The 288,358-nt window shown below is 42.3% G+C and overlaps 1 protein-coding gene and 1 long non-coding RNA gene across 19 annotated transcripts; one reads left to right on the forward strand and one right to left on the reverse strand.

The window, feature by feature from the left end:
• The first annotated feature begins 57,763 nt into the window (after window positions 1–57,763).
• Window positions 57,764–213,688, forward strand: eya1 (EYA transcriptional coactivator and phosphatase 1). 18 transcript variants are annotated; one of them, XM_033019313.1, is made up of 20 exons: window positions 57,764–57,953; window positions 58,054–58,178; window positions 59,509–59,595; window positions 71,995–72,049; window positions 74,246–74,373; window positions 85,761–85,832; window positions 91,620–91,683; window positions 92,218–92,363; window positions 92,522–92,692; window positions 118,939–119,021; window positions 124,173–124,350; window positions 128,641–128,783; window positions 129,266–129,349; window positions 141,663–141,752; window positions 192,457–192,515; window positions 196,378–196,538; window positions 199,276–199,390; window positions 200,225–200,346; window positions 201,790–201,890; window positions 211,736–213,688. In XM_033019313.1, exons 5-20 carry the CDS (start codon window positions 74,250–74,252, stop codon window positions 211,856–211,858), a joined length of 1,836 nt encoding a protein of 611 aa, XP_032875204.1. In that variant the 5' UTR covers window positions 57,764–57,953; window positions 58,054–58,178; window positions 59,509–59,595; window positions 71,995–72,049; window positions 74,246–74,249; the 3' UTR covers window positions 211,859–213,688. The 18 variants fall into 18 exon arrangements, 16 of the variants coding, with proteins under 16 accessions (XP_032875204.1, XP_032875202.1, XP_032875205.1 ...); XM_033019311.1 differs by lacking the exon at window positions 58,054–58,178; XM_033019314.1 differs by lacking the exons at window positions 57,764–57,953; window positions 58,054–58,178 and adding an exon at window positions 59,007–59,221.
• Window positions 189,150–202,806, reverse strand: LOC116972045. Its single transcript, XR_004411705.1, has 3 exons — window positions 202,697–202,806; window positions 192,342–192,347; window positions 189,150–189,176 (listed from the first exon to the last, which is right to left on the reverse strand). It is a non-coding gene; the product is annotated as an uncharacterized LOC116972045 (long non-coding RNA).
• Window positions 213,689–288,358: the final 74,670 nt, after the last annotated feature.

Here is a 288,358-nt window from a genome sequence, read left to right on the forward strand (position 1 = left end):
CATTTATTCCTTCCAAACACAGTCGGACCTAATAAAGGATTTATTCCTTCCAAACACAGTCGGACCTAATAAAGCATTTATTCCTTCCAAACAAAGCATTGCAGTTTCAAGCACAGGCAGGGCAGCAGGCCAAACCACTCAAGGCATTGTCATTTCATTTCACTTCATTTCCAATTAAGCATTGCACTTTCAAGCACAGGCAGGGCAGCAGGCCAAACAACTCATGGCATTGTCATTAAGGGCTAACAAATCATTAACTGCAAGTACATTGCAGGCTCACAGTTCAGTTGATTCACAGCTTAGAATGACAGTCGTGGCCTCTTCCTCGCGATCTTACAGAGTGACTGACTGACGTCCAGGCATCCGGGGTTTTATAGCCCTGCCCACCGGAGTGGGCGTTACCTTCATTGTGGTGATTGACAGACGAGAGGACTGTGCTCAAGGTTTTTTAAACACTCATAACTTTTTAATTTCATTGATGGGAAAAATACTCAGGGCTGGCTCAGCAGAGGAGGACTGTGAGTAAGATGGCCAAAAATCACAGCGATACAGGGTAGCGTTTTTTCGAAAATCAATATACAGTGCAGACAGGAAGTGGTCAAGAGACTTTTAATTATATAGATGTTCAGTTTTGGGCACCATGTTGTAGGAAAGATGTTGTTAAGCTGGACATGGTGGAGAGAAGATTTACGAGGATGTTGCCAGGACTCGAGGGCTTGAGCTATAGCGAGAGGTTGAGTAGGCTAGTTAAGGCGGGTACTATCGCATCATTTAAGAAACATTTAGACAGCTACATGGATAGGACAGATTTAGAGGAGTATGCACCAAACACTGTCAGGTGGGACTAGTGTTGGCGGCGCGACTCACCCGTTGCAGCGGCCCCTACAGCCTGTCTGTCTTTTTTTAAATTTTTTGTCTAGTTAAATGTAGTGTTGGTGTTTTTTAATACTGGTTTTAAATGTGTATATGTGGGGGGCGGGGGGGGTGGGGGAGAGGGAAACTGTTTAAAATCTCTTCCCTGTCTGGTAGACCCGACCTTTTCCCTGTCGGGTCTCCGTTGTCGTTGGGGCCTAGCACCGTGGAGCGGCCTCCAGCCTGAACGACCCGGGGGCTCGGGAGACTGCGGAGCTGCGGACTACTCACCATCGTGGGGCTGGCCGGCCTCGGAGCGTGGGGAGCGGTGGTGACTCGCTGCTGCGACTCGACTCCTGGGGCTCGGAGGCTCCAGCAACGCAGCCGCAGGTCCGGTGGACTGGGACATCGGGAGCTCGCGGGTCCGGGGGGAGTGAGAGACCGCTTCCCGGAGCTCCCGCAACGCGACTTCTCCAGCCCGTGTCGTGGGGTTGGAATGACCTGGAGCGGGGTCATACATCACCCAGCACGGCTTCATGGCTGTGGGACATTCCAGCGCCCGCCGGGGGCTCCAACTTCGAGACTTCTAGACCGGGAGCGGGGCCGTAAATCGCCCGGCACGGCCTAAAATGGCCGTGGGACTTATTATCGCCCGCCTGGGGCTTCGACATCGGGAGAGTCATGGAAAACAGGGGAGAGAAAAGACTTTGCCTTCCATCACAGTGGACCCACTGTGATGAATGTTTGTGTGAACTAAATTGTGTGTATGTCTAGGAATTGTCTTTGTATGGGTGTGGAAACAGAATTTCGTTTGAGCCTCACTGAGGTTCAAATTACAATAAATTGTATTGTATTGTATTGTATTGTAGTGTAGTTGGGACATGTTGGCCAATGTGGGCAAGTTGGGCCGAAGGGCTTGTTTCCATGCTTTAAGACTTTATGACTATAACTGTGACTTTATTGCTGAGAAAAGGTGAAAGTCTAACAGTCAGAATATGTATGCAAGTTCAGTATTTGTTAAAGTGAAAATATGATAACAACATGGCACAGAGGCACAGTTGGTAGAGCTGCAGCCTCACAGCAACATCTGGACCTGAGTTCAGATGTGACCTTTGGTGATGTCTGTGCAGAGTTTGCTCATTCTCCCTGTGAATGTATGGGTTTCCTCCGGGTGCTCAGCTATCCTCCCACATCTCAAAGATGTGTTGGATGGTTGGTGAATTGGCCTCTGTAAAATTATTCCTAATGTGTATGGAGTGGATAGAAATAGTGCGATTAGTTGATGGATGGACTCGGTCAGCCGAAAGGCCTATTTCCATGCTGTATTTCTAATGCAAAACTAAAACTAAACTAAAACAAAACTAAAACAAAAAAAAAATGTATATTTGAATCAAATTTCTATAATAATGGGAAATATAATATAAAACAATACATTTAATTGTCTTAGCTATTATAGGAACTTAACTATGAGCTAACACAAGTGATTACAGTTGAATGAGGTCTGCCATTTGCTCTCTGGATAATCGACTGATCAGTGAACATTTAGACAGTAATTTTAGCTTTTATCCTAATAAAGTTCAATGCTCAGCGTCTGTGTCTCCTTTGTGGTTAAATCTTTTTTTTTAAATTAGATCAAGTAATTTTTTATACCTCATATTCAAAAATTGTGAAAAATCCCATGGGTCATTGAAAATTATCCTTTCATTCCTGCCGCCTGTTTTAAGTCAGTCAAAACATTCCAGACTTCAAAAGAGGGCTTTGCCTGCTTAGGCCATTTTTGTCTCCCCTTACGGTTGGACCATAAAAGGCTGGTTATTTGGATAAATTAACTTCTGGAGTCTGTTTGATTTTCATAAAGCTCCATTGTCTGACACCAAATTAGTTCCACTGCAGATATACAAATCTTTGCGTACACCTAAAGAAATACATTTATGATGTCTGCTGATTTGTAACAGGGTACCAGTTAATTAGAAGCTTCAAATGTTCATCTGTCATTTTCCCCATAATTGTTCTCGAATTACATCTTAGCATATGCAAGTAAAAGAAACATTTTAAAGAAATGAATGCTGCTCATTTCTATTCAAATTGTGTAATTTTACAACTCTTAGCATTTAACCCACTAGAGATGAAACATTTCTGAACATATGTTTGTCACAAAATAAAATCTAACATATCTACAAAGTCATAGTTATCATTAGATCAAACTAATCACACAAATTATTATTATTTTAAACTTTAGAATTTTAAGAAAGTAGATCATCATCTTAACTTTACCTTTCTGTGGGACTAAATATTTTGAAAACTGCTGAAAATTGTTCAAGACACTAAAAATGTCAGAATCAGTTTCTGCTCGTAAAGGAACAGCAATCAGAGCAATCCTGAAACAGCAAATGCTGCGATTTAAATTTCTAACAAAGATGTGTATTCTTTTGTTGTTTATTCCATTATCAACCTGGTATTTATATAAAAGGTACAACCCGTAAGCCAGGAAATCCCATAGCTAAACTTCACCAGAGCAAAAGTACTGAATGAACTCCATTGCTTGCATTGGTGCCTGAGGATCAGTTAGCTTCAGGGAAGAGGAGAAAGAAGGCCAAAGTCAACAAACATGGCTCCTTAAGCTGAACAATGGCCTTGAAAACCTGCTATGAAAGAAAATAAACTCCATGCATGATGTGTTTTGTTATAGCTAAGAAATGAATACAAGGTTCATGAAGCTTTTACAAGTAAGCTGGATTAGTTTCACACGTATTCACACAGATGGTTGTATTAACAACACATGAAGTAAACTGTTGACGTTGGCTGGCCACGGTAGAACAGTGGCCAAGTGCCATGCACTCTTCTCCCCATTCCACACTGGCCTACACTAGCATAGAATCCAGCAAATGAGATGGTCTTTGTGGATTAAAGGTCACTGTTACAACAAATTAACGTAATTCTTACTTAATATTTTGGCCTAAACCGACATGTGATGTTACATAAATATCATTGGTGCTGGAATGTCACCAAAGAAACAGTTGATTGGGATTTCATATACTGATTGTGCCCCTCTTAAACTGAATTAAATTAGATAGATCAGAGGTGGAATAATGATGATGGTAATTTTACCTACCAGCCACCAGCATGTGTCTCGAATGTGGGAGAAAGCCGGAACATGGGAAGAAAGCCTATACAGTCACAGGGAGAATGTGCACACTCCACACAGCCAGCACTGAGGATAAGGATCAAACTCAATATGTTGGAACTATGAGGCGGCAGCACTAATTTCTGTGGCATTTTGCCATTGTTGCATTTAGTCATAGTCAGAGAGTGATACATATTGGAAACAGGCTCTTCGGACCAACTTGCCCACACCGGCCAGCATGTCCCAGCTACTAGTCCCACCTGCCAGCATTTGGTCAATATCCCTCCAAACCTGTCCTATCCATGAACAAGATATTATTGAACTATAAACAAAAAATTCTGTCCATTCATTTTAAAGGAAAATAAATTCTGCCCATTTATTTTCCTTAAAGCAATCAATTATTTTGTGATTAACAAAACTGGCTATTTTAAATTTGGTTTCCACTGTGAACACCTGTGGGAGATTTTTAATTTGAATAACTAAGTGGTGACAGAGTTGTGAGGCGCATTTAACCTGCACCTTTTGATTGTAATACAGGAAAGATGTCAAATTCATGTTAACTGCTGATTTATGTGATTGTCACATGAATCAAGTGTTGCCTGCACTGATTATTGGCAAGCGTGCACAGAAGCGTGCTCATCCTTGCAGATGAGCTTCTGCACCCTTCATATGATGGAATGATGAGAACTGCAAATAATACTCCAAATGCAGCCTAACTAAAGTTTTATAAAGCTGCAACATGACTTCCTGATTCATAGTCTCAATGCCTGGACCAAGGAAGCCAAGCATATTGTACACCTTCCTTGCCACTCTGCCTACTTAGTGTTCATCTTTCAAGGAGCAATGGACTTGGACCACTGTTTATGGTCTTGCCATTAACTGTAAACTTTCCCCTTACACTCAACCTTTCAGGCAACTGAATCATCCTACCACAACCAGAGAGCAGTACTGAGCTACTATCTACCGCTTTGATGACCCCCGGACAATCCTTGATCGGACTTTGCTTCCTTTACCTTGCACAAAACGTTATCCCCTTATCATGTATCTATACACTGTAAATGGGTCGATTGTAATCATGTGTTGTCTTTTTGCCGAGTGGTTCGCACGCAACAAAAGCTTTTCACTGTACCTCGGTACACGTGATAATAAACTAAATTGAACTCAAAGTGCAACTCCATCTACCATTTTCCCATCTGCAACTGTTGCTCAATTCCCCGAGACACCGTGGTTCACCTTTTCTGCTGATCCCACAATCAAACTACCTTCCACAATATGCAGGAAGCTATTCAAAGGTTATTTCAAAGGTTATTTATTGGTCACATACACCTAGGTGTAGTGAAATGCTTCTTGCCAATGCAGCACATAAAGAAAGAATACAGACATAACATTAATAAGAGATTTAAACATAAAGAACATCCCCCCACAATGGCTCCCACCATGAGGGAAGGCACAAAGTCCAGTCCCCAGCCCCAGTTCACCCATAGTCGAGCCAATTGAGGCCTCCACAGTTGCCTCTACGGAGGCTCGATGTTCCTGGCCGTTCTCGCCGGGTGATGGTGCTCCGGCGTCGGGAGAATTCTTACAGCGGCATGGGACACCTGGATGATAGGAGAAGTCGCTGTGAATGTCAGATCAAGATCAGTCGTTCATTGCTTAACACGTGAGGCTTGGCCAGATGGGAGTTCTTAAATATTTGAAAGAAGAGAGGTATATCAGGGCAAAGACAGCAGATGTTTGAGTTGTAATTGATGAAGGTTGCTGTGGAGTATTGCTAGGGTTATATTATATGGTGCATGATTGAATCAAGTGAACAGTGATTGAATTTGTTAATATATTAGAGCTAGAGAATCATACCGCAAGAAAGCAGGCCTGTCGACCCAACTCGTTCATGCTGAGAAAGATGCCTCATCTAAGCTGGTCCCATTGGCCTATATCCTTTGGTCCATATCCTTTCAAACGTTTCTTATCCATATACGTGTATTTTACATATTCTCTCAACATACTGTGACAGGTCATCCATGTCTTGGGACTTCAGACCTCTCTCCCACGGCCAATTCATCAGCAAAAAGAATGGCGTCTAGGATCACTAAACGTATGACCTCCTTCCTTCTCCAGCTCATCAACCACAACATTCAGAGCTGTAATAATTGATCTGAATTCTGCTCTCTGACTTATTCCATCAAAGTTCCCATTAACATCCCTAAACCTTTCGTATGATTGCTGACAGTGATTGAAAGCAATGAGCACCTCCCTTGCAGGGGATGCAGTGATTTTTAAAATTATCAATAGCTAACTTCAGCTGATGCTTCCTTAAAGCCAGATTATTCAAATTGTGTAAGTGTCCAGTTTCTTGAACTGTATCAGTAGGATTCAGCTGACTAAGCTGCTGGAATATTTTTCTTCATCTTCTAACTCTAAGATGTCATCCGTTGCTTGCGGATAACATTCTCATAATTACTCATAAAATTGTGGGTACAGGTCTCAATCCAGACTCCTCAGCACCAAATCTTGCCTGACATAGCATATGGGTGCAGTTGTTGCAACATTGCACCATCTGTGAAGGCAGAGTGAAGCTTTTGCATGTTTTGTCTGATTACTAATTATTAGAGAATATTAGTGGTTAAGTGTTGGGGATATGGTGCTCTCAGTGATTTCATAGATAGTGGTGCACTTGGTAGAATATGATGATTGAAGATGTATTTACTTATCGTGTCCATGTGTGTGAGTTCATTGAACTACATTTGGTACTGCATCCTAACAATGGAGCTTAAACCCACATTTTTCAAACTCTCCAGAATACAACCAATTGAGCCACCAGTGATACATAGTAGCTTTTATTCAATATAAATGCCCCCAAGCAGCATATTCATATTAGTGGAAATATGGAACTGAAGAACAACTTTCTCATTATGGATGGCAATTTTGATTTTACAGTTTTAGTGCGTTAAAAATATGAATGAGAGTCAGCAAAACGACTTGAGCAATAAAAAACTTGCAGGTCTGGACTAAGCAGGGGAACATTCAATTAAAGCATGTATCTATCTGACTTGTACTGTACAGATTTAAACAAGACTTCAATGTATGCAGAGCTTTTCGCATTGAGAATTGGGTGGAATTTGACCTCTCCAATAATAAGGGAAAGAACAATTCAAACTGGAATTGGTATTGGTTAATTATTGTCACGTGCAAGAAGAGAGAGTGAAAAAATATATTTTATGTGCTTTCCAGGCAGATCATACCTTTCATTAGTGCATTTATACCAGACATGAATACAACAGATGGTTCAAAAGAGAAAGTCTTCAAAGCGAATGAATGAATGAATGAATGACAGATACTTTATTATCACATTTATAACCATATAACCATATAACAATTACAGCACGGAAACAGGCCATCTCGGCCCTACAAGTCCGTGCCGAACAACTTTTTTCCCTTACTCCCACCTGCCTGCACTCATACCATAACCCTCCATTCCCTTCTCATCCATATGCCTATCCAATTTATTTTTAAATGATACCAACGAACCTGCCTCCACCACTTCCACTGGAAGCTCATTCCACACCGCTACCACTCTCTGAGTAAAGAAGTTCCCCCTCATGTTACCCCTAAACTTCTGTCCCTTAATTCTGAAGTCATGTCCTCTTGTTTGAATCTTGCCTATTCTCAAAGGGAAAAGCTGGTCCACATCAACTCTGTCTATCCCTCTCATCATTTTAAAGACCTCTATCAAGTCCCCCCCTTAACCTTCTGCGCTCCAGAGAATAAAGACCTAACTTATTCAACCTTTCTCTGTAACTTAGTTGTTGAAACCCAGGCAACATTCTAGTAAATCTCCTCTGTACTCTCTCTATTTTGTTGACATCCTTCCTATAATTGGGCGACCAAAATTGTACAACGTACTCCAGATTTGGTCTCACCAATGCCTTGTACAATTTTAACATTACATCCCAGCTTCTATATTCAATGCTCTGATTTATAAAGGCTCGCATACCAAAAGCTTTCTTTACCACCCTATCTATATGAGATTCCACCTTCAAGGAACTATGCACGGTTATTCCCAGATCCCTCTGTTCAACTGTATTCTTCAATTCCCTACCATTTACCATGTACGTCCTATTTTGATTTGTCCTGCCAAGGTGTAGCACCTCACATTTATCAGCATTAAACTCCATCTGCCATCTTTCAGCCCATTCTTCCAAATGGCCTAAATCACTCTGTAGACTTTGGAAATCCTCTTCATTATCCACAACACCACCTATCTTGGTATCATCTGCATACTTACTAATCCAATTTACCACACCTTCATCCAGATCATTGATGTACATGACAAACAACAAAGGACCCAACACAGATCCCTGAGGCACCCCACTAGTCACCTGCCTCCAACCTGATAAACAACCATCCACCATTACCCTCTGGCTTCTCCCATTCAGCCACTGTTGAATCCATCTTGCTACTCCTGCATTTATACCCAACAGTTGAACCTTCTTAACCAACCTTCCATGAGGAACCTTGTCAAAGGCCTTACTAAAGTCCATATAGACAACATCCACTGCTTTACCCTCGTCAATTTCCCTAGTAACCTCTTCAAAAATTCAAGAAGATTAGTCAAACATGACCTTCCAGGCACAAATCCATGCTGACTGTTCCTATTCAGACCCTGTTTATCCAGATGCTTATATATATTATCTCTAAGTATCTTTTCCATTAATTTGCCCACCACTGAACTCAAACTAACTGGTCTATAATTGCTAGGTTTACTCTTAGAACCCTTTTTAAACAATGGAACAACATGCGCTGTATGCCAATCCTCGGGGACTATTCCCGTTTCTAAAGACATTTCAAATATTTCTGTCATAGCCCCGGCTATTTCTACACTAACTTCCCTCAATGTCCTAGGGAATATCCTGTCAGGACCTGGAGACCTATCCACTTTTATATTTTTCAAAAGTGTCAGTACTTCTTTTACTTTGAAACTCATAGTATCCATAGCTACTCTACTAGTTTCCCTTACCTCACATAATTCAATATCCTTCTCCTTGGTGAATTACCTACAAAGTTACTGGGAGAAAGCAGGAGAATGGGGTTGAGGGGGAAAAATAGATCAGCCATGATTGAATGGCGGAGTAGACTCGATGGGCCAAATGGCCTAATTCTGCACTTATGACATGACATAATGAACAATCATATAGAACTGATTAGTGTAGATCTTGCTGCTTCGCTTGGCTATAGGAGGGAAAGGTCCTAATTTCCATGGCTCAACTCTTGAAAGAAAATAATTTTCTGAATCATTAAATGCCAGAATCATTAGGTAATATGCTTGAGAGTCCTTGCACAGGCGTTAATGATTCTACAACATATGATGCATAGGAGAGAAATTAGTTTTAATATATATCGCTGCGTAAATGCTGGAGCCAGTAGGTGGGCCATTCCAGCCAGTGCAAGCAGGCCTAGATGATACTGACTTATGTGCAAATGCTATAGCCTACACATGGAGCATTCTGGACTTGGGTTAAGGGAGGCTGTTTGCCATCACAGTTCCCAGAGCCTCTATTAAACGTAGGTCAATCATCACCTCACTACTATATTCACAGACACATACCTATATTCCCAGAAATGTAATTGTTCCTTAATAGACCTGGACAGGACACACAGAGTTTATGTGCAACCTCTGTCCCTTGGGGCATCGTAGTATTTTAGGCCTTCAGCTGCATGTCAGTTTGGAGCAGGGAAATTAGGCCTCAATGATGCCATTGAAAGACAGCTGCTATCTCTTGTAAAGCAGCTACACCCAGCTGCAGAGAATAGGGAACGTTTCTGAACACAGGCTCTGATTCAACTGAAGGATAGCAACATGGTGATTCTTGTCCCACTTGCAGACAGATAGTCCATCAGGCAACATGGCTAAGGGCATTTAGTTTAGTTTAGTTTAGAGATACAGTTCGGAAACAGGCCTTTTGGCCTACTGAGTCATAGAAACATAGAAACATAGAAATTAGGTGCAGGAGTAGGCCATTCGGCCCTTCGAGCCTGCACCGCCATTCAATATGATCATGGCTGATCATCCAACTCAGTATCCCGTACCTGCCTTCTCTCCATACCCTCTGATCCCCTTAGCCACAAGGGCCACATCTAACTCCCTCTTAAATATAACCAATGAACTGGCCTCGACTACCCTCTGTGGCAGAGAGTTCCAGAGATTCACCACTCTGTGTGAAAAAAGTTCTTCTCATCTCGGTTTTAAAGGATTTCCCCCTTATCCTTAAGCTGTGACCCCTTGTCCTGGACTTCCCCAACATCGGGAGCAATCTTCCTGCATCTAGCCTGTCCAACCCCTTAAGAATTTTGTAAGTTTCTATAAGATCCCCTCTCAATCTCCTAAATTCTAGAGAGTATAAACCAAGTCTATCCAGTCTTTCTTCATAAGACAGTCCTGACATCCCAGGAATCAGTCTGGTGAACCTTCTCTGCACTCCCTCTATGGCAATAATGTCCTTCCTCAGATTTGGAGACCAAAACTGTACGCAATACTCCAGGTGTGGTCTCACCAAGACCCTGTACAACTGCAGTAGAACCTCCCTGCTCCTATACTCAAATCCTTTTGCTATGAAAGCTAACATACCATTCGCTTTCTTCACTGCCTGCTGCACCTGCATGCCTACTTTCAATGACTGGTGTACCATGACACCCAGGTCTCGCTGCATCTCCCCTTTTCCTAATCGGCCACCATTTAGATAATAGTCTGCTTTCCTGTTTTTGCCACCAAAATGGATAACCTCACATTTATCCACATTATACTGCATCAGCCAAACATTTGCCCACTCACCCAGCCTATCCAAGTCACCTTGCAGTCTCCTAGCATCCTCCTCACAGCTAACACTGCCCCCCAGCTTAGTGTCATCCGCGCCATAGAGTCCGTGCCAACCAGCGATTCCTGCATACTAACATTATCCTACACACTCGGGATAATTTACAATTTTACCAAGTGAATTAACCTACAAACCTATACATCTTTGGAGTGTGTGATGCAATGGGAACTCCTGGAGAAAATCCACGCGATCACAGGGAGAACGTACAAACTCTGTACATTCAGCACCCGTAGTCAGGATCGAACTCGGGTCACTGGCGCTGTGAGGCATCAACTCTACTGCTGCACCACAGTGCCGTCCTATATTGTACTGGATGTTAATAACATGGTCAGAGTTTGGGTTAGATTGGCTGAGTTTCAATCAAATTAAAACCAACTGGTGAATCAATGGAAGAAATGCACTTATTCTGCCAGCAATCCTTGTGATTAACAGAAATGTTGCTGCCATGACTCACACCGTTGCCAGGCAATCGAAGGACTCACAAACATGAAGAGCAATGAGCACTTAATATTGAGCCTTCTCAAGATTACAGACCGCACAAGGTATTTAGGTAACTAATGGGAACACCTCAGAATATCCCAAAGCCCTGCAGAAAGTAGGATTTTGTTCAGTGTAACATTTGGTCTATAACAGGTTTCTGTTTCAGCAAAGCCTGTCAATTCAATTCTCAGGCACTTCTACAAACATAGTAACATAGAATGTAGGTTCAGGAGTAGGCCATTCGGACCTTCGAGCCAGCACCACCATTCAATATGATCATGGCTGATCATCCAAAATCAGTACCCTGTTCCTGCTTTCTCCCCATATCCCTTGATTCCATTCGGCCTAAGAGCAATATCTAACTCTCTCTAGAATACATCCAATGAATTGGCGTCCACTGCCTTCTGTGGCAGAGAATTCCACAATGAAAAAGTTTTTCCTCATCTCAGTCCAAAATGGCCTACCCCTTAATAATTTAATAATTTAATAATGGCGGATGTGCAGGAGTGGGGTGCCATTGTGCATGGCTGCTCTGCCTGCAGTCTGTCTTTTTCACCCTTTTAGTGTCTAAAAACATTTTTATTTTGGAGGTCTAGTCTTTTTATGTGGGGGGTGGGGGGGGAGGGGGGGAAGGGGGAAACAGACTTTTCTCAGTCCTACGTGGTTGGAGATGTGGCTTTCCTCAGAGCTGCACCTTTGCCGTCACTTCGTGGCCTATCAGCGGGACTGGGGCGGCGTTTTCCTGCTGGAACCATCCTGGACTACAGCTACGACGGTGGCGCAGCGCTGAAGCACCGTGTGGTAAGCTCCGGAGTGCCGACTTCCAACATCGAGGAGCTGTGGCTGCGGGCATCCAGCGGGCGGCGCTGACTTGGAACAGGAGTCTGGGATCTCTCGCCGAGATCGCCAGTGTCGGAGCTCTGACCAGCGGGGACTTCGGGGACTTCGGGAGCCGCGGAGGGGAGGAAGTGGCTGTTCCAGTTAAACCAATGCCGCTGAAGAGTGTTCCCCCGATGCCGGAACTCCATCTTCCGGCGAGAGGGCCTATAACATCGGGCTGCCGTTGCGGCGACTGCAGAGGCCTCAAATAGGCCCCGACCTCGGGTGAACGAAGTGGAGGAGGACTGGACTTATTGGTGCCTTCTCTCACAGTGGAAAGTGTTGATTCTGCTGTGGGGGGGGGGAGGTTCATGTTAAATTCTATAGTGGGTTGTGTCTTTTTTTTATTTTATATGGATGTATGGTAACCTAATTTGTTCTCTATAAAGCACTTTGGCTTCAACGTGATTTGATTTAAAAGTGCTATGTAAATAAAAATTACTTACTTAGTTACTTAATCTCTAAGGAAGAAACGTATGGAGTACTTCCACAGGTACAAATGTACACTACTATAATTAAATGAAGCCAGTGGGAGAATGGAAAATCCATGTTAGACTTTCACTTGATGAAAGGCCTCCAGAATCTTTCCCTTTCTTAAAATGCTTAAATAAGAATTGGAAAATAATTGTAATAAATATTAGACAATCTTTAAGAAATACTACATTTGTTTGAACTACACTACGACATTTTAGTTGGTTCGTTTAAATGGAAGAGTTCCTGTTTATTCACAAAGATTCACAGGGATCCATACCTGTTTACCATGATACACCCAATTGCAATCCTAGTGTAAAGGACCACGTGAGTTTAATTGTGCAGCGCTCCCTTTAGCTAAAGTTAGACACAAAATGCTGGAGTAACTCAGTGGGACAGGCAGAGAGAAGGAATGGATGACATTTCGGGTCGAGACCCTTCTTCAGACTGAGAGTCAGGGGAGAGGGAGACTAGAGATATCGAAGGGTAAGGTGTGAAAACGTCAGATCAAAGCAGATGAGTTTTAAGGAAATATAGAATGGTTCATTGTTGGCTAAAGAGAAGGTGACAACGACCTGCAAAACGTAGGATTTTGTTCAATTACAATCATTAAAATTAATCAGGTGGATATAGCTAGTTCCTGTGCAGTTGGCACATTTTAATATCCCACTACTGCACGCGCGCGCACACATGCAAACGCACGTACACAGGCACATACATGAATTTAATCTTTGACCTCAAGGTCCTTGGGCTGAAAGAGGCACCTGACTACAAAATCGCAGCAGGCTGGAAATGACTGAGGCTTACTTTGTGCAAATAGCCGCACTGTTGGCCGGCAGGGAAGGGAGAGGGCTCTAGAGGTTCACAGATATGGACCCCATCCATGTTGTTGACCAGGTGAAAAAGTGGCAGCAGGCACACTTCATCAGATGTTTCAGGAGAGTTTCCCGAGCACAAATGAGCTGCTCATGGCAGGATGGGGCTGTTATCAGGCAACTGAACTGTCCTCTCACCAACTAGAGAGCAGTCCTGACCTCCCATCTACCTCATTGGAGATCTTCGTATTATCTTTAATTGGGCTTTACTAGACTTTATATTGCACTAAATGTTTTATCCTTTATCCTGTATCTGTACACTGTGGACGGCTTGATTGTAATCATGGATAGTACGCAACAAAAAAGGTTTTCACTGTACCTCGACATATGTAATAATAATACACTAATGTACATAAAATTATTACACTAATATTAATTCAGAACCAGGGGTCACAGTTTAAGAATAAGGGGTAGACCATTTAGGATTGAGATGAGGAAAAACTTTTTCACCCAGAGAGTTGTGAATCTGTGGAATTCTCAGCCACAGAAGGCAGTGGAGGCCAATTCACTGGATGTATTCAAGAGAGAGAGATTTAGCTCTTAGGGCTAACAGAGTCAAGGGAAATGGGGAAAAAGCAGGAACGGGGTACTGATTTTAGATGATAAGCCATGATCATATTGAATGGCGGTGCTGGCTCGAAGGGTCGAATGGGCCGAATGGCCTACTCCTGCACCTATTTTCTGTTTCTATGTTTCTATTCTTCTTTTCGTGCCCATCTTGTTACAAATGTTGACCTCGCTGTCATCGTCCACCCTGAAAAGGACGCAAGCTTCCGGCGACAATTTGTGGAAGCCATCACTTGTCACAATAGACGATGGTGGTAGCAGAATTAGTTCAGGATACTTCCAGTTTCCAGCCCCGTGATGTGGACACTTCTGCTATGGGGTCATGTTTCTATTTAAACTAAAGTAAGAAATTACACTGAGGAGTGAATCACCCAGAACATGGGAACAATACCTGACAGATGTTCAGTATCTTACTCTTGCTAAGATATGGTGCTTATCTTTTGACTCTAATTGATAAATTCAATTTTGAAGGATACACTTCCTGTTTACAACTGCGTTAGTGTGAATTTCCTTTTTGTTTTTCACGTTGCAAGAAACCACTTATTCTCACAGAAAATGGAAGGGGGTTTCTTCTATTTCAAATGATCCCCAAGTTAGAGGATTGGATCCTTCTCCACATAGGCAAAATAGTCAAGGCAAATTCTCTGGAGGATGCCACCTGACTAGCAAACATTGCCTAACGATGTTCAGTTTGAAGAAGGCTCCTGACTCAAAACATCGTCTGTCCATATCCTCCAGGACTGCCGTCTTACCCGACCAGTTACTACAGCATTTCGTGTTCTACAGACTATATATACCATGTCCTTTGCGATGTCTCCTCATCTGACAGCAATGCACACCCTGTCTAAAGGCTCTGCCTAAATTGCAGGAAGCATTTATAAAAATTGTAGCAGACATGCAAACAAAACAGGGCAAAATTTGGAATAGTCATTTTTACTTTTACTAATTGTTGTAATGTGCAAAGGTTGGTAGGTAAGTTACTTTTGGGGTTGGGAGATGAGGGGAAGTAGTTTAAATTACATAAAACACATTACTTCTTTGAAAGTGTCTTTAGTTCTGCCTGGGAAAGACAATCTTGTTGATCTGTACAACATTAAAAGCAAAGCTATGAGCGTTTAGTTTAGTTGGTTTAGAGATCCAGTATAGAAGCTGGCCCTTCGGTCCACCGAGCCCATTGATCAACCATTTTTGCATCCACTCCCTACACACTAGGGGCAATTTACAGAGGCCAATTAACTTACAAACTCACACATCTTCGACATGTGGAGGGAGGAAACACCCATATCTTGAATGTGAGAGGAGGAAAGCTTGAAGGAGATGTGCGAGGCAAGCTTTTACTGAAAGAGTGCTGGATGCCTAGAATGAACTGCCATGGGTGATTGGTAGAGGCAGATGCAATAGTGGCATTTAAGAAGGTTTTGGATAGGCACATGGATGTGCAGAGAATGGAGGGAAATGGATCACATGCAGGCAGATAACAATTGGTCTTGCCATAATGTTCTGCACAGGCATTGTGGGCTGACAGGCCTGTTCCAATGCTGTACTAGTCTATATTATTTGTTCTATGTTCTAAACCCACACAGGCATAGGGAAAACGTGCAAACTCCACACAGACAGCACCCGAGGTCAGGATCAAACCAGGGTCTCTGGCATTGTGAGGCAGCAGCTACCAGCTGCGTCACTGTGTCATCCCCAGCAAGTTTTTGTTTCAGGCAAATCGTGGTAGTATTCTCTTCCTCAGTATGGTATGTCAATTAAAATTGTCAAGCTGAAAAATGAACAGATTTTACTCTGTACTCTGATATATGAAGAAAGGTTTTGGAAAAGGGTTAAAGTACTTACAGAAAGAGTGACTCCAGAGCCCGAATTGCCAACTGCTGTTACTATGTTCCTGTTCTGCAGCTGGGTATTGCAAATTATGAGATGCAGGTGTCTGAAAGGACCAGGTGGCACAGTTTTATAATTTGCTTTTCTTCTTTTTGATACTCCAGGGTAGTTGGTATTGTACTTGGAATGTCTGGAAATGCAGTAATCGGGGTGTAAATGTAGTGATGCTATTACATCAACAGAGGAGAGAACAATAAGTCATGCAGGCAGTTTAATTGAACGTGAGACATTTGTCGAACACCAGTTCAGTTTGACCAAAATGAAATTAAAACCACCTGAGCAGACTAGGTTCAAAGATCTTAAACTGTTTCCTACTGAAATGAAATTGATCACAGGTTAAAATGATTAGATCCAAACTATTGGCTCTTTAAATAGTTCCTAAATTATGAATTTAGTTGAATCATGTGTAATCTTTGTGTGAACAAAATGGACATGGAAGATAATCTCAATTTTATTTGCTCTCTTTGTCCGCAATGCAAGTTTGAGCAGTTTTGCATTTATTAATGTTTTTAATTAAAGATGTAAAAAAATATATTTGGAAGATGTTTAATGGTTTCTCCATTAAGTTCATAACATCTTGGAAATAACACTTGTTCGTGCAGTTGTTATCAAGATAACAATAGAATGAGGAACGCGTTATTTAAGCATCTATTATTATTTACTCAAATGTTTGTGACAGAGTCATTCAGCAGGGAAGCAGTCCAATTTGTTCATGCTGACAAGATCTTTCCCTATTCAAGCTAATCTGGTTTGCCCACACCTGGCCCAAATCCCTCTAAGCCTTTCCAATCCATGTACATGTCCAAAATCTTTTAAATAGCATTATTAAGTGCCTGATTCAACTACTTCATCTGGCCGCTTGTTCCATATATCACTCTGTGTTAAAATGTTTCCCTCAGGTTCCTATTCAATCTTTCCTCACTCACATTAAACCTATGCCCTCTAGTTCTTGATTCACCCAACATGGGGAAAAAACTCTATGCATTAATTCTATGCATTCCTCTCTTGAATTTATACACCTCTATACGATCTCCTTTCATCCTCAAATCTGGGCAACATCCTGGTAAATCTTCTCCGCACTCTTTCCAGATTTACCAGGATGTTGCCAGTACATGAGGGCCTGCTACAGGGAGAGGTGGGCAAGGCAGGATATTATTCCTTGGAGTGCAGGACACTGAGGGGTGATCTTATAGAAGCGTATAAAATCATAAGGGGAATAGATAGGATGAATGCACAGTCTTTTCCCCAAGGTATGGGAATCATTCACACAAGGCCATAGGTTTAAGGTGAGAGAGGAAAGATTCAGTAGGAACCTGAGGGGCAACTTTTTCACACAGCGGGTGATGGGTATATGGAACGGGCGGCCAGAGGAAGTATTTGAGGCAGATTCTATTAGACATTTGGACAGGTGCATGAATAGAAAAGGTTTAGAGCATTATGGGTAAAATGGAGGTAAATGGGATTAGCTGAGATGGGGCGTCATTGTAGGTATGGACAAGTTGGGCCGAAGGGTCTGTTTTCATGCTGTGTGACTCTATGGCTTTATGACTCTATTCCCAATGTTCTCAGGATTTGCAATTACGCTTAAGGTTTAGTGATACAGGTGCACAACCTTTTATCCGAAGATCCAAATAACGAAAACCTCCGAATAGCGGCCATTTTTTCGGTCCTTGAAGAAAGGTCCTTGAAAACGTTCACCGAGGGCGGCCCGCAGAGGTGACAGCGGAACCTCCGGTCGGTCCTCGAAGAAAGGGGAACTAAATCCCCATTCATAAAAGAGAAGATGAGGGTATATTGCGCGGGAGGGTTAATAATTGACAATATGCTGCTGCCTGCCCGCTGAATTAAAAAGTTCCCACGGTAGACTCACGATATACAGTGTTTCGTGAGTCTTGCGTGGGAACTTTTTAACTCAGCGGGCAGGCAGCAGCAGATTGTCGCTCGCTTCAGTTTCACCCCACCTACACCCCTCTGCTTCCCGGCCATGTGTGTGACCCCTTCCCTCTCCTCTCCAGCTCCCCGCCCATTGCACCGGCGCGGGGGCTTTGCACTGTCTTCACGTCGGCGATTGCAGCAGGACCGTGTCAGGACCAATTGGACACCGACCACCGCAAGCACGGAGATCCCAGAGACCCACAGCCAACAGCAGCCCAGCCCAGCCCCACTCCAACTACAGAGGAACCTGGGTTGCGGATGACGGGGCGCAGCTCGGGGCGTCGTAGGGGCCCATCGGGGAGCGACCACTCAAAGCCACGCCGGGAGATGTAGGGCCCTGCCCCGGTCTTGATGTTGGAGCCCCCGGCGGGCGCTAGCAAGTCCGCGGCAATTTACAGCCGCGCCGGGCGTTGTAAGGACCCCCTCCAGGTCACTCTCAACCTCTATGATGTTTGCTCTCAACCCCGTAATTCGGGCGGGAGAAGTCGCCGCTGCCGGTGCCCCGCAAAGCGGTCTCCCACCGGAGACCCGCGAGCTCCCGGTGTCACCATCCACCGGAGTCGGGTCGCAGCAGCTCGCCCCCGCAGCTCTCCACGCTCCGAAGCTGGCTAGCTCCACGGAGGTAGGTCCGTAGGTCTACAGCTCCCACCGCCGCCCACCGACCCCCAGGCCCACTGCAAGCACGGAGATCCCAGAGACCCACAGCCAGCAGCAACTCCAGCCCAGCCCCGCTCCAACTCCAGAGGAACACGTAGGGGCAGAAGCTGATGGTGTGCAAGGTACGTCTTGTTCTTGGGGTGGCGGATGAGGGGGCGCAGCTCGGGCTGTGGGCGAACTGCCACTTGTCGCTGTAGCGGCCAAAGATCATAGAGGAGCTCCTCTATGATCTTTGGTAGCGGCCCATCGGGGAGCGGATTCCTCTGGAGTTGGAGAGGGAGGGGGGTATTGTGCTGTTTGATCGCCATCTGCTATCCCAGGGACAGGGAGACACAGCGGCTTTTTAGACTGGTGGGCAATCACTTCCAAAGTTCTGCCCACACAGTCAGTACACTTCTCCTACACTGTATTTCATACAAACATTTATTCTGCAAGAAAAAACGACATTGAAGACTCAAACTCGCGATCGAGTAACTGCCAGGATCAAGGCGCAAACTCGCGACCTTGCGGATATGAGCCGAGCACTCTACCACTGAGCCAGCCATTAAAATCTACGCTAAAAAAATTCCATTCCGAAGACCGACAAATTCTGAATTACGAAAAGTGTCTGGTCCCAAGGCTTTCGGATAAAAGGTTGTGCACCTGTACATGGATGGTTGAACAATTAAGCTATTTCTACACCCAGCATCTGTTCACCATTATTTCGGAGAAAAACATCTCAAGTACTAAATGCAAATTTTGTGTTACACCAATTGTAAGCATTCACTATGGAAAACAGCCAAAGACAGTGCCTTCAAGAAGTATTTATAAATTATTTTATTTCTGATACTTTGTGCAATGCAAAGATATTCTCCTGTTGAGAGAGTTATGGGTATGTTAAATACCAAAATATAAATAATTATATATATCAAACTACAAAGTAATGTTAAGATAAATATATTCCATCTTTTAATATAACAAATGTCACAATACCAGATCAATATATAAAGCATTCATCTATTATTATTGACAATGGAACCTCCTGGAAAATATTGTTCTTTTAAACCTATTAAAAATACTTAATTTTGTCTACCGGAAATAAACAAAACAGTAATCTATGAAAAAATGATTTTTTTTTCATTGGGCCAGATGATGATGACGACTAGATGACAATTTCATATAAACGATTGATTACCAGGCTCCAGTTCTCATGCTTATTCCCAATGGTTATACACCGGAAATGTGTATTAACAATGACGTCTATGGTCCTCCTATATCAGCCAGAAGCTGTATACTGCTAGATAGTCAGAGAATCTACTGTTTCAGCACATTGGTCCTTTATCTATTAAGATAGTGCAAATCTGAAGTCCTGTGACATGAAAAGAAAATCAATTTCAGTGACAGATTGGGAGAGGTACACATTTCATTTGGTTTTACAGGTGGCAAAAGCAAAAATGGAACAAAAGAGTTCATTTAAAATAATATTTTGTGCCACGTGGACAAAGATTCTGGGTAATTATTCTCATCCACACACTCTCACACATTCTCATCCACTTCCTGCACATTAGGGACAATTTATAGAGGCCAATTAATATACAAACCTGTATATCTTTGGGATGTGGAAGGAAGAGAATGTGAGAATGCGGTCAGAAGAGAATGTGCAGCCTCCACTCAGCCAGCACCCGAGGTCAAGATCAAATCCAGGTATCCTGCTCTATGAGACAACAGCTCCATCAGCTGTGCCATTGTGCCACTTCATTCTGCCATTTCTTTTAATCCATTATCATAACCCAGTATAATATTTAAAAGGTTAATTCAAGTTGTTCCTTTTGCTTTCTAGTATGCTCTCTGTGAAAATTCCTTACCAGTTCTGGCATGACTATTTCTAAATGCCAGCCACTTCTCTGATGTCTCTGCCAGTTTTGTGAAGTAATAAAGTGAACATCATTATTCTTGCAAAATCCAAATGGAGAGTTATTGCATGTGTCTTTTTTAGCTTCAGAACAAACTGATGTTGCTTTTTAAACAGAATTAACATATGAAGAAGGAAAAATACACTCCCTGACTGGCAGCAGTAGGTTTTGGAAGAAGAATAGTTCTTATCATACACATCTCAATGTGGAGACTGACACAAAATGGTGGAGTAACTTAACAGGCAGCATCTCTGGATAGAAGGAATGGATGACGTTTCAAAGGGTCATGACTCGAAATTTCACCCATTCCTTTTATCCAGAAATGCTGGCTGTCCTCCCGAGTTACTCTGTAATTTTGTGTCTTTCTTCGATGTAAACCAGCATCTGCAGTTCCTTCCTATTCAATGTGGAGACTGTTCCTTAAGGGTCTGTCCCACTTGGGCGTCATTTGCTCGTCATTTACGCAACATCATTTACGCGTCACGACGCACGACGCGTGCATCGTGACGCACATGTGATGCACGCATGGCGTACATTACGCGTGCATGATGCATGGTGACATAGGCAGTGACGCGTGCTCGCGCGCGGCGCCACCTGACTTTGGGATTCACAAAATCATCGCTCGCCACCTGCGTGACGCGCAAATGACACCTAAGTGGGATAGGCCCTTTAGGTCAACAACAATAAATTCCGGACCCACATTTTGGGCTGAGCAGAAGAGGGAATGATCCACTGCCCCCATAAAACTGTCTCACATGGTGGGAGGGAAAAAGGAGTTAAAATGTGTTTGATAATTTGGGAATATTGTGTCCCAAATTCTTTAAAACAATGAAAATAAAAACCCGCTGACATCATGGGATTTGGCAAATTAGAGGAACATGATAGGAGGCTAAAGGTTAAAACAATAATGATTAGAGTCAATGCCTAATAGATTTTAAGAGGGGATGTTTAGTTTAGACACTTTTTAGACACTTTCTTCTTTAATATCTCCTCAACTAATCCCCCGCACATTCCAGCTTTCCACACTTCTCTTTATCTCATCTCAACATTGGCAGGACCCTGCAATCCACTATTATCCCAGATTCTGGTCCTGGGCTCCTAAAATTTCCTCTGTCAGAGTAGGCGACATATTCCCAGCCCCTTACCCACGTTCACACACTCTTTAGTCTGCAATCTATCACCCTCCATCACCAAATACCCGTTTCCCTCCACAAGCTCAAAGACACAAATACACACGCACACTCACACTCACACATACACTCACACACACACATGCACACACGCACACACGCAGAGGAATTTATTGGGTTTTTAAAAACAAATAAGGCAAAACAATAGACAATAGACAATAGACAATAGGTGCAGGAGTAGCCACTCGCCCCTTCGAGCCATATTCAATGTGATAATGTCTGATCATCCCCAATCAGTACCCCATTCCTGCCTTCTCCCCATATCCCCTGACTCCGCTATCTTTAAGGACCCAATCTAGCTCCCTCTTGAAAGTATCCAGAGAACCAGCCTCCACTGCCCTCTGAGGCAGAGAATTCCACACTCACAACTCTCTGTGAGAAAAAGTGTTTCCTCATCTTCATTCTAAATGGCTTACCCCTTATTCTTAAATTGTGGCCCCTGGTTCTGGACTCCCCCAACATCGGGAACATGTTTCCTGCTTCTAGCGTGTCCAAACCCTTAATAATCTTATATGTTACAATAAGATTCCCTCTCATCCTTCTAAATTCTAGAGTATACAAACCCAACCACTCCATTCGCTCAGCATATGACAGTCTCGCCATCCCGGGAATTAACCTTGTAAACCTACGCTGCACTCCCTCAATAGCAAGAATGTCCTTCCTCAAATTAGGGGACCAAAACTGCACACAATACTCCAGGTGTGGTCTAACTAGGGCCCTATACAACTGCAGAAGAACCTCTTTACTCCTGTACTCAACTCCTCTTGTTATGAAGGCCAACATGCCACTCGCTTTCTTCACTGCCTGCTGGAGCTGCATGCTTACTTTCATTGACTGATGAACAAGGTCCCCCAGATCTTGTTGTACTTCCCCTTTTCCCAATTTAACACCATTTAGATAATAATCTGCCTTCCTGTTTTTGCTACCAAAGTGGATAACCTCATATTTATCCACATTAAACTGCATCTACCATGCATCTGCCCACTCACCCAACCTGTCCAAGTCACCCTGCATTCTCATAGCATCCTCCTCACAGTTCACACTGCCACCCAGCTTTGTGTCATCTGCAAATTTGCTAATGTTACTTTGCACCCTTCATATAAATCATTGATGTATATTGTAAATAGCTGCGGTCCCAGCTCCGAGCCTTGAGTTACCCCACTAGTCACTGCCTGCCATTTTGAAAGGGACCCGTTAATCCCTATTCTTTGTTTCCTGTCTGCCAACCAATTTTCTATCCATGTCAGCACTCTACCCCCAATACCATGTGCCCTAATTCTGCCTACTAATCTCCTATGTGGGACCTTATCAAATGCTTTCTGCACACTACATCCACTGGCTCTCCCTTGTCCATTTTCCTAGTTACATCCTCAAAAAATTCCAGATGATTAGTCAAGCATGATTTCCCCTTCATAAATCCATTCTGACTTGGACCGATCCTGTTACTGCTATCCAAATGCGGCGCTATTTCATCTTTTATAATTGACTCCAGCATCTTCTCCACCACCAATGTCTGGCTAACTGGCCTATAATTACCTGTTTTCTCTCTCCCGCCTTTCTTAAAAAGTGGGATAACATTAGCTACCCTCCAATCCGCAGGAACTGATCCTGAATCTATAGAACATTGGAAAATTATCACCAATGCGTCCACGATTTCTAGAGCCTCTTCTTTAAGTACACTGGGATGCAGACCATCAGGCCCTGGGGATTCATCAGCCTTCAGTCCCATCAGTCTACCCAACACCATTTCCTGCCTAATGTGAATTTCCTTCAGTTCCTCCGTCACACCAGATCCTCTGGCCACTAGTACATCAGGAAGATTGTTTGTGTCCTCCTTAGTGAAGACAGATCCAAAGTACCTGTTCATGTTGGGAAATCAGTAAAGGATATCGCACAATGTTGACAGTCACACCCAGGAAGAGAAAGATTAGGCAAAGTGCCTTTCTGAATAAATTGTTGGAGTACGATTATTTCATTGATACCGACTGGTCTTTTCAGTTAGTAAAATATTTTTGTCTGTTGTTTTGATTGATCTCTCTATTTTTAAGGCAGATATTTTACAAATAACTAATTTACGTAGAATGCATCCAGCAGACAGTAGGGGGAAATTATGTCCTGTGTTTTTTTTCTTTGTTTTAAGAATCATTAGCACATCCTTCTAATCAAATTTTTACAGTTTCATTAGGCAGCATTAGAAATGCTCTGCAAAGTCATATGAGGATGCATTTATTCCTAAGTGTCCTATATTACATTACAACACAATATAAAGTCACGGACTGCTACAGATGTTTATGTGAAATTCAATTATCACTCTGCCAATTTAGATCTTATTGGGACACAATCAATTTTTATTCATTTTAAAAACAGAATGCATTATTTTATTGTAAGCAGTCTCACTGCAGTTTACACAGCTAAACAAATTATTCTGTTGTTAGTTAGGAATTGGAGTGTTTGAGCAGCAGACTGGTAAGTTTTAAATGGAGTGCGTGTATTTGAAGATTATGTAATGCCCAATATAACCAATGCATGATGTAATCATTTCTTTGGATAAATCATGTACGGAACTCAGAAATGAAAGGAAAGGCTAGAATAGTCCCTTGCTCGTTGCTTGCAGGATTACTGCTATCTTGTACTTCAATGTTTTGAGGTTGCGTAAAGCCAAATACTAAAATGTTTCAAATTACACATTTTATAACATCCATATTAATTTTCAAATGCCATGAACAGTAAGCTTATTGTGTATCCATCTGCATTCCAATCTTGTTATGTAGTCAAAAATATTGCATCTAGAACAACATCTGCAAGGTTGTCAAAGTGTTAACAAGGCAAGGAGAAAAATCTACATGCAAAATATTATTATTGGCTCACTGAAAATCTGCAAATAGAAACCATTATCTGTGTCTATTCACCTTCAATGTTATGCTGAATTAAGCAGGAAACATTTTAAATTGTTGCTTTTCCAGACTGTACAATTGCATGAAATTTGCGCTTTATGGTACTCAGGCAATGTAGCATTTCCATGCCAGTACGATCCAGTGTGAAGCAGCATCACTGGTTCTGAGAAGATCCGTTTTGAATGGATCATGCTAACCCATCAGATCAAATACAATTGTTCCATTCACTCAGTCATTAAGGCGATAAATACAATAATTCATTCATTTTCTCACCAAATGTAATTAACTGACACATTGAAATTTGCCTTCGGTTGTTTCTTGATGGTAATATTACAAGTAATGACACTGCTGTCTATATTTAATTATTAATTTACTCACTAATGTTGCAGAGTATAAAACTTTGAATTTGGCATCTTGAAGGGTTTAAGGCTGTATGTATTTTTGATAATTTAAGTTGTCATTGTCAAATAAGAATTGATAGTTCAAGGATTATATTATTAGTAAAGAACTTATGGAAAGATGTTCCAAGTACATAACCTTACTGAGCACCGGTACATGTGAATTCATGGCCCAGGATGGGTATACAATATGTGGGCGCTAGAAGTGAACTAGAAGTGAAGCTTGCCTAGAAAGTTTTCCAGACTCAAGAAATGTCAATGGTAGGAAGATCCGACAGAATGACAGGAAGTTTGTACGTTCTCCCCGTGACCTGCGTGAGTTTTCTCCGAGATCTTCGGTTTCCTCCCACTCTCCAAAGACGTACATGTTTGAAGGTTAATTGGCTTGGTTGGTAAGGTATTGTATTAATTCATTGTAGGTAATGTAAAAAATGTCCCTAGTGTATGTAGGGTAGTGTTAATGTGCAGGTTAGTGTTGAGTCGGTGGGCTGAAGAGTCTATTTCTGTGCTGTATCTCTAAATTAAACTAAAAGACCCGGCGAGCCGCGAGGCCATTTGAGACAGTACGACCAGTCGGAGAACTGGGAAGGGGGAGGGATGAAGAAGTTCTCCGACCAGTTGTATTGTCTCCGACTACATTTCATCTCTGTTTGTTTTGTTTTTTAGCTTCTCCCAGCTAACAATGATCTATTCTATTTATCCCTTGATCTCTATTCCCTTTGTCTGGTTTTCACAATTTACATTTACTTACCTATGTACCTCCCTCTCCCTTGACATCAGTCTAAAGAAGGGTCTCGACCCGAAATATCACCCGTTCCACTCTCCAGAGATGCTGCCTGTCCCACTGAGTTACTCCAGCATCTTCGGTTTAAACCAGCATCTGCAGTTCCTTCCTACACAATGACACTCAATTGAAATGTCAACAGAACAAGAGGTGTTATCTCATTGACTCTCTACTCTGCTCTGTATCACCTGGATAACAGGAATACATACATCAGGCTACTGTTCATCAACTACAGCTTGGCATTCAATACAATCTTCCCTTCTAAGCTCCACGACCTGGGCCTTTGTATTTCCCTTTACAACCGGACACTGACTGCCACTTTGGTTGACCTCAATCAGTGCAGATGGGTAATAAATCCTCTCCTTACTGACCATCAACAGAGGTGCACCTCAGGGCTGTGCGCTCAGCTTCTTTCTCCACTCTCTTTACACACATAATTCTATGGTTAAGCACAGCTCCGATGACATCCACAAATTTTCTGGCGACACCACTATTGTTGGAAAAATCAACAATTTGGGTGGTGGTGACTCATTGTCCAGGAAAGAGGTGGAACAGCTGGTTGAGTGGTGGCCTTTCATGTATTCCGGTGAGCAGCGGGCTGGGACACTTCGCCCGCCCCATACCAACGATAGAGAAGGTCTTCCCCACCGCAGCTGCATTTTCCAGTTTGAGAAGTATCCTCCCCTCCAAGACCACCTCCCAAGAATCCAACTCCACCCCCCAGGACGGAGCCAGCCTTCCTGATGAGTATGTAGATTAATTGGCTTGGTGTATGTGTGAATAGTCCCTCATGTGTGTAGGATAGTGATAATGTGCAGGGATCGCTGGTCGGTGTGGACTCGGTGGGCCCACCGGAAACTACAGTTTCCGCGCTGTATCTCCAAACTAAACTAAAATCCATTCACCTCATCCTCCACCTCCCCACTTTAAGAAATCAGGAATGGGCTCGCTCATCCAGCACCTATTAGCTACAGCGGCGGCTACATGCTACTCCTAAAATTGCTCCCTGTGATTATCCATCACTGCAATTAATGGTGTATTGAGCAGTGATTCCTGGTGAAACAGGTGTATAATCCTGTTTATGCACCTATTTGTGTAATGCCCTGCAATAGGGGGAACTACGATGGGATATTTAAACATTGTGGTATAACACTATTCTCAAGGAATAAATTCAGGCACAAGTGAAATCAAATGTTTTTTATATGTTTTACAGGAACTTTCAAAATTGTCAACAAACTTTCCACATACAATACCTCAAGCTGGCCTATAACTTTCCAGTGATTCGGTACTCCATCTGCTGTTTGTTATTTACATTGCATATACATCTCTTAACACTTAAACCAACACATCAAAAGGTGCATTAGATCATACTCCCTCATACAGTAGACATTCTTCTCCTGTGTGCATTTTACAATTTTTACCAAAGCCAAATTAACCTTCAAACTTGTAGCAAATCTACCGCTGCACCAACATGCAGCCCCCAACATTCCCTTGGTTTTAATGGAATAATACGGTTAGTTGAATGGAGCACTACTATTTGGAATAAAAACAAAAAAAAAGCTGCAGATTCTCAGACGATCAGGCAGTATTTGTGGAATGAGAAACAGTTAACAATTAACTGTTAACAATTAACAATTGAATGCCCCATTCAACTGAAGTTGAAAAAATCCCCGATAAAAACACACAAGTTTATAATGGCAAAGAAAATTGCTGAAGGATGGGCAGAACAAAGGGAAATCTCTCATAAGGCAAGACCAAATGAGTTAATGGGGGACAGTCACAATGCTAGTTAGTGCACATAATGCTTCCTCATCTGTTAATATCAAGCCTGTGATACATGTTTAGCAGGCCAAACCATATAGAGTAAGTTATCCAAAGTTGAAGGATTAAATATTGATTCTGGAAGGCTGCAGCGTGCTCAGATGGAAGATGAGGTGTTGTAACCCGAGCTTGTGTTAGACCTCGTTGTAGCACTGCAGGAGGCCACATACATAGAGGTCAGAAAGGACATGGGATGGTGAATTAAAATGTTATTATTATTTGGACGTCTCAGGCCATTCAATTCAATATTTTCCACATTTCATCAATTTCTCAATGATTGCAACTTACCAAAGTTATAAGGAAATCTACACAAATTCACATCAGTGATGAGGACCTTCATGAAAAAGGATATCCAGAGTTACTGAGGGTCATACTAATCATGGAAGCTCAACTGGTTATTAGAACAAAGAAAGACACAAAGTGCTGTAGTAACTCAAAGGGTCAGGCAGCATCTCTGGAGGAAAAGGATGGGTGACGTTTCGGGTTGGAACTCTTCTACAGAAAGTAGGGGTGGGTGAAGAGCTGGTGGAGAGAAAAGACCAGGGCAAATCAAAGCCGGCCACAAACAACCTCAAACAGCCTGGTAAACCCATTGTTGGTTAGGGAAGGTGCGGTCTCAAGAGGGAAACAATATGGAAAACTGAGGAACTGGTAAAGCAACTAGGGTGGATGAAGGGGACAAGAGGGGAGAAGAGGGGAATGTAAGTAGAAGTTACTAAAAATTAAAGAATCCAATGTTCTTACCGCTGGGTGGTAAGCTACCCAAGTTATATGTGAGAATAATTTCTCAGTTATTATTTTAATTTCTTCTTGCTTGGATGTTTAAGAGCCCCTGCACCAATTGTTGTTATGTATCCAAGAGTTGAAGAATGGTCCACAATGGAAATGTTCTTTTTTGATGCTCTTTGGAGAATGAAGAGGTGAGCCAATGCAACGTTATCAATCAGGTGCACTAATTTTGCTTCGTATTCAAATACTGTGCCCAGGTGCATAATTTTTGTTATGTTTAAGTCTGTTGAGGTTTAGCTGAACATAGCTATGTTTCTTACCTCCACTTTCCCCCTTTTTATAGCCATTTCTAGCTATTTCAAGAGCTAGGGTTGAAAAAAGTAATTATTTCATGGGATAACTTTTCACTATTTGCTGCTGGAATAATACTTGCAGTTAGAGAAGAAGAATATTGTTCTTTGGAAGTCCCTGTCCTTTAAAGGTCTCCATCTCACCAATTTCTGTAAAATCGCCACTAACTAACCCAATCCTATATTCTGTGACCTATTATAACTTTTTACAAGAAGAGGGTTTGCTTCTGTTGTACTTCATTCAGGCCATAAAGGTCTAGTCTGCTTTAACATATTGTAAACGTCTTGGCACAAATCCTAAGGTCTCTCTGTTAGATGGAGACAAATGGAAGTTTTTTCACCTGATCTTTTGAAAACAAGAGGAAGACGGTGGTAGCAAAAAAGTTGACAAACCATGAAATATGGATGTACTTTCTGCTGCTGCTGTAGAAGGGAAGCATCTGAGAAAGATTGGAGCTGTTCCAACTATTGAAGTGGACACGTGATACAGGTTACCTATGATCGGTGGCATAACAGATCTCACTTTTTTTTAAAAAATACTTACCCCACCAAGTGAGACTTAATTAACAATCTTATTGTACTTTTGAGACATAGTTCTATATATATTTGTAATTTGATTGACAGACTGTTCCCCAAAGACCAACAATGCTTCATTGAAAGCTTCCATATTGATTTTTCTAACTTTCTTTTATCTGCAACTAACTAGGGAAAGGTTTTCATATCTGTCCATACAGCATAACTTTCACCAAGCTCCCTGGTGACAGTTCTGAGATGAACACCATTTGTATATAGATGTGACATGTTTTTCAACGATATCTCTGCCTTTTGACATGGCACATTCTACATAGCAGACAGAAACAGACCCTTCATGGCGTGATTGACAGGAGAGAGATTCTCAACATTTTTAAAACACTGATAAAACTTTTATTTTTCATGGATGGGAAGAATCCTCTGCACCTGATGAGTGGAGGGGGACTGAGTAAGATGGCCAAAAATCACAACCGTAAATGGTAGTGTTTTATCTAAAATCAATATACAATACAAACAGGAAGTTGCCAAGTTTAGACTTCCAACCATTTACAGTGCTTTTACTTCAACCCAACCCCCACCAACCATTTGCAGTGCTTTTACTTCAACCCAACCCCCCACCAACCATTTGCAGTGCTTTTACTTCAACCCAAACACCACCAACCATTTGCAGTGCTTTTACTTCAACCCAAAACCCCACCAACCATTTGCAGTGCTTTTACTTCAACCCAAACCCCCACCAACCATTTCCAGTGCTTTTACTTCAAACCAACCACATTTTCATTTTAAAACCACATTAAGGCACTCAAGGTCAGTAACACCACACTCACAGTTTAGTAGACATGTGTTCTGTGTTATTCAAGGCTCAGACTGAGAGACATGATCCTCTCACTTCCCCCATCTTGCAGAGACTGACTGAGGCACAACACTTACGGGTTTTATAGTCCCTCCCCCCTCCCACCAGCAGGGGCAGCAGAGAGAATCTCAACATTTTTAAACATTAAGAAATCTTTTATTTTTCATCGATGGGAAACATCCTCGTCCTGAGTAAGGTGACCAAAAATCTCAGCCGTAAGTGGCAGCGTTTTTTCTAAAATCATGAAACAGAAAAACAGGAAGTGGTCAAGATCAGACTTTTAGTAATACACACACACACACACACACACACACACACACACACACACACACACACACACACACACACACACACACACACACACACACACACACACACACACACACACACACACACACACACACACACACACACACACACACACACACACACACACACACACACACACACACACACACACACACACGTAATGGCAATAACTACGGCATCTGAGCGGTCTATTCTTCGATACCTTATTAATGTTATTCATGTATTTCTCTTATTTAGTTTGAGTTTTTTTAAACCATGAGCATTTGAAAGATCAGAAGCTGACATTTTTCTAGTTTAGCTACTTATTCCAAAATTGTTCATATACTTCTTATTACATGGAGGCTTGAGGTTACCACCAATGTCAATAGACATTAGACAATGGACAATAGGTGCAGGAGTAGGCCGTTCAGCCCTTCAAGCCAGCATCGCTATTCACTGTGATCATGGCTGATCATCCACAATCAGTACCCCGTTCCTGCCTTCTCCCCATATCCCCTGACTCCACTATCTTTAAGAGCTCTATCTGACTCTCTCTTGAAAGTATCCAGAGAATTGGCCTCCATTGTCTTCTGAGGCAGAGGATTCCACAGATTCACAACTCTCTGGGTGAAAACGTTGTTCATCATTTCCGTTCTAAATGACCTAACACCTGTTCTTAAACTGTGGCCCCTGGTCCTGGACTCCCCCAACATGTTTCCTGCCTCTAGCGTGTCCAATCCCTTAATAATCTTATATGTTTCAATAAGATCTCCTCTCATCCTTCTAAAGTCCAGTGTATACAAGCCCAGTCGCACCATTCCATCAGCATATGACAGTCCCGCCATCCCGAGAATTAACCTCGTGAACCTACGCTGCACTCCCCCAGTAGCAAGAATGGCCTTCCTCAAATTTGGAGACCAAAACTGCACACAATACTCCAGTCAATAATACACAATAAAATGTCCAGTCAATAATTTCTCAATTTCAAAAAGAAAATTACCACTTCTAAAACATTCACACGACTATTGCAGTGCTTCAAGATATTTCAAAACCTGGATTTATAACTTACTTTTTTTTATCATATGCTCCTCTCTTGCTTCAATGCTCATTAATTTTTTCCAACCAGGAACATGCATGCCCTGTACTCTCACCTTCACTCATTTCAAAACGTTCCATTAGCTGAATGTTTCCTTACTTTAGCAATTTCATGTCTAATACAGGTCCACCACCAATTTTCCGGTAACTGATGATGAAAATGAGGCACTTAGGCTGTGTGAGGCAGTCGATCGCGACATCATTGGGACTTCCGTGGCTGGGCTTCCGATCAGCGGGTCTCTAGACCTCCGGCTTGGCTCAAGCCGGTGAATCTTTTCCCTTAGCCGACTTCCGAGGCCGACTTCTGAGGTATCACGGCCCCAAGGTTGCCTAGGCGGTCCATTCCAGTACTGTTCAGCTCCTCTCGGAGGCCGTGACCTCTGTTGGTCTGGCAAAATGGATAATCCGGCAAAGCACTGGATCCAAGGTTGCCGGAAAATTAGTGGTGAGCCTGCATCATCAATGTTGGTCTTGCCCCAATTCAGAACTTTAACTTTTGGCCTGTCTTATCCTTATCTATAATTCTTTTAAAAGTAATAGAACTGCGGTCACTGGTCCCAAAAGTCTCGCCCACCAACACGACAGCCATTTGCTCTTCTCAATTTCCAAAGAGTAGGTCAAGGCTTCAGATCCTGAAAAATTAATGAATAGAAAAAATCCGGTAAAGTACGATGTGGCAACTGGAAATTGTTTACCTTTCAAGACAGAATAGAAAAACAGAATTATTTTAAATGTAGGGCATTTATAAAGGTAATTCAAGAGATTTAGGGGCCCTCATATATGACTTGCAGGAAGTTTTATAAAGATTGTACAAGAAGTTAGGATGGCTTTATTGCAATCAGAAAGGGGTGCAAAATTTTGGAAGTTGGAAGAATTGCCATAATTACAAAGACTTTGATGAAATCGGCAGCGTGGCGCAGCGGTGGAGGTGCTGCCTCACAGCACCAGAGACCCAGGTTCGATCCTGACTATGGGTGTTGTCTGTCCGGAGTTTGTACTTTCTCTCTGTGACCGCATAGGTTTTCACCGGATGCTCTGGTTTCCACCCACATTCCAAAGACGTGCAGGTTTGTAGGTTAATTAACTTCTGTAAGTTGCCCCTCGTGTGCAGTATAGAACTAGTGTATGGTTGATCGTTGGTTGGCATGGACTCAGTGGGTTGAAGGGCCTGTTTCCAAACTGTGTCTGTCAACTAAACTGAACTCAATTATTCCAAATGAACTGTATACAGTATTGGACTTATTTCAGAAAGGCCATATTTCCAATCGTGGTAGTGGAACAGAGTTTTTCTGCAATTATGCAAGTATGATGATTTTAAAAAGTTAGAACAGGGTTATATTCTCTGGAGATTAAATGATTGCGAGTCCATCTCATCAAAACACACGAGATTCTAAAAGGTCTTAACAGGGTGGATGCTCAGAGATTGTTTGGCTGAAAAGTCTGGAATTAAGTCTCAGGAATAGGGAATTGTATATTTAGCACTTCATAAGAGGGAATGTCTTCACTCAATCATTTGTGAATCTGTAACGCAGAGGGCATGTATCGTCAGGTATTGGGTATAATAAAGATTGCGATTCAAATTGTTTGAAATCCTAGTAAATCAAGAGACAGAATTCGGGTAACAAAGTGAAGTTGAGGAGGAAGGTAAACCATATTGCTATTTTTGAATGGTGGCGCAGATTCAATGGGCTGTGTGATCAAACTCTGCAGGTATTTCCCATGCTTTATGCTGTGAAACTATTAAATATTTTTAGATGCAATTGAGCCCTTAGTGGCTGATAAATTACTTGAGTTTAGTTTTGGGTATAGAAAAAAACTCGAAAAAAGTAATTAATATCCCAGATCAAAATCATTTATTTATCTTTTCCATCAAATAATCTTGCATGTAAATAAATGTTTATTTTGATACTTCAATGCACGTCTCCTCTGTTGGGGGGTCATGGGATTATTCTAAATTTTGGAATGACTTTCAAATCGATGCTTCCAATTTCTCTGTATGTCTTGATAATATTTCTGTTCCTGCAAGTATAGTACTGACCATTAGTGAACATATTTTGGCTTTACATGCAGCTGAGGTGGATCTATAGAATTTGTGTCCACAAATTTATTGCATTCCTATTTGATTAAATTATTTCTTAATGGAACAAAAAATTATATTTTCAATGGCTCACTTGTACTGTTCTGCGATGGCCGTATGGATTAGTTACAGCCAACGTAAAAAATATGAGGTTATAAAAGCCATTCAAGTAGAACGGCATGGTAGATCAATTTGTACTCTATTCTCTTGCTTATTTGGCATAATCAGGCCTGCTGTAGAAACCAAGCACATTTTGCAAAAAATCTAAATTAATATTTATGCTCTCGACATTGTTTATTTCCTGAAGACTCTGCACACAGGATTACAGCCCTCCCATTTCCATTTCATTCAGTTAATGTACAGTTACATACAAAGTGGTTGGAATCTTTCCCATAATTGTAAGGCATTTGAATTAAAATAGCATATCGAGAGGAAGGGGAATATCTCAAATAAATATCAGATGCAATTTTATGCCCTGACTAACAACTATCTTCATGAATCCTTTACTCAAAAGCCAAATTGACTTTGATGTATTTACGTTGCATGCTTGCGTTAGCATAATATTGAAAAAGGTGTCCAAATGTTTGTTGGAAAAGACAGCTATATGATGACCAGTTAATAATTTTTAATGAACAGTTGAATGCAGGCTAAATGAAAGACAGATGTTCTTTGTTAATTTTATTGGAAAGTCTTCTACTCCATGAGAGGTAAGTAGTCCTTGTTTATTTTTAAATCTATCTGAAAAAGGTTGTGATCAAGAAAGAATAATATGCCGAACTTCAACAAAATAATTTGCTATTTATGTATTACATTCTCTAACCTCAAGTTTGTGCATTTACTTTCCCATTTTAATATAAATGTAAAACTTCTACATTTCTTAATGTACCAAAAGAGTTCTTGTCAGCAGACCTGTGCACAATACATGTGATGACCCTTAAGCTAAAATACATAAGGAAATTAATAATAATAATTTAAATCAGCAGTGTCCAATTTGCAAGTTTGGAGAGCTTTTACCTGTACCTATTTTCTCTCCTTTTTGAATAGTTGTTAATTTTGTTTCATGCATGGTGCATTTAGGAGCAATTTTCTTAAATTGCAAAATCACACATTTAAATTGCTTCCAAACTTTTTATTTTCGAAATATAGTTCATAGCTCATTTAAGTTATGCATGTTTCACATAAATTCAATTTAAAACCTATGAAACATTGTTGGGAAAGGATTTTATGATAGCAAGCCTTGGTTTCATTTATTTTACTGATTCAAAGCACACATGAGCAATACCATTAATAATACTGGGAATTATACCAACATGATGTCAAATAATCACAACCACCTGCAAACATAAATCCAATTGATTTATATGCCTGTTCAAACAATGAGTCAACATTTACAAAAATGCACACTCTCTTGAACATTAAAGGATGAAAGTTTACTTTCAAAGGATTCCAACAATTATTAAAACAAAGATATAAAAATACAAATAACTTCTTATCCATTCTAATTATATTTATAAAACAATTTGTCTGTATGAAGCAGCATGATTGGTAACAGATCAAATTTTGACAGATACCTTACATGCAGACTCAACATCATCAGAAGATATCTTCATTATACTCTGAAAAATTAACTAACATGCTGTCACAAAACTGCAATTCTCTCTACACCACAAATTATTTGATTCTTTGGAACACACACCTAGTCCTAGCCAGGTTTCATGGAATAATTCTTCAATACCACACATTAGTCCCAGTACCCCATGAAACATGACATCTACACTTACTAGACTAAAGGGGGAGGGGAGCATGTACAAAATGTTATCACTTATGGACGTAGTTAAAGGTACAATTTGAAAAAAATGAAATTCATGTAGAATCAGATTAAGCCAACATCCTGGCTGTGATCTCCTCAACTTTGATATTTTGCAATACTGTGCCAAGGGGATCAGTTTGAAAATTCTTGGGGGGTTTCTTAGCAATAGGAAGAGTAATGGATTTAGTAATACAGGGGGGGGTCTTGGTTTTGCCATCAGTAGAAAATAGACTGATATATAGAAGATTTATAGTGAGGATGATCAAATCTGAGAATGCTGCACAGAGATTATTTGCAGTTTGGAAGTCTTTTGGTCTGTGTAGTCTGAAGAAGGGTTCCGACTTGAAATGTCACCTATTCCTTTTCTCCAGAGATGCTGCCTGACCGGTTGAGTTACTCTAGCATTTTGTGTCTATCTTCTGTGTAAACCATCATCTGCAGTTCCTTCCTACAGATTTTGCAATAGAGAGTTGGCTAAGTAGAACTTACATCTTGAAGTGGGACATCTGGATCCATTACCAGTCTCTGTCAGGAATTAGGATGAACATGAAAAAGGTCTGTCAACACATGTTGGTAGGAAATTCCTGGAGATGGTAATTCTGGGATATAAATATCTAAACGGCTCCGTAAACATTGAATTTTGTGTTTTGTGAATGGTCATTGAAAGTGTTGGTCTGATATTAATATTGATTTGTGTAGTGACTAAGAAGTCCAATATCAGGTGTGAAACATGAAAGTATGTTCAATATGCCTGCTACTAAGTTCTTTAGTAACTTGTCAGTTTCTTTGTTGAACTAAATTAAGGCGCATGTTGCAATCAAAGCGCTTGAACAATTGGTTGGGATTGGTTGGTGTTTTAAATCAGGCACCTATCAATTTAAGGGTGGCACTGTGGCACAATGGTAAAGTTGCTGCCTTGCAGCGCTTGCAGCGCCGGAGACCCAGGTTTGATCCCACTACGAGTGCTGTTTGTACGGAGTTTGTACGTTCTCCCCGTGACCGCATGAGTTTTCGCCGTGATCTTTGACTTCCTCCCACACTCCAAAGATGTACAGGTTTGTAGGTGAATTGGCTTGGTATAAGTGTAAATTGTCCCTAGTGTGTGTAGGATAGTGTTAATGTGCAGGGATCGCTGGTCGGTGCAAACCTGATAAAATGCTGCTGGGGGCAATGAGAAGACGTGAAGTAGGTCAACTTCATTGACAATGGATTGAAGCAGCTTGTTTCAATCACAGAGAATGCATGCTTGAGCTAATGCAGGAGGTTAGCACTGGGAACATCATGCCACATCTTGGGTTGTTACAGTTGCAGATCCTATTGTGCACATTAAACCACCATCTCCCAACTGTTTTGTCTGGATTATACCACATTAACCCTCATAGCCATTTACCTAACATAGTCCACATCATCTGAAGAGCGGTTCTGACCTGAAATGTCAGCCATTTCTTTTCTCTAAGATGCCACCTGACCGCTGAGTTACTCCAGCACTTTGTATCTATCTTTGGTATAAAGCAGCATCTTCAGTTCCTTCCTTCAAGACATAATCCTCATCTTTTCTCTTCTGTAGATTTTTTCCCCCATCCCTTTCTATCTATCTGCAATGGTGTATTTTCCTCGTTGTAATAGAGTTTGCTGCAATGCATCCATCTGATGAACACCTGTCATTTCTGATATTTGACTTTTTTTGCCCTGGTGCAGGGCAATAGATGTATTTATTGCTCATATTCTATGTCACTCTTCCAGGGAGATGCTAACTGCATTTCGTTGTCTCTGTACTGTACACTGACAATGACAATTAAAGTTGAATCTAAATCTGAATCTGAATCTGAATCTGAAAAAAGCCAAAGTCACACATGGGAACAAACTAGGGGGCAAACTGGGTCTCAGAATAACATACTTATGATGTTGTATAGCACAAAAACATATACTTCAGACCACCATGACATGTCAACCATTGTACTTATCTATATTATTCTCACTGTGCTACCTTTAACCTGTAGCCTTCTGTGCCTTGGCTAATCAAGTACTTGTCTAGGTACATCTTAAATATCATGGGAATACATGTCTCCACTTCTTCAGGCACTGCATTCCATCTTCTCTTGCAGTGAATGATAAACCCTCACAACTGCAGCGTCGTCCAGAAAGAATGTAGAAAGTACAGTCACAGGAAGTACACAGAATGTACAGTCACGAAACATACACAGAAAGAACAGTCACAAAACTCATAACGTGACTGAAGAACAGTTTGATCGCTACTTCAAATTTTATGTCAACTCTATCGAGAATGAACAAGCATTAAGCCTTGTGCCTCCAGCTGGTTTCCCACAGGTGGAAGATGTAATTGACGTGATTCATACTTCTCTGAATAAATGTGCAACGCTTGTAAGCTTCAGGGAGAAAAAAAATATTGCCTTCAAACTTAGTTGATAACAACTGTGAAAAACCCAATCAGGAAACCCCAGAAAAGCTACATGGCGACAATGAAACTATATGGCAGCCCGTTATATGGTGATAGGTTTTGAGGGGATCTGATGGGTAATTTTTCACAAGAGGAGATGGAATTTAGAATGCAGTGCCTGACGATGTGGAGGCAGGTACTCTCACTATATGTAAGATGCATCTAGACAATTACTTGAATAGCCAATGCATGGAGGTTTACAAGTCAAAAGTGGCTAAGTGGGACAAGTAGGTCTTCTTCTATGAACTACCTTCCTGTCTTTATACCCTACTGTAGATCTGTCAATGACATTCTTTTGCTGACAGTGAGGCATCCCAGCTCTTCATCTTCACTATAATAATGCTCTTAAAAATGGGCACTCAGCAATATAAAAAAAAAAAACTGGCTGTGAACAATAATTTGAAGACTATCTTGAAGCCCTGTAATAAATGTGCCATGTATCTAATTTGGTTTCTAGATCAGGATCAATGTTTATAGTAAGTTTCAGAGGCAGTCTGTAAAAAGCTCAGGCGGTCACGGTGGCGTAGTGGTAGAGTTGCTGCCTGACAGCGAATGCAGCACCGGAGACCCGGGTTCGATCTCGATTACGGGTGCTGTCTGTATGGAGTTTGTATGTTCTCCCTGTGACCTGCGTGGGTTTTCTCTGAGATCTTCGGTTTCTGCCCACACTCCAAAGACGCACATGTTTGTAGGTTAATTGGCTTGATAAAAATTGTCCATCGTGGGTGCAGGATAGTGTTAATGTGCGGTGATCGCTGGTCGGCACGGACCTGATGGGCCAAAGGGCATGTTTCTGCGCTGTATCTCTAAACTAAACTAAACTAAAGTGAAGCGGTACACATACCCCAGTTTGCATTGATGGTGTTGAAGTAGAGATGGTTAAAAACTTCAAATTCTTAAGAGTCAATATCACCAATAACTTCTCCTGGACCACCCATATTGAAGCAACGACCAAGAAAGCTACACCAATGCCTCTATTACTCTCACAAACCTCTACAGATGGACTGTAGAAAGCATTTTATCAGGATGCATCACAGCTTGGTTTGGGAACAGCTCCATCCAAGACCGCAAAAAATTGCAGCGAATTGTGGACGCACACAAACCAATCTCCCTTCTATTGACTCCATTTATACCTCAGGCAACCTTTGCAAGGCCAGCAGCATAATCAAGGATGAGCTGCATCCTGGCCACTCTCTCTTCTCCCCTGTCCCATCAGGCAAAACTGTAACTAAGTTACAAACACTTTATTTAGGCTCTTTATGCTTCCAGTATGGAAATCTCTATAGTTTTGCAATTTTATATTTCAGTGAAGGCTAAGAACCTTAATGTTAGGATGGCACACTGTGGCACAGCGGTAGTGTTGCTGCCTTGTAGCACCAGAGACCCGGGTTCGATCCTGACTACAGGTGCTGTCTGTATGGAGTTTGTGCATTCGCCCCGTGATCGTGTGGGTTTTCCCCAGGTGCTCTGGTTTTCTCCTACTCGCTCAGGTAAAAGTTATAAAATTGTTCCTAGTGTGTAGGATAGTACTAGTGTTCGGGGTTCACTGGTCGGCATAGACTTGGTGGGCCAAAGAGCATGTTTACATTCTGTTTCTCTTAACTAAACCCTGTCAGTGTACACAGGTTGCCATCAAAATGAAATCACTAATATGAAAATTAATTTTCAAAAAATTGGTGGAATTATATTGTGCAGATTGGTGAGATATTCCTGAAAGTTAACCTGGATCACTTGTTACGTGGACAAATGCTCAGGAGAAGCAAAGATCATCAAACATGTTCCTGATGTGAATCTCACAGTTGTTCAAGACAACATGTGGTATTTATGACAAGAGGCAAGATGAGTAGAATTATGGTCTAGCAATTAATTCAATCATATTTGCTCAACAAAGGACATAAAAGCAGCACGATTGCAAAAATCAGAATGAAAGCTTGTGACTTGGTTAAATTTATACAGCTTGTAGGCATATTGAATTCATTGTTTTACAGGAAACAATGTAATATTTGTAACATTGTTATAAACAACATTTTGTTTAAAGGTTGACATTCTTTTTGTCCTGTGTAACTGCTTTCTGGGTTGCAACAGTAATTTTAGCACGTTTCAGGGACTGTCTGTGAAGAGCCCTTGTTTAATAACCAATACTTAACTTGAACTCACAGGCATAATTCTCACATTCTTCATTAAATATGAATGCAGGCTTCATTAAGGGTTTATTAAGATCCTGCTGAATGCACATACTTTACACCATCCTAATCTGGTTAGGAAAACCACTGAAGGAGAAAAAGTACGCGCTCAGCAAAAGTATTTGAACAGACCTATTCCCATTAGTATATAAGAAAACAGCTGTGAGCACTGAGTATTTGCAGAACTTTTCATCAGACCTATTAATGCCATTGCTCTCTCGTCTTACTTTCATTGCCAAGTTTCAGGGAACCTGTGAAACTTGTATTGAAATATTACTTCAATAAACAATTTGCATAAATTAATATAAATGGCCTACTCCTGCAACTAATATAAGAATATTTCGGAGGAATGGATCTGGCTTAAACGGCACCAGAATCTTTGCTGCTTCTAACATTATGTGCTTCTCCTTGTTACAATATCCCTACGTCCAGTCTTATTTATTTTACCACTTAATACATTTGCATGTCATTCTCCCATAAGGGCCAAAGCTATTTCTGTATCATTTTAATCTTGATATATTTTGTCTCTTCTGCAGTTAGAACATTTAGCTAAGCAATTAGTTGTACACTGGGGGAACATAATTTAGAACAGAAACACAAACAGATTTTAATTGAACTGATGATTTGTTTCACTCTTGTGTTCTTGAACTGTAGCTGAGCAAAAGCTAAGATGATAGTAACATAGGAAAAGTGCCATAGAAACTGTGGTAGAAAAAAATTATGTTTGTTTTAATTTATTCACTCATACAATGTGACCATAACTGAAAGGCCAGAATCTATTGCTTATTCATGCACTTGCTTTTTAAGATGATAGTGAAGAAAGTATTCAAATGCACTAAATGCTGCAGTTAACTGTTCAGACCCCGGCCCAAAATGTTGCCTATTCGTTTGCTCCACAGATGGTGTCTGACCCGCGGAGTTACTCCAGCACCATGTGTTTTACTCCAGATTCAGCAACTGCAGTTTCTCGTGAGTCCATTCACACAGTAATATTAGGTAAGGAATTTCAGGGTCTTGACCCAGTTGGCTTATGCCATTGTGGTTATAACTATCCTATCCTACCTCAGTGCTGGGCATTATTAGTACTCCTAGTACAGGTGCACAACCTTTTATCCGAAAGCCTTGGGACCAGACACTTCTCGGATTTCGGAATTTTTCGGATTTCCGAATGGAAGATTTTTAGCGTAGATTAGGTAGGTAGCGCGGGCGGCTTGAAAAGTCTGGAGCGGCTGCCTCCTCCCTGGAGACCGGGGAATCACTGTAAATCATTGCTTAAATGTTAGTCAGTTAGTTTGGAGGGATTTTATGTGGCGGTGGGGGGGGGGGGGGGGTGAAGGGGGAAACTTTAATTCTTAGTCCCCTACCTGGTCGGAGATGCGGGGAGCGGGCAATGCCTTACCGGGTCGCCGTGCAGTAAGCTCCGGAGCGCTGTGGCTGCCGACTCCCAACATCGCGGAGCTGGGGCTGCGGGCGGCGCCGGTTGGAGCTCCGAAGATAGACACAAAATGCTGGAGTAACTCAACGGAACAGGCAGCATCTCTGGAGAGAAAGAATTGATGCCATTTCAGCTCGAGTCTGAAGAAGGGTCTCGAACCGAAACATCACCTATTCCTTCTCTCCAGAGATGTTGGCCTGTTGAGTTACTCCAGCATTTTGTATCTACCTTTGGCTCATATTGCAGTTAGACTCAGCTCCTGTTATTAACCCTCTTATTGGAGTAACTAGCTAGGTATTTGGATACTAAAATATATCGAGAGCCACTGTTGATACAGATTAATGGGATCATTATGCTGGGCATATATGATGGCTACAATATATCCAGATGCTTTGCGTTGACCTTAGGTATTTTTTCCACATAGACTCACATGTTCTCATGGAGTCATAGTGTCTTACAGCGTGGAAGCAGGCCCTTCGGCTCAACTTGCCCACACTGACCAACATGTCCCATCTACGCTAGTCCCACTTGCCTGCGTTTGGCCCATAATCCTTTAAAACCTATTCTATCCATGCAACTGTCTCAACTACCTGCTCTGGCATCTCGTTCCATACACCCACCACCCTATGCATGATGGGATATTGTCTGTAGATTAAGAAATGGAATTTGACACAGCTCTGGTAAAGGTCTAACAGATTTGGTGGAGCCCCTAATGCCATGATACTGCAACCAATTACCCTCTTCATCATGAGGAAGTCCACTCTGTCAGCAGAGCTTCAATCCCCACTACCTGTTGCTTTCTACCCATGGAGTAAGTGACTTTCACTCCTCTGCAGCAGTGTGCTGCAAATAGCAATATTTTGCTAATGAGAGTGAGATGCAAATAGCTTGAGAATGACTTTCTCATTAACAGCCATGGGCAAAGTATTTAGGCATGGCTCTTTAGCTGGAGCTCCACGTCTGGTGGTAGATTTCTGTAGCGGTTTCCTTAGGGATTCTTTGGCCTCATAATCATAGTTCACCAGAAAGATGGACTTGTGACCTACTCCTAGATACTCAGAGAAGTTAGCTTTTCCTGACCAAAGACTTTCTCCCTAAATTGTATTCATTTTATTTAGAGATACAGCATGGAAACAGTCCTTTCAGCCTACCGAGTCCGCAACAACCAGCGATCCCCATACGCTAGCACCATCCTACACATGAGGGACAATTTTATCGAAGGCAATTAACCTACAAACTACGTCTTTGGAATGTGGGAGAAAACCAGAGCACCTGGAGAAAACCCACGTGATTACAGGGTGAATTTACAAACTCCATAGACAGCACCTTTAGTCAGGATCGAACCCAGGTCTCTGATGCTGTAAGGCAGAAACTCAACCACTGGGCCACTGTGCTGCCCTGGCCCTTACAAGTATATTGGTCTGAACCCGCTCTCTCTCTCCCCTCTAAAATGCTGTAGACAGTTGATATTAAATTCTATACTTGTATCAGCATCAATAACCACAGTTCTCTTCAAACATAATACTTTTAAACACTCCAGCAATCCGGCTTCGCTGATTTAAATTGTGCAAATGGGCACCAGATGTGTGTTGCTCCTGCACCTAAAGCACTAGAGTGACATGTGTATCAAATCAGAAATGTGCGAGGACTGATGGAAAACAAATACAACTGCAGAGGCTGGAATCTGAAACAAAAACAGAATTGCTGGAAGAACTCAGTCAATTAAGCAGAATATGAGGAAAGGGAAACCAGTTAACATTTCAGATCGTGACCTTTCCATTTACCTACTCTGTATAGCATTTCACATCCATGCAGCCCAGGTATTCAGGTACTGAACAGTGAAGATCATGTCGGAACAGAACAATCATTTAGAACGGAGATGAGGAAAAGCTTTTTCACCCAGAGAGTTGTGAATCTGTGGAATTCTCTGCCTCAGCAGGCAGTGGAGGCCAATTCTCTGGTTGCTTTCAAGAGAGAGTTAGATAGAGCTCTTAAAGATAGCGGAGTCAAGGGATATGGCGAGAAGGCAGTAACTGATTGTGGATGATCAGCCATGATCATATTGAATGGCGGTGCTGACTCGAAGGGCCGAATGGCCTACTCCTGCACCAATATTGTCTATTGTCTATGTCAAATATGTGTCCTCTTCCCTCTTAAAATTCAGAAACAAATTGCTATTCAAAAAGTACACATAAATGCTGCTAAATGGCCCAGTTTCACATCCAAAAACTGATTTACTTTTTCAAAATTAATGAAGAAGTGTTCTGTTCTTATTCATTGGATGACACTGATCTGCCATTTCCTCCTTCTCAGAACTATTAAATAATTCATGGAGCTTTGAGCATTACGGTTTTCTACCATTGTTTAACCATTAATAATGTGTCCTAACAATAGCATTTGGCTGCCATTTGATTAATTACCCTACCAAAAAAACCCATTTATAAATGTTTTTATAATTTTAATTATTTAGGCACTATGCAATAAGCAAGCCAATCAAAATTATATTACAGGCTGAAGAAGGGCTGACCTGTTACAGACCTGGAACCACCAATCCATGTTCTCCAGCGATGCTGCCTGGCCTGTTGAGTTAAGCCAGCACTTTGTACCCTTTTTTGATGTAATCAGTCAATTGTGGTTATAGACACAAAATGCTGGAGTAACACAGCGGGTCAGGCAGCATCTCTGGTCAAAAATAATAGGTGACGTTTCAGGTCGTAACCTTTCCTCACACCTGTGTTAGATTTGCAAAATAATTTTCAATCATCACTCTTCTTATAAAGGTGCAATTTTGTTGTATGAATTTAGATTGTCAATATAAGTTTATGATGGTGAATATGCCTACAGCAGTCAATAGCCAAATCTTTCAAAACTCAGCAAGGTAATCTTTCATGGCTAATTTCATCAAGCTTTTAATATCTATTAATTAATAAATACACCGAATATGTTGGAGTAACTCTGCGGGACAGGCAGCTTCTCAGGAGAGAAGGAAAGGGTGACGTTTCGGGTCGAGACCTTTCTTCCGAATCAGATTAATAAAAGTGTGTTTGTGACTAGTGACATTTGCTGTGAAGGAAACTTTTCTATTCTAACTTTTGGTTTAGATATTTGACTCGCAGGGGGCGGCATAATGGTGTGGTAGAGCAGTTAGTATTGCTGCTTCAAAGCTCCAGAGACAGGGTTTGATCCTATGTATTCTCTTCTGGGGCGTTAAATTTCCTTCGACATGTTAAAGATATGCTGGTTGGTAGACTAATCGCCCCCACTATTGCTGGGTGTGGGGAAACAATGGAGTGTTAATAGACATGTGGGATTATAGGTTGGAACAAAATAAGATCAAAAATGGGATTGATGGGATCACTCTGAGAGCTGTCATAGACTTAATGGGCCAAACTGGGTTCGATTTTGGCTACAGGTGCTTGTCTGTACGTAGTTTGTACATTCTCCTCGTGACCTGCGTGAGTTTTCTCTGAGAACTTTGCTTTCCTCCCACACTCCAAAGACATGCAGGTTTGTAGATTCATTGGCTTGGTATCAATGTAAAAATTGTCCCTGGTGCAGGACAATGTTAATGTGTGGGGATTGCTGGTCGGTGCGGACTCAATGGGTCGAAGGGCCTGTTTCCACACTATTTCAAAACTAAACTAAACTAAAACTGCCTCTTTCTACACCAGTGACATGCGGTGAGGTCAATGGCTAGGGAGGCACTGGCTAGTATCAGTGGCCCGGCCCTCCTTGTATTGATCACTGCATCTCCCCGGGGAGAGAGAGGAGTGGAGCCTGGGCTGTGTACGTGAAGCACGGCGACTGGAGGTGCGGGAGCATTGCCCCGGGACCGTGAGGGAATGACCCACCTCCCCCTCTCCCCCTTCTCCATTCCCCCTCACATCCCCTCCCCATCTACTCCTTGCTTCCCCCTCCACCCCTCTACTCTCTCTCCACCCCTCTCTCCCCCCTCCACCCGGGGTAGATCCAGCGCGGGGCCCCCTTAGGCGCGTGGCCTAATTGGGAGCCCTCAGCGGCCCAGAGCCTCCGAATCAGGCGCTACAAATCAGCGAATCAACCTACTAGTCAGCACCGCCTGCAGCTGGAAAGTCATCGGCGCCAGCGGTTGAATCCAGTGCAGCGCTGCTGCTAGCTAACATGGAGGGAGAGTGAGGTAGCGTCAATTACGTGGGCTGAGGCTACGTAATTGATGCTCGCTCTCCCTCCACTGGGCCCAAGGCACGTCCCCTCAGTGAGGCAGATGTGATTGCTGCCTCCCCTAGTGCTTTTTCATTGCAGTTTTATGACGAGGCCAGCGAGCCTAAATTTAATATAGTTATACATGAAATAATCTACCTGGACTATGGAAGGCGAGGATTTGTAATGAAGGGGTTTGCAAACATTACATTGGTGACATACAGAGAGATAGTAACAGGCACACGCTTATTGCCCGCACTCCATCCAGTTTCTGAGGGGTTGCGCAATCAGAGGGGAGGCTCAGCTCGTCGCTGGCTCACCTCTCAACTCTTCCTGTATTTGCAGCGGAGCTGCGCAAATTTGGCGATTTTTACTTTAAAAAAGGATTAGATTCATATAGAAATGACATTTATAACACAGATCAGTGGAAAAATATTTATATTTAATTTAGTTTATTTTATTATTATTTTTCTTTATTTTTCTCAACAGCTATTTTCATTGGGAGTATGACAGGTGTGGCTCTGCCTCCCCTGCCTCACCTGAACGCACGTCCCTGTTCTACACGATTGAAATATGATAGTATGCTAGAAGTTTTAATTCAATGTTTTTGTTTGACATTCGATAAACATTGTTCATTAGAGAACTGATACATATTGGGATCCATAGTGTTAATTATTAAAAGACCCTTCCTTATACTATCTAAATGTAACAATTTCATGATATCCTAGGGTTAAGGGTTTCAATGGTCTCGTCTACGTTAGTAATTTGATCATAGATGAGCTAGGTTTTCTTTTAAAGAATGTTATTTTGGGTCCTTTCTTTCAAATTGAAAGTGTGAAATCATAATCCAAAGAATTCTCAGATGGAATAAGTTATGGATTCAAGTAATTGCTGCCATGGTTTTGCAGCCTGCAATCACTGCCCATTGTCACCCCACTATCATATTTACTTGGTTCACACAAAGAGACCCTTTCTTGCTGTCTTGAACCATCCCATATTCCGACATTGTGATTGAGTGGTCTTCGAATAATAAAATGCCACCATAAAACAATCGAGAAAGCTTTGCGAGCTGGCAAAGGCTTTGCCTGCTTGCGGATGCTGTCAGCGATTTTTAATTTAATTAAAATATAACCTAGAAAGTAAATCACAAGAATAGGCCCTTTGGCCCACAATGTCCATGCCGAATCTGATGCCAATATAAACTGATATCCTCTGCCGATATGTGATCCATATCTTTTCATTCCCTGCATATTCATGCACCTATCTAAAAACCTGTTAAACTACCACCACCTCAGGCATCCGCCACCATCTGCGTAAAAAATATATATATCCTGCACATCTGCTTTAAACTTTACTCCTCTTAAAGCAATGCCCTCTAGTCTTTAATATTTCCATCCTAGAAAAAGAATTTTGACAAATTAAAACATTTGTTAAATTAAATTTCAAGTCAAGAGAGTTTATTGTCATGTGTCCCAGATGGGATAATAAAATTATTGCTCGCTGCAGCACGACAGAACATTTTAGACATAAATACAGATCAGATCAGATCAGTGTGACCATATACCATAGAATATATATATACACACATAAATACAAATTTCATACACTTTAAACACTCAGAGATATTAAAAACTTTAAACAAAACTGAAATGCATAGAAAGAAAAAAAACTTGCCTTCTCCTTTATTTTCCTCACTGCATCTCTATATATCTTACTGAAATCAGTGCGGTTCTGTGCACAGAGCCCATTCTCCATTGTAAATGCGGGGAACTCTCAGGAAGATCAAACTTCACCACCGTGAGGAGTCTAGTGGTAACTTCAATTAACATATTCTGATACTTGTATGCTTTGACAATGTATGTGTGAAAGACAACGAATTTCATTGTATCTCGGTACACATGACAATAACAAAGCAATACCTACTGTATACCATTTTTCGTCATTGCTCCCATTTATATTGGTACGTGCCAGATGTTCTGGCTTGTGCCATTAGAATTGAGAGCTTTCAGTTTTTAATTACATGTTTTGATCATTTTTGTTCCATTATGTTAAACTGAATGATAATGTGTTAAAATCTTGGTCTGCATATAGTAATCATAAATGAGTAATATGTGCTATTAATTTGTTTTCATTTTTTGAATCCCAATACAGCCATTAGTCAATTATGCATGAGCTGCATATGGTTTCATGTTTATTTCAGCAAGTTTTACCAATGACATCGTCATCAAACGGGAAGTATATAAAATGCATTATAATAAATATCAGCATTTACTGTATGGTATGTTTAGTTTAATTTTAAAATTAGCATTGCCAGAACTAATTTGATAAGTATATTTCAACAATACAACCAGTGCAAATACAGGAAATATATTATTTTCAAATTAATCACTCATTGCTAATCAGCACATTAACAGGTACACAGCATATATTGTGTGTGTTTTAAGTACTAACATATCCACACCTGGAAATGCAATTGCATAGTGTAATGTTTTTCTGCACTCCCTGATAGAATCAACTTTAAAATCTAAATGCAAAATGAAATCAGGCTCAATATGCATGAGAACGTTTCCAGAAATTGTAACAGAGTCTTCCATGCATATAATGTGATTCCGCACACAGATCACCAGGTCTATTTGAGTGTCATCAGATGGTATGTAATGTGTGATTTATATCAAGCGTACAATTTTCTAACACGGTTTGTTTTGGCCCATGACTTGACTTCTGGGGTAGGCCATGATGGGCATAAGTTCTGACATTGTTACTTTCATGGTCTTTTGACATGGTAAAGATTCAGTCTTTAAGCTGCTTCCTTTCATTCACTGTGGAGACCTGCATGGAGAGTTGAATGCTCCATTTCCCAAATTACTCCACGGTAAAGCACCAGGTTGAAAAGACTCCTCTGCTCCACCATTTAACAAGATAACGGCTGATTTAATTGTTAGCTCAGTTCTTCACTACTGTGTACCCACTATAACCGCTTACCATTTGCTTAATTTTTTTCAGTCTTAAAAAATTATTGAAAAATATAGAGAAAAAAATATTTAACAAAAATGATCATTGTGATGATTCTGGCTTAGGAAAATAAATGTATCTAAATCGCCTCGTGATCAGATACACCTCGGCACTGATCCCTGAGGCACAACATTAAGCACAGGCCTCGAGTCTGACAAATAACTTTAAACTATCTTCCTCTGTTTCCTTCCATGAAGCCAATTCCCCACCTAGTTGGTAGAAAACCTAATCTCTCCCTGATCCCATGTGATCTTACCTTCCAGTGCAGCTTATCATGTGAAATCTTATCAAATGCCTTGCTGAAGTCCATATAGACAACATTTATGGCTTTGCCCTCATCAACATTTTTAGTTACTTCCTCGGGGTGGGAGATTGCAACCTTCAAGTAGTCCGCCCTGTTTCAACGAATGCAATCAACCTGACATGCACAATCAAATAAGATCAAATAGAACAAGTTGTCCAACAACTTTAGGCTGTGCACGCCATATGCAAGAAGAAGAAGAAGTTATTTCCTCAAAAACCTCAATCAGATTAATGAGACAAGATCTCCCATGTACAAAACTGTGCTGACTATCTCCAATCAGCCACTGTCTGTCCAAATTGCCAAAATATTAATATTTATAACTACAAGATAATTGAAATTATGTTAGAATCAATTTTTAAAAAACTTTTACATATAATCATATTTCTATTACAAATGTTCTTTTTTTTTATAGTAATATCAAGAATGATCTGAAATACATTAAGTGGAACCGTATAATAAATGTCAAATCAACAGATTGGTACAACTACATTCATGTTACTCTATTTAGAATCATGGATACATACATTATGGAAACAGGCTCTTTGGCCCAACTTACCCACTATTCTCACCCGCCTATGTTTAGCCCATATTGAGCCATATAAGGCTAGATTCAGAGCCGACTTTGATGGATGTAATAGGTATGTTACAATACTTACCTTCAGCGGTGCTGCAATTCTGCCACTGGCTGCGTGCGTGATTAGCCAAGAAAGATAGACTTCATAATCCATCAGTGACCCATTTATAATTATTTATTTTATATTTCTATGAAAATTGTTCCCAATTGGGCCCCGCACCTCCTAAGGCCGGCCCTGTTTGTATGAACACCAAAATCTGAGTTTGGTTTAGTTTAGAGACACAGCGTGGAAACAGGCCCTTCGGCCCACCAAATCCATGCCGACCAGCAATCACCCATACACTACTTATATCCTACATACTAGGGACAATTTACAGAAGCCAATTAACCTGCAAACCTGCATGTCTTTGTAATGTGGGAGGGAATTCGAGCACCCGGAGAAAACCTACATGGTCACGGAGAGAACGTGTAAAGTCCGTACAGACATCACTCATAGTCAAGATTGAACCCGGGTCTTTGGCGCTGTAAGGCAGCAACTATACTGTTACTCCACTGTGTTAAAAGTTATCACAGATCTCTAATTGTACAGATCAATTTGCCAAATGGGCTACAGTGTGAGAGATCTGGATCCAATTGCAGGTGAGAACATTAGGTCAAGTGACTATTTACAGCTGTTGATAACCCGTGTTCAACTGAATGAAGAGAGATTACTGAGTGCCTTCATGACTTCATTGCATGGCCCTGGCACTCTATATTGTTCAAATCCTAAATATGTTTCAGTGTACTTCATTGCAAGTGTTGTTAAGTGGATCATTTAATGAGAACCTGTAAGGTTTGTAAATGTGAAATGCCATTTGCCATTTTGGCAGTCAGCCTCCAATAAGATTAATTCAAGAGGTAGAAGTTCATAGATTTCAAAAGTGAAATCATTAATATTTAGACAAGGCCTCACTATTGATAATATTCACTATTAATAATACTGATTAATTAAATGAAATCTTTCTGAGTACGCCTTTGTTGCAATGTCTTTCTGATAACTAAATTGCGGGGCCTCAACCTACTATATGAGGGAATATCTGCAATTGTTTTCAGAACATTCCTTGAAATCAGTTACGAATTGTAGCACAGCTGCTGTATTATGTTGGCAGTAATACTTTCATCAAACCGATCGAAGACTATTGCTGAGATATACTGGCTTAAATGGCCCGGAAAATGTGTGAGTAATTTGAGAATGAGTATGTAAGAAGGCAGTGGATGTCAAGGAGCTTAAGGAAATCTTTCAAAGATTAAACACTGCATTGTAGCATGCCCAGAAATGCCTTCTCTTCTAGGACGCCTGCCATTGAGCCAATGGACTGAGTGGCTCCTCCTTTTCAACTTCCTCTAGCATCTTGTAGTCAATCTGGTTTAGGTCTGTACCTATTGTCGACTTAAACTATCTTGCCACCAGTGAATATTCATCATTTAAGGTCCATCATGTTTACGGTCTACCACCTCATCCCAGAGAAAACAACCCAAGCCTGTCCAACCTCTTCCTGTAGCTAATATACCCTAATCTAGGCATCATTTTGGTAAACCTCCCTCTGCACCCTTTCCAAAGCCTCCACATCCTTGCACTATTGGGACGACCAGAACTGCACATAATACTTCAAATACGGCCTAATCAAAGTCCTAAAAAAGCTGCATTATGACATCCTGACTTATTTTCAAAGTCCCGACCAATGAGGGCAAGCATATCAAATGCCTACTTTATCACTATCTACTTGTGTTCCCACTTTCGGGAGATATAGACTTGGACCCCAAGAGGAATTTGCTCCCAAAAGGGCACAAAGTGCTGGGGTAACTCAGCAGGTCAGGCAGCATCTCTGGAGAACTTGGAAGGGTGACGTTTGTGGTTGAGACCCTTCTTCAGCAGGTCTGAAGTAGGGTCTCAACATGAAATATCACCTATCCATGTTCTCCAAAGATGCTGCCTGACCCGCTGGGTTACTCCAGAACTTTGTGTCCGTTTGTGCATTAACCAGCATTTGCAGTTCTTTGTTTCTGCATTACGTTTGATAATTGTCGTAACCAGCAAACGTTGTCATTAAGGCAGTGCGAAGCACTCCAAACCCGCCAAGCTATTTCCACAAGGATTACAATTGAATCTCATGTCTAGGCTACAATGACATGATTAAGCACAGGATTAATGCTCCTATTTTGGACTGATCCAGTTTCTAAGCATTAAACCCACTAAGTGGTATGAATATGCTGGAATTCAAAAGCAGTGGGAGAGAAAATTCCCCTTGAGGGAATTATTCCTAAAAACAGCGGGTTGATTTAAAAAAAAAAATAGCGGAGACACAACACACAGCAGAAATCAAAACCTGATTTTAATTGGAAATTAATGGCGATTCCATCTCCCCTTTATACATTATAAGTCGTCATGGATGTGTACATGTAAAGTTGGCATTTAGCCACAGACTGAACGCATAGTTAGAAGTACTATCTAGTATCCTTCAGTTATCAGAGCATTTCCCAATTCTTAATCATTTGGCCGATTGGAGCTGAGGAACAGCTAGAGAGGTGCAACTCATTCAAATCACCAGAATAGAGGACATCAGTGGGGGTTCCCACCACTCATCCATGTTGTAATTATGCTAAAAATTCACCTTCATTGCTCGTAGCAAAGGCTTGATTGTTTAATGGTGTGCATTAATCTCTATAACTTAAATTCTGTATTTCAGAACCCAAGCCGTACCAAAGTTGTTTGTTTAGAACTAGATTCGGAAGATGAACTTCGAAACCCTTCAGTTTGATAACGGAATATTTATTAACATTCATGTGAATAAGATTGAGGTCCCTTGTCATGGACTCCATCGATAACAGACATTCATTTTCCACTGTCTAGTCTCATTTGGAAAGATGCTTGTAGGCCAGACCAATAGTAGTAGCCTCACATGAGTAAATGGTCTTCTGCCCCTATGTTCTGTGATCTTATAAGCAAGAGTAGTCTGTAGGCCTGACGAATAATTTGACCAATATTTCAATCTTCTTTGGGGCAAGTTTCATAGAAGGTGTTGGGTGCCCGACAGAGGTGGTGACAGAAGCAGATATGATAGTGACGTTCAAGAATCTTTTAGATAGGCACATGGATAGAAGGGAATAGAGGGTTTAGATCATGTGCAAGCAGATGAAATAAGTTAATCTCAGCATCATGTTCGGCACAGTCATTGTGGGCTGAAGGGTCTGTTCATGTGCTGTACTTTTCAATGTTCTATATTTTGTTCTTTTAAGTTGCACTGAAGAGGATTCCTTTACACTGATTAAAATTGTGACTTTTGTATTTAATGATTCAGATACTGGAAAAGCCTGAAGGGCAGCACATTGGTGCAATGGTACAGTTGCTGCCTTATAATGCCCGAGACCCAGGTTTGATCCTTACTACAGGTGCTGCCTGTGTGTTCTCCCTGCTATTGTGTGGGTTTTCTCCGGGTGCTCCGGTTTCCTCCCACACTCCAAAGATGTGCAACTTTATAAGTTAATTTGGTTTTGGTAAAACTGTAACTTGTCCCTAGTGTGTTTGATAGTGCTAGTGTAAGGGGTGAAGACTGGTTGGCATGGACTCGGTGGCCCAAAGGGCCTGTTTCCATGCTGAATCTCTAAAGTGTAAAGTTCCTGCTAAACTCTTAACACAAGTGGTATTCAATATTTTCTCGGGACCCATATTCTCTTGGGAAGCCTAAAACAATCTGTGAGTGACATTTCTTGTCATCAGGTTAAGCCTTTAGAAGGGTGTCTAGTGGCTTCCGAACAATCATCTGGGTAGAACCAAAGGGCAGATCCCTTCAATAAACTGAAAATGGAGAGGAGAGGAATATGTGTCTGACGGTGGAACCTTGCTGGAGCCGTCTGAAGGATGATCTGCTGAATGAAGAGTCTGGTAGGGCGTAAGATGAGGGTTAATGGAACTCTACTCTTTTTCTGTCCAAGAAGAGAGTGGGTGAGAGTACATGTGTGGAAAATAGTTGAGATGCAACTCAAGGCCAGTCCACTGTGGTAGAGGGGAAGCCACAGCTCAGGAAGAAGGAAGACGTTTCTGAAGCACCTGTGGTGTAAAGTCTCATCATTAGAAAAAATGTAAGAGACAAGGGAATTTGTAGAATGAAATGGAGTCCTTATAGGAGACTTGTTGGAAACTATTGAACTGAAATGGATGTTGTAGTTAATCTGTCCCCTGAGATGGAGATAGTGAGATTCAAAAAAGGGAAGGGAATGGTCAGAGATGGACATCTGAAGGTGAGAGTAGAGTGAAAATTGGCAGCAAAAATAATTTTCAAGTTCTGTACTTCCCAATGAGATTTTCTCTCCAGAAAAAGAGATGCAAGAGTGGGCCAGAGTAGGACCGAAACAAAGACTGTTCCTCATATCTCACAAAAAGCAGGAATAGCAGGCCTACGCAAATGCCCATAGCTAAACCTTTGTCTGAGAGGATGTGAGAATGTTGAAGGAGAAGTTATTTAATGTGAGAACAAGTTCAGCCATGTAAATGAATATGCAAGGGGAGGGGAACTGGTTAGGCCTCCGCTCAGGGAACAAGCAGAGGGCCTTCTGAGGGCAGTCTGAAGAAGGGTCTCGACCCGAAACGTCACCTATTCCTTCTCTCCAGAAATGCTGCCTGTCCCGCTGAGTTACTCCAGCATTTTGTGTCTATCTTCAATTGAAACCAGCATCTGCAGTTCTTTCCAATACATAGGGCCTTCTGGCCCTGATAATGTGTGATGGAGACATACAATTCCATAGTGAAAACAAAACTGGTTCAGATCAGATCAGATAGGAGAGTATTGAAGTGGCAGAGGGTATCTGAAATGTCACAGATGTAAATAGAAAGGAAACGTGTCCAGGTAAAAGGAATGGAGTTAAGGTAGGAAGAATTGAGTTTGGTGAAACAAGAGCAGGCTGAAACAGTGGGTCCATCTGGACAGTCCTACTGGTGGACCATGGGCTGGAAATAGAAGTGGGCTGAGTAGGGCTGAGGCACAATAAGATAGGTAAATATGTAGGGAAGCCATCATGAATAAATTAGTTCCATGAGTGTGGGAGACAATGGCTTGATGTTTGTTGGTGGATCATTCTTCAGAAGAGTGTCTGAGTGCAAAGGATTGACGACTGTAAGATCATGGTCGATTCACCAGACCACAGCAGCTCCATCTTTCTCCATAGCTTTGATGATAATAACATGATTTGTTCTTAGTGAGAAGAGCACAGCAAGTTCCGAAGTGAGTGGGAAAATCAAGGTTGTCAATATCCTTCAGCATTCAGCAAAGAATAGATCTAGAGAGAGTCATTGCCACACAAAGTGATTAGGTGATTGGAAATTCCGGAGATGGGAGAAAAGGTCCACAGCCTAGTGTGAAGACCCGTGGCCAAAGCAATGGGCATGGAGGTGGAGTTTTACATTATGTTGAATTTGAAATAATGCTGAGGCCTCTGCTGAAAACTAATCGGGAATCAGAGAAGAAAAGCTTTTGAAGGATATTATGTCAGGGGTTGAAACACTAGATAGAGTTAGGCTGGAGGAAAGTAAAGGGGAAGAAATATCAGGAGATATATTGGAATCCAAGAGTTATAAAAGTTTCCTTGACATCCGAAAAGAAAACAAAAAGTTGTCTGTTGCAGCACTAAATGTGGTGGAGAGTGAAGTGAATTGCAGGCCACGGCAGTTTTGAGATGGAACGACAGCCCTCAATGCCATTGAACGCAATGAGATTTTCTCAACTCAATTCCCCATAAATCAGAAAGATTTGATGATCATTCCAAATAATGCTGGTGAAGGGTCGATGCTGTTCAGACCTGTTTTCCTGAAGCTGGCATCCTCTGGGTGTTAGCTACATGTAATTAATCAATTTCACAGGGAAGGATTCAATTGGTGTGTCGTGAATCTGCCGTGTGGAATTGTGTCCTTAGTAGACACAAAATACTGGAGTAACTCAGCAGATGAGGCAGCATCTCTGGAGAGAGAAAGGTCAGATTGGGAAAGGGAGGGGGAGTTGAAGTGCTGAGCCACCGGGAGATCAGGTAGGATAAGACAGACTGAGCGGAGGTGTTCAGTGAAATGATTGCCGAGCCTGCGCTTGGTCTCGCCGATGTAGAGAATTAGACACCTGGAACAGCGGATACAGTAGATGAGGTTGGAGGAGGAGTAAGTGAACCTCTGCCCCACCTGGAAAGACTGATTAGGTCCTTGGATGGAGTCGACGGGGGAGGTAAAGGGACAGCTGTTGCATCTCCTGCAGTTGCAGGCAGGCACGGAAATCTTTATCAAAATATGGAGGGGACAGGTGGGGGGGGGAGACACAATTTCTTGGCGGCGGAGCCCGCATGCGCACACTCACACACACGAGGCTTCGGAGGCTCAATCCAGCACAAAATGCAGCTCAACTCTGCCTGTCTCACCGGGTTAACCTACAGCTCTGCCTAGACTGACGGGACACCAGTGCTGCCTCTCCACGCTGGCTGTAAACCTGGGCCATACTTCCCGCAGGTCCAGGCAGGGCTGCAGATTAGCCTGGTGGGACAGGCAGAGTTGAGCTGGGTTTAGCGCTGCTTCTCTGCGCTGGCTGTGGACCTGGGGGCACAGCGCCCGTCTGACTCCCGAAGTCTCAGGCCAACCCCGGGCGTGGGGGCGGCACTCGGGTGGGGACGGGACAGTGCCGGAGAGCCGGGATCGATCCTGGCTGCGGATGAGGTGCAGGTCTGTGCCACGTCTCCCTCCTCCAATCACCATGCTCTATCCTCAGTCCCACCCCCTGACCGACACTTCCCTCCTCCAATCATCATGTCCCGCCCCCGTTGCCTGCTGACCGACGTCTTTCTCGTCCACCCCCACTGTCTCGCGGAAAGCGGAGATTTCACCGGGTTTTAAAATCCGGATTACAAAAAATGGGGGGGGGGGGGGGCTGAATAAAAGCAGATGAATATGTAAAGAGTTCCACAGATTGTGATTGATTATATTTTATCCTTTCTATCCAAAGCATCATGTTAAATACAAATTTCAATATAATTCCATATTATGTAGGTATTAAGTTAAATCTAAAAAAATACACTTATAAAGTTTATGTGGTGTATAATTGTGTGGTATTGTTGTATTATTCTGTGAAATGTTTCACTTTGTTAAACTCCATCCATATATGAACAGATTATGAAATGTGTAGATTGGTGTAGAATCCTCTAGCTTAATAGAAAAAATATATGTTGTTTCTGCACAAATCAAGAAAATGGCTTGTTTTCATTAATATTTAGGACATGCCAATTTACTTATATATTATATATGTGCAGATCAATGCATTGGAAAAATAACGAAAGCACACCACCATAATGGTTATAATTGTTATTAAGCACAAATCTTTAAATCCTTTCGCACTTCCATAATGCTACAAAGCATTTGGGGCTTGTGCTGAACAGATATTGTAGGGAGATGGATCATCATTTTTTTTCCATTGACAGAGATGTCTTTACCTAGCTCGGTCAAGGAACTTAATTGTCTATGGATTGAGTTACTTGTTCTTTGAAAAGGGGATGAATTTTGACTTGCAGTCAAAAGAGACATCAAGCATAACATGGATTTCACTCTTTTAGATTTTGTTTTTCCACTTTCATGATTGCTGGAAAATGTTAACTTTGTTTGAACAGTGAACTTCAAAGTAGGTGGATGTTGCCCTCTTACTGATCTTTGCTGTTCTTGTAATAGGCTAGACATTAGTGAAAGCAAACAAACCTGTAGCTTTAATTTAAGGTTCAATTGTTTTCTTGGTTTATTTGATTGATGTAAGAAGTGGTTACACTCGTAATACTAGAGGCAGAACCATAGTCTAATTTGTCATGTTAATCATTTTAATCTGAAATATTGTTTTATTCGTACAATTAAATGCAAACAGGTTGTTCCCCCCCACTGCATATCATTTTATTCAAATTCATTGCTTTAGTTGGAAATAGTCTCAACTTTTAAAGTTAGAATCACTGGAATAAGCTTCTTTTGCAACATATAAATGTTTCCTGCGAGAGAGCTTTTGTTATTCTTGATTCATATAAGTCAAGCATTTTTTTACTCTAGGCTTTAATTTAAAATTAATGTGCATATTCAAAGCAAAATTAGTAAACGGTTATCGTAATGCAAAATTGAATCGCTGTGCTCGTAGCTGGCTGCCAGTGAAGACCGGAGCTTCCTTTAATTGTCATTTCGATAGACAAGCCCTACAGGTTTTTTTGTTCTGACCTGTTTAGCCATATATGGCTTGGTGACAATCCCAGCGTTCCTCGGCTGCACACAAGCAATACAAAATCTTAGGTGCATGCAACTTGAAGCAATTTTGACAAAACATGCTTAAATTCTAGGATTTTCCCTGTGTTTACTCAACGAGCGCAAAGAGGCGGGTGTCACGGGCACATTAAAAGGAACTGGGTCTATTGTGTGACAATATTTCCGCTTCAGATCTCTTAGCGGTATTGGCTTTTCTGAAAGGTAAGAAGTGGCAGAGTGACAGATCTCAGTGCAAAGTGATTTTCTGTCCGTTTTTTTTAGTTACTTGAGTACTAAATTTAATTTCATATGTCCTACCCAGAGACGTGCAAAGCCAACGGAAAAGTCTGTTAAGTTTCAAAATTATTCGTAACAACTTTTTCAGTCTCTCTCCAGAGAGCTCCATTGTATCTGTGCCGGCGACACGCACTCTGCAATCCCACTGAAGTAAGTTTATCGATAAGAACAATCCACGGTTTTGCGCAGAATTTGCTGCAGTATCCTACACAATGGGCGCGTACTTAAATGCATTGGCATGAATTTGGAAGGAGAATACAAAATCATTTAACCAAAATAAAAAAATTACAAACGATCGTCCAAAAGTACTTCCCAATACATGTGAGGTGTGAAATATATTAGGGATAAAAATAATAGCATTAAAGTCTAGTACAACAATGAAATTCCCAACATACTTAGTTTAACTAAATACGTTTGAAATGCATTATTTGATGCAATTATTTGATTTAATTTAACAGTTGCATTTTAATGGTAGGTATATAGGAAAAATAATCTTGTATGGTACCATGATATTTATTTTATTTCAGTGACGTAATTCAGTAAATGACAGAAAGTATATGTTACACCAGCCACCTTTATCTAAAATGTAATCTTAAATTATTTAATGATGAACTAAAAATATTCGCAATAATGCAGTCGAACCCAAAATGTTTAGAGCGGAAACATCGGCCCTAAGAGCACACGTAGAACAAAAATTCATTGTTAAATGTATTCAGTTCTTTTTAGTACGTAATTTCAAAATAAAACTATTTACATGCAGACCTGGGAGGCGGTCAGACTGTTTTCATTTTGTGTTCTACTCAGGCGAGCTTTAGGTGTGTGAACTGCCGGCAGCTTTTAGATAATATTAAAGTGAATGCCAGCGAAACGTATGCTCCTCGCCTGTTGAATTGGGTCAGACATACAGCTGTCTGTTCAGAGACTGCGGACTTGCTCATTTACATAATGAATTTATTTAAGCTACTAAAGGCGACTGGGACAACACAGTGTAGATTCTCATTGTTGCGTTTTAGCCGGTGGGGCTGGATGCAGGAGAAAAGCTGTGGTTTGCATTACAAAAAACTTAGAAAGCCCCGAGGCAGCTTGGGCAGAACCACAAGATTGAGCAAACAAATAGGACGGATGAAGGTTCTGCCGTTTCTTTGTCTATGGATCACTGATATTATCTGCTGCTGTTTAATGGGGGGGAAAAGGTACATTGCTTAGAGCAGTGACTTAGCGACACATAAGAGAATTTGGTACTTCACTTTGCTGGTAGCTGCATACTCCGAAGTGTCATTTCCGATTCTAAGTCTTCCTGTCAAAGTGCACAGTGGCTTTTTTTTGTGAAGCAGCTACTTCGAGACGTTCGCCACTCAGGTTGCAGTGGTGACTGGACTGCACTCGCTCAGCTCTGCTTCAAGATCCACAACTACTATTATGTTATTTGCCTATAATTCGGACAATTGGTGTACTGAATGCAGACTTTTGTGTTGAACAGGAAAAGGATTATACTCGGAGATGACGGTTGATTGAATTCCAAAACTTGAATGGAATACTGCAGAATTCAGGGAGAATATTAAGTGCTGTAAGTACATGTTTGCATCTATTAAATCTCACGGAAGAGCATTTGGATTGCTAAATTACTCAATTCTCCAAGGCTGTGGCATCAGAAACACTTTTCCTACATTCGCTTCACTTGGTAACTTAGTAAACAAAAGCTAAAGAGACGGTGAATGTTTCAAACCTGTAGTTGTCGTTTATGATTTAAACCTTAGTTACTGGACAGAGTGAGTGCCACACAGAATATATCCTTAAAATGGAAGAATATTACATTCATGTTACAGAAATAATGATTTTTCATTACAGTCTGTTATTTCCATTCCTGAATAAAATTAAATTTCACCCATTTCTACCCAGAATTTCCCCATTTAAATACTGCCTTGTAGCAGGTGAAAACAGCATTTTGGGCAAATTCGTATGAAGTGTTGCTTTAGAGTGACTGTTTGCTGTTTTCATCCATGATTAGTACTTTCTAGTTAAATTAACTAGGTCAAATTGAGTGTATGGATTATTTGGTGCCATTTGTTAAACTAGGAAATGCTTTCTCTTTAAAAAGATAAAAATTTGCTTGCAATGAGCAAAAAGGCAAAGTGTTCAACTCTTTGCACTACAGGTCAGCAGAGTGAACGGAGTGTACCAAGTCAAACATCAATTGCTTATTTATTTATTTATACTGCTGAAGATACTTTAAAATTATTACATATAAAACTTAACAACGGTACTAGGTTTGTTTTTGTGCAGTGTAGATTTTGTTAAATGGTCTGCCGTGTGGAAAATATTTTAACATCAAAATGAATGTTTCATGTATTACATTTTCATTAGAGTTTCTTTACTTTAGTCAGAAATCATTATTAGTATTCTTTACCACTGTCACATTTTTATTACCCTCGCTAAAATGTCATTTGATTTTAGACTGTTAGCCTGAGTATATTGAACAGTAACTTTGTAGTCCTTCACAAACTATTCATTTTGTATATAACCGTAGCATTTGAGGGAGAATTCATTTTTAAGCAGACAAAATTTGTCGGGTTGAAGTGGAAATGGAATTGCAAGAGTAGCTAATTCAGGTAGATATGATATTTGTGCAGTTATGTGAGGAAATATTATTTTTTTGGCTCATTTTATAAATTAAATCTTTAAGTCAAGTCAAGTCACATTTATTTATATAGCACATTTAAAAAACAACTCTCGTTGGCCAAAGTGCTTTACATTTGTTATAAGAATAGCACAACAAAACAAACTATATACATATTTAAATGTAGCCCTCACTCAGATAAAGGTGGTGCCTCACTTACATAAAGGTGGTGCCGGTTAAGGAAATAGATATTTCCATTAGATATATCCATGAAAGATTTCAAATGGAAACTATTTGTCCTATTGTTATATTAGAAATGTTGCATTTTCATTTTTTAAATGATGCCTAAATTCCGATAATTATGACTATTGTACGTTAATTAGTTTTAGTTATTTCTCCAGTCTCTTTGTGTTCTGTCTGGGAGCATTTGCCCGATGTTTCTCCGCTTTAGTGGCAGTGCTAGAAATCATGATTTCATTAAGAGACGGAAAATATCTGTTGTCTCTCGATTTCACTTATTTTGAGTTGATTAATGTGAGTGTTTGTATAAATCAGTTTCTGTAAAATTACTTTTAAAAACAGATACAAGGTCCTTAAGTAGCACATTTAGAAGAAATAAATGCTTTGGAATTGTAGCAAAAAAAAATTATTGGCAGCTGGATGTGTGGAGATGCTAGCACCCTGTGGTGCCCTGACTGCAGCCAGGGGTTAAAAGTAATTTACTCCTTCTGTGCAGATTCCTCAGAATCCACTTAAAGTGGTTTATAAAAGGGGATGTTTATGTTTAGCTTTAATTCCTTGATCTTAATTATTATTATTTTTGAACAATATCTTTCAATAATTTATTTTGAAAATTAAAAGACTGAAGGTGAATTTTGATCATGATAAGTTGTATGATTGCGCAGTAAAAAAAATAGCAAAAATGAAACGCTTAATAATATGGACATTTTAAAGGACATTTTAATTATTTGGAACATTTAAATTAAATAGGTGTCCAAAATTCAGAAGCTATTTATGTTTCCCTTTACTTAAAACCGGTACTTCTAGATTTCCTGTGTTTATAATTTGTATTCTACTGGTAGAATGAAATTATTTGTAGATTTTTTTCTGGGGAGTGTAACTGAATGCATTTTTGCTTGACTCTGCGGTAGGGAAAATGTGATAGAATGTCTACCTTAAATCTTGTTTGATCATCTCTCCAAGAGTTTCCCTTCTGGAAATAATTTCTGGGGTTGAAGAGCACAGCATTTACAAATTTAATGTAGCAGTTCAGCAAGATGGCTAAAACAGAATGGTAGATTCAACAAGAAACAAATTGTGGGTGTGGGTCTACAGCTTACTGCAAATTGAAGGAAAGTCGTACATTAATTAAAGTAATTGTAAATGTGCTAATTAAATTTATTTTACAAATGCTGTTTAATCTGCCCCTTGTCTGCAATTGGCTTTTGAGATTCTTGGAGGGGGGAATATGAAATCCTTTATTGATTTCACTTAATGTGTTAAGTTCTACAGTAAAATGTCATGTCTAGGATTATAGAACATGCGTAATTTGTTTTTAAATGAATTTTGTTATTTTTACAAAATAAGAAATCTTTCTAAAATGATCATGAAGTGTTTTAGTATGTTCGGATACTAACCATGAGATATTTGTGACATGCAGTTGGTTAATATACCAAAACTCTTGTCACTGCATGTCACAAATGCCTGACTACTAACTTTTCAGTACTGAAATATTTAAGAATATATAACTTTATAAATATTTGACATATTACATATTAGCATTTAAAAGGTTATAATGTTGTGATTAAATTATAAAATATATCAAATCGCATTTTAACCACTGTGACAGATTCATCTTACATTTTTGCTAACCTGTTGTGTAAAGTAGGATTATTTGTGGGGGTGCATTTCTTTCCCCAGACTAATATTACGTACTGAGCAGGCTGATGTGGTTCTGATGTTTTCAAAGTAGGATTAAAACTTTAACATTATTTTTGTTAAATTTGAGGCAAGTACTGTCAATGTGGGAGATATGCATCAATGATCAAGCACCAATAACCTGGAGATGTATATATTTAATAAGCAAACCAGATGGAAGATCAATTTATCAGTATTATTACATGCTTTACTTCTTTTCCATTAACCACTATTTAAATGAAATGATTGTTGTGAAGTCATTACAATTATTCAGTTATAAAATGTATTTGAAGGAAAGACAAATTTGCCAATGGAAAGTTAAAGGTAAACGGTCAACTTACCTAGACAGTAAAGGTCTCCTATTCAGAGTGAACAGACGTCATGTTAAACACATACAAATTAATATGATTAGAAGAGAACACGTCTTGTTACAATATGACAAAATTGGGAGAAAAGGCGTATTATAAAATATATATTATTTTTGAGTCATTTATTTGATGCTGTTGCCATAAAAATAATTGTGTTGCTCTCCTGATCAATATGACAATATAACCATGTTGGCCAAAATCAATGCCAATCTACTGTTAAAATAAGTCTACAACTTAGTTTACATTTTGTTATAATACTGTGGTGTACATGTATATTTTAAATGTTTACACATGCTAATGTTACACATTCTAGAATTATTGTCCTTTGCTAGGCAAGCTGCTGTTATTGTTATCCTAGCAAATACTGAACCATATGTTTAATTTTAAAATATTCAAAGCTCCAAAGAAACATTTGAATAAAATTATTGCCATGTCAGATTATCCAGGTATACTCATAAATAAACCGACACAGTAAATAATTCCCTATTCAGAATAAATAAGAGAATAATGTATTATGATGATGAACCATCAAAATGACTAAATCAAGTTTATGTTGGTTGTTAGTCATTGGTAAGTTAAACCGTCTGGAATTCTTTTATATATTTCCAGTTCAAAGACACCCTACTATATACTTATTTTATTGCACCTCAATAAAGAAATGCTTTTCTTTTGATAAGTTAGTACATTCAGAAGTAGAACTAATAAGTATAATTGAGAACTAAAAAATTAGTCAAGAGAGGGATGTTTAAGAGTTGCTTTCTTGAATTCGATGAACTCTAATGCTTCATCTCTACTGGCTTTGTTCTAGGGACATCAAAGGCATGCTTGGTTTGGGTTGAATTGAAATGCACATCAAAGATGCTGAATGCTGTTTTTTTTTAAGACATTATACTTTTAACAGGGGATTGATCTTTGTACTTTACAGTCAGAAATATTCCACTCACCTGGACTACAGTACCTGTTGTCAATTTGTACGATTGCAGAAGCACTGATGTCACAAGTTGTAGCTAACAGCCTTTTATTGTTATTGCCCATGGCAAAATACTTGAGTCGCCTTAAGATCATTTGTTAAGTGCAAAAAAAATTAAAAAGATTTATCTGATATTTGACTTTCATATCAACCATTATAAAAATGTATTGGGTTACAGTTAGAATATATTGTAAACAATTACTATAGTTTAGTTTAAAGTTTAGTTTGGAAATACAGTGCGAAAACAAGCCCTTCGGCCTACCAAATCCACACTGACCATGTCTTTGGAGTGTGGGGGGAAACCGAAGATCTCGGAGAAAACCTATGCAGGTCACTCGGAGAACGTACAAATGCCGTACAGAGAGCACCTGTAGTCTGGATTGAACTCGGGTCTCCGGCGCTGTAAGGCAGCAACTTTACCGCTGCACCACCATGCCGCCCTTCTATGCCTATTTCTCAGATTGTAAAAACGTTGTTTCTTTTTTAAGTTTTACGTTAAATCCATTAACTATTGACAGCTAAAGCAAATTAGCTAATCTATTTTTGAGTTACTGCAAAACTCTTTTGCACCCGGCTAAATTATCTCTTAACCAATATAAACTCGAAGGGGAAAGTAGTTTCAGAATGAAAGGTTAGACAGGTTAGGCTTGTATTTTATATCAAAGTCACGTGAGTGAGTACGTGAAGAGCCCGCCAGTCCGCATGTATGTCAAACGCATGGCGCATGGACTGGCTGGGGGGAACGTCGGTTCCTCCAGCGTTAAGTTTAAAAAAAACTCTCAGGGTAAGTGCAAACTTGCTCTTGGTGTGTTCGGTATACTTTATTTTATCAACAAGTATCTAGGTTTGATTATGGAAAAACCTAGGAACAAACCAAGACGGGCCGCGGTAAAATCGGCAGCAGAAGACTGCGGTAGTGCGGGAAGCCGGCGGCCATCTATTTCTACCTCAGAGTCGCTGGCAGCTACCTCAGAATTAGTTCCCATGGGAAGCAGCTTGGCAGCGAAGGGGGGTAAAGCCAAAGCTAAGTCTATGAGGCGAGTCCTATCGGACGATTCAGGCCAGGAGGATACTGCTCCCACATCCATGTCGGATGTGTTAGGCCGTTTGTCTCAGATGGAGCATCTTATGGAGAAGATGCTAGCACACAATATGCTCCGTGCTATGGAGCATACTCGGGCAGTTTAATTCAAAAGCCTGCTGCAGCTCCTGGTTCAGGGCTGCTAATTTCCTCCCACTCGGACGAGGGGAGTTTCGGAGATCAGTATGCAGCTGACTCCGAATATGAATGTGTGCCGGAGGCCCATGCTGTAATGCATGTTATGCGTGATTCGCATAAAGAAGGGTTGCCCGCTCTTGCCTCCAAATTTGCTGTTCCTTCGGGGACAGGCAAGCCACTTCAAGGGGAGTTGGCTAGAAGCATCAGCTACCTTACTTCCCACCAGCTGAAGGAAGTGACCATGGTGGATACGGCTGTGAAATATCCCAGTCTGGAAAATTGTCCAACCTTAAATGTGCCCTTAGTTAACGTCTCTATTTGGGATTATATTGTGGCCAATACGAAATCCAAAGAACTGAAGCTTCAACGGATCCTGAGGCTATTGTCCGCAGGGATCACGGCCTTTGCTAGGTCAATCGATGACGCTCAATTGTCCGAGGTTCAGCAGGATGCTATAGCACTGCTGTGCAATGCTCATTTTGAAATGAACTGTTTCCGGAAAGACGCCATCAAACCAGAACTGAATCCAAGGTTCGCACATCTATGCAAGGCCAGCAACATTCAGCTTCCAAAATTACACTTCGGAGAAGACTTGAGCAAACAGGTCAAGGACTTGCATGAGGAGTCAAAAGCTGCTGGCATGATCAAAGCATCTTTTATGAGCAAGACTCCCCTCCTCCAGCGTCAGCACCCCTACGCCTCTACCAGCAAGAAGCGGTTTTCTGAGGCCAGTGGGAATTCCAGATTTGTCCTACCCGGTCACAAGTCTTTTTTAGGCCAAGGCCCATCCCGCCCATCCTGGAAGATGCGGCAGCCTCGTGTCCCAACAGCTCAATGTTTCAGAGCGAGGGGGAAAAAAAGAACCAAGATTAAGGTTTGCTGGGCCTGGTGTCAGACCCACCTTTGAGGTAGGTGGGTCTGGTTCTATCAGTCACAAGGGGAGTGTGGAGGAATTTCAAGTGGGTGGCAGGTTAAGTTTGTTCTGCATGAATGGCGCCGAGTCGGTCGTATACTTGCTCCAAACTAGAGTGTTTGGATATGCAAGCAGAAATACACGCATTGCACAAAAAAGGAGTAATTGAGAGATCAATTTATGAAAAAGATCAATATCTCTAACATATTCTCCAGGGTGAAGAGAGATGGTGGATGCCGTATCATCCTTGACTTGGCAAAATTCAACTCATATGTGCAATATAGACATTTTAAAATGGAAAATTTCCTTACTGCTAAGCAACTAATTTCTGAGGGCTGCTTTATGGCATGCATCGATCTCAAGGATGCATATTACTCGATTCTGATTCACAAGGATCACCGGAGATATCTGAAGTTTAGCTGGATGGTGCAGCTGTAGCAGTTTAAAGTGTTACCTAATGGTTTAAGCTCAGCCCCTCGGTTATTTACCAAACTGCTTAGACCAGTGCTCGGCTTGCTTAGAGCTAAAGGGCATATTATTATGGGCTATATAGATGATATTCTGATCATCAGGAGAACACTGCATTTGGCAAAACTAGCGGTTTCAGCTGCCAAGCTCATTTTTGAGAAATTGGGGTTTATCATCCATCCAGCCAAATCCAGATTGATACCAACGAGGTCTATTGACTATTTAGGGATTACTATCAACTCAGTGGAAATGCCTGTGACCCTGCCCATGGGGAAAAAACTAAATTTAATGGTGATGTTATGATGTTCTGATTACAGAAGAGCCATCTATTCGCCAGGTGGCTAGAGTAATTGGCAAAATAGTGGCTGCCTTTCCAGCCGCTCGGTTTGGGCCTTTGCATTACCAAAATCTGGAGCATGCAAAGGATCAGGCAATTTAATTCCACAGAGGTCATTTCGACAGACCTATGCAGTTGTTGCCTAAATCTAAAGCGGAGCTACAATGGTGGATGACCAATATTCAACATTGCTCCGGCGGGGTTTTGTCTAGTAAACCTATAATAACACTGCAGAGTGATGCAAGTGCACTGGGATGGGGAGCTACTAACACCATCTCTAGTTGCTGTGGCAGATGGAACATGAACGAGTTACCATTTCGCCATAAATATGGCATCAATTACTTGGAAATGCTGGGGGCATTTTATGCCTTGAAGGCTTATTGTGGGAAGCTTCATGATGTGCATGTTAGACTTCAAATCGATAACACTACGGCTGTGGCATATATTAATCACATGGGTGGAAACAAATCGATATCCTGTGATACTTTAGCTAATCTCATTTGGAATTGGTGTATAGACAGGAGAATTTATATCTCAGTTCCTTACTTGCCGGGTAGGTTTAATGCGGTGGCATTAAGACCTCATAAATTCAATGATCAAACAGAGTGGATGTTAGATCAAAAAGTATTTAAAGACATTATTGCTCGTTATGGTACACCTGATATTGATTTGTTCGCCTCCAGGCTTAATCACCAATTACCAAGATATGTAGCATGGAAGCCAGACCCAGGGGCGGATGCTATAGATGCATTCTCTATAGACTGGGGGGGAATGTTCTTCTATGCTTTCCCTCCATTCTGCCTCATTGGACGATGCTTGCAAAAAATCATGCAAGACTTTGCATCGGGTATTTTAGTAGTGCCTAACTGGCCTACACAACCTTTACTGTTAGGAGTATTAACGGAACCACCCATGGTTGTTCATAGACATAAATATTTGCTTATTCAACTCGTTTCTCGGGAACCTCATCCGCTACATGACAGAATCAACCTGTTAATTTACAGAATCTGAGTCGACCTTTCTTGGGGCTCGGATTATCCGACCGGACGGTGGACGTAATCACTGCAGCTTGGCGGGGCGGCACTAAGAAGCAGTACATCTCGTACATTAAACAATGGGAAGACTTTTGTCAATACGCATATAAGTTACTTTATGGCAGATATAGCCGATGTGTTGGAATTTCTTTCAACCTTACATTTTGACAAAAAATTGAGTTATAGCGCTATTAACACTGCTCGTGGTGCTTTGTCGTCATATTTTGCTGCTGGGATCCGGACACCATTCTGTCGGCTCTCACCCATAGGTATCCAAATTTATGAGGGGTATTTTTAACGAAAACCCTCCTAGGCCCAGATATCGGGAAGTATGGGACATTAATATAGTATTAAAGTTGCTTCGCAGTTCGGCACTAGCTGCATCTTTATCTTTGGCCCAGCTCACCTATAAATTAGTCATGCTCATGCCGCTCATTGCAGCACAACGAGTCCAGTCATTACCGAAATTAAGGCTGGATCAGGCAGTATATCCAATAATAAGGTAACCTTTTATATAGATGAGCTAATTCAGCAAAGTAGGTCAGGTGTGCTAGGATTTAAGTTGGAGCTCTTGGCGTATCCACCAGATCGCAGGTTATGTGTCGTCACATATATTAAACAATACATAAAGGTTACAAAAGACCTTTGAGGCAGCGAACTGGCTGTCTTCGTCAGTCATAAAAAAACACATAAAAGGGTAATGGTGCAGACCATTTCTAGATGGTTAAGACGCGTATTAGCATTCGCAGGAGTAGACACAGATGTATTTAAATCTCACTCTACCAGTGCTTTAAACATGGGCCAATGAGCAAACTTTTCAAACGTTTTATAATAAACCTATTACCAAGCCTGGTTTATTTGCTAGGAAATTTTTAAGTTCTGTTAATTATATCATTTGTTTATCCCTGATATGAAGGGACTATTTTTTCTATTAAAGCATGGACATGTTTAAAGTTAACATCATGTTTCAATGAAGTATGTTTCTTCAGCCATGTCTGGTCAACTGGGGCAGTGTGTCTGCATGGAAACTGGGTCACTGCATGAAACCATAGAGCTTTGAAGTCTTCACGTAGTCACTCACGTGACTTCGATATAAAATAGAGAGATTAAACGAGAACTTACCGTTTGAAGTTTGATCTTTATTTATGAGAAGTTGAAGTGAGGGAATACGTGCCCTCCACTCCAAACCCTACTTCTCATAAAGATTATTCGGTAGTTCTTAAGTCGTTAATCTTCCTATAGCTTAGGTCAGCAACTATTCTGTGGTTTCATACAGCTGCTCTAAAGTTTGACACGCATGTGGACTGGTGGGCTCTTCACGTATTCCCTCACTTCAAATCCTCATAAAATATAGATCAAACTTCAAACGGTAAGTTCTCGTTTAATCTTTCTATTATTACTGGCAGTTTGGAAGAGTTAGAAGGGACCTGATTGAAATGTATAACATCCTAAATGATCTTGACAGGGCAAATGTAGAGAGGATGTTTCTTTTTTGTGGGAAAATCTAGAACTAGGGTTTCAATAGTTAAAATTAAGGGTTGTCCATTTAAGATATAGGTGAGGTGAATTGTTTTTCTGACCGTTGCAAGTTTTCAGAGCTCTCTTCCTCAAATGGTGGTGGTAGAAGAAATATTTTAATGATGCGTAGATAAATTCTTGATAAAGCAAGGGAGTGAATGATTGCTCTAGTTAGGTTGAAATACAGAGTTGAAGTATTAGTCACACAAACAGCTTCGGTTTAAACCAGCATCTGCAGTTCCTTCCTACACATGTCAGATCATGTATTAGTCAGATCAGTCATGTTTATAGCAAATGGCAGAGCTGACTAGAGAGGCTGAATGACCTACTCTTACTCCTCATTTGCATGTTTGTAAACACCAGGTATTATGTTCGTCTGGTTGGGGAGAGGGCTGTATTTCCAGGATTCATTTTAAAAAAAGAATAATTTAGCAACAATTTCCAAATTGTACAGTCTTTCCTCAACAATTCTGTGCTCCTTATCACTAAATATCACATAATTGATTTATATTAGATGACAAATCTTTTGTCAATAGGTTGCGATTTAGGGTATAATTTATTGTTGATTAGAATTATGATAAATGCACATCCCCATCTCTTCCGGATGCCTTTTATTTATTAAACAGCTGTTGGAATCTTCAAAATTACAAAGTTGTTATGTGCCGTTAATTTGTAATATGTAACGTTTTTGCATTTGTAATTCACTGTCTGCCCTTTAGACCTCAACACAATAAGCAGTTGGGTGAGAAACGAATTACAGATTTGTGAAAGTTTGTCTGCTCCATGGTATATTGCTGTGTTATTTTCTAATGACTTATTGTTCCACTGTTTTAAAATATGCTCATCAGGGTGGCACAGTGGTGCAGTGGTAGAGTTGCTCCCTTATAGCACCAGAGTCCCGAGTTTGCTCTTGACTATGGGTACTGCCTGTACGGAGTTTATACTCCCTGTGACCATGTGGGTTTTCTCCGAGTGCTCTGATTTACTCCCACATTCCAAAGACAATGGAATTGGGAGGAAATCGTTAATTGGCTTCTGTAAATTGTCCCTAGAGCATCGGATTGAACGAGGGTATAGGTGATTGTTGGTCAGTGCGAACTCTTTGGGCCGAAGGGCCAGTTTCCATGCTGTATCTCGAAACTAAATTAAAAATAATTTCAAATGTTTAACCTATCCCTTCCTATCAATTCTGAATCCATCTACTGAGTTCTCACTCATCAATGTTCCACCTTCCACTTACTAAGTCTTCAATGAATGGCATTTTTAAGTTAAATTGTGAAAGCTGAGCCAGTTGTGATTCCATTAAAGGAACACTGTAGCAATTACTTACAATAACTTAATCTGCATTTTACTACATAAAAATAAGATTTGAATTGAATAGGAAATATAAAAACAAAAATGTTAAGATTTAAATGGATACAAGTAATAAGATTACTCTATTGTTTGAATATATTGCACAGAATTATCTTGTTATATCCACGATGCTATAATTCTGAAATATGTGGAAATGAAAAATCCTTGAGGCTTTACTTCAAATATTTCCGTGAAGGAACTTAGAATCCTTACCCTGTCGTTGTTTCTGTCATATACCTGACTAAGACTTGTTAACAGATGGATTTTTCTGCCAATCAATTCCAAATTTATTTTGATTGGTTTAAAACAAAATCCTAGCGAAACAGTTTCATCTGAAATATTTTCCACACTCATATTTTAATATGGAATTTAGATTCTGGTATGAAGAATAGAAGGTAAACAATTTGTTGGTGATTTCCATAGAGCTGTTTACTAAAGTGTAAGGAATACAGTACTAAATCATTATAGGACAAATATATAATTGTTTGTATATTGGTGTTGCTTACATTTTTTAAATTTAATATTCATAAGTTCTGTGGCATTATAAGAATCTATAATCATTACCCAAATTACTTTAGAAATACAGAATGTTAACAAAATCATCTGCAAGTATCTTCTGATATCTAATATTCCATGGTGATGGGTTATAAAAGAGCTATTAAATCTGTTTGGTTTATTTTCATTTAGCAAAACTGTAAGGTTTAGTGGCTGTGTTCTGAACTATAGCAAAGGTGTATCTGCTGAGTTGGATAAAATAGCCAGCATGATAGATGACAGGAGAGAGAGACAAGGCTATATTTCATTTTATGACTGGAAGATGAAAGATGTAAAGATGCTGGAGGTGTAATGCTTCAGTTGCATATGTTCAACAAGTCTAGTTTCCAACCACTGTCAGTTTTTCTTGCCTACATTGACTAAGCGTATTGCATGTTGATTTGTGGGGTGAATAGGGTATGGAGGGGGTGGGGTGCAAGGTGATTAATCTCATTAACAGTTGTCTTGCCCTGTGGTGAATCGCCTTCCCATCACTTAGCTGCTTTCCTGATACGAGAAGGAGGAGAAAAAAAAACTGTAGGAGGAAACAACAGCAAAGATCAACGGAAAGACAATATGACTCTCTGTTACCCTGTCTCCCTTTCTTCCTCTTTGATAAAGGGAAAGAATGCTCTTTTCAAGTTGAAGCCTATTGTTCAGAAACATGCTGAGCCGTGACACTTGAGTAACAAGGAGTTATTTTGTTCTTTACTGGCAGGTGAAAAAAAAAAGGCTCAACTCGATTCCGATGTTTCATATCCTCCAGGTTCCAGGTAAGAGCTCTGCTGAAATTTTACTATGTGTGCTATGTTTAAGCATTGTCTTTACTTGCTCTTGTGTTTTTTTTCAAAAATGTGCATGGGTAAAAAATGCTTTCAAGAATATATTCTGTCAGCTAATGCAAAATAGTATCAGTATTTCACATTTATCAGTGTTATGTAGAATATTTTTAAAAAGAGTTTTGTGCACAAACAGTTGATGCTTATTTTTTTTATTGATAATTATGCAGTTTGTCTGAATAAATATTTCTGGGTAGCGCTCAGAATATTAATAATCAAGCCTATTTTGTTACATTGTTCTCTTTAACTTGGAATTAGTGTGAGATGCAATCCCACGATTTTAGATGTCTTCTTATCTTGTGCAAATTATAAATGTTTCTAAGATATTTTAGATAAAATAACATTTTAATTAGTTAATATTACCGCCTTTTTGTAATTGCGACTTTAGTTTCTGCAAAGGACTTGCAAATTCACAGAATTGTTTTTGTGTGTAATTGAATTGTAAAATTAACACTTGAACTCAAAGAATTCCAAAACATTTTGCAGCTAATGAACTACTTTTGAAGTGTAGTATTTATAATGCAAAAAAACCCATCAAACCTCAACCAACTATATTGCAACAATCTATTATTTGATATTTTGATGGAGGGAATGACATTTGAGAGCCCACTATTCCCCTCCCCTTTCAAATAGACCATTAGATTTGTAAAATCGCAATTGTGAACAGTTTTAAATATTTTCTGTTTCTGGGTGACGATCCTGAAATCTTGATTCATGAACGGGGCATTTATAATTTGTGAAGATTTGTTTCTCTGCACTATTACTAAAATTAATATATCTATCCGATCTATGTCTCTTATAATTCTCCTCCACATTCCAGAACTAAGAGCAGGACAAAGTGAAGAGGGAAGCCAGCACATAGTAGTAAGAGCGTGCGATGAGAAGGGAGCTGGTGGGCGTTGAGTTGAATCAGATTGGGGGGAGGAGGGGGGGGGGGGGGCAGGCCTAAGTGAAACCAGGTAGGGAGGGAAAGAAGGTGGAAAGCGATTAAAAAAAATAAAAAGATTTCAAAGAAAAATTAGCCAGATGCAACTGAGGTGGGGAGAGGATGGAAGTAACAGGTGGGTGATAAGTGGAGGAAGGAACTGCAGATGTTGTTTTAAACTGAAGATAGACATATAAAGCTGGAGTAACTGAGTGGGACATGCAGCATCTCTGGAGAGAAGGAATTCCTTCTCTCAAGATATCAAGATATGTTTTAGTCTATCTTCGATAAGTGGAATCAGGTAAGGCAGAGTTGTTGTGCAGATGGAAGCAGATAAGGGAGGATGAAGAGTTCAGGTAACAAGAAGGGAGGGACAGAGAACGTGAACTGTGGAATAGTGAACAGTGGTGGCCTGGCGGGTGTGGGAATGGAACACGGGGGCTGTGGGTTACCTGAAATGAAGTTCAATGGTGAAAACAAGGTTATTTGAGGGAACCCACGAGTGGCTGTTACCAGCCTGTCCTGCAGGTAAAGTAAAAGGTCGTCAGTGTTTGAATATGGAGTCTCCATGACTACCCTAATAGTGATGACCGATGAACGGGCAAGGCTTGGATCAGCAGCAACTGAAGGATCTAAGGCTAAGAAGCTAAAAGTCCTGCACCTGAAAATACACATGCAGATTTCAGCAGGGGTGAAGGTTATAGATTTCAATATTGGGTCAAGAGTACAGTTTGATTGCTGACCTTTTAAGTAGTGTAGAACAGGGAAAATATGGCTATTGAAACCTGATTGTTCTGTGAGTAAATAAAAATGATAATTTTTTAGATGAGTGCGTTTGGAAATCTCTTGTGTGACGTACATTTATCGTTGATGTTATTTGGGGGGTTTTGCACCAGAGAATTAGGAAGCGCAAAATCCTGATCTAAAATAAAGATACAGATTTCCAGGAAGGTTGGAAAGCATTCAGAAATATGTATAAAATGACTTTATTCTGGATTAAACAATGCCTATATTCTTTAAGATCTCTGTGAACAAATTGTTAGCTGATTTATTTTCTAATATGAAAGTTGCCACTATGTAGATGATAAAGTAAGGAAACTTTTATTTATTAACTAAATTTTGGCAATGCTTTGGCCCCAATTGGAATATATAATTTAACTACATCTGAGATTCACGGACAAACAAGAACTATTTCTTACTTATAGGTCTATGGAAATGCAGGATCTAGCAAGTCCACAAGGTCGAATCAGTGGAAGTAGTGAGTCTCCCAATGGTCCAAAGCTTGACAACTCCTGCATTAATAATAATTCCATGACCCCAAATGGCACAGAAGGTGAGTGGGTTCAATTAGGTTTGAGATGGTTTGGAACAAAACAGCTTTGGATATCATACATTAATTCAATTTATGTTTCCTTTCAAGCACATTGTATTATAACATGCAATTTCTGACTTGGTGACCTTTGAAAATATTGTTTATTTTCATCTGCGCCCTTTGATTAGGCTCTTGGATATGGGGGGAAAAAATCATCTGATGAAAGAAATGCATTATCCGATCCTTCATTTGGCAGGGAGATAAAAGCAAAGTTAGAAGTGAGAATTTCAGTGTACTTTTATGTAAAATGTATCCATACTGAATACGCAGAGTTTATATTTTTTTAAACGTTTTCATCTTGTTCTTATTTTCTATATTAACTAGACCCTTCCAAGAATTATATTTTAGAAATTTTAAAACACAGGTGAGAAAATATGCAACATAACCAGTGGAAATGTTATCACAATGTGAGTTTGAGTATCTGCCAAGACAGCATGATGTGACAATCTTCCCAATGTTGTAAATTAAAATCAGGAGATGACATTAGTGATTGAGAATAGGAAGTAAAGTCTACTCTCTGATCATAAGGTTAAAATAATCAAAAGGTGTCATCCCCTGATGAGACAATTCTCAGCTGCACCGTGCTTACCATGTTATTTCTGTTCTCAATAGATCTAATGTTGCTGAATAATCTTCTTATATTTCCTACTTGCAGTTACAATTTTGTTTATTTTACTCCACTGATATTCTATCTCACGAGCTGATTGTGTGGCATGTATGCTTGAATGATAGAGAATTATTTTACAGAATTCATGTTGTCCGTATGGAGAGGTGCTGAGCAGCACCTGCTATAAACCACCCCTGTCCAATGTCACACACATCCTAGAATAATACTGGTGGAAATCTGGGAGCTAATTACATACATGGTCCCTTGGTTTTAAATGCAACATGACTATGATGCTAGTGAGAAGAATAAGGAATTTGTTACACACCCAAAATCCTTGTGTTCAAACTACTTGAAAACTAATAAGGAAAATGTCTCCTCTATATACTTAGTGTAGTGAGAATAAAGCCCAGCTTCATGGTCTCTACCATTTACAGGAATAATCCCTAGCAATATTTATTGTAAGATGTGTTTCTCCAATGCTACCACATCAACATAACACTTAACGTTATGATAAATTTAAAGATTTGTGCTTCCATGATCGCAATACAGCCTCACGCAAATGGATAATACAAATAGACACAAGAAACTGATGATGTTTGAATTGTGAGTGAAATACAAAGTGCTGGCATAACACAATGGGTCAGGCAGCTTCTCTAGAGGACATGGACAGATGACATTACGGGTCGAGACCCTTCTTCAGACTGTCACGACTGGAAATGTCGCCTGTGCATTCCATCCTGACCTGCTGAGTTACATCAGCACTTTGTTGATAACACAAGGAACTATGTGTGAGGGTTATATTGATATTCTTGCCCAAAATGTCCATGGTGATTGAAATACCGGGTTATATAGATAGGGAATTAGTATCTGTTGATGAAAGTCATTGCATTATAGTTTATAATAAATTCAAAATCGAAAATGAAAACAAAATTGCTAAGATTACCCAATAATGGAGAGAGATCTTCAAAGAGAGAAACAGTGTTCACTATTTAGGTTGCTGCGCTTTCTTCAGAACTTTCTAATAGAGATGAACACCTTTTATATGAGATAGTGTTGTTGACACATATGAGATAAGCCCTTTTAAATCAGGATTAAAACATATAATTGGTTTGGTACATTGATCAAGTTCATGAGTTGGATTTTCATTTCTCTTCTAGCATAGAAACCTCACAGAACAGATTGTTTTGCTATTGGAGGGCCGGAGACATTTTCATTCTGATCAGACAATTGAATGAAAATCTGAATTCTAAAATAGGTAGGGAATTGAATATTGAGTTATTATTGTCACGTGTACTGAGGTGGAGTGAAAAGCATTTATTTGCGTGCTATCCAATTAATTTGGATCTTACTATCCATTACAATTAAGCCATATACCAGTACAACAGGTTTTGCATCAGTTTAGAGGAAAAGGGAACTTATAAAATGTCTTGAGTCCACAATGAAGGTAGGTTGAAAGAAAGATCTGGTTTACCCTCTAACTTGTGGGATAAAGTTTAGTAGGTTGATAACGGGAAGCAGCTGTCAGCTTCTTGGTCCGCCAAGACATACTGGATCTCCCACTTGCTCACCTTCCCATTCCCATACTGACATTTCTGTCCTCCTGGAGGGTAAATGTCCGTCCCCCCCCCCCCCCGCTTTAAGAGGTGGGGGACGATCCCACCCCCCCCCCCCATGTTTTGTCATCTGGACTTTATCAGCCGCTTTCTAAGGGCTGAATCGGCCCATTCGCGGGGCCTTTCAGCGCCCGGCGCGACTTAAAATCAAACTGCTGCAGCGAGGCGATCAAGGCTCCCGATGTTGAAGCCCTCGCCGGTCGATGAAAGTCCCCATGAACAGGCCGATTCAAGCCCATGGCCGAAGCCTCGTGTGTATGCGCATGCGCGCGCGGGGCCGCCAAGAAATTGTGTCCCCTGCATGTTTTGACAGTAATTTCCGTGCCTGCTGCCCTCTACCTCCTCCAATGCTCCACACACAAACTGGAGGAACAGCATCTCATATTCTGCTTGGATAGTTTACAACCCAACAGTATGAACATTGAAATTTCCAATTTTAGGCAATAACTTACTAAACCCCCAGCCCCTCTCTTCCATGTGCCCCAACTGGACTCACACCCATTTCTCCTCTTCCCTTCCACCTACATTCTTTCATCTGGCTTCGCAATTTACAACTCTTAACTCACACCTTTAGTCTTTTCATCTCTGGCCTTTGTCCAACCATCTGCATACATAGAAACATAGAAAATAGGTGCAGGAGAAGGCCATTCAGCCCTTCAAGCCTGCACCGCCATTCGATATGATCATGGCTGATCATCCAACTCAGTATCCCATCCCTGCCTTCTCTCCATACCCCCTGATCCCTTTAGCCACAAGGGCCACATCTAACTCCCTCTTAAATATAGCCAATGAACTGGCCTCAACTACCTTCTGTGGCAGAGAATTCCACAGATTCACCACTCTCTGTGTAAAAAATGATCATCTCGGTCCTAAAAGACTTCCCTCTTATACACAAAACCCTGCCTCACCTATATCTACCTATTGCTTGCCAGGCTTTGTCCTGCCCCTCCCCCCAGATTTCTCCCCCCCCCCCCCCCCCCCCCCACCCACCACAACAATCAGTCTGAAGAAAGGTCCTGACTCGAAATGCACGGAGGTTGCAGGTAGTGGAAGGTATGACCTTTTTTTCACCCAGTTTTATTCCACCAGGGAGGTCTTACCTTCCACTACCTGCAACCTCAGGCAACCACCTTCAACTAGCATCGCAACCAGCTTCGATTTTTAAAACGGCAACCTAGTCGCGGCTGGTTTTGAATTTTTTGAAATAATCGCCGGAACATAGAAGAAGCGGAAACCACTTTCGACCATTAGGAAGACTGACAAAAACCTTCAGGAACCTCACGGAAACCGCACGGAAACCGCACGGAAACCTTGGGTGGGGCGCAAAGTCTCCAGAGGTTTCTGTTCAGGTTTCTGTTCAGGTTTCCTAAGTGGGACAGGGGCATTATCCTCACTGATTGTGATCTATGGGTCACAAAATAGAGGAGCCAGTGATAGAGAGGGATGCCGACTCCTGTGTCCAGGTATTTGGAGATGAGTTTGGATGAGATTATGGTTTTGGAGGTGGAATAATATTCACTAAATGGGTGTTTGACTCATAGTTATGTGTCCCTTTTATCTGGATGTTCCAGAGATGTGTGTGTATAAGTGTTGGAATACGCTCCATTTTATGAGCTTGACGATTTAGCTCCATACTTTATCAGCAGTACAGTAAACATTTTGCACATGATGACGGTGGGCTTAGAGCCCAATGATGCTTGTCCTACAGTAGTCTGCACAAGCATCATTGCACAAACACCAAACGTCTAGAATAATACAAGTAGCAGTTAAATTATCAATGTACTGGAAAACGAATGGTAACTGTCAAATCGGATCCATATAATGAGACTTCAAAAGGAGAAAGGAAAGATAATTACACGAAAAGGGCAAATCAGTTGTATTGTATGTTAAAGATAGAATATTTTGGTCAAATGGAGTATAGATGATCAAGAAATTGTAGGTACAAGATAGTGGCAAGGCCGTGTGCCAGAAGTGCAGATTTTCTGACGATAGACATAAAATGTTGGAGTAGTTCAATGGGACAGCCAGCATCTCTGGAGTGAAGGAATAGGTGACGTTTCGGGTCGAGACCCTTCTTCAGACTGAGGGTCAGGGGAGAGGGAGACTCTCAGTCTGAAGAAGGGTCCCGACTCGAAACATCACCCATTCTTTCTCTCCAGAGATGCTGCCTGTCCTGTTGAGTTACTCCACCATTATCTGTTTATCTTCGGTCTAAACTGGCAATTCCTTCCTACGCATGATTTTCTGATGTGTGCTTCAAGCTGAATAACTTTCAAGTTTATTGAGAAAACATTTGCTTATTGTGCACATTGTATATGTTACCTGAATGCATATGTACGAATATACAAAATCAGTTGTAATATTTAATTTGCATTGTCTATATTTTAATAATAACAAGCAAGTGGAAAACTCTGAGCTGTACACGTTTTGAAACATAGTTTTGTTGAAAAATATTAATGGGAAAACAAAATGCTGAAGTAACTCTGGGTCAGACAGCATCTCTGAAGTACATGGATTCGGGTCTGGACCTTCAGATTGATTGTGGGGGTAAGTGGGATGGGGGGAAAGAAAGCTGGCAGAGAGGGGGGCAGGTCAAATCCTGGCAGGTGATGGATTGATACAAGTGTGGTGTTTATTAATGGGCAGATGGTTGGGAAAAGGCCAGAGATGAAAAGACAGGTGTGAGACAAAAGGATTGAAGAGTTGTGAATCGTGAAGCTAGAGGCTGGAATGTTGGTGGAAGGGGAGAGGAAAAATAGGTAGAAGTCTCGGAGGTGCACAGGGGAGAAGGGAGAGGGTTATGTTGTTACCTAAAATGGGAGAATTCAGTGTATATACTATTAGAGTGCAAACTACCCAGCTGAATATGAGCTACTGTTCCTCCAGTTTGTGTGTCATCTCACTCTGGCAGTGGAGGCTGCCCAGGACAAAAAGGTCAGTATGGTAATGGTTAGAGGAGTTAAAATGGTTATCAACAGGGAGATCCAGCAGGCCTTCGTGGACCAAGCGGAAGTGTTGACCATTTCGCATGTTCACATATTCTGTCTTTTACATCTGGCGCCTTGTCTAACCATTTGCCTATTCAAAAACCGTCCTCACTTGTATCTACCTATTACCAGTCTGGTTTTGTTCTGCCCCTCCTTGCTTCAAGCTTTCTTCTCTCCTCTTCCCCCCACCCCCCCCCCCCTACCATCCCTGCCCCCCCTGCCCCACCCCATCAATCAATTTGAAGAAGGGTCCTGTCTCATAACGTCACCTATCCAGAGATACTGCCTGCCCTGCTGAGTTACTCTAGCACTTAGTGCCTTCTTTGTAAACCAGCAACTGCAGTTCCTTGCTTTTACAGTGAGAAAATACTCTTGCCTTGTCTACAAAGTTATATAGATCATGTAATGGGAGAAGGTCTTGAGGTCAATTCAGTTTATTTCCTTCTAGGATTATTTGGTTTCTTCAAATAAAATTCAACCAAAATGATATTCTTCTTCTTTATTGAGATCTAAGAAACTCTGCTTATAAAATTCAGAAAATCATAATTTTTGTCTTATTTCATTTTGTATTCTAAACTAGTAACTCGTTGTCCTTTAGTGAGAAAATATGCAAATGTGTTTAAAGCTTTGCTGATGTTACTGTGCACTGATAGATAGGAGATCTGTGCTTTTGTGTGGGATACGTTGTTCCAATTAAATTTTCATGGCCTGAGATGCAATTTTGGCCTTGCAGCTAAATAGAAAAATAAATCGAGCTTTGAGTCACAATCAGCATACACTAGATGCGAATTCGATTTCTCCCATTGAATTATTACATCAGTATCGAAAACATTAATCTTGAAAGTAAAATTGAATTAATAGTTAGTTAAACTTTAACATTTGTTTGAAGAGGTTTCTATTTCAGAAGTGCAACATTAAAATACTTTATTTTAAATTAGTTAGTATTAGCTGAACAGTTTTTATCATTCTATTGTGAAGATTCAGATCAATGTAATAATTTCACTTATTTGTTCATTATTGTTAGTACTTAAAGTCCTGAATTTAGTTAACAAGTGTATGCCAAGCAACAACATGTGATGTCACACCTATTTGACTACTTTAAACTACCATTTCTATTTGATCATGTTATGAATTGTACAAAAACACACCTCGTGCCACCGAGTTTCACTATTTCAGCCTACATCAAATACTAATAAGTATACACTATGCCAAGACCTGTAGATGTCTCTTTTTTATGCAGCTGGAAAATGAAGTTTTGTGTGGTTCCAAAGAAATTAGTTTGGCTGCAGGAAGTTAAATACTGTTTTCATATTCTCAAATGGCAAGTCTTGAGTTGCCCTCGTGAGATCACAGTACTTAACCATCCTTTGGGTCACGTTCTGCAACATTTGGCAACATGAATGGTAATTAGTATTTCAGGTGGTGGAGTTGTACTACCGGTGCCAGGCATGACAAGGAAATACAAGGCACCAGATGTGAAGTCAAGAAATAAATTAAAAATGGGAGTCATTTTGTAATACTGCCTCATTGTAATCTTATCCATATAACTCATTTCGATGTCTTCCAACCTTGATAATCTTGAATTTATAAATCCACTGTTTTTACTTCTAATTTCCATATGAATGTGGTGAATCTGTGGAATTCATTGTTGCAGATGGTGTGGAGTGCAAATCATTGGGTATTTTTAAAGCAGAGATTGATAGGTTCTTGATTAGTAAGGACATTAAAAGTTACGGGGAGAAGGCAGGAGAATGGGATTGGGAGGGGAAAAATAGATCAGCCATGATCAGATGGCAGAGCAGACTTTATTGGCTGAATGCCCTAATTCTGCTTCTGTCTTATGGCCTTGTACACAAACTATTGTTATTGTCAAAGATAAGAAACACAATAAGCCAGATCATGCTCAGTCCACCACTATGCCCATGGTTGGACATGCCATTTTCTCCATGGTCACACTTGCTTTGCCTGGTTGTGTGTGTCCAGTTGTCCTCCAGGACTTTCTACCTCAATTATCCTACTTAGTGGATCTCCAGAGTGCAGACTCCAAAGCTTCACCCGACAGAAGACTACGATTGCCTCCTGATAATTTGGTGTTGCCCAAGTCCTTTGAATAATTTATAAATGTTTCCAGTAATTGAATGGATTTAAATTATGTTTTCTTTTAAACATTATTGGGTGGGGGGGTTAGAGATAAGAGTTCTGCCTTTATCCCCCATTATATTTCATTATTTGGCTATACTTATTAATTGAACTTGGAGCTATGTGAAATGAGATGCAATGAAAAGCAAAATTCTGGCAAAAGTCCTTTATGCCTTTTATATTGCCTGTCATCACAGACTGTTATATAGACTTAATTTTTGATCTTGTGAGACTTGAACTGTCAATCTTTTCCAATTTTCTTCTAATATCAGTTGAGTGCCTTCTATGAAATTATATACTTGCAACCATCTATCAGACTTTTAGATATCCCAACTCCTATAAACCAACTCCATCACACCACATGTAAATGTGTCCATCTTTCCATGAATGTAATTTCTATTCCTGGATGAAACTATTAAACATCTCTTCCCAAAACCAAAGCTCTGAATTATCAATAATAGCTTTGACATTTTGAATCCTAGTCTTAATTTCCCTAAATGGTCAAGTTTCTGTTTTTACATCTGGATTTATGAATTCAAAGAATTCCATCCTGAAAAAGGAAAAATAAAACTTTCACTGCCAATTCTATGCTAATAAACATATCTCTTGTCTATCAACCCTTAAACCACGGTCAAGAGCAGCTCATTGCTCAATCTTCTTATTGACAATCACCTTTTAGGTGACAACAATACTATGCTCAGTATAGCAGATTGGTTGTAAGTTACTAGTATCTATATCAATGCAGGGCTGCCTGGCTCTGGTACAGGACCACAAATTCACTTAATTCTTCGATTTGTTCCCTTGTGTGCTCTTTGGGTGTGAGATGATATTTTAACCTTTCATGACAACTGATTAAAAATCTAATTTTTTTTTTTTTGGCAAGAAATCATGTTGGCTGCACTTTGTGATTTTTTTTTTGGTGTAATGTAATCAGGCTCTAAATTATGTTAGATTCCTAGATTAGAATTATGTCCGGAATTACCTATAAAAAAATATATTTTTTCAACAGTTGCCAGTCAGATCAATGAAACATTTTTCCTTGGATTTTTGACAAGTTGTGAAGCTCATTTTATTTTCAGTAACAAAATAAATTCAACCTATTTCAAAATCTATTACTGAAGATTTATTTAAGAGTTATTAATTAACAATTCTATCTGGTATCTTGGAATTGAGGCAATTATATGTGCAAAATGGCAGCAATTTTTGTATTAACTGCGGAGCCATTGAAAAATGATGGTTAAACTTGTGAGGATGAAACTATTTTATTTAAAAGGTATTTATTTTACTTGAAGAAAATAAAAAGATGAAACTCAACAACAGAATATCCTCTAGCACATAAAATATCAATGTTTCTTAATAATCAAATCCACAAAATCCTTTTTTTTTTAATTGCCTGCTTTCCTTACTAATAACTATTGTGATGAGTGCATAAAATTAGCATTTAAGAAAAATGGATGTAAGGAATGAGAAGAGGGTAAATCATGCGCTTAATGCCACTTAAGAATAATTCCCGAGAGAAAGAACTATAGAGCTGTTGGGCTATTAAGTTTATTGTGACATTTAAAATAAAGTCAATGGTAAAATAAATAGTAATTGAGTTATAAGCTTTGTTCTTGGCTTGGTGATAGATGGGTACTAATTGATCACTTCAATTAATCATTCAAGGTTGGTTCATGTGCTATTTAATGGAGCAGATGCAAGAAAATAAATGATCTTAACTGTTCCAATATCATTATCAGAAAAATTGATAATAGGAAGGATATTCAGCAATTCGTTCTCTTGATGTACAGAAAGGAATGTTGGAACATTGCTTAGCATCTTCCTGATATTTCGCTCTAAGTTTTGTTTGTTCATGTCTGGGGGCAATAACTCGTGTCAGTGGGCAAAGTTTCGGGAGCCTTCCGATACTATGTGAAACTTGGCAGATTAACACGGTACAGAATCATAGGATTGTTAGAGCACCAAAGGAGGCCATTTGGCCTTCCAGTCCATACTGGCTTTGTATAAGAGATCTCCAGTTAGTTCCACTCCTCGTCACTCTCTGCATAGCCCTGCAGCTTTCGTTTACTAATAGTAGGCAAGATAAAGCCAACAGTACTATAATTATTGCTGCCTACCAAATAACCCGGCAAATATCAGAAATTAATTTGTGTATGTCTTGTCTACAAAAGTATTGGTTTATTATTATCATGTGTACTGAGGCAGTGTGTAAAACTTTTATTTGCATGTTATCCAGCAAAATACTATACACAAGTATAATCAAACCATACACAAATACAATAGGTAGTGCGCAGAGAAAATTACTACAGCATAGAATATAGTTTTACAACATTGCAGTTGTGGAGTTGAGGTCCATTGTAGCTTGCAGTTATAGAGTTGAGGTCCAATGCCACAGCGAGGTAGGTCAGAAGATCGGGACTTCACCCGAACTTATGCGTGAACCATTCAATAGTCTGCTAACAGAGGGGAACAAGCTGTTCCTAAATCTGGTATATGCTTACAAGATTCTGTATCTTCTACCCAATCGGTGAGGGGAGAAGAGGGAATGACCAGGGGTTGATAAAGATCCTTGATTATATTGGCAGGGGGGGGGGGGGGGGGGGGGGGTGTTAGGAGAGGCTGGTTTCAATGATGATCTAGGCTACAGCCACAATTCTCTGCAAATTCTCAAACCAAACTGTGATGCAACTGGATAGTATGCTTTCCTCAGTGTATTCATAAAAATTACTACAAGTTGTTGGAGACATGCCAAACTTTCTTAGTCTTGTGGGGTAATAGAGGCGTTGGAGTGGCCATATCTTCAATGTGGGTGACTCAGGGCAGACTGTTGGGAATATTTATGCCTAGGAACTTGAAGCTCACAATCATTTTCACTTCGGCATCATTGATGCTGATTGGGGCATGCTTGCTGAAGCCAATAACTGACTCCTTCATCTTGCTGACATTGAGGGAGAGGATGTTTTCTTGGCACACCTGTTACTAAATTCTCTACTTCCTTCCTGACATCTAACTTGTAATTCGAGATCTAGCCCACTGTAGTGGTGCCATCCGCAAACCTGTAGATGGAAATCGAGCACAATTTGGTCACACAGTCCGGACTGTATGGGAAGTGTAGTAAGGGGCTGAGAATGCATTCTTGCAGGGCTCTGGAGTTGAGAATTATTGAGGTGGACATTTTGTTGTGTATCCTCACTGACTGGCACATGAGACAGTCGAGGATCCGGTGATCAAGTTGGGGACTGACTCCCAGATTCCGTATAAGATGTTTTGGCTTGAGGGTAAGGTATCTTCCATGTGGTATTAGGATCATAGGTTTCGTCTGTATAGGCTTATCACATTAACACAGGTCCCGTCAGGATGAGTTTTCTTGCAAGTTGACATTTTAGAATCTTTGTAAAATCATGAAATTCTACTTTTGTATTTCCTTCCTCAAATGAACTTGTTAGCTGGCTAATGGTCAACCCTTGGAAAGATATGAATAGGGTTCATACTTGTAGCTGGCTACTTTTCACACAACGGTTGGTCAAAGAGCTTCTTCCTAAGATTCAAACTCTATGTTAGTGCATACGGATCTTGAGGAGGGCCACTGTATGATTCTAAATACAAAGTGCAGTTCTCGTTTTGAAACATAATATTTTGAAATGTGGCATGGGAAATCATTGTCTGATATTGTAAACTTTTGGAACCAAAAGAATAATTGATAAAGTAAAGTAGAAACTTCAAATAAGTATTGAACCTCTTTAAACTTTATAAATGCAAGAATAGATGAAAAAAGTACTAACCAGAGTACCCCATCAGCCAGTTCAACTTTCTCTGCTGGTACTCTATACTTGTTTGCCCTCCCATTTCAAATTTCTTTATAAATAATTTTCAGGATGTGTAATATGGGGAAATACAGCCCGATATTTTGTTTTAAATGGATGTTAAACACCCCAATTTTCCTGTTATATCAGACCTAATTTTAGTTTCTCAATGTTTTCTTTTTTGCTTATTGCTTTTCAGTCAAAACGGAACCAATGAGCACCTGTGACATTGCTACAACGACCCAAGAAGAGGCTTTAGACAATTTCTCAGGTAAGGGTGATAAATATTATGCTCTCCATGTTTTAAGCAAGCCCAATGCAGATGAAGAATCGGATTACAGGTTTCATCCCTGCAAACCAGCCCTAAAGCTAATTCCACTCCTGAATTGCTATTGAAGTGAAGAAGGGACATTCGTGAAATCAATAATCCAGCATCATGTTGTTATTTACCTGGGTTGACTTCCCTTCACCCTGCTCAAGAGCAATGTAAGCTATGAAAATGGTTGCTAAAGCAATATGAATATTACAATTGATCCGTAATTTGGGAAAGAAAAGTATTAGCCAGGATTTGGGGAAGCCAGGATATTAATGATTATTTTCCATTATTTGTATAAAGGATCACATACAATGTAAAGGCGTGCCGAATGTAATCATTTAATGTGCCATCAAACATACCCCTTCATATGTCCGATAGGTTAGACTTTACAGCATGGAAACAGGCCCCCTCAGCCCATTGAATCCGTGCCGATCGTCGATCGCCCACACGAGCAGTATACTACACACATTAGGGCTAATTTACAATTAACAGAAGCCAATTAGCCTACAAATCTGTACGCCTTTGGAATGTTGGAGGAAACCGGATCACCCGGAGAAAACTCACACGGTCATAAGGAGAATGTACAAAGTGCATACAGACAGCACCCTTGGTCAGGTTCAAACCTGGGTCTGTGGCATTGTAATGGGCCTGTCCCACTTTTTTTAGGTTACTGCTGGCGACTGTCATTGTCGTAGCAGGTCGCCAAAAAAACGGCGACTGGACCCCCCTACGACAGTGTTTACGACAATCTACCACCTAATTGACGTCAAGCTACGTCAAGCTACCAACAACCGGCGAACCATTAGGACGTCCACCTACGACAACACAGGTGACAACCTACGACAACTAAAGTCAACCTACGTCCACCCGCGACAAGCTACGACCCTGTCGGCGATAACTGAAGACAACTTAAGACAATTCAGTCGCCAGTACCTGTCGCCGGTTGCCGTAGGTATTCGCCAATGGAATTCACTGAAGTCAGCACCGGCGACAAACTACGTCATTCTGGTGACAACCTACAACCGCACCTACTTCAGGAGAATTCAAGCCAATGGTCGCTGAAAAGTTTTGAACATTTCAAAATCCAGCGGCTATCAGAAAAACGCTATGATTCTTTGGGCGACTGTGGAGACTACTCACGACCATACAGTCGACACCCTGGCGGCCATGTGGCGACAGCCTAGTCACCTAAAAAAATTGCTTATGTAGGACAGGGGCATAAGGCAGCAACTCTACCACTGTGCCACTGCCCAGTTTAATGTGTAGGTGATGGAGCAAAAAAAATGATGACTGACTGTGCTGGAACTAACGCCAACCTGACAAGGATCTGCTGATCAGTGTACCATGCTTGAGGACAGAAGGAGAGTTTAGAGAGAGTTCATAAGCCATTTATCAAAGTGATTCCTAGGTGCATAGATTAGAGAGGGTGGGGCTGTTCTACATGAATATAGAGTTTCAAAGAAATCTGATTGAGGTATGTACAACAATGAAGTTGACAATCAGGATCATTACCAAGTGTTCCCTCTGGCAGAGGGGTCAAAACCAAGAGGGGTAGAATAAAGGTAATTGGCAAAAGGGACGTGAAAAGTCTGGTTACAGAGAAAGCAGTTAGGATCTGGAGGACACGATCGGGGGCAGTAATCGAGGCAGATTTCATTTATGGTGTTGAAACGGATCCAGATAATTGTGTGAAAGAGTTTGCAGGGCTATGGGGAGAGGGTAGGGAGTGAGACTAACCAAATAGCTTTTACACTGCTACACCACCTCCACTGCAAAAGTGAGGCCCTTTGCAAACTGGTAGAACAACTTATCTTCTAATATTTGCAATCTTATGGAATGAGCATTGAACTTTCCAACTTTGGGTAAATTACTGTCTCAGTGGTTTCCATTATTAGGTTTATGTCTTCTCAGCCAGTTTATTTAAAATGTCTGATGATCAGTCCTTTAGCTCAGCAATACAGTGCTGAAACAGGCCCTCCATGCCGACCAGCAATTGCCCTGTGCACTAGCACAGTCCAACACACTCGGGACAATTTATAATTCTACCAAAGCCAATTGACCTACAAACCTGTACGTCTTTGGAGTGTAGGAGGAAACTGGAGCACCCAGAGTAAACCCATGTGGCTGACTGGAGAAGGAAATGTTTTTGTATTAAGCATGCTTTTTTTTTGTTGCCATATTCAGATTAAAGGCAGGTTCATTTGATCAAAAGTTTCATCTGCACTGCAGTCCAGTGGGGTTCTATTGAAATCTTCCTGTCATTGGGTGGGATGTGACTGATCTGGTCTGCCACATTTTCCTGCAGTCATGTTTTGCAGCCCTGGGGGTTTCAATCGATCTCAGCTGTACAGCAGAGTGATGTGAGTAGCAACCAGGCCTCGGCCAATCGATCCGAGGCTCCATCCATTCAACATCCTGAAGGTGTTTAATAACTCGTTGCTATCAAACGCCTTTAACAGTTTTCAAATATATAACAATTTATATTTAAAATTAATGAGGTTTAAATAATTAAATACATAATACATTAACAGACTAAAAAACATATATATGTAAGACAAGACTATTAGGCCAACTACTTACCTTTTTAATCAAATCTGATGCCCGCATTTAAAAACAATGGGCCTGTATTTCTTAAGCCAGCTCCCCCATTGTGAAACTAAGGGGTAAGATGTAAAGTGCACCTGGTTCCTCACTCAGTATGTTAGTGTGTGTCACCTGTGGACTCAGTGGAACAGCAAAGCAGGAGGGTGATACACTAACCTCCAGCCCATCTCTAGCTTTCTTGCTGTAATATGCAGATACTTTGATTTAAATACAAACTGACTCGTGAGAACAATATTGTTGGCAGTTCTCTGTGGAACTGCTGGCCACAGATGAGTCTAAATTGACCACTGCTTATTTTGGTGATATTATTTAAATTGCTTTAGACGTACAGTCTATCTACTAAGTATTGTTACCAATTATTGTATTTAGTGCATAGATGTAGAAGCTTGGTCAATTCTCTGGACACGGTTGTTAAGATGTCCACCCAGTAACTGATTCTATTGTTTAATGGCACCTTAATTTGAAATGAAGTTCACATTGAACACATTGTTCACAACAATTGCAGGCCAAAGGAGCCTCAGGCTCCTTTCAAATTGCCTCTGTGTCATTAACCTTCCAATGGTACATGCACATTGTTGCATTTCTCACTGATCCAGCAAGTATGTATCCTGAATTTAATGGTACAGGTGCACAACCTTTTATCCGAAGTTCCAAATAACGAAAAGCTCCGAATAGCGGACATTTTTTTCGGTCCTTGAAGAAAGGTCCTTGAAGACGTTCACCGAGGGCGGCCCGCAGAGGTGACAGCGGAACCTCCGGTCGGTCCTCGAAGAAAGGGGAACTAAATCCCCATTCATAAAAGAGAAGGTGAGGGTATATTGCGCGGGAGGGTTAATAATTGACAATCTGCTGCTGCCTGCCCGCTGAGTTAAAATGTTCCCACGGTAGACTCACGATACACAGTGTATCGTGAGTCTTGCGTGGGAACTTTTTAACTCAGCGGGCAGGCAGCAGCAGATTGTCGCTCCCTTCAGTTTCACCCCACCTACACCCCTCTGCTTCCCGGCCATGTGTGTGACCCCTTCCCTCCCCTCTCCAGCTCCCCGCCCATTGCACCGGCGCGGGGGCTTTGCACTGTCTCCACGTCGGCGATGCCAGCAGGTCAGTGCCAGTCACCGGAGACGTCAGGACTAACGGGACACCGACCCCCAGGCCCACTGCAAGCACAGAGATCCCAGAGACCCACAGCCAGCAGCAGCCCAGCCCCGTTCCAACTCCAGAGGAAAACTGCAAACTGGCCGGAGACGTCAGGACCACCAGAAGCCGCTCCCCGATGGGCCGCTACAGCGACAAGTGGCAGTTCGCCCACAGCCCGAGCTGCGCCCCCTCATCGGGACACCGACCCCCAGGCCCACTGCAAGCATGGAGATCCCAGATCAGCAACTCCAGCCCAGCCCTGCTCCAACTCCAGAGGAACACGCTCCCCGTAGGGGCAGAAGCTGATGGTGTGCAAGGTACGTCTTGTTCTTGGGGTGGCGCAGCTCGGGCTGTGGGCGAACTGCCACTTGTCGCCGTAGCGGCCCATCGGGGAGCGGGTTCCTCTGGAGTTGGAGGGGGAGGGGGGTATTGTGCTGTTTGATCGCCCCCTGCTATCCCAGGGACAGGGAGACACAGCGGCATTTGAGACTGGTGGGCAATCACTTCCAAAGTTCTGCCCACACAGTCAGTACACCTCTCCTACACTGCATTTCATACAAACATTTATTCTGCAAGAAAAAATTACATTGAAGACTCAAACTCGCGACCGAGTAACTGCCAGGATCGAGGCGCAAACTCGCGACCTAGCTCGGGGATTCAAGAATCCCCGAGCTAGGCCGCCTAAGGGCATGTAGCCCCGCTAGGGTGACATGAGTGCGAGAGGTGATTCAATGCTGCGGTCACATTTACAAATTCAGGAATTCATTCAACACACTGCATTTCATACAAACATTTATTCTGCAAGAAAAAACTACATTGAAGACTCAAACTCGCGACCGAGTAACTGCCGGGATCGAGGCGCAAACTCACGACCTTGCGGATATGAGCCGAGCACTCTACCACTGAGCCAGCCGTTAAAATCTATGCTAAAAATCTTCCATTCCGAAGGCCGAAAAATTCAGAATTACGAAAAGTGTCTGGTCCCAAGGCTTTCGGATAAAAGGTTGTGCACCTGTATTTGCATTAAAGGATTAAAAATATAACACTATAAGACTGATTCTATTCTTCTGTGCAACACATAGAAGAGTACATGTGGGAAATAGTGTGCAGACATTTCATATTTATCTGTCCATGAGGGTGATTTCACCTGTATTGCTGAGTGGGTAACTGACCCCAGGAGATTGCTCACCCATTATGAAACACCATCTGATAACCATTTCCATCAGTTTCAGTGTAAACCAAGCAGGTTCTATAATGGCCAGCAATCTGCTTGGCACTTTAACACCTAAGCTGGAGGTAAAGATAACCCTTCATTACGTTTAATGAGCAGAAACCATGAGTTAGACACAAACCTTTCCATGATGCACTCACTGCAGGTGTTGAGCCCTCTTGCATCATAGAATTGACCCTTATAAATTAATATATTATTTACTTCATCTGTGCTGAGTTTGTTTGCTGGAGATGGTAAGACTGCGGTTGGCTATAGTGCTGTTAACATAAGGGAGGAAAATAATTTATGAATTTGTTAATCTAAAAATAAACATTCTGAGGAGCTAAGGATAATAATTCGGATGAAGAATGGTAACACATGATGATTTGCTCATTATAAACTCTATTTGATGGGAAATAATTTTGGATGAGGAGTCTGATGGGTGATTATTGCCATGTATTTGGACTCCTCGTGAAGATGAAAAAGTCATTAAATTAAGATCTCAACAGACAACTATTCAGTGACGTACTGGAACATCAAATAAGAACTCATCCATCGATTGTCAGAAAAGGAAAAGAGAAATTGGATAAAATAAAGTAAAGGAGTTCATTTATGTATTAGATATTGATGGAATAGTAGAATACAATAATTAGTTGAGCATGATTAGAAAATAATAATTTTGTATTATTACTTAAGCAAGAATATGACTGAACATACTCAAGAATACAATTTTGTAGCTCTACGACTACTTATCGTGTAATTATTTCCTTATTTATTTTCATTCTGTTCAGGAATTGGTGGTGGCTTTAGTCCAGGGGAAACGCATCATTTCTCTCCACATATTTACCCTTCCAAGTAGGTTTTCTTTTATTCTTCAAAATAAGCAGCATTTAAGAAAATTAAATTCCTCAGCCTGCTGCTTGTGTTTTATCACATTTTAAACATTAGTTACAAGGGAAATAATACTTTGCATGTCTTGAACCCAAAGTTACTGTTTTTTACAATATGCTCATTTTTCTTGTGTAAGAAGAAACTGTAGATGCTAGTTTAAACCGAAGATAGACACAAAAATCTGAAGTGAACTCTGCGGGACAGACAGCATCTCTAGAGAGAAGGAATAGGTGACGTTTCAGGTCGAGACCTTTCTTCAGACCCGATCCTCTCGTCGACCCGAAACGTCACCCATTCCTTCTCTCCAGCAATGCTGCCTGTCCCGCTGAGTTACTCCAGCTTTTTTTGTCATGGGTCTTTTTTTTCAGGAAAAAAGTATTTTCTAACTTATTTAATCTGAGTCTGAGTGTTAGAATTAACTATAACTTTATGCAGCTTCTTTATGCATTTATATGTTTTTTTAATTATTCCAAATCACTCCTCCTTTGTTACAAACAGCAGGTCATATCCACACATTCTCCCAACACCACCTTCACAAACGATGGCATCATACGGGCAGTCTCCATATGCCACAGGAATGCAGCAAGCAGCTACCTATGCAAGCTATCCCCAGCCAGGTCAACATTATGGAATCCCATCCTATGGTAAGCAGATATTATTTAAATAAAATATATACTTTTTTCTTTATTGTCTGTCGCTGCACAGAATGACCTCAAGAGTAACAGCAAATGTTACATTTTGTTTGACGTTAGATGTTGTTTTACATCAAATAACTTTTCTGTTTCTAATGTACTTAAATGAGAATCTACAGATCTGATGACATTAACCGATGTAGGTGCATTATGGGCAGGCATCAAGACAGAAGGTGGATTGACTCAAATGCAGTCTCCTGGCCAAACGGGATTTCTAAGTTATGGTTCAAGCTTTAGTGCACCTCAACCAGGCCAAGCCCCTTACAGTTACCAAATGCAAGGTCTGTGCCATCTCATGTGATTTAAACAATTTCATTGTGCAGTGTTGTTTAACCAATGCATGCTAACTTTAAAGATCAATGTTTGCCACCGCCAGTTGTATTGGTGTACATAAAACCTGTACTTGGGTCTTAAAGTATTTTAATGTTCAAAATCACTTCATTTGAGACTAAATGGGATTAACATGGAGCATGGCCAAGCTTGGAAACGTTTACTTTGGTGTCACTTTCAGTATTAAAATACTTCAAAACAAATGTATGGAGCCTTGCTCTGTTATGGATTCCACTCATTAATAATTTAATATAAATTCACAGCATTTTCAATTTTTTTCAAAATGTGATTATCCTATGTAAAATTTTTTTTTTTTAAATTTCTATCTTCCTGTTGAGTTTTGAAAGGAAACTGTTGCAAGCAGTAACCTGTGTTATTTAGGTTCACCACAGTGGTGAGCCCATACTGTGGCTTTGAAAACAATTTAAATTCCAATAGCACCTTTGGATGATTGATCAAAAGGATATCAATTATGGTTTAATCTTCAGATTGGCAGAGCAGTTTCGTGTTGAAAAACTCGGGTGCATTTAAAGATTCTCTCTACTCTCTTCCCTTGGTTTCCTACCTTCTGTATCTCCAAAATAAACCAACAACACAACTAAGATAAAATAAGAACACAAGAGACCGCAGATGCTGGAATCTTGGGCAAAAATATTTTGGGAAGGAGATAGAAGTGGGCAGTACAGGGTTAGGGAACTATACGTGTGGGAGCTGTGTTCTCCAGAAGATCATCTGAAACTTGACTCTATTACTTCATTGAAATTGAGATTCAGAAGTAAAATTTACTAAAAAAACAACCACTACATTGGAATGACCAACAGGAATCATTTCAGAGTATCTGCTAGTTTCTGGCTTTATATCACAACCTTCTCCACCATTTTAACATTGAATTCTCCCAATTTGGCTAGCCCGTGCTGTCTCCTCCCCTTCCTTAACCCTCTAGCTGTCTCCTCCCACCCTCCCATCCGCCCGCCCTCGGGCTCCTCCTCCTCCTCCCCTTTTCCTTCTTTCTTTCCCCACCCCCCATCAGTCTGAAGAAGGGTTTAGGCCCAAAAAGTCGCCTATTTCCTTCGCTCCATAGATGCTGCTGCACCCGCTGAGTTTCCCCAGCAATTTTGTGTACCTTCTCCACCATCCCCCACTTCGTGAAGGTCTTGTGATTTGTGAAATGTTAGATTCAATTACTCTAGGCCAAGTGATTTCAATGTTAGAAAAGATGTGCACACCTCTTCAGCTGCCATGGAGGTAACTGGCCTTCCTTAATTGCAACTTGCAAGGAAGACCTATCTCTTTCCCCCGCCTGAAGTTGACTTCCAATTTTTACAATTCTGTACCTAGAAACATGCCTGAAATATTAAAACTGTTTGAATTGATGTCACAATTCTGCCAAATTCTGGAAAATTATGGGCCTAATTAGAAAAAGAGGTTTGTAGCCTGGGGTTGCTGTGATAAATTCCAGCACAAGGAATGCTGGAGAAAAAGATGGCTTTAGCTAAGACAAACTAACATCAATATACAGGTAGCCAAGTTAATTATAGGAATGGAATAGATTTAAACTGGTGTGGTGGGGAGGTAAATCTCAGGTCAAAAAAACTCAGCCGTGAATTGAGCCCCATGTTGAATGAAGTTAAGAATTAGAATCAAATGAAGAAGGATTATGGCTGTGAATGCCAGTAGAGAACAGACTACTGACAAAGGTCAAGGCAACAAAGATGAATGCTAAAGGTAATAAGAATAAACTACAATTCATCAATGGAAGCAAAAATGATACAAGTAATGTAGAATCGTGACAAAGAAAAAATATGGAGCGCAAAGGCAAGGCAGGGAAGAAAATATTGAACCCCTACACTTTTTAGTGTAAAAGATTTGATTCTACACAGTTGATTTGATTCTACACAGAGTTGCTGAATTGTAGCCAATGTTATTTTAGCTTGAGTTGTGTTTGGCCTTTCCTATCATCTGCTCAGAGTGGCTGTTCAGCTTTTGCAAACATTAATACAATTCTCTCTCGGATCTGTGTGTGCATAAAGGGTTGCTTATGCTATTAATTTCCATTCTCTTGCTGCTGTCTAACCTTCGGTCACTATTAAAACTGCCAACAAAAAGCCAGATTCTACAGATTCAGTCAAAATCTGTAGCCAAGTATGCTTTTGGCTCCACAGTAGTTCCGTAGTCCGTAGCCTACCTTTGTCATCTGCCTCTCGTTCTTTTTGCAACCTCCAAAGACCTACCCGAGGGTGATACCCAATGATGAAGAAGACACAAATTGGCATGGTGGAAAGCAGAAAACAGTCTCTGGTTGCCTGACTGGGCACCTGCAGTTCAGCAGACGTATGCTAATGAAGATGAGGCCCGATTTCAGAAGTGCCTTGGGCATCTGGTTTCTGGTGCACACAGAAAGCACAAAAAACAGATTTGAAAAATCTACCGCATAGATTAATAAATAAAGAAAGAGAAAGTAGACCATGTGGATGTATTGCTTTTTTTTTAAACAATGATACGATGGGAAAGGAAATAATAGCATCTGGATTTAATGAGAACATGATAATTGCTTTGTGGATTGAAATGATAGGGAATAAAAAAAAGAAGCAAGTTGTTTTAATCCGCTTCAGGTCATAGTTAGATTATAACCACAATGACTGAATTGTGTAAAGAAATTAGTGAGATATTTTAAACCATGACTGCAACTGTTACAGAACATTTCAAGACAGAATTTACTCTCAGCTATAAGATGACTCATTCTCTCCTGATTTCCAAATTAATTTTGAAGTGATTGGGACAATACTGGAATTAGAAGTTGTATCAGAGAGTCAGCTGAACCCTTTACGGCAAAGCCCAATGTATCAAAAGGGCCCACAGAATGTAGTGAGAACTTGTAGGGGAATCAAAACAAGCCCACCCACCAGAAAGGTAAATACATTTTGACAACTCAGTTATGGCATGTCTCCAGCTTCTCCAGAACTGTACAAGTTTTCAAACATTCTGATTGTTTGTGATATTCAGAAACCAGTAAGCACTATTACAGGCAAAAACTCAAAAGAATTAAACATTTCCAAAATGGTCAATGTGTAAAGGTAAAATTAACTGATAGTTTCCAAAGTCCTTTGCAGCTCTTTCCCTCCATTGAAATGAATAGAAAAACACTCCCAGGTTGATCTTCATGCAGATTTTCCCGTTGAGGGAGAATCACTGAGTTTGGCACAGTGAGTGAACTACTGACTTTTTAAATGTTCATCCTCTGTGGAAATCCAAAATTGTTGACAGTTGTGCTGAGTGTGGTCTGCATTCGTCGAGGAAATACTTATTTTATCTTTTGTTTTTCTCCACAAAATCTGGGTCTACAATCAACAGAGATTTATTAAATTAATCGGAATCGGACAAAACTAAAGCGATTTTGGTATTAACTGCCTTGCACAGGTGCATATTAGGCACTGGTGATGACAAAGCCCTTGATTTACATTTGCATGGCAATTTCTTGTGCCAGGGATGCTGTAGTCTTGTTCTTTTGTGGGGACAAAAACTTTGGGGGCTATGGCGCATTTAGTGGTTGAATTCTTGGTTCCTTTATCATGACATTATTATTGTATGCCTGTATAATCTGCAGCCCCTGCATATCCAGCAGGTTCACTTCTGTTTATTTACTTGGGCTCTTCAGAGAGTTACATTTTGCTTTGCGTATTTAATCTCTCCAAATTTTGGATAACATCCTTAATATGCTGATTTCTTTTGGTTTAATTTAAATCTTTTCCTACTCAATTATTCAAGATGACAAATATCAATAATAGTACGTGTTTATTTGTCATCCGGTTGAAATTATCCATGTCCTTATGGAGATTATAGATGAAGGGTCAGAGGATGGTGAAAGTCAGAGGGTGGCGAATCTGTGGAATTCTTTGCCTCAGGCGGCTGTGGAGGCCAAATCAGTGGATATATTTAAAGCATAGATAGATAGATAGATTATTGATTAGTACCGGTGTAAGGTTATGGGGTGAAAGCAGGAGAATGGGGTTAGGAGGTAGAGGTAGATCAGCCATAATTGAATTGCGGAGTAGACTTGATGGGCCGAGTGGCCTAATTCTGCTCACTTAGGATCTTATGAAAGGTCAGGTCAACAAGAAGCAGGACTGGTGGACATTTGCTTGTCCAAGGTGCTTTGTTGTATGACCTTTACCAATCATATGTTGTGTAGATTCAATAATGCTCATCAAATGCTCAATCAATGTGGCTTTTTTGCTTTTAGTCATTTAACAGAGAATGTAAAGGGCAGTCTGCTATGTTTTAGAATCCCATGAAATAGGTTAACATGGGATGCTCAGAATTTTAATGTAAACTGGCTCTTCACCCTCTTCGTTTTGGAGGTTTTGCTTCTCTTGCCTGCAAATTATGTATCACAGTGGATTTTCCCACTTTTTAAAAACCAGCGGAATAGTCTTTAGTTTAGAGATATAGCTTGGAAAAAGCCGTCCGGCCCACTGAGTCCATGTTCACCACCAACCGCAACTATCAGTTATCCCACTTTCTCATCCACTCCCTACACTTTAGGGACAATTTTACAGAGGCCAATTAACCTACAAGCCAGCAAGTCTTAGTGATGTGGGAGGAATCCAGTGCACCAGAAGGAAAACCATGCAGTTACTGAGAGACCGTGCAAACTCCACGCAGACAACACCCGAAGTCGGGATCGGACTGGGTCTCTGGCACTGTGAGGGCTTGTTATTCTTTAAGCAGGAACGGATAAAGTATTGTACTTTTCGCAGGATGAGATTTAGTAAGATTACACATCTTGTGGTTGGATTGTTCAATTAATAGCCGAAAATATGAATCCAGCTGCAGTGGGCAAAAAAAAGCATGAGTTTCGATAGCCATTCTCCCTGAAATTGTGTTGTCTTATTCAGCAAGTTGGATTTACAAGTTCATATTTTCGAAAGCAAAATACATACTATGAAAATGTTTATAATCTACCTCTACATAATACTGCAGGGTATTTTTCAACCATAACTTTGTGCATAAATTTATAAACTTCAACATGAGCTGAGAGTAATTGAATTTGAAATTTAATTTAATTTATTAAAGCTTGTTTTCTTGGCAGTTGCAAAGTTTAAAAATCCAAATCCCCAACCTTTTTTTCTATTTCCCATGGAAGAAAATAAAATATATAGCCAACAGTTCAAAACTCAGCTGAATAAACTAAACGTGTGTGGTGTATTAGAGACCAGGTGTTTAGTCTGAACTCTCTTGTAGCCTTCTCCCATCAGTAACAAATTGCTTCAGTAATGTAACTAATGAAGCAGAATCCACATTGAATGCATATTCTGCCAAATATTTTACCTACTCAATCCTGAATTAAATTTGGCAATGTGAGCTCATTCCTATGTTTTATTTTTTTCTTCCCGGTGGAAAACGGACTCCTGTTTTTTAAGATGATTATCAAATTCTTATCAGAATAAACCAAGTAATTCAAAGAAAGATTACAATTGCTTTTATTCCTTATTTGGGAGGGGGAGGTTTTAGAAAATCAGTGGGTTGGAACAAATAAATGAGAGAGAAAAATGTTTCATAAATATACCGTCTAGCTCATTAATCCACAGGAAGTTTTGGGGAGCTTTTGTTTTAAAAAAAATTCTCTTTTCTCCCCTCATCTCCTGAAGGTGCTGACCGTTGTTGGGTAGAGTTCCTTGGGCACCAGCAGACCTTCAGGATCTCACCCACGTGGCCATTCTTCATGCATGAGCCTAGAGGGTGAGAGCCCGCAGGCTTTGACCATGGGACCATCACAGGTGAGACTGACGTCCACATGAGCATTTTCCAGCAGGAATCACTGGACAACGATCTGGAAAGGGAACCATAACTGATTTCCCCCCCTTCCTACTCCAGAGGTGTTAACACCGATTTATAGATGCCCCATCTGGCATTTGTTGAATTCTGTAGTGATTGGAGATTTTTTAAAAACTGGAGCATTTTGGTCTTAATGGGTTTGTACAACAAGAGTTTGTGACTATATAATCAGGCAGCAATGAATGAAGTCATGAGATAACACTAAGCCTGATTCCTTATTGAGTCATCACTTCCTGATGGTCATTTATTGTCTAGCAGAAATTCCCAATGCCAGAGTATAAACTATTTGAGGATAATTAATCATCTCAATGTAAACTGAACACTATCTCAATCAAACCAATTCCTAACCAGGCACTATCTTTACCTAACTGCATTTACATAGCATATGATGTGTGAATTCTAAAGTGAAGGTGAAGCATCGTATTACTGTGAAAGAAGTGGGGTTGAAGGGTTGAGCCAAAACTACTTAATTTTCAAATTGGTTTAAACAAATGTTACCTAAGATTCAAATTTGGCCATAAATTTAGTTAGTTCACGAGCTTTTGAAGTTTTTAAAGCTGTGTTTCAATGAAAGCTTTAACATTTTTCTAAGGCTACTAGTAATGGCAATAGTGGGAGAATACAACTCTCTCCTACTTTCCTCTCTTCCTTTACTTTTAGCCTAATGCCATGTTTTAACATTTTAGGAGATATTTGTTTCTGGAGGATGTTCTGGAGGGTTCATCCACTGTGGCAATATGGGTAGAGCTCAAAAATGAGAAAGGTACAATCACTCTAATGGGATTATACTAAAGTTATCCCTCTAGCTGGTGGGCAATGAAGGAACAGATATGTAGAGAGTTTACAGAAAGACGTAAACACAATGGGGTCATTGGTGTTGGGGGACTTTAATTTCCCTGATATTGGCTGGAAGGTTTCCAAAGTGCAAATTCTCTGCCTCCGAGGGTGGTAGAGGTTGGTTCTCTGGATGCTTTCAAGAAAGAGCTAGATAGGGCTCTTAAAGTTTGCAGAACCGGGGGATATGGGGAGAAGACAGGAACGGGGTACTGATTGTGGATGATCAGCCATGATCACATTGAATGGCGGTGCTGCAAATGGCCTACTCCTGCACCTATTGTCTAAAAAGGCCTAGATGTTAAGGGCATCCAAGAGAGTTTCTTGACATGGTATGTGAATAAGCCAACTTGAGGAGAGACCAAAAGGATCTTGTATTGGGAACGAGCCTGGCAGGTAACTGATGTTTCAATGGGAAAGCATTTTGGGAACAGTGGTCTCAACTCCATAACTTATAAGATGATGATGAATAAGGATACGCTTGGATCTTTGGGGAAGTTACTAAATTGGGAAGTACAAATTACAACTAGGTAGGAGCCAGGGTAAGTAAGTAACTTGTGAGCAGCTGTAATTGAGCAAGTTCACATCAGACATGTGGGAGTTGTTTAAAGGCCTGCTGATGAGAGTTTGGGATGGCATGTTCCAGTAAGTAGGTGGGATAAAGGGCCTGTCCCTCTGACGCGACATTTCAGCGGCTGTCTTCGACCTTCAAGCTCGAGGGCACTCGCCTGAAAAACCTCGAGCTGGATCGACTGTCAGCGATGAAACCGCAGGCCGGATCAACCATGCACGCGCACGCACACTGCACAATGCACACTGCACACGAGACTCACGACACTCATGACACACCACAAAGGTGGGGGCCCAGGGAAAGCGGGGGAGCGCTGTCTGAAATTCACACCCGCGATGAACAGGAAGGTAAGACGGCTGGCACAGTACGGTAAGTCCTTTAGAGAGTGCGGAGAGGGGTGGGGAGGAGAGAAGGGGAGAAGGGGGGGAGAAAGAGTGGAGACACTTTTAAGAAGCCAGCCAACATTTAATGAAGTTTTGTGGGCATTTAACACTACCGGTCGGTTTACTTACCTTTTTTTTTCTCAAAGAGCTTTACCTTCGACTACCTTCAATTACCTAGGATAGCATGCCGACCTACTATGACCTACCTCGACTAAACCTACGAGTAAATAAAATATTGATATTTTCCATGGCAACCTTTTTTTACTCGCGGGCATTTCTTAGCATGTTGAAAAAAACGCCGCAACCTAGCTGAGGCCTCGAGTATGCGGGGACTACTCTTGAGCATGAAGGAGAGTTACAAAGACCTCCTAGGACCTCATGTCGACCATGCTGCGAGTATGAGTCGAGGGCAAACTCTTCTAAATTCATGAATTAGGTCGCTGTAGTGGGACAGGCCCTTAAGGATGGCAAGGTAAGGGGAAACTTGGATGACCAAAATGGTTGTAAATTTGGTCTCAAAGAAAAAAACGTGTAAGCAAGGAATAGGAAATCAGACGGGGCCTTTAAGGAATATAAAACGGGCAAGAAAGTACTCGAGCAGGTGATTAGAAGGGCATAATGGGGCCATGAAATGTTATTGGCAAGTGATATTTAAGAAAATCTTAAGGCTTTATAATATAGATTAAAAACAAGAGGGTAACTGGGAAGAAGGTACAGTAAATCACCCGAGAAAGGAAGGAATTTATTCTTGGAGTCGGAGGATGTAGACAAGATACGAAAATAGTGCTTTGTATCTTTATTTGCCAAGGAAAAGGACATAGAGGATGATGATATTAGTATAGTGTATGATAAAATACAGTTAGAAATCATGAACGAGGTGGTCTCTTGAAAACCATTACATGGATACATCCCCGGGGCTTGATGGGATCTATCGCTGATTATTGAGAGGCAAGGGAGGAAATTGCAGAGGCTTTGACGAAAATCTTTGTATCGTCTCTAGCTGCTGGCGAGATCATGGTGGACTGGAGAGTAGCCAATGTCTTTCCTTTGTAGGCGAATACAAAGAAGGGAAGTAGAGATTATCCAGGAAATTATAGGATGGTGAATCTCGAGTCAGTGATAAGGAAACTATTGGAGAGGATTCTTTGGTACAGTATTTACTTGCATTTGGAAGAGTTTGGGATAATTGGGTACAGTTAGCACTGCTTTGTATGTGGCAGATTATGTCTTACTAACGATTGAGTTTTGTGAGGAGATGACAAAAGTGATTGATGAGGGTAGGGCAATGGATGCAATAAACATACATTTTAAAAAGGCATTTGATAAAGTCACTCAAGCTAAATTAATTCAGACGATTAACATGATTAGAATCTATGATGACAGTAGTATAGAATCAGAACTGGTTTATCCATAAAATACAGAGGGTAGTGGTGGAAGGATGTTAATTTAGCAGGGGTTGGTGACTGGTGGAGTTCTGAGGGAGCTGTGCTGTGACCTCTGGTGGACCTACCAACAGTGGAGAAAGCTGATACGTCAGTTAAAGATATGGGTGGAGAAGTGACAAATGGGATTTAATCTGACTAAATATGAGATGTTGCCCTTTGGGAAATTGACGTAAGGAAAGTGAGTCAATGTAAAGGATTTGAGGAGAATGTAAGGTAAGGTATACAGTTAATGGCCAGACTTTTAACTGCATTGATATATAAAGTGATCTTGGGTTTTTGAGCTTTTGGAGTATTGTCCGCAGTTCCTGTCACACTTTTAGAAGAGGAATGTGGAGGCTTTGGAGAGGGAGCAAAATAAGTTTACTAGGATCGTTCCTTAATTAGATAGTATAAAGAAAGGTTGAACAATCTTAGATTAAGGCATGACCTTCCAGAAGTATATAACATTTGAGAGGTATATATAGGATACATAGTCAAAACATTTTTCCCATAGTGGAAACATAAAATAATAAACAGCATAGCCTAAAGGGGAAGAGGGATAGTTTAAAGGAGATTTTCAGAGCAATTTTTTTTAGACAGAAAGTGGTGGGTGCCTGGAATGTGTTGCCAGGGATGGTGGTGGATGGAAATACAGTAGTGACATTTAAGAGACTTTTAGATAGGCATATGCATATGGATCACATGCAGGCAGAGATTAGTTGAACTTCATATCATGTTTGGCAGTCATTGTGGGCTGAATGGCCTGTTCCTCTGGTACTGTTCTTTGTTCTGCTAGTAATATTCATTATTGCCTTGTTTTACAAAATACACTGAAAAACCTTTTGTTTGCACGCTATCCAATTAAATCAGATAATGCTGTATGTGATTACGTTCACGCCATATATACAAGTACAACAAATAGTGCAAAGAGAAAAATACCAGAGTGCAGAATACTGTTTTGCAGCATTGTGGCATTACAGTTCCAGAGAAAAAGACCAATGTTCCAATGAGGTAGGTTAGAAGATCGAGGCGACACCCTAGCTCATTCAGTAATCTCATAATGGAAGGGAAGAAGCTATTCTCAAGTCTGCTGGCTGTATTTTCAAGTTTTTGTATCTTTTGCCCAATGGAAGAGGGAACGGCTGGGGTGAAAATAAATCCTTGATTATGTTTAAGAAGGAACTGCAGATGCTGAAAAATCGAAGGTGCTGGAGAAACTCAGCGAGTGCGGCAGCATCTATGGAGCGAAGGAAATAGGCAATGTTTCGGGCTGAAACCCTTCTTCAGACTTGATTATGTTAGCTGTTTTCTCTAGAGATCATAAAATGTTGATGGTCAATGGTGGGGAATCTGGTCTGTGTGATGGACTGTGCTATATCCACAACACTGCAATTTCTTGAAAGCTTGGTCAGAGCTGTTCCCAAACCAAGCTGTGATTTTGCTAGATAGTATGTTTTCTATGATATATCTGCAAAAATTAGTAAGAGATGTTGGACACATGCCAAACATCTTTAGTCTCTTGAAGTCTGGTTGCTTTTCTGGTTGTAGCTTCAATATGATAGGCTATTCTAGACTGGGTATTGAGTAATGAGGAAAGATTAGTTAGCAGTCTTGTTGTGCGTGGCCCCTTGGGCAAGAGTGACCATAATATGGTTGAGTTCTTCATTAGGATGGAGAGTGACATAGTTAATTCAGAAACAAGGGTTCTGAACTTAAAGAAAGGTAACTTTGAGGGTATGAGACGTGAATTGGCCAAGATAGACTGGCAATTGATTCTTAAAGGGTTGACGGTGGATATGCAATGGAAGGCATTTAAAGACCGCATGGATGAACTACAACAATTGTTCATCCCAGTTTGGCAAAATAATAAATCAGGGAAGGTAGAGCATCCGTGGATAACAAGGGAAATCAGTGATAGTATCAAAACAAAAGATGAAGCATACAAATTAGCCAGAAAAGACAGCCTACCAGAGGACTGGGAGAAATTCAGAGTCCAGCAGAGGAGGACAAAGGGCTTAATTAGGAAAGGGAAAACAGATTATGAAAGAAAACTGGCAGGGAACATAAAAACTGACTGCAAAAGCCTTTATAGATATGTGAAGAGAAAAAGATTAGTTAAAACAAATGTAGGTCCCTTGCAGTCAGAAACAGGTGAATTGATCATGGGGAACAAGGATATGGCAGACCAATTGAATAACTACTTTGGTTCTGTCTAAGGAAGATATAAATAATCTGTCGGAAATAGCAGGGGACCAGGTGTCAAATGAGATGGAGGAACTGAGTGAAAGCCAGGTTAGTCAGGAAGTGGTGTTAGATAAATTGAATGGATTAAAGGCTGATAAATCCCCAGGGCCAGATAGGCTGCATCCCAGAGTGCTTAAGGAAGTAGCCCCAGAAATAGTGGATGCATTAGTGATAATTTTTCAAAACTCTTTAGATTCTGGAGTAGTTCCTTAGGATTGGAGGGTAGCTAATGTAACCCCACTTTTTAAAAAGGGAGGGAGAGAGAAAACGGGGAATTACAGACCACTTAGTCTAACATTGGTAGTGGGGGAAAATGCTAGAGTCAATTATTAAAGATGGGATAGCAGCACATTTGGAAAGTGGTGAAATCATTGGATTTATGAAAGGTAAATCATGTCTGACAAATCTTAAATAACTTTTCGAGGATGTAACTAGTAGTGGATAGGGGAGAACCAGTGGATGTGTTATATCTGGACTTTCAGAAGGCTTTTGGCAAGGTCTCACATAAGAGATTAGTATGCAAACTTAAAGCACACGGTATTGGGGGTTCAGTATTGATGTGGATAGAGAACTGGCTGTCAGACAGGAAGCAAAGAGTAGGAGTAAATGGGTCCTTTTCAGAATGGCAGGCAGTGACTAGTGGGGTACCGCAAGGCTCAGTGCTGGGAACCCAGCTATTTACAATATATATTAATGATTTGGACGAGGCAATTGAATGCAACATCTTCAAGTTTGCGGATGACACTAAGCTGGGGGGCAGTGTTCGCTGTGAGGAGGATGCTAGGAGGCTGCAAGGTGGCTTGGATAGGTTGGGTGAGTGGGCAAATGCATGGCAGATGCAATATAATGTGGATAAATGTGAGGTTATCCACTTTCGTGGCAAGAATAGGAAGGTAGACTATTATCTGAATGGTGGCCGATTAGGAAAAGGGGAGATGCAACGTGACCTGGGTGTCATGGTACACCAGTCATCGAAAGTAGGCATGCAGGTGCAGCAGGCAGTGAAGAAAGCGAATGGTATGTTAGCATTCATAGCAAAAGGATTTGAGTATAAGAGCAGGGAGGTTCTACTGCAGTTGTACAGGGCCTTGGTGAGACCACACCTGGAGTATTGCGTACAGTTTTGTTCTCATAATCTGAGGAAAGACTCTCTTGCCATAGAGGGAGTCACCAGACTGATTCCTGGGATTGCAGGACTTTCATATAAAGAAAGACTGGATAGACTTGGCTTGTACTCGCTAGAATTTAGAAGATTCACACAGTGGTGAATCTGTGGAATTATCTGCCACAGAAAGTAGTTGAGGCCAGTTCTTTGGCTATATTTAAGAGGGAGTTAGATGTGGCCCTTGTGGCTAAAGGGATCAGGGGGTAAGGAGAGAAGGCAGGTACAGGATACTGAGTTGGATGATCAGCCATGATCATATTGAATGGCGGTGCAGGCTCGAAGGGCTGAATGGCCTACTCCTGCACCTATTTTCTATGTTTCTATGTCCAGGACAGATTGCTGATGATATTTACGCAAAGGAACATGAAGCTCTCAACCATTTTCACTTCAGCACCATTAATGTTGATTGGGTTATGTACTCCATCATGCTTCCCGAAGTCAGTAGCTCTCTCCTATGTCAATGTTCTCTGGAATAAGTCGCAAGCATGTGCAATGAGCGTAAATTTTCCGCAAACTTTTGAAAGAGTGATGGGAACATTTCTGGCAGGGAAAATGTTATTTACATTTAGAACATGGATATGTCTTAATAGGCTATGTCATCGTGGTCACCATGGCTTCTTGTAACTTCCTTGATTGCTCTTTTGGGTTAGAGAGCACCTTTCAGAAGCTCTTGTTGAATGATCAAACATGTTATCGCGGGTCCACTTGGCGATTATATTGATGTAGTATATTGGTATAGGGATGATATAGTCGCTGATATTTTGAAGCTGAGGTACCATTGGGACCAAAGGAGCAGCTCATCCTTACTCATCCATTTTAGATAAATGTTCATACGTCTGATCAAACGTTGATTTCTTCCACGGTTTTCTTGTGGCCAAAGCTGTTGCCCTCAACTGTAGAAGTAATAAAATGTTTATTTGACCAAATGTGATGCTAAGAAGAGAAGGAATGTTAGCTAGATGATAACCAATATTCAGCCCTCGGAGCTTCTGAGTTTACCCATAGTCTTCTTGTGGATCACTTTCAATCAGGTACTAGTGATCACCTTTCTTGGAGAAAAAAGCTGAGACTGCAAAGGATCTGAGATTCAAGCTTTCTAAGAGCTGAAAAGCAGGAACTCTAAAGTAACACAGAGAGACCCACAGAAACTGAGGATGTTGAAACTAGGAAGGGGACTTGCTAAAGGAGCCAAAATGGAACCCCAAGAATTTCAGGAGGCAGGGAGAACACGAATAAAGAACTATCAGCAGACTAATGCATGGTCAATTTTAGTTATCTTTTCATCATTGGTAGTTGTGGATATGTTTGGGCAATTTGTCAACTGGAAGAAGCAAAATTAGCTAATGGTACACGTTGGTTTTCCTTTTGATACTTGAATATTGTGTTTCATTTGACTTAACTTTAAATGCTGGTGATTTACCTCATTAAAGTGGAAGTACGTTTTACCAAGGTAAGACGAGACAGTTGGAGTTCTCCATAGTCAGCTCTTAGAGGAGTTGCACATTAGTTTTAAATACACTAACCCATGATAAAATCTTTCCAATTAAGTTCCTACAGGACTTCCTCAATGATCTCTATTTCCAAATGAAACATTTTAAATTCTAGGATTTTTCATTATTTTGGAGAATTTCATTAAATAAACTAGTATCGGGTGGTAAGCACCAAAAGAACACGAGAAATTACAACGTATCATTGGCTTGGATTCAATCCTAGGTAATTAGTATTAAATGTGTCGGAATGATAGCATTTGTGTACTCGTTTGCACTTTTCAAATTTATTTGCATCAACTTCAATAGACATAGATTTCAGAAAAGTAAGTTCAAACATTGTCCGAGGATGAATTCCTTGGCCAATTTCGTAATAATATTTGCAGAACAGGTACTTGAATGAGCAAAGCATATGGAATTAAAGCAGGTAAGTGGATTAGTATAGTCATGCATGATTGTTGGCATGGTGGGCTGAAGGGCCTGTTCCATACTGTAGATCTCTGACTTTATGCTTACAATTATGATGTAGATCTCTGACTTTATGCTTACAATTATGATCAAATTGTGTCCCAAGAGCCCCAAAATTCTGAAGAGCTAGTCAGTTACCCACTTTCTTCAGAGATCCATGTATTTCAGGATTATCATTTGATGCAGATTACTGCAAAGGATTAAAAATAAATTACACTCCTATTAACCAGGAAAGTAAGAGACACAACTTTCGTCGAGATAGCAGACAGCATTGTTAAAATGCAAGTTGAATGACCACATTGTGAGATTTGTGACACAGCTGCCAAAAAAACAAGAACATTGGATTGTAATGTTTACACTTGTGTGTCTGAATTTTGAAGTTTCCCATGTGGATGTTAATTCCAGTGTAGACAATTATTATGTGATTGGCAATTTTGACATTCACACTCTTATCTCTGTGGAATGGCTTTTGAACTATTGATTAGTTTAAATATAGTATTAATAGTTGAACTGGACTTAGAATTGTGTTTATTACTTTTACTTTTGAACTTGCAGCCTGTAAATGAATAGCACAGATAGGAACAGGTGTGAAATTTATAGACTTGCCACAGTGGCAACTGTATCTGGCTCAATTTAAGCATTACTTTAATATGGAAGTTTATAAAATGAACTCACAAATTCAAAACAATACTTTTAAGAATAAGAATATAAGTTAGTTTATTTTAATGTAATTTAGGTTTAAATGCTTAATTTTAATGAACTGGGAAAGATTCTCTGAGATCTTGTGTGATACATAATTTCCAGGCAATCAAAGTGGCCTCTTAATTTGTTAAACAGTTTAATAGTGCTTTATTTGTCATATATGCAACTGCATAGTGAAATTCTTTCTCCGTATATTACATATGCGGGTGCCGCCATTTTTGACACCATTATTCAAAGTCCAGTTGGCCCATGCGCACTGTGCTGGACCAGTTCCCGCGATCCAACATCGCTCTTCTCTCCTTGCCCGGCCATCTTTGTCTCCATGCAGACTACCGTTAAGGTGCTGGTGGCATTACCCTGGTTCACCCTCCTACCGGCCCATGCTCCTCACATCCGACATCTCCAACTCCCTCCCGGTTACAGAGTCCAAGAGCCTTTGGGGTATTTTACATGGTAGAAATCAGTTTGTTGGGCAATGGTGGTACATCTTGTGCTAATTTGAGACCCCTTAAAGCCACATGTTCAAGGCCGCCTTCTGTGATTCAATGATTTTTCAAATAAATGATATTTTGTTGGATAATTAATGTACTGTAAATCCCAGGAAATTTAGATTCATGTTGTTGCGTTTTGTATTTTGCTCTGTTTTCCACTGGGTTTGATTTGCTTTTCCCAACTTTTGGGCCATATCAGCTTTGGAACCATTAGGTTCACCCATTCCCAGGTAACTAAGTTCTGAACTTGCATGGCCTTGGATTAACCTAAGACGTGTGTCACTCTATTTTTTGGAATACAGGAAGAGTTGAGACATGGAATCCAATTGTGCAGATTCCCCAGCCTTACACTGGGAAATCTGCTTTTGGGACCCTATACCAGCCAGACCAGGTGTAGGGTAGAAATTCCCATTGAATTGATTCTTGATCCAGTGCCAAAAAAAGGTGATTCAATATATATGTATATATATATATATATATATTTTGGTATTTTACTCCTTTAATTATTTGTGCTTCCATGTGATTTTAATAATCTTTACTTTGTATTAAATTTTTAAGCACTAAAAGAAATGTCTCTAGTTTTTAAATGTCCCTCTACCTTAGAGACATTTGAAAACTCTTACAAAGCCTCACGGATTTTATCAGGAATCACTCTGCCATTCCCATTCGAAACTTCCTGGGAGCTGGCCTCTGCAAAACATCAGCTGAGATGTTTTATCTCTATTGACCTCGCCCCCACAGCATATGAACAAGAGGTCTAAGGCGTTTGAACCCATGGATCTATACCAGACTATAATGTGAATGCGGAGGGTGTGAGGGCGAGTCCAGCTGGTGCTGTGAACTGAGCTCAGTTTAGCTCAGTGGATTTAATTTGCTAAATTGTTATCACGCCTCACACGCGAAACAGCATTTCTCTTCATTACAACCCAAAAAAAAAACATATCCTGCCTTAATATTGGTTAGCACTCTGTAGATTATTGATTATTTCACATGACTTAATTCAATAATATAGCAGAAAAATAAATTAATTGTGGAAAAATTGCAATAAGGGTGGAAAAAACGTTTGCACGGTATATGTGATTTTCCTGTAAATTTAAACAGAAATGCTATAAAAATTTGACTTGCTTGTATAAGCATTAATGTCATACATGAGAGATTTCCTATGTATTAGGTTAAAATATTTTATTTAATTATTTTCCCTACCTTACATTAATTATTTTCGCATACCTTATTTAGTGAGAAGCCTGGAAAGTTCTGTGTAGTTGGCATGTTGTTTACGTTCTTTGGACAATTACTAAAAAGAACATTTCACCAATGCAATGTTCACCCCTCTGATTGCTGTCCTGCATTTTAACACTCCTTGCATGAATTAGATCAACTCTGGCAATAATGCAGCACAATGTTCTACAATTGCTGCTTAATTCAATCTTCAATGTTTTAGAGGCAGTTCTACGGGTATAAATACTCATTTTGTGTAACAAACTTTGGAAATTGAAGCATTTAATCTGACATATGTAAAATGTTTAAATGCAGATGTAGAAGTCGCTGGCAATCACCTATGCTAGAATACCAGCTAACTGATCTTGTAAAAAAAGTAAAAGAATAAATCAGGGAATGAAATTGTTAGATTTAAAGAGCCCATCTGGACTTCATAGGCATTTCCCTCGAGAGATCGACTAACTCTGCCACATATATTGTGCACTGATGATAGACACAGCCCATGGCAAAGAGCTGATCAACCAAAGCAAATGGACTCCTGTCAGAAGCCCACAAGGGACACTAACATCTTGCCCACAAAAATGGGGAATTGAAATAAAAACTCTGCACATGCGAGCTGCAAACTAGTCCCAGCAGGTCTTCATTCTTTAAATGTTGCGAAGGTTCTTAGCTTTTATGTGGGTCTCTGCTCTCTCCTGACTTGCCCTTTGACCTGAAAGTTGAAGATTTTATCGTATTTGGAAGCTCCTATCTCGCTTATTTGTTCCACAGAGAAGCCAGGGTTTTACCGAGCAGCATAGGATTCAGAGACTCAGAAACAATAACTCTCTCTCAATGTCTCCTATATTGCACAGGGAGAGTATTAGTTTACACTCAAAGTTGATGAAACATTTATTATTAAACCACTTTAGTAATCTTCACCCATCCTACTTTATTACATTGCCATGTCACAGCCAGCAGTACTGGTTAGCCCACACAGCGTCTTGTATCAAACCTGTTTTACGTTTGTTACGGTCTGTAAGACCTCCCCATGAGTTGATGATGACCACAGGATGAAAGGGCCGTGCTCATTTTGTTTCCCTTAACAGAGGTGTAATTACTTTTTCTGCCGACTGCTGTAAATTAATCTCCTGTGTTATTTTTACGAAAGCTGGCGATATTGAAGAGCTTTGAAACTATGAGGGAGCTAAGGTTTCTCCTGGGATTCTTTTTTGGTGATGATTGGATATTAAATGTGTACAGACTTATTTTAATTTGCCGTTCTTACAAATGAATTATAAAATAGATTCTTTGGGGAAATTAGAAATATTTATCATGTTCATTTTTGACTAATTTTGTTTAAGTAAAAAATGAATGTCTGATATATATTCCTTAAATCACAATGTAGTATTATTTGATTATTTCTTTTTCATTGGTACAGTTCATATTTTTCCAAAGGCCTTCAACCCTTCAATACTTCACCCTAGAGAGCTGTTATGTATTCCTTATTTGTGAGCTTAAATAGTGATGTTGGCAGGCTGTTTGAACATGGGAACATTGTTTGGCTATATTTGTTTCTGTTTGCAATTAATATCCATAAGGAATCGCAAGCAAGAATCAGTGGGTTTTGATTGAAAGTGTTTTCTTTTCAATTGAGAGGTTGTCTTTTCATTTACAAATCTGCTAATTTATGAGAGTTGAGGCCAGCTATAAAACACACAATCTCACTTGACTGAGATCAGCCAACTGAACACAAAATAAGTACGTTTTTAAAAAGTCACGCTGTTAATTTGAAAATCTTGATTTACCCTGGGAATAATTTTGTGTCTTTTAATGTGTGAGCACTTGGATGTGAATTTTAACCTCCTGGCATGCTGAAAGCAGTCAAGGTTGAGTTTTCAGTAGCATCTGGGAAAACTGGAAGTGTCTGGAGCACGTATTCTGTGACTTTTTAACCCAGCCACTGAATTTCCAAATTTTTGACCAATTAGGCTAAACATGTATAATGTCAACAAGTGTCTCCATTTCAATTTCATTCTGTGAATGGGCATAAAAAAACTAGGCATTTAATGGATTTGGGAGTTGGCTGTGCAATAACTGGAGGAGAAAACAAAATAAGAGTAAATTAAGTATTGACAACCCAAGTTGCCTCTGGAGTTATTGTTTTTCTCTCTCTGTGTCATGCTGGGAAATAAAGAGCTCACCGGGACCTTTATCTTCCCTGCTGCTGGGAGAAGGAAGACTGACAGCAAAGGAAAGAATGATGCGGCTGTGGGGAGCCACAGTAGTGAACTACACTGAAACGGTTTCAACGTCCTGGTCTGAGTGCTTAAAGTGGTTTAAAATATTCAGCAGGTCAGAAAAGTTGGGATGGCGACACATTAACTTGCATTCTCTTGTGTGCATTACTCTATAATTCCTTCAATCTTCCCACCAGCTTAGTCCAGCAGTCATCCCACACACCATTGCACCTTTCAAGTCGACCCATTCCTTTCCGCATCTCTCGCTGACACGTCAACCAACTTTATACCATGTTGCTGATTTTCAGTGGCAGCATGAAAATTGTTCTCTATCACCTGTTCAACACATGCAATTAGTTTCGCTCCCAGGTTCTTTCTTTCAGAAGAGGGGAACTCAGACCACCAAGAAGAAATGGAGAACCTGAAATGGGCTTTCATATAGCTTCTCCACCACCAGAGGTGGCCCACCTGGAGACATCTGGGGTGTTGTTGGAGTTTCCTGGTGACAAACTCTGCCTCATTCACTTATGCATATTTAATTTAGTTTATTATTATTGTCGCCTGTACTGGTTACAATGGAAACATTTAGTTTTCTGTACTTTCAAGGAAAATCATACCATAAAGGTGGTGCAGAATATAATGTGGCCACACGAGTAATTAAAGTCAGCACTGAGTGAAAGATTCAAAGAGATGGAGCAACTCAACAGATCAGGCAGCATATCTGGAGGAAAGGAATAGGTGACGTTTTGTTTCGAGACCCTTCTTCAGACTGAGAGATAAAGACGGTACTTAGGAATAATGAATGGAAGGTATACAAAAAGCACCGATAATCAAGGAAATGTGGGGTACACATTAGGCCATTGTTGGGTGTCGAATAGGTGGCAACGAGTAAACAGAGGAACTCGACACTAGGACAATGACTAGGGTGGGGTGGGGCGGAGACAGGGGAAGGGTTACTCGAAGTTAGAGAAATCAGTATTCATATCGCTGGTTTATAAGCTGCCCAAGCGAAATATGAGATGCTGTTCCTCTAATTTACATTTGGCCTCACTCTGATGATGAAGTAGGCCCAGGACCGAAAGGTCAGCATGGGAATGGAAAGGGGAGTTAGTGTTTGGCAACCGGGAGATCATATAGGGGGACTGAGTGAAGGTGTTCAACGAAACGATCACCAAGTCTGTGCTTGGTTTCACCGATATATAGGAGTTCCCCACATTTCTTTGATTATTGGTGCTTTTTGCATATCGTCCATTCATTTTTCATAAGTACCGTCTATATATCTCATTCCCCATTCCCCTGACTCTCAGTCTGAAGAAGGGTCACGACCCGAAACGACACCTATTCCTTTGGTCCCGAGATGCTGCCTGACCCATTGAGTTACTCCAGTGTTTTGTGTCTGTCTTTGGTTTAAACCAGCATCTGCAGTTCCTCCCTACACACCAAGTGAAAGATGATCATTTGCATTATCATAAACCATTAAAAATGTTATTGTGATGATCTGAATTCTTATCTTTAATGTCCCACAGATACTTCACTGTGCAATCAAGGCACTTAGCATGTCAGAGATGAAAACAGGTAGAGAGGATGGTGAAGAAGGCATTTGGCACATTGGCCTTCATTTATAAGGGTATGAAATACAGGAGATGGGGTGCATCATGTTACAGCTGTACAAGCCATTGGTGAGACCATGCCTAGAGTATTATGTGCATTTCTGATCATCTTGCTATAGGAAGGATGTCAACAAGCTGGAAAGGGTGCATACAGATTCACGAGGATGTTACCTGGATTCAGGGGCTTGAGTTATAAGAAGAGACTAAATTGGCTGGGTCTTTATTCCCTGGAGTGGAGAAGTTTGAGAGGGGACCTAGAGGTTTACAAAATCATAAAAAACAGAGATAAGGTAAATGGCTACATTACATGAATAGGATGGGTACAGACAGATGTGGACCAGGTACAGGCAAAGAAGTGCTTCCACTTATCTGTTCATTCCCACTCAGTCAGCATCTCACATATCACCTTTACATTAAGACACTGGTGCCATAAGTTTATATATAATATATGCTCTCATGTGTTTCATCACTCAGTTGTAAAACATGGTTGACTTTAGAGATACAGTGTGGAAACAGGCCTTTTGGCCGAGTCCGTGTCGATCACCCAGGACACTAGCACTATCCAACACACTAGGAACGATTTACAATCTACAGAAGTCAATTAACTTACAAACCTGTACATCTTTGGACTGTGGGAGGAACCCAGAGAAACCCAACAGGATCACAGAGTGAACGTATAAACTCTGTACAGATAGCACCGATAGTCAGAATCGAACCCGGGTGTCTGGCACTATAAGGAAGGCACTCTACCGCTGTGCCACTGTGCCAAGTTGGGTTGAAGGGCCTGTTTCTGCTCAGTATGACTCTATAGCACTAAAATTGTTCATTGGAAATTCCAATTATTACTTAGAAACTGAACATTTTCGGTTCCAATGTCTGGCCAGCCCTTGTAGCTTAAGGAATTTTATGAAAATGAAAAAGAACTCTAGCAGAAATATAGAATTGTTGGATAAAGGAGCTTGCATAACCTGTTTTTGAAACACAATAACATTTTTGAAATTAAGCGGATGGTGAATGGAACCATCCACAACCCACACATTGATGTTGAAGATGAATACTTGCACATTTTAAGCGTTCCTTAATCAGTGGGACAAGGAAAATGGGCACAATCAATCCTGTCAAAGTGACGGCACAAGGAGACTAGCTGGATGGACTTTGAAGAATGCATAAGGAAAGTATTAATGGCCCTTTTAACCTCCAAACATATCTTAATAATAATAATAATATAATAATATAATAATATCTTTTATTGTCATTGTCATTCTGAAGTGCTCTGTTCTAATTTCTCTATGTATTAAAAAAAAAAAAACTCTGCTTGGGTGACTCAACCTGAATACATGAATTGTACACATGCTCTAACTATTGGTTCCTAAAAATTGGATTGAGAGTTAACAGGTTCAGATGAACTGCTGATAAAGCAGCCGCAGCTGTTTTGTGCATTCCGAGGTTTGTTAAGGAACCAATTACATGGGAACAAAACACTGCTTAACAGGTAAAGTTAATTGAAATAGTCCTATTCTCCTCCCAGTGATAAGGATACAATGGGTCGGTAAATATTGTGCACTGTAATAACCTAGGAACTGCAAACCATATTTATGACCAATTGGGAATGATTGTGGGTACTCTTATTGATTGTGTCTATTTGAAGAGGGAGCTTATTTGCACAGGAGGCTTTTTGATAATTGATCATAAAGTATTGCCCTGGTGGTGTGCAGAAAGGAAAACATAGAGAGGATGATTGTCTGTTTATAATGGAGTACATCCAGTTCTCTGTCTATTTGAATGAATTTAAATTATGTTGACTCTGTTATGGGTATGCCATCCTACAGCTTGCAGTTTTGCATTCTGCCTGAGTGCTGCTTCATTCCAAACAGTAAAGAAGAAGCTCTCTCAAATATATCAAGCACTTTACTTAAAGATGTAATTATGTAATCCCAGAAGTGGTGGCGCTGCCTTGCAACTACGGCTCGCCTGCAGTCTGTTTGTCTTTTCTTTTTTTGTTTTCTTTTGTCCCGTTGTTACAGTTTATTTCGGTTTGTTTTAGTTGTGTATATGTGGGGGGGTGGGAGAAACATGTTTTTTGACTCTTCCTTCGGGGGGGGATGCGACCTTTCTTGCCGTATCCCCCAACTCCGTCTCCGTCTGCGCTGAGGCCTATTGCGGAGCTGGCAGCCTCCAACTGGGACCGACCTCGAGGCTCTGGAGGCAGAGCCAGGACTTACCAATGCGAGGCTAGCCGACTTCGGGGCTGTGGTGTCATTGCGACCCAACTTCGAAGCCTCGGAGGCTCGGCAGCGGGCCGCGGGCCAGTGGACGACATCGTCGGGAGCTCGCAGGTCACAGGTTGGTGACCTGTTTATCCGGAGCTCCCGCAACAACAGCTTCATCCGCTGGACTGGAGGGCGGCAGCTTCGACCACCCCGGGCCGCGGAGTTTGAACTGGCCAGTTCGTGGAGCTCGGATTCAGCCGCGGGACTTGCTTACCATCACCCGGCGGGGTCACAACATCGGAGGCCTGGATCGCCTCAGTGCAGAGGGAGAGAAAGGAGGGAAGAGACAAGCACTTAGGGACTTTTTGCCTCCCATCACAGTGAGGAGGTGCCTGGTGGACTGACTGTGGTGGATGTTAAACTGTGTTGAGTGTGTGTTTTGTTATTTATTCTATGTTATGACTGCAGGCTAAACCATTTCGTTGCACTGAAAAGTGCAATGACAATAAAATTGAATCTGAATCTGAAGAAGCTGCCCCCCCTCTGTTTCATGGATACATGCAGCTAACCCGCACCATAGGTTGATGATTTTCAGTGCCATCTGTCATTGCCTCGTATGAGCAGAGCACTTTGAATGACAAGGAGTTATTTTCCTTCATATCACCTCCTGAAGCACCATAAGAGCTACAGGCATAGCAAGTAGTCCTGCTACCACACTGCTCCAGAGACTGAATTCAATCCTGACCTTGGGTGCTCTCTGTGTGGAGTTTAGTTTAGAGATACAGCATGGAAACAAGCCCTTCGGCCCAATGAGTCCATGCCGACCAGCGATCAATCCGTACACTAGCACTATTCTATGCACTAGGAACAATTTACAATCTTTATCGAAGTCAATTAACCTACAAACCTATACATCTTTGGAGTGTGGGAGGAAACGAGCAGGTGGGCGAAGCCCACGTGGTCACAGGTAGAACTCTGTACAGCACCCGTAGTTAGGATCAAACCCGCGTCTCTGGTGTTGTAAGGCAGCAACTCTATCGCTGTGCCACCGTGCCACCTGGAGTTTGCATGTTTTCCCTTTGTTCTTTGTGGGTTTCCTTGGGGTGCTCCGGGTTCCTCTCACATTCCAAAGGTGTGGAATAATCGGCTCCTGTGAATTACACCTTAATGTAGATGGGCAGCGAGACAATCAGGGAACATTTGAGGGGCATGTGAACGTGAACAGGGTACAGGATTATATGTGGGAGAATGCAGCTGGTGGATCTGCTCTCGCAGCCAGCATGGACGATGATCCATGTAGCCACCTCCTGCATCATAAGAAAATAATGTATATCCACCATCAAATGGCACATTTATTTTACACTCTTTTAAGAATATTTTAAGCAAAATAAGGAAACTAACAGAAACGAATAGTTTTTTTACAAACTACCTGATTATCTATTCCACTGAATTCAATAAAAAATAAAATGAACAGCCAGTAATCTGATCAGCTGGTTCATCTACTGCCTTAAAGCTGGTTATCCTTTTGTCGTCTTTGGTCTTGGCTCTGTTTCCCACTAGGTTGTATTGACAAGAAAATTAAACACTTTGCCCTGTGATCACCTAGTTATTCCCAAATGTTACCATTGTAGTATGTTGTGCACTTTAAGAAATATATAACCTACTGGTTACCAATGGTCGTCCTTTCATCTACTCAGAAAAACAGGGTAAATTCTGCTTCTACCTGTTTATTGCACAACCGCCAACAGCTGGGCTAACACGTGCAGGTTTCGTTCACATGGGCACTGGTTGCAAAAGGGTTACTTTTAGATTTTTATGTGGGCAAGTTTGGTGAGATGATCCACGTCCAAGTTGTCGAGCTGTGACTTGAAGAGTGACAAGGTTGGTGCACACCTGGTGGTGTCAGGAAGGATGTTCCACTCTGGGATAGTCCATGGATATAGTGACTGTTGATAGCTATTTTTGTTTGCTCTAATTCTAGTATAAATAAAGTGACCTGAGTCTCATAGAGTTCTGGGTATTGGATTGAATGAGGTGAGATATGTTACTGGGGATGATGCCATGAGTCTCCTTGTAGACAGTACATAAGCGGGCTTAGGTGCGTCTTGACTCCAGCGACTCCCAGCCAAGGCGATTGAACATATCGGAAACACTTGAGTAGTTGTTATTAACAAACCGGGCTGCACGCCTCTGAACCTTGTCAAGGGTGTCAATGTTAATTTTCTGGTGAGGGTAAGTTCAGAATGTGTGAGCAACCTCGGCACCTGAGGCAACCTCGGGTACTCGGTCGATGATAACCATCTGTCTGCCAAATGAACAGTGTTGAAACTCTGAAATCATTCATAGTCATACATCACAGAAACAAGCATCGTCTGTGCCAATGATCAAAGACTGGTTTTACTGATCTCAATTTATTCTCTCCTCATTCCCATCAATTCCTCCTAAATTCCATCACTCAACTGCACAGTGGGGGCAATTTACAGTGGCTAATTATCAGCCAATTATTAGTCAATGCACAAGTCACTTGGGATATGAGAGGAAAATGGAGCAGCTGCGGTGGACCTTTGGAGTCGCAGGTGCTCGTAGACAGCAGCTAACCCTTATCCTTGAGAATTTGTCATTGACACGACTTGTACAGGTGGTTGCATTCAGTTCGGGAGCACTGTTAATAAGCACGTTTGAGGTCCTGTCTATGATTGGAAGTCTAAGAAAAAGGTATTACATATTATGTTGTTTATTTGATTATAGCTGATCAATTTATATACATGTGGATTGTAAAATGTTCTGTGCATGATTTGGATAAGGGCCTCAGTTATACCACCACTGAAGTTGGTCTTTCCTTCTTGAAAGCAATAAGATTATCTAACGTTATTGTTACTTCCTGCCCACTGACAACAGGCTAAGTATATTAGCTGTAGGGCATGAGATGTAGGGAAAATAGTTTAAATTAGCTCTTCTATCATTCAGGCAAAGTGATGAGAGAGATAAATTGAAGACGGGAGCATGACTGGAAAATGCCATTTATAAATCTGCCCTTTCTTTGGCGGCTCTTCATCTAATGCCTTGATTATGAATAATAAGGCATAATTGTTGTGGAAGCTAATAATAAAATTTATCTTTCAGAAATGTTTCAAGCTTCAGAAGCTCGGTTGTTTTTTTCTTAATATATAGTGAAGTCCTAAACTAAATGTAATATTGGGAAGCAGTAGAATTGCCGAATCCAAAGTGAGATTAATACCTTAGAAACTCCTCAAAACTTTCAATGTTATTTTAATGGCTACAAAATGCTATTACATTTCTATCATTTTTAACTTGTTATTTTCAATTCTTTTTCAGGGGGAAGTTTTACATCCTCGTCAGGAATTTACACGGGCAGCAATTCACTTACACATTCTCCAGGCTTTAATAGTTCACAGCAGGTATTGTGCCTTCATCTTTTATATTTGTGCATGAACTATATTGCAGAACTAATTGAATAAAAACTTAAATCATGCTCATATAGCTGTAAAATAAAAATAAGTACCAGAATAAATCCGTTCAAGTTCAAATTTATTTGTCATATGCACCATGGGGTGCAGCGAAATGTAATTTACCATGCAGCGTTACAATTAGAAAAGGACACAGTACATAACATGATTCATCACAGACAACCACCACAGCATTCGTCACTGTGGTGGAAGACAATACAGTTCAGACAGTCCTCCTCCTCCCTTGTTCACCCATGGTCGGGGCCCTGATCCAGCAATCACCTTAATATTATCTAAGTTAAAATGGCAGAAGAACCCAAATAGTAAGGGCTAATTTGAACTTGTGAATGCAAAGTAATTTTACAGAAAAAATGGTGGTTGCATTTTGTAATGGATGTACATGACCACAGCATCTATTTATGTCCTGCAACAAACTCATTTAATCTGCAAATGAGGTGCATTATCAGATTCTATTAGTGTAATTGCTACTTCTGGAGAACATTGGTTGGGATTTGCACATTTATTACTTCCACGTGCAATAAGGTCAGCACAATCGGAAGCTTCCAATAACACATGCACCTGCACACATGCACGCCATTTCAAATTATTGCTGACATCTTCAATCTTCTTAGCCAGCTCTCTACCATTTCTCTTTCCAGTACAAGGTCTCAGATTTTTTTTAAGTTTAACTGCATAATCTATGGGGCTTTACGTCAATCTGCAGTCCAATCTAAAACATTTTCAAAACCATATTCAGTTTTGTTGATTTATACATAGTGAGTGACTACTCTATGCATAAGCTAGACTTTTTGCAAACATTGATGAGGATCCTAATGTCTGTTTAAGAAGCTCTTTTGAGAAATTGGGTAATGGTTGCCATCAAACAACTAGTCTCATTTGGAGCAATGGGAACTGGTTCAGGGTATCCATCAGTCATGCTAAGTTGATAGGTATCAGGGGTTATGGGGAGAAGCAGGAGAATGGGGTTAGGAGGGAGAGATAGATCAGCCATGATTGGATGGTGGAGTACACTTAATGGGCCGAATGGCCTACTTCTACTCTTATGACTTTATGACCTCCTATTGTCTGAAGGTTGCTGCGAGTGAGGGGTCTGGTCTGTGTTGCAATTTTTCAACCAGTCAAACTACCGAGGCATGGAAAGTGCCGTTAACATATCAGTAATATTGAAATAATATTGAATATCGAGAGTCAAGTGGGTATTATTGTCATATTTGAGGGTGATGAATCTGTGGAATTCATTGCCACAGAAGGCTGTGGAGGCCAACTCAATAGATATTTTTAGGGTGGAGATTGATAGATTCTTGATTAGTATATCAATAATACTTGTTGCATATATAATAATATTATTGCACAATAATAGTGCAAAGACAAAAATAAAGTCTATGTAATTTGGAGCTTATTTGGAGGTTGTAATGTTCTAAGTTGTTCAACTATCAGCAGGTTCCATAAACACCCATGCTGCCACAATATTTTTTTTAATTCAGTGAAAATATATTGGAAGTATATGCTTGGAGTTTCTGCCCAGAAAAAAAATTCTCTGGAGCAATCTTAAGCAATACAGCACAGTAGTGCCAAGTTGAGCTTCCAAAAGTAAATGTAGAGAAATCGCAGAACACCAAGGTTTTTGGCTTTTTGATGCCAAATGTACCTTGTTGCTCTAAACAAGCTTTCTCTTTACTGTGTTTCACACAGTTGCAATTGCTCTCAGTTTACATATAAATAATGTATATTTGTTTTATATTTGCTTTCTAAGAAGATTCATTTTCAGGTCATTGAATCATGAGAGCACAAGGAAGCCCAAAACTGGCACTTTATGTTTTACTTTGATTCTTAAGACCCAACACTGCCACATCCATTATTTGGTCAATATTTTAAAGGCATAGCTCAGTTTTATTATTCACATTATTTCTTGAATGCTGAATTCTAGAAAAATATCAGCATAACTATGCATACTGCTGTTATCCTAAGCAGTTATTTTGAGAATGAAGTTATTAAAGGTAAATAACTTTGTCTGCCCATCTTCCTGATGCAAAGATAATATATAAGAAACATATCTAAAAAGCACAGAAATAAGCAGAATTGAGATTAGTGTTGGGTCAATGGAGAAGGTGATGAATGTGAGTCAGCATATGCAAAAGCCAGAATTGGGTTGGAATGTTTAAAGCTAATTTGAACTAAATTTTGAGGTCTTGGATGAAGGAATAGTGCTCATTATTTAATCATTTAACAGCAGAGCAGAGAGTTTTAAGGAGTTTTCAGCAGTCCTGCTGTCTATATACTTTTTAGACTGTAGATATACGGCACGGAAACAGGCCCTTCGGCCCACCGAATCCATGCTGACCAGTGATCACCACGTACACTAGCACTATCCTAGACACTAGGGATAATTTACATTTTATATATCAAAGCCAATTAACCTACAAACCTGTACGTCTTTGGATTGTGGGAGGGAACTAGAGCACCCGGAGTACATTCATGCGGTCACAGGGAAAACACACAAACTCCGTACAGACAGCGCCCATAGTCAGGGATGAACCCGGGTCTCTGCCGCTGTTAAGGGAGCAGCTCTACTGCCTGTCAACCAACAACTGATCTATTGTAATGATTTTCATGGGCATACCTTATGTCTGTGGCCAGGACAAATGACATAAGGCCTGAGAATGAAATATGAGTAAAGGAGAAAGTTAAAAGAGTTGCCAAAAAAGAAGAACAACGGACATTAATTAAACTCTGAAGGCACGAAACTCTGCACCTTCATTTGTGTGCCAATTCTCTCTCTTGTTTTCACTCTTAATTGACATTCCATGGATGTTACATTAATTTTTTTCATGTGACAGTAGAATTAGGCCATTCGGCCCATCAAGTCTACTCCGCCATTCAATCAGGAGTGATCTATCTCTCCTTCCTAACCCCATTCTCCTGCCTTTTCCCAATAACCTCTGACACCTTTACTAATCAAGAATCTATCTATCTCTGCCTTAAAAATATCCACTGACTAGGCCTCCACATCCTTCTGTGGCAAAGGATTCCACAGATTCACTGCCCTCTGACTAAATAAATTCCTACTCATTCCTGGGATCATTCTTCTATACTTCCTCTGGGCCCTCTCCAGAGCCAGAACATCCTTCCTCAGATATGTTGTCCAGAATTCGTCATCGGGTGGCAGCACGAGCGACAGCCTCGCCAGCAGTGTGTCTGTCATTTCGACTTTTTTTTTTAGTATGTCTAAATGTATGTGTTAATGTCTCTCGGTGTGTTTTTATGCAGGGGGTGGGGGGGGAATAGGGGGAAACCATTTCCAGTCACTTACCTCGGCAAAGATGCGACTTTTCTCCTAGTCGCATTTTCGCCCTCCCTCGCGGCATAACAACTTGGATTGGTCTGGCCTTTTCCGGAGACACCTCAGATCTTCAGCAGCAGGCACGGCGTGGACTTCCATCACAGAGCCAGAAGAAAGGCTTTGACCGCCGGCCTGCTGACTTTAACATCGTGAAGCCGCGGTCTGCATAGCTTCTAGCAGCAGGCGTGGCTTGAACTTAACATCCCAGAGCCAGGGATCGCCGGAGAAGAGCTCCGACCGCTGGCCTGCCTGCGGCCTATAACATCGAGAAGCCGCGGTCTCCGATAAGAAAGTGGGCGATTCGGGCACTCCAAGCCGCGGAGTGTGTTCCATCCGTCCCGACGTCGGAGCTTTGATCATCCAGACAAGATGGCTTGTACATCGGGCTGTCCGTAGCGGTGACTGCAAAGTAGCCAAGGCCCCAAACGCGGGAGAACAACTGACTGAACTTTATTGTCTTACATCACAGTGATCACTGTGGTGGATGTTTATGTTAAGTTCTATCATTCTTTTAATTGAGTTGTGTTCTTTTAATTATATGACTGCATGGTAACTCAAATATCACTGTACCTAATGGTGCATGTGACAATAAATCTGAATCTGAATCTGAATCTGAATTTCTCACAATACTCCAAATGTGGCCTTATCTGCACCTTTTAGAGCCTCAGCATTACATCCCTGTTTTTGTATACAAGCCCTCTTGAAATAAATGCTAGCATTGAGTTTGCTTTCTTTACTACCGATTGGTTGGGTTGTTATTCTCTATCTTTTCTTGATAATTATGTACATCTCTGCATTGCCTGGAAAACTTCTTACCACATTCTTTGCTTCAGTATTATAGTACACTTTGTCATACATCGGGTGTTTATTAGCGATCCCCATCACCTCTAAATAGGAAGGAGTACTGTATGTTAAAATCCACTTTTAAAGACTGGTGTACAAATATTCTGATGCTTGTTGGTTCAGCTTTTACATGAGAAGCCAAACCAATGCTTGTCCACTATGATGAACACAACATTAAACCATGGCATTATTCCAAAGAACATAGGAGTATTGGTCAATATTTAATGTCAATCCTTTTACTTCCAGCAGTTCCTGTATAAAACATTACCCTGTCCCATATTGTGGAAAAAAAAGGGTAGACACAAATTGCTGGAGTAACTCAGCAGGTCAAACAGCATCTCTGGAGAACATGGATAGGTGACATTTCAGGCCAGGACCTTTCTACAGTCAGAAGAAGGGTCCCAACCCAAAACGTCACCTACCCATTTTGAGTCCCAACACGAAACATCATCTGTCCATTTTCTGCCGGGATGCTGCCTGACCCGGTGAGTTATTCCAGCATTTTGTGTCTACCTTTGGTGTAAACCAGCATCTACAGTTCAATTTTATTTCACTGTCCTATATTGTGGAATCTTGATGGGTGCAAATTTACTGACAGATGTTAGTACTTTTGAAGGGGAGTAACTGCACTTCAAAAGTTATTCATTGGCTGCAAAAAATTGCGGACTACATTTAAGTAGTGAAAAATATTAAGTGAATGAAAGTTCTTTGTTCCAGTATTTGTCTGAAACTTAAATTTAGCTTTACACATGCCGACTCACATGTATTTCATTTCAACAGCTGTTTCCAACAACCTATCATTAATATCTGGATAAGGCAAAGCAAATCATGCTCAAAATAGAAATTATTTATTCTTGTAAGGAAACAAACTCTAAATCTATTTATTTTGCCTTTTCTAGGAATATTCTTACACAGGCTTTGGTCAGGGGCAATATTCACAGTATTATAACAATTCTCCATATACTTACGTGACAAGCAACAACAGCAGTCCCCCAGCGACTCCTTCAACCACCGCAACATATCAACTCCAAAGTTCACCATCTGTCACTAGTCAGGCCATTACGGATGTTGCTACAGGTAATAAAAACATTTAAATCTACTTCATGCTGACCTTTATTTGAAGGAGTGGGAATGGAGTCATAAATGTAGGAGAAAATAAAAAAAATACCATGGGATTCAAATTTTTCGAGGTGCTTTAGTTATCTGTATCAATTAGGGTGGCACAATGGTGCAGCGGTAGAGTTGCTGACATGACTTGTTCGATCCTGACTATGGGTGCTGTGTGTACGGAGTTTGTATGTTCTCCCTGTGACTGAATGGGTTTCCTCCGGGTGCTCCGTTTCCTCCCACATTCCACACTGTATCTCTAAACTAAACTAGAGGTATTGGGGAATTTAAATCAATCTAAGTATTAGCAGTTCTGATACTGACATGAGTTAAATGCTACAAAAACAAGCTCATTATCTATATTAAAAGGTAAGTACTGTCTTACGGAGATTTGGCCTAAATGTGACTCCAGCCCCAGATCAATGCGACTGACTCTTAACTGACCCTGTACTGGCCCAGTGAGACATTGCATGTATAGATTGCTGCAGTTTACTAACATGTGGTTCAGCACCACTTTCTCAAGGAAAGTCAACCTTGTCTGCAGTGATCACATCTTGTGAATAAACAAAATCCTGACAGAGAAAGCATGAGAACAAATTCAAATGGGCTGGCAATTTTGGAGGAAATAGTCAGTTGAGTTTATTTTAGTGGAACTTACTTTAAGCATACTACAAGGATTTGTTTGCGGGAAGAAATAGGAATCTCAGACAGAATTTAGGATATGATTTGGATTTGACCCCATTTAAAATATCAATATCACGAATCACAGTGGCAATGAAGATGGAAAGAGGAAAGTTGGGCAGGGGAAAAGCCTTGATGTCACTTTATTTTGTAATATATGTTTGAAAAAATAGTTATTTTGTCCAAATGAAGGATTTGACTTCCAACCTTTGTTCCAAGAGAGGCTTTATTGCCCGAAGAACTCAAACTGAAACAGTGAAAATTGAAAATTAATATTCCCAGTGTATTAAAAGTATGTTGGAGGAAGAGCATGTGGCTACTGAAGAGCTTCTATTTGCCATTGTGTCTTAAGTGGTTCAATCTGGAGGTCCTGGAGAATTTCTACTTGCTATTGTAACTTAGTATTCTGTCCAGGTCTGAACTTAGACCAGTCCTAGTTTCACAGAAGCTTGCAATAGAATTCATTTATCTTTGCGATTGGCTTAGGAAAGAGTCTGACATGACTGCCATTCATGTCAAAATGATATTAGTATGGCAAGTCGCTGATTTTTCTTTCACTAAAAATGGCCGAGTTAAGCCCTTTTGATAGGGTCTAACACCTTAGCTTATGAGAGGTCCGTTCAGTAGTCTGATGACAACAGGGAAGAAGCTATTCTTGAATCTGATGGTACGTGCATTCAAGCTTTTGTAACTTCTGCCCGATGAGAAAGGGGAGAAGGAGGAGTTTGAAGAAGGGTTTGAATTGAATTGAATTGAATTGAATCCTTTATTTGTCATTCAGACCTTTCGGTCTGAACGAAATGCTGTTGCCTGCAGCCATACATGTAATAATAACAAAACACAATAAACACAAATTAACATCCACCACAGTGAGTTCACCAAACACCTCCTCACTGTGATGGAGGCAAAAGTCTTAGAGTTACTGTCTCTTCCCTCCTCTTCTCCCTCTGCGCCGAGGGATACCCCACCGGGCGATGGCGGCCCGGGGGGTGGTCGAAGCTGCCCGCAGCTGTTGCAACGGGTGCTCCGGAAAACAGGCACCAGCCTGTGCCCTGCGAGCTCCCGACATTGTCCTCCACCGGCCCGCGGCCGAGCCCAGGATCCAGGTCGCCGCCGCCTCAGCCGCTGTAGCACCGTTCTCCGCTCCGCACCGGGCCGCCCACAAGGCAGCGTCTCAGCCCCGCACCGGGCTGCTCACACGGGAGCACCTTCCAGCCAGTAGCCGGTCCGCCCACAAGGCAGCGTCTCAGCCCCGCACCGGGCTGCCCCCACGGAAGCACCTTCCAGCCGGTAGCCGTGCCGGCCGCACAGGAGTGTCTCAGCTCCGCACCGTTCGCCCTCACCGGAGCGCCGAGTCGTGCCGCTACCCGGACATCGCCACAGCTCGAAGACAGCCAGCCTCGCGTTGGTGAGTCCTGGCTGGCTCTACCTCCGGACCCTCGAGGTCGGTCGCAGGTTGGAGGCCGCCAGCTCCGCCATTAGGCCTCAGCGCAGACGGGGGAAGAGAAGGGGGATACGACAGAAAAGTCGCATTCCCCCGAAGGGAGAGACAGAAAGCTCTGTTTCACCCTCCCCCCACACACATAACACCACCTAATAACCAAAAAAATTACTAAACTAGACAAAAAAAAACGACATAAAAAGTAAAAACAGACAGACTGCAGGCGAGCCACAGCTGTATCACAGCGCCGCCACTTCCGGAAATGTCACCCATCCTTCTTTCCCGAGATGCTGCCTGTTTGTCCAGCTAAGTTACTCCAACATTTTGTGTCTATCTTTGGTGTAAACTAGCATCTGCAGTTCCTTCTTACACAGGAGCAGTTACTTGGTGACTATAAAACAGCAGCATAGCAGACCATTGTAGTGCTGTCCCTTCACTAGTTAGCAGTCCACAGGCATCTAGTACTGTGCTGCCTAACTGGATGTTGAGAAATCAATCATCCTGTACAACTTGAGATTTGATGCAGGGTCCTAAAATTCATTAATTCCAAAAGCAGCTCAAAAATCTCTCTGTACATGTTCCCTGCTACAAAGTCCCCACTGGCAGTCAACTCTCATTTATACTAATCCTACATTAATTCCATTTTTTATGGGACTGTTGATGTAATTGATGGAATTTGGTTACATGCCCAAGAGGCATTGGCTTAGGATCGTCCAGTTACAGTTCACAAACTCACATCTGATCTTATTCTGGCACCAGATGCACACCTAGTGACATCAAAAATCTTTATAAAGTTGCCATCAATCTCAGTTGGCCTGAGGATTGACAATTCAATTCAATTCAACTTTATTGTCATTGCACAGATACAAGTATGGGTACAACGAAATGCAGTTTAGCATCTGTTTGTAGTAATAGTGCAATATAGAAATAAAAATACAGAGTAAGCAAACAATGTGGACGGAGAGACTGGAGAAATCTATCGGCGGGACTCCGAGTTCAGCAATGTGATAGTGTTGTTGAAGAAGCTGTTCCTCATCCTTAGTAATAATAGTAATAACTCCGTACTGGAGAACCAAGAAGTGGACCTTTACCGAGGCAGGAGAATTTATAATGAGTAATAATGAAATGCCAGAGGAATGAAACAATTGCTTTGCAACTGCTTTCTTAGAAGAAGATATATAAAGCCTACTGGATATATTAGATAATCAAGGGTCTAGAGAGAATGTACTCCATTTAGTCATGCAGCAAATGTGAAGGAGAAATGTACTTAGCGAGTCAAGTACATGTATTTTGATGGAGTTGGTGCTAGGAAGAATGGTATCACAGCATCTTCCTTATTCATCAGCGCATCCAACCAGGTTCTTGATTTCATCTTAAAGATAGATCTCTACCAAGACAACTCTAATATAAAAGCGGCACTTTTGTCCGTTGGAGGTCTTATACTTCAAGATTTCTTATACTAAAAGAAAAAGATTGAGGATGCTGTAAGTCTGAAATTAAAGAATAAAACACTAAAAATACTCAGCAGGTAGGCAGTACCTGTAGAAAGAGAGTTAATGTTTCATTTTTGATTATTTTTAATTGGAACAGTTATATAGAGCCTTTAACATGGTAAAATAACCCAAGTCTTTCAGATTCAGAAGTGTGATTGCTACAGCAAAGTCACAATAAAAAATGTAGGAGTTTTAGAGATTTGTGATAGTTAAATAGATGAATTAAACAGAAAAGGTGTTATTTTACAAGCATCTGTCATAATAAGAGAGATACGGTGACATTTTCTTGAAAAGTTTAATCTGATGATTTTAATCTTAGCAATACAGGTTATAGAAATTATTGTTGCCAGTGTTAATAATAAAATAAGAAATTACTTTATCTGCAATTTTAATGGCGGCAGAAGTCCTTTATTTAAAATTGGCTAATTCCCCTGATTTAAGGTTTCACAGGATGGTATTTGACATTCATCTATTAATGTTACAAACACAAATTTGCCTTCATCACTGCAGTAAGAGTCCATTGCTTTACCCAATAAAATAATGCCAGATACATATATTTATTCCATCTGAAACTGCAACACACACTTTTGTATAGAAACACCTCGAGTGTCTTTGTTGGAAGTTGAATGTAATTTTATATTTCAGGAGAATTTGGTACAATCCACAGTCCGTCCACCACCATCAAAGATTCAGAATCAGATCGGTTACGTAGAGCTTCAGATGGAAAGTCACGTGGAAGAGGCAGGAGAAACAATAACCCCTCTCCTCCCCCAGACAGTGACCTTGAGGTACGAGTGATTATATGGATGCCATTAAAAGTAAATAAAACATTGAAATGACGTACGAGTACTAATAAATGCTGCACAGCCTAATATAATTATGAAAGCCTGCAGCTGATAATGAAAGATTTGAATGGCTTAAAACCTTTTTGTTTTTAACAGTAACAGTTTATCGTATTGATTTTTTTTAAATGTTAATTCTCTTGATAGATGATCTGTTAAATGAAAGAATTAGTTAATGTAGTGCAATCTGGAAACCGCCAAGCATTAAGCTACCATCACCTGTAAGCATTACCTCATTTGATGAGTGGCTTAGCAATAGATTAGGCTGGTCTCAGACTTTCACTTTAAGTCTTTTGGTGAGCAATGCAGAACCCTGGGTCATGACACAGTAGCACTTAACAATAATTCCCCGAGGTTTCATGTTTATTGGTTGAGGTATCATTTTTCAATATGCAGAGGGCAACATTGATTTCTCTGTTTTTTCACAGCGAGTGTTCATATGGGACCTGGATGAAACTATCATTGTTTTTCACTCTTTGCTCACAGGGTCCTATGCCAATAGATATGGACGGGTGAGTATCAAACAAAATAGCTGCAGATGTTCAAATTGTTTTTTGCTAAAGAATGTGCTGTTTAACATTGAGAAATGTGACAGATGTTAGATGTTATTGAAAATTTGTTACAGCTTTAATCTTTGAAATCAGTTTCATTATTACATATGATAGCCATGTTTTTTCTGATACATTTAAAAAGAATTCCTAAGAAGTAATGAATTATACATGACAACTTTCTTCTCATACTGAATTCCTGTGTGATATTTGAGCAAATGTTTTGTGCTCATTTTAAAATGATTGTTATATAGAACTACTTTTCTCATTGATTTAACACTACAAAAATAATATTATATTGGAAATGAAAATGGGAAACGTAGATGTAATGAATTTAATTTGGAGAACTTTACATCAAAGCCTGGGATGCCTATTCCTTTGTCATATTTAATGTCCAGTCTTTTACTGGGTGTCCATCCAGTATTATACTTATTATGATTTTGCCTAAGGATACGGTTAAGGATAGCACCACTGCTATCTCTCCAACTGAGATTAGGATTAGAGTAAGGAACTTTTTGGGTTGAATAGCTTGTGATTGGATGATGGTAGGGTAATTCACAAGAGCGTGGTATGATCACAGTTGTACATTGCTTACTTCTTGCAATATTTAGTTTTATCAACATAAATGGATTCACATTTTAGAGCAAGCGTTAATACTTACCCATTTTGCATTGTTGTACTGATTTAAGGATCGTTTACGCACCACATTTTAAAGTGCATCATTAAAAAATATTTGAATGGCTCATAAATATGTCTGTTTATACAGAAAAAAATTGCTACAGCTGTTTCATCAACAGAATCCAAAGTAAATAATCTAATAACCATTGGAGGAAGGAACTGGCGATGCTGGTTTATAACAAAAACAGACACAAAACGTTGGAGTCAGCGTTGAACTCAGCGGGTCAGGCAGCATCTCTGGAGAAAATGAACAGGTGACATTTTGGATCAGAATCTAAAGAATGGTTCTGACCTGAAACATCACCTAATCCTTTATCTCCAGAGATGCTGCTGGACATGCTGAGTTACTCCAGCATTGTAAGAAGTAGAATGAGCAGACTGACAAAAACGTGCTGGTTCCTAATAGGATAAAGACATTAAATGAGAAGGTGAAAGTGCAATTGAATAAATGATTTGTGATGATTGAGTCTGAGGATGGGTCCTAACTCGAAAAGTTATCTTTTCAGGCCCTCCACAGATTCCGCCTGACATGCTGAGTTCCTCAAGCACTTCTTTTTTTGCAAATGATTTTGTAATTAGTTTCATTGTTGAATGGAGAGTTAACAGCTTATTAAACGGTAACTTGAACGTGTTGTTATTTTTCCACTGGTCACTGAAGAAGCAGAATTGGGAAGAGACAGGAATGGAAAGGGATAAAAATAAGTTATGTAGTAAGGATTTGGAGAGGAGAAAGAAAGAAGCAGAAGGATGGGCACAAAATGCTGGAGTAACTCAGCGGGACAGGCAGCATCTTTGGAGAGAAGGAATGGGTGACGCACCCTTGGGCTTGGTCCAAAGCAGCATTTCAAATACTGGATAGCTCGGGAAACTAATAAGAGAATTTAGTTTTCACGATTTATCAGTTGATTAATTTGTTTATGATTTAAGTCCAAACTCTGTGTGTTTGAAAATCCAGAGATCAGCCATTAATGTTTTGAGATTTGAATCTTCTTTGAATCACTGTCAACAACCATAACTGACTTACAAATTTGGTACAACTTTAGTATGGAAAGTGTGCCTCTTTTTAATACTTACAGGAAGAGCAGCAAATATAAGTACTGGAGGTAGAAGGGGTTTATTTATTCTGAGAGTTGTGGGAACCAGCAGTCCGTCTGCACCCATTTGGTTAGCGTTGTCCTTTCCTTACACACGTTGGTTTAAATTTCTGCCCGCTAATAGGCATAAAGCAGGAGACGAATGAAAATTAGTGGGAGATTCTCGGATCAGAGGCCATAGACTCTGAATAAAAGGTCGTACCTTTAGAAAGGTGGAGGAATTTCTTTAGTCATGGGGTGGTGAATCTGTTGAATTCATTGCTCAGACTGTGGAGGCTGTGTCAATGGATATTTTTTAAATGGAGATTGCAGATTCTTGATTAGTAAGGATGTCAGAGGTTATGGGGAGAGGACAGGAGAATGGGGTTGAGAGGGAAAGATAGATCAGTAATGGTTGAATGATGGAGTAGACTTGATGGGCCACATAGCCTGATTCTGCTCCTATAACTTAGGAAAATCATGAATTTCAAAAAACTATGCATGTTTGTTTTCTCAATGCTAGAGAATGCTATAATTATATATAATGTGGATTCCAATACACCAGACTTGAGTTGCCTAGCCAAACCACTTTTTGAATAATCTTACTTGACAAGTTATTTATTGTCAAGCCCACTGCAGGTGTGTATAGCTAATATTGCAAAGGTATGCGCAAATGTAAACCAAAGTGGAATTCAACACCTTTGATAGCTTTAGCCCCCAAAACTGATTGAGTCTCAATTGAAATACCTGGAGAGCTCAGGCAACTGGATCATCCTATCACAACCAGAGAGCAGTGCTGAACTACTATCTACCTCTTTGGTGAACCTCAGACTATCCTTGATTGGATGGCTTTACTGGCTTTACCTTGCACTAAACATTATTCTCTTATCATGTATCTATACATTGTAAATTGCTCAAATGTAATCATGTATTGTCTTTCTGCTGACTGGATAGAACACAACAAAAAATTTTCACTGTACCTTGGTGCACGTGACAATAAACGAAACTGAGAACTATTCAACAGTTTTGTTGATAATCAACAATACTGCAGCATACTACAGGTGGCACAGTGGCGTAGCAATAGAGCTACTGCCTCACAGCAACAGAGACCCAGGTTCGATCCTGACTACGAGTGCTTGTCTGTACCTTCTCCCTGTGACCTGCGTGGGTTTTCTCCAAGATGTTTTGTTTCCTCCCATGCTATAAAGGCATACAGCTTTGTAGGCTTGGTATAACGTTCAAACTCCATACAGGCAGCACCCATAGTCGGGATCGAACCCGGGTCTCTGGCGCTGCAAGTGCTGTAAGGCAGCAACTCTATCGCTGCGCCACTGCATACTGTATACCTATAAAAGTTCAATAGAAAATTTAACGACCTACTGAAGTTCCTCAATCTTCCAGAAAATAAAGTTTTTTGTTGAGCTTTCTTTGTGATTGCATCAATGTGCTACGCCCAGGATATGAGCTTCGGAGAACTTGAAGCTGTTGACACTCTCCACCACCATCTTGTCGACGAAGGCAGGTTCATGGATCCCCAGCTTTCCTTTCCTAAAGTTAACAATCAGCTCTTTGGTCATGGTAATGTTGAGAGCAAGATTATTGATCTGGCACTATTCGATCAGATTATCAATCTCCCTCCTGTACTCTGATCCATAGTTAACATTCATCAATCAATAGTGACATGCATCGTTGGCGAGTTTAAAGATGATTTATGAGTTGTCCTTAAATACAGGAGAGGTGCCAGAAGACTGGAGGGTGGCAAATGTTGTGCTTCTTTTCAAGAAGGCCTTCAGGAAAAACACTGGGAACTATAGGCCGATGAGCCTAACATCTGTAGTTGGAAAGTTACTAGAGAGTATTCTGAGGGATAGGTTATACAGGTATTTGGATGGGCAAGGGCTGATTAAGGAGAGTCAGCATGGTTATGTATGTGGGAGGTCGTGTCTCACAAATCTGATTGGGTTTTTTGAAGACGTGACCAAAAAGGTCGATGAGGGCAGAGCTGTAGATGTTGTGTACATGGACTTCAGTAAGGCATTTGACAAGGTTCCGCATGGTAGGCTGCTCTGGAAGGTTAGATCGCATGGGATCCAAGGAGAGGTAGCTGAAAGGATAGCAAATTGGCTCCACGGAAGGAAGGAGAGGGTGATGGTGGAAGGTTGCATCTTGGACTGGAGACCTGTGACTAGTGATGTGCCTTAGGGTTCAGTGCTGGGCCCAGTACTGTTTATCATCTACATCAATGATTTGGATGAGAACATACAGGGCAAGATTAGCAAATTTGCTGATGATACAAAAGTGTGTAGTTATGCAGATAATGAAGATGGTTGTGAAAGATTGCAGCAGGATCTGGATCGATTGGCCTGCTAGGCTGAAGAATGGTTGATGAAATTTAATACAGAGAAGTGTGAGGTGTTGCATTCAGGGATGTTTAACAAGGGCAGGACCTACACAGTGAATGGTAGGCCTCTGGGAGTGTTGTAGAGCAGAGGTATCTAGGAGTGCAAGTGCATGGTTACTTGAAGGTCGAGTCGCAGGTAGATAAGGTGGTCAAAAAGGCTTTTGGCACAATGGCCTATCGAGTATAGAAGTTGGGAGATCATGTTGCAGTTGTATAAGACATTGGTGAGTGCATCTAGAATGCTGTTTTCAGTTCTGGGCACCATGTTGTAGGAAAGATATTGTCAAGCTTGAAAGGGTTCAGAGAAGATTTACGAGAATGTTGCAAGGGCTAGGGGGTGTGAGCTATAGGGAAAGGTTGAGTAGGCTGGGTCTCTGTTCCGTGGAGCACAGGAGGATGAGGGGTGATCTTATAAAGGTGTACAAGATCATGAGAGGAATAGATGGGGTTGATGCACAGAGTTTCTTGCCCTGAGTAGGGGAATCTAGGACCATAGGTTCAAGATGAAGGGGAAAAGATTTAGCAGTAAACTGAGGGGTAACTTTTTCACACACAGGGTTGTGGGTGTATGGAACAAGCTGCCAGATGTAGTTGAGGCTGGGACTATCCCAACGTTAAAGAAGGTATTCAAGAAGGAACTGCAGATGCTGGAAGATCGAAGGTACACAAAAATGCTGGAGAAACTCAGCGGGTGCAGCTGCATCTATGGAGCGAAGGAAATGGGCGACGTTTCGGGCCGAAACCCTTCTTCAGACTGATGGGGGGTGGGGGGGAGTAGGAAGGAAAAAGGGAGGAGGAGGAGCCCGAGGGCGGGGGGATGGGAGGAGACAGCTCAAGGGTTAAGGAAGGGGAGGAGACAGCAAGGGCTAGCAAAACTGGGAGAATTCAACGTTCATGCCATCCGGACGCAAGCAACCCAGGCGGAATATGAGGTGCTGTTCCTCCAATTTCCGGTGTTGCTCACTCTGGCAATGGAGGAGACCCAGGACAGAGAGGTCGGATTGGGAATGGTTAAAGAAGGTACATGGATAGAACAAGTTTGGGAGGGTATAGACCAAGCGCAGGCAGGTGGGACTAGTGTAGCTGGGATATTGTTGGCCGGTGTGGGCAAGTTGGGCTGAAGGGCCTGTTTCCACACTGTATCACTCTATGACTATGACTGAATGTTGTTGGAGCTGTGCTTGGCTACACACTCGTGGGTATAGAGGGAGTAGAGCAGGGGATTGCGCACACAGCGTTGAAGTACTCCTGTACTAATGATTATCGAAGAGGAAGATAGACACAAAATGCTGGAGTAACTCAGCGGGACGGGGAGCATCTCTGGATAGAGGGAATGGGTGACATTTCGCGTCGAGACCCTTCATCAAAGAGGAAGTATCGTTTCCAATTTGTACTGATTGTAGTCTGCCAATTTGAATGTAGAGAATCCAATTGCACAGGATAGAGCAGAGTCTTGCCTGAGTATTGATAATAGACTCATGGGAGAAAATTCAGTTAAATATTATCAACATCACACCAATCTAACTACTTGCACAAATTCACAGAATAAATTGCATGATAAGTATAGGTAACCGTTCCGAGTCATTGAGGCCATTAATCTATTCCACAAACACGTTTTTGTTTGGTTTAAAATAATAAAAGTCCATTGTGCTCACTCATTAATTACATGCCTTTGTTTTGATGAGAAAGGTATTTGAACCCTTGGCTGACTCTGTGGTATTTATTTACTTTTTGTTAGTCATGCATACTGAGCAAACAGGGACCCAGGAAACTGCAGTCTTTATTTCATTGCCACAGAGGCTTTATTGAAACAAACTACAAAGTCCTACTGGGACTGGGCTTTTTATAAAGAACACAACCGATCTTCTGACAAAATAATCCGAAATAAGATTAAAATAATTTATCACAGTTATGTTTTTATACGCACTTCCCACAAAGTTAAAAAAAAAACCCGACACATCCAGGACATTGGACAATTCAAAAGCAAATATCCCTCTTGTCTTCTTTGTGCACCAGTGCACTATCTGCCTCTGACATAGCCATTGGTGTCCAACCATGTTCCACAATTGCTCCACAATTTTCAGTCACGCAAGCATGGTCTGCATAGTCCGAGTCTCTCTGGCGGATACAGGCCATCGCTGTAACTCTGAAGCCCGCTTCAGGATGACTTCAACTAACCTGCTTTCCTTCTTTTCCCCCTATCAGCCATCTACCTGTCAGCAACTCAACACATCCTGATCACATTTGACAAACTATTCTCAATCAAATGCCCCACATCCAACTAATGGTCACACTCCATTCCCCTGACGTACTTGTTGCCATGCCCGATCAACTGATCCTCGATACCTGATCCTTGCCCTGATTCCTCCACTTGCTAACATGATTCCTGACCTTGCCCATTACCCAACCCCCCCACCCTCCCCTGGGACTCTATACCCTGGGGTGACTTACTATCTTCCCATTAACCCACCCCAGCCCAGCCCTGACATTGACTGATTTCCTTCGTGCACTCTGCACTGTTAAGATCAACTTTAATGTGAGTGTCTCGCTTTCATCTGCGCATTTCATTTTCCACATAATTTATTGGAAAGATTGAATTGCAATGGGATAGATTGTCTCAGAATGAAATTTCCTTATGCTGTTAACTTGTCAGAGTTAGGGACTTTGTCCAAAGACAACAAGATCAAGCTAATTTTCTTGCCTTCTGCAACCAGATAAATGACTAACACTGGCAGTTCTCACACTTCATTGATTGCTGTTTGGAGGAGGATTACGTGAGGGTGATAAGAATTTGGGAATGTGCTCCAGAAATGTTGGTACCTTGAAAAAGACCTGAATAAATCAGTTCTGTAAAAAAATGTTTAAAAAAAAATAATTTCAGCAGCTCATTTTGAAATGCAGGCTTATTCAGTTTAATCCTACATTGTGTATGGCAAAACTGTTAATTTTATATTTGCCATGTAACTACATTAACACAACAGGATAAATGCAATGTTCTTTGAACAACGTCTATTAGCTGTGGGCTGAAAACGATAAATAGGATAAGATTCATCGGCTATATTTATCAGTTAAAATGTGTTGGAAGGAACTGCAGTCGCTGTTTTAAACCGAAGATAGACACAAAAAGCTGGAGGAACCTAGCAGGACAGACAGCATCTCTGGAGAGAAGGAATTGATGACTTTTCGGGTGTAGACTGAAGAAGGGTCGAGACCCGAAACGTCACCCATTTCTTCTCTCCAGAGATGCTGCCTGTCCTGCTGAATTACTCCAGCTTTTTGTGTCTATCTTATGTTTATCAGTTATCTTGATTGGCATCAGCATTTCTTGTACATAAACCTGACGGTTCAAACCAGCTGCATGATGATTGGATTTTGGAGGCTGGGAAAAAGCTGGCAATCTGCAGACAGTACTGATAACTGTGGACAGGTGCAAATGCTATAGAGCAGCTGAAGCCTGACATTTTCTTGCATGATTGCATCTGCAAATTTCCTGTTCAGTTAGTGGTGTATCTAACTATTTAGAGAAAGGGACTTTGTAGCTGATAGGGAATTATACATTTTTTAGTGAGAAAATGCTTTTGGGAAAGATGTTAAGAAAATTTATTAGTCTACAACTTCACATAGGGCATTTTTATTGAGTAAGAAGTTTTGCTGCTCAGAAAATAAGTAAAAGAGTCCTTGTCTTTTTTCCTTATCAGACTATAATACCTATACATTGCAAAATTACAGTGAATAACCATTCCTGTTCTTTAGCATTTTTTGAAGGAGGTGATTCAGAAGGGTAAAATTAAAAATGCATTCAACCAATGTTTTCAGATCTAAAGTTCCATACCAACTTGTCATTTCTTCTTTCACTTAATCCTTACCTCCCTCAAAGGTTTGTTTAGTTCAACCACACCTTTAAAGGCAGTCACATTGAACTGCAAATCCTTATAAACATGTAGGCATTGTCAGCTTTTCCTTAAGCATGTTATTACAACTTTGAATGATTAGATTCCAATTAGAGGCTTTGACAGAAAAAAAAACAAGAGTTTAATTAAGCACATTTTTTTTCTCTCTTGTGCTTAGCAGTACTTAGTTCTCATTGGTTGCACAACAAATTTAGCACCAAGGTATCAGCATAATTACAGTATTTACCAGACCACTCAAAATCCTCGTTTCAGATTGGACCCAATTTTATTCCTTTGCAGCCTTAATTATAAGTGAAACTTCCTTTTAATTGAAGATATCGGAGAAAGCCTTTGAGCTTTTAAATAGAAGCTTTCTTGTTGCTTGGGAAATGTGACCTATGGGAAGAATGAATACATTTAGTGAATGTACAGCTCTTATTTCAAAATCAATCAAAGGAATATTTCAACTGTTTGACCACTAATATATCGCACCAAAGCCACGTTTAATAATTAATTGGACATTTGTATATGATTTTCCCCCTCTATTTCCAATAAAAGGTACATATATTGGTTATGGTGGGGGAAGTGTATTTTGTCAGCAGACTTTCTTAATGAGAGGGCAGTAGCAGGTCAAAAACTTTTTTTTAAGCTGCACTTTGATTGTATTTAATGTCCCAAAATGCACAGGATAGAGCAGATTCAAGAAGGCTTTGATACAGCTGTCCATTACTCACCTTTATAAATGGATTTAGTTTAGTTTAGTTAGACATCGTGTGGAAACAGGCCTTTCGGACCACTGAGTCTGCGTCGACCAGCAATTCCCGTATTCTAACAGTATCCTACACACATGGGACAATTTACAATTTTACCAAATCTTTGGAGTGTGGGAGGAAACCAGAGTTCCCAGAGAAACCCCACGCAGGTCACTGGGAAAGTGTACAAACTCCGTACAAACAGCAACCATAGTCAGAATCGAACCCGCATCTCTGGCGCTGTAAGACAGCAACTCTACTGCTGCAACACTTTGCCACGCTGTTAGAGCGGTTAGAACCAAAGTCATGAAGGTGACTTGGATAGGTTGGGTGAGTGGGCAAATGCATGGCAGATGCAATATAATGTGGATAAATGTGAGGTTATCCACTTTGGTGGCAAGAACAGGAAAGTAGACTATTATCTGAATGGTGGCCGATTAGGAAAAGGGGAGATGCAACGAGACCTGGGTGTCATGGTACACCAGTCATTGAAAGTAGGCATGCAGGTGCAGCAGGCAGTGAAGAAAGCGAATGGTATATTAGCATTCATAGCAAAAGGATTTGAGTATAGGAGCAGGGAGGTTCTACTGCAGTTGTACAGGGCCTTGGTGAGACCACACCTGGAGTATTATGTACAGTTTTGGTCTCCTAATCTGAGGAAAGACATTCTTGCCCTAGAGGGAGTACAGAGAAGTTTCACCAGACTGATTCCTGGGATGGCATCCTGGGATACTCGGCTTGTACTCGCTAGAATTTAGAAGATTGAGGGGGAACTTATAGAAACTTACAACATTCTTAAGGGGTTGGACAGGCTAGATACACGAAGATTGTTCCCGATGTTGGGGAAGTCCATAACAAGGGGACACAGTTTAAGGATAAGGGGGAAGTCTTTTAGGACCGAGATGAGAAAAACATTTTTCACACAGAGAGTGGCGAATCTGTGGAATTCTCTGCCACAGAATGTAGTTGAGGCGATTTCATTGGCTATATTTAAGAGGGAGTCAGATGTGGCCCTTGTGGCTAAAGGGATCAGGGGGTATGGAGAGAAGGCAGGTACAGGATACTGAGTTGGATGATCAGCCATGATCATATTGAATGGCGGTGCAGGCTCGAAGGGCCGAATAGCCTACTCCTGCACCTATTTTCTATGTTTCTATGAGCAAAATGTATTTTTGCAGTGTTTTATCAATGTTGAAATCCATACACCTGCAAAAATACCTACGATCAGGAGGATATTCATTCTAAGTATTGATAAAATAAAAATCCTCAGCCACATTTAAGTGTTGGACAATTTACATAACATTTTATTTCTGCTATACTGCGTTTTTATTGCTCAAACAGTTTGAAAGAGTGTGGAATGCCTGGAGAACATTCGGAACTCTTTGACAGTGTACATTTTCATCACTGAGCCCTCCCTGTGGAGATATCAGAAGGAATAAGTGCCTAAAACAGGAGTGCAGGGATAAAGACCAATAGGATGAGGATTTAGAACCCTTCCCTCCAAGAGTTAACAAACCCAGGATGATATACTGGCGCTTCTCAAAGAAACGGTGCATAAGGAAGTTGAGCTTCTTTCAGGAAGTTGTCATAGGTTTGTGGCAACTTTTGCAACAGATTCTACAACTACCTAACAGAACCAATACAGCCTCTTGCAAATAGGTTAAGTGTAACTTTCAATGTTTCATCTCGCCTGCAGGCTGCCAGAGGGGATTTTGGTAATATTAATCAGTCTATCACTCATAGTCGCAAACAAACAAAAAATTGCATTATATTTTGGGTGATCACATGGTTTTATCTCATAGCCTTTAGGCACATGAAAGCGGTAGAACAGAACGCAAGGGTTTCTGCCAGCTTCAACATGATCCCACCACCAATTACATCTTCCCCTTGCATTTGCAGGCACCGCTCACTTCATGACGGCCTGGTCTGCTTCCCCATGCCCAACCAGCACTCCACATCCCAGAACATCTTTTCCATGGAACTTGCGGAGATGCAACACCTTGCCCTTTCACCTCGTACCTTCCCATCACCCAGAGTCGCAAACAATCGGTCCTGGTGAAGCAACAATTCACTTGCACTTCTTCCAGTCCATCTAGCGTATTCACAATTCACCAGGTGGCCTCCTCTACATTGGAGAAACCAAACACCGATTTCGTAACCGCTTTGCGGAAGGCTTTCAGTTCATAGGGATAGACAATAGACAATAGGTGCAGGAGTAGGCCATTCGACCTTCGAGCCAGCACTGCCATTCACTGTGATCATGGCTGATGATACTGAACCTCTTGTTGCCGACCACTTTCATTTTCAACCCTATTCCCATTCCAACCTGTCTTTGGCTTCTTCCGCTGCTATGGTGAGGACTATGGTAAATCTGGAAAAAAGAACCTTTATCCTCCGTCTATGCCCTTTCAACTCTCTGGAATGAACATTGAATTTTCCCACCTTTTGGTAAACTGCTGTCTCATTGCTTTCCATTATCACGCTCATGTCCCTTTCTCACCCAGTCCCTTTCAGTCTCCTTATCACCTGATCTGTGGGAAAAAGCAAATTGCTAGAGGAACTCAGCGGGTCAAGTAGACAGGTGGGCACAGAGGGATAGTCAATGTTTCAGGTCAAGACTCTCTGTCTCCGTTAAGCTATCTCCAGATAGAGCTTTCTCTTGCACATCATTGCCTCCCTCCTGCTCTCCCCCAGCTCTGATTTGAAAATGGTAAACCCTCCACTCTTTCCTCAGTTATGAGGAAGAGTCACTGACCGGAAATATTACCTTTTTTTGAAATTCCACAGATGTTGCTCGACTGGATGAGTTCTTCCAATATATTTATTTTATTTTAGAACTTTGGGATTTGGGAGATTTACAATAGTTTCCCCTGACCAGGGCAACACTGAATGTGGTCATGTTACTGTGCAATCAACATCACATAGTGCCGTTATTACATTCACCACTGACTGAATGTACTGAGAATTCAATAGAAGGAAACTATTGATGGCTGTTTATACAGTTTGAAATGTAAACCACATTAACATTCGATAGATATTATATGTGGATGGAAATCATTGGTGGTCCTCGGATGTGATGTTCTAAGAAACCAAATAGATCTAAAATTGTGTTTTTTTCATAGATAGCTTTAAAAATTAATCGTTTCCCTTACTTAGCCACATGTGTTCAAACTACATTTTAACATGTCTTTGACCACATGTAAACCAGGCAGCAAAGCTCAGAATCACCAATGCCAAAGGCTGGTATGTTGATGGAATTTACTTTTGTGGCCAATTGTTTGGAAAGGACAGCGTTAAGCCTTTGAAGGCAAATCCCAAATCAGAATGATCTATTAACATCAGAAGCTGGAAAATTTAAACCTGGCTCCTGAAGATTCCCAGTGATCCACAGGGACAAAAAGTTTGGTCTTCCTACTGTAGCCAATGAAAGTTGTTTTCTTATTTGCTCTTATTTGCGTTTTTGTGTGTATGCCTTTGATATAGGATCCACCCACATCAGTGTCACTTGGGTTACGAATGGAAGAAATGATCTTCAACTTGGCAGACACACATCTCTTTTTTAACGATTTAGAAGTAAGTGGAGATTTTTTTTAAACGTCCAGCATTCATTTAATGTATACCATGGCCACAAAAACACATCACAGAATTAGTCATTGTATCACTGACTGACAGATGAATGCGATTAATGAACTCGCCAAAACAGTTGCTTTTGTTCAGTCCTTGGCTTAATTAATACTGTAAGGATGTTCCTGAAAATATTTCCGTGTTCAAGAAGGAACTGCAGATGCTGGAAGATCGAAGGTACACAAAAATGCTGGAGAAACTCAGCGGGTGCAGCAGCATCTATGGAGCGAAGGAAATAGGTGAGACTAAGCGGAGGTTGGGCGATCGTTTCGCCGAACACCTCCGCTCAGTCCGCAATAACCTACCTGAACTCCCGGTTGCTCAGCACTTCAACTCCCCCTCCCATTCCCAATCCGACCTCTCTGTCCTGGGTCTCCTCCATTGCCAGAGTGAGCAACACCGGAAATTGGAGGAACAGCGCCTCATATTCCGCCTGGGTTGCTTGCGTCCGGATGGCATGAATATTGAATTCTCCCAATTTTGCTGTCTCCTCCCCTTCCTTAACCCTCGAGCTGTCTCTTCCCATCCCCCTGCCCTCGGGCTCCTCCTCCTCCTTTTTTCCTTCCTTCTCCCCCCCACCCCCCATCAGTCTGAAGAAGGGTTTCGGCCCGAAACTTCACCTATTTCCTTCGCTCCATAGATGCTGCTGCACCCGCTGAGTTTCTCCAGCATTTTTGTGTACCTTCTGAAAATATTTCCATCTGATGAGCTGAAGGATGTTTAAAATGTGCTTGAATGAGTCTCTTATTGTTTGCATTGGCCCATAAATCAACTGTAATGTTTTGGCTAGACCATAATGTGAAATGAGTTGTTAGTTTGCTGCTATTCAATAATAACATATTGCACATCATCTTGGTGCCATTCCTATTGAGCGTTAATATACAAATGGCAAAATCCATTTAATTACATAGAAGCTGAATTTGGCTCAAATTGTTTTAAACACTTGCATTAAAAAAAACCTGATTTACATTGGACCTGTGAGGATGAATAAAATATTCTGATTTCTATTTGTGCAAGATTACAGCACCTTTCAATTTGTGGAGATTCTTTTATATCCATTGATAATCAAAAACTATCAGATTTTTTCCCAGCTGCAGAATTAGTGTTCTACCAACTGGTCTGACTGTTGTTAATGTGGAACTGTTGAGAAATTGGGTCTAAATTTGCAGGGAGGCATGAATATACAGCTGCTGTCTTTCAAATGCAAATGGAAGTTTCACTGAATATTCTCAATAATATTGGATTATTGTTCATAGTTTGTATTATCTTAAAGTGCAGAACATAGGCATATAAAAAGGTGCAAAGGGCTGGAGTAACTCAATGGGGCAGGTAACGTCACTGGAGCTCATGGACAGGTGAAGAAGCAATACAAGTCTAGTACTCCTCGATCTGGACCAGTTTTAATGATAAACAACTTTGTTCAACAACTTTGCTGTCTATGAAATAGTCACTTTGGTAATATTGCTCTGGGTTTGAATTTGGAGGCCTGCCATTTAAACTAGAACAAGAATTCATGCCATCTCTACTCCACTTCAGGAATTGGCTGCCTTAGTATTATCTATCTTCACGCATGCGCATAAAGGATAGGAAAGGTGTAGAAGGACATGGACCAAACACGGGGATGTCAGACTAGTGTAGATGGGACATCTTGGTCACCATGACAAATTGAGCCAGGGGGGTTGTTTCCATGTTGTATGATGAGCCTGGTGTAGAGCAAGATTGTCATTTGTCATGGTCATTTCCATCAAGATTGCTGTATTACAAGCAAGTTCATATACAAGAATCTGCATGCATAATAGTTTGGACAGAATCCAATCATCTTTTAAGTCACAAATCTATTCCACAGCACAATAAACAATAGGTGCAGGAGTAGCCCATTCGGCCCTTGGAGCCAGCACCGCCATTCAATGTGATCATGGCTGATCATCCACAATCTGTACCCTGTTCCTGCCTTCTCTCCATATCCCCTAATTCCGCTATCTCCAAGAGCTCTATCTAACTCTCTCTTGAAAGCATCCAGAGAACCAGCCTCCACCGCCCTCTGAGGCAGCGAATTCCACACACTCACAACTCTCTGTGTGAAAAAGCACATGGTTTCAGAACTCATCAAAATTTAAATGTGGGGATGAATTCTTTAATGAAACAGGATATAGGCATTGACAGATTTCCCCATGTTTTGATTCCTTGTGCCAAACTTGAAGCTGCTATTATATCAGCTTTTTCAAATGACTGAAATAATCCTTTATTGGAAAGAGAACTTCTTTGGTTTTCTCTGGGATTAGTGAGCATATGGTAAGTCTCAATGCCAGTCTCTTTAACAGACTCGCACTCTGCTGCAGCAGTAATTAGTTCCTGCACATTCTGAATGTGATCCAGGATTTTGAGAATAATTCTGAGCATTAAAAGCAGGGCTGCCAAATCTCCCGCTTTGAGCGTGACACTCACGCATTTCATCCAATTCTCACGCCCTCACGCTGAAGACAGAATTTTCACGCTGACAGGCTGTCTTCAGTCCCTGCACAGCAAAGATCCTATAGCGGAGCTATAGCATCTTTGCTGCACAGTTTGTCTCAAGTTTGCGCCGCATGACAGCGATCTGCACGGATTGGGGAAGCGCGTCGGTCCCGGGCAGCGGGTGCCAGCGCTTTTGTGAGCCGTCTGCAAGCGCTGCGCTTCCGGCTGCCGCGGCAACCTCGCTCCCTCCCTCCCGCCCTTCAACTCACACGGCAGAGCCAGCGCCGCCAATCCACGCTACACCGTGCCTGCCAGACTCCCCATTGGGCGGCCGGGGAAAGAGAGGGAGGGGAGAAAGAGAGAGAGAGAAAGAAAAAAAGGGAGGGATGGAGGCAAAGAGAGACGGGGAGGGAATGTAGTGAGGGATTGAAGGAAGGGAAGGAGAAAGGGGAGAAAGAGGAAGCGTGAGGAAAAAGAGGGAGGGGAGGGAGGGAGGGGGAGGATGGAGGGGGGGGAAGGAAAGGTGTGTGTGTGTCTCTCTCCCTGTGTGTGTGTCTCCCTGTGTGCGTGTGTGTGTGTCTTCCTTTGTGTATGTGTCTCCCTGTGTGTGTGTGTGTCTCCCTGTGTGTGTGTGTGTGTGTGTGTGTGTGTGTGTCTCCCTGTGTGTGTGTGCATGTCTGTGTGTCTCCCTGTGTGTGTCTCCCTGTGTGTGTCTCCCTGTGTGTGTGTCTCCCTGTGTGTGTGTGTGTCTCCCTGTGTGTGTGTGTCTCCCTGGGTGTGTGTCTCCCTGGGTGTGTGTCTCCCTGGGTGTGTGTCTCCCTGGGTGTGTGTCTCCCTGTGTGTGTGTGCATGTCTGTGTGTCTCCCTGTGTCTGTGTCTCCCTGTGTGTGTGTGTCTGTGTCTCCCTGTTTGTGTGTGTGTCCCTGTGTGTGTGTGTGTCCCTGTGTGTGTGTGTGTGTGTGTGTGTGTGTGTGTGTGTGTGTCTCCCCATGTGTGTGTGTGTCTCCCCGTGTGTATGTGTGTGTCTCCCCGTGTGTGTATGTGTTTGTCTCCCCGTGTGTGTGTGTGTGTGTGTGTGTGTGTGTGTGTGTGTGTGTGTGTGTGTGTGTGTGTGTGTGTGTGTGTGCGCCTCCCTGTGCGTCTGTTGTCACATCCTGGCCTTAGACAGGGCTGCCAACTCTCAGGCTTTGAGCGCTTTGAGCGTGAGAGTCACGCATTTCAGCCAATTCTCACGCTGATGACAGAATTCTCACGCTGTCTTCAGTCCCTGCACAGTTTGTCTTTTTGCGCCATATCACAACGATCTGTGCGGTCTGTGGAAGCGCGTCAGTTGGCGGCTGTGAGTGACGTCGCATCTCTTCTCTTCTCTTCTTTCTTGGTTGGATGTGCAGCTGCCGACAACATGAAGCAGCCGGAGATAAAACTAACCAGGTGAATCGGTTGTAAAACATGGGGAGGACCACAATGAGGCCAAACATCTAGGACAGGGTTTGGCAACCTACGGCACATGGGCCGTAGACCAAAAAACCTGAACACCCTCCTCCCCCCCCCCCCCCCCGGTCGCAACGCTCCCTCGCAATTTCTCACTCTCAACTCTCACCCAATGTTGGCAGTCCTGTTAAAAGAGCATTTTACTTGCTTATATACACAGTGCAAAAACCAGCAAGGTTGATTGTAGTATCCTGAGCCAGCTAAATGTCCTGTCTCAGCAAGCTGCCATTATGTCACATTTTCCATTTAAATAGTACTGTTGCTGGATTCAAAGCGGTTCTGTTTTTATACATGCTCTCCAGTGTGTTAAATCTTCCTATTATCAAATCTTCTCTTGGTACTACAGGCGACTGCTTTCCTTTCAAAATTGCTGTTGCAGGCACAGCTGGGGCAGAGGTAGAGTTCTGCCTTACAGCGCCTGAGACCAGGGTTAATTCTTGACCATAGTTGCTGTCTAGGCGGACTTTGTACATTTTCCTCTGGGTTTTCCCTGGGTGCTCCGGTCTCCTCCCACACACCAAAGACATACAGGTTTGTAGGTTAATTGGCTTTTGTAAATTCTCCCTAATCTGCAGGTTAGTGTACAGGGTGATCGCTGGTCGATGTGGACTCGGTGGGCCAAAGGACCTGTATCCACGCTGTATCTCTAAAGTCTAAAGCTCACTGTGTATCAGGAAAACCCCAATGTCTGAGCCATTTTCTCTTTGCCGACTGGAGAGTTTTAAAAGCATGTGGCCAGTGCCATTGAACAGCAAAGTTCAGCAGTGTTTTGAAAAGTTTCTTAAAGCCACATTTTTTTCTGGAGCCATTGTTCATTGCTCGTTTTGACTAACCTTGTCGCCAGTTGCACTGCATTTGGGATGGAGTTGAGCCAGTTTTGCTGAGCAAGTAAATATTATTGATAATAATTTCAAGAATATACATGAGCTTCACAATGAATGTGGGTATACTCTAATGCAGATTAACAAAAATCTATCAGAAAGATAGACCCAGAATGCTAGAATATCTCAGCGGGTCAGGCAGCATCTCTGGAGAAAAAGAATAGATGACGTTTTGGGTCGGAACCCTTCTTCAGATTGAAAGCAGAGGTTGGGGTGGGGTCGGGAATAAACTGGAGGCATGAAAAGGCCAGAACAAATTGAGGCCGGCAACATATAACTTCATGAAGCGTGGTGCCCATATGGCCCATTATTGGCTGGGGAAGACCTCAGGATGGGTGAAGCCCATCTTTTCACCAGAGACGCTGCCTGACCAACTGCATTACTTCAGCATTTTGTGTCTGGCTTCGGTATAAACCGGCATCTGCAGTTCCTTCCTAGACAAAAAACGATCACATGTTTGTAGCACAAGTCTAGTGATGTATTACATCACATGAACACAGCATACTTACATACTTAGAAATATTCCACCAAAAGGTGAGACACATGAAGAGTAGCAGAGAGAGTGAAATGTCACAGATGGTGCAGTATAGGGAGATGAAGAGGAAAAGGAGAAGGGAGGCAAAGGCATCCTCTGTGCGAGCTGTTATGTAAAGACTGATCTGTGAGGACTCACCTTGACAAATCTAACGGGGTCATAATTTATTTGTGACTCAGTCCGCAACGCAAATCGTGTTCTTAACCGAGACCTCCTTGGCATCCTCCTGCTAGACCACCTGCAGGTAGCTTCCATGCCCAACCCCCAGCCCATGAACACAGATGATCTATCCTGCAATTGTTCACCACCTGTCTATAAGACATAGGTGCAGAATTAGGCAATTATGCGCATCGACTCTTCTCTGCTGTTTAATCATGGCTGATCCATTTTTCCCTCTCAACCCCATTCTCCTGCATTCTCCCCGTAATATTTGCCATCACAACTAATCAAGACCCTATCTATCGCTGCTTTGAAAATGTTCAATGCCATAGCTTCCACCACTGTCTGTGGCAATGAATTCCTCCTTCTGGTTAAAGGAATTCCTCCTCATCTCCTTTCTAAAGGTACATCCTTTTATGCCATCCAGCTCTTTCTCAATGAATCTGAGAATAGGCTCCTTGCCCTTTGGAATAACTGGTGTAGGCTGGTGAATAGTAACCACACTTGTCTGTAGCTGGAGGAGGGATGGTACTGTGAATTTATGGTGGCTGATTGATGAAGGACGTTCATTTATAAGGAGATGAGAAGGAATTTCTTTAGTCAGAGGGTGATGAACCTGTGGAATTCTTTGCCACAGAAGGCTGTGGAGGCAAAGTTAGTGGATATATTTAAGGCAGCGATTGATACATTCTTGATTGGTACAGGTGTCAGGGGTTATAGGGAAAAGGCAGGAGAATGGGGTTAGCCATGATTGAATGGCAGAGTAGACTTGATGGGCTGAATGGCCAAATTCCACTCCTATCCCCTATGATCTTATGATGAGAACTCAGCTGCATGGCTGAAGGCTGGCAGCTGCAAGAAATTGAACCAGAGCTCCCCACTCACGGCAGTTGTTGCTGGAAAAACCTTGCACTGCATTAGGGAATTGAACTGTTCTGTCACCTTACATGTGCAGTGCAATGTCCTAATTTTTAATTCAACTGATTTCAAGAATATGGTGGTGCGTACAAGGCTTCATTCACTGTTTATTATTAATTGACAGATATGCAGGCGTTACTCTTTCCGCCACCTCTGTTATTTGGACAGTGCATAATAAAGGTATTGGTTTAAATTTCTAGGATTTCTTGCACAGTTATGTCGAAGGGATAGCAATTTATTTAGAAGACGTGATGGCACGTAACGGAGGGAACCATGGTGGAGTTAGTGTTGGCACAGCAATGCTACTCTGCTTCTTTTCATTGTTAGATGTTAGGACCTGAAACGTCACCCATTCCTTCTCTCCAGAGATGCTGCCTGTCCTGCTGAGTAACTCCAGCTTTTTGTGTCTATCCTATTCACCCTGCTCTTTCTCCTCCTCCATATACCCTGCTGCACACACATTTCTCCTCTTGAACTCACATCAGTCTGCAGTCCTACCTAATAGCAATAAAATAAATGTCACCATTTTTCAATTAAAAAACCATGAGGTTTCTTAAACTGCTTTGGAGCCCCAGCAACATACATTGAAATATATATAAATATCAAAATGAGCCTAGAAATTATACAGAACTTAGAAGAGTACAGCACAGGAACAGGCTCTTTGGCCCACTATGTTTGTGCCGAATATAAAGGCAAGGTAAACTAATCTCATCTGTCTACACACAATCATACACCTCCAATTTTCCAGAAAATTCTTTGAAAGATCTAAGTCGAGATTTTTTTCAATTACAATCTACTAAAGACCTCTTAGAATAGATACTAAACTTTTACCAATCAATCTCACCGCCATGCCCTTCAACGCAAATTGAGGGCAGAATGCTCCTTTGTTATTTTGCAGAACTATTTGTGGAGTTTATTATGTAAGTGTAATGTTACTAGCCAGGTCCTCTCTGCTCATACTGAGCTCCATAAGTAGTTTGACGTTGAAGCACAGCCTGATGCTCAGCAGCAAATCAATGACAACGGTGATTTTAGCATTTCCATGTCCCAAGCATAGACCAAGCAAGAGGAATCTGGATGTTGCTATCAGATGCACAGGGTAATGATGGGGAATGCCAGAAGCCTTGGCATCAATACCCCACAATCTGGATCTAAGATGCAGATGGTTTTATCCTGAATGGGGTGACATGCAATTCCTTCACATGCAGCTGAACCTATTTGGTAAGCATCGAGTCAGTTGATGTGTAGGAAGGAACTGCAGATGCTGGTGTAATCCAAAGATAGACACAAATTGTTGGAGTAACTCAGCAGGTCGGGTAGCATCTCTGGAGAAGAAGAAGAAGAAGAAGAAGGGTCTCAACCTGAAACGTCACCCATTACTTTTCTCTAGAGATGCTGTCTGACCCACTAAGTCAGTAGATGTGCTGACCACCCTGGGTATCTCACCTCTGCTGTTCTTTTGTCACCTTATTGGTGTGTCTGATACAAATATATCTGTAGTTCCTCAGGATAACACGGAACGTTATGGATTTCTGGAAATTGCCTTTTCTTTTCCAACCTTTTCTTTTTAATGTTTTGTCTGACCACATAATTCAGATTTCTTAATAATAGGTCTCCAATTCAAATATGGAAAAGAAATAAAGTATAAAAAAATATATAAAATTCCGGAAACACTAAGTGGAATAAAGTTGAAGTTTGAAGACACTTCATCATATCTGGGAAATGAAGATAAACGTGGGTTTAAATTGTAAAAAAGATATCGAGGGGGGAAGATGACAAAGGGAACATTTGAAACAGTGAGACCAGACAGATTCAGATTTTCAATAAGTGCAGGTTTATTGATTATCAATTAATGCTAATGAATTACTTGCCGTAGGTATATGACATGATGAGGTACAATCATTATAAACTTTACTGATTCTGAAAGATAAGTGTCTAACAGAAGCAGTTGCTTGAAATTTATTGCTGATTGGTAGCACGAGATGTATCAATTAGATTTAGCACTTGGGAATTTCAAATGAAGTTATTGGAGTTAGATTTTAGTAGCACGATAAAATAATTTGCTGTTACCATACATTTAGTTGTACAAACTAGTGCTCAATTTCAAACCAATGTTATTTTTAAGTCAGTTGTGCTTTAATATTGTCAATCCTTTCCTAAATCTCTTATTCTGTTACCTCCATTAATTTTGCACATCCCCAAGGGAAATGTTTCAGTTTTCAACTTTTTTCTCCTCTTCTGTTTTTAATTGAATTGATTATTATTTTTTTTCCCATCGTGCTATTTGCAGATGGAGTAGTTGCTGTTGATTACATGTTCTCCTTGTGACTGTATGGGATTTCCCTCGTGCTCTGATTTTCTCTTAGATCCCAGAGACTTGTGGATTAGCAGGATAATTGGTGACTAAGTTGCTCCAAGTGCGTAGATGGGTGGTAGAATCTGAGGGTGGGTGATGGGAAGGTGAGAAGGATAAATGGAAGTAAGTGGCAGGGATCTAAGTGGGTATTGATGGTCTTGGGCTGGAGGTCATAGCATGAAAGTGGCAACATGGGTAGATTAGGTAATAAACAAAGCATTTAGTGTGCTTGTCTTCAAAGGCCAAGGCATTGAGTAGAGGAGTTGGGATGTCATGTGGCGGTTGTATAAACATTGGTTAGACTACACCTGCCATATTGTGTACAATTCTGATTGCCACACTCCAGGACGGATGTGGTAGTAATGGAGAGAGTGAAGAAGAGATTCGCCAGGAGGTTGCCTGCAATTAAGGGTGGCAGTTACAGATAGAGATTGGATCTCGCTGGAAGGTGGGAGGCTCAGGGATGACCTTACGGTGATTTATAAAATTATGAAGGACACAGATAGAATGGATAGCCAGAATCCTTTTCCCAGAGCAGCAAAGTGTAGAATTAAAAGCATAGGTTTAAGGTTAAAGTGGAGAAATTTAATGGGGATCTGGAGGGTAGATTTTTGATACAGAGGGTGGTGAATATTCTGGAATAAACTGCCAGTGACATTGGAGACAATTATAACAGTTAAAAGTTTTTTGGACAAGGACTTGGATGGAAAAGGTGTTGAGGGATACAGTTCTAATGCAGACAGATGGGATTAACATGTACAGGCATCAAGCTCAGCATTAACAAGTTGAGTTGTAAGAGCTATTTGTGTGCTGTACATTTGCATGCTTTTACGATTAAAATAGAAATCACATAGCGTGGACAGTGCAAATTGGGTGGGAGGAAGGGCTTGTTTTCATGCTGTATGACTGATTCATTAATCTCTTGATTGTGAATCATCAAATTGTGTTGCGGCCAGAGAACTACATACTTTGGCTTCACTTCCCATTACGTAGAGCTGTTCCCTCACAATGCCAGCCACCCGGGTTCAATCCTGACCTCAGGTGTTGTTTGTGTGGAGTTTGCATGTTCTCCCTGTGGCCGCATGGGTTTCATCTGGGTGATTCAGAATCATCCCATTCCCTAGAAATATGCATGTTTGTAGTTTAATTGGCCTGTGTAAATTGCCCCTAGTGTGCAGGAGCAGATGTGAAAGTGAGATAACATCGAACTAGTGTGAACAGGTGAGTGATGGTTGATGTGAAAAAGGGACTGTTTCCATTTTGTGTCATTCAATCAATCAAGCAAGCAAGCAATAATCTCTAGTATTCCTTTAAATGTCTTTCATTGGCCTTCTCGTGTTTCTCATCCACTTGCTGGCCCTTTGATGCATCACCAAAGTAAGTTAGGTTCCTCCCTGTTGAGCAGAAACAAATTTCAATTGAAGATTTGCAAGACCCAAGCCAGTCTAGTCTGCAGCACATCCTTCTTTCCCTAACTACTGGTTTAATTAGCCTTCCTGGAACTGTCTACAATTGAACCAGATAATTTGTGATATTGGCATTATGTCTGATACTTTTTGGAGTATGAAACAGTTCCTTCAAATATATGATTTATGAAGATGGAGAAAGGTTTCTGAAGAGGAGTTCTGACCCGAAATGTCACCCATCCCTTTTCTCCAGAGATGCTCCCTGACCTGTTTAGTTACTCTAGCACTTTGTGTCTCTCTTTGGTATAACCCAGTATCTCAATTTCTTTGTATATGCCTTCAAAAATATTATCCATTTCCAATCCGCACTATTTCTCAGGTCCCAGCCAGCCACAGCTCATTGCTTCTGAAACTATATGCCTTTCTTTAAACAATCATACTAATGCACTCTTACTCAGCTTCCCTACTGTACCTTCTAGAAACTTACGGTCTTCCAAACCGAACTGCCTGTTTCATTTTCAGGTTGTCTGTCTCCATTGGCTTCCCAATTAGTTTAGAAGAATGAGTGTATTTTGGAGAAAGGTAGGCTCCTGTGGGGCATAATATCCAGACCATCCTTCCAATGGAGAATCTCGAATAAGGGGACATAGTCACAAGGCTAGGGGGCAGTCATTTAAAATTGAGCATGGGAATTTCTTCGAGTATGGGGTAGTGAATCCCCTGTTATTTACAGAAGTATTTAAAGAGGATGTAGATGGGTTTTTGAAAGTGCAGGGAATTAAGGGCCTTTTGTAACTAGCACTGAACCAGAGATGAAGCATGAGGTAATCAGCCTTGATCATTTTGAATGGCAGGGCAGGTTAGAGGGGTAGAATGGTCCATGTCCTCTATGGAATATCTTAAATTGACAATTCGCACCATACTTTCAAGTCACAGTGAGGCCATCCTCATTCTTTCTCATTAACCTCCATCAATTCCCTGACATTCATCGTGGTACCATCAGCAGCTATCCTGATTCCAAGGTTTATGCTCTGAAATTCCCTTCTTAAACATTGTTGTCTCCACACATTTCCTCCCTGTTTCTCAGAAATCATTCCCTTTAATTGTTTTCAGCCATCTACTCTAATACTGCTAAATATGGCAGTGTCAAATTTGTTTGATAAATGTCTTGTGAAACCATAAAAGGCCTGTCCCACTGTACGAGGTAATTCAAGAGCTCTCCCGAGTTTAAAGAAAAAATCAAACAAGTGGTAAGTACGTAGAATGTATGTAGCGGGTACGTCGGAGCTCGGGACGTCTCTTAGCAGCTCGTAACGCTAACGGCAGGTACTCGGAAAACACGGTAAGCTCGTGAAGATTTTTCAACGTGTTGAAAAATGTCCACGAGAGCCCCGAGTACCTACGAGCGGCTATTACCGTAATTCTCCGAGGTCGAATCAGGGGAAACTCGGGAGAACTCTTGAATTACCTCGTACAGTGGGACAGGCCCTTAAGACATTGGGATGTTTTATCAGGATGAAACTGCTATGCAAAAGTAGTTTGTTCCAGTTATATTGTTGAAGAGGGTGGCAGCTCACTTGTTCCCAAGCAATGGCCAATTCATATCCGGTCAGTGGATATAAAAACATATTTTCCTTCTCAAAGTCTCCTATTTCTCACGTGCAAACATTTCTGGGTTCCATTCTGTGAAGTTCCCCGACAATATGGTTGAGATCATAATTTAATGTATGAAAATCATGAACAGAAAACATCAATACTGCAAGTGAGTGGTGGCATTCATAATATTTTAAACATCATACTTCATATTTAATATTTATTTGCCCCTTGGCTGAAGATGACAGCCTGTCAGTAAATGTTTTAAAAACAGATACCTGTCTTAATAGTTACCATCATGTGAGAGAGGCAGAAAGAAAATACAATGAATAACAGAAGTTAACATGTTAGATGTTGTGATAGTGACTTAAAGCATTAGGATCCAGAGAGAGTTAGCTAACTGGATGCTTAACTGGCTTTATAGTAGAAAGCAGAGGGTGGTGGTGAGAGGTTGTTTTACGGACTGAAGGCCTGTGACTAGTGGTCTACCTCAGGGATCTGTGCCTGGCTCGTTGCTGTTTGACATTTATATCAATAATTTGGATGATAATGTACAAGGTAAGATTAGTAAGTTTGTAGATAACACTAAAAGAGGTGGTATCGTAGAGAGTGAAAATGATTATCAAGAATTACAGCGGGATCTTGATCAGATGGGCAAGAGCGCTGAGAAATGGCATATAGAGTTTAATTCAGATAACTATTGCATTTTGGAGAATCACACCAGGGCAGGTCCTTCACATGAATGGTAGGGCCTGGGAAATGTTGTAGAGGAAAGGTTTGGAGGAATACAAGTACATGATTCCCTGAAAGAGGTGTCCTGTGCAGATAGTGTGGTGAAGAAGGCTTTTGCCACATTTGCCTTCATTAGTCAGGGAATTGAGTATAGAAATTGGGCCATTATGTTACAGTTCTGTGAGACATCAGTGATGCCATACTTGGAGCATTGTGTTCAGTTTTGGTCACCTTGCTTTAAGGAAGATGCCGTTAAACAAGAAAGAGTGCAAAAAAGATTTACGGTGATATTGCTTGGACCCAACGGCCTGAGGTATATGGAAAAGTTGAGCAGGCATCTACTTTACTCTTTGAAGTGTAGGTGGCCGAGGGTGATCTGATAGATCTGTGTAGAACTGTAAAAAATCATGAGGGGATTATATAGGGTTCAATGCATTCAGAAAGTATTCAGACCCCTTCACCTTTTCCACATTTTGTTACATTACAGACTTATTCTAAAATGGATTAAATTCATGTTTTTATCATAAATCTACACACAATACCCCATAATAAAAAAGCGAACACAGGTGTGTAGAAATTTTTGCAAAGTAATTAAAAATAAATAAGTGAAATATTACATTTACATAAGTATTCAGACCCTTTACTCAGTACTTTGTTGAGGCACCTTTGGCAGCGATTACAGCCTCATGTCCTCTTGGGTCTGACGCTACAAGCTTGGCACACCTGTATTTGGGTAATTTCTCCCATTCTTCTCTGCAGATCTTCTCAAGCTCTGCAAGGTTGAGAAGTGTCGATGCACAACTATTTTCAGGTCCCTCTCTCCCCCATCCGTCTCTCCCCTTCCACCCCTCCCCCTACCCTTCTCCCCCTCCCTCCCCCTCTTCCCGTTCTCTCCCCCTCCTCCCCTTCTCTCACCCCTCTGCCCCCCTCCCCCACCCCTCTCTGGCCCCCTCCCCCTCTCCCTTCCCCTACCCCTCTCTCCCCTTCCCCATCCCCTCTTTCCACCACTCCCCCACCACTTTCACATCCCCTCCCCCACATCCCCATCCCCGCTCTCTCCCTTCCCCCTTTCTCCCCCTCCCCAATCACTCCCCCATCTCCACCCTTCCTCCTCCCCCTCTCCTCACCCCTCTCTCCTCCACCTTTCCTCGCTCATCTCCTCCCCCTCCCCCCTCTCTCCCCCTCCTCCTCCCTCCCTCCCCCCTCTCTCCACCCCTCCCCCTCCCGTTCTCCTCCCCATTCACCTTCTCTCCCTTCCCCCCTCCCCACTCTCTCACCCTCCCCCTCTCCCTCCCCCTTCCCCTCCCCACTCTCTCCCCATCTCCACCTCCCCCTCCCCCCCACTCTCTCGCCATTGCCCTTTCCCCCCTCTCCTCCTCCCTCCCTCCCTACCCCCTTTCTCCGCCCCTTCCCCACCCCCCGTCCCCATCACCCCTATCTCCCTTTCCCGCTCTCCCACCCCTCCCCTTCCCCTCTCACCCCATCCCCCTCTCCATCTCCCCCTCTCCATCTCCCCCTCTCTGCCCCATCCTCTTCCTGCCTCTCCGCCCCCTCTCCCCCCCTCTCCATCCCATGTACCCCCTTACCTCCACCCCCCTCTCTCCAACCCCCCTCTCCCCTCAACTCCCTTCCCCCCTCTTCCCCCCCCCCCCCCCATCACCCTCCCCCTCTCATTCTTTCTCTGCCCCACTCTCTTTGCCCCTCGAGATAGGGTGGGGATGGGGTAAAAGGAGCCAATGAATAATAATATCAAGGGGGGTGGTTAGTGTGTGTGTTGGGGGGGAGGGTGAGTGCGTGTGCGACACAACAAGCTTCCCCCCCCCCCCCCCCCCCCCCCCCCGCAACCGTGTGTTGAATGGACACGCAGTATAGCAGAAATAAAATGTTATGTAAATTGTCCAACACTTAAATGTGGCTGAGGATTTTTATTTTATCAATACTTAGAATGAATATCCTCCTGATCGTAGGTATTTTTGCAGGTGTATGGATTCCAACATTGATAAAACACTGCAAAAATACATTTTGCTCATAGAAACATAGAAAATAGGCGCAGGAGTAGGCTATTCGGCCCTTCGAGCCTGCACCGCCATTCAATATGATCATGGCTGATCATCCAACTCAGTATCCTGTACCTGCCTTCTCTCCATACCTCCTGATCCTTTTAGCCACAAGGGCCGCATCTAACTCCCTCTTAAATATAGCCAATGAACTGGCCTAAACTACCTTCTGTGGCAGAGAATTCCACAGATTCACCACCCTCTCTGTAAAAAATGATTTTCTCATCTCGGTCCTAAAAGACTTCCCTCTTATCCTTAAACTGTGATCCCTTGTTCTGGACTTCCCCAACATCGGGAATAATCTTCCTGCATCTAGCCTGTCCAACCCCTTAAGATCCCCCTTCAATCTTCTAAATTCCAGCGAGTACAAGCCGAGTCTATCCAGTCTTTCTTCATATGAAAGTCCTGCCATCCCAGGAATCAGTCTGGTGAACCTTCTCTGTACTCCCTCTATGGCAAGAATGTATTTCCTCAGATTAGGAGACCAAAACTGTACGCAATACTCCAGGTGTGGTCTCACCAAGACCCTGTACAACTGCAGTAGAACCTCTCTGCTCTTATACTCAAATCCTTTTGCTATGAATGCTGACATACCATTCGCTTTCTTCACTGCCTGCTGCACCTGCATGCCTACTTTCAATGACTGGTGTACCATGACACCCAGGTCTCGTTGCATCTCCCCTTTTCCTAATCGGCCACCATTCAGATAATAGTCTACTTTCCTGTTTTCACAATAACCTCACATTTATCCACATTATACTGCATCTGCCATGCATTTGCCCACACACCCAACCTATCCAAGTCACCTTGCAGCCTCCTAGCATCCTCCTCACAGCTAACACTGCCTCCCAGCTTTGTGTCATCCGCAAACTTGGAGATGTTGCATTCAATTCCCTCATCCAGATCATTAATATATATTGTAAATAGCCGGGGTCCCAGCACTGAGCCTTGCGGTACCCCACTAGTCACTGCCTGCCATTCTGAAAAGGACCCGCTTACTCCTACTCTTTGCTTCCTGTCTGCCAGCCAGTTCTCTATCCACATCAATACTGAACCCCCAATACCGTATGCTTTAAGTTTGCATACTAATCTCTTATGTGGGACCTTGTCGAAAGCCTTCTGAAAGTCCAGATATAACACATCCACTGGTTCTCCCTTTTCCACTCTACTAGTTACATCGTCGAAAAATTCTATAAGATTCGTCAGACATGATTTACCTTTTATAAATCCATGCTGACTTTGTCCAATGAATTTACCACTTTCCAAATGTGCTGCTATCCCATCTTTAATAACTGACTCCAGCATTTTCCCCACTATCAGTATGTTAGACTAACTGGTCTGTATTTCCCCGTTTTCTCTCTCCTCCAATCCTCAAGAACTGCTCCAGAATCTAAAGAGTTTTGAAAAATTATCACTAATGCATCCACTATTTCTGGGGCTACTTCCTTAAGTACTCTGGGATGCAACTCATCTGGTCCTGGGGATTTATCGCCCTTTAATCCATTCAATTTACCTAACACCACTTCCCGGCTAAGCTGGATTTCACTCAGTTCCTCCATCTCATTTGACCCCCGGTCCCTTGATATTTCCGGCAGATTATTTATGTCTTCCTTAGTGAAGACAGAACCAAAGTAGTTATTCAATTGGTCTGCCATGTCCTTGTTCCCCATGATCAATTCGCCTGTTTCAGACTGCAAGGGACCTACATTTGTTTAAACTAATCTTTTCCTCTTCACATATCTATAAAAACTTTTGCAGTCAGTTTTTATGTTCCCTGCCAGTTTTCTTTTATAATCTATTTTCCCTTTCCTAATTAAGCCCTGTGTCCTCCTCTGCTGGACTCTGAATTTCTCCCAGTCCTCTGGTAGCCTGCTTTTTCTGGCTACTTTGTATGCTTCATCTTTTGTTTTGATACTATCCCTGATTTCCCTTGCTATCCATGGATGCACTACCTTCCCTGATTTATTATTTTGCCAAACTTGGATAAACTGGCCAAACCTTTGCCACCTCCCCCCCTGTGTGTGTGGGAGGTGGTTAGTGGGTGTGTGAAGAGGCAGGCCACCCCCCCCCCCCCGCTACCGTACGTTTGGTTATTAATTTCCCTGCTTTATTAGTAAAAAACATCAAAAATTTTAAAATCAGGCTGCTGCATGAGTCGCAGAGCCATCTCACAGATGTACAATCATAATGGATCTCATTTACATATGCCATTACAATGGGACAGGTGTGGGAGATTGGAACCTTCACGTGGTCTGGCGTGCACAATCAAATAAGATCAAATAGAGCAAGTTGTCCTAAGGTCTAAGGTTTCTGTGCCAACTTTGTCTGTGCCCTAATGTGCGTCCTTGATCTGACCGCATATAAATCTGCATTAATTATTGGCTTTAATACCTGGCTAGAGGAGTATTTTTGTTCATCATTATTCTGTGAATAGCTGGGAAAATTCTAACTGGTATGTACCTGTAACTACTGACCACATGATGAACAGATTGATATTAAAAATAGAAAGTGATTTGCTATGCTAAGTACTGCTGAGTTGCTCTTGTCTTACAACACAACTTGAAGTATATGTTTGGTTTTAAATTATTATTCTGGTAAAACGTCAGGTACTGTTCTTTCAAATCATTCAATTTCAAAAATATTAACAGCCCAGGCGCAACAGAAAGTAATCATGTTTTCCCCCCAACAAATGGCTCTCCATTTGTGTACAAACGTGCATCTGTTTTCTCGAGGGGAAGGAAGAATCAGAAAGATTTCAATCATTTGCATATCAGAGTTAATTAACTTCAATTTCTTTTTAAATTGTTCCTGATGTTTTCTTTCGCAAAACCCAGCAAAGTACGCCCTCTTTCACAGATGAAGCAAAATCAATTTAAAATACTGGTTTGCAAAATAGCTTTGTTGAACATCTGTACCAAATTTTGACTTCTTTCATCATTGATGAAGCCAATTATAGGCATATTGAGAACTGGCACATTTGATAAAATGATTTAAAATCACCGTACTTATTTGTGCTGTTTTTTGAAAATGGTTTAATTAAGGCAATTGCCTACAGCATTCACCAACCAAATACTATAAAGTCATGTGCAAAAAGTTATGTCTATTATTTCTAATGGTGTTTATGTAGATATTTTAAATTAACTTCTTTGCTATTTTTGACTTGCTTTTCTGAATTGCTAAATATATTACAGTGATTATCAAAGGCTTGTATCTTCTATTGCTCCTTTCAACATTGTGTGTTGCGTTCAGCATAATAGTTACCCCAAAAATGAGATATAAGCCTAAACAACACCATGAGTTTTATATTGTTCATATGATAGACATCCTCGAGTGATTTAAAAAAAAAAATCATGAATTTATCTTTGGGCTCAGATTCCATTCAGAAAATACCCTTGCATAATACATCATCACCTAAACTCTTGTATTAGATTTACTCCCTTGTTCTCTATTAATATTCCCTTATAATTATTCCATGTTTTTGTGGCGGCACCTATGTCCGACTAGTTTTTGGCTGGACCCCTGCGAGTCCCCACCACATATTGTTCTTTTTATCGATTGAGTCTTCCATGGCCGGTGATTTGTGTTGAGCACATTATATTTTCCAGAATCAACTTTACCATGATACAACCATAATGGCCTTGTTTATTCTAAGCAGAGCTTCGTGTCCTCATTTCCTAAAAATATACTTTCTTGATCAAATGCTTCTGAAGCTGAACAGTGAGACTGGACCTCAGCTGATGTAATGGGAGGCCAAAACAACCCCCCACCCCACCCAAACCCCCACCCCCGACGCAAAAAACTCCTCTGAAAATCTCTGACTGACAATAAAGCCCGACCCTCAGTCTTACTATCAAAGCAATTTAGTTTAGTTTCATTGGGAGATACGGCATGGAAACAGGCCCTTCGGCCAAGCGAGTCCATGCGAGTCCATCGATCACCAGTTCACATTAGTCCTATGTTATCGCACTTTCTCATCCACTCCCGAAACTTTAAGCGCAATTTTACAGAGGCCAATTAACCTACAAACCCATATGATTTGTGATGTGCTATGTGGGAGGACACTGGAGCACCGAGAGAAAAGCCTTGCGGTCATAGGGAGAATGTACAAACTCCACAAAGAAAGCACCAGATGTCAGGATCGAACCTGGGCCTCTGGTGCTGTGACACCCTACATTTTATATGGTTTCCTAATGTCTCCAACATCAATTTTATTTTTTTTAATTTGACAATTAAAAAAAAATAATTAATTAAAATAAATTTAAATAAAACACTTTAAAATAATTAAAGCTATTAAAACAAACATGCAGAGCTTCTACTGCCCTTTATTTCCGATTACCTCTCATCATCATTAGCTGAATGACCTATCGTGGATAGGGGAGAACCAGTGGATGTGGTGTATCTGGACTTCCAGAAGGCTTTCGACAAGGTCCCACATAAGAGATTAGTATACAAACTTAAAGCACACGGCATTGGGGGTTCAGTATTGATGTGGATAGAGAACTGGCTGGCAAACAGGAAGCAAAGAGTAGGAGTAAACGGGTCCTTTTCACAATGGCAGGCAGTGACTAGTGGGGTACCGCAAGGCTCAGTGCTGGGACCCCAGCTATTTACAATATATATTAACGATCTGGATGAGGGAATTGAAGGCAATATCTCCAAGTTTGCGGATGACACTAAGCTGGGGGGCAGTGTTAGCTGTGAGGAGGATGCTAGGAGACTGCAAGGTGACTTGGATAGGCTGGGTGAGTGGGCAAATGTTTGGCAGATGCAGTATAATGTGGATAAATGTGAGGTTATCCATTTTGGTGGCAAAAACAGGAAAGCAGACTATTATCTAAATGGTGGCCGACTAAGAAAAGGGGAGATGCAGCGAGACCTGGGTGTCATGGTACACCAGTCATTGAAAGTAGGCATGCAGGTACAGCAGGCAGTGAAGAAAGCGAATGGTATGTTAGCTTTCATAGCAAAAGGATTTGAGTATAGGAGCAGGGAGGTTCTACTGCAGTTGTACAGGGTCTTGGTGAGACCACACCTGGAGTATTGCGTACAGTTTTGGTCTCCAAATCTGAGGAAGGACATTATTGCCATAGAGGGAGTGCAGAGAAGGTTCACCAGACTGATTCCTGGGATGTCAGGACTGTCTTATGAAGAAAGACTGGATAGACTTGGTTTATACTCTCTAGAATTTAGGAGATTGAGAGGGGATCTTATAGAAACTTATAAAATTCTTAAGGGGTTGGACAGGCTAGATGCAGGAAGATTGCTCCCGATGTTGGGGAAGTTCAGGACAAGGGGTCACAGCTTAAGGATAAGGGGGAAATCCTTTAAAACCGAGATGAGAAGAACTTTTTTCACACAGAGAGTGGTGAATCTCTGGAACTCTCTGCCACAGAGGGTAGTCGAGGCCAGTTCATTGGCTATATTTAAGAGGGAGTTGGATGTGGCCCTTGTGGCTAAGGGGATCAGAGGGTATGGAGAGAAGGCAGGTACGGGATACTGAGTTGGATGATCAGCCATGATCATATTGAATGGCGGTGCAGGCTCGAAGGGCCGAATGGCCTACTCCTGCACCTAATTTCTATGTTTCTATGTTTTTATGACCTGCAGGTCCTGCTCCAGGTATGAGCGCAGTATTCAAGAACAAATTCCTCAGTGTAAATATTAGGATAACTCAACAAACGTCAGCTCCAGCACCAGATCTATGTGAAATCTGGTCCACAGTTTAGTTTAGTTAAGATGCAACAGAGAAACAGGCCCTTCAGCCTATAGAGTCCACTCTGACCCTCGATTACCGATGCACAAAATAAGAATAAAGAGTAAGCCATTTAGAACGGAGATGAGGAAACACTTTTTCTCACAGAGAGTGGTGAGTCTGTGGAATTCTCTGGCTCAGAGGGCGGTGGAGGTAGGTTCTCTGGATGCTTTCAAGAGAGAGCTAGATAGGGTCCTTAAAAATAGCGGAGTCATGGGATATGGAGAGAAGGCAGGAACGGGGTACTGATTGGGGATGATCAGCCATAATCACATTGAATGGCAGTGCTGGCTCGAAGGACCAGATGGCCTACTCCTGCACCTATTGTCTATTGTCTATTGTCACAGTAGTTCTATGTTATCCCACTTTCCCATCCATTCCCAACACATTAGAGGCAATTTTATAGAAGCCAATGAAGCTACATATCCACACATCTTTGGGATGTGGGAGGAAAGGTTTAAAGACCTTACATAAAAATACTGAAATTAAAATTACCATTCCATTAATAAGTGTCCAAAATGTTCTTAATTAGTAATCAGCGAAAGCCAGTATGACATACAGAGATATCTCACAATCGTCACCATGCCCATCAATCATGATTCTGATTTGAGATACTGATCGCCAACTCCCAGTATTTGTAGAGCAGACATTTCCTCCAATATTGGCAAAACCACAGACATTGTCATTGATTCTTGGCACAACATATTACCCCGGCACACAGAATCAGTTTGAGTTAGATAGGCACAAAGTGCTGGAGTAACACAACAGGTCAGGCAGCAACTCTGAAGAGAAAGGGTTGGTGACGTTTCGGGTTGGGATCCTTCTTCAGACTCCGAAATGTCACCCACCCATTTTCTCCAGAGATGCTGCTTGGCCCACTGAGTTACACCAACACTTTGTGTCTATCTTCGAGAAAACCAGCATCCTTAGTTCCTTTCTACACATCAGTTAGGTTTGTGACCACGTGTTCTTATCCATCAACAAGTTTGGTTTTTACCTTCACAGTTGATCTACTGCTGAAGCCCATACCATTATTTGAACACTCCTCATCTGCAATATTCTGGGATGACCTCCCATCTTATGCAGCTATGTGAATCTCAGCTCTGACCAAGCCCCATTCACTCATCATATCTATGCTTGGTGATCTATTCCAGTAACTTGCATTTAAATTTCTCATTCTTATTTTCATTTCCATTCTCCCCAACCAATTCTGTACTTTACCCCAAAAAAAGAAACAAAGTGCTGGAGTAACTCAATGGGTCAGGCATCATCTTTGGAGAAGGTGGATATGTGTCTTTTCAGGTCGGAACCCATCTTCAGTCTCACTTCTGCCGTTTCTTGCTTCTGTATTGTACCGTATACCCAGTTCTGGCCTCTTGTTTAATCACGGATTTTGTTGCTCTCCCAATGACCTCAACTACTCAGCGCTGGGATCTGGAATTGCCTCCATAATCCTTGCCATCTCATTGCGCCTCTTTCTTCCATAAGCACCCTCCACAAAGCCTTCCAGTGTATCCAGCTTTTAACTTGCCTATCCTATTACCTATTTATATGTAAAAATTTGCTTGCTCTTTCTGACTTAAAAGATACGCTATAAATGTAAGTTCTTTGTGCTTTTACAACTTTCCATGCTATCATTTACCACTTTGGTGGTGTGCATAACAATAATTTGCCTCATCCAACTATGCTGCATATAAACATTTTAATATGCTCCTGCAGTTTATGCTCCATGGCTGTTCCACCTTATTTCCTGTCCCCTCAAAAATGGCAGCTTATTCAACAGTGCTCCAGTCATACTAGCTGCTGCAGATTAAATTTAAATGAAGGCAATGCATCAAAAAGTCCAGCGAATATTTGCTTGGTACATCAATCTATTGATAAATCTGTTTGCTGTGGCTTTTTGCCAGAATTTTCATCGACTCTTTTTTAATCTACAAACAGTAGAAATTCCCTCCAACTAAATATTGGGTAAACCGCACAAACGTTGTCTTTGATTCCTTCCACACGCTTCCCCTGCCACAGACATTAGAATGCAAGATAAAGCCTCCATAAAAAATATTATTTTAACCTATTGCCACAATTCATGGCATAAAAACAACATTGCAGTCATTTTAAACCTTTAGGAGACAGTTTACGAATGTCTTATCTGACCGTGCGGTGCTCTGGTTTCCTCTCACATCCCAATGATGTACTTCTGGAAGGTCAATTAGTTGCCATGAATTTTCCCAAGTGTGGTGTTTGGTGAGAATCACATGGGTGTTAACTGGTATCTGTGAGATAAGAGGTCACAGGGAAATGAGAGGAGTTCCCTGACTCTTAGTCTGAAAGGTCTCGTGCCGAAATATCACCTATTCCTTTTCTCCAGAGATGCTGCCTGACCCGCTGAGTTACTCAGCATTGTGTGTCTATCTTCGGTGAAAACCAGCATCTGCAGTTCCTTCCTACGCAAGTAAGAAGAGGGATTGGCTCTAATGGGATTATCTATGTTTTTTGGGAATATGAGAGAATATGCAACACAATCATTCAGTCCAATAATGACAATCATTCAGTCCCTAGGTTTAATAAATATATTTTGAGATGTGTTTGGATTGATGTTACCACACTTGATAGAGGACTGCTATTACATAAGTGGAGATATCAGAAGTACTCATGGCAGTAAATGGTGATCTTTCCATGACAACTTCAAATAGAATATCTGATATCAGGCTCATAAACATGCTGACCCACCCATATTATGGGCTGCACAGTGGTGCAGCGGTAGAGTTGCTGCCTTACAGCACCAGAGACCCGGGTTTGATCCTGACTATGGGTGATGTCTATATGGAGTTTGTACGTTCTCCCCATGACCTGCATGAGTTTTCTACGGGATCTCCGGTTTCCTCCCACGCTCCAAACACGTACGGGTTTGTAGGTTAATTGGCTTGGTATAATTGTAAATTGTCCCTAGTGTGTAGGATAGTGTTAGTGTGCAGGGATCGCTGGTCGGCACGACTTGGTGGGCCGAAGGGCCTGTTTCTGCGGTGTATCTCTAAACTAAAAATCCCAAAACTAAATATTTGGGCTGGCTGAGGGTGATTACTACTGGGGAAAGTTGTCTTAGGAGAGTACACTGATATTAGTTACCAGACCTTATCTATACATTTAGGGGTTGCAGGGGTAGTAGTGGTAGGATATGTCCAGACATGGATGCTCCAGCATTAGATGGTCCATGTTTCTGAGTAGGGATTATAGGAGGGGAGGGATCACCACTGTCGGGTGGACCATGAACTTTGGTTTTCAGGTACTCTTGACAGTCTCCTACAAGAAGGGAGGAATGGTCAGGTTGTGTTGCTTTAATGCTATGATAGTTGTAGACATGTGGATGAGGTGTACTTTAACCTGTGTGAGATGTTGAAGAGGGCTAGGGCAATGCGGATTGTACGAGGAAAGCTGGAGATAGCTGCCATTGTGGGATGGGTGTCTGTGTGAATGAGTTAGGATTCATATGATGAGTTATTTTCAAAATTGCATTTAATTATCAGAGCACCAACCATGGCATAGCTAGTAAAGTCATGAAATCTTTTTCTTCATAGTTTAAGGGCGACACGGTGGTGCAGTGGTAGAGTTGTTGCCTTGCAGCGCCAGAGACCTGGGTTCCATCCCGACTACAGGTGCTGTCTGTGCAGAGTTTGTATGTTTTCTCCGAGATCTTTGGTTTCCTCTCATACTCCAGAGGAGTTCAGGCTTGTAGGTTAATTGGCTTGGTATAAATGTAATATTGTCCCTGGGATAGTGTTAATGTGTGGGTATTACTGGTCGGTGGACTTGGTGGGCCGAAGGGCCTGTTTCCATGCTGTATCTTGAAAACTATAAACTGAAAACCTAATTTATAAGCATGAGCTAAACACCGTGGGCAGTTCTCTATAAGATTTCATGCTGTATAGAAGTTGTCTGATTTCGAGGCTGTGGTTTCACCAAAGGAAGGACAATCTATTATTTTGATCTTTATTCATCGAATGCTTAAAAGACAAAAGTATTATAAACATTTAGTATCATAATTTTTCATAATGTTTGTGCAAATTGCCAGGTTAAAATTAATTTTCCAACAAAAGTGTTACTCCAAAAATTGTACGACAGTTACTGGCAGTCTGAAATAAACTTTGTGGAAAGTAGCATATGTGATGAGAGAAACAGATAAAGTTGATGTTAATTACTGTACCTCCTGTCTGAAGAAGAAAAAAAAACTGGACTGTTACTAAATTGCAGGAATGAGGGAAAAAACCAACAAAAAGGAATACAAAAATGCTGCAGAAACTCAGCGGGTGAGGCAGTATCTATGGAGCGAAGGAAATAGGCAACGTTTCAGGTCGAAACCCTTCTTCTGAAGAAGGGTTTCGACAAGAAACGTTGCCGATTTCCTTCGCTCCATAGATGTTGCCTCACCCGCTTTGTTTCTCCAGCATTTTTGTCTACCTTCGATTTTCCAGCATCTGCAGTTCCTTCTTAAACAAAAAGGAATATCTGTGATTGGATTAAGATATGGTGGAACGATGGAGAAATATGAAGATTGTTCTGGGGGATCGGCATGTGAAGAAGGAAAAGATTGGTCAAATAGAAATGAGAATGGCAAAATCAGCAAATGCTGGCTTTCAAACATCAGGAACACTGATTATGATCTGAAATCAATGAATTTACTTGAGGTGAGGTGAAAGAACTACCTGAAGGTCAGAAGGTTTGACCCTTGCCTTTCCGTGATAATCTTGCAGTATTTAAGTTTATTACTGTCGCGCATACAGAGGTACAGTAAAAGGCTTTGTTTTGCATGGCATCCAATCAGGTCAGATAATACTAAACATAGATACAATGAAGCCAACCTCAAGTACAATAGATAAAGTAAAGGAAAAGATACAGAGAGTAGAATATAGTGATGGTGTGTGTGAAACAGGAATGCTTATGATAATTTGAGATATACATGAGGTGAAAATTAAAAATCAAATGGTACTGGTATAAATTACATTAAATATTTAAGAAATAGTTTGGTATAATCTGATCCCAGTTATAAAGGATTTGCATATTCACTTGCTGTACTTTAAATGGATTAGTTAGAGCCCTGTATAGCCTGTTTTAATTCCTTTACTATTCATCCAAAGATTGGAGAATGGAATGAAGTATGTTTCAAGAACACCTTTTGTTCTTTATATCCTGTGCTGACCTGGGGGTAATCTGCACCCCCTTTTCAGCATCAAGTAATTGCAGTGGGAAAGCACAGAAAATGCAAGGGTCATGAACCAGAGATCAGATATGGATGACAGGTCCTGCCAATTGAGTGCCAGCATTGAGAACCTGCGAACCATAGATGCAGGTTTTTCACATGGTATTAGCTTTTTTGCTAAGAAGAATGTCGCGTTGATGGCTAGAATCGTTCAAGGTAACTGGAGTGCTGTTCTATCAATTCTGAAGACCTATGAAGTTTCAAACTGAATGAGACATTACAGAAACTACACTCAGTTGCCAAAACGAATTCCACAAAATAATTAAATGAAATATTACTAATAATATTTGTATTAAAAATTATTGTTACAAAAAAAGTTTGATTTTCTAAGTGTTTCAAAAACATGATGCAGATTGATAGATTGCAGTTGGCGATAACCTTCTTTCGACAGGAAGACTGAAATGACGGATGTTAATTGCTTGATGACAGACACAGAAAGAACAAAGGAGGTACTGATAGCTTCCTTTAAACTGGAGAAGAATCAACCAGGCTTTCTGAACTAGAGGAATATAAAGTGTGAATAAAATTTGGCTGACTCCAGATCATTTTCTTCCAGTTGACTGTGTTTTGCTTTGACTCAAATTTTAAGCCAAATGAATTGCTTTCTATTTTTGTTTAAGAAAAATGCAGGCATACTTTTTGAAAATGTGCAGGACTTTTCAATGTTTGCGCCCTTGTAACAATGGAACATGTACATCCAATAGCATGTGCACAGTAAAAGTTATTCTTTATTTAAAGTGATTATAATTGCCATGGCATTTGAATGCTAAATTATTTCTGTATAAAACTTGACATATAAAATGCACACAGCAGTTAATCAGAAAAACAGCAAATGTTGCCTAAGTTCATAAAGCTGCAACATCTTTTCCTGACTTGTAATCAATACCTGATCAATAAAGGCCAACATACCATATTCTATCTACTTGTGTTGCCACTTTCAGGGTGTCATGGACTTGGACAGCAAGATGCCTCTGAACATCAATGCTGTTAAGCATCTTGCCATTCATTGTATGCCTTCCCCTTACTTTCAACCTCCCAAAGGCAACACCTCCCACTTGTTTAGATTACACTCCACCTGCCATTTCTCTGCCCATGTCTGTAACAGATCTCTGTTGTGCTGTATACTTTGATAGTTTTCTTTACTGTATGCAACTACACCGATTTTTTTAACTCCATGACATCATGTCTAATAGGTGTATGTGAAATTGACTTCTTATGCTTATGATCAATGTATGTCTGTACCATTAAAATTCTTTCAACTTAGACCTGATATTCATACCAGAGATCTTGTATGAGAGTGAGCAAAACACTCAGTGGGTCAGGCAGGGTTGCATCTGTGGAGGAAACAGACAAACAACAAGTTAGGTCAGGACTCTTCTTCAGACTCAGACTTCAGACTTATGCTAAGATTGCTTGTTTCATAATCATATTGAGATTGGTAGTCATGCTTTAATTTTTTCTCTACTCATTATCTGCAATAACCAAATGTTACCCCATCAACTATTTTCATAAACAATAGAATTGTCCAAAGATCATTCATATGTCTTGCGCAAAGTCTCAGTTACCCATCTCCCCCAAGCCTTACCAAGCTCTACTGTCCCACTTTTTCACATGCATTATAACAGACTTACAGGTATAAAGTGTTGCAGTTAGTAGATCTCTGGTGCTGTCTGTATAAAGTTTACATACTCTTCCTGTGACCATGTGGGTTTCCTCCTTCATCTGAAGAATGTGTGAGTCAGCAGATTAATTGCCCACTGCAAGCTGGCCTTAGGTGAAAGATAGAATCTGAGTTGATAGAATGTAGGTAGAATGGTGTTTAGTTTAGAGATATGGCTTGGAAACTGGCCTTCAGCCTCCCAAGTCTGCACCGACAAATGATCACCCATACTCTAGTTCAATGTTATCTCAGTTTCATGTCTTACACACCAGTTTGCAACTTGCAGATGCCAATTAACCTACAAACCTGCACATCTTTGGAATATGAGAGGAAATCCGAGCACTCAGAGAAAACTTATGCAGTCACATGGATGCACAAACTCCAACAGACAGCATCTGTAGTCAGGATTGATCCAGGGTCTCTGGTGCTGTAAGGCAGTAACTCGACTGCTGTGCTACTGTGCTGCCTTAAAATTGTATTATTGTAGATATAGTGTAAATGCCTGTTCCGATGCCATATATTTTTATCACTCTCTGACACTTACCCGGCTGTCAAGGACTATGAATGTTCTGATTGTCTTTGATATCCAGAAACACTCACTAATGTGTATTAAAAAAACAAAATATCAATTAAAAAAGAGCATTATTAAAACTGAAAAAAAAATCTAACCTCAGTATAAAAAAATCAGTGAACTAATAGTTGCCCTTCTTGTTTGTAAAATATTTCTTGCACTGTCAAATTCACTGTTCCTGCATTGGGTATAATAAATAAACAGAATGCTGGAAACACTCAAAAAGTCAGGCAGCATCTGTGGAAAGAGAAACAATTAATATTTCCTCATTTAAACTGAGAAGGTGAGAAAACAAGGTTGTTTTAAGCTGCAGAAAAGTTGAATTAAGATTGGATAGGATGAGACCAGGGTCTCAGGTTCTAATGTTCACAGAGCCATCTAGTTAACAGATTAATAAAGGAAGTTGGGGAAAAAAGCAAAAAAAAAGCAATATGTAAAAGCAGTTCAATGCAGGTCAGAGCTGTGATGAATCTGAAAACAGAGGAGAATGATGGAAGTACTCAGCAGTTCAAGTAATGTTTGGGGTGAGAATACCCGAGTTGATATCGCAAATGGATCATCTTAAGCAAAATTGCCCAATTCCAAAGAGCCTGTAGTGCGCCTTGTTAAAACATTCCACAGGATTGCACACAGATGTGAATTTGGAAGTGGAATGGGGATTTAAAATGGTGGGCTACTGAGAAGATCTGGGTCACCCCTGTAGATTGAATGCAGGTGCTCATCTGTTTTGTTACCCTATCTGTGTTTGGTTTCTCCAGTGTAGAGGAGACCATTCTTGCACTATCTAACCTAGCAATGGTTAGTTTGAAGATGATCAAGCATAGCTACTGGCAGATTACAATAAATTACTGTTCTGTGAGCACCGGGAAAGATCGTTGTCAGACCACAGTCAAGCAATGTCCTGTGTAAAGCTATCAGAAAGTTTGTCACCATTTTTGTACGAGTATCCTCAACACTCCTGCTTGCATTTCCTTTCATGTTCCAGCCCTATGTTAAATGTCCTGCACACTGCTCTAGTAGAAATTTTGAAAATCTATGTGCAAGAAATCATAACTTTTATGCCGGCCCAACTTGGGCGAAATCTTCAGCTAACTCAGTATTGCAATATTGGCTTTTGTTTCTCTATGAAATTTCTCCCTATTTCCTGAATAATATTTGTACCAAAGGTATATGTTATCATATGTCTGCTCTATTTTGCAATTAATGGTTAATCAATTTACTGGAAATAAATGCACGAAGCATATTTTGAGACACAATCTATCATAAGTGGCGCCAGTGGTAGCTATAGATGCATAGGATAGGTTAAACTCATATTAATTTTGCTGGCAGCAATTAATCACTGAACCTAACTACTTTGCTACTCTTAGACTTAACATGCTGGCTTCTTACCTTTGTGTCGCAGCGGCAAGGTATGTTGCTCATCAAATCATGGACAACCCTGCCAGATAGTCTACTCAGTTCAATGCACTTTCCTTGTGAAAAACCTCAAATTGCCTTGGTGATGCAGCAAGTCAACCCCTAGTGTGTAGGGGATAGAAAGAGGGATAATGTAGTGAGAAAAAGTAATTGATGGTCAGCAAGGACTCGGTGGACCAAAGGGCCTGTTTCCATGCTATTTCTCTAAACTAAAACTAAAACATAACCTGATAAAGTGTCTGAAGAAGGGTCTCCTCCCGAACCATTACCCATTCCTTCTCTCCAGAGATGCTGCCTGACTCGCTGCGTTACTCCAGCTTTATGTGTCTATCTTCGGTGTAAACCAGCATCTGCAGTTGCTTCTGTAATTTCCTGAAAAGGATTATTAAAGGTATAATCAATCAATCAATTCCTACACATGAACTGATGATGTCAGTTTGAAACTGAATATCTTTTATTTTAGGTGGAAGGGGGGTACCTCCATGCCCCCTCCACCTAAAATAAAAGACATTCAGTTTCATTATAGCTAGGAATGTAGTCTTGGCCAACACAAATTATAGGTGAGGGAGAGTTAATTGTTATCAATTGTTACTACTAATGTGAGAGCATTTTATTGTCTTTCTTCCTTAATTTCCAAAATGCTGGTGAAATAACCTTTTTTTTAGATTTATTTTATTGTACATCTTTTCCTGACCTGATGTACGAGCACTGCATTTATTTTATTGTATTGGGCAGACTAATACGGTTTGGTTAGTTTTTTTTTTGTTTCATGCGGAACTGGTGCACAATTGAGATGCATGTTTTGTAAAACGGAGCTACTTAACTATTTTTGAAAGGAACTCTAACTTAAATCATTTTTTTTAACATCAATTAATTATAGGAAATAATTTGTAATTAATAATTTGCAAAGGCCCTAGCTAAGCATATTAAAATTAATAAATGGTAACTCATAGGCAATATACTTGCAATATTCTGATATTTTGTGGGAAACACATACTACAATACAGTGTGGGACCAGGCCCTTTGGCCCCTAATATCCATGCAAAGCTAATCTTCTCTGCCTACACGTGATCTATTCCCTGCATATCCAATGCTGTCCAATACAACCCCTTGCATTTGACCTCCCACAGTGCAACACCTCTCACTTGCTTGGATTAAAGTCCATTGGCCATTTCTCTTCTCATTTCTGTAGCTGATTCATATCCTGCTTTATACTTTGGCAGCCTTCCTCACTGTCAGCAGCTCCATCCATTTTGGTTTTGTCTGCAAACCTACTAACCAACCCTTCCACATTTACGTCCAAGTCGTTTATATCACAATATTCTGTGTGACTTACTTGCATCATTTGTACTTAATATTTCTAACCAATGAAGAAATATAAAAGGAATAACAAAGTAAAATACAAAAAATATATATTATAGGCAGTGTCCTTTAAATGCACCACCCTCAACATATTGTATTAAGATATATGGAGTATCGCACTAATCTAAGTAACATTATTCAGATTTGTGAATTATTACAGTGCTTATTTTTTAACAGTTTTCATACTCCAGAATTACCACACATTTGTACTAATTAGCCGGCTGACTGTACTCTAGTAAACTCCAATGTGTATTTCATTAAATTCCCCAATTTTAGTATTTTCTAAAGCTTCTACTTTGCTTAACTTTGAATAGATGTCCATATAAGCATGGCTTGGGATTGATGCTGTTTGTGAGAACTAGAAAATACTCAATGTAAACCAGACTTCATATTTTCCATTGATGTCTGAAATAACAGGAAATGGTAAATTCAAATATGATAACACACAGTTTTATTTAAGATAATTTGTTTCTCGTTCAAAAAACTCTTAATTCTGGAGTGTGAGAGATGGCCAGTCTTCGGTTTCCTGGTGTGGAATGACAAAATCCTACTGCACATTATATACAGATGTTTCAGTTGTTGCTCTACCCCTATAGTGATTACACTGCCGGCAATGAACAATGCAGGTTCATTTTAAACTGTAAGAACTGTGTACAGTAAAATATATAAGGTAAATGAAAGTAAACAGTGATATTGTGGAGAGGCTATGTGAGATCTTATTTACATGTTTATTGAGACTGGTATGAGAAATTAAATGCATCGCAATGAGTAGCAGGAAAGGTCTGTGCTCTGGATCTGGTCAGACTGTGCAGGGAGAACCTGCATTATTGCTGAGTTTTCAACACTTCATTACACAACGCAGATCCTGAGCACACTCCAGCACAAGCAAGTAAAATATAAATTGGAGACACGAGGATCTGCAGATGCTGGAATCTTGAGCAAAACACAAAGTGCTGGAGGAACTTGGCCGGTCAGGCAGTATCTGAGGATGGAATGGCCTGGCTGCATTTCGGACTGTGACCCTTCTTCAGACTCAAGAACTGAAACGTCGCCTGTCAATTCCTTCCACAAATGCTGCCTGATGACTGAATTTTGCTGAAGTAGAATATAAATCAGTCTCCCGTGACAGAGAGCAACAGGCAACAAGCGTACATGTATTTCCAAAGATTGTTGGATATCCAGTGGTGCGATGGACTCCATCCCACCACCTTGAAGGCAGCATATTGCAATTCTGAAGTGAATTCCTCAGCTTGGAAGGAACTAAACTAATCTGAGATAAAGTAGCTCCAGCCACCACCAGGTTCTTGTCTTTAGTCTTATCCCAGGCACAAGCACACAGCAGTGGGTCTCCAGCACAGCAGTAGGTCTCCAGCACAGCAGTGGGTCTCCAGCAGAGCAGTAGATCTCCAGCACAGCAGTAGGTCTCCAGCACAGCAGTGGGTCTCCAGCACAGCAGTGGGTCTCCAGCACAGCAGTGGGTCTCCAGCACAGCAGTAGGTCTCCAGCACAGCAGTGGGTCTCCAGCACAGCAGTGGGTCTCCAGCACAGCAGTGGGTCTCCAGCACAGCAGTAGGTCTCCAGTTTGAGGTCAGATGGTGAAGACGTCTTTAGCTTGCGATTCATGCATGGTCCGCGTGAGTCCCGCCGGTCCGTCGGCTAAGGACAGGACTGTGTGAGACCTGCCGGTTTGTCGAAGACGCGCTGCCGAGAACAAAGAGAGACCGGGCCTGTGTCAAGTACATGTGACAATAAGGTTTCAATCAATCAATGAATCAGGGTCAGCAGCCATGTAGCAGGGTGGGAAGAGGAAGGGAGACAGGAGTAAACGGCAACATTTAGTTCTCCTTTCTACCTGGGTGGAATGAAGCCATTTGATGTGATAACCAATTCAATAAGCACAATCCCAATGCTCTTTCCCACCATAGTATTCACCTTATTTCTCACCTGTGGGCAACACTCGCAGTCTTAGAGCAAAGAACTGCAGATTTAGTTTTGGTTTGGTTTGGTTTCATTTGTTATTATCACGTGTATGGAGGTACAGTGAAAAGCTTTTTTGTTGCTATCCAGTCAACAAAAAGACTATATATGATTACAATCAAGCTGCCACAGTGTACAGATACAAGATAAACTGTATATCCTTTAGTGCAAGATATAGGCAGATAAAATCCGATTAAAGATCGTTCAATGGTCTCCATGAGGTAGATGGGAACTCAGGACCACACTCTAGCTGGTGAGAGGAAGGTACAGTTGGCTGATAACTGCTGGGAAGAAACTGTCGCTGAATCTAAAGGTATGTATTTTTTAAATTCTGTACCTCTAGCCTGATGGGAGAGGGGAGAAGAGGGAGTGACCAGGGTGGGACTGGTCTTTAATTATGTTGGTGGCCTTGCCAAGACAGCTTGAGGTGTAGATGGAGTCCATGGAAGGGAGGTAGACACAAAATGCTGCAGTAAGTCAGCGGGTCAGGCAGCATCTCTGGTGAAAAGAAATTGGTGACACTTCAGGTCTGAACCCTTCTTCAGACCATGTTAATGGAAGGGATGTTGGTATGTGTGGTGGTCTGGGCTACATCCACAATTCTCTGCAATTACTTGTGGCCTTAACTGATCAATAAAATCAAGGCAGTGAATCATCACAAGAAGGTAGATACAAAATGCTGGAGTAAATCAGCGGGACAGGCAGCATCCCTGGAGAGAAGGAATGGGTGGCGTTTCGGGTCGAGACCCTTCTTCGGACTAATCATCACAAGAATTTTGTTTCGAGGCCTCAGTTAGCTTGACAATCGCACATTAATTGAAAATCACTGCACCATCCATGTTATTGCCTCAGTGTTACCCAACATAACTTTGTAAATAAGAGAGGGCAGGGATTCTTAAAAGACAATTTACAATGGAATATTGCAAGTAGCAAGATAAAAGTGAACTGAACTATCAGGAAATCAGAAAACAAGCAAAACTATATATATATATAGTTATATAAAATTGTGTTTTTAAATATTCTGTATATATATATATATATATAAACACAATTTTCATATATATACTGTGTATGAAAATAGTGTTTTAAATTCTGTATATATATAGCGACAAAACATTTTAAAACACTACTTTCAATAACTTAATAGGTTCTGAATCTGTTATAGTGGAGATTAAAACCATATTTCAATGCCTTTCACCATAATAACTCTTCAGTATTACTCCTGGAATATTTTATGTGTAATTTTAGTATGCACTTAAATTCTTAGTTTATATTTTGTTTTAATAATAATCAGATACAGAAGGAGCTTTACTGCAATGGTGCATTTTTAAGGCACTGGTTTTCATTTCTGTGAATGAGAGGGCTTGGTAAAATCAGAAGGCGATGTAATTCCCAAACAATTTTGTTTAATGTATTCGATATTGGAAATCTCTCAGAAACAGGTCCCAACAAAAGCAATCAGCTGTTCTCAGAGATATTGGTCAATCCTACAATATGTAAATACCAAATTCTAATTATTTTTTGTTTCATCAATTAAATACAGAGTACACAAAATAAATCTAAGGCGTTACATTGTACCCTCCAGAGCCACAAACTGGCTGAATACATGAGCAACTCGTTTAGTCCCCCTCGGCCTACACGATCTCCTGGTTGCTAAACACTTTATCACTCCCATTCCCATAATTACATTTCCATCCTGGGCCTCCTCCATTGTCAGAGTGAGGTCAAACGCAAATAGGAGGAAGAGCACCTCATATTTCACTTGGGCAGCTCCCAACCCAGCGGTATTAATATTGATTTCTCTAACTTCAAGTAAACCTTGTTTTCCAGGGATGGAGAGAGACCTCTCTCTCCATCCCTCCCCAACCAAGTTATCTGACTAGTTTCACTGTCCTCCTGATTAATTTTACTATTTGTATGCCTTGATGTCACCTTCCCTTCAGTCAACAATGAACCATTCTGCATTTCCTTGATCATCCATCGTCTGCTTTGATTTGTCGTTTTCACACCTTACCCTTCCAATCTCTAGTTTCCCTCTCCCCTGACTATCAGTTTGAAAAAGGGTTTTGACCTGAAACACCAGCCATTCCTTCTCTCCAGAGATGCTGCCTGTTCCACTGAATTACTCCAGAATTATGCGTCTATCTACAAGAGCAATTAAATTGTTTGAATACATTGATGTCTTAACATCTGGAGGTTATTTACTTCTTTTGTTTCTGGACCACTTTATTCTCATGCTTTCTGTATAATTGTAAAATAATTTAATTGTGAGAAGAAACGATCACTTAGTTATTTTTCTACATCAACAAACTATTTTATATTGGAATACTTCCAGTCTTTGTTGTTTTAGATGTCAATTCTATTCTACACCATGCATTAATATATGGACAGTGATTGAAATTGCAATACCATTGGTGGCCATGGAGGCTCCCGGCGGTCACTCGCAGCCACCCGAGCTGCTTCTATCCCCGGCTACAGTGCAGTGTCTCCACGCCCGGAGTGCCGCGGCAGCGGTGAGGAGTAAGTTACTGCCATTATCCCCGACCCCCTCCTTCTCAACACTCCTGCCCTCCCCACAACTTCACCCCTGGCACAGACTCTCCACACGCTGTGAAAGGAACTGTCCCCCCAATTGGTCCCTTGAACAAGTGTTGTCATTTAATTAGACAGCTGATTCAACTTTTCCCTGTGCTCCCGTTTTTCCCACCATCTCTCCACCTGCCATTTGAGTTGGATGATCAGCCATGATCATATTGAATGGCGGTGTGGGCTCGAGGGGCCGAATGGCCTACTCCTGCACCTATTTTCTATGTTTCACCCTTCACCCCCCACCCATTCAGTAATTCAGAATAAAGGAGACTTGGAAGCCTTGGGCAAATTGAATTGTTACTGTCTTTATTTTTATTTTTTATTTTTACGGAGAAAACAATCTGCGCATGCGCGGTTTAATTGTTTTTAAAAGCCGACTGACTGCCTACCCTGAGTAATTAATCACGGCACGTGCCTGGGCCCCTCAGTGTTCTCCCTAACATAGTGTGCGTAGAATGCATTGAGCTTGCCTGAGTGCGATGCCTCGCTGTTGCTTGACTTGCCACTGGTTTTGCCTTGTAGGAATAGACGCGTTGGGGGACCAGCCCTCCCGTGTGATGCTGGGACCCAACGGGTCCCACTTAGTCTAGTATCTTCTATAGGTAGAAGAAGGACCAGGGTGTTTTTTTTATTATACTGGCTGTTATTCTGAGGCAGTGTGAAGTGTAGATGGAGTTAGTTGTGGCTGGTGGTGCATCTTTTCTGGCAGTCAACTCATTATTACTCCAATTAGAATTCAATGATGATCGTAGGCCCCAGGTTTAAATTTTGGGGGCAAAATGAACAGACAGGGCATGACAAATAATTTCTCCATTCGTGGAAGGTTGCGGCCTTCTGGAATTCACTCCTTAAATCCCACTTCCCCTCCCCATGTCACATTCCTTTCAAAACTCTTGGTAAATGCTACCTACGATTTGGTCCCCCAATGTTACTTAAATTACTTGGTGCCTCTGAGATGGATTCTTAAAGTAGCTTGTACAGGAGCTTACCACGGAGAAGGCATTCTGGATTTAGTGTTGTGTAATGAACTGGATTTGATAAGGCAACGCAAGGTAAAGGAACCATTCGGAGGTAGTTATCATAATATAATTTTTAATCTGCAATTTGAGGGGGAGAAGGTAAAATCAGAAGTGTCAGTATTGCAGTTGAGCAAAGGGGGACTATGGAGGCGTGAGGGAGGAGCTGGCCAAAGTTGAATGGAAAGGGACCAGATGATGGTGGAACATCAATCGCAGGTATTTCTGGGAATAATCCAGAAGATGCAGGATCATTTAATTCCAAAGACGAAGAAAGATTCTAAGGGGAGTAAGAGGTGACTGTGGCTGACAAGGGAAGTCAAGAACAGTATAAAAATAAAAGAGAAGACATTTAACATTACAAAGAAGAGCGGGAAGCCAGAGGATTGGGAAACTTTTAAAGATCAACAGAAGGCAATATGGGGAGAAGAGATGAAGTGTGAAGGTAAACTAGCCAAGAATATAAAGGAGGATATTAAAAGCTTATTTAGGTATGTGAAGAGTAAAAAATTAGTTTAAGACAAATGTAGGTCCCTTGAAGACATAAACAGGTGAATTTATTATGGGGAACAAGGAAATGGTAGACGAATTGAACAGGAACTTTGGTTCTGTCTTCACAAGGGAAGACACAAACAATCTCCCAGATGTACTAGGGGACAGAGGACCTAGGGTGATGGAGGAACTGAAGCAAATTCCCATTAGTCAGGAAATGTTGTTGGGTACACTGATTGGACTGAAGGTTGATAAATCCTCAGGGCCTGATTGTCTGCAGCTCAGGGTATTCAAGGAGGTGGCTCTCGAAATCATGAATGCATTGATGATCATTTTCCAATGTTTTACAGATTCTGGATCAGTTCATGAGGATTAGAGAGTAGCTAATGTTAACCCACTTTTTAAGAAAGGAGGGAGAGAGAAAGCAGGGAATTATAGACCAGTTAGCATGACATCAGTGGCGCTGAAGATGCTGGAGTCGATTAGTAAAGATGTAATAGCAATGCATTTGGATAGCAGTAACAGGATCGGTCCAAGTCAGCATGGATTTACGAAGGGAAATCAGGCTTGACAAATCTTCTGGAATTTTTTGAGAGCCAGTGGATGTAGTGCACCTGGACTTTCAGAAAGCCTTTAATAAGGTCCCACACAGGAGATTAGTGGGCAAAATTATTGCATATGGTATTGGGGGTAAGGTATTGATGGATAGAAAATTGGTTGGCAGATAGGAAACAAAGAGTAGGGATTAACAAGTCCCTTTCAGAATGGCAGGCAGTGACTAGTGGGGTGCCGCAACACTCGGTGTTGGGACCGCAGCTATTTACAATATACATTCATGATTTAGATGAAGGAATTAAAAGTAACATTAGCAAATTTGCAGATGACACAAAGCTGGGTGGCAGTGTGAACTGTGAAGTGGATGCTATGAGGATGCAGGGTGACTTGGACAGGTTGGGTGAGTGGGCAGTTGCATGGCAGATGCAGTATAATGTGGATGAATGTGAGGTTATGCACTTTGGTGGCAAGAACAGGAAGGCAGATTATTATCTGAATGGTATCAGTGTCAGGTTAGGAAAAGGGACAGTACAATTAGACCTGGGTGTCCTTGTACATCAGTCACTGAAAGTATAGGGCCTGCCCACTGTATGAGGTAATTCAAGCGTTTAAAAACAAAATCAAACTCTTGGTAAGCATGTAGAATGTACGTAGCGGGTACGTCGGAGCTCGGGACGTCTCTTAGTGGCTCGTAACGCTAACGGCAGGTACTCAGGAAACGCAGTAAGCAAGTGAAGACTCGTGAAGATTTTTCAACATGTTGAAAAATGTCCACGAGAGCCCCGAGTACCTACAAGCGATTATTACCGTAATTCTCCGAGTTCGAATCAGGGGAAACTCGGGAGAACTCTTGAATTAGCTCGTACAGTGGGACAGGCCCTTAAGCATGCAAGTACAGCAGGCAATGAAGAAAGCCTTCATAATGAGAGGAGTTGAGTATAGGAGCAACGAGGTCCTTCTGCTGTTGTACAGGGCCCTGGTGAGACCACACCTGGAGTATTGTGTGCAGTTTTGGTTTCAAAAATGAGGAAGGACATTCTTGCTTTTGAGGGAGTGCTGCATAGATTCACGAGGGGCCACAGTTTAAGAATAAGGGGAAGGCCATTTAGAACTGAGAAGAGAAAAAAACTTTCACACAGAGAGTTGTGAATTTGTGGAATCTGATTCACTAGATGCATTAAAAAGAGAGTTAGATAGAGCTCTTAGGGCTAGGGGAATCAAGAGATATGGGGAGAAGGCAGAAACTGGGGTATTGATTGTGGATGATCAGCCATGGCTCAAAGGGCCGAATGGCCTACTCCTGCACCTATTGTCTATGTATCTATGTAACCAAGAGTGTTAAGCCCAGGACCAGTGGAATATGAACTGGGAGGTGAATTTTGATTCCTCTAACCCGGTGGCATTTAAAATGGAACACACAATTCACTTACTTCACTTTCCCTCACATTTGACTGAATGTAATTGTAAATTGCAGGTAGCAAGGATTTTTGATTTTCTATTATGACCTCAGGCCTCAATGCAAAGTAACATTGGATTCCTCTCATGACCAAGCCTTCCAGGAATTGAAGGCAGGCCAGAAGCTATGTTTTGTAAAAAATTGCTTCCTTCTGTTCCGAAAGGAATGGGAACATTTTTCCAGCTCAGAAGCCTTTGGCCTTCGCTTTTCTATTCAAAACTCCTGGAGCACTTACAAAGTACTATTCTTGTGGGTCTTTGATAGTTTAAATCAGGAAATCATCAAGCAATATCTTAAGTCCTGGCGGTCAAAACATGCCAAATATCCCTTCTCCCACTCATGCAGGGATCACTAACTTCACCCTGTTCTAAGCTATGAGATAAAAGCAAGTCATGAATAGGAACAAAAAAAGTTCCACTTATTTTAAAATGTCAAAGAAGCAGTAAAACAGCATAGACCGGTGAAACCATTAAAAAAAAAAGTATATTGTCCTTTGCACACCACTTTGAGGTAGTTTTTGTGTTCCTTTCCAAGTTAGCTTAAAATGGAACATTTATCACTTTGATCTATTGATTTTTTTTTTAAATGGTTTAGTTTAGTTTAGTCATTCCAGATGAGACAGAGTTTCATGTGCACTTCCTCTAACCTCATCCACTTAATCTGGTGTTCCCGATGTGGCCTTCTGTACAATGTAACAATAAGTGTAGACATGGCGGCCATTTCGCTGAACACTTGTGCTCAGTCCGCCAAGGCTTACTGGATCTCCCAGCTGCCAACCATTTTAACTTCTCTTCCCATTCCCATACCCACCTTTCCATCCTGGGCTTCCTCCATAGTCAGAGTGAGGCCACACGCAAGTGGGAGGAACAGCACCTCACATTCTGCTTTGGCAGCTTACACCCCACCGGTATGAACATTGAATTCTCAAATTTTACGTAACCTCTATTTTAATTTTACGTAACCTCTTCCCTCTCCCGTGCCCCTCTTGGATTCCCATCTATTTCCCTGCTCCACCCCCTCACCTCCTGCTACTTACCTCTTCCCTGGCTTCTCACACCTACTCTTCTTATCTCTGGCCTTTGTTCCAACCATCTGCCTATCCCCAAACCTCCATCCTCGCCTATGCCAACCTGTCACCTGCCAAGCTTTGTCCTGCCACTCTTCGTTTCCAGCTTGCAGAGATACTCCAGTACTTTCTGTCCTTTTTAATATTAACCAGCATCTGCAGTTCTTTATTTCTACATATCTGAGGACACTGTGGGTGGCTGGAGAAAAATTGCAGGAGCCCTGGCTGAGATATATGAATCATTGAGGGCAGCACAGTGGCACAGCTGGTGGAGCTGCTGCCTCACAGCGCCAGGTTCAATCCTGACCTCAGGTGCAGTGAGCGCCGAGTCTATACGTTCTCCCTGTGACCACGAGGGTTTCCTCCCACATCCAAAAGATGTGAGATCATAGATTAATTAGGAAAATTGCTCCTAATGTGTAGAGAAAGTGGGATGACATAAAACTAGTGTGAACCAATGACATATGGTCGGAGTGGCATTGATGGGCCAAAATACCTTTTTTCATGCTGTATCTCTAAACTAAACTAAATTAAATCATTCGACACGAGTGAGGTGACAGACAACAAGAGGATGGCAAATGCTGTATCTCTATTTAAGAAGTGCTGCAAGGAAAAGCCTGGGCACTATAGACCAGTGAACCTAACAGCTGTGGTTGACAAGTTACTAGAGTGAATTCTGAGGGATAGGATATATACTTTTGGATGTAGGGGGGCTGTCTGGGAAAGTCAGTATCGTTTTTTACGTGGGAGATCGTGTCTTACGAAGTTGATTGAGTTTCTTGAAGAAGTAACCAAAGAACTTGACAAGGGCAAAGTCATAGCCATTGTCTACATGGACTTCAAAAAGACCTTTGATAAGATTAGGCATGGAAGACTGCTCTGGAAGGTCAGATCACATGGAGATCCAAGGAGAGCTAATGGCCTGGATAGAGAATTGGCAGGAAGCAGAGAGTGATGGTGGAAGGATGTTTTTCAGTCTAGAGGCCCGTCACTAGTGGTGTGCCTCAGGGATTAGTGCTGGGCCCATTGCTGTTTGTGGTTTAAATCAATGATTTGGATGAGAATATACAAGACATGCTTATTAAGTTTGCAGATGACACTAAAGTGAGTGATACCGTAGGTAGGGTAGATGATTTTCAAAAATCAATTATGCCCTTGATCAGCTCGGCAAGTGAGCTGAGGAATGGTTAATGGAAGATGGATACAAAAAGCTGGAGTAACTCAGCAGGACAGGCAGCATCTCTGGAGAGAAGGAACGGGTGATGTTTCAGGACGAGACCCTTTTTCAGACTGAACGTCTGAGTTACTCCAGCTTTTTGCGTCTATCTTCAGTTTAAACCAGCATCTGCAGTTCCTTCTTACACAAATGTTTAATGGAATTCAATGTAGATAAGTGTGAGATGTTCCATTTGGGTCTAAAGGGCCTGTCCCACTTGGGTGTCATTTGCGCGTCATTTACGCGACATCATTTATGCGTCATGACGCACGACGCGCGCGTCATGATGTGAGCATGGTGCGTGGTGACGTAGGCAGTGAGAAAGGAGGATATATTTCCATGGTAAATGCCGAGATCATCATCAACCCCTGTATGTCTTTTTTTTACTTCAGTTAAAGCCTTGATGCTGCAAAGTCCTCCAGAGGCCTCGTTCTCATTTAACATATTTCTCTCAACATCTTGTCTGGGATGTTAACCAAACCAGACCAGAGAGTGTGCAATGGACTGGAGTCAAGTACATTCAAGTCAAGAACACGGTCATGCTGAGAAATTCTTCAAAGTAATCTTACCAGCATGCACCAACAGCTTCTCAGCACGATGAGTTTGCCTCCATTCTTGACCCTCAGGATGCTGGACCCATTGGTGTTGTGCCGTAGACTGTCTTGACAGCTCTGATCAATCTACACATGTTGTGATTATTGGCAGCTGCGTAATCTCCCGTGTTCTTTACACTCCCGTCTGTCCTTTAAGTCACAAGCTTATTGTTCATGGGGGAGTTGAAATCAATGGCATAATCATTATTCTCCACTTCTAATTGCCATTGAACTTTGGAGACGAGTGAGAATGAACCCCATTGTTGAGTCTGGACTCGTATATAAGCCAAACAAAATGAGGACCACGGATTTCTATCCCTAAATGTCACCTCATCACATCCATTATGATACATCACAACCAATTCATTGTTTTGGAAGGTAGGCACAAAATGCTGGAGTAACTCACCAGGACAGGCAGCATCTCTGCAGAGAAGAACAGGTGACTATCAATTGCTCTGCCAAGGACAAGAAGGCTCTGCAGAGAGTAGTGCGTTCGGCCGAACGCACTATGGGAACTTCACTTGCCCCCCTGCAGGAACTATACATCAGGAGGTGCAACTCCAGAGCCAACAATATCATGAGAGACCCCTTCCACCCCTGCAACGGACTGTTCCAGCTGCTACGGTCAGGCAAACGCCTCCATTGCCATGCGGTGAGAACAGAGAGGTTGAGAAGGAGTTTCTTCCCAGAGGCCATTCGGACTGTAAACACCTATCTCACCAGGGACTAACTCTACTGAACGTTTTTCCTTCCATTATTTATTATGTAAAGGTATATGTGTGTTGTGATTGTGTTTATAGTTTGTTTGGTTGTTTGGTTGTTTGTCTTTTTGCACAAAAGTCCGCGAGCATTGCCACTTTCATTTCACTGCACATCTCGTATGTGTATGTGACAAATAAACTTGACTTGACTTGACGTTTCGGGTCGAGACCCTTGTTCAGACTGATGTCAGGGGAGTAGGTGTACAGAGATAAAATGTAGTCGGAGACAGTAAGACTGGGAGGGGGAGGGGGTGGAGAGAGGGGGAAAGCAAGGGCTACTTGAAGTTAATGTTCATACTGCTGGGTGCAAGTTACCCAAGCGAAATATGAGGTGCTGTTCCTCCAATTTGTGCCGGGCCTCACTCTGACGATGGAGGAGGCCCAGGACAGAAAGTTCAGTGTGAGAATGGGAGGGGGAGTTAAAGTGTTGAGCAACTGGGAGATTTGGAAGTGTGCACAAATGTTATTAAGCAAGCAAGTAGCCTATTTATACAAAGAGAAATTTTATGCACTTTCATGCAAAATATGAGCGCATTAATAGGCCACCAGAAGTAGATGAGAAATATGCCTTGTTGTTATACCTTGATATATTCAAAGCAGAGATCGATGAATTTTTAGATATTAAGGAAACCAGGGAATTTGAGGTTAGTGCCGAAATCTGTCTCTGGGATAAAAGATCAGCCATGAGTTTATTGAATGGCGGAGCAGACACGAGAGTCCAAATGACCTTTGCCTACGTCAGATTCTAAATGACATTGACTGTTGAAGACATGTTGGGTAGGGTAGCATTGGGGTAAAGCTTTGAAACAAATATCAAAAGGCTTGCTCTGTTGCACTGTTAGTATAGTTTTGAATTCCAGTTAAGAATTTAAATTCAAATAGTTAAATGTCTGGAATTAATATGCTATCATTTGCAACATTGACCACGACTTCCCAGATTATTGTAAAAACGCACCTTGTTTATTCATGCCCAATTCTGAGAAGGAAATCACTCTTTGTTACCAGTATGACCTAGGAGTGCCTTCAGACCTACTGTAAGATTCATTCTTAAATGCATTCCAAGGATGACATAATGCCAATGCTACCTATCATGCATACACCTCGTGAGGAAATAAATATTTAAAAATGTGAAGCATTGAACAGGAGTCTAGTTTACACACTTAGGTCAATGTTAAAGACCCCATGCCGGCATTCTGAAAGAAAGCAAAGGAGTTAACTAACCCTGGAGTACCTGACAAAATGTATCGTAGTCGACCATGTAAACATTGGATAATTTGCACATTTTTTGCTCTCACAGCATAGCTAGCTTATATTATTTCCCAGTTAAAAGTACTTGGAAATGTTTGCATGTCAAATGTCCTACGAATGATACAGTGGTGGTGAAATATATATTTGCTGGTTGGAAGAACAATTGCAAATGGGGCAATCAGGGTTAATGTTCAATTCACTTTGGTAAAAGTACATTGTCCAAGGTTAGGTAACCCCAAAAGGACATAAAGTGCTGGAGTAACTCAGCAGGTCAGGCAGCACTCTGGAGAACATAGATAGGTGACGTTTCAGGTTGGGACCCTTCTTCAGACTCATATAAAAAGCAGTTAAGATAAAATATAGGAAGTAGTTACGCAAACAACAAAGGTGAAAGTTAGGACAATTTCTATAGTAAGAAAGCAAATCAAGAGAAATGCTAACAGACTCTAAATGGAGAGTTTTGATAGAATAGAGAAAAAAAATCCCTTGGTTTGGAAATTGATGAGGATAACACATCATTTAAAACAACTATTTTAAGAGGAAGTTAGAAGCAGTATTTATGCAGGAGATTGTTGGGCATATAATACCTTGCCACAAGCAGCAATTGAAGGGGGTGTGTTGAACTTTGCATTGAATAGTTAATGCCCATTGATTAGCACTCGACAATAATATTAATTTTAGATTACACTTGGGACAAATTGTTTCCTCTGGGGTGTTCATATTTTTTAATTAAATTAAGTTCCAACTTTGAGCAAATTAGGTAAAATAACCTTCTGAAAGGAAAACAGTTCACATTAGTTCAGTCAATAAAGCATTCTGAGTAAGGAATCAAACAGTTACACAATAATTGATCATTAAAGCTTCTATATTTAAACTCTATCAGAAGCATGCAAATGCAGATTCCCATCTGCTGAATGTTTATGTAGGTGAGCAGGGAGACAATTGGCCCCACATAATTATAGAAAGGCTTGCTTTCCAAACAATGCTTCAAATAGCCAATCCTCCTCTTTGTGGTTGACAACTCAAACAGAGCTGGTGGGAGAAAACAAACACAGGATGTTGAAGAAGAATAGCCATAATAGATTTATTAACAGCCAATTAGTCAGTAATTGGGTATGGGCAATTCTACTAAATAACTCCCAGAAAGGCTTTTGTCTCTAATGAAATTAACTATATAATTTCAGGCTTTGCTTCTGTTTGTGCACAAAAGCACGCCTACTCTGATTTTTTTGTGTTCAATTATAGTCTTCTGTGGTAGTTCAGATCAACTGAATACTTATTGCCTAGCTCCTAGCGTGGTTTTCATTCTTTTTACTGTCAAACCAGCTCTTAACAAATCGACACCAAAGTGTCTGCGGGTCACTCATTCGTGAAATGCTGCAGCTGTAAATCACCTCTGGCTGTGACAAATTGGCAAAACCATCATATTAGAGGGGGTTTCATGAGTTGTCTTGAAGCAGATTAAACAAACAACTTAAAAAGTTCCTGAACTGTGTCTTTAACTGGTGGCTAATGTTTTAAAACATTGAATTCACAGCCCTCCTGTGAGGCCACTTTGACTTTCTTTCTCTCTTATCTGAAGTTTTGACCTCTAGGAAGAAGGAGAAGGTGACGGGGTCAAAGTCTTTTCCTCCTTGGCCTTCACTGCTTGCTGGGAGAGGTTTGATTGCAGAATAGATGTCTTAGAACTGAGGTTGAGGGTCAGCCTTTTAATTCTGTTAAAGAACAGCTGGTTTTAGTTTATTTGCAATCCTTTCCCTTTACCTATGAATCTGGGGATATGAAAAATGTTTCCTGAAGAAACTCATAAAGTAAAAATTATCAAGGGTGAAAAGTTTTATTTTGTGTGTTTTGAGAGGCTCACAAAATGTTTCTTTGCCCAACTAAGGTAACACTGTTTACTGAAGGATTCACTGGGGCAGTTCCTGATGAACCACAAACTCTTGATACATTCCTGCCTCTCTCTTCCTACTTTGCCTCTAATAAAATGACAGCCGTCTAAAAGACCCCTAGTCTGAAGATGGGTCTCGACCTGAAACGTCACCCATTCCTTCTCTCCCGAGATGCTGCCTGTCCGGCTGATTTACTCCAGCTTTTTGTGTCTATCTTTGGTTTAAACCAGCATCTGCAGTTCCTTCTTACACATTTATACACATATTTCATATTATTCCCAGTGACAAACTTACAGAATTTGTGTGGCATACTTTATCCGCAATATATTGGACAATGTTTAATAGTAAAGAGTTTAACAAAACATGAACATTGAATGTCTACTGTATGTCAAACAGGTTGCAGATTTTCTTGTCTACTTGCCATTTAGATTTAAGCCTGAGGCAATATTGGTGTGTGGCTCAACAGCAACCAGGGGTCATAATTTCATTTGGAGTTGGCATCAGATTTAATTTTTCTATCATGCAGTATCCAATAGCAGCAAGTCTTTGTTTCGTTGCACTAAAAATTAATCACAGCAATTTGAATAAATATGAAATGTAAATAAAATTGGAACAAAGAAAGGGCAAGTAATGTATTTAATTTGAAAATATATGCAAACAATTATTTTATGGTAGTGGGTCAAGCCAAACTGATGTGTCTCAATCACTAAAGTTTGAGTAAAGGGCCTGTCCCACCGCGCGGTGATGCCTGTTTGGTCGTGAGTAGTCGCCCAAAGAGTCGTACCTTTTTCTGGTCGCCGCTGGATTTTCAACATTTTGACATTTTTCGGTGACCTGCTGCGACTATGACGGGTGCCGGCATGTCGCCGAAAAAAATCGCGTAAGTGGGACAGGCCCTTAAGGCTTTGACTTTTGCACATGTCTATCGAACATAGATGTCTGAAACATATTGAATGACTTACTTGAAGCTGCCGCCACGCTTCCCTGCTAAACTTCATGTTTAGTCCAATAGTGCGGCCTAGTCTTTCTGGTAGCAAACTGGGAAATGGTCTTTCCAATCATACCAGAACCCCAGAAGGGAAGCACGGTGGCGCAGCGGAAGAGTTGCTGCCTTACAGCGCCAGAGACAATAGACAATAGACAATAGGTGCAGGAGTAGGCCATTCGGTCCTTCGAGCCAGCACCGCCATTCAATGTGATCATAGCTGATCATATTGACTGACCGGGTTCGATCCTGACAATGGGTGCTGCCTGTACGGAATTTGTACGTTCTCCCCTTGACCTGCGTGGTTTTTCTCTGGAATCTCCTGTTTCCTCCCACACTCCAAAGACGTACAGGTTTGTAGGTTTATTGGCTTGGTAAAATGTAAATTGTCCCTAGTGTGTGTAGGATAATGAGAGTGTGCAGGGATCGCTGGTTGGCGCAGACCCGGTGGGCCGAAGGGCATGTTACCATGCAGTATCTCTAAACTGACCTAAAGATAGACACAAAACGGGCCAGGCAGCATCTCTGGAGAGAAGGAATTGGTGATATTTTGGGTCGAGACGCTTCACCTTCCCCTCAGCCAACATTGAACCATTCTACATTTCCTCGTCATTGTCTACTTTAATCTGTCATTTTCACGCCTTAGATTCTCTTTGTACCCATCCATATCTCCAGTTTCCCTCTCACCTGACTCTCAGTCTGAAGAAGGGTCTCGACCCGAAACGTCACCCATTCCTTCTCTCTAGAGATGCTGCCTGCCCACTGATTTACTCCAGCATTTTGTGTCCATCTTCGGTGTAAACCAACATCAGCAGTTCCTTCCGAAACTACACTAAAGACAGACGCAAAAGGCTGGAATAACTCAGCGGGTTAAGCAGCATCTCTGGAGTAAAGGAATAGATTACATTTCGGGTCGAGACCCTTCTTCAGACTCTTACTAAACCCCATTAATATCAATTGTGACACCAGGAATGAGCATAATGAGGTAAATAAAATATCTTTTATCAAAAGTACCTTACTTTAATTTAATTATTTCTAATTAGTGTTGTGTCTAGTGTTGTGCCAAATGCCTCCATTACTACCTTGTCCACCTGACTTGCCACTTTCAAAAGAAAGATACAAGATTCCCAGATCTCTCTGTTCTGCAATACTCTCCAGGACTCTACCATTTACTATTTAAGTCCTGTCCTGGTTTGACATTCCAACGTGCAACACCTCACACTTGTCAGAATGAAATCCCGCTCACCATCCCTTGGCCCACCTTCCCAACTGATCTAGTTACTCTTATAAACATATATAATTCCTCACTGTTTAATAAATCACCAATTTTGAATCCAATTGGCTTGGGTTCCATGTGATCTACCCTACCCTGTGGGACATTGTCAAAGACCTTAGACATTAGATGTACAGTGTGGAAACAGGCCTGTTGGCTCACCAAACCCATGAGACCACCAAACACCCCGTACACCAGCATCATCCTACACACTAGGGACAATTTACAATTTACAGAAGCCAATTAACCTGAAAACTTGTACGTCTTTGGAGTGTGGTAGGAAACCAGAGCACCCGGCGAAAACTCACGCAGGTCAGGGGGAGAACATACAAACTCCGTACAGACAACACCCATAGCCAGGATTGAACCCAGGTCTCTGGCACTGTAAGGAAGCAACTTTACTGCTGTGCCACTTTGTGGTGCTGAAAGGCCTTGCTAAAGTCCATTTGAAAATGTCCACTGTCTAGCATCCATCAATTCCCTTGGTGATCTGTTCAAAAAACGCTCTCAGATTTGTGAGACACGATTTTTCAATGTACAAAGTCATGCTAACTATCCATATGCCCTTTAGATCCTGCCCCTGAGAATTCCCTCACATAACCTTCCCACCAGGGATATCATGCTCCACCGGCCTGTAGATTCCTGGCTTATCCTTGCTGGTCTTCTTAGATAAAGGTGCTACATTAGCCAGACGTCAAACCTCCAGAATTTCACCTGTGGCTGAAGATGATGCAAATATCTCCACAGGAACCTTTGCAATTTTCTCCTTGTTTCCGACAAAGTTCATGGATGAACTTGGCGAGGGACTTATCCACCTTAATCATCTTAAAGAGCCTTAAGATTCCTATTAACTCCTAATTCCAGTAATTCCAGGTTAGGATGGTCCTAACTTGGAAGGCAACTTCTGGGTGATGGTGTTCCTATTCTTTTGCTGCCCTCATCCTTGTAGCTGGTAGAGGTTATGGGTTTGGAAGGTTCTATCCAAGACAACTTGGTGACTTTCTGTAGTGCATCCTGTATATGGTACAAACTGCTGCTACCCCATGTCGGTGGTGGAGTGAGAGAATCATTGTGGACGGGATACATATGAAGTAGGCTTCTCTGTCCTTATTATGAATATAGACATAAAATGCTGGAGCTTACTCAGTGAGACAGGCAGCATCCCTGGAGAGAAGCAATGGGTGCATTTGGTTGAAGACCCTTCTTGGAGTCAGGGGAGAGGGAAACTAGAGATAGGGAAGGATAAGGTGTGAAAACAACAGATCAAAGCAGATGGTGATCAAGGAAATATAGAAGAATTCATTCAGCGGGTGAGGCAGCATCTCTGTAGAGAAGGAATGGGTGACATTTCGGGTCGAGACCCTTCTTCAGACTGATGTCAGGGGAGGGGGCGGGGCAATGAAAGAATGTAGTCGGAGACAGTAAGACTAGTGGGAAAATGGGGAAGGGGAAGGGGATGGAGAGAGAAAGCAAGGGCTATCTGAAGTTAGAGAAGTCAATGTTCATACCGCTGGGGTGTAAATTACCCAAGCGAAATATGAGGTGCTGTTCCTCCAATTTGCGCTGGGCCTCACTCTGTCAATATAGGAGGCCCAGGACAACAGGGTGAGATTGGGAATGGGAGGGGGAGTTGAAGCGCTGAGCCACCGGGTGATCAGGTAGGTTAAGACGGACTGAGCGGAGGTGTTCAGTGAAACGATCGCCGAGCCTGCGCTTGGTCTCGCCGATGTAGAGAGGTTGACACCTGGAACAGCGGATACATTAGATGAGGTTGGAGGAGGTGCAAGTGAACCTCTGCCTCACCTGGAAGACTGTTTGGGTCCTTGGATGGAGTCAAGGGGGGAGGTAAAGGGACAGGTGTTGCATCTCCTGTGGTTGCAGGGGAGAGTACCTGGGGAGGGGGTGGTTTGTGTGGGAAGGGACGAGTTAACCAGGGAGTTTTGGAGGGAACGGTTTTTATTGACATCTGGAACAGTGGATATAGTTTTATTGACACCTGCAACAGCGGATACAGTTTTATTGTCACTGAACACCTCCGCTCAGTCAGTCTTAACCAACCTGATCTCCCCGAAAGCTGGATTTTCTCCTGCTGGATATCCTCATTACCTAACCCTTTTGCGGTAGTTACTTGCCCCCTCCTTGCCCAGGCCTGGAAATTGTCCAGTTCCTGCTGCATGTGGATATGGACCACTTCATTATCTGAAAAGTCGTAAATGGTTCTGTACATTGTGCCATCATCAGTGAACATCCCTACTGCTTATCATATTACCGAAGGAAGATCATTGATGAAGCAATGGAGATGGTCGCCCCAGGACACTTACGGAGAAACTCCCGCAGTGATGTCCTATGGCTGAGAAGATTGGCCATCAAACATCACAACCATCTTCCTCTGTGTTGGGTATGATACAAAACAGCAAAGGGGTTTCTCTGTCTCATTGACAAGTTTGTATATCAAAGGGCTCCTTGATTTAAGATGATCACAATACAAGACACTGCAGATGCTGGAATCTTGAGGAAAAAATAAACTGCTGAAACAAAGATCCTGACCCAAAGACCCAACATAAAAGCTGGAGTAACTCAGCAGGACAGGCAGCATCTCTGGAAAGGAATGGGTGACGTTTCGGGCCGAGACCCATCCATTTCCTTCCACCGATGCTGAGTTCCTCTCGCAGTTGTTTTTTTTTTTGCTCAATAAAAGGATGCCTTGATTTCAAGGGTAGTTATATACTCTAATGTATCCAAAAAGGAACTGCCTACTGTTTTTTCATCCAAATGGAAATATTTGCTGCTCCTTTTCAGTTCATTCATACATGATTTAATTAGACAAAACACTGAAAGACTTGGTCAGAAATCCAGTATATGTACAAATTTATCACAAATGGATTTGTTTTTAAAATAATATCTAATTTATATAGCTTATTAAAATCATTTTTTTTTCAGGAATGTGATCAAGTTCACATTGATGATGTATCATCAGATGATAATGGACAGGATTTGAGGTATGTTACTTAACTAAAAATAAATTATTCGATACGATGTATGAGACGTATAAAATGTACTAGACCAAGTGCAGACCCGCTGGGTCTGTTCCTCCCAACGCGCGGTGGGGGGGGGGGGGGGGGTGCTGCGGCTTCATACGCTCACTAACCACCTGAGGGGGGGAGGGGTGAGGGGGGGAGGGGGAGAGAGGGGGGAGGGAGGAGGAGATGGGAAGAGGGGAGGGAGGAGGGGGGAGTGGGGGAAAGGCATGGGATGGAAGGGCGGGAGGGGGAGAGAGAGATTAGAGGGGAGAGAGAGTAGAGGGGAGAGAGGGTGAGGGAGGGGGAGAGAGAGGAGGGGGTGAGTGAGGGGACAGAGGAGAGGGGAGGGGGAGAGTTGGAAGGGGGAGAGAAAAGGAGGGAGAGAGGTGGAGAGGGAGAGGTGGAGGGGGGAGAGAAGAGGAGAGAGGAGAGGAGGGGGAGAGGTGGAGGGGAGGGTGGAGAGGGCGGAGGAGAGGTGATAGTGGAGAGGGGGAGGAGAATAAGAGGTGGAGGGAGTGGAGGGGGTAGAGGGGAGGGGGGACAGGGAGGAGGAGGGAGAGAGGAGGGAGGAGAGGGGTTGGTAGTGGGGGAGAGGGGAGAGGGGGAGAGAGAGGAGGGGGAGAGAGGAGGGGGAGAGAGAGAAGGAGGGAGAGAGACGGTGGGAAAGAGAAGTGGGGAGAGAGAAGGGGAGAGAGAAGGGGGAGAGGGAGAAAAGCAGGGGGTGGAAGGGAGGGGAGGAGAGAGAGAGTAGAGGGGAGAGAGAGAGAGAGTAGAGGGGAGAGGGGGAGGGAGGGAGGGGGGGAGAGAGGAGAGGGTGAGTGAGGGGGAGGGAGGAGGGGATGGAGAGAGAAGAGGGGGAGTTGGAGGGGGGAGAGAAGAGTAGGGGAAGTGGAGGGGGGAGAGAAGAGGAGGGGAGAAGAGGAGGGGGGGAGAAGAGGAGGGGAAGGAGGAGAGGGGAGGGTGGAGAGGGGGAAGGGGGGGAGAGGAAGTGGAGGGGAGGAGCGAGTAGAGGGGAGAGAGGAGGTGGGGAGAGAGGAGGTGGGAGAGATGAGGGGAGAGAGAGGAGGGGAGTGGGGAGAGAGGGGGGGAGGTGGGTAGAGGGGAGGGGAAAGGGGGTTTGGAGGAGGGTAGAAGGGGTTGGAGGAAGGGAGAGGGTGTTGGAGGAGGGGAGAGAGGTTGGAGGGGGGTGGAGGGAGAAGGGAGCTGGAGGAGGGGAGAAGGAGGGTGGAGGAGGGGAGGGGCGGGGGGCAGAGGGAGAGAGGGGGCAGAGGGGGGAGAGGGGAAGGGAAGAGAGAGTGGGGAGGGGGAAGAGGGGGGGAAGGGAGGGGAGGGAGGAGGAGGGAAGAGGGGGAGAGGGGGGAAGGGGGAGGGGAGAAGGTCCCGTCCATTCAACACACGGTTGTGGGGGGGGGAGGCGGTTGCGGCGTCACACACACGCTAACCAACAATCCCCCCTCCCACACACACACTAACCACCCCCCAACAAACACACTAACCACCCCTCCCCAACACACACACACACACACACACACACACACACACACACACACACACACACACACACACACACACACACACACACACACACACACACACACACACACACACACACACACACACACACACACACACACTAACCACCCCCCTTGATATTATATTAATACTATTCAATGGCTCCTTTTACCCCAAAGGGGGAGGGAATGTGAGAGTGGCGGGGGAGGGGTGGAGAGAGTGGGTGGAGAGAGGGGTAGGGGGAAGGGAGAGGGGAGAGAGGGGGGGGAGGGGGGAGAGAAGGGGACGAGTGGGGAGGGATGGGAGAAGCATAGGGGGAGGGGTGGAAGGGGAGAGAGGGATGGGGGAGAGAGGGGGGAGGGAGGAGGAGGAGGGGAGAGGGGGAGATGGGGAGAGGGGGCGATGGAGAGGAGTGATGAGAGAGGGGTGGAGAGGGGTGAGGGGAATTGGGAATGGGGAGAGAGGGGTGAGGAGAGAGGGGAGAGAGGGGTGAGGGGTGAGGAGAGGGTTGAGGAGAGAGGGGTGAGGAGAGAGGGGGAGGGAGGAGTGAGGTGAGGGGAGAGGGGTGAGGAGAGTGGGGTGAGGGGAATAGGGAGAGAGGGGGGAGGAGAGAGTGGTGAGCAGAGAGGGGTGAGGAGAGAGGGGGGAGGGGGGAGAGGGAGGGAGCAGGAGGGGCGAGGGGTAAATGGGGAGAGAGTGGGGAGGGGGAGGAGATGGGAGGGAAGGGGAAGGGGGAAGGGGGAAAGGAGAGAGGAGGATGAGGATGGGGAAGGGGAGGAGAGCGGGGAGGGTGAAGGGGGAGAGGGGTAGATGGGGGAAGGATAGATGTGGGGAGGGGAGAGGAGGAGGAGAGAGGTGTGATGAGAGAGGGGTGAGGGGAGAGGGAGGAGGAAAGAGGGGTGAGGAAAGAGGGGAGAGGAATGAGGAGAGATGGGTGAGGGGAGGGGTGAGGGGAATAGGGAGAGAGGGGGTTGGAGAGACGGGCAAGGAGAGGGGGAGGAGAGAGGGTTCAGGTGAGTGGGGTGAGGAGAGAGGGGGAGTGAGGAGTGAGGGGTGAGGAGGGAGGAGTGAGGGGTGAGGAGAGAGGGGAGGGGGTGAGGAGAGAGGGGTGAGGAGAGGGGTGAGGAGCGAGGGGTGATGGGAGAGGGGTGAGGAGAGAGGGGGAGAGATGAGTGAGGAGAGAGGGGTGAGGGGAGAGTAGAGAGGGGTGAGGGGAATAGGGAATGGGGGAGAAAGGGGCGAGGAGAGAGGGGCGAGGAGAGATGTTGGAGGAGAGAGGGGTGAGGAGAGAAGGGTGATCACACGCTTCGACACAGGCGGCGGGGGGCGGGGCTGGGGCTGGAGCAAAGACATATGTAAATGGTTCTATTGCGATTGGCCACGTGTGAGGGATGTCATTGTGACATCACACATTGGAAGATGCTGCAACATCAGACGGGGGAGGGGGGGCTGGGGTTGGAGCAAAGGCAGATGTAAATGAGATCCATTGCGATTGGACATCTGAACATTGGGCATTGTGACATCACACGATAGAACGTTCGTCAACATTCTATGGGTTGGAAGCTGTTAGATTTTTTTTTACCATTTTGAAATTTTTTATGGTTTTTACCGAAAAAGCAGGGTTGAACCAAATTTTCTAATTTTACAAACATTAAGAGGAGGAGGAAAAACTCTACCGGAATATGTAAACATTTTGAAGGAGGAAATTCACAAAAGCCTAAAACGACTATTCGCAGAATAGAACCCGGACAAACCAACACGAGAGTTTTAAATATATTAAGATAAGATAAGATATTGCAGCAAATTGTGGATGCAGCCCAGAACATCACACAAACGAACCTCCCATCCATTAACTCCATTTATACCTAAGCTGCCTCGGCAAGGCCAGCAGCATAATCAAGGACGATTCGCACCCTGGCCACTCCCTCTTCACCCCTCTCCCATTGGGCAAAAGGTATAGAAGTGTGAAAAAGCACACCTCCAGATTCAGGGACAGTTTCATTCCAGCTGTTATCAAGTAACTGAATAATCCTACCACAACCAGAGAGCAGTCCTGAACTACTGTCTACCTCATTGGTGACCCATGGACCATCCTTGATCAGGCTTTGCTTGATTTACCTTGTACTTAACGTTATTCCCTTATCATGTATCTGTACACTGTAAATGGCTGAATTGTAATCATGTATTGTCTTTCCGCTGACTGAATAGCACGCAACAAAAGCTTTTCACTGTACCTCAGTACAGGTAACAATAAACTTAACTGTAACTGAGACATATAATCCAGTCTTTATTCTTTGCTGATAACTCTCATTTGCGTTCATTTCTACAGTACTTACAACTTTGCCACAGATGGCTTTCATGCTGCAGCGACAAGTGCAAATCTTTGTTTAGCAACCGGTGTGCGTGGAGGAGTTGATTGGATGCGGAAGCTAGCTTTTCGCTATCGGAGAGTAAAAGAAATATATAATACTTATAAAAATAACGTTGGAGGCAAGTATTCATATTTTTATCTCATGAAGTAATTTGCTAATCAGCAAGGGACTAATGGGTCTGTCCCACCTACGTGATTTTTTTCGGCGACTTGCCGGCACCCGTCATAGTGGCAGCAGGTCGCCGAAAATTTTCAACTAAATTTGCCAGCGAAAATTTCCAGCGGCGACCAGAACAAGGTACGACTCTTTGGGCGACTACTCATGACCATACAGGCTTCACCCCGTGACATGTCGCTAGGGTGTCGTCTTTATGGTCATGAGTAGTCTCCTCAGTCGCCCAAAGAGTCGTAGCGTCTTTCTGGTCGCCTCTGAATTTTCAACATGTTGACATTTTTCGGCGACTTGTAACGACCTATGACAGGTGCCGGCAGTCGCCGAAAAAGTTGCGTAAGTGGGAAAGGCCCATTAGTAATCTGAAAAGGTCAAATGGAACTTTTCTTCAGTCATTTGTAAATCATATTTTGATACCAAAGATAGACACAAACTGATGGAGTAACTCTGCGGGACAGGCAGCATCTCTGGAGAGAAGGAATGGATAATGTTTTGGTTCGAGACCCTTCTTCAGACTGTGGACCGTGGGTTTTGCCATCCAGAAAGCAGACCATTTATGCCTTCTCTGTATTTCCTATTGGCCAGTAACTCCTCTACCATGTAACCATGTTACTTCCAGCACTTAGTGTATGAAATGTTGCTGTGTCACCCTATCAAATCTACCCCTGGTGCAAAGCACTGCCATGTCATTGTTCCAACACTTTCCAAGCATTTCTCACCATGTAGGAGCTAATCTGTAAGGTAAAAGCTGGAGTAACATAACGGGACAGGCAGCATTTCTGGAGCGAAGGAATGGGTGAAGTTTCGTGTTGAGACCCTTCTTCAGACACTAAGTCTGTCAAGTCAAGGGTCTCAACCCGAAACGCCACCTGTCAGATGCTGCCTGTCCTGCTGAGTTTCTCCAGTTTTTTGTGTCTAGCTGGTTTAAACCAGCATCTGCAGTTTCTTCACACACATACTGTAAACTGTAAGGTAAATGGGAAACTATTCAGTTCATGAAGTTTCCCCTTCAGAAGCAAGATCAGTCCAATCTCAGTCATCAAGCTGCAGCACATGGGAAACTTTATGTCTGCGCACATCCTAGGAGGCACACATGTCTCATCCATTGAAGCCTGCAAGAGAATTTGCCTTACATTGATCAGATGCTAAACAAAGGTCCTAAACTGTACTGCAAAACGTCACCTCCCTCCACCACCCCAAAAATATAATCTGCAAGAAGGACTTGGAAAATATGAAACACTTCTCATATCTTGTGAGGCACTTCTCAATAAAGACAGACATCAATGTTGAAATTCACCACAATCTCTTGGGTACCAGCATAACCTTTGGCCATCTGAGGTGAAAAGTACTTTAGGATAATTTCAGAAGCAGAATCATCCACAAATCCTGGGGACTGCTTAAGGAGAAGAAAATGAAACTTTTTTCTGCTACAATAACTCACAAGAAATCAAATAAATTTCCTTGGTTACAGCATAATAATTGGGAAACAATTGATATTAAAATTTTGGAAAAACCCAACAACCCCCACAATCAAGATGTGGATTATGGAGATGTCGGAGACCTTACACTTGGAAAAGATTAGATATGTCTTAATTAACAAACCAGAATTATTTATTGGAATATGGTCTCCATTTATAGATTACTTGAATGGGTAGATCGGACCAGCACGGAGGCCGGACTGAAGCCTGAACCCAGGACTAGATGAATAGTTATGTTCTCTGACCTACAGACCTATCTCCCAAGTTGTATTATTGATAGTTTATTCTATTTTTCTAATTTCTTTCTTTCTTTCTTTCTTTTTTTCTATCTATAAATATAAATAAATAATTAGAGGCAATGTTAATAGGTAACCGATAAAGGAGGATCCCAGCTACTTTGGTAACTGGGTCCCTGGAAACCTGGATACTTAATATGTAACCGTTAAACAAAGTCTGTACTGGTTTGGTTTATGATATACAGATGCCTCTAATAAAAATGTATTTTAAAAAAAGAAAAGAAATACAAAATGTGTTTTTTTAAGTTTGATCTATAATTTTTCCTCTGCATAATCATGCTTGTGTGCATTTTAACACTAATTGGCATATTATCCTAATCCTCTTGTTTTTGTTAAAATAGTTCCAACCAGAAGCATGTACACGTTCATGCATCAAATCTGTCAGCCTTTGGAAAGACTTTGGAATAGACAAGTAAAATAACAGCAATATACATTGTAAATTGCTGAAAGTATAGACACCGATTCCCTTGCAAACTTAAATTTTGATCTTTTGGAAGTAACTAACAAGAGGTTTGATTCAACTGAGGTCATTAGGCAACTATAGAAATGTGCACGGCCATCTTGTTCTCCTGCGTGAATATGGATTTGTGACACTTGCATAAAGAAACCAGAATGAGAGCATAAATTTAAAAAAAATTACACTCAAAATAACTTTAATGCAATAGATAACTCATTGTGTAGGAAGGAACTGCAGATGCTGGTTTAAACTGAAGATAGACACAAAATGCTGGAGTAACTCAGCGGGACAGGCAACATCTCTGGAGAGAAGGAATGGGTGATGTTTTGGATCGAGACCCTTCTTCATATAAATATCATTGTTGTGTTTATTGGTTGTTATGTTAGAGTCACTGACCCTGCTGTTGAAAGATGTGCAATAAATAACTCTGAATATTAATGTTCTGAATCATAGGTCTCCTTGGCCCAACCAAAAGGGAATCTTGGTTGCAATTGCGAGCAGAAATTGAAGCCCTGACGGATTCATGGTTAACACTTGCACTGAAAGTGCTCACACTCATTCATTCAAGGTTGGCGTAGAAATTAATTTACAATTTCCAGTAAACTGAAGTAATTCAATTTGTAAAAAAAATATTCAGAAATGAAACACACAATTTACAAATTTACAGCCATAATCCTTCACATGATCTGGTGCAACCTCAGCTGTCCGCTCAAGTATGGAAGTAGCAACAAGAAGCCATCGTTTCAAAATATAGTGGAGAAATTAGGGAAGATCTTCTTGGGTTGATCAGTTTTGTAGCAACATAACCATCCTCTATGCATTGATAACCAGCTCCAGACTAAATGAAAGCTATTTACATCCTCTGTTCTCAAAATCTAACCTAGTTTCCCCTGTCCTCAGCTCATAAGGTTCATAAGATTCATTTATTGTCACATACAATAAGGTGTAGTGAAATTCAAGTTGCCATTGCAGCACATTAATAAGAATACAACATAACATTATAAAGAAATTCTATATCTTCAATAAAGATTGTGAAAATGTTGCTGGAACATCTTGCTGGATGTTCCCACTATATTTTGAAACCATGATTGCCACTAAAACCATTATTGTCACTAAAAAATATATAAAGTGCTGGAGTAAGTTAGCAGGTCAGGCAGCATCTCTGAAGAACATGGATAGGTGTCGTTTTGAAATGGTTCCAATTAAATATTAAACCTATGTCCTCTGGTTCTCTACTCTGGGCTACTCTACTAATGATTTTATATATAATGAAATATACAATAATCAATAATACATCATCAATAATACAAGGCAACCACACCATAATAATGCAAACCAAAGTAACATTTTGCCAGTGTTGTCAACCAATTATTAATGATGCTCAAAATATGTTGTCTTTCAGGTCAAACAGCATAAATATCCTAGTCACAACAACACAACTGATACCTGCTCTTGCCAAAGTCTTGTTATATGGATTAGGAATAGCTTTTCCAATCGAAAATATATACAGTGCGACAAAAATTGGTAAGTAATATCAAAATATTAATAGCAATTAGTTGTAGTGTTTTGCATTTCACCATCATCCGTTGCAAATATATGTAGCAATTATTGGGCTATATTTCATGTGTTTCCCCGCTGAAAATTATAAGCATATTAACGTTAATCCCTGGTTGCATTAGGTAAGCAGTTTCGAGTGCTGAGTATCAAAAATAAAGGGCATGCTTTTAGGAAATGGATGTGGCAAATTCTCAATTGGCAAGTTTTGGCAAAAGTGATTGCTCAAGGTTTGAATATATTCCAGGTGGAGTTTGGTGGATATTTGGACTATAAGGAAATCAAGAGGTTTTAGAAATCTGACCCCAAAACAGAGCTGCAATTGAGTTATCAATCATAATCAATTGAATAGCAGAAGTGACTTGATGGGTCAGGTGACTTAATCCGGCTCCTGTTCTCATTGCCTTTATATGGATAGAGTAAATTGCGGAGAAGTGGTATTAGGTATTAGATACATTCTAAGAAATAACATGTTCTGTTCACTGGACTGTCAAAGCTGCCACAGCCAGACATAAAAAGTTTTTATCCACGAGTAGTTGCTCTACTCAACAGCCAAAAATCTGTAGCCTCCCTTTGATCTGGTATTTTGTTGGTTCAATGGTGTTTTATCATTAATGTTTTATTATTATTAATGTTTAGCATTTTCTGAGTCATTCGTAACTGTTACTGTATGTCATGTTGTTACTTGTGGGCGGAGCACCAAGGCAAATTCCTTGTATGTGAATACTTAGGCAATAAACTTACTTAATTACTTACTTATGTTTATGTTGAGTTGAGGTTATTTGAAGCTTTTAATTTAGGTTGTGTTAGTGCATTTTATGTCGCAATCTACTTATATATTTTATATATGTTTTGTTTAACAAAGTTTGACCACTCTCTATACTTAGTTACATTACTCTCATTTCCCAATCAAAAAACCCTGACTGGGAACATTTGTTTATCATTGTTTCCATTTTTCTGCCAATTCACTGAGTTATTCCAGCTTTTTGTGTCTATCTTCGACTTTTAAATTATGAAATTGTACTAACCTTAATTAGTTTCTCTGACAACTTGTTCCATATGCCCACCAGCATCTGTGAAGGCATTGTTGTTCAGGTCCCTATAAAATCTTACCCTCTCTCTCACTTTAAATCTATGCCCTCCAGTGCTTCATTCCCCAATCCTTTCCCCCTCTCTGTTATGCTGATAAATTACTTCTGCATGTTCTGCACTTACCCTGATGGGAATGGCACAGCTGATTTATGGAATCAAACCATACAAAAAAAATCCTGGGCAAAAAATCTGTACCATTTCACTCAACCCCATACCACATTAAAGCCCCAGTCTCTGAAGCTACTACTTCAAAGAAAAAGATTTATGTGGAATCAATGATGAAATTATTTTAAACAAATATTTTTGTTTATTTCACTTGAGGAAAGGAAAGCAGTTTTGAACGAATAATTCAAAGGTTTGGAAGAAAAGTGGTGTATGTTGTTGTGGGAGATGGTGTAGAAGAAGAACAAGCATCTAAGAAGGTAAATGTTTTAAAGATTTTAATGCTTTCTTTAATACACAGTTTCTGAAGCGCAGCCCATTAACTAAAAGAAATTGTTTCCAAATGAGTAGTCAATAGACAATAGGTGCAGGAGTAGGCCATTCAGCCCTTCGAGCCAACACCGCCATTCAATGTGATCATGGATGATCATCCCCAATCAGTACCCCGTTCCTGCCTTCTCCCCATATCCCCTGACTCCTCTATCTTTAAGAGCCATATCTAGCTCTAGTGTGTCACAGTTAGCAAGGCTATTTGGTAGGAAGATTAATTCGGATTGAACAACAGCAAAATTGCAGGTAGCACCTGTGAATAAAATGTTTGCATTATAAATACGAGCATGCTTGCAACTACGAACTTCCCCTTAGATTGTGCTATTGAGGAATGCTATTAAATAAATGGGAGGGATATGATTAATAAACTGAGGAGGTTTGTTGGCACAATGTTTATTTATTACGATATTACAAAATAAATTGTAATTTACCAACTACGTGAAACGACAACATTGTAATCTGAGACAAAGTCACAAGAAACAAGGATAGGATGGAAAAATTAGTAGACTGATGGAACCACCAAGTAGTTCAGTGTAGAAAAATGTTAGATAGTTAGCAAAGTACATATTGAATAATTGCATTAAAAGACATGAAGATTTGGTTTTGCAGCTACACAGCCAATTAGGAGTATATAGGCAAATACTTAAGGCCAAAGAAAAATAAATAAAAACAAACATTAATTTTACATCTAAATGCATGAAGTTGTTTCAGCTAGTAAAATGAATTGGTGCAAGACCTTTAGCTAGGCCTTGGCTGGACTCTTGTGTACAGTATTGCATGGTGACAAAGATGGTTCACGAAGGCAGGGCCACAGACACAGTCTATGTGGAAGATAAACACAACCTGCCAGAGTAACTCAGCGGGTCAGGCAACCTCTTTGGAGAAAAAGGACGAATGACATTTCGGGTCGACACCTGGGTCCCGACCCAAAACGTCACCCATGGTTTTTCTCCAGAGATGCTGCCTGACCCACTGAGTTACTCCAGCATTTTGTGTCTATCTTTGGTGTAAACCAATATCAGTAAGTTAGTTAGTTTAGTTTATTGTCACATGTACCGAGGTACAGTGAAAAGATTTTGTTGCCTGCCAGTCAGTGGAAAGACAATACATGATTATAATCGAGCTATCCTCAGTGTACAGATAGATGCATGATACTGGAATAACGTTTAGTGCAAGATAAAGTCCGATCATGGATAGTCTGAGGGTCTCCAATGGGGGTAGATAGTAGTTCAGGACTGATCTCTAGTTGTGGTAGGATGGTTCAGTTGCCCAATAACAGTTGGGAAGAAACTGCCCCTAAATCTGGAGGTGTCCTTTTGCCCGATGCGAAAGGGGAGAAGAGGGAGTGGCCAGGGTGCGACTCATCCTTGATTATGCTGCTGGCCTTGCTGAAGCAGCATGTGGTATAAATTGAGTCAATGGAAGGGAGGTTGGTTTGTGTAATGGTCTGGGTTGCGTCCACAATTCTCTGCAATTTCTTGAGGTCTTGGATGGAGCTGTTCCCAAACCAAGCTGTGATGCATCCCAATAAAATGCTTACTATGGCACATCTGTAGAAGTTGGTGAGAGTTGCTGGGGACCTTCCAAACTTCCTAAGACTTCTAAGGAAGTAGAGGTGTTAGTGTGCTTTCTTGGCCATTGCTTCAATATGTGTGGTCTAGCAGAAGTTATTGGTGATATCTACTACTAGTATTTTGAAGATTTCATCCATCTCTACTTTGGCACCATCAATGCAGACTAGGGTATGTGTACTGCTTTGCTTTCTGAAGTCGATCACTATCTTCAGTTCTTTGTTTCCACATAGTCTAGGTGGATTTCAGTAAGGGCTTTGTTAAAATTCTGCACAATAGTTGCTCTATAAGATTAGATCACATGTGATCCAGGGAGAGCTAGCTAACTGGATACTGAATTGGCTTCATGGTAAGAAGCAGAGGATGGTGATGGTAGGTTGTTTTTCAGACAGGAGGCCTGTGATTGGTGGTGTGCCTCGGGGCATGGTGCTGGATCCATTGCAGTAAGGAATTTGAATCAATAATTTGGATGAGAATGTAGTCTCATTGTAATTTTGAAGATGGCAGTAAAATAAAATATATCATAGACAATGAGGATGGTTATCAAGACTTACAGTGGGATCATGTGGGCCGAGGAATGGCAAATGGAGTTTAATTCAATTAAATGTGAGGTGCTGCATTTTAGGAAGTCAAACCAAAGCAGGATGTTCAAAGTGAAGGGTCGGGCTCTAGGGAGTGTTATAGAGCAGAGAGATAGGAGCTGGGAAATAGGGCTACAAGTATTTAGCTCCCTATTATGTAATAGTTGTACAAAATGTTGGTGAGGTAGCACTTTGAGTATTTTTCAGGGACCTGAACACCAACACCTTCATTGGTGGGTGTATGGAACAAGTTGTCAGAGAATCTAGTTGAGGTTGGTACAATAACATCATTTAAACGTCCTTTGGTGCATGCATAGGAAAGGTTTAGGGATATATGGGTGAAACACTGGTAAATGGGACTAGCTTAGATGGGAATCTTGGTCGGCATGGACGAGTTAGGCCAAAGGGCCTGTTTCCAGTGTTACGACTCCCGAATGCAAGTACTTCAGAGCCACGTAACACAAGTCAAAAAACCAGGTTCAGGTTCAAAAAACAGTTTTAATTATACATTGGAACACAAAACTCAAACCTGATTTAAACAACCCAGTCAGGGATACAGTCTGAAGAAGGGTTTCGGCCCGAAACGTCGCCTATTTCTTTCGCTCCATAGATGCTGCTGCACCCGCTGAGTTCCTCCAGCAATTTTGTGTACCAGGGATATGGATAAACCGACAAACAATTTAACAATGCTCCAGCCAGCCACGCTATGGGCCGTCGAACCGGAGATTCCAAAACCTGCCCAAAGAGATACAACCCTGAAACCAAAATACACGAAAACTCTAAGGTCAGCCCTTATCCGTCCCAACTCAATATCTGTTAACAAGGAAAGGTGAAAATACACAAAGTTCTATGCCATGTGGTCAGGCTGCCTCAGCCCCCACCAACAGTCTGCTCATCAGTCAGAGTCTACGACGAAGAGAAGAGAATCCTGGGAAGCTCTCGTATTTATACTTCAGATGAGTCACCCGTCACCTGACGCAGCTGGGCCAATCGGGTACAGGAGCCTTTAACCCCTCGATTCCAGACTCACAGCCACGAGGCCTGTACTTGGGATAGAAACAGAGAAGTAAGTACATAGCATTCACCAGGGGGGGGGGGAAGCGCCTAACACCCCCACCCAAAGATACTGAATAAGTTTCTGAAAATGAACAAAAAAAAACACCACCAAATTTCAGCAACTATTCAGTAACACAGACATCACTGGCGCGACAATGCATCAGCCAATACATCATCCTTGCCACGGATATGCCGGTCAAATGAGACAACCGCAAGGGAAGCGTCTCCAAAGCCTCAGAGTTACTCAGCTTTCCCTGCGTTACTGCCACAGACAACCGTGCCTCCCCCACATCACCACCCGTGTCAGGGGGCAGCACCACTGCAGCCAAAACAGGCTTAGAAGGACATAGCTCCGACCCATCAACCTCCACAGGCTCCTTCCTGTCGAACCAGTTCTTCATCCTAGACTGAGCAGAGGCAAGATTACCCATTGCCAGTTCGCATGCCCTCCTCAGTCTAGAGCGAAAAGTACAGACGTGGTCTAAAATACTACGTTTTGTATCCTCCTGCAACCATTTCTCCTTCAGGACCCTCAACGGACCACGTACAGTATGCGCGAACACCAGGTCAGCAGGACTGAACCCTAAAGACTCCTGCACGACCTCACGCACCGCAAACATAACTAGATGAACTCCCTCATCCCAGTCTTTTTCAAACTCCAGGCAGTAAGTCCTCAACATAGATTTCAAAGTCTGGTGAAACCTCTCGAGAGCTCCCTGGCTCTCAGGATGATACGCACTGGAGTAACAATGCTTAATATCTAACAACTTCATTACCTGACCAAAAACCTTCGACATGAAGTTGGTACCTTGATCACTTTGCACAACCTTGGGCAAACCGAACAACGAAAAAAACTTAGTGAGAGACTTAACAATTGCAGGGGCAGTAATTCTACGCAAAGGGACCACCTCCGGAAAGCGGGTAGTCGCACACATAATTGTTAATAAAAACTTGTTGCCCACCCTTGTCCGAGGTAGAGGGCCCACACAATCAACTAGAATCCGCTCAAACGGCTCACCGACCACAGGGATTGGATATAAAGGCGCAGGAACAATCGATTGGTTCGGCTTTCCTGCCACCTGGCAAATGTGACAACACCTGCAGTGCTGTTTCACGTCCTTTTTCAACCCTGGCCAAAAAAAATTCCGTAAGATGCGGTCATACGTCTTATTGACCCCCAAATGTCCACCCAGAGGACCATCATGAGCCACACAGAGTATCTCGTCCCTATACCGACGAGGCATCACAATCTGATCAACCACGCTCCAATCATCATGCCCAGATATATCCAAGGGAGACCACTTTCGCATCAGTAAGCCATCCCTTAGAAAATACCCCTTTGCTGTGGAATCCATATCCCCCTCAGGCACTGCGCAGTCGCACAGATCAGATAAACCTGGATCACTCTTTTGCTCCTCAACCAGCCGGTCACGTGACAGTGACACCGGCACATTTCCAGACACTATCCCATCTTGAGATGGAGAAACACCCTTCACAACACAGGATCTATCATCCTGATCCCCAAAAATACTCTCACTCAGGTCCACCACATCCTCAAACTTCGCCTGGCTCTTAGCCATAGCCCTCATGACAGCACAAGCTGCGAAGACCTTTGGATGCTGCATAGCCAATCTATCAGGACTCTGCACCATCGGAACAGCCGTCACCTCAGGAGTGACTAAAACTCTACCTCCTGCCAAGTCATTCCCCAAAATCACAGAAACTCCCCCAACGGGAAAACACGGCCGTAACCCAACAGTTACCCGGCCTGAAACCAACTCGGACTCGAGACGCACGGTATGCAAAGGCACTACCATGTCATCCATCCCGAATCCTACCACTGGGACACTTGACCCAACCGATGATTCCCCAGAAAACGGCAGTACACCATCCAATATAAAGGACTGAGTAGCACCAGTATCACGCAAGATGGATACTGGAACTCTATCACCCCCATCCTCTAGAGAAACAAAACCATTCATGATGAACGCAGAATAATTCCTACACTCATCAGACTCAGGCACCTCAGGTACGACAGGTGCCTTCTGTGCACCCACCAAAGCCACAGGCTTTGCATTTTTCTGCTTCAGAACGGGACACGACTTTAACATGTGCCCTCTCCTTCTACAATAGTAGCACACAGGACCTTCATCAGTCCTTACATTTCCGTCAACCTTATCAGCTCGGACCTCCCCCTGTATCAACGTGCTGCCATTTGCAGGCACAGAAACAGCTTTGACACTGCCACCGGCGACACCACCATGATCAACCGGCCGTGCACCAAAACTATAGGATCGCCCAACAAAATCAGATTTATGAGTCAATACATACTCATCTGCCAACACTGCAGCCTTAGACACCTCATTCACCTTCTGCTCATTAAGGTAAGTAGTAACCCTCTCAGGGAGACAGTTCTTAAAGTCTTCCATAATCATCAAGGCCCGCAGTAGCTCAAAATCCTTCACTCCTTGAGAAGCGCACCACCTGTCAAAAAGTGCCTCCTTCTCCCTAGCAAACTCCACATAAGTCTGACTATCAAACTTCCTAAAGCGCCGGAACTTCTGCCGGTACGCCTCTGGAACTAATTCATAAGCCCTTAATACTGTAGACTTCACACACTCATAGTCCAGACTGCTTTCAACAGATAAAGACGAGTACACCTCCCGTGCTTTACCCACAAGGACACACTGCAATAGCAAGGTCCACACGTCCCTAGGCCACTTCAAGGACAAAGCCACTCGTTCAAACACTGTGAAATACTTGTCCACATCCTCCTCACGAAATGGGGGAACCAGGCGGATGTTCTTGCTCATATCAAACTCCCGTTCCCTAGAAGAAACCCGGGAATTATCTATTTCTTTTTCCCGCAGCTGAAATTCAGCCCTTTTGGTTTCCTCCTCAAGCCGTTTCATTTCAAGAACATGCATGAGCTCTTTCTCTTTTAACAAAGAGGCAATTCTCTGTGACTCAAGCTCCATCTCCTTCAGTTTAATGACGGCCTCCATGTTCTGAACTGGCTGAACAGAAGGTGGGGGACTGTCTGCACCACCAGGCAAAACCCCACCCTCCACCAACGCAGCCCACAACTCCGATTTAATGGAGTGTTTCTTTGAATGCTTGTCAATAGTCACGGCATAGTTCTCAGCCAGCAAAATCAAATGCTCCTTCGTACATCTATCAAACAACTCCCGACTAGGAGCCTCAACAAATTCTTTCACCTTAAATTCCATTGCTAATGTAGCCCCAAACCACCAGCTAAAACCTGGGCACTAATGCTACCACAAACAGGGAAGAAAAAATTCCTTCACAACACACAGACTTCCTCAGTCCAGAAGCCTACCAAAAAACCCCTCTAAAAACGTCTAGGGTCCTCAAAACTTAGGACGAGCCCCCATTTTGTTACGACTCCCGAATGCAAGTACTTCAGAGCCACGTAACACAAGTCAAAAAACCAGGTTCAGGTTCAAAAAACAGTTTTAATTATACATTGGAACACAAAACTCAAACCTGATTTAAACAACCCAGTCAGGGATATGGATAAACCGACAAACAATTTAACAATGCTCCAGCCAGCCACGCTATGGGCCGTCGAACCGGAGATTCCAAAACCTGCCCAAAGAGATACAACCCTGAAACCAAAATACACGAAAACTCTAAGGTCAGCCCTTATCCGTCCCAACTCAATATCTGTTAACAAGGAAAGGTGAAAATACACAAAGTTCTATGCCATGTGGTCAGGCTGCCTCAGCCCCCACCAACAGTCTGCTAATCAGTCAGAGTCTACGACGAAGAGAAGAGAATCCTGGGAAGCTCTCGTATTTATACTTCAGATGAGTCACCCGTCACCTGACGCAGCTGGGCCAATCGGGTACAGGAGCCTTTAACCCCTCGATTCCAGACTCACAGCCACGAGGCCTGTACTTGGGATAGAAACAGAGAAGTAAGTACATAGCATTCACCAGGGGGGGGGAAGCGCCTAACACCAGGCTATGACTATAACCTGAGATGGCAATTGTGAATAATGTCACTGAGGGCAGCAAGTGGATACAAAATAGGATGTATTGTGTATAAGGACCTAGCTGCAAACTGGTCCACTTCCAGTTATGGCTGAGGCAGGGTGAATGGTGTATAGCTCATCCTTCCTGGGACATGGGTATTTTGGGGGCAAATTACATACAGTAAGTAACAGAATGGCTGCAGGAATTGCAGATTTACAGATTGTTTTCTTGCTATATCTGAATGATTAGGATTGAATAGGCTGGAGAGGATTCAAGTAATTCCAATTCAGCCATCTGGACAATGGAAGTTGGTGAACTGTGTTTAAATGCAGCAAGTTTGAGAAGGACGTTGCAGAATAGTTTATAATCACATAGCTTACCATTTCTGGCATTCAAAGGACTGCTGTCCTTTGGGGAAGGAGTGATGGTTGGGGCTTCATATATTGTGAGTGTTAGCCAAGGTATTTTGAGCATTGTTAACCGTGAATAAATGAACCGCTCAAAGTCCAAATTCATCTTTGTGGCTTAAATTAAGAGATTTGTGTAAGTGGCATGAAATAAAAGACAAGAAGCATTCAGCTGTCAGTCTATTTTTCTGTATATAATTTTGGGGCATGGTTGCTCTTAAAGTACTTAAGCAACCGAGTACATAATTCTTTGTTGTAAAAATTAGGAGATTCATGTGTGTGTGTGCCCAGCAAAGGGAATTGGTAATTCAGCTTTTAGAGCCTTTGATGTAAACTAAATTCCCTTATAATAACCACATCACTTAGAATGCTAATTAAGGAGCGGGCAGAGGCCTGATCTAGTAGGCAGCTTTTCCACATTCAAACTGCAGTTTAAAGGCAATGAAGGGTGAGGAAATTACTAGGTGTAAGAATGAGGGAACATGCATTATTTCCAACCTTTCACAAAGGTAGTTTTCAGGCGCTATTTAAAAATGAATAGCATGCTCCAACAAGCCTTTTGTTTGGGATCCCTCACCATGGAACAATGAAGGTTAATGATGAAAGTTCCAAGTCTTGCCAGGCAGAAATTACTCTTAAACATTTTGTGCTGCTGCTTTTGTCCATAATTCTGTGACTATCACACAAAAGTGGATGTTTGAAGGTGAGAACTGGAAAATATACACTAACTAAATGTGCATATATATATTTTTTAAATATCTCGTCGGGAATGAGGAAAGCAAAAGTGGTTCGTTCATGAGTTGGTGGCACAAATATAATGAAGCAAGATAGTATCTGACCCACAAAGAAACTCCTGAGAAGGATATCAATTGACAATAGAGCTCTCTTACCAAGACTTCCTCGGAGAATTGAAGTTAACTCACCTCCTTTAGAAAAGGTGAATCAGATCCAACAAACAGCAGAACTTAAGCAATAAATATTTTTAAAGTATATACAAAAACCTCATGAGGGTATTTTTAAATATTTGCTTTGATGCATTAGTTTGAGGTGATAGCTGGTGAAATAAGTCATCAAAACCTCTACAGTAAAGGAGATTTACACAACAAAAAAAAGGCCATTACTTAGGTCAGTGTAAGCATTACGGATTGGAATGCATTCCTTCTAAGAATATTTACCTTTGATAAGGCTTGGTAATGATCCGAGGAAGAGATTCCAAGTTATATCTTGACAAGGTCTCCTTCTAATTCACCTGAGAGTCGTATTTCTACAATGAATGCATTTGTTTTTATAGCAAAAAGAACCTGATTGTCATCATTCTGTTGCCTGAGTAGTAATAAGCAGTAACCTATTGGCACACACATCTATGTTTTGATGAGGCAGGCTCTTCCTGTTGTAAATCTCATTCATTGAAAAGTAGACTTTTTAACCTAATTCAGGAATCAAAATGAGATAACAATCTATTACTTACAATTTTTCTCGGGTAATGAAACGTTGTGTTAAGTCTGTCATACCATATTTAATTCTCGTTGCTGGATATATAATGTAATTTAAAATGTAAAAACATGTTAAATTTGAAAGCTGTGGGTCAAAGCCCCTTCTTTACTGACTGCTTCAGCCACTATCAACAGGGGTTTCCTTTAATATTGTTAAATCACTTTTTAAAATGCTAAATTAGTGTCATAGTCATATAGCATAGAAGCAGGCCTTTCAGCGCAATTGCCCATATTGACCAACATGCCCCATCTACACTGGTCCCACCTGCCTGTGTTTGGCCCATATCCTACTAAACTTATCCTATCCATGTAGCTGTCCAAATGAATTTTAAACATTGTGATTATACCTGCCTCAGGCAACTCATTCCATATACCTATTTGTGTAAAAAACGTTGCCTCTCAGGTTCCTATTAAAACTCATTCCACTCACCTTAAACCTATATACTCTAGTTCTTAATTCTCTGACTCTGGGTATTAGCCCTATCTATTCCTCTCATGGTCCAATTTAGAATTTAATTACTTGCCCTTATTATTTGCACAGCTGATAAAAGCAAAGCATGGTTTTATTTAAAAAAAACCCAACAATGATAGTTTATGTAACTTATGTCTTTGAAGCTGTAGCTTGTTTAGAGATGGAATCAAACAATTAGTTGTTTGTCTGGGGCAAAGGCCATGTGGTCTTCTCAGATTTCCTCTTTGTGTTGTCTGCAGCATACCATGCCATTCTGGAGGATCTCAAGCCACTCTGACCTTATGGCTCTACATCATGCCTTGGAACTGGAGTACTTGTAGCAGTACATTGGCACTTTGAAATGTAGGATCTCTGCCCTCAATATCGATGAACTACAGAACTTGGGTATCTTCTGCCAGCTTCTTACCGCTAACTATATAATGAGCCCCAAGTGTTGAAATACAGCTGCAATTTGTCTTAAACATTGGTCTGACTTTAAATGGAGCTGAATGATTATCTGGAAAAGCAGCTGATGGCTCTAAAAACTGTGTATGGTCAAAAGCCAAGACATTGTTCAATAGTGCTGTTCTATTGCATTGCTTTGGGAGTTCATACCTGTGAAGAAAATCGATTCAAGAAGATGCCTAATTCTTTCCCTGCTGAATAAACAGGCAATTAAATGATCCTCAGAACAGATGTTATCGCTCATGCTTTAAGCATTGACGGTCATAAGACCACGACTTGTAAAAATATTGCCATGAGGAATATAAAACTTACACTGAAAATTGAGTTGTACAAATGCTAGTGACATATTTTACTTGTGGAGAAAGTTTGCTTCCATTATCACTGATGTCCAGGATGCTTCTATTATTTATGAACTGATTGTTTTTCGTTAACAACAATTATGAAGGTACTTAAAGTAGATTTTTGCCATTGGACACAACAAGCGCATTTGATTCTGTCATGTCACAAAGTAGTTTACAGAAAATAAAGTTTTCTTATAATTTAAGATGACTGTTTACGTTGCAAAGTCAGTCATGTACAGAAAAAGTGTTTTTTGTAAATTTGTAACCAGGCTATTATTTTACATATTGCTATGATAAATACAATTTAAAGGTGGCAATGCCTTGTCCATGATAGGTGTAGCAAGGCGTGTGCACAATGAAACTGTGCTGTGCCTTATAAAAGTGTCGGTGTGGAAAATGCAATGGTTTTTGTTGGGTAAATATGTAGATAATGATTTTTTTTGTTAATTTTGTCAAGACCAAAATCATGCATGTCAAGTGTCAAGGCACATTTTCGTTCTTTTTCTAACTTTCCCATTTGCCCAAATTAATTTCATCCATTTTTCTTCAAAAGAATACGAACTGCTCTGGCTGAATAAAATGGAAAATAATTCCTTCAGACTCCCATAATGTGGATGATATAGTATATATTTTATTATAAAAGCTGTTTTCTTTTAATACCAAGTAGCATTTGGAATACTCTACTATAAACCTATGCCCTTGTATCTACTTTCTTTGGTATGGAAATACATGAGCAAAATTATATTTAAATAAGTTTTTCTCAAGTGATCAGGTTCTTTCTGTACCGTCAATTTTTCAAGAAATTGTTAATGGTATCATTTTACTGAACTTTTAACTGATATTTTGCTAGAAATTGGATCTTATAAAGCACTCATTATTGCAAAAAACGACAGCCTTGACCTGTTTACTGTCAGTGCTTTTCCAACTACAGCCTATCGTGGCCACCAGATGGTCTCTGCAGAGGGCCTACATTTTTCCCATTTACTTAAAAGACTTACTTCTTTGTAAAATTTTTATTCATTAAAATCTCACGAGGGTTATGCATCACAGCAATTGCAAAAAGTGATATATTAACAGAAAAGATCATGAAGAGATTTTCTTAAATGGGTACTACTCATACTGTAGGTTAAGACCATAGTGAACCATTCTAGTTAATTGGTTATGGACAGTTTGCAAATAACAATCAATAATAAAAGTAATCACTGGGGTTATGATTGTGCATTTTGCAATAGGAATGACTGGAAAGTAACACCATCTGCAGCCTCACTGTACAAAAAAAAACTTGTTGTGTCTTAAAAATACATGTACAGACCGTTCTCATGAATTATGAGTTTAATTTCAATAAAATTCAATTTGTGACATGGACGCTGTTTTTCAATTTAGGTTTTTTCTTACTAAGTGAGCAGTGTCCTTCATCAGTTAATGCTGATCAAATGTAAGTTATAATCCCTTTTATATACAGGTTCTACCCAGCATGCAAGCATCCTACTTATGTGTGCCATGAGCAAGGATTGGGAGATTTGAGGGATGGCTTTTCTGGCCGGTATGGGGCTGCAGGCATTTACTGCCTTGTTGAAACTTAATTCACGTCGTCAGGATGGAACGTGAGTCTCCAGCGCTACATGTGCTGTAAGGCGGCAACCCTACCACTGCACCACCGTGCTGCCCCAAAGCGATGTAGTGCCCTTGATTCCTACATGAGGCTCTTTCTCATTCACTCCATACTTTCATATTCACGCATAGCAGAGTCAAGAATAATTTAACTGAGTAATAATTGCAGTCGGAACGCAGAAGATAGAGCAGTACAATACAATACAATACAATACAATACAATACCTTTTATTTGTCATTTGAACCTCACATGAGGTTCAAACGAAATTTGGTTTCTGCAGCCATACAAAAAAAGAACCAAGACACACACCAACACAATTCAATTCACATAAACATCCATCACAGTGAGTCCTCCTCACTGTGATGGAAGGCAAAACTTAAACATATCTCTCCCCTGCACTCCCCTCTCCCCCCCCATGTCAGAGTCAAAGACAGAGTCAAAGCCCCAGTCAAAGCCCCCGGCGGGCGATGTTAAATGTCCCGCAGCCATTAAAGCCATGCTGGGTGATGCAAGGCCACGCACCGGGTCTTGGTGTTGGAGCCCCGGCGGGCGCTCACAAAGTCCCGCGGCCATTCCAAGCCGCGCGGGGTGGTGATGTAGGCCCCGCTCCAGGTAATCTTCAACCCCGCAACTCGGGCGGGTGAAGTCGCCGTTGCGGAAGCCCCGAAAACCGGTCTCCCACCAGGGACCCGCGGGCTCCCGGTATTACTGTCCACAGACCTGCGGTAGGAGCTTCCGAATCTCCGGGTGTCGGGTCACAGCAACGCTCCACCACAGCTCCACCCGCTCCGGACTCGGCCAGCTCCGTGATGGTGAGTAAATCCGCCGCTCCGCGACTGGAGCCCCAGGTCATTCCTGTTGGAGGCCGCTCCACGTTGCAGCCCCAACGACAACGGAGACCCAACAAAGAAAAGGTAGGGTCTCCCGTGCAGGGGAAAGACCTTAAAGTTCCCCCCTCCCCCCCACCCCCACACACATACCCCGACAAAAAAAACAATAAAACTACATAGAACAAGACAGAAAACAATAAAAGACAGACGGACTGCAGAGGCCGCTGCTGACAAGAGTCCGCCGCCCACAGCACAGGAACAGGAGCTTTGACCCACAATGTCTGTGTCGAACATGATGTCAAGATAAATTAATCTAATCTGTCTGCACATGATCCATCTTCCTCATTTCCCTGCATATTCACATGCCTACCCAAAAACCTCTTAAATGTTGGTCTCTGGCGGAGCAGTAGAGTTACTGACTTGCAGCACCAGAGACCCAGGTTCGAACCTGGCTATGGGTGCTGTCTTTATGGAGTTTGTACATTCTCCCCGTGACCATATGGGTTTTCTTTGGGTGCTCCGGTTTCCTACCACATTTCAAAATACGTGCAAGTTTACAGGTTAATTCGTTTCTGCATATTGACCCTTGTGTGTAGGATAGAAACAGTGTATGTGTCATCATTGATCGGGGTGGCCTCGGTGGGCCAAAGGGAGTGTTTCCACACTGCATCTCTAAATGAAATTAAACTAAACAACATTAAACCATCCCTAACAGTGAAAGGCATCTACCGCCCTCTGCGTAAAAATAAACATTCCCCTTTCACTTTAATGTCATGCTGCAAATATATATTTAAATATTTCCTGTGTTTTGTGAAATATATAAAGCTATAACATAACAGGGAATTCTTATAATTTTGTACTTTCAGTATGTAAAACCATTGTGCAGTCGTTACATCCTGTTGAGCTGGATGCTTCACACATACATACATCCATGGCCTTTTCACCTGTACAGTCATCTCACTGTGATGCAGCAACTAATACTTTGGCAACTCTAATTAAAGTTATATATTGTTGGAGGGTTAGGTATTTATTTGATCACTTCTTTGGTTACTTCTTGTAAATTCATCTTCCTCTGAGGTTTTTTTTCCGATTTCCTGAGCATCCAATTAGTTTGCAGCAGTTCTGCAAATTAAACTGAAGTGAGTTTGCTGTTCGTTCATCTTCAATGCAATGTTCTGCAATGCAACAAAAAGATTGAATTTGCTTTGATTATAATTAACAGCTATAGACTATCCAATCGTTGGAACTATCAAAGGGCAAGTAAATGTCTCTGATCTAAGGAAAAGAGGGAGGAATTTAGTCAGATTAATGAATGCAGCACATAAATGGTTTGCATCATGCAATTAAAAGTAGCATCAGCAAAATTCTGCATTAACAGGGGGAAAATATCCATGGATAATTTGTCAAACTAAATATTTGACATTTCAATCAATCAATCAATCATCAGACTTATTCATCACATACACAATAAGTGCAGTGAAATGAACTTGACAGCAATGGTACAAACAAAAAGAAACCACAATCTATATTACTAAAAGTCTGTTCTTGACCGCTTTTGGAGATCTGTGCTGCGATTTCCGAGAGAACGCCGCCACGTACGGCCGCCATTTTTGGCCACCTCGTTCAGAGCCCCCCTCCGCCGCATGTGTGCCGAGGATTTTTCCAGTAGATGAAAAATGACAGAGATATTAATGATTTTACAAAATTCCCCATTCTCTCTGCTGCCCCTGCTGGCGGCAGGGGGATGGACTGTAAACCAGGAAGTGGTGTGCCTCAATTAGTCTGCAAGCTGGAGGAAGGCAGAGGTCACGTTTCTCTGAGCTGTGAATAACACTGACACATGTCCACACAACAGTGAGTAAGTACCCTTAATGTGGTTTGAAAATGAAAATATGGTTAAAGTAAAAAAGCACTGCCTGCAAATGGTTGTTTGGGGGGTTTGGGTTGAAATAAAAAGGCACTCTCCTCTCCCCCCCTCTCCTCTCCCCCCTCTCCTCTCCCCCGCCTCTCCCCTCCTCCCCTCTCCTCTCTCCCACCCTCTCCTCTCCCCCCTCTCCTCTCCCCCCCCCTCTCCTCTCCCCTCCTCTCCTCTCCACTCCCCCCTCTCTCTCTCCCTCTTTTTCCTTCCCTCTTTTTCTCCCCCTCCTCCCCTCCATCCCCTCCCCCCCTCTCCTCTCCCCCCCTCTCCTCTCCCCCCTCTCCTCGCCCCCCCTCTCCTCTCCCCCCCTCTCCTCATCCCCTCCCCCCCTCTCCTCTCCCCCCTCCTCTCCCCCCTCTCCTCTCCCCCTCTCCTCGCCCCCCTCTCTTCTCCCCTTCTCCTCTCTCCCCCCCACCCTCTCGTCTCCCCCTCTCCTCTTACCCCCTCTCTTCTCCCCCCTCCTCTTCCCCCCTCTCTCACCCCCCCCCTCTCTCTCCCCTCTTTTTCTCCCCCTCCTCCCCTCCATCCCCTCCCCCACCGTCCCTGCCCTCACTCTCTACCCCCCCTCCCCCCCTCTCTAGATGTGACTGCAAGTTGGGGGCTATGCGTCAGTAGATAGGGTGGTTATGTGGTAAAAGGAGCAAATTAATAATATTAATATAATATCAAGGGGGGTAATTAGCATGAGTGCGGGGGGGGGGGGGGGTAGTTAGTGTGTGTGATGCTGCATGCCGCCTCCCCCCCCCACAACCGCACGTTGGGGGAACAGACCCAACGGGTCTGCACTTGGTCTAGTACACAATAAAAACTTAACACAAACATCCGCAACAGCAGTCCCCCTCCATTGTTACCCCGTGGTCGGGGCCATAAACCTCCACAGTCACCGTTGCGGGCAGCCAGATGTACAGGCCCTCTCGTCTGGAAGGTAAGTCCTGAATCGGTGCTTCCCAACCAGAGACTGCGGCTTCAGGATGTTGTTTCAAAACATATTAGGTGCAGATAAGTCCATTGGAAGTGTTTGGTATTTTTGTACATTGAGGAGATTAAGAAAAACTATCTGTTGAAACGGGTTTTATGAAGAAAACGATTATATTGAAATGTCCTTCATGCGTGTAACAAGTTATGGGTAACTGCATATCAAATATATAGGGAAAATAGCTTCCGTTTCTACTAGAGGTGAGGATTCAACGGTATCGTGAGCATTCATTTGCCACTTCGCTGTTTCATTTTATTGTTGTCTCAAGTTATAATGCATTTAAATTCCATGGAAAGGTATCAAAGGAATAGTCGCCTCGCATCTATAGAGATAAATTGTTGATTATGATGCATGACATACTGTACAACAGAACAAATGTGTACACCTAGAACGAGAAGCACGCTAGCTCCATGGCTCCAGACTGGTGTCCCATCAGCCCAGGCAGGGCTGTAGGTTAACCCGGCAAGACTGGAAGAGTTGAGCTGCATTTAGCGCTGCTTCTACGCAACCGCGAGATCAGGTAGATTTAGGCGGACCGAGCGGAGGTGTTCAACGAAACGATTGCCGAGCATGCGCTTATATATCTATATAACTAAAAGTCTCATCTTGACCACTTCCTGTCTGTGCTGTATATTGATTTTTGAAAAAACGCTACCATTAATCGCTATGATTTTTGGCCATCTTATTCACAGTCCTCCTCCGCTGAGGCAGCCACGAGGATTTTTCTGATCGATGAAAAAAAAAAAAGTGATCTGTTTAAAAAATCTTGAGATCAACTGATTGGTCCTCTCGCCTGTCAATCACCATGATGAAGGTAATACCCTACAGGGGGGGGGGAAGGGTTGAAGGATTGCAAGACTATATAACCCTGGATGCCAGGTGAGTCAGTCACTCTGGAAGATCGCGAGGGAGAGTCCACAACTGTGATTCTAAGCTGTGAATCACTTGATCTGTTAGTCTGCAATGTACTTGCAATTTGTTAACCCTTAATGATAAAGCAATGAGTTGTTTGGCAATTTGGTGTCCTGCACTCTGCTTGAAATGCTATGAAATTGAATTTGGTGCCCTTCACTCTGCTTGAAATGCTATGAAATTGAATTTGCTGGCCTGCACTCTGCTTGAAATGTTACGAAATTGAATTTGGTAGTCTGCACTCTGCATGAAATGCCATTAAATTGAATTTGGTGGCCTGCACTCTGCTTGAAATGCTATGAAATGGAATTTGGTGGCCTGCTATTCCTTGAAATGGAATTTCAAGGAATAGTGAGTGAACTGCCAGCCCACCAGCCCTGAGTGACTGCTCTGTCAGCCCACCAGTCCTGAGTGACTGAGCTGCCAGCCCTGAGTGACTGAGCTACCAGGCCTGAGTGACTGAGCTGCCAGCCCAAGAATCCATTCGGCCCACAATGTCCATACCAGCCCTCTGGAAACCAGTCCCTTTGGCCCAAGTTTGAGGAAGTATCAATCTCTGGTTAAAAAATAGGTCAGTAATTTCCCTTTAAAGTGGAAGTTCAGTGAATAAGACCTGTGAGGTCTGATATTTAATGCAGACAATTAGGGATTTGGATTCATTGTTACGTGCCAAGCACGCAAAAATTGATTTTACTTTAAGTAGATTGCACGGGCGATTATTTGCTGCTGAGATTCCACCATTCACAAAATTCACAAAATTGAACCTGGCATTTCCTTACATGATCCATGTCAATGTGCCTGACCTTTTTCCAGTTTCAGATGTGTGGCTAATGGCTTCATTACTTGAGTAATCATCACATCTCTCAGCTACCAAAATGAATTAGAGTTTAAAAACTCCACACTGCAACCATCTTGCAGCTCCCTCAATCATTCAATGTCTTTGCCCTCATTTAAAGGGACGCTGTGCACAACATCAAGGCACCTCACTGGGCAGCTTCACAATTCATTGCCGTCTGCTCCAACTCTTTATACAGCCCAAAGTGCTTCAATTAACTATATCATACATGGATTCTCTGATGACTAGGCTGAGGCTTTCCAAGGTGGTCATCACCAAGATACATGATGTTCCTCAGGAAGTCATTCTACCCGTGAATCTTCACTGCACTTCTTCATTGCCAAGTATATTCTCAATAAAGGACATAAATGTATATAATGCTCCAGGCATGTTCTCACCAAAACCCATTGTAACAAAATGTCCTTATTGCAATTAAGTCCTCTCGTTATAAAGAGTGACACACTATTTCTTCTCCTAATCACCTGCTGCACTTGCATGTTGGCCTTCAGTGACTTAGGTACCAGCAGACCCAGGTCTATCTGAGCATCAACACCACCAAATCTCTCACCACTTGACAAAGATTCAACATTACTGTTACCCCTCACCAAAGTGAACTTCACATGTTTTTCTGATTCCACTAAGCTTATTGTAATAAATATTCAAACAATTAATTTAGATGTTAATAAAAATGAAACATGCAACAAAAAACTAAAATATTGCCGTAAAATATATATATATTTAAAACTTCCTAATCAGTCTAACAATCCCCATTATAATGAAAGAGGATTCAGATCTAACACCAGATCAGGCTCACAGAAGCCCTGACGTAATGCGGGGGAAAGAAGGCTGTGGAAATCAATCTGTGGATATTTTTAAGACAGAGATAAGTAGATTCTTGATTGGTATGGTGCCAGGGGTTATGGGGAGAAGGCAGGAGAATGGAGATAAGAGGGAAAGATAGATCATGATTGAATGGCAGAGTAGACTTGATGGGCCAAATGGCCTAATTCTGATCCTATCACTTATGACCTTATGAAACCACCAGTAGATAGGACACTACCACTGGAGTTCAGAGCGATGAAGAAGAGGGAGAGGTGGTTCAACCTCCTTCCCTTTGCAGAAACAAGACTCTTGGCAAGCACATACTGTATGAAGCCATGCCTTAAACATGGGGGCAACAAGACACCAGTAGTTCCTCTTAAAACAGTTGGTTACAAGCAGCAAAGTTCTGCCCATTGTAATCCTTTGATTCTATAGATTCAAAGCATAAGTCTCACAGACTTTATTCGTTGGAGTGCAGGAGGATGAGGGGCAATTTTATAGAGTTGTATAAGATCATGAGAGGAATAGATCGGGTAAATGCACAGAGTCTTTTACCCAAAGTAGCGGAATCATGAACCCGAAAACATATGTTTAAGCAAAACCGCGGGACAACTTTTTGTTTACACAGGTATATGGAACGAGTTGCCAGAGGAGGTAGTTGAAGCAGGTACATTCACAACATTTAAGAAATAATTAGACAGGTACATGGATAGGATAGGTTTAGAGGGATATAGGCCAAACGCAGGCAGATGGGACTAGTGTAGAAGGGGCATGTTGGTCATGCTGTATGACTCTGTGACCCTATAACCATTTGCAACTTAACATGGCATGTCAGATAACTGGTAGAGGAAACTAAGCGTTGCAACAGCAACATATTAACTTCTCTTCATGTCTCATTTTGTGAGACCTCATTTGAGTGAAATGCTATACAATTCATTTTAAGTTGCTCTTTCAAAAAAAATACCCTGACACAATGAGACAAATGAATAGACAATAGACAATAGATGCAGGAGCAGGCCATTTGGCCCTTTGAGCTAGCACCGGCATTCAATGTGATCATGGCTGATCATCCCTAATCAGTACCCCGTTCCTGCCTTCTCCCCATATCCCCTGACTCCGCTATTTTTAAGAGCCCTATCTAGCTCTCTGCCTCCATCTCCCTCTGAGGCAGAGAATTCCACAGACTCACCACTCTCTGTGAGAAAAAGTGTTTCCTCGTCTCCGTTCTAAATGGTTTACTCCTTATTCTTAAACTGTGGCCCCTGGTTCTGGACTTCCCCAGCATCGGGAACATGTTTCCTGCCTCTAGTGTGTCCAAGCCCTTAACAATCTTATATAAGGACCCTCTCATCCTTCTAAACTCCAGAGTGTACAAGCCCATCTGCTCCATTTTCTCAGCATATGACATTCCCGCCATCCCGGGAATTAAACTTGTAAACGCTGCACTCAATAGCAAGAATGTCCTTCTTCAAATTAGGGAACCAAAATTGCACACAATACTCCAGGTGTGCTCTCACTAGGGCTCTGTACAACTGCAGAAGGACGTCTTTGCTCCTGTATTTGATTCCTCTTGTTATATAGGCCAATATGCCATTCGCTTTCTTCACTGCCTGCTGTACCTGCATGCTTACTTTCAATGGTGGATTAATAATGGATAATGAAGTACAATGGTAAGTTAATATGGGGAAATGTTAATCATGATATTGATTTTATGTTGACATCAGTGGCAAAACACTTCAAACAGGGTGTAAAGTGGGCTTCTAATCTGTAATGACCCTATGAATGTGGTTGCTCATCTTGCCCCTGTCAGAGCATAGAACCAAGTAAAGAAACTGAGAAGTGCTAGATTGCAACCCATGTTTTGAGATGATAACAATATGGCACATGTCCCTAATACATCACTGGCCAATGTGTCTCCCATTTTCTATTGGATAATGTGACTGATGCACAGAGGTGGTTACAAATACAAAAAGGATATGTGGGAGGTAGACAAAAATGCTGGAGAAACTCAGCGAGTGAGGCAGCATCTATGGAGCGAAGGAAATGGGCAACATTTCGGGGACCTGAAACGTTGCCTATTTCCTTCGCTCCATAGATGCTGCCTCACTCGCTGAGTTTCTCCAGCATTTTTGTCTACCTTTGATTTTCCAGCATCAGCAGTTCCTTCTTAAATAAGGACATGTGGGAGTTCAGAGAACAGACTATTAAGGAGGTAGAACAAAGGTCTCATAGCCAGCATGGCTTATCGGTGGAATTGCTAATGAATTATCCTTCCAGCCTTTCCAAATATGCCAATTCTTCATGACTCCCAAGACAGTTAATATTCTGAGAAATTCCTAACATAACTAACATTGTTATACTCAGAAATATTCAATGAGCGAAATAAAGAATTGGACATATTTTCTTGTCTACAATATAACATATGTTGATGGCTATGTGTGTAAAGTAACTAATTTAGGATAATTAACTAATGATATCCTTTGGTTGCCACAAGGATGCAAGATAAAATAACAATCAGATATGCACAAAATATTGCAATGTGAACTATATTAGTTCAAAGTATAAAATAAATGCACACACTAACAAAGGTTATAATTAAACCTTTTATGCTTGCAAGCGTACAGATGCATAATGAAGAGGCAAGAGTGTTTTAATGTCATATGTCCCAAATAGAACGATGACATACTTATTTACCGATGCATAATAAAAGTATGTGAATGGCAGTAATATAGACATTTTGCATTTTTCACGATCACAAATTCTTTAAATTGATCCTATTTTTATGGTGAACCCGTGATTTTAAAGTTGACCACTGGATTAAATTTAATTTTTCCTTTAGATAAAAGCTTCATAATATAATACAAACTTACTCAAACGTGTACTTTTGCAGAGATTGGGCTTTTTCACTGCAATGAATGTGGGGACAGTGTGTATCATTTGTACTAGGCAGTCAGAAAGAAAATGAGCTTACGTTCCTGGCTTGGGAATATTGTAATCACCATTGTGGCTATCGGCCAAATCCTCTCATATGCTGAAAATGCTAAAAGCTTCAGTGAGTGTAAACAAACTCTGTATTCTGAGAAGCAAAGTCTTCAGGGACAGATCTGTTAACCATCAGCGGGTATGTTTCATCTCACCGCTTATTTCATGGGAGTAAAAAGAAGCTTTGTGTACCTGGCTGCAGACTAGCGCTGGGAATTTGTGGTACAGGAAACCATTGCCTCCCCTTTAGGCCTTTAAACAGACAATATACAGTATGCTATTCTTCACACACCTTCCCTGAGGCAATTAATGAACAGCACACACAGAACAGCAAGAAAAGGCAATTTTAAGAATTTTATGTGAAATTGTAGAAAAATGTCTGGACTCAGCATCAATCACTTCCATACATCTATTTGAACAATTTTTAATGATCAATCCCGGTATTTATTTTTACTTCCATTATGAAATTCCCAAAAAATTATATTAGACTTACTGCACCATAAAACTACTATTTTGCAGAAATCAAATGTTAATAAAGTTATTCAGTACCGTGGAACCGATCAATGTATTTGTAATAGAAACATAGAAACATAGAAAATAGGTGCAGGAGGAGACCATTCGGCCCCTCGAGCCAGCACCGCCATTCATTGTGATCATGGCTGATCGTCCCCTATCAATAACCCGTGCCTGCCTTCTCCCCATATCCCTTGACTCCACTAGCCCCTAGAGCTCTATCTAACTCTCTCTTAAATCCATCCAGTGACTTGGCCTCCACTGTTTCCGCACTGTAAGACTCTTTGTGGGTGAGACTGATAAAGCGGCTTTTAACCATAGCCATCCTCTGATAGCGATGAAGGACTTTTATCTGAACTATTGTAATCTATGTGTGGATTAGGATCCAATACTGTTTATAAATTGACAGTTCTAGAAACAGTCAGTGATAACAAAGAAGTGAAAATCAGAAAACTGGAGATACTGGAAATCAGAAATAAAAGCATAAAGATGGCGGCGCACACAGCTGCGGCAGCTCAATGTTCTTTCGGTCGGTGTTTCGTGCTTTTTGTGTACGTGTTGTTTTTTGTCCTGTGTACTTTCTGTCATGCAAACAACGTCTACGGCCAGCATGATCACCTTAGGATTGGAGCTGGTCACGAGCGGAGTGTTACAGCCGAGTTTGTCCGTTCACACAAGATCCCGGTGGACATAGCGAGGAGCCCCGGCTCTCCGTGGATTACCATCCCCGCGAGGAGGAGGCGAAGGCGGCGCAGAGAGAGAAGGCAAAAGCGAGGTGGCAGGGCCGGCGCGCTAGCCAGGCTACGGAGGCGGCCACTCAAACCACCGCTTCCCAGCCTGTTTCTCACGAACGCCAGATCCCTCGCTAACAAGATGGATGATCTGAGGCTACAGACTGCAGCTAACAACGCCGTGAAGGACAGCTGCATTCTGTTGATCACGGAGACCTGGCTTCATTCATTCATTCCGGACTCTGCTATCGAGCTAGCAGGTTAAACCGCTCAGCGTCATGACAGGACAAGAGACTCCGGTAAGAGCAGAGGAGGAGGGCTCTGTGTGTACGTGAACAACAACTGGTGTACTAACACAGTGTTTGTAGACGGTCACTGCTCCCCGGACCTGGAGTATGTGTGTTAAATGCAGGCCCATTTATCTCCCTGGAGAGTTTACTGTCGTCATGATAACTGCTGTGTACATACCACCGGATGCTAATGCTAACTCAGCTATTGGACATATGTATGGTAGCACTAGCAGCCAGCAGAGCACATATCCTGACGCTGTTCACATCATAGCAGGGGACTTTAATCACGCGGACTTGAAGGCAATGCTCCCCAAATTCTACCAGCATGTTAAATGTGCTACAAGAGGAGCTAACACACTGGACAAGGTCTACTCCAACATCAAGCTGGGCTACAGGGCTAGACCACTACCACACCTGGGCCAGTCTGACCATATGTCCCTGCTTTTAACTCCTGCATATGACCCCCTCAGGAAAACTGCTCCTACCATCACAAAGACCATCACAACTTGGCCTGATGGTGCCTCTCAGCAGCTGCAGGACTGCTTCGATAGGACCAACTGGGATGTGTTTGAACACCAGGACCTGGAGGTGTTCACAGACAGTGTACTATGTTACATTAAAAACTGTATGGACACTGTCACAGTGGACAAACGCATCCGGGTCTACCCCAACCAGAAGCCCTGGATGACCCGGGAGGTCCAGCAGCTGTTAAAAGAGAGGAACACCGCTTTTAGGTCTGGCGATAGGGCTTTATACAGCACGGCCCGAGCTAACCTGAAGAGATGCATCAGAGAGGCCAAATCAGAATACAGGAGGAGGATAGAGGACCACCTGGACAGAAATAACAGCAGGCAGGTGTGGCAGGGGATCCAGTATCTCACCAACTACAAGACCAACCTTGGAGCTGCTGAAGGTGACGCCTCGTTGGCAGAGGAGCTGAACCTCTTCTTTGCTCATTTTGAAGTGGAGCCACCAGAGACAGCCACATCACACCACATGGTCCACAGCAGCTTAACCCTCAAAATAGAGGAGCATGAAGTAAGGCGCACGCTGTGGGCCATCAATCCGAGGAAGGCTGCTGGACCCGACGGCGTCTCTGGACGCGTGCTGAAGGACAGCGCAGACCAGCTGGCTGGAGTCTTTACGAGGATTTTCAACCAGTCTCTGGCCCAGTCCGCTGTCCCACCCTGTCTGAAGTCCTCCACCATAGTCCCCTTGCCCAAAGAACCCCACATCTCCAGCCTCAACGACTACCGGCCAGTCGCACTCACACCAATGGTGATGAAGTGCTTTGAAAAACTGGTCCAGGGTCACATCACATCACTCCTGCCCCGAAGCTTTGACCCCCACCAGTTTGCGTACAGAGTGAACAGATCCACAGAGGACGCTGTAGCCACAGCTCTCCATGCTGCACTGTCCCACCTGGAGCAGCGGGGGAGCTACGTGCGGATGCTCTTTGTGGACTACAGCTCTGCTTTTAACACCATCCTTCCCCACAAACTGGTGGACAAACTGGGGGACCTGGGACTTCCACACTCCACCTGCATGTGGATAAATAGCTTCCTGTCGGGTCGCAGCCAGAGAGTCAGAGTGGGCCATCACACATCCACGGCCCTCAGCCTCAGTACCGGCTCTCCACAGGGCTGCGTGCTGAGCCCCCTGCTTTACACCATCTACACATATGACTGCACCCCCGCCCACCACAGTATCACCATTGTCAAATTTGCGGATGACACCACGGTGGTGGGGCTCATCTCTGGAGGGTATGAGTGCGCCTACAGGGATGAGGTGGAGCAGCTGACAGTGTGGTGTGGAGAGAATAACCTGCTCCTCAACACCTCAAAGACCAAGGAGCTCATAATAGACTACAGGAAGAAGAAAATGGACATTACACCATTAATCATCAGAGGGGACTGTGTGGAGAGGGTGGCGGATTTCCGCTTCCTGGGAATCCACATTGAGGAGGACCTGACATGGAGTGTGAACACCTCTGCGCTGCTGAAAAAGGTCCAGCAGAGACTGCACTTCCTGAGGGTGCTCAGGAAGAACAACATCACTCAGAGACTGCTGCTTTCCTTTTATCGGTGCTCCATAGAGAGCATCCTAACATACTGTGTATGTGTGTGGTACACCAGCTGCACAGCGGCTAAGAGGAAAGCGCTCCAGAGGGCTATTGACAACGCCCAGAAGATTGTCGGCTGCCCTCTCCTCACCTTGGAGGACCTACACAGTTCCCACTGTCTCAAGAAATCCCAGAACATTATAAAGGACATTTCCCACCCCGGACACTCCCTGTTTGAACTGTTGCCGTCAGGCAGACGGTACAGATCAACGAGGACAAGGACAAACAGACTCAAAAACAGTTTTTATCCCACAGCAATAACTACACTTAATATAGCCACCAAATGAGCGCAGGTGCGCTACATACCAAAGGGATTGTGCAATCGACAGAAGAATGTATGGTTGTGTGTTTATGCTTGTTTTTTTTTCATGTTATTTATTTTAGTAGTTTATTTCAGATATTCTCTTTTACGTATCATTAGCTTTTAGATAATGTGTGAATGGTGCACTGACTGATTGGCATTTTTAATTTCGTTGTACATGTTTACATGTTATAATGACAATTAAGAACCTATCCTATCCTATCCTATAAAAATGCCGGAAAAACTCAGCGGAACTGGGCACATCTGTGTAAAGAGGAAAATAATGAACATTTCAGGTGAGAGGCCTTCATCATAATCGGGAAAGAGAATATGATGAAGGCATGGGGGATCTTGTCCAATCAGTGCAGTTGGCACCTTTAAGAGGGGCTCTACAGTTGATGTTTTCCCAGGACATTGCTAGCTTTTGACCATGGAGTTTGAAGGACTGGAACAAGATTTCTGTTTGGGTATGCCCGATAGACTGTGCATTTTATAGCCACATTGGTGGGGAGTGGGCTCAGTGGAAAGAGGAGTAGGCCAGAACATAATTTGCTCAGAGCAAGTTCAAAAGCAGTAATTGCAAAACATTTACACCCAAAGAGGTCATGAGTAAATGGATGTTTTTATTACAGTGATCCTAGAGTCTTTTTTAAATTTCCTATTACTAACTGACCTTAAATACCATAGGTACTAGGATAGGATTTAAACTCATTTATTTGGATTGTTAGTGAACACTTCTGAATTAATGAAATTCTAAAGTCATAGAGTCATACCACACAGAAACAGCGCTTCGGCCCCACTTGACCATGCTGACCAATTTCCCTTTCTCTGGCAGCATTGCCATTTTAGTGATCATCTGATTAATCTTCTAAACCACTTTGCATGAATGAATGTCCAAGCCATACCAACAAGATCAGAAAACGGTCATACATCCAATCAAGTAACAAGTGCAGTAAAGTCACCCCATCATTCTTGCAAATTCATCTAGTGTATTTCTTCTGCTCTGTCCAACTGCTCCTGCATGTTGCATCCCGAGTGTATGCATCAACACATCATCCTTTTGCTTCTCCTCCCTGTCTGTTATCCTCGTGCCTGATACTCTGTCCATCGCATTTGGAGATGCAACATGGAAACAGGTCCTGCAGCCTCTAAGTCCACATGGATCATCGATCACCCATTCACACTAGTTCTACATTATCCCAATTTCTCATCCACTCCGTACACATTAGGGGCAATTTACAGATGCCAATTAACCTGGGACCTGGTTAGAAACCAGAGGAAACCCAGGAGTTCTCAGGGAAAATGTGCAAACTCCACACAGACAGCACCACAGAGTCAGGATCAAACCCAGATCTCTGACACTGTGAGGCAGCAGGTCTACCAGTTGCACCAGTGTGCCACCCGAACTTTCGATACTGTGCCCTCAGTAGCACACAATAGTTGCTCGTTGTGGGGGAGGGTGCATATGCCTCTCAGTCTTAAATGGTCGAGTTTTGAAGTGCACCATCACATCAGAAGCACCAACAACCTGGAAGAGTTGGCTGCAAGATTTCTGATCGAGTGACTGCGGTGGCATCACGGAGTAAAGATTGAAGAGACCAGACAGTGCAATGCTCAGATTCCAGTGTAGTGCCCGGCAATTCTCACGCCATATCACAGGGCAAGTTATTGCAATGCCGTCTGATTCTAAGATGGCGCCCAACCCAGGCGACTATTTGCGTGCTCGCCACAGAAGCAGATCTACAAACTCGTATTACAATCGCTCCACACTCTTAAATCTCTATTCCCACAGCACCATTTCTTACTATGATCTGGCTTTACCTTGCACTAAACGTTATTCCCTTACCAAGTATCTGCACACTGTAAATGGCTCGATTGTAATCACGTATTGTCTTTCCGCTGACTGGTTAGCACGCAACAAAAGCTTTTCACTGTACCTCGGTACATGTGACAATAAACTAAACTGAACTGTAAATCCACTGCAGATCCAGCGAGCAATACGGCGGCAGCAATATGGCGGCAGTGCCTGAGCTTGTCCGCCAGACATCTGACTTTTCACTGTAGCTGCTGGGCTGTGGATGCCTTCTGCTGGTTTGGAGATGGGAGTCGAGGCATGGGCTTTGAGATGCTGCAGGATGCTGAGTGCACAGATGGCGGAGGAGAATTGGCCACCACTTCCAAGTTCAGAGCAGTAGGTTGTAGGCTTCAAGGACCATGTGCAAGGTTGGAGGGAAACTTGGCCTTTAGATTTTAGAGATACAACATGGAAACCGACCCCTCAGTCCACTGAGTCCACACCAACCAGCGATCACCTCGTTCACTAACACCATCCTACACACTAGGGCCAATTTACAATTTGTCCGAAGCCAATTAACCTACAAATTTCCACGTCTTTGGAGTGTGGGAGGAAACCGGATCACCCGAAGAAAATCCACGTGGTTACGGAGAGAACATACAAACTCTGTACGGACAGCACCTATAGTAGGATTGAACCTGGGTCTCTGACACTCTAAAGCAGTAACTCTACCACTGTGCCACTGTGCCGCCCCTATTCATTGGTCTACATGGCACACAGGCAAGGTTTTGGACAGGCAGAACAAGCCCATTGCACAAATATCAGTCTTCTTCCCCGTGGAAATCCTCTCCCAAGTGTTCCGCAGCAGAACACGTGCAGTCCTGCCTCTAGGGAGCTGGGAACTGCCTTACCCCTGCTGCAGGCCCATCGCTCACCGTGATTCACCACGTCCTGTCATTCCCCTCGTCCATTAATGTAATTCTCTATTATAAGGAAAAAAAAGTTATATTTGCATCGTGCAATATCACCTTCAAAATGTGTTCAGGCATTCACACTGTAGATTTGTTCCATCTATTACAGCAAAAGCTAAGCCATCAGATCTCATTTTGCGTGGTCGGGTTCTGAAAATGGGAATGAGTTGTATGAGCAGCTAACCTCTGTTGTGAAGGAACTAATGCAACCTCCAGTGTTTGAGCGATTGAGCTTAACATATTTTTTGTCAGTTGATGATCTGACTTTCCTCAGATTATTTATGACAATAAATTGCTACTTGTTCACTTGTTCTCACGACGTTTTGCTGTTTTACCTGTTTGATCCCACTTCCGTCACACTATTTTCTCTTCCTCTCCTCTGACATCTTCCATCACACGGATTTTAATTTTCCTTCTGTAGCCAGGCTCTCAACTTTCTGATTGATTTCCTTCTCTTACTAGGAGCCTGTCCACACCTCTTTAATGAGTCTAATTCACTTCCTCTCAGCTTCTCCCGCAAGTCACCAGCAGGAAGCTGAGGTCTGATGTTGAATGCACTGGTTTATAACCTTCCAGTACACATCAAACCGTTGTGCATGTTGCATGTTCACCTTCAGCAGTACCCTCTGACCACTCACTACAACAGAGGATCTATCGCCATGTAGGAAGGAACTGCAGATGCTGGTTTACACCAAAGATACTCACAGAATGCTGGAGTAACTCAGCAGGATCTGGAGAGATGGAATGGATGATGTTTCGGGTCAAGGCCCTTCTTCAGTCTTCAGACTTTATCGTCATTTTACTGATCCTTTTACGTTCTTGCCTTTTGTTTTGCATTCATTGTGCAAAAGAGAGCCATTCCTTGTTTTCAGTTAGTTTCTCTACCCAAATAATTTTCTTGTTTCAAAACATTGTCAGGAGAAATTCAGATGACACTTTTAAACAACCGTTGGTGTTTTGAAATCTATTTCTGACGTCCTTTGTAGCTCTTACTGACTTTAGTATCGGCCCCACTTCCCCCCTGTATTTGACTGCAGCCCTGACTCTGGCTGACAGGGGCTCGAGCTGCCTGGTGATACAGGCTGGCTTGTGCTGGCAACTCAGCAGGCGGCTTCACCACATTGCCCAGCAGAGACCCTTCCATTAATTTGAATAGACACTGGAATGTGTAATGTTTCCCCGGAGAGCTTGGTCTGCAGTGTAATTAACTGGAGAGTGGAAGCTCTCATGGGCTGGCTGCTTTTAAAAGGCAAACCACAAATCCAAAAGTGAGGTCAGGCCTTCAAGAAAGCAAAACTCCAAACTTGTAGGAAACAATTATCTACGTTCTCGTAGCAATGCCTGTGGCCTCAGAATCTCCCAAAGTGCTCCGTGTACAATGAGGCACTTTTGTTGGAGAGTCTTGGTTGTAGTACCATGAAATGTGCCAGGCAATCAGTGGACTGAATAATCCCCACCCTTCAGTGGAGGGCTCTGGGTTTTAGAGAAAGACTAGACTAAGTGGGATCCATTGGGTCCTATTCTCACAAGGGAGGCCTGGTCCCCCAACGCAATATTCCACCACTCATGCATAGCCCCCAACTGCGCAGGCGCGACTGATGGGTTCCCGTTGTGACGTCCCTGATCCCCCATCCTTCCCTCAGCCCCCCCCCCACTCCGCCCCTTGCCCTTCCCCCCCACGCACTCACTCCATCCCCCCTCAACCCCCCCCCCCATCCACTCTTAGTGGCTCTCCGGCGACGCAGCCATTCCCGCCCATTGGTTTCCCATTGTGACGTAGAACATGCAGGTATTACTGCGCAGGTGCAGCTGATGGGCATGGCAAATGGAATAGGGATTTATTAAAGTTTAAAATGTGAATAACTTAAAATATGGCCTACCCCTGCCTGCCCCTGCCGCTGGCGTGGCCTACCGCTGTGTGGTGGGGTGGGTGTGTGGCGGGGGGGTGTGGGGTGGGAGGGTTGTTGCGGAGGGTGTAGGGGGGAGGGGATGGGTGTGTGGGTGGGAGGCATGTGGGGGGTAGGGGGGGTTTGTGGGCAGGGGGGTGTGTGGGTGGGAGGGAGCGTTGTGGGGGGAGGGGAGGAGGTGTATGTGGTTGGGGGAGAGGTGTGTGTGGTAGGGGGGAGGGGGGTGAGGGAGAGGGGAGGGGGGTGTGTGGGCTCAGCGGCTCCTGGCTCTGACTGCACTCACCGGCGCCAGGACCCAGCTCTGGACTCACTCAGCAACCCCGATCCCCGGCTCCTGTTGCACTCAACAGCGCCCGGCCCCAGCTGCACTCAGCTGCTACCGGCTCATCATGGCGGTTGCCGCTGCCGCCCATGGAAACAGCCCTGCCCACGAACACAGCTCCTACACGCCCGCCCCCGCCCTCGAACACAGCCGCCGCCCACACTCTGCTCACTCCGCACCTTCAGCTCTATTCTCGCCGACAGGAGAGCAGACCAATAACCTTTGTAATATTTCACCGATCTGAACAAAACTTGATGCACTTGCAGCGCAGGAGAATGACAAGTATGGTGGCAAAAAATCGTAGCGCTATTGTGTTCTGTTTTTGCACAAATTTAAAAACAACGCAAACCGGAAGAGGACAAGATGAGAGTTTTATAAGTATACTAGACCAAGTGGAACCCGTTGGGTCCAGTCCCCTCAATGAGCGTTGCGGGTGGTGGTGGGGGGGAGGCTTGCGGCGTCACAGACAAGCTAACCCCCCCCCCCCCCACACATGCACACTCACATTAACCACCCCACACACACTAACCACCCCCTTGATATTATATTAATATTATTCATTCGCTCCTTTTGCCCCATTCCTGCCCTATCCACTCACACATAGCCCCCAACTTGCAGGCGCGTCAAGAGAGGGAGAGGGGGGAGGGGAGCAGGGTAGAGGAGGAGGGAGGAGAGGAGGAGGAGGAGAGGAGGATGGGGAGAGGAGGGGGAGAGGAGGAGGAGGAGGGGGGAGAGGAGGAGGGGGAGAGGAGGACGGAGAGAGGAGGGGAGGAGAGGAGGGGGGAGGGGGAGGGGGAGGAGGAGGAGGAGGGAGAGGAGGAGGAGGGAGAGGAGGAGGGGGAAAGGTGGGGGAGAGGAGGTGGGGGGAAGAGGAGTGGAGGAGGGGTGGAAGGCTGGGGAGTGGGGAACAGCAGGGAGTGGGGAGCAGTGGGGAGTGAGCAACGAGGGGGGAGCAGTGGGGAGCGAGCAGTGGGGGGAGCTGCAGGGGGATGCAGCAGGAGGGGTGCAGCGGGGGAGGGAGCAGCGGGGGAGGGAGCACCGGGAGTGAACAGCAGGGAGCGAACAGCCGGAGACGAGCAGTGGGGGAGCAGTGGGGAGGGAGCAGCGGGGGGCGAGCAGTGGGGGGAGCTGCAGGGGGATGCAGCAGGAGGGGTGCAGCGGGGGAGGGAGCACCGGGAGTGAACAGCAGGGAGCGAACAGCCGGAGACGAGCAGTGGGGGAGCAGTGGGGGAGCAGTGGGGGAGCAGTGGGGAGGGAGCAGCAGGGAGCATCGTCACTCGCAGCATGAGCAAGATGAGCAGCTGTGGGTGGGGGGGCGGGGGGGGCGGGGGGGGGGGGCGGCTGTGGCATCACACACAAGCTAACCACCCCAACCCCCACACACACACATACATTAACTACCCCCACACACACACTAACCACCTCCTTTGATATTATTAATTCGATCTTTTTACCACATCCCCGCCCTATCCACTCACGCATGGCCCCCAACTCGCAGGCGCGTGTAAAGAGGGAGAGGGAGGGGAGGGGGAGAGGAGGGGGGAGAGGAAGAAGGCGGAGAGGAGGAGAGGGAGAGGGGGAAGGGAGCGGGGCGGGAGGCCGGGGAGCGGGGAGCAGCGGGGAGTGGGAAGCATCAGGGGGAAGTAGCAGGGGGGGAGCAGTAGGGAGCGAGCAGCAGGGAGCGGGGAACGAGCAGCAGGGAGCGAGCAGCGGGAAGCGAGCAGCAGGAAGCGAGCAGCAGGAAGCGAGCAGCGGGGAGCAGCATCACTCGCAGCGTGAGGAAGGCGACGCAGACCCATTGTGACGTCATCAGCGAAAGTCATTTTTATTTCAAAGTTTTGTCGGAATCTTGAACAGTTTCATTAATAACTTGAGAAATAAAGCATGAAAATTTCAGATAAGGAGATTTCGGACTCCAGGGGGAAATTCACTACTGGAATATTAAATTTTTTTACCATTACCGTTTGTTCGAGAAGGTGTGATTATACACAAACAAATAAACACATACACACATCCAAGATCAAAAGTCAAAAAGTCAAAGTCAAAGTCAGTCAATTTTACTTCGGAGTCACGTGAGTGATTCCGTGAAGAACCCGCTCAGCATGCATGCGCGGCATTATGTTCAGCAGAGCAACAGCGGCGCAGCGGGAGTCAGGCGCTCCCGCTATGGAGGTGAAAGAACGGACCGTCAGGTAAGCTGAGGTCGGGTTTTTCTTTCACAGGGAGCCTTCTGCTTTCAGGCAGAGAAGAAAGGCTCTTAGACAAACCTGTCCCCCGCTCGACTCCACGGAGGAGCGTTCCATCTGGGGGGGGACAGCAACAGAACAAACCTGTCCCCCGCTCGACTCCACGGAGGAGCGTTCCATCTGGGGGGGCCAGCAACAAGGCGGTAGGACCGCTTACCCGGCGCTCCGCTATCCCGACACCGTGGCGAGCCCAGCCCGCTAGCGCCTGAGCAGCGGGCTGGAAGTAAAGCCACGGAAGAGGCGTCCGGCCGGTGGCTCCGACTTGTCGGACGGGGACGTCTCTCCACCCGCACGGGGAGGGGAGACAGCCACATGAGCCGCATGGAGCGGCTCTTGGAGCAGGAGCTCCAGCGAGACGCGCTTCATGAGGGGCGCTCTCGCAGGGGGAGTTCAGGCACTCCCTCCACAGTGCCTTGTGCACTGTCCATTGCTTCCTCCTCACCCAAGGGTAGCTTTGGTGACCAGGACTGGGCTGGTCAATGGCTGAAGATCTCGGGAGTATGCAAGGGGTGCAGGAACAGGAAGAGCTGCTAGTGGACCGCTTCGTGGCAACCCCACGTGCAGGAGGCCGTTAAAAGCCTGACGTCTTCGTTTTCCTCGTTCCGTGGACAAATACGGAGATGACCACAACCTTCGTAAACAAATCATAAGACCTGCCATAAAAATCCTACATTTGCGGGGTTGTGCAAAACCCCAGCCACTGAGCCAGACCCACTGCTCTTTGGCAAAAACCTCACAAAGCATATGAAGGACATGAAAGAGGTTTTACAAAACTTTCGGTCTCATGAGGGCAGGGCCGGGACGAGCAAACCAAAAACAATCATTCCTACGCAGCAGCACCCCATCGCGTCCATCAGTCGACCTCTACCATATGGGACTGATGAAAGCTCGGGGTCCGCATTCTATCACCGAAAGTCTTCTTTAGACCAGGGCCCAGAGCGGACCCCATGGAAAATGTGCCACCCCCCAACATCACCGCCACGTCAGACGACGTGCAACACTCGTTGGACCGGCAGGAAACAGAAGAATACCCATAACCATGGAGGTAGGTGAGTCTGGTTCCTACCAGTATATAGAGTAATACTAACACATGGGAGTCTATCACGAGTGATCAGTATATACTCAATGACATTAGTGGATACAAATACAATTCATACTAGTAAAATTGCCACCAGGTCGACATTCACCCCAGAGGGTATTTTTTTCCCTCTCCGTTAAAGAAACGAGAGGGACAAGCTGAACTCGTGAGACTAATTACAAAGGGTATCATGGGAAAACCTGAACCCTTGCAATTCGTATCAAATATATTCACTAAACCCAAAAAAGATGGTGGATGTCGCATCATCATTGACTTAACTTCACTAAATATGTTTGTTAAGTATATACATTTCAAAATGGAACCGGTTGTTACTGCCAAACAACTAAATTCCAAAGGATACTTCATGGCAAGCATTCATCTTAAAGATGTTTACTATTTAGTACCATTCACAAGGATCATCGCAGATACCTGAAATTTACCTGGATGGGGCAGCTATAGCAGTTTAAAGCGTTACCCAATGGGTTCACATCAGCCCAAGATTGTTCACCAAGACACTAAAACCAGCTCTGGCAATATTCAGAAGACAAAAACATATTGTCATGGCATATCTTGATGATATCTTAAATGGTAGGCAAGACCATGGAATTGACTATGTTAGCTGTATCAGCTACCAAACAGTTATTCGAAACCCTGGGATTGTCTTACATCCAGATAAATCTAAGTTGAAGCCATCCACTATCATGGACTACTTGGGCTTCACAATTAATTCAGTCTACGTGACTGTAACATTGCCAAGAGACAAAATAGTTGAATTGGCACAATCATGCAACAATTTAATGGTCAACAAACAACCAACTACTCGACAAGTAACAGAGTAATTGGGAAAATGGTAGCAGCATTTCCGGCTACATAATTCAGACCTTTGCACCAAAAACGACATACAGGTCATTATGATCATGTCATGAAGTTACCCACTGAAGCAATATCAGAACTACAGTGGTGGGCAAAAAACATTTGGCATAGTTTCAGCCTATTATCATCACTAACCCTACGTCAGTTATCCAAACAGATGCCAGTGCTCAAGGCTGCAGAGCAACTAACTCTATATCCAGCACAAGTAGTAGATGGACTAACCCAGAGTCATCGTTACCACTTACACTGGGCATTAATTATCTAGAGATGTTGGGTGACTTTTATGGTTTAAAAGCATATGCATAAATATGCATCACTTGCATGTACGGTTACAAATAGATAATACTACGGTGGTGGCCTACATTAACCATATGGGCGGCATAAAATCAGTATCATGCGACAAGTTGGTCAACACAATTTGGCAATGGTGTGTCCAAAGACATATTTGGCTATCAGCAACTTACCTGCTAGGTAAGCTAAATACAGTGGCAGACGTAAATTTAATGACAACATCGAATGGATGTTAAAACCCCCCAAAAAAAATTTGCAAAATTTATCAAGCAATATGGCACGCCAGATATCGATTTATTTGCATCAAGGCTAAATCACCAGGTACCTATGTATGTCGCTTGGGAACCAGACCCTGAGGCAGCAGCGGTAGATGCGTTCGCGCTGGATTGGGGAAATTCTTCTTCTATGCATTTCCTCCCTTCTGCCTCAACAGTCGGGGACTACGCACAATACAAATGGACTCTGCTTCAGGTATTTTGATAGTACCCGACTGGCCTACACAGCCATGGTTCCCAATACTCCATGACATGGTTGTTGAAGCTCCGATGGTATTCCCCAGTGACCCAGAGTTATTAACACCCAGTGTCGGGCACAAGCCACCCGTGCCATGAAAAAATCAAACTCCTGGGTTGCAGATTCTACACAAACCACTTCTGGGACTGGGATTATCATAACAAACCGTCGACACCATGTCAGCATCCCTCCGAACATCCATTAAAAAACAGCACTTGTCCAGCATCAAAAAATGGGAGAAGTACTTGGATACAGGGACCACCTACTAAACCGCTACAGTTACCAACGTACTGGAATTCCTGGCGAACCTTCACCACGATGAAGGACGCAGCTACAGAGCCATCAACACAGCTAGAAGTGCCCTGCCTGTCTATTTAAAACCAGCTCCAGGACAACAGGCCATGGGGTCGCAACCACTGGTGGTCAAACTAATGAAGGGTATTTACAACTCTAACCCCTAGACCAAGGTACACCCATACATGGGATGTCAGTGTGGTCCTGACATACCTCAGGGGATGGCCACCAGTCAGATCCCTCAACCTGGAACAATCTATGCTCAAAAACACTCATGTTGATGGCACTTGTATCTGCACAGAGGGTCCAGTCACTACACCTATTGCGACTGGACAGCATGCTCACAGCTCCAGACCAGATCTCTGTCATTATCCAGAGACTGATCAAACAGAGCAGACCAGGAACACCTAATCCAGTCGTGGAATTCCGGGCTTACCCGCCAGAACCACGGTTATGTGCCATGACCCACCTACTATCCTACATAGACACAACCAAAATATTCGAGCGAGATGAAAAGTCTTGTGGGTCAGTCATAAAAAACCTTATGGTCGGGTGACGAGCCAAACCATTGCGAGATGGCTCAAGCAGGTGCTAAAAACTGCTGGGATAAACACAAACATGTACAAGTTTTATTCCACCAGGGCAGCATCCACGTCGACGGCTAAAAGAATGGACGTGCCTATAGATCACATCCTGGCTACAGCAGGATGGTGGGGGAAAAGACCGTTCAGAAATTTTATAGTAAGCCGTTGGCAAAACCTGTTTTATTTGCAGGAAAGATTTACAGACTGCAAATATTTAATTTAAGCCCAGGGGAACAATTTAATTTCTTTGTTGTTATTGTTAAAAAATACCATTGTGTTTTTCTACAAACAGATTCATTGGTTGATTACGATAACACACTTCCTCCCTCAAGGACTTCGGCAGTGCGTGAAGTAACTGTTACACGGTTTGAAATCACAGAGCTTTGAAGTCTTCACGGAATCACTCACGTGACTCCGAAGTAAAATAGTAAGATTAAACGAGAACTTACCAGTTTGAAGTTTGATCTGTATTTTAAGAAGGAGTTACGATGAGGGATTACGTGCCCTCCGTTCCCACCCTCAATAATATGGATCAAACTGATAAACTGATGTCTCCTTGTCTTTACTATGTTTACTTCAATAACTGTGTCTATCTGTGATTCCACACCGCTGCTTTGAAGTATGCCGCGCATGCGTGCTGAGCGGGTTTTCACGTAATCCCTCATCGTAACTCCTCGTAAAATACAGATCAAACTTCAAACTGGTAAGTTCTCGTTTAATCTTACTATTTTATTTGTCACATGCACTTTACATGCAGTGAAATGAATTTCCCAGCAGCGATACACTTAAAAAGAACACACAATACACAAAAAAATGTAACATAAACATCCACCACAGCATTCTTCACTGTGGTGGAAGGCAACAAAGTTCAGCCAGTCCTCCTGGGGAGGCCAGTTGAATGTGGAGAGAGATGGTGAAACATTCAGGAAGAAAGACATAAAATGTTGGAGTAACTCAGCATCACCTGAAACGTCACCCATTCCTTCTCTGCATCAGCTGCTTCTCCCGCTGAATTACTCCAGCATTTTGTGTCTGTCTACACATTCAGGAAGAAACATGTATATGATAGAGTCGCAAACTCATACAGCGTGGAAACAGGCCCTTCAGCCCAACTTACCCACACCAGCCAACTTGTCCCATCTACACTAATCCCACCTGCCTGCATTTGGCCCATATCCCTCTAAGCCTGTCCTGTTTATATACGTGTCTAAATGTTTCTATAGCATTGCGATAGTACCTGCTTCAACCACCTCCTCAGGCAGCTCATCCATACACCCACCCACCTAGAGACAGCAAAATATTTTGTGATAGCTTTCATAAAATCAAAATAGGGCTCATTCCATCAAATGTTTGCTACCAGTGGGAGCTTGTAAGCCTATCCCAATGTCAAAATATCCTGGTGGATATTTTGCCTGTTAAAATTGATGGAAAGAAAATCATTGGGGGCACCTTTGCAGCTGCCAAATGTGTGGGTGGTGAGTGGAGTGTGTGTTTGTAAAATTGACCATATAATGTTTATCTTATCCTGTTGCTGCATAACTAAATGTATGTGGGATAGTGTATACCAGCGTAGCTGGCTAAATAAATAAAGTGACATACAAACATGAATCAAAACCATAGATCACAAGCAAACACTCACTTAGATTTTTGATTTCATGGTTTGGTATACAAAAGTTTAACAATTAAATCTTGCTATTTGTTCAGCTGCTTGTCATTTACAAACTTTGCTCCTGGCTAATAGCATGCTCCATGTACAACAATCATAACTGCATAATTAAATAATTTCATAAAGATTCAATTTGGCCAGGAGTACAATTCAGGTGGCATCAAATCAAAAACCTGGCATATATCCTGCCTAATTTTCTCTTCATTGAATTCAAAAGAAAAGAAACTCCGGCAACAGTGGTACAGCAGGCAGTTGTAGTCCTCATCTTGCTCCTCGTTCTAAGGAAGAGATTGTCTTTGAGATCTCCATATTAAGTTTTTTTTAAATCATCTGGCCCTTCGCTATCTGCAGGGTGCTGATTGAAAAATTGTTCAGTTGGCAGAAATTTTGAAGTTCAAAATATTTAAAAGTTTATCTTCCAATATATTCTCCAATCATGTGGATTGAAACTGAAAGGAAGAGAGAAAGTAAGGCAAGAAAGTAGGAGTGAGGGAGGAGAGAAAAAATAAGGAAAGCATGGGGTAGTCAGAAATTATGTAAGATGCGTAGAAGCTCGATTACCAGTATCAAAAGTAAAGCTAAATTTAGTATCTGGGATTGATCCTGGCCCTCGTGATATTATTCATGACAACTTGGAGGCGCTCAGAGGTGCCCTGGGTCGGCTGCTCAGGCCTCCCCCTCTCCGGGGGACATGGAGGCTGAGCGACGGCTGATGGAGGCGTAGGACAGCGCATTCACAAGCCAATGGGGAGGAGGTGCAGGCTCTGCAGAGTGCAGAGTCCGGGGGGTGCGGACTCACCTCAGGTCGTGTCTATGCAGTGGGCCACTGGAGGCCCTGAACCAGACTGAGCTCCATTAAATCGGGCGCCACTCCAAGTAGCGGAGTGCCCAGAAGGGATGCTGCCTGCAACGGCACAGAATGGTGGAGCAGTGGCAGAGGTCATCGACGCATCGCCTGGCCAAGACAACCCCTGCAACACCAACCAAGACAACGGGCCTTTATGACCAAGTTACGACTAATATATTTTTTAAATTCGGACTTGAAGGACACAATTTGACTCCAAAAACACGGCAATTATTGTGTACTGACTCAGTATGGTCTACTATCTAACACTCTTGTCTGATTATGCCTGACGTAGTAGGATTGTCACTAAACGGTATGCAAAATAATATAGAATTTCACTGTACTTAGGTGCACGTGACAATAAAGTACCATTGAACCTTTGCACTTTCAAGAGAAAGTGAAGAGTGTTTTATTGTCATATGTCCCAGATAGAACAATGATATTCTTACTTGCAGCAGCACACCAGAATATGTAAATATAGTAGGTACACAAAATTGCTGGGGAAACTCAGCGGGTGCAGCAGCATCTATGGAGCTGTAAATATAGTACACTGTTTAAGAAAGTGTTTGAAATATGAACATGCAAAATGCTGCATTTATGTTTACCATGGTGCTGCTGCTTCATAGGTCCAGCAACCCAAGTTCAACCTAGACCTGTGTGGCATTTGCACATCCTTCCAGCTTGCTCAAAATGTATTGGATTTATCCACCTCTGTAAATTGCCCCTGTGTAGGTGAAATTGGTGGGAATGTGGGGAGAATATGTTACAGGAAAAAATAGTGGTGGAATAGTATTGCTCTTTGTGCTGGCAGATGACTGGTTCATAATTAAATATGGAACATGGGATAAAGGCATAATGTTGCATGTTGTAGAATTCCCACAAAGCTATGAATCAAAGTTCTGAATGTTTTTAATGTGCATCTTGTCATGGTAATAAACTTTACAAAATCTTTCAGTTTAATCTCTTCTCCTTTGAAATATGTGAATGAACAACAAGAGAGTAGGCAATGTGAATGAAGAACTTAATATTTAGCAGTATTGCAAATATGAGCCATGATTCAATTTCTCAAAACCCATAATTGAGAGAAAGGTCTTGTTGACACTTTTGTCAAATTCCAATGCTTCCTCCATGGATGTTTCTCTGGTCTAAAAAGTATGCAATAATGCAAGAGGCGATGGCAAATCTAGTAACAATTCCACAGCGTCCACAGAGCAGCCTCCATGGGTACAGGTTCTTTGTATGTTCCCTCAGAAGCATATTGGCGGTGTGTAATGAAAATGGAGGCTCTCATTTTCAGTAGAGAGTCCCCCTTGGTTTGGAAAGTCGTAAGATGCACCTGGCATCTTGGACACATAAGAAATTGGTAGAAGGCTGCCGATCCACCCACACTACACCACAGTCAGAGATATGGAAGGGTAAGGTGTGAAAATGACAGATCAAAGCAGACGATGTTCAAGGAATGTAGAATGGTTCATTGTTAGCTGAGGGGAAGGAGACAACGAGGCATGCAATCAATAAAATTAATCAGGAGGCCATGAAATTAGTCGGTGAACTAGGGTGGCAAGGATTACTTGAAGTTAGAGAAATCAATATTCATATCGCTGGATCGTATGCGGCCCAAGCGAAATAATGAGCTGCTGTTCCTCCCCAAAACAGAAAGGTCAGTATGGGAATGGGAGTGTTTAGCAACCGAGAGATCACGTAGGCCTGTGTGGACTGAGCGGAAGTGTTCAGCGAAACGATCGCCGAGCCTGCACTTGGTCCTGAGTTACTCCTATATATCGGCGAGACCAAGCGCAGGCTAGTCTTACACTTTGCTCTTCTCCACTTCTTCCTTTCCCACAACCTCTAGCAATCCTCAGGCTGCACCCTAATGGGCCTGTCCCACTTAGGCAACTTTTTAGGCGAGTGCAGGAGACTCTGTGCTCGCCACATGGTCAACGCATGGTTGCCACATGTTCGTTGATGGTCTCTGGTGAGTCTCCTTCATGGTTGCGAGGAGTTCCCGAATTCTGGGAACTAGTCGCGGCCTCAGTATGGTTGCTGCAAATTTTCTGCAACCAATAATTGGTCACCATGGAGAAAATCCATAATCCTGCAGTCGTAGGTGCAGTTGTAATGGGGTCACCATGTAGTTGTAGGTAGTCGAGGTAGTCGTAGGTAGTTTTAGTTAATCGCCTTTGCTGACTGGGCATTTTCATTGGCTCATTGGAGAAAAACAAAACGTAAGCAGGAGTTTTCAGAACCAAGGATAACCGACCAGTAATGATAAATGCCCGCCGAACTTCACAGCTGTGTATCTCTGGCTTATTAAAACTTGTCTGGCTTCTTAAAAGTTGCCTCCACTCCTTCTCCCCCTCTCTCCCCTCCCTTTCCCCCCCTCTCCCCCCCCTCTCCCCCCTTTCTCCCCCTTCTCCTTTCTCCTCCCCCTTCCCCCCTCTCCCTTCTCCCCCCTTCTCCACCTTCACCCCTCTTTTAAAGGACTTACCGTACACTGTGTTAGCAGTCTTAATTACAGCGCCAACCTTCCTGTTCATCGCAGTGTATGTCTGTATCACCTTGGCTTTGTATCATGTGAATTTCAGACAGCGCTCCCCCGCTTGCCCTGGCCCCTGCCTTTGCGATGTGCTTGTGTGTGTGTGTATGTGTGTGTTCCACTCTGACAGTCGCCGTTCCAGTTCCCAGTTTTTCAGGTGACTGCCTGCAACTTGACAGTCACCGGCAGTCCGCTGAAAAATCGCCTAAGTGGGACAGGCCCATTACCTATTTCAAAATATAACTGATTGCAAAATATAACTGATGCAATGATTTTAGCTCAATTTGTCAGGGCTCACCTATCTAAGCATGTGATTGTTCACGTAAATATGATTATTATATTTTACACCACAATTTGCAAAATCAAATTCCACAAACATTTAAGAATTGAAATAAGTGGTTTTGGCGATATTCATTAACCTGTACATTCAGTTTATTTCTGACATTTTTTCCAAGAACGAGCAATCCTAAAATGGCTGTCAATATGAAAATATTAAGGGGCCTGGTAGTTTTAGATAAGTTTAGTTTAGTTTAGTTTATTGCCATGTGTGCCGAGATACAATGAAAAGCTTTTGTTGCGTGTGAACCAGTCTTTCAACCAGTCTTTTTCCTTTCTTCAACTTGTCTGCAACAGGATTCAAAATCATTAAGAAGCTTGCATTCCTGCACAGTGTTCAAATGTGAATAATTTTACTCAAATCACCACTGCTCTCTTTCAAAAGCTCGTCAATACACAGTAACATTAAAGAGCCATCTACTGCTGCTCATTGGCAATAAGAATTTTCCAGGCAGTGAGAGCAAAATTGTGGAGGACAGCCCTGACTGGGAGGTTTCTGCTGACAGATATCTGCAGGAGAGGTTAAGAGCAAGCTGGAAACAATGGTCGTGTTTAATCAATGTTCAGTGAGCGCTGGAAGAATGTGAGGCTGCGTGGTCATTGCTTGTAAAGAGCGATCTAGTTTGACTGTAATAATTCTGCCAGCTGAATAGTCTGAGGCCACTCATTTAATCATTACCTCTCAACAACATGCTTTGGGCAACAAATCGGCCAAGAGTCACAATTCCACCATCTTTATCCAGCAGAAGAAGAATTTCCAATCCTGTTTGCATAAATGTTTGCCAGCGATGTTGGCATTAGATGTGCTTTTATAAATTTCCACAGGACACATTGGTTCAGCCCTAATCGAAGTATTTCAGCCTGGAGCTGATTTGTTTCCTGTCTGCAGTTTGTAGCCATGACAAGCTGATTGGACTCATAAGTGAATTTAGAAGTACTGGGCAATAGTTAGCAGTAGCAGCGAATCTGACCGCATCTGTCCTTACATGCTTCCGCACATTGAGTTTTTTAATGTTACTGCGAGGCAAACTGCTGAGGGTAAAGGTTAATGACATGACAGTGAAGAGAATTAAATGAAAAGGAGAAACAAATGGATGTTTCCTTAGCTATTTAAAGTGTAGGACTGTGGCACTAGCAATATAAAGAGTTGAGAAGGAATTGCAAATTAGAATTTGTGAATTTAATGTCAAATTAGGTTCAGAAAGTGGAATGAAGGGGAAAGAAGGTTTGCATTAAGCAAAAGTGGAGTGAGAAAAGAACAGGCAAAAGGAGTCAAAATTGATAACCAGCAAAGTTAGTGAAATGGGATAAACCTGCACCCCAGGTAGAAACAAGGAACTGCAGATGCTGGTTTACAAGTAAGGACACAGAGTGCTGGAGGAACTCAGCATGTGAGGCAGAAACTCTGAAGAACATGGATAGGTGATGTTTTGGCTCAGTATCTTTCTTCAGGCTGATTGTGGGGTGGAAGGGTGAAAGACTAGGAAAGGCAGGGCAAAGTATGGCAGGTAATAGGTGAATACATGAGAGGGGTTTTAGATAGGCAGATAGTGGGACAAAGACCAGGGATGAAAAGACAGATGGTGTGCGACAAAAGGATTGCAGAGTTGCAAATTGTGAAGCCACAGGAAGGAATATGGGTGGAGGGGGAGGAGGAAGGGAGAAATATGTGTGAGTCCATGTGGAGAACAGGAGAGGAGAAAGGTTGGGGAAGCTTGTGTGCAGAGAAAGGGGGAAGGGAGGGGGAGGTTGTTGGAGGTTACCTAAAGTAGGAGAATTCAATGTTCATACCTTTAGATTGAAAGCTACCCGAGGTGCTGTTCTTCCAGTTTGCATTTGGCCTCACTCTGTCAATGGTGGAAGCCCAGGACCATACCCTAACTTGCCTAGAATACTTCATAAAAGTATTTCCAGACAATGTTTAATGCCAAGCTTTTTAAGAAGAGAATTATGACAGAAGATTTAAATTCTGGTCAAAGTGAACAGTGATGTAGCAAGTTGGATACTGAAGACTGTCTTAAAAACAGAAAAACAAGTAGGGAGATAGGGAAAGTAGACAAAAATGCTGGAGAAACTCAGTGGATGAGGCAGCATCTATGGAGCGAAGGAAATAGGCAACGTTTCGGGTCGAGACCCTTCTTCAGACCGGGACTAGATAGGGAGTTGTTTTGTTTCAGAATTCCAGGCTCAGGCAGTGAATAGATGTGTATAGAGCCAAAATTTAATAATGCACAGACCTTAGTAGGTTATAAGTATGGAGGAAGTATATTTTGGAGTGAATAACGGTAACAGCTAATGGCTTGCATATAAAGAGCTAATGCATATTTATCAAAAAATATTTTCCTCTGGTACAAAACAAAACAGTAGGAAATTTGATCCATCCGTGGCTGACAGGAGAAGTTAAAGATAAATCCAAGGTGTGTAAAGTTGCCAAAAATATCAGTTGTCCTGAGGATGGAGAATATATTAGAACTTGGAAAAGGAGGATTAAGAAATTGAAAAGGAATGGCCAGATGGGATGAGAGAACATCAAAATGGACTGTTGATCTTCTCCAATAGGGGCAAGACCAGTGGGGGCAAATACAGGTCTAACAACCAGAAAGGAGAGAATTCATCATAGAATATCAGGAAATGTCAGAAGAATTAAGCAATTACTTCACAGATAAAGTCACACAGAGCCTGTGAGAGATACCAGAGAACCAAGGGGCTAGTGAGAACAAGCGACAGCAAGAAAGAATAGTGGAAAAATAGTACCTTAGAAATTACTGTGACTACAAGCCTGTAAATTCCAAGGGTAAGGGCAAGTAGAGTTTGCGGATTTAGACAGGCAAATGGATATGTTGGGAATGAGGGATATGGATCATGTGCAGGCATATGAGATTAGATTATTTTGACATAATGTTCAGCATAGATATTGTAAGCAGCAGGACCTGTTCCTATGCTATACTGCTCTATGTTCTATGTCATATGATCTACACCCCTGAGTTTTAAAAGAGGTAAACATGGAAAAATTAAATGCTTTGGTCATCATCTCCTAAAATTCTACAGATCCCGGAATTGTTCTTGTGGATTGGAGGATGGTATATATAATGACATAATTTAAGAAAGAAGGGAGGGAGAAAATAGGAGCCTCTCAATCTGTGAGTTTAATGTTGGGAGTAGAGCAAATGCTGAAACATAATGGAGGATGCAGTAACAGAACACCAAGAAAAGAATGTGTAGGAAAAAACTTTAAATGCTGGTTTAAATCGAAGGTAGACACAAAATACTGGAGTAACTCAGCAGGACAGGCAGCATCTCTGGAGTGAAGAACGGTCTCGACCCGAAACGTCATCCATTCCTTCTCTCCAGAGATGCTGCCTGTCCTGCTGAGTTACTCCAGCATTTTGTTGTCCAGCAAGAAAGGAACATTAGGATAGCGCAGAGTCAACATGGATTAATGAATGGGGGGGTGGATACAAAATGCTGGAGTAACTCAGCGGGTAAGGCAGCATCTCTGGAGAGAAGGAATGGGCAACGTTTCGGGTCGAAACCCTTCTTCAGACTGATGTCAGGGGATGGGGCAGGACAAAGATAGAATATAGTCGGAGACAGTAAGACTAGTGGGGGAACTGGGAAGGGGAAGGGGAAGGAGAGAGAAAGCAAGGGCTATCTGAAGTTAGAGAAGTCAATGTTCATACCGCTGGAGTGCAAATTACCCAAGCGAAATATGAAGTACTGTTCCTCCAATTTGAGCTGGGCCTCACTCTGACAATGGAGGAGGTCCAGGACAGAAAGGTCAGATTGGGAATGGGAGGGGGAGTTGAAGTGCTGGGCAACCGGGAAATCAGGTCGGTTAAGACAGACTCAGCGGAGGTGTTCAGTGAAATGTTCGCCGAGCTTGCGTTTGGTCTCACCGATGTATAGAAGTTGACACCTGGAACAGCGGATACAGTGGATGAGGTTGGAGGAGGTGCAAGTGAACCTCTGCCTCACCTGGAAAGACTGTTTGGGTCCTTGGATGGAGTCGAGGGGGGAGGTAAAGGGACAGATGTTGCATCTCCTGCGGTTGCAGGGGAAAGTACCTGGGGAGGGGGTGGTTTGGGTGGGAAGGGATGAGTTGACCAGGGAGTTTCGGAGGGAACGGTCACTGCGGAAAGCATAAAGGGGTGGAGATGGGAAGATGTGCCCAGTAGTGGGATCCCGTTGGAGGTGGCGAAAATGTTGGAGGATTATATGCTGTATGGGGAATTGTGTTTGATTAATCTTCTGTAGTTCTTTGTGATTGTGACAAGTTGAATAGATGAGGGAAAAACCAATGGATGTATTTGAATTTGGCTTTTCAGAAGGCTTTAAATAAGGTTCCACACTTCGGTCAACAGATTAGAGCATATGAAGTTGGAAATAATATACTGTGTCGATATAATTGGGCCGAAAGCAAAGGATAAATAAACAATATTTCTCAGGTTGGTATGTATGGTATCTTGGAAGAATTAATGTTTGGGTCCCAGCTAATCGTGATTTATAACAACAGTTTGGCAGAAGGGGCCGAACATCATATTTCCCCGTTTGCAGATGATACAAAACTAGGTGGGCTGTGAATAGGGAGCCACTGAAAGGCAACAGGCAAGTGCAGCATTATTAGGAAGCCACACAGCATGTGGTCTCCTATTATGAAACAATGTGAGTATAGCTCACAATCTCAGAAGCAGCCCATTCAAAATAGACAATAGACAATAGACAATAGGTGCAGGAGTAGGCTATTTGGCCCTTCGAGCCAGCATCGCCATTTAATGCGATCATGGCTGATCATCCCCAAACAGTACCCCGTTCCTGCCTTCTCCCCATATCCCCTGATTCCGCTATTTTTAAGAGCACAATCGAGCTCTCTCTTGAAAGCATCCAGAGAATCCAGAGATCCAGAGAACCTGCCTCCACCAGTCAAGGCAGAGAAGTCCACAGACAAAGGAGACATTTCTTCACGCATTGGGCAGTGAATCTCTGAAATTCTCTCATTCAAAGAGTGCGGGGACTGTGAATAATTGGGGCCTCAATCATTGAGTTTATTCAAAACAGAGACTGATGGATTTCTGAAAATTGGGAGAATCAAATGATATAAGAACAGTATGATAAACTGGTGTTTAGACAGGATCAACCATCATCTCAGTGAATGGTGAACAGACTGGAAGACTTATTTAAGCTATTCCTCCTCCTATGTTCTTATGTTCATGTGAAGCTACAGCGATAGGGAGGGGTAAAGCAATGATAGGATTTGAAGACGGGGATAAGAACTTTACAATTAAGGTTATGCTGGGCTGGAAACTAAATGACGCCAGTGAACATAGAACCAGAAGATGAACAGAACTTGGTGCAAGTTAGGATGTACAGTGGAGAGTTTTTAATGTAGTCAAGTCTTTGTGCAATGGAAGATGGGGAGCTGTCACAGAGATCAGCCACTACGATTCCTGCAATATAATTAATTTTGTTGGGTGAAGGCTAGCAAGTACAGGATGTCTCACTCGATATCAGGGAACTGTTGTTCTTGATTATCTGTTAAAACCATTAAAATGGATGAATGATTTTAAGAATCTTCTTGCAAATAATATTCTCTGCCATGATATCGGTCATTCTTTACTTATTGGCATCATGACCATAAGAATTTGAAGGTCAGATTCATCAAGAGCTCTTGTTTGATTTCTGTGGAATGTTTGTTTCCTTTGGTTTCTGTGCTCTCTGTGTTTCAACCATTGCTATGAAATCGTGGAAATTCTCAATGAATGTGAGTCACTGGCTAGATTATTGGATTTACCCATTATGGAGGGTTTGGTTTTACAGTCATTAGAAGTGGAGTTCCACTTGCTAATGACTGCAGTGCAAGAACAGTGAACAAAGTCTTGTTGATCGTTGAGATTTCCCTATCTGCAATTATATGCAGTTATATGTGAGAAATTATTACATCAATTAGGTCTCAGCAGTGCCACATGAGTATGTATGAATTCAAGTTAGAGGGACTGGAAGAAAATGGAAACACAATGATAAAGAATGTGAGGGCATTTAATGCTCCAGGCAGAAGCAATGGTCAAAGGAGGTCCATCTGTGGACTCTCATCCCCTAATCTGCGAAAATGTGGCACTCTGCAGAGTCTCTGATTATAAAAGCACTTCTATTATAAGCATATGCTATTATATTATACCTCTATTATGATTACGCACATTCATGGGAATAGTGTAACAATTGTCAAAATCAAAAAACAAATTTAAAAGCTGTAGTCGACATGCATGGAGTCACATACTATCATCAGTTAAATATCAAACTGTGGAGTCAAGTGTTTCTTCAAATAATTACCATATAGCAAACAGCTAAAAGGTTATTAAACAGGTACTTTCTCATGGTAAATTTTCTGTTCCTTTATGTGCATATCTAAAACATAAAGACCAATAATTGCAGACTCCTTCCTATTAGTGGACAGTGAGTTTCTTATGGTTATTAATGGGATCCTGCCAAAGTGATGTTTTAATTGGACAAAGTTTGAGTTTGAGTTTGCAGTTGGTTAGTCAGTCTCCTAATTCATTGCAGAGCTTCATTATGAACAAATATTTTTTGGCACAACCTGTAGATGGTTTATGCATGCAACCTATAATGTAGCTACCTCAATACCACTAACCACGCCCAGCCATATCAGTATAACTGTGATATCCTCCCCTTGTTCCTCCCTGCTTGTTCCAGTACGCCTGAAGACTAGATGCAGTCAGTACTGGGACGTGTGTGACATGTGCCTTAATTAAAGACTCAGTAAAGGTTACAGTGTGTCAGACTCTACTCCTTTACATGGTGTCAGCAAGTTAAACGCACGCCTCCTGTTTATCGGGTTTTATTTGTCCCTAGTCCAACTAGTGTTTAATTCCCTATTCATCATGGCATTCTCATGCCGAAAGCCCTCTCCCCTTGTCTTTGACGCTGACATTGCGGAACGCTGGGCTATTTTCGTGATGGACTACAACCACTTCATCAACATCGTGCACCGAAATGACCCTGATGCGGTCAAAGCCTCGCTCCTGCTGAACCTTGCCGGTCCCGATGCTATGAAACGAGCTCAGGCTTTCAACTATAATCCAGCGGTCCTGGATGACAACGACCAGGTCGTCGAGCCGCCGGAATCTGCAAATGACCCGGTATGTCTCTTATGCAAGTTTGCTGAGATTTGTGACTTGCCCTCCAACCGCATATTGGAGCGGGCTAGATTCTTCACACGGAAACAACAGCCTGATGAGCCTGTTGAATGTTTTATCGCTGACCTGCGCTACCTTGCTCAGCGGTGCCGTTTCGAGACCATGCGTGATCAGCTCACCAGAGATATCCTTGTCACCGGCATGCTAGATCAGAAGCTACGTGCAGATCTGCTGCAAAGACCAGACCTCACCCTGACTCAGGCAATGCATGCATGCATGCCGCATAGCTGAAGTAGTTGCCCCGCCACATGGGCAGAGGGGATCTGACAATCGGGCTATTAATCTGACTGGTGTTGCTATGCCACGTCGCAAACAAGGCAACTTTCGCCCTACGCCGCAGCCGACTTATGCCCCTCGGGTCCCGCTTGTCAAGAAGTGTCCCAACTGCAATTATATCCACTCCATGCAGTCGCAGTGCCCAGCATTTGGCAAAGCTTGCAATTTCTGTAGGAAGATGAATCATTTTTCAACTGCCTGTCGCTCCCGTGGGAACGTTCCCTCAGCTCCTAGACAAGTTTTAAACAACCTTCAGCAAGCTGATAACGATTTCGATTCCCAGTCTTCTGTCGACACTGCCCTCGACTCTGAGCCCAGCTGTTCCATGGGAGATGCCAGTGTTTACACTCTCCTTCATGGCCGATCTCGCCTCCCCGATCCTTCTGTACTCATTACTGTCAACAACAAGTCCTTCACTGCTAAGCTCGACACGGGGGCGAAGGTGAATGTTATGTCAACATCCCTATTCAAACAGATAAGAAATAATGAGCTGTTGACTGCTGATCGCTCCATATTGCGTGCTTATGGGAGAGAGGAGCTAACACCTGTGGGGAGGGCCACCTTCCACTGTGTGCTGCAGAAATCATCCCGTGACCTGTCGTTTTTCATTCTTGACTGTGACTGTGTGACTCTGTTGAGCAATCAGGCCTGTCAGGATCTCGGTCTGGTGTCTTTCGACCGTACGGTTCATGAAGTGCGGGTGATGCTGAATCCACTCTCCGAGTACCCTGACCTCTTCGATGATAAGCTGGGGAAGCTGCCACTTGTATACAAGAGCGCAACTGACCCATCGGTCGTACCAGTGGTCCGTGCTCCACACAGGGTGTCATTTGCCATGAAGGGCAAGGTCGAGGCCATGCTGAAGAACATGGTTGACATGGGGGTGCTTGCAGCCGTCAGCGATCCCACCGAGTGGGTCTCCACCATGGTCGCCATCATGAAGAAGGGTAAGAACGAAATACGGGTGTGCATAAACCCCAAAGATTTGAATCTGGCAATAAAATGTCCCCACTACCCTATGAGGACTGTAGAAGATGTTGCTGCCCAGGTCGGTCAGGCCACGGTGTTTTCTGTTCTCGATGCCAGGAGCTCGTTCTGGCAAATACCCCTAGACAAACGCTCCTCAGACTTAACCACTTTTGGCACACCCTTCGGAAGGTTCAGATTTTTGCGGATGCCATTCGGCATAAACTCCGCTAGCGAAGTGTTTCAACGCTCCATGGAGCAACTGTTTGCTGGTCTGCCGTGTGCCATTATTGTGGATGATATCCTGGTCTATGGGAAAGATGCTGCTGAGCATGACCACCATCTCCGACGGATTCTAGACCGCGCTCGCCAGATCAACTTAAAGCTTAACCCGTCAAAGTGTAGGTTCCGTGTAGCTGAAGTACCCTATGTTGGCCACATCTTCACGGCCCACGGGCTGAAACCTGATCCGCAGAAGACCAACGCTATCTCCGAGCTGTCTGCCCCGACTGATGTTGCCAGCCTGCAGCGTTTCCTGGGCATGGTCAACTATTTGGGGAAGTTTATCCCCGACCTCAGCGAGTTGAGCGCACCCTTGAGGCAACTGACGGAAAAAGACATTGCCTGGTCCTGGTTTCCCCAACACCAGCAGGCTTTCAACTTCCTCAAAACAAAGCTGATCAGCACGCCGACTTTCAAGTTTTTCGATCTGCAGCGTCCAATTGTGGTAACGTGTGATGCTTCCCGTTTCGGACTAGGTGCTGCCTGCCTGCAGCTCTATGATGATGGCTCGTTGCAGCCCGTTTCTTATGCCTCGCGAACCATGACGGACACTGAGCAGCGCTATGCACAAATCGAGAAGGAGCTTCTTGCGGTTGTGTTCGCCTGCTCCAAGTTCAAGGACTTCCTTTTCGGTACCAAGTTCACCGTCGAGACGGATCACCAACCCTTGGTGACTATCCTCAATAAACCCATCCACATCGCTCCAGCCAGACTACAGCGAATGATGCTACAGCTCCAGCGGTTCGACTTTCAGATCGTTTACAAGAGGGGCACTGAGATGCATGTGGCCGACGCGCTGTCCAGGGCCCCCCGGTCCTCCTGCGACAGACATCCCTACAAACAGGAGGATCTGCAGGTACTCAATGTTAACTTTGTTCCCTCTAAGCAGCTCCAGTGCCTGGTTGAGCACACTGCCAACGACCCAGACCTGCAACAGCTCGCAGTTGTCATCCAGCGGGGGTGGCCAAGCAAACGCACCTCGCTGCCTGCTGGTGTCCACCCTTTCTTTCTGGTTCGAGATGAACTAGTGCTCCGGGACGGGATCATCATCAAGGGTCACAAGGTGGTCGTCCCTGCCTTCCTGTACGACTTGTACTTCAACGCTGCCCACATGGGGCATTCCGTAGCTGATGCCACTGTCACACATGCCCAAGAACAATACTATTGGCCCGGCATGGCAAAGTACATTAAGGCCCGAGTAGCCTCCTGTCCTGATTGTAACACTCTTGCCCCACATCAGCAGCGCCAGCCACTTCTGCAGCAGCCTGCGCCTGCTATGCCCTGGTCATCACTGGCTGCCGACATATTCGAATGGCGTGGAAAGCAATACCTAGTGTTGGTCGACTCCTACTCGAACTGGTTCGAGGTGGACCTTCTCCCTGCTATCACCTCTGAAATGGTCATCAGTAAGCTGCGCCGACACTTCGCCACTTTTGGGTCCCCGGTCCGCTTACAGACCGACAACGGCCGTCAATTCACCAGTGCAGAATTCAAAGCTTTCGCTGTGAAGTGGAACTTCATTCACTACACCAGCAGCCCTGAATACCCGCAGAGCAATGGCCTGGCTGAATGTGCTGTCCGCAGTGACAAAGAATTTGCTCGAGCAGTCTCGTCTCTCCAATGGTGACTTCTACCAGGGTCTGTTAAACCTTCGTAACATTTCCAGGGACACTACCATGCGATCCCCTGCCCAATGTCTGATGTCCCGCGTTCTTCGCCCACCGATGCCGATCGCCCAGCAATCCCTAGTGCCCAAGGTCCTCCAGCCTGCTGCCGTCCAGCAACGGATTGCTCAAAGGCATGAAGTACAGCGCCGCTCTCACGACAAGTCCTGCCGCCCGCTCTCACCACTACTGCCTGGTCAGGTCGTCCGCATGCAGACAGCCACCGGATTCTCCCGACTCGCAACCGTGGTTGGGGTGGACAATTCACCCAAATCCTACTTGGTGGACTTTGAAGGAACTATCTACCGCCGTAGTCGCCAGCACTTGTTGGCCGTTAACGAGCCTCAGCCTCCTCCTGCGGCCCCCTATGCTCCTCCGTTGTGTTTCCAACTTCCCACTACTAACTACCCCTCAGCTCCCTGCATGCCCCGGTCAGTCCGCTTGCCGCGTTTTCCTCCCTCTGCCCTTCCGGGGTTCTCCTCCCCTGCCCGCTCTCCTTCTCCTCCTTCTCCCCCGTCTCCTTCCCCAGGCTCGCCTGTGCCGGTCGGGTCTCCTTCCGCATTCCCGGCTGGGTCTCCCCCGGCTTTCTCCTTCCCGGCTGATATTGCGCCTCCTCCTCTTCTTTCGGGTGGGGAGGGTGAGGGTGCCGTGTGCACTCGCTCGGGTCGGGTTGTCAAACCCCCTGTCCGTTACGGTGATTTCGTTTAGATTTGCAGGGGTTGTATAACCACCCTGCCACTGTTATAACTTAAATATAAATTTCCAAGGGAAAGGATGTAGATGGTTTATGCATGCAACCTATAATGTAGCTACCTCAATACCACTAACCACGCCCAGCCATATCAGTATAACTGTGATATCCTCCCCTTGTTCCTCCCTGCTTGTTCCAGTACGCCTGAAGACTAGATGCAGTCAGTACTGGGACGTGTGTAACATGTGCCTTAATTAAAGACTCAGTAAAAGTTACAGTGTGTCAGACTCCACTCCTTTACACAACCCATATCCCACAAGAAAATTCTATACCACTTGTTTTAAGAAAATAATAATCTCTAATACCATGGAGAATCATACAGAAACTAAATAATGTAGATTAATATTACGAAAAAGGCAACAAAATGTAAATGAAAGAATATCCTTGCTTTTCCACTACATTGAACATGTCTTCAGATGTTTATGTGCAGGCTTTTGCTTTCAAATCAAAGATATGGGAGGCATATCTTATGGGTGACACGCTGGTGCAGTGGTAGAGTTGCTGCCTATTGCCCCTGTCCCACTTTGAAAACCTGAACGGAAACCTCTGGAGACTTTACGCCCCACCCAAGGTTTCCGTGCGGTTCCCGGAGGTTTTTGTCAGTCTCCCTACCTGCTTCCACTACCTGCAACCTCCGGCAACCACCTGCAACCTCTGGGAACTGTACGGAAACCTTGGGTGGGGCGCAAAGTCTCCAGAGGTTTCCGTTCAGGTTTCCTAAGTGGGACAGGGGCATTACAGAACCAGAGACCCGGGATCAATCCTGACTATGGGTGCTGTCTGTATGGAGTTTGAACGTTCTCCCCGTAACCTGTGTGAGTTTTCTCCAGGTACTCTGGTTTCCCCTGTCCCACTTGGGCGATTTTTTAGGCGACTACAGGCGACTAGGCTGTCGCCACATGGTCATGTGTATGGTCGTGAGTAGTCTCCTCAGTCGCCCAAAGAATTGTAGCGTTTTTCTGGTCGCCGTTGGATTTTGAAATGTTCAAAAAGTTTCAGCGATATTCGGCGATAGTTGGTGACAGTTGGCTTGACGCCAATGAGCATATCTTGACTTCTCCTGACGTAGGTGCTGTCGTAGGTTGTCGCCAGGATGACGTAGGTTGTCGCCAGGATGACGTAGGTTGTCGTCGGTGCTGGCTTTGGTGAATTCCATTGGCGACTACCTACGTCAACCTACGTCAACTGGCGACAGGTACCGGCGACTGAACTGTCTTACCTTGTCATGGTTTGACGCGGGTGGACGTAGGTTGTCGTAGGTGTGGTCGTAGGTGGACGTCCTAATGGGTCGCCGGTTGTCGGTAACTTGCCGTAGCTTGACGTCGACAAGGTGGTAGGTTGTTTTTCAGCAACCTGCTACGACTATGACTGTTGGAGTTGATGTTGAACGCATCTTATAATATATAGGCTGGTTTAATCAAATTGGGCACCCCAACATTATACTGTCAGTGATATTATAGTGATCGCAAGTGCTTGGGATGTCAGTGCATTTCTGCTTTATACAATAGGTAAAGGGGGATTAAAGATTCAAAACTCCAAAGAAAGTCAATTAAAGTATGACTTTTAAATTGTTTGTGCAGGAAGTCATTCCTGTCTGATTTCCAAGCTCAGCTTATAATCAGTTTCTCGTAGCTTATTGGTTTTGCACAAGGATCTAATAAGGCTCACTTAACCAATCTTTGGAGTTGGCAAATTGTTTTTTTTCTCAAATGTATACAGATGTCATCTCTGAGAAAAATCGCAACATTGATTTGTTCTACTTCATGTGAACTTGCAAGAAGAGCTTTTCGTTTTCCTCATCATTGACTGAGTCGAACATCAAGCCTGTACGTTTGAGAAAAATCTGTTTAGATTGAATTTCTCTTCTCCACCAACATGCAAGTAGCAAGTGGTACTGCTGTTTCATTGAGAAGCATTTGTATTTGTTTTTGGCGAGAAGATTTGAATTATTGTCCCAAATATATTCATTTCATGCAGGTTTAGCATTCCTCTAATTCTGACTGTTAATATTGACCAAATTAAAGACACCATAAAATGGAGGATCCCTGCATTTGAATTGCTTAACCTTTGTCAGTGGAAATTGACAGGCTGTGGATGGCGCCGACCAGTCTGGGCTTCAGATTGATATATAAGGATGAAAGATCCAGGTGTTGATCCTCATTTCCCCATAATTGATAAAATGTATAAGAGCTCTGCAAACAAACTTTAATGCATTGATGTGATTGGATTACTGAAAATTATTTGAACATATTGTAAATAATGTTGCTAGACAGTTACCCTGCTGTTTGTTGATTGGCCAAAGTGTTGAGCCCTGGCTGGTTTGTTTGGATTCCAGGGTAATTGTTGCATTATTTAAGTTAAGTTAGCTTCTTTCAGAAGCTTCTCCTGCAACAGTGTTTGGGAGACCCTGTTATTGGTCTGGGGAATTGTCTATAATGTAGTGATGTAATTAATATGTTTGATTGGATTGTAAAGAGACCACCCCTCTGTAGTTCGGCCCCTCAAGGTTCGGGGTCCTATAAAAGGCAGCCCCCACGAGGTTCTTTGTTGATCGTCTGGAAGAGCGGTGGGGACTGCGTGACCTTTTGGAGTGTTTCTGCTTGCACGAGGCTGAAGGGCTTGGCCAGGCAGATACAAATATTGAACCCGCGATGGTTTAGGTATCGTCTCGGGGAATTTGTTGTGCAATCCAAAAATAAAGATTAGTTGTTCCAGTGCTTGACTCAGTGGTTCTTGACTGAACTAAACAGGGGGGTAAGTTTGAGAAGAGCGTATTTACATGACCAGTTGCATGTTCTCAAATTTAATTATTCCTCCTGTACTTTCAATTACCAAGGCTCCGAACTTTGGAATTACTCCATTAAACCTTTCCTGCTTCCTGTAAAGACTCTATCCCCTACTCCCAATTCCTCCGTCTACGCAGCATCTGTGCCCAGAATGAGGTGTTCCATACTATGGCATCAGAGATGTCCTCATTCTTTAGGGAACGGGGGTTCCCCTCGTCCATTATAGATGAGGGTCTCACTATGGTCTTCTCTATATCCCGCAGCACCGCTTTTACTCCCCCTCCCCTATTCGTAACAAGGACAGTCCCCCTTGTCTTCACCTTCCACCCCATTAACCGTCGCATACAGCAACGACATATTCGGCACCTCCAACGGGATCCCACTACTGGCCACATCTTCCCATCTACACCCCTTTCTGCTTTCCGCAGAGACCGTCCCCTCCGTAACTCCCTGGTCAATTCGGCCCTGCCCACCCAAACCACCCCATCCCCAGGTACTTTCCCCTGGAACCGCAGGAGATGCAACCTCCCTTTACCTCCCCCCTCGACTACATCCAAGGACCCAATCAGTCTTTCCAGATGAGGCAGAGGTTCACTTGTACCTCCTCCAACCTCATCTACTGCATGCGCTGTTCCAGGTGTCAACCTCTCTACATCGGCGAGACCAAGTGTAGGCTCAACGATCGCTTCGCTGAACACCTCCGATCAGCCCCTCATAACCAACCTGATCTCCCGGTGGCCTAGCACTTCAACTCCCCCTCCCATTCCCAATCTGACCTTTCTGCCCTGGGCCTCTTCCATTGTAAGAGTGAAGCCCAGCGCAAATTGAAGGAACAGCACCTCATACTTTGCTTGCATAGTTTACACCCCAGTGGTATGAACATTGACTTATCTAATTTCAGACAGTCCTTGCTTTATCCCTCATTCCCCTCCCCCTTCCCAGTTCTCCTACAAATTCTACTGTCTCCGCCCACTTTCTATCTTTTTCCCACTCCCCCCCCACCACCGACATCAGTCTGAAGAAGGGTGTCGACCTGAAACGTCACCCATTACTTCTCTCCATAGATGCTGCTTCACCCACTGAGTTACTCCAGCTTTTGTGTCTACCTTCCATTAAACTTTCTATCTTGCTATCTCCTTCTCCTTCATAAGATGCCTCATGAAACATAACATTCACCGATATTTTGGTCACCTTCTCCAAAATGTGGTTCAATGTCTGTTTTCTGCCTGATGGCATTCCCATCAAAGCTTCTTTTAACCAATTTGTTAAAAATGTCACAAAAATAAAAATCGTTGTCTTGTATACATTTGTAAAATTGTTGCATCTTGTACATGGCCACAGATTACTTAGATTGCTCATTCTATTCTCAGTACTAGTTGATAATGTAACAGCTTAAGACTTGAATTTATCAGCAATTTACAACTCGTCTTTAGGATTCTATACCACCTGAATTATATCAACTTTTTCCTGACATTATTCATTTTATCCACATGCAAGTGATTTTTCTCAGATTTCTTGTAATTGCTGCTTTTTATCCCCTTGCATTTCCAGTTCATTTTTTAACAGTTTAAGGCATAGGGGCAATTAAATAATGTGGCTTCTCAAGCCATTCCATAAGATTATGACTGATCCGATTCTTGACATCAACTCAATTTTCCTGTCCAATTTCTAAACCTCTTGATTTCCCTGTGGTCCAAAAATGTATTTCAACCCTGAAGGTACGCAATTCCCTACAGCAGAGGATTCCTTATTTAGCTACTATGATTTAGGCTTTGCTGTGTTTTTTCCATTTTTTCATGGCTATCTGTGGATTTTCCATATTAAATATGGCAGTAGGCAAAGAATCTTACTTTCCTACATAAATTTCTTGCATTAGGACCGGATCTCCAGTTACAAGTAGGGAAATAATAGTCAGTGTCAAGAAATTTATTAATTGTAATTAATGTTTGCTTGTAAATTATTTTTGGGAAGTTGAGTAAATTCCAACCTTTGGGTACTTGTTGCATAGCATGAGATTTTTAAACTATGACAAAGTCAGCTGTGTTTTATGACATTTGTGAGTACTATTTATCTGGATTTTTAAACAGTGTTATGATAATCGAACTTACAAAAATCTATGTTAGCAATCATACCAATAGAAGTAGCATCCAATGTTCCATTTCTTGAGTAGATCATTTTATTTTTCTGCGTAAAGCTTTGAATAGATTGCGTATGATCATTATATCACATTTTTACCATTAATTCTGCCAGAATGACTAATGATCCATGTGTAGACATTCATTTGCTGGAGGCAAGTCCTTGTATCAAAGCAGAGCCCTGTGGGTTGTAATGTATCCAACTGCAAGATCCAGCCAGCTTTTATTTCCACAACGCTAAGTTTGCCATCATTCGATGCAGTTCAAATGTAAAAGAAATCTGGAAATCTTGAACTCATTTAATCTAATGACAAAAATTTAAGAAACATTTTGCAACAATATTTATCGGGTTCCTCTCAATTTTGTGCAATTGAATCAAATTAAGTAAATCTTCAAGGTTTCAAGGTCTCAAAGTTTCAAGGTCAGGTTATTGTCACATGTACCAGTTAAGGTACAGTGAAATATGAGTTACCATACAGCCATACTAAGTGAAAAGCAACAAGACACACAACCACATAAAAATTAACATAAACATCCACCACAGTAGATCCCCCATGCTTCACTGTAATGGAAGGTAATAAAGTTCAATCTTCTTCCTCTTTGTTCTCCTCCGGTCGGGGCAGGCAAACCATCCGCAGTCGGGGCGATCATAGCCCCCGCAGCCGACGATCAGAGCCCGTGATCGAAACTCCTGCGTCGGGGCAGTTAATACTCTCTCCGTGGCGTGGAGCTCCCGAATGGACTTCTTCATAAATGTTGTTGAAGTAACTTTCTGACGATGGATAAAATGATGTAACCAGCTTGATAAAAATAAATCTTACAACAATTTCTGAATGAACACGATATTCATAACTAAAATTTTTAATAGAGTAGGCCATTGTGATCATGCAAATATTACCGTGCTATATTTGTATGTTTTTTTTTTAACCTGCGATCATATATGTCATTCAAACAAACCATTCCACCCAATCAATTTGCACTTCATATCAGGTCTCATCTTGTCTTTTTTGATCCATATCCTTCAGTATAACCCTCACGTCGCAGCGGCCTCTGCAGTCCGTCTGTCTTTTTGTTATTTTTTGTCCCGTTTTAATGTATTTTTTTTATTTTTTTTGATGGGGTATGTGTGTGTGTGTGTGGGGGGGCGGGGGGTGGGGGGGAAACTTTTAAAATCTTTCCCCTGCACGGAGAACCCGACCTTTTCCCTGTCGGGTCTCCGTTGTCGTTGGGGCTGCAACGTGGAGCGGCCTCCAGCAGGAGCGACCTGGGGCTCCAGTCGCGGAGCTGCGGACTTACTCACCATCGTAGAGCTGGCCGAGTTCGGAGCGGGTGGAGCGGTGGTGGCGAGCTGCTGCGACCCGACCCCGGGGATTCGGAGGCTCCAACCGCAGGTCTGGTGGACGGTGACACCGGGAGCCCGCGGGTCCCTGCTGGGAGACCGCTTTTCGGGGCTTCCGCAACGACGACTTCTCCCGCCCGAGTTGCGGGGTCGAAGAGTACCTGGAGCGGGGCCTTACATCATCGCCCGGCGCGGCTTCAACGGCTGCGGGACTTTGCTAGCGCCCGCCGGGGGCTCCAACAACAAGACCCGGAGCGCGGCCTTGCATCGCCCGGCGCGGCGTTAATGGCCGCGGGACAATTGCCATCGCCCGCCGGGGGCTTTGACTCTGACATCGGGAGGGGAATGGGGAGTGCAGGGGAGAGATAAGTTTTTTTTTGCCTTCCATCACAGCGAGGAGGAGATGCGCTGTGATGGATGTCTGTGTAAATTGTGTTGTGTCTTGGGTCTTTTTTTTCTTGTGTGTATGACTGTAGAAACAACATTTCATTTGAGCCTCTATGAGGTTCAAGTGACAAATAAATTGTATTGTGTATTGTGTATTGTATATTTAATCTGTGTGTCCAATCTCCAGTTAAGTGCATCTAGTTATGATCTTCCCTATAAGTGGAAACATCTTCTCTATATCCATTATATATCCCCTTCATAATTTTTTCAATACATCATTGAGAATTAGGTACCAGGCATCTATCTGATGCTGCACTTACATAGAACAGAACAGCACAAGCACAGGCCCTTCAGCCCACAATGTTTGTGCCAGACATGATGCCTAGTTAAACTGATCTCATCTGTTTGTACGTGACTCTTAAATATAGCCAATGAACTGGCCTCGACTACCCTTTGTGGCAGGGAGTTCCAGAGATTCACCACTCTCTGTGTGAAAAAGGTTCTTCTCATCTCGGTTTTAAAGGATTTCCCCCTTATCCTTAAGCTGTGACCCCTTGTCCTGGACTTCCCCAACATCGGGAGCAATCTTCCTGCATCTAGCCTGTCCAACCCCTTAAGAATTTTGTAAGTTTCTATAAGATCCCCTCTCAATCTCCTAAATTCTAGAGAGTATAAACCAAGTCTATCCAGTCTTTCTTCATAAGACAGTCCTGACATCCCAGGAATCAGTCTGGTGAACCTTCTCTGCACTCCCTCTATGGCAATAATGTCCTTCCTCAGATTTGGAGACCAAAACTGTACGCAATACTCCAGGTGTGGTCTCACCAAGACCCTGTACAACTGCAGTAGAACCTCCCTGCTCCTATACTCAAATCCTTTTGCTATGAAAGCTAACATACCATCCACATCCTTCTATTCCCTGCACTTCCACGTGCCTATCTAAAATCCTCTTCAAATCCACTATTACATCTGCCTTCACCATAACCACCCTTGGCAATGCTTGCCGTATTATTTTGTAAAACTATAAAAACTAAAATAGCTATTTCATATAACCACCAAATATCCTTCCCAACCAGAAAAAAGTTATTTCAATGGGAAGCATTTAAAAATAACTATGAAACAGTGGAAAGATGGACAGTTCTTTTGACTGTTTAAGTGAGAGCCTGAAACTCTCACTTTAACACAAGACTTTGTCATGACTGGAAAATGAAGATTTTCATTTTGCTGAGGGGAGCAAATAAAGCAAATAACAAACTGTAGAGATATAAAACCATTATCATCTATTCTGGTTCATCAGGAGCTCCACTCATCTCATCTTGTGAAAACTTCTTCCACAATATTTGAGAATTGGATGGAAATCACTTGGAATCTAACCGAGCATAGAAGGAAATTAAAAAGTATAACTGATCATTGATTGTGCTATTGTTTGTTGCATATTTATTAGCAGTGTTGTTGTGTAACGGGCCTGTCCCACTTGGCCGTCATTTGCATCTCATTTATGTAATATAGGTCGACGAGTTGTGACGCACGGGTAGCATGTGGGTAGCGCGGGACGGGCGCATGGAGAGGCGTGGAGGAGTGTGGAGATCCGTGCGGTATCGCGCGGCGCTCCAAGGTTTCGTGTTGTACGAAATCCTCGCTCGTGATGTATCATGTACGCACGCTGACGCATTGGGTATGCATGCTGACGCATTGGCGTCGCACGATGTGTCCCAACTTCTCATGTGTATTGCGTGGTGACGCATGATTACGTCACCGTGCGTAACTATGCGTAGCGGTGCGCCGCAGGGTATTCTAATGACGTCACACACACCAGACGGCATGATAATGCGTGATTTGCATGCGGCATCGCGCATAACGACGCGTCTACCTATTTTACATATGACGCGTAAATGAGGCGCAAATGATGGCCAAGTGGGACAGGCCCTTAAATCAGCCTGTGGAAGCTGTGGCAAGTAATAATTTGATTGTTCCATTCCGGGTGCATTTGACAATTAAATACTCTTGACTTTCTTGACGTGAAAAGTAGGGGAAGAGTTATTTTAAAGTGAAAACAGGAGTGTTCAGTTTAGCTACAACTTACACACACACACACACACACACACACACACACACACACACACACACACGCACGCACGCACACGCACACGCACGCGCACGCGCACGAGCACACGCACACGCACACGCACACGCACACGCACACGCACACACAGACACACACACACACACACACACACACACACACACACACACACACACACACACACACACACACACACACACAATTTTTCAGAATCCCAAATGCATATTTCTCTAACAGACTGAAATTATTTAATAACACTTATCTTATTTTATCACCTGAGTAACCAAACCTGACATACTCATGAAGAAAGCTTCATTGCAAAGATTAAGACTGAGGGACCAGTTTATCTGGAATTCAACTATCTTTAGCTCGTTCATCAATAACCTTCGCTCTGTCATTATGTCATATGGAAGGTTTTTACTGGTTAGTGCATGGTTCAGTTGCCCCTAAATCACCTCAGATTATGAAGCAATGCATCCTCATTTGAAATATTATGCTTTATCTTACAGGTTTTGGGTTGATAAATGTTGGTTAATATCCACAACATGATCATGGTCACACAATAGTTTGCAACATGAGAGACACCACAATGACATTTAGTGATGTTACTCTTGCCCAATTTTTTACCACCAACATCCTCTGGATTACCAGTGACCAGGTATTTAGCAGAACAACTCACATAAGTGGTGTTGTTACAAGAGCAGTTCCAAGGCTAGGAATCCTATGGTGAATGGTTCATCTCTTGACTCTACAAAACCTTTCTATCACTGGCAAACACATTGAGGTGTTTGATTGAAAACTCTTCATTACCCTGGATGGGTGACCAAGACATTTCAGGCAGCTTACACTTTCCACAGTAGAACAGCTTGCTTGTCAACAAGTCATCCACCAAAAGATTCTCTCCAAGAACCCACAGTATAATGTTTTCACAGGATGCACTACAAGTTGCAAAGTCTTCATGAACAGAAAGCCGTGCACCTGGAACCCTATCTACCCTTGTGGAGGTGGCAAAGAAGAAGTTATTTTTATCTATTAGTTTGTTCTACCTTAATGGTTTTGATTAACTTATAAGTGTTTTAGTTAACTCATTTTTAAAGTTAAAATTTCAATTGTTTTACCTATTTACTTCATTTCTAATACTGTAATTATAAAATATCTCTTAATATCCTCTGCCAGGAACTGATATGTCCTGCCTACTTTTACATTGAATTTAGAAACACCTACATCTTAAATAACAAGGGTGTATTCAGCTGCATACTCATTAAATAGTTTCTGACGAGGTAATTCCAAGCTCATTCTTTATAGCACTGTCCTCTTTTTGAACACCACAAGCACTAATGAACACAGCAAATCTATTACTTATAGTACAGGAATGACTGGAATGATTTGTGCTTCTGTGTTTATGAAAATTAAATGACCATATTCTCTACTAAAAGGATTTGGTCGCCATTATTGTGTGCCATGACTTATTAATAGTTAAATCAATTCATGCATTGACATTAGATATATAGAAACATAGAAACATAGAAATTAGGTGCAGGAGTAGGCCATTCGGCCCTTCGAGCCTGCACCACCATTCAATATGATCATGGCTGATCATCCAACTCAGTATCCCGTACCTGCCTTCTCTCCATACCCCCTGATCCCTTTAGCCACAAGGGCCACATCTAACTCCCTCTTAAATATAGCCAATGAACTGGCCTCGACTACCCTCTGTGGCAGAGAGTTCCAGAGATTCACCACTCTCTGTGTGAAAATGCACACTACTATTATCTCGAGGCAAAGAATGTTAATATTTAATGTTCATCATTCCCTCTTCCTCATTCCCTTCAATTCAAACATTTATATTAAAGGAAATTTCATTTGAACTGCTTATTGACGAGTATGTATAGTGGAATTACAGGCCTGATCAAAGTCGCTGTGTTTTTCCTTCTATATCATCTAATTTAATGTAAAATATACATGCCTTATGTACAGATGATATCAAGGAAAAAAACACAAAGCAAATAGCATTCAGCAAATGGAAATCACAACATATCATGTCATATTCAATGCCAATTCGATTATGATGACATTTTTCTCATGATTACCTTGAGATTTGGATTCATAATCACTAATCAATGTATGTCCACCAGCAAATCAAATTTTAGAAACATAAAAAGAGCTGGAAAGCACTTATCTTTTAGAGTGGGTGAGCGAGTTAATTTTATTTTCCTTGCTGATTTTGGTCAATTGTTATGGTGACCTCACTAGATCCATCTTGAATGGCCAGTTGTTAAACATGGAAATATTTCCTATTTTCAGAGCAAGTACAAAGTCTTTGTTGAGAATGGCTCAAATCACAGATCTATGTCTTGCACGGTTCAAGGCTGCAGAATGTAAGCTATTTCTTAGGACTGATTTGCTGGGAATCTGACTGCCTTAAATGTGCATTGAATAATCTGAGCTAATACCAGATGAATTAAGCTGTTGATATAATTTCCACTGAGCATGTTTTTTCCATTGATTCTTTCCAATTATGTTGCAGATCTGAGGTCCAATATTAAATGATTCCAATTCAGATCAGCTGTACAATATAACATAGAACAAAAACTAACACTGGATGAAAGGTCTCAACGAATTGCATTGCAAGATTGAAGAAGAATTAATTAAAGTGCCTAAAATTTGAGCAAGCCAACATCTATTCATTTTGAGTAGGAAGGAACCAGAGATAGACACAAAAAGCTGGGTAGACAAAACTGCTGGAGAAACTCAGCGGGTGAAGCAGCATCTATGGAGCGAAGGAAATAGGCGACGTTTTGGGTCGAGACCCTTCTTCAGACTGATGTGAGGGTGGGGGGGCAGGAAGAAGAAATGAAGAGGCGGAGACAATGGGCTGAGGGAGAGCTGGGAAGGGGAGGAGAAAGCAGGGACTACCTGAAATTGGAGAAGTCAATGTTCATATCGCTGGGGTGTAAATTTCAGGTAGTCCCTGCTTTCTCCTCCCCTTCCCAGCTCTCCCTCAGCTGTCAAAGGCAGAGTGCTTCCAAATAACCCTAAGCAGACCAACCTCGACTGGAATCCACTGCCAGGTGGATTCACCCTCAAAATCAAAATCAAACAGCTGCAAAATGCTGGAAATACCATGTCAGGTGGTACCCATAAAAAGAGAAGCTAAGCTGATGAACAATTCTAGAGATATGGAGATATTTTGCTTGCGCAGCTTACAACCCAGTGGCATGATCTTCATTTCTCTAACTTCAAGTAACCCTTGTTTTCCCTCCATTTCCGTTCCACCCCACCCTAATTCGCCGACTAGTTTCACAGTCCTCCTGATTCATTTTACTGTTTGTATATCCCATTGTCACCTTCCCCATAGCTAACAATGAACCATTCTATATTTCCTTGATCATAGTCTGTTTTGATCTATCGTTTTCACACCTTACCCTTCCATATCTCTAGTCTCCCTCTCCCCTGACTCTCAGTCTGAAGAAACGTCTCGACCCCAAACGTCACCCATTCCTTCCCTCCAGAGATTCTGCCTGTCACACTGAGTTACTCCAGCATTTTCTGCCTATATTCGATAAAGACCAGCTTTTTTGCTCAATGCCAAATGCCTTACTAGGTGTGAATAGATGGTTCCCCACTTTTCTGAAGGAGCATTTCTTGACTTCTGCAACCCAGCAGGGCCTTGTGTGGTATATCCCAGCAGCACCAGCCAGCAACTATCCGGATTAAAGCTTTCTGAGAGTGAGTCTCACTTTCACTCTGGGAGCAGTGTAGTCATTTTGACTTTGCTTTCTATTTGAAGGTTGTCTAACAAACTAACACAAGTGTGTAGGAAGAAACTGCAGATGCAGATTTACACCAAAGATAGACACAAAATGCTGAAATAACTCAGCGGGACAGGCAACATCACTGGAGAGAAACATAGAAACATAGAAACATAGAAATTAGGTGCAGGAGTAGGCCATTCGGCCCTTCGAGCCTGCACCGCCATTCAATATGATCATGGCTGATCATCCAACTCAGTATCCCGTACCTGCCTTCTCTCCATCCCTCTGATTCCCTTAGCCACAAGGGCCACATCTAACTCCCTCTTAAATATAGCCAATGAACTGGCCTCGACTACCCTCTGTGGCAGGGAGTTTCAGAGATTCACCACTCTCTGTGTGAAAAAAGTTCTTCTCATCTCGGTTTTAAAGGATTTCCCCCTTATCCTTAAGCTGTGACCCCTTGTCCTGGACTTCCCCAACATCGGGAGCAATCTTCCTGCATCTAGCCTGTCCAACCCCTTAAGAATTTTGTAAGTTTCTATAAGATCCCCTCTCAATCTCCTAAATTCTAGAGAATATAAACCAAGTCTATCCAGTCTTTCTTCATAAGACAGTCCTGACATCCCAGGAATCAGTCTGGTGAACCTTCTCTGCACTCCCTCTATGGCAATAATGTCCTTCCTCAGATTTGGAGACCAAAACTGTACGCAATACTCCAGGTGTGGTCTCACCAAGACCCTGTACAACTGCAGTAGAACCTCCCTGCTCCTATACTCAAATCCTTTTGCTATGAAAGCTAACATACCATTCGCTTTCTTCACTACCTGCTGCACCTGCATGCCCACTTTCAATGACTGGTGTACCATGACACCCAGGTCTCGCTGCATCTCCCCTTTTCCTAGTCGGCCACCATTTAGATAATAGTCTGCTTTCCTGTTTTTGCCACCAAAATGGATAACCTCACATTTATCCACATTATACTGCATCTGCCAAACATTTGCCCACTCACCCAGCCTATCCAAGTCACCTTGCAGTCTCCTAGCATCCTCCTCACAGCTAACACTGCCCCCCAGCTTAGTGGCATCCGCAAACTTGGAGATATTGCCTTCAATTCCCTCATCCAGATCATTAATATATATTGTAAATAGCTGGGGTCCCAGCACTGAGCCTTGCAGTACCCCACTAGTCACTGCCTGCCATTGTGAAAAGGACCCGTTTACTCCTACTCTTTGCTTCCTGTTTGCCAGCCAGTTCTCTATCCACATCAATACTGAACCCCCAATGCCGTGTGCTTTAAGTTTGTAAACTAATCTCTTATGTGGGACCTTGTCGAAAGCCTTCTGGAAGTCCAGATACACCACATCCACTGGTTCTCCCCTATCCACGCTACCTATTACATCCTCGAAAAATTCTATAAGATTCGTCAGACATGATTTACCTTTTGTAAATCCATGCTGACTTTGTCCAATGATTTCACCACTTTCCAAATGTGCTGCTATCCCATCTTTAATAACTGACTCTAGCAGTTTCCCCACTACCGATGTTAGACTAACTGGTCTGTAATTCCCCGTTTTCTCTCTCCCTCCCTTCTTAAAAAGTGGGGTTACGTTTGCTACCCGCAAATCCTCAGGAACTACTCCAGAATCTAAAGAGTTTTGAAAGATTATTACTAATGCATCCACTATTTCTGGAGCTACTTCCTTAAGTACTCTGGGATGCAGCCTATCTGGCCCTGGGGATTTATCGGCCTTTAATCCATTTAATTTACCCAACACCACTTCCCGGCTAACCTGGATTTCACTCAATTCCTCCAACTCCTTTGACCCGCGGTCCCCTGCTATTTCCGGCAGATTATTTATGTCTTCCTTAGTGAAGACGGAACCAAAGTAGTTATTCAATTGGTCCGCCATATCCTTGTTCCCCATGATCAACTCACCTGTTTCTGACTGCAAGGGACCTACATTTGTTTTAACTAATCTCTTTCTTTTCACATATCTATAAAAACTTTTGCAGTCAGTTTTTATGTTCCCTGCCAGTTTTCTTTCATAATCTATTTTTCCTTTCCTAATTAAGCCCTTTGTCCTCCTCTGCTGGTCTCTGAATTTCTCCCAGTCCTCCGGTATGCTGCTTTTTCTGGCTAATTTGTACGCATCATCCTTCGCTTTGATACTATCCCTGATTTCACTTGTTATCCACGGATGCACTACCTTCCCTGATTTATTCTTTTGCCAAACTGGGATGAACAATTTTTGTAGTTCATCCATGCAGTCTTTAAATGTCTTCCATTGTATATCCACCGTCAATCCTTTTAGAATTAATTGCCAGTCAATCTTGGCCAATTCACGTCTCATACCCTCAAAGTTACCTTTCTTTAAGTTCAGAACCATTGTTTCTGAATTAACAATGTCACTCTCCATCCTAATGAAGAACTCAACCATATTATGGTCACTCTTGCCCAAGGGGGCACGTACAACAAGACTGCTAACTAACCCTTCCTCATTACTCAATACCCAGTCTAAAATAGCCTGCTCTCTCGTTGGTTCCTCTACATGTTGATTTAGATAACTATCCCGCATACATTCCAAAAAATCCTCTTCCTCAGCACCCCTGCCAATTTGATTCACCCAATCTATATGTAGATTGAAGTCACCCATTATAACGGTTTTGCCTTTGTCGCACGCATTTCTAATTTCCTGTTTGATATCATCTCCAACTTCACTAATACTGTTAGGTGGCCTGTACACAACACCCACCAGCGTTTTCTGCCCCTTAGTGTTTCGCAGCTCTACCCATACCGATTCCACATCCTGCAAACTAATGTCCTTCCTTTCCATTGCGTTAATCTCCTCTCTAATCAGCAACGCTACCCCACCTCCTTTTCCTTTCTCTCTATCCCTCCTGAATATTGAATATCCCTGGATGTTCAGCTCCCAGCCTTGGTCACCCTGGAGCCATGTCTCCGTGATCCCAACTATATCATAGTCATTAATAGCTATCTGCACATTCAACTCATCCACCTTATTACGAATGCTCCTTGCATTGAGACACAAAGCCTTCAGGCTTGTTTTTACAACACTCTTACCCCTTATACAATTTTGTTGAAAAGTGGCCCTTTTTGATTTTTGCCCTGGTTTTGTCTGCCTGCCACTTTTACTTTTCACCTTGCTACCTATTGCTTCTACCCTCATTTTACACCCCTCTGTCTCTACGCTCACACATTTAAGAAACCCTTTCCCTTTAACTCCATCCTCCACTAGCCCATTCGACACCTCACCCCCCTTATTCAGTTTAAAACCACCCGTGTAGCAGTGGCAAACCTGCCTGCCAGAATGCTGGTCCCACACCTGTTAAGATGCAATCCGTCCCTTTTGTACAGTTCCCCCTTACCCCAAAACAGATCCCAGTGATCTAAGAATCTAAATCCCTGCCCCGTGCACCAGTTCCTCAGCCACACGTTCAGGTCCCGTATCTCCCTGTTCCTGCTCTCGCCAGCACGAGGAACTGGAAGCAAACCGGAGATAACAACCCTGGAGGTCCTGCTTTTCAGCATTTTTCCGAGCTCTCTAAAGTCACGCTGCAGAATATTCATCCCCTTCTTTCCGACATCATTTGTGCCGACATGCACTACCACTTCCGGATGTTCACCTTCGCCCTTGAGGATTTTCTGCACTCTGTCCGTGACATCCGGGATCCTAGCACCAGGAAGGCAGCACACCATCCTCGCATCCCGTCTGTTGCCGCAGAAACCCCTGTCCGTACCTCTCACAATGGAGTCTCCTACTACAATGGCGTTGCCTGCCTTAGGCCATAGAAGGAATGGGTGACGTTTCCGGTGCAAATTGGAGGAGAATCTTCAGGTGACGATCCTCGCAGATGCATTTGAGGACCAGAGGACATAGGTTAAAGGTGAAGGGGAAAATATTTAATAAGTATCTGAGGGGTAATGTTTTCACATAAAGGGCAGTGGATGTATGGAACAAGCTGCCAGAGGAGGTTGGGACTATCCCAACGTTCAAAAAACAGTTAGACAGGTACATGGATAGGACAGGCTTGGAGGGATATGGACCAAACGTGAGCAGGTGGGACTAGTGTAGCTGGGACATGTTGGCCAGTGTGAGCAAGTTGCCCTGAAGGGCATGTTTCCACACTGTATCACTCTTTGACTATGGCTAATCTCTATCGGGACTGTTCTTGATGAATCATGAAATAATTGATGGGAACATCATTACTACTTGGTCAAAGACAACATTTCTGTTCTTAACAGAAAGTGTGGCCAGCAGCAAGGCCAAATATCAACCTAAAGCTAATATGAGCAGGTTTGACAGGAAGCATTTGACTACTTCCATCACCATCATATCCTTCCCCAATAGTCTATCCCTAAAATTAAATTATTTTTTTGAATTCTTAAAACAAGGTTTCATTTTGAACTATACGGTATAACCAGTAAAATAAAAAAACTTTCCTTCTCTGTATAAAGAATTTTAAAATCCTAATGAGATTATCTACTTGAAAGGAAATAAAGAGAGGATTAAAGACCATCAAAAGTAACCCCAGAGGGAAAGTAAAAATTGAAACATATTTGGCAGAAAACACCCATAATAATCCATACAACTTTATTAAAAGAAATTGCATGGTTATATAATTTTGAAATGAACAAAATGATGTAATTTTTCATTCCCAGGTGACTAATTATCCTACCTATATTGAATCAGTAGATCATGAATATAATATTTATAGAACTTTTAGTTGAGTTTATTGTCACGTGTACCAAGGTACAGCAAAAAGCTTTTGTTGCATGCTAACTAGTCAGCAGAAAAACAATACATGATTACAATCGAGCCATTGAAAGTGTCCAGCTGTAGGAGTAATGATTTAAAAGAGTGGAGTGATTATAATGCGTGATTGCAGATTCATCAAACAAATTGAGATACTCTGAAATTTATTTTGTTAATTTATGAACACAGGGATGTTCTAAAGTTATTTTTACCATTTTACCAATGAATCTGCACCTAGCCAAGACTTTATTTTCAGTTTGTAGTTACACATGATCAGCAAAGCGATGTTTGTGACCAAGAAAAATAAAATGAAGCTGGGAATCTGAAGTAAAACCAGAAAAGGGTGGAAATGCTCAAAGGATCATACAGCATCTGTGAAAAGTAAAACAAACCCAATGTCTTAGTAGCCATTCATTGGAACATAGTTTGTAGCAATTTTATATTACATGAAAATGATTAAATTAGGAAGTTTTGTACTTCCGTTTAATCTATGACTAAATTTTGTAACAATGTTGTCGCACTAAATAGAAATTACAGCATATAAACTAAATGTTCAGTCCATGCCAATTCTGTTCAGTATGCTGGTATTTTCCACCTGAATCTTCTCCCACCCTTCTTCATTTCATCCCATCCCAGCAGCTTTTCCTTCTATAAGACTTTGGTTCAGCTGCATTTGGAGTATTGTGTGCAGTTCTGGTCACCCCATTACTGGAAAGATGTGGAGGCTTTGGAGAGGGTGCAGAGGAGGTTTACCAGAATGCAGTCTGGATTAGAGGGTTTCAGCTTCAAGGAGCATTTGACAATAGACAATAGATAATAGACAATAGGTGCAGGAGTAGGCCATTCAGCCCTTCGAGCCAGCAACGCCATTCAACGTGATCATGGCTGATCATCCCCAATCAGAGCCTTCTCCTCATATATCCCCTGACTCCGTTATCTTTAAGAGCCCTATCTAGCTCTCTCTTGAAAGTATCCAGAGAACTTGGTTTGTTTTCTCTGGAATGTCAGAGGTTGACGGGAGTCTTGAGAGCAATATATATAATTAAGGGAGACATGAAGAGGGTACTAAACAGTTAGAACCTTTTTCCCAGAGTGGAAATATCACAGGGCATAGCTATAAGGTGAGAGGGGCAAAGATAATGGAGATGAGCAAGGCAGATTGTTTATGCAGGAAGTAGTTGGGTCCTGGAACACAGTGCCAGGGTGGTGGTGGAGGCAGATACAATAGTAGCGTTTAAGAGGTTATTGAATAGGCACATAGGCACAGGCAGGGAATAGAGTGATATGGATCATGTCAAGGCAGATGAAATCAGTTTAACTTGGCAACATTTGAGTAGTGGCGCCATCAAGTTTAGCAGCCTCGCCAGCAGCTATTTGTCCTTTCATCCTTTTTGTTATTTTTAGTCTATCTTAAAGTTTGTGTTTGTTTTTAGTTTTTTTTATGTGAGGGGATGGGGGGGAAGGGGGAAACTGTTTTTCTTAGTCACTATCTGGTCAAGGATGCGTCTTTCCTCCAAGCCGCATCTTCGCCCCCTCCTCGCGGCCTACCATCTGGAATGGCGTGGCCTTTCCTGCCGTGAACGGCCAGAGCTTCAGCTTCAGCAGCGGCGCAGCACTGGATTCCATCGTGGAGCGGCCGATGCCTTACTGGGAATCGCCGTGTTGGAGCTCCGGAGTGCTGGGACTGCTGACTTTGACACCATGGAGCTGTGGTCTGTGGAGCTTCCAGCCACGGGCGGCGTGACTTTGACATCGCGGAGCTTGAGACCCTTGCCGGGGTCGCCAGTGTTGAATCTCCGCCCAGCTCGGCCTGTGAAGTTTGGGAGCCGTGGTCTCCGGTAGGAAGCGGCCGATTCGGAGGCTCCTGGCTGCTGAGAGTGTTCTTCCATTCAAGGGCCTGAAACATCGGGCCGCCGTTGCGGTGACTGCAGAGGCCTCAAAAGGCCCTGACCCCGGTGAACAGAGGAAGAGGACTGAACTTTGCTGCCTTCCCTCACAGTGGGAAATGTTGATTCTGATGTGGGGGGATGTGTTTTAAGTTTTTTTATGTTTTATGTTAAAATCTAAAGTGTTGTGTTTATCTTATTTGTGTGCTGCATGGTAACTCAAATTTCACTGCACCAATTGGTGTATGTGACAATAAATGTCCTTTATCTTTGTCATTGACATTGGCGGCACAAACATTGTGGGTCAAAGGGCCCATTCCTGTGCTTTACTGTTCTATTCCTTTCTCCCACATGAGCTTAGGTTCCCATAAATAAACCAATGCAACAATAACTTGTGTTACCTGATATTCATTCTAACATTCTGCATTATTAGCAGCCATGTCATATTGATGGCCCCTAGTTCTGCTATCCCCTGCAAGTGGAACTGTCTCAGCTTCCTTGCTTCCAGACAATAAATCCTTCATAGCACACCCTGGATATATCGATCCTTTAGCTGCTCCTTACCATCGGCACTCCTTACGAAATTAGCCTCTCCTTTAACTCCAGAAGAACTGCAATCTGAAACAGACAAGAAATCAATTTAAATACCTTTCAAAATGTGGAAGTGAATTCATTATTCATCTTAACTGCACTGGATAGTTAAAAACGTGATTCAGGATGACATTTGTCTGCACAAATAGTGTTGTCAAACTAACAAGCTGTGCAGGGTGAAATACTTGTCCATCAGTGCCAAACACTTGGAGAGACCCAAGGACCGTGGCAGTAATCAACTCACACATGTTAACCAGACTCATATATATCATTTATACAGTCTACAGACAGAGTTAGCAGTGACCAGTTTAAGGCATGTGTTGTGATCAACCTGAATTGTTTCAAAAAATGAAATGCTTTAACTGTGTTTGAAGGGAGTAATTAAATAATTATCATAAGGAACTTGGTAGAGTCTACTGTAGCCATACAAACAAAGCAGACATGAGAACTGTAGGGTAGTTATGACAGTTCTACATTTGAATCATTTTGTACATAATCACTGCAGTATGATCTGTTTTATCCTTCCTTCGAGAATATCCCATCTCATATGTTTTTTGCAATATCCGTTGTTTTTATTTCATACCATTCCTGTCTGTGTTTAGGAGAGTTCATATTTGTGCCAATAAAATAAAAGGAGTCGAAATTTGATTATCACCTTGTTTTTTGCACAAACATAGCTTGTCGACACTAGTAATATATTTGACTTCGCGGAAAGGACAGCTTTGCAGCTTTTTGCTACAGTTTCGTTTTTTAGCATTCTGGCTTTTATCCCTCTTTAGTGGTTCAAGATTAGTCTGATTATTTTGGAAGAAATGTCATCAGAATATGTCATGACAAGCAGTGATCCATGAAGGTCACTCCAATCTCAAACAGATACACTTATCTTGACATAAACAAGCATGTATACATATATACACATGGTACATATACATGTACCATTTTACAGTCAGAGCCTTTTTCCCACGATGAAAATAATCAAAGATTAGAGGACATAGCTTTAGGGTGAGAGGGGCAAAGTTTAAAGATGTGCAGGCCAAGAATTTTACACAGAGGGTGGTAAATGCCTGAATACGTGTGACCAGGGGTGGTGGAGGCAGATATGATAGTGGCACTTAAGAGTCTTTTGGATAAGCATTTGGATAGACAGGGATTGGAGGGAGATGAATTATGTGCAGGCAGATAAGAATTGGTCTTGGTTTCATGTTCAGCACAGACATTGGAGGCCGAAGGACTTGTTTAGCAGTTTAGATCAGAGATGCAGCACGGAAACAGACCGTTCGATCCATGGAGTCCACGCCGACCAGCGATCCCCGCACACTAACGCTATCCTACACATACTAGGGAAAATGTACAATTATACCAAGCCAATAAGCCTACAAACCTGTACATCTTTAAGGTGTGGGAGGAAACCAGAGCTTCTGGAGAAAACGCACACAGGTCACGGGGAGACCTTGGGTAGTTTACACCCCATCGGTATGAACATTGACTTCTCTATTTTCAGATAGCCCTTGCTTTCTCTCTCCATCCCCTTCCCCTTCCCAGTTCTCCCACTAGTCTTACTGTCTCCGCCTACATTCTATCTTTGTCCAACCCCCTCCCCTGACATCAGTGTGAAGAAGGGTCTCGACCCGAAAGGTCGCCCATTCCTTCTCTCCAGAGATGCCTTAAAGAGTGTTCTCCATATGTTTGTGCACACAGGCGGCATTTGTGTGCTGTAGCTCCATAATCTAACCTTGAGTAACCTTTTATCTTATCGAAGTAGTAACATTATTAAACTTTTTTCCATCACTGATATTTTATGTAAGGTGGCTGTGCTGGAACTGAATGGGTAATGAAATGTTCAGCTTCTTACCAACATACCAACCTTTATGACGGAAAATATCAGGTTTTAAATATCAAAATTTACAAAGGTTGCCAATGAAAAATGTATCCGTGGAGAATCAATGGTTTGTCATTGCACAGGATTGGGAGCAGAAGTTTATTCCAGTAAATTAATAGTGGGATTTGAATTCCAGTGGAAAGGAAAGTACTTAGGTGACTTGGTTTCCATCACAGACTCACCTCTTTAGCGAACTGACTGCACTGTACTTTTCTGTCAGATGCCATAGTGTCTGACCTGCTCTTGCAGGACTATAACTCATAAGAATATAAGAACGTGAGAATCAAGAGCAGGAGATGTTTGTCTGGCCCTTTCAGCCTGCCCTGCAATTCATCCAGATCTTGGCTGAATGATTACCACTGCTCCATTATCCTGCAGTATTCACATGACTGTCTTAATATGTAGAAATCTATTGACCTAGATTTTGAATGAACTCAGAGAATAGCCTTCAACATAGAGAATTCTAAAGATTCACCACCTTCTGAGTGAGAACATTTCTCATCATTTCAGTATAACGGTTCTTCCCTTTATTCTATAGCCCTTGGTTTTACATCCCTCAGCTAGAGCATACATGTACTCTGCACCCTTTTGACCCAGTAAAAATGTTATAAATCTCAATTCACCCCTTCTTGTAAATTTCAGAGAACACAGGCCTCAAGTAGTTAACCTTATCCAGCAAATCCAATAACCCAATCTGATCATTCGTCATTGAACTCTCTACAGCAAGTATATTCTTCTTTGCGTAAGGCAACCAAGACTATATAAATAAGTGCAGGTGAAATTTCACCAAGGTCACAAATATTTGCATTAATACATTCATACTCCAATACTCTTATCCTTTCTTAAAAAAGGCCAGTAATCCATTTTTCTTGCTAGCTACTTGCTGCAGCTTCATCAGAGCTTTCACTGACTTGTGAAAAATGCTATATTAAACCTTTGGACATTAACATTCCCCAATCTGCCCCCATTTAAAAATATTCTGCATTTTTATTTTGTGCATTCAAGTAGAAACTTTGTTTTTTTTTCATATGATATTTCATCTGTATTGTTTTTAGCCCATTCAGTCAGCTCGTCCATACATCGTTACATCCTTCTCCCAATTCACAATCCCACTGAGTTTTGAGTCATTATCAAATTTGGAAATATGACATCTGGTACCCTCCGTCCATTGTTGCTGGGTAGAACATGGATGAACATGCTGCACAACATTGGTCACAGCCTGACAACCTGAGAAAGGCCTTTATATTCCCACTCTTTGCACCCTGTCTGTTCTCTAATTCTCAATCCATATCACTACATTACCCTCTATTCCATACACTTTAACTCGTGGACTCACCTCCTCACGGCGCGTTGCATCAGGATGGCTTGATGTATCTTCAAAGATACCTGTCACCCTGGCCATTGCCTTTTCTCATTTCTACTTTTTGGGGAGAACATGGAGGAGTTTGAAAAATAAATCTTCAGAAAATATTCATCCCCACTGCTATCCGACTCCTGAACCAATCACTTCTTTCACACCTCCTTCTCAGAGATGCTTCCAAGTCTAACGCTTGAATAATTTGCTTGGGCAGCTTACAACCTAGCATCTGCATTTCCTTTCTACACCTTAAATAAATGTTATTCGGTTTAGTTTAATTTATTTTAGAGATACAGCGCGGAAACGGGCGTTTCGGCCCACTGGGCCCGTGCCACCCAGCGATCCCCGCACATTACCACTACCCTACACCCTCTAGGGACAATTTTTACATTTACTATAAACCCACTGACTCCCATGGCTATCTGGACTACATTTCTTCCCACCCTGTTTCCTGTAAGGAATCCATCCCCTACTCCCAATTCCTCCGTCTATGCCGCATCTGCTCCCAGGATGAGGCGTTCCACACCAGGGCATCTGAAATGTCCTCATTCTTCAGGGAACAGGGGTTCCCCTCCCCCACCATAGAGGAGGCTTGCACCAGGGTCTCTTCCATACCCCATTCAAGGACCCAAGCAGTCATTCCAGGTGCGACAGAGGTTCACCTGCATCTCCTCCAACCTCATCTATTGCATCCGCTGCTTTAGATGTCAGCTGATCTACATCGGTTAGACCAAGTGGAGGCTTGGCGATCATTTCGCCGAACACCTCTGCTCGGTCCGCATTAACCAGCCTGACCTCCCGGTGGCTCAGCACTTCAACTCCCCCTCCCATTCCGTATCCGACCACCTCTGTCCTGGGTCTCCTCCATGGCCAGAGCGAGCACCACCGGAAATTGGAGGAACAGCACCTCATATTCCGCTTGGGGAGTCTGCATCCTGAGGGCATGAACATTGAATTCTCCCAATTTTGTTAGCCCATGCTGTCTCCTCCCCTTCCTATCTCTCCCTCAGCTCTCGGGCTCTTCCTCCTCCTTTTTCCTTTCTTTGGCCCCTGGAAACTGCCTCTAGTGTGTAGGTGAATGGTAGAATCAGCGGTGTGTTAATGGGGATGTGAGGAAAATAGATGTGGAACTAGTGGAGGATTAGTAAATGTTTGATGGTCAACACAAGCTCATTGGGTCAAAGAGCCACTTTCATCTCTGTACAGCTCCATTACTGACAAATTATTAGATCTCTTAGCTGATAAATTTAAATCACTTGGAAACATAAATCAGGTACAATCTCTTCACAGTTAACCGCACATGATCAGGGATGCAAAACTGTTCATTTTTCATGCGTCCACCACTGGACACATGAAAAATGTGTCAATCCACATTTCCTTGCTTCTACAGAGTCGTTACTCCAGCGTGATCACAGAGGTGTGTGACCATATGGAAGATAATATAATTTAACTCTTCAATATTAGGCTATGTATTGAAGAGCTGAAACACATTGTGCTGCAAGTATATCTACACACAATATATTTGCACATTCCAGCACCGATTGAAACAATCATTTTGGGAACTTATTTTTTTAGAAAGATTTAAAATTTATTTTTTACATCCTGACTATCATTTAGCCACATTTTCAACATATTGTTTCTGATGTTTAAAATGTTTAATTTATTTCTGCTTCTGAAACTATAAACTGTACTCATTTCTTCCACCACACAGATTTTGCACTACAATCTCGCACCTTTCTGCTGCTTCGCACTCACCATTGTATTTAGTTCAGTTCAGTTTAGTTTATTGTCACGTGTACCGAGGTACAGTGAAAAGCTTTTGTTGCATGCTGACCAGTCAGCGGAAAGACAATACATGATTATAATCGAGCCATTCTCAGTGTACAGATGTGAGCTTTACTTGTGAACAAGGAATTTACTTTCAACCAGGTGTACATGATAAATAACCTAATCTAATCAATTCCTTTGGGAAATCTTATTGAGAGCCATCAATAATAAAGCCATGAAATAATAGCATCTTGTATCTATGGAGTGAAAAAATACTTGGATCTTAATCATTTATACCCAACAATGTCAGTGAGATTCAGACTATTCTCACCTGAAGCACCTTCTGCGGTCACCTTCTGGTAGGAGCACCTTTTGAACGAATTGGATTTTGTAGAAAATAAAACAATGTTTGAAGCAGCGTTCAAGCACTCATTCTGTTAAAACAAGTCTATCCAGGAGGTTGAATGCAGTGATATAGTGACGGCCAAGATGATAAGGCGGGGGAAGGCATATGCATGCTGACAGAGTTCATGCCACAAAAGGCAAAAGATATGAATGAAAAGATCACTTTAACCTGAAGCCATTTGAAATAATTGAAACCTCCAAGAAGGATAAGCCAGTTAGTGATTAAGACAGGTTAAGACAAAGTGCTTAAAGCACTTAGCCTTGCATGGCAATTTTGGTTCTTCGTTAGTTCATAAGTTATACAATGGATATAGTTTTTTAGTTTATGTTTTAAAGATACAGCATGGAACAGGCCCTGAGGCCCATCAAGTCCACGCTGACCATCAATAGTTCTATGTTATCCCATATTCTCATCCATTCCCTACACTTCAGGGGCACATTTTTTTACAGAGGCCGAACAATCCACAAACTCCTATGTCTTTGAGATGTGGGTGGAAACTAGCGCACATGATGTAAACCCACGTGATAACAGGAAGAACGTGCAAACTCCAAACAGACAGTTATCGAGGTCAGAATGTATGGACTGGTAGATGAACAGATTCAATCAAAGCGGTTGAGCAGAAAAATCCTGAATATAAAATTGCTGTTGATGGATATGCATCGAAGAATGTAATTGTAATTCATCGTAAGATCATAAGTGATAGGAGTTGAATCAGCGAAGTGAAATGTTAATTGCAGTAGATATGGTACTAAGGTGACTGGGTTTGAAACCACCGAAATACCCAGTGTTGAGGATGGTTTATGAATCGATATTGAAAAGGTGGACAATGCATGACCAGAGTATAAATGAGGAGCAATAAGCATTTCACAATCATCAAATGAACTGCCATGTGCATGGGTTGCATCAAGAAGGGTCACAGAATGATAATACCTCCTGCTTTGTGAGGAAGGATTTTGGTATTAAACACACAGGAATAGTCAACAAGAAAGCAAATTGCACGAATTCTCTTTTACCAGCCCCAATTAGACTGAAACATTGAGTCATTGGTGAGCAAATGTATTTGGCAATGTTGTAAGAACATGCCACCAAAAACTCCTTTGAAGGCATGGTCATGGCCTATTAGCCCTACTCAGAGATTACAAAGAGACTTGTGACACTGATCAATGGTCACTCAAAGTAGACTGCAGTGGAACACATGGCTTCATGGGTCATTAACAAATGTACAATAGGTAAGTTAAGGTCTATACATGAACAACATGGCTGAGGTGGTGAGTTTGTTCAACCTACTCTATTTCCGTACAGCAGGAAATGAATGGTATTAATATACTCTTGTAACTTCATATTTTTCAATTTAATTTTAGCAGTTAAATGGTCAATCAGAATAGTTAAGGAAGCTCTCAAGTAGCAGGAGTCACAGAGATATTCAAAACTCAGCACAAAATATCTCTTGGCCAATTTCTTGCTGAAGTGTTGAACATCTCTGTATACTACCTCAGGGTATACACCTGCAGTGCTCTTCATGAGGAATGATGGAGAATGCCACTCAGTCTTGTCCATCAAACCTTGCTTTTAGACTTGAAAAAAAGTAGTTAATTCAAAAGTGTCAGTTTTTAATACTAATTGAAAGAATATAATTTCAAGCTAAACAATAGCATTTGTCTTCTAAGTCATCGTCCCAAGTGTGAGCTTATTCGAGTGGGAGGTAGGAACCTCAGCAAGGGCGGCAGGGTGGTGTAATGGTAGATCTACTGCCTTACAGGGCCAGAGACCCGAGTTCGATCCTGACTACGGGTGCTGTCTGTACGGAGTTTGTACGTTCTCCGAGATCTTCGATTTCCTCCCACACTCCAAAAAAAAAGACGTTCAGGTTTGTAGGTTAATTGGCTTGGTATAAATTGTCCCTGTGTGTGTTAGTGTGCGGGGATTGCTGGTCGGTGCGGACTCAGTGGGATGAAGGGTCTGTTTCCACGCTGTATCTGTAAACTAAACTAAAGTAAACAGTGCAGAACCAAGAAATGTCTGGTTGAAACAGGAAATAGATTTTGAAGTGTTTATGTAGACCAAATGCTTTCTGCTAGCGATGAATCACATAGAAACATAGAAACATAAAAAATAGGTGCAGGAGGAGACCATTCGGCCCGTCGAGCCAGCATCGTCCCCAATCAATAACCCGTGCCTGAGCGAAGTTCCTCACAATCATGAAATTGTGCCCAAGTTTAATCCAGTGAGGACTTGATGGAATGAAGAAACAATTCCAAGCAAATCTGGCAAAGAAAGAAGACCTTCTTCAAGCTTTAATTCAGAACAAAAGAGTTCAAAGATGCATTTGGTATCTGTCGATCAGAAGAACTCCAGTCTGAAGAAGGGTCTCGACTGGAAACCTATCCATGTTCTCTGGAGATACTGCCTGACTTTCTTAGTTACTCCAGCACTTTGTGTTATTTTGTGTATTAGCCACAGCTGCAATTCTTTGTTTCTCTAAAAGTCAGTCTGCTAGACCAGTTCTATAACTGTCATAATTTTAAAAGAGAAACCCAAGTATAATTAGGTGAGATATGTTTAGTGGTGTTGTTTGTGCTTCACTGCTCAGTGTGTAAAAGGATTATATACAAAAAGAACCTTTTGACAATAGACAATAGGTGCAGGAGTAGGCCATTCGGCCCTTCGAGCCAGCTCCTCCATTCAATATGATCATGGCTGATCATCCCCAATCAGCACCCCATTCCTGCCTTCTCCCCATATCCCCTATCTTTAAGAGTCCTATCTAGCTCTCTCTTGAAAGTATCCAGAGAACCGGCCTCCACCGCCCTCTGAGGCGTAAATTCCACAGATTCACAACTCTCTGTATGAAAAAGTGTCCCGGGAATTGACCTTGTAAACCTACATTGCAGTCCCTCAATAGCAAGAATGTCCTTCCTCAAATTAGGGGACCAAAACTGCACATAGTACTCCAGGTGTGGTCTCACTAGGGCCCTGTACAACTGCACAAATAGGGAGAACAGTGCAGACCTACACATACTTGCTGTGCAGATATACTGAATATATATATACTATACTGTATGTCCAGCAACAAGGTCAAGAGAAGTAGAAGCAAGGAAATGCACATGCTGGTTTACCAAGGAAAGGTACAAAAAGTTGAAATAAATCAGGGGGTCAGGCAGTATCTCTGGAGAACATGGATGGGTGACATCTCGGTTCGGGACCCTTCTTCAGAACCTGAGCATGAGGTGTGCCTGCTTTGAAACAATGCAATAATTACTGAAACACTTGTACTCAGAAATTGTAGTTACTCCTATTGATGCACTAAATGGAAGAAAATGCAAAATTCGGAAAGATGACCCTGGAAAAATCAGGTGATTTTCACCGTTAGTACAATGAGAGTGGTTGCTGATGCCTGAAGAGATCACAGTTGTCTTTTTGCAAGAGAGATCATAAGAAGTCATAACTGTCTCAGCATTTAAGACTTCTCACCACGGTAGACACAGTACAACAGCAGATATGGATATCATGAAGGTGAAGGGGAAAACCCAGGGAAAGTGGGGGAGAGATCATGTAACTTCTGCGTGTGTGGCTACACCATCCTACACACAGCCCAACCATAATCATTGCCAGTGAAGTCCCAAGCCACAGCAAAACCACAGAAACAAGGAACTGCAGATGTTGGTTTACCACTATGTAGAGATCACAGCTTATCTGCGCAGCTGCAATAAGTACAATGGAAGACAGCAAACATTAGTGAAGTAATTCAGCCGCCAACATAATCAAGGACTTCTCACCCAGACAATCCCTCTTCTCCCCTCTCCCATCAGGCAAAAGGTACAGAAATGTGATCCAGATTCAGGAACAGTTTCTTCCCAGCTGTTACTAGGCAACTGAACCATCCTATCACCAACTAGAGACCAGTCCTGACGTACCACCTACCTCATTGGAGACCATCTAATTATCTTTTATCAGACATTACTGGACTTTATCTTGCACTAAATGTTATTCCCTTTATTCTGTATCTGTGCACTGTGGTTGGCCTGATTGTCATCATGTACATTCATTTTGGTGACTGGATAGCACGCAAGGGAAAAGCCTTTCACTGTACCTCAGTGCACGTGACAATAAACAATACTATCAAATATACATAGCATTGAAAATTCAGGCAGACAGTTATACATCTATGTCCTATTGGGAATCTTTCATTTGCATCCCTTTTGCCACCTTACTCTGGGCTTTGTTCTTTCTTTCATTAGGAGTTTAAAAATGTTGTGGCTCACACATAATAACTCGATTTCTATCAATAAGGCAGAGATCGCCACTGAGCATGCTGATGATGTGATATCATGCAGGAACTCCACCAGAAAAACATTTGCTACCCTGAGGTAAATTGTGCCCAGTCAAATTTCACAGAAGAGAGGGATTTTAAAAGGAATTGTGCATAAAATAAAATACATGCATAAAATAGTTCTTATGTTCAAATTCAAGTTACATTTATTGTCACATACACCAATTGGTGCAGTGACATTTGAGTTACCATGCAGCACACAAATAAGATAAACACAACACTATAGAATTTAACATAAAACATCCCTCACAGCAGAATCAACGTTTCCCACTGTGAGGGAAGGCAACAAAGTTCAGTTCTCTTCCTCTTGTTCACCCGTGGTCGGGGCCTATTGAGGCCTCCGCAGTCGCTGCAATGGCGGCCCGATGTTTCAGGCCCTCTCGCCAGGATGATCGGATGATCGGAGATCCAGCGTTGGAACGGAAGAACACTTTCAGCGGCTTGGAGTTTCCGAATCGGCCGCTTCCTACCGGAGACCGCGGCTTTCGAAGGTCACAGGCCGAGCTGAGCGGAGCTCCAACACTGGCGATCCTCAGCGAAAGAACCCAGTGTTTGACAAATAAGAATTTGGTGGAAATTAACTACAGTCTACGGCAGGAGCTTGAAGATTCAGTATGCGTATGTCTGCCTTATAAGTAAAATCACATACCTTTGAATAAATGTACAAATAAATATGGCCTAAACACTTTTCTGTGGATATCACCATTAGTCCAGCATGTTTTCTTTTGACTGTCTGCATTTTATACTACAGTTTAAAATTTCTACCAACATAATTCAAATTAAATTAAGTTGAAAAACACTAAAGAGTAATGTCAGGGTGTTAAATAAATACAGTTTCCTAGCATGTTGGATTAATATTTTCACCAATAATTCCTCCACAAACATCATTTACAATGGGATATTATTCTCAGCTCTTTAAGGGAAGGCTGGGCCTCCTTATGTACTTCCTGTGACTGGTACTTAATGTCGCCTCACCTGTCAAACTGTCACGTTTCATGAGAGCTTTACCTGGGGCTCCGGCTCTGTATAACTGTAAGCCAGAAAGAGATGTCAGTTCACACAGCTTTGTTAACTTCATGCGGGGGCATATAATCTGTACTTTGACTCGGCCCACCTTTCATGTCCTTGAGAAGTGCTCTGGGGTGGGAGAATATGAAAACCCTTCTGTTGAATTTGCTTTTGTCCCTGTGCCAGTGCCTAAGTGTGCTACGTTCCGTCAAAACCCAAAACTTTGATATATATTTTTCCCAGACCTTCAAAAGAATAAGCCAACAATGGAGGAGTGACTCTAGGGTAAGCAGAAGTAGCCAACATGCTATTAGTTAAATCATCCTCTTTATTTAGTTGGCACCGGGCAGAATATTGCAAGAGCATGGAAGTGAATGTTTGGAAAGGAAATATATATTCTGCCAATTTCTCAGGTGGCATGTTTCGTGCCTGAGGAGAAGCTATGACCACCACAGGTGGTAAAAATTGAGCACATTTTAAATCAAGCAGAAGTCAAAGGATATATATGATCCTGCACCGAGGAATTGATTCTTCACTTTAAATTAAATATTGCCTAGAAATTGGGTTGCATCGCCCCATATTCATGCGAGTAATGCAATTCAAATTCAATACAACATAAAAGACAAATAAAAACTGGTGTTTAGGTACAATATAATACAATCAGTAGGAACTACAGATGCTGTTTTAAACCGAAGATAGACACAAAAAGCTGGAGTAACTCAGCGGGATAGGCAGCATTTCTGGAGAGAAGGAATGGGTGATGTTTCGGGCCGAGACCCTTCTTCTGATTGGTGTGGATCCTGATCATAGTGATTTTTATGTGCCTCTCTATCGGGCCTACAAGATCAATCCAGATGTGACTCTTGAATTCTGCTCTTAAATTCATAACCCTAATTTATCTCTAAGTCCAGTCAATTCAAGCCAAGTTTATTGTCATACGCACAAGTATGAAATGGTACAATTAAAATGAAAATCTTGCTTGCAGCATCGTCATAGACAGACCTAGTTACAGAGGAACATTGAGATGCAAGTCCATAGCTCACAAAGTTGCAACACAGGTGGTTAGAGTCATGAAGACATTTGGTGTGCTTGCCTTAATGGGTTTCTTCTTCTTATCGAGTCCACACACAAGATTAGAAATTGGTCAGCCAGAGCTGAATACATTTTTTGGCATCTGCATACAATGGTGTCTGTCTTGTCGCTTCTTGTGCTTCTTGAATTGAATTGAATTGAATTTATTTGAAATTTCGTTTCCGTTCAGTCATACATATAATAAAAATGACAAAAACACATAATCAACACAAATTTAACATCCACCACAGTGAATTCACCAAACACCTCCTCACTGTGATGCAAGGCAAAATCTTAAAGTCTCTGTCTCTTCCCTCTTTGTTCTCCCTCTGCGCCGAGGCGATCCAGGCTCCAGATGTTGTGACCCCACCGGGTGATGGTAAGTCCCGCGGCTGAACCGTGCTCCGCGAACGGGCCGGTTCAAGCTCCGCGGGTGGTCGCTGCCGCCGCCACAGCTCCAAGGCCGAATTGGGTCACCGCTGCCTCTGCCGCTGCTGCCGCCACAGCTCAGAGGCCGAGTCAGGTCGCCGCTGCCGCTGCTGCCGCCACAGCTCCGGAGCCGAGTCGGGTCACCGCTGCCGCTACCGCTGCCGCTACAGCCCTGAGGCCGAGTCGGGTCGCCGCTGCCGCTGCCGCCGCCGCCACAGCTCTGGGGCCGAGTCGGGTCTCCGCTGCCGCTGCAGTGGTGGTGGAAAAATTGGTGGAAACAGGGCCGCGACGTGAATGCTCTTTTCTTGACCCCGCCTTAATGAGCTGAGACATTGACTATAAAAGATGGGACATCATGCCTGACCTGTAGAAAGCACTGGTTAGACTGCATTTGGAATATTATGTACAGTTCTGGTTGCCACATCACTGGAAGGAAAGGGTGAGTGCCAGGTTGTTGCCTGTAATGGAGGGCTGATAGATAGACCAGATTTATTCTCACTGGCATGTAGGAATGGCAGCCTACAACAGAAGGACGTGGGTTTAATATGAGAGAGGGGGGAGAAATTCAAAGGAGCTCTGGAGAGGGTGATGAATGCCTGGAATGGGCTGCCAGAGAAGCTGGGGGAGGCAGATACAATTACTGCATTTAAAAGGCATTTGAACAAAAACTTGGGTAGGAAAAGCGTAGAAAAATCTGGCCTTAATGCAGGCAAATGGGATTAGTGTAGACAAGCATCATGGTCAGCATGGAAGAAGCAGGTCAAAAAGGTCTCTTTCTGTGCTGTACTATGGTTTTACAATGTAAATATTTACCGTTGCTATTCCATCATCTCAGATCATCCCAGAGCACGTTAAACCATAGAAATACTTGACGAAAAGTTTCCACTACAATGCTGAATTGTTGCCATTGAATGCAACCAGTGCCATTTATTAACTAACTAATTAGAAAAATTAATGATTATTGTTGATGATTAAGCTATCAGTCCAATTAACCTTTGAAGTGCTGAACTACTATCTACCTCTTTGATGTCCCTCGGATTATCCTTGACCGGACTTTGCTGTCTTTACCTTGCACAAAATGTTATTCCCTTATCATGTATCTATCTGTATACTGTAAATGGAGTGATTGTAATCATGGATTCTTTCCACTGACTGGGTAGCATGTGTAAAGGTTTGTTTTTACTTTTGGGGGTGGGGTGGTGTGCTGGGGTGGGTGGTGTGGGGGGTGGGGTGGGAAGGAGGGGGAGGGGGGAGGAATGGGGGAGGGGTAAAGGGGGGGTGTGAGGGGGCGGGGTGGTGTGGGGAGGAGGGGGAGGGGGAGGGGAAGGAAGGAGGGGAGGGGGGAAGGGGGGGGTGTGTGTGTGGAGGGAAAGGGAGGGTGGAAGGGGGGTGTGGGGGGGAGGGGGGGTGAAGGGACTCCACCCAGCAGCCAACTGTTCTTCCTTCTTCTGGGGTTGCCCTTCCCTGTAGGAGTACCGGAGCCTCTTCCTCTTCATGGGATCTTAGTGGGGTAGCTACTGCTGTTAGTGACTGGTGGCCAGGGCATGGGGGAGGTGGTCTACACTGTTTCCAATTTTGTTTCTCTCCTCGAATTTGTTCCTCATCCCCCTCTCTCTGTAAACAGGGTCGCTATGCCAGACAAGGGGTCCCTGGGGATATTTTGCTTAGGTTTCCATTCTTGCATACCAATTGTTTAATATTATGTTGGCCAACCATATACTCTTTTTTTAAATCTATTCATTATATAATCTTTACATTTTCCTGGATCCAAATAATACATATGCTGTACCAAAGCTCCCACATG

The sequence above is a fragment of the Amblyraja radiata genome, chromosome 4 (genome assembly GCF_010909765.2).
Source record: "Amblyraja radiata isolate CabotCenter1 chromosome 4, sAmbRad1.1.pri, whole genome shotgun sequence".
NCBI lineage: Eukaryota > Metazoa > Chordata > Chondrichthyes > Rajiformes > Rajidae > Amblyraja > Amblyraja radiata.

Excerpts from the sequence above, each read along its gene's own strand:
- eya1 (XM_033019313.1), top strand. The coding sequence starts at position 74,250 with ATGGAAATGCAGGATCTAGCAAGTCCACAAGGTCGAATCAGTGGAAGT. Across the intron at positions 196,539-199,275 it reads TTATAAAAATAACGTTGGAG|GTCTCCTTGGCCCAACCAAA; the intron begins GCAAGTATTCAT and ends TCTGAATCATAG. Across the intron at positions 200,347-201,789 it reads ATACAGTGCGACAAAAATTG|GAAAGGAAAGCAGTTTTGAA; the intron begins GTAAGTAATATC and ends ATTTCACTTGAG.